The sequence below is a fragment of the Lonchura striata genome, chromosome 2 (genome assembly GCF_050655825.1).
Source record: "Lonchura striata isolate lonStrDom1 chromosome 2, ASM5065582v1, whole genome shotgun sequence".
Classification (NCBI taxonomy): domain Eukaryota; kingdom Metazoa; phylum Chordata; class Aves; order Passeriformes; family Estrildidae; genus Lonchura; species Lonchura striata.
The window spans coordinates 52346906-52635263 of NC_140704.1; the positions used below are offsets into that span (position 1 = coordinate 52346906).

At 39.7% G+C, this 288358-nt stretch overlaps 1 protein-coding gene across 10 annotated transcripts; it reads right to left on the reverse strand.

Annotated features, from left to right (window-relative positions):
* Window positions 1–2957: 2957 nt before the first annotated feature.
* Window positions 2958–239199, reverse strand: HECW1 (HECT, C2 and WW domain containing E3 ubiquitin protein ligase 1). Of its 10 annotated transcripts, none has more exons than XM_085570268.1 (29): window positions 238968–239174; window positions 171178–171235; window positions 151829–152153; window positions 137500–137607; window positions 118443–118537; window positions 94278–94353; window positions 85029–85198; window positions 74399–74541; window positions 72300–72400; window positions 69669–71054; window positions 66198–66299; window positions 60812–60962; window positions 56409–56539; window positions 53703–53824; window positions 50684–50869; window positions 49943–50077; window positions 44622–44727; window positions 44345–44441; window positions 42287–42370; window positions 41175–41284; window positions 38974–39094; window positions 37440–37553; window positions 34548–34700; window positions 18762–18860; window positions 17298–17427; window positions 13196–13342; window positions 12332–12446; window positions 10881–11079; window positions 2958–3436 (listed from the first exon to the last, which is right to left on the reverse strand). In XM_085570268.1, exons 2-29 carry the CDS (start codon window positions 171202–171204, stop codon window positions 3325–3327), a joined length of 4845 nt encoding a protein of 1614 aa, XP_085426394.1. In that variant the 5' UTR covers window positions 171205–171235; window positions 238968–239174; the 3' UTR covers window positions 2958–3324. The 10 variants fall into 10 exon arrangements, with proteins under 10 accessions (XP_085426394.1, XP_021387644.3, XP_085426428.1 ...); XM_021531969.4 differs by having other exon boundaries at window positions 94278–94356; XM_085570302.1 differs by lacking the exon at window positions 171178–171235 and having other exon boundaries at window positions 70968–71054; window positions 238968–239199.
* Window positions 239200–288358: the final 49159 nt, after the last annotated feature.

Below are 288358 nucleotides of genomic sequence, written 5' to 3' on the forward strand. Positions count from 1 at the left end.
CAGACCTGGGGAGTAACAGCACTTGAATCAACAGATGAACAAGGAAGGCTATGTCTTGCATATGCACAACAACAAAGTCAATTAATTGCATAATGGGCAGGTTAAATAACAGGCCAAGGAAGGTAGGTTCCTTCCTCTCTCCTGTTAGCACCATTCACTGCCTCACTCTGATACTCCAGATGCATGGCTTCCCCCTCACTCCAGGCTGAGACTGGATTCTGCCCATGGCATGACACAAGGAATGGAGAAACACTATGAAACGTTGATCCGGATATCAGAAAGATGATGTAGCAGTTTGAAAACCTATTGGAGTAGGGCATTTGGGAAGAGAGAGGGATAGGGCTGGAATGGCAGAATGCAAGAAAAGCCACACATAGCATTTTCTTTCTCTTTGCTTTATGAAAACAGTCAACCATCTCTATTCCTGGCCTTAGATCCAAAAAACTTGCAAGGAAATCTGCATGACTTTGTCAACTTAGAAAGCAGCTTTTAAAAAATATTAGTTTGTGTGCTTGAAAGATAACTTGGATCAAGGATTTTGATGGGAAGTAGCTGGCTATGCTCTGTGTTTCCCAGAGGAGCATCACACAAGGTGCTTGAGATGGCAGCTGTCAAACATGATCTAGTTTAGTGTGTGATAAGTGCCAGAAAATGTTGTGAAGAAGAATTTCAGGAGAAAGCCTTCTGTATTTCATTTAGCAGAGCTTGATGCTGTCTCTGAAATACAAACATCTTTTATTATGCTACAAAAAATAGTTTCACTTTTTTTGTAATAAAATATAGTTTTAAAATACTTAAAAAAATTTGAATATACAGCGTTGTAAAGAGTGGATTATTTTTTCCCCACTTTTTTACTATGTTAATGAGACAACTCTTGATTTTTCTTGGCCAAACATGGACCAACCAGTTGGATGCTTCTCTTTCTTCTAATGTTGGAAGACATCCAACATTTGACATACTACAGGTAACTTTATAACATTACCAGGAATAAATTAGAAACCATACAAGAATCACTGGAGATGGGGGCCCAGAGGTGAAGAGGCAGGAATTACAAACACTGGAAGATTTCATGTTCAGTGTCTCCTGGTGTGACTTATTCTGATGAAATTCATGTGCACATGACAGATGCTCTGAGAAAAACATTAAATTTTTTCTATCTCTCCTGTGCAGTGAGCTGGTCACATGGAAGTCAATGCCTGAGAGCTCATTTATGGAAACGCTAAACATCATTTTTGGTGTGTGGTACAATGCTGCAGCCTCTGTTTGCAACTGTAATATTAAAGAACATACTAAAACATAGATTCTCACTAAAAGCCATACAGTAAATTAGTATAAAAGTGGATGAAATGCCACAGAAATTGAATTAAGGGGGCAATTTAAGTATTTCAGATTTTTTACGTGCCATTAACAAAAAAAAAAATTAAAAAATTTTTTTGCTTAGAAATATATTTTTGGGTCCATCACCTTTCAAATACCTACTGACCTAAGAATAAAAGCAGGAGAAAGATGTAAAACTCTCAGAATAAAGTTTTTCAAGTGTGAAGAGGTTCTGGACAACCACCATAAAAATACGTGAGAATGCAGAGTCCAATTTTTTCCTCCGGAGAGAAAACTTATGACGAAATAGATGTGTTAGATCTTGAACTGGTCTCCTGATTTTACAGTGATCTAGAGCATAACTAACACCAAACTACCAGTAACAAGCCCCCGAGGGGGTTTTGTACTTCATGCAAACTGAAAAACACTATGATGTTACCTTCTCACATACCTTCACAAATCTGTCACTTTGCATTTCTTGCATCCTTGAACATATTTAGTGTCAGAAGATACTTTGTATTTCCATTTCCCAGTTAAGACAAACACTTTCAATCTGAGACTAGTCTTGGAAAACAAGGGCAGCAAAGATTAGTAACAAGAATGTAATCAGAGCAGTAGTTTGACTGTAACAGCCTCAGCAAAATCCATCCGAAGACAAGCCTACTGCTGTTTTCCTTTTTCCCCCTGGATTCAGAGTTGGAAAGTACACCAAACTGAAGAGGGTTATGTCTGCAGTAACAAGAGCAGGATCTTTAGTTTAGTGGTACCCAGTATGACTGGAGGGCCTTTGGGCTTCCTCCAAGACAATGTACACCAAAATCTTAACCCACAGAGAGTCACAGTTCCCTTCATACCTGACAAACACCCTTATTCACTGCAGCTTCTCATTTGACAGACTCCAGACGAAAGCATTCTGTCTACAACCACTCTTGAGGATATGGACTATTCCACTGGACAAGAAAAGAGAAACAACAGAACTGAAAACCACCCCCAGCAACCATGGATTAGTCCAACCTAACAGAAAATAAATGGCTGCTGACACAGGGGATGGGATTGTCTAGACTTGTCATTTGGAAAGGAACATTTTAAACATCAGAAAACAAATATCTGGTAAACAGAACCCAAGGGTATTCATAATAGTAGAACATTCTTCTTACTTCCCCTTTTCCTTGTCATATACAATATTAAGGTAAGGGAGCCTTGTCCTTTATGCTACATAATAAAACATCCTTCTTGAGTGTGCACAACCTTGTGCTTCTTGTGTGGTAAACATTACAATGGAGACGCCCCTCCTGATAGCTCTGAAGTGCAAGTTCTCTCCAGTACTGGCAAACAACAATCATAACAATCGCCGTTATGCTTTGCATTGCATTACAGGTTGGTTTTTCTTAACTTTTTGAAGGTCTTATCTGTACCATGTATCTGGGCCAGTTCCAGCTGATACAACTGATGTGGATCATGAGTTCATATATAAAAATTTCAGTTTTGCTCACAGGTGTCTTTCAGATGGACAATACATACAGGGAAAATAGGGATGGATGATGATATATTTGACCAGCTCCTAGTACTGGATTCAACGATTAAGAAGTACGATGGGCTATGAGTTGGTTTAGAAGATATGGGTATATAAAAGCTTGGAATGCTTGATGAAGTTTTTTTTATTTTTTAATCAACATAGGTGGAAGTAAACATTTATTAACATTTGGTCAAGTGTAGTGTAACTTGCATTTGTATTTTCATTGTTATTAATGGAGGTATGTAGAGATATACAGAAACCTTGAGACAGTTGTTTTTCTATTGCATACAGACTAGCAGTCCATTGGAAACAGAGGATGAAAGCATGAAGGTTAGATCATAGAGGGCGGCAGTTCTTCATGCACGGCTTTTGTTAATCTTGATTTTTGTTTTGTTTTCAAAAATAAAAACATGGGAAACCAAGATCAAATGATGGTGGACAGGAAAGGTGACATCATCAGCCATAAAAACACCAGAAGTGTCTGAACCCCCTCATTCAAGTCCGAAGGTGCTAGTTTCTTCAACAGCTGTCAGCAGCTTTTCATACAGCATAGAATATGAGGGGTAAGGTGGAAGATCCAAACGGTTGAAACATGTGTGTGCCCTGAAAAAAAAAAAATGCTACATGTTAAGCTTAATCTAAAAGAATTGAGAAAATAAGAACTGAGAAACCTAGTTTCTACTGAGAATCAAGACATTCAAGTTCACTCAAAGTAAAACTTTTGAATTCCACCAAAATATGAGGTACTCAAATCTGTCTGCACATACACATGAATACTTTATATAGAAGACACAAGCTAAGTATCAACATAACAGCTGATATCCCTCCTTTGGATGGTGCAGGGATCTTGATGGAGAAGAATGCTGGAGGTGATTGTGGAGCTGGGGTTTAGGGCCTGTGAGAAGTTCATTACTATAGTTTTGATTGCTTCAAGATTTTTTTTTTTAAAATGGCATTCATCTGTACATCCAACATGAGCTGCCAATAAGTTTTGCACCAGTGGACAAACACAATGTGATGAACATAGTGACAGAATGGGCTGAGCATGTGTTTGAAGTGAGGCAGGCCTGACTGCTAAAAGACCATTCAGAGATCTGCTGAGGAAGAAAGGCTGCTGAAAATATTCAGCAAGTCAGATGTTGGCCATCTGCTGCAAGTCTGGCCTTTAAATGTTATTTATTTGTAGTACCCAAGACAAAAGCAAAATATTCTGTGCATAGCAAGCTGCAAACTTGATGACCATCTCTTTCCCCAGTTTTACAGTTACATTTACCTGACTATTATATTTACATTGGCAGCACCTTCAAAAGAAGCTGTGGAATGGGTTCCATGCATGCCTTCACCTTGTTGCAGCTTTTCTGGCAGCAGCAATTAGACCCAGAGGCAGAGAGCACTTCACTGTGGGAGGTGCTATACAAACATGGAGTAAAGAAACAGTCCCTGCCTCAACAGTTCACCAATTTCAACTGACTGAGAAACTGCACAGCTCATTCAACAAATGGACGTGGGAGGGGCACATTTTCAGTAAAAAGTGTTTCAGTTTTTTTCAGTCAGCTTAGAGTTTTACATGATGATAGCAATATTTCTATTTCCTCTTGCTCACTGGGATAAATGTGAATTGACAAAACTTTCCAGAAGGAAATGCAGCCTCAATGGCTAACAATGTCTGAATTTCTGGCCCTTAGGATTTTTAGAAGCCATGGAGCTGTTTTACTTCTAGCTCTTCTATCTCAAACTTTAACTCAATGCTATTTCTCTTACACTGAAGCAGCAGAGATATCTTGGAGAACATTACATGAAGCCATGCTAGTCATCTCTTAGGCCACCCACAAAGTGGGAAAGACATAATGCTAGTAGATGGGCTGGCCTGAGACTTGTAGATTCAGAGGAAGAGTTTTATCAAGCACCAGTGGTGAATCATTAAACGCAATCAGGCAACTGAAATAGCCAGAGGCAAGTAATCTTCACTGCATTACAGAATTTCAATTAGGAGAGCTTTTATTATCCTTTTCCCCCTTCTGAATGAAGATTTGTTAGCTGGTTAGTCTCAGAAGAGAATACAATAAACACAGAATTTGTGGAAATGAGCTCTGAATGCCTGAGTTAGTGAAAAAGGAAAATTAATAAAGCCATTATTTAATTCATCCCTTGAAATTAAACATGGCAGCTCATGTGTATTACCCATGAGTAGCCCTGCACTATTTATTGTTTATCTCAACAATCTTTGGCAACATAAGTTGTTTCTACAATCCATTGGCAATACATATCAACCACTGTGAGTTAATTAACCGAAGGATTCTTGTAGTCCATTCAAACATGTTTATCACAGGCAAGACAGCCCCATGCAGAGATAGCTGGTCTTGAGGAGCTCAGCTGCTGGGCTCCAGAATTGGAAGTGGCACAGCCATGGTGGCTCAGGTATGAGTTCTTCTAAAGCAGTTTTGCAAAACCAGACCCCTGTATGGCACTCAACCATGGCACGTTTAACTGTTTATCTCGGACATTGCTGTTGTGCATCCTACTATGTGTTACACATGTATCCACAGCCACTGACTCTGGTGTTTACTTTCTTGCAGACATTTATCTTGACTAATCATTATCCATCTGATTTCACATTGGTTATGAAACACCTTTGCAATGCTGTTGACAGCATTTAGTCGTCCTTGACCTAGACAAACTCAGAAAAAAGATCAATTCCTTTTCTTACTATGAGGTTTACAGATGTGGGCTCTTCTACAGAGGGTCTCAAGGAATTTATTGTGGGGAGCAAAGAAAGGAGAAAATGTTAACATGTCTAGAAACACTTTGCTAAACAACACTCTTGTCTTCTCCAGCTCAACAACTTCACAGAAATAAATCCTTGCACTTCAAAGAAAAGTCATCAAATTTGAAATTAAAACAGCATTTCAGGAGCACTGAACAGGTAAGGTTTACACTTCTACCTACTTATGGTGCAGACCACAATATATTGCTAAGGGCAAAACTTGAGTTCATATTCTGGTTTGTGAAAGAAATGTGGATCTACTGCAACTCCAGTAATGCCTGTGAAGCCCACTCAATATTACATAAAGATAATTATGTGCAAAACTGTCTATCATCATATATTATGTGATATTGTGGTACATAGGGCAATTAAGAGTCAGTGATGCTTTCCACAATGCCCACTGTTGTCTACCTGTGCTCCATCCTCCAAAGGGGTAAATTCCCTCTTAATTATATTGGCCTCATACTACTGATCCCAGTGAGAGTGACTACAGTAAGCATAATCCAGGGAACACTTGCCACACATATTGGGGTAAAAACATTACATCAGTAGTGCGAGAAGTAGTCACAGCAAAGAGAAAATATTTCTTCCCTTGATTTAAGCCTCCTACCACATAAGCCTGCTGACATTTGAGAGGGTGTTCAGGGAATGTGAGGCCGGGAATAAGAATTACATTGGTAAGAGCTTTTATGGGATGGATTCTGGGTTCTTCAGAAGAAAATGCAAGATAAAGTAATGTAAACCAACTCTGACCCTCATATGCCCTCATCCTCCAGTAAGTTAAGCAGTAAATGGACCACTTAAAATTTCATTCTTCCTGGCAGTCTGTCTTTATTGCTTAACACAGTTTTGGTGGGCTTGAACTTTTAATCTTGCTCATTGTTCACAGTGATATGCTATTTCTTTTCTTCTAAGAATTCTTTTTAAAAAGTATGAGTATAAGCTTTTAAGATTTTTGCATTCACCTTTTCTTTGTCACTTATTTTATTCCCCATAAAGATGAGAATCCAAAGGCAGTAAAAGCGGGCACAGAATCCCCTACTATCTTAATTATAGCTTGAAACTATCTACTAAAGTAAGGCTTACATTCTAACATAATCATGCCTGTCAGGCAGAAACTGGGCAGTTCTCCTTTTCACCTTGCTTTTGTTAAATGAACCCTAAACCCCTCCTTTATAAATCTGAGAACCCAAAAGTAGTAGCTTTTGCTTCTTTTGCCTGTAAGAGGGAACACTCACATGCTGTCTGGGAATCAGTGTTAAATAGATGAATGTAGATTTGTAGTTGATACTGCTGTTGGATTGAAAAAAGAGGAAAGAGAAGATGGATGGGATATAAGGAAAGGTAAGAGACAGCAAAGTCCATGCACTCAGTCCATTGGTAAAGAAGGAAATTATCAGAATAAAGTTCTTGGTAGTCATATACAATCTTTTAAAAAAAATTATCAAAAGGGGTTCTGTGGTGATTAAATACTTGATCATCTAATAGAGAGGAACAGAATTCTCTTACAAAAGATCAGATATTTACTAGCTCTGGTGATTTGCATCATACATAACACATACTACACTGCTGAATGAAAATCTCTTCTGATGAAAGAGTAGTTGCAGCTCAGCACTGTTGGGAAAAGTGACCTAATTGCATCAAATGTGATTATTTGAATCCCTGGTCCTTGCTTACTTGATACTCCAACAGACATAGTCTTGGAGCTGGCAGGAGTTTTTGCCAGGTGAGGAGTGCAACCACAAGTGGAACAATGGCATCTGTAGGCACCAAACACTTTTGCCAGCTGAGAATTTAAAAAGACTGAACTGTTGCCTCCTATAGCTATAGTAGAAAGCACTGCTAGTTCTTAGTACAGTTCTGTTTTGGGCCAGTTGTTCTGCTCCCGTGGTACCAAATGAAGCTATGTTATTCCAGCTAGAAAACCAGTGGCTTTTCATTAATGTTTGGTGGGGAACAAGAATCCATTCTTGCAGAACTACAACTAAAACTGATTCCATTTACAAACCTACATGACCCAGAAAAGGTGAAGAGAGGAATTCTGCTTCAGAAGAGCCTGTAGCTGCAAAAATTCTCCAACCATCTCTACTCTGGCAACTAGTTAAATGTGTAACACCTTCATTCTGGGACAAAGCTTTCCATATTACATAGGAAGAGTAAAACTCAACCTTGATGAACAAGTGATTGAACCTGTTATTTTATATGACAAGTTATACCAATTTGGAAGAACCCATGATACAGATTTACACCGGCAGATCTGCAAAGCTGGCAGTCTCTTTGGAACCTGCTTTAGGGTTATTGGAGATCTGGGATTAGAGCAGCATCTCTGAGCTCTACGGTGCCTCAACTTTCTAACATATGTGATCTCAAAAGTAAATACAGATAGGAAAAAATGTGTTTTGCACATGTGCACACTCCAGAAATAAAATACTGGTGTAATCTTACTCTTCTTAGTCTTAGATGAACATATTACACCACAATTACCGTGTTCATGCAGGGAACTGGTACTAATGAACAAATCCACCAATTTAGAATGAAGTTACTGGATGCTAAACCTTTCTGAACAAGTCTTGCTCATCCTCGGTGCTCTCAAGAAGCACTCTAAGTGTCATGTATTATAGTTATTCTTTGGAAAGTGTTTCATTTTAGAAATTTACATCATGCCTCTTTTTCTGGACTTGCCATGTTGCTGTTGCAAGTGCAAACAGTACTAACCTACTAGTTTAGGTGTTAGCACATCTCTGCTCACTATAAGCAAATGGTAGTTGCATGCTCCATTGCCAAAGTGTAAGGACAGGATGTAAGGGAGATTTGCCTTAATACTTCAGCCAAGTGGAGCAGAACTAAGGGAACAGAGAAAGAGTCATGGATTCTCCTGATAGAGCTAAAAGTTCTCAACACTTTGTACAGCAGCTAAAGTGAAAAGGTAATTTGTGGTGACTCATGTGACAGGGCTAAAAGGCTGACAGGATATGATATATTACTTTTTTTTTAGCCTATAAGTCTTAAGTACGTAAATAAATCTAAATAATCATGGGTAAACCATAATCAGGTATTTAAAAAACAAGTTTTAAATAATACTCATGTAGTTGCTTACCTAAGGATTTAGGGAACCTCCAGGTTTAGCCTGTGTGTTTTATGCATTTCTTAGCACTGTGTATACTTGGCAGCACCCCATAATTTTATAAAAATGCAGGCAATAATTCATGGTGATCAAGCTGTATTTGTTTCCCATGAACAAGTTTTGTTTCTTTTTCCCCTGGCTAGAATGAATGCAGAGGTCTAAGACTTCTAACAAGTGCTACCAACTTTCACCTGGAAAGGAGGCCTCATTCAGGGAGAGCAGCTCATTCAGAGATCAGCAGACAAACATAAAATCTCGAGGCTAACTGAATCTGAGTCAGAAGTAGTTCACAAAGGAAGTTAAACAGAGCAGAAAGGAGCCAATTACATTTTCAGAACTTGATGGGTCAGGCCAGGGCATTTACTCTGCATGCATCAAGGTCCACCCACCTCTCTTGCCTCTTTGCACCCCAGAAAAAGTGCAAAAAGAGCTCTGCAGAAATATGGCAGAATCTGTGACTGCTGGTTGCTGTCTGCAGGCAAAAATGTCCTCAGTAGGCTCTGAAACCCTTATATAGAGCCTGACTATATATATATATAGTACAAAAGGAGGATCTGGACTACAAATAGCAAACTGTTGCTCTCAGGCTTTCTTACCACATTGCTGGCTGGAGCTCAAAGAGCATGAGTCATCTCACTGACCTTACATGTTTCCATCTTTTTTTAAATCTCAGTGCCCACATCTAGCTTCATGTAGGTTCTAGTCCTGCATATAATCTCCGTAGAGCCTTTATGGTAGATGGACACAAACCAGAATATACCAGCTGTGACTCAGCTAAGCGATTTCAAAAGTCTGTGTTCAGGTGAGATGAACTGTTCCTTGAAAACTCTTACTCCCATTTCTTGACTTTAGAGGAAGCCCACATAAGATGTCAGCTCTGAACACCTTCTGATATAGTGCCTTGGCTCCAGTTTCTGCATCTCCCACTGCATAAACATGGGCTTGAGCAAGCTTGGACTGAGAGGGTGACCAGATTTGGACTTTGCCTCTCCAGAGGTCTCCAGGCGTTTGCTCAAGTCTGTATCTTATGGTATGTTTCTGGGTAAACAACAGAGAGAGCAAGTAATGAGAAAGCTGGACCAGACCCTTTATTAATTGATTGTAGGACTATATTTGTGAGGTCTATGAGATGAAATTTTGCTCTGGGCCATAAAAGTGGCCTCCTTTGCAGTGTAGCTGAAAGCAAATGATAAGAGCAGGAAGAAAGCACCCTTTGGAGGGCAAGTGTGATATAAAAGGGCCACTGTAGCAAAAGTATCTCAGAGGCACTGAAATGCTCTGTAATTCCAGTGGGGCAGAGCCTCAGGCAACTCTCAGGACATTCAACTCACTTCAGTAAGGAAGGATGAGTGCTGGTCACTCATAAAGTGGTAAAGCAGAATTCAAAGCTGAAACCATGAGTAGCTGTGCCATCACTCTCTTGGGTGGCCTGAGGCAAGTCCCCCCCACTTTGTGCCCCTTTGTTCTGAAAAGGAAGATGACCCCTCCTTGGAATCACTGCCAAGTCTGTTGATTCTGTATGACATTATGGCTCATTTGCTCCTAGATGGCTGACTGAATTAAATGCAACAAATTGGACATTATCGCCACACAGTCTGAAGTTCCATCACTAAGCTTCTTCATTACAAAAAAGTGGAACCATCCGAAAAAATGAAGGGATTACACTCAGGTCTCTAGCCAAAACTCAGAGACAGATTTTGGCTTTCATGTCTCTGTAAATTCATGAGTATTTTTACTAGCACTTTGGAAGTAAAGGGAACAGAATCGGTTGACAGGCTCTTGTTGATCTGAATCTGTTCCAGAATCAAAATAAGAGAACTAGGTTAGAATTTATGGAAATCTTAATCTTAACCATTTCCAAAGATTCCAAACAATTTGAATTGAGCCTGCAAATCAAACAGACAGCTTTTGATTTTTTTCCAGAAATAAAATACTTGTGTAATCTTACTCTTCTTAGTCTCAGATGAACATATATTATACCACAATTTTCTCTGAACATAATTACAGAACAGCAAAGTGATTATTGTTGCTTTGGTTTTTTTTTTTTTTTTTTTTTAAGGTGTCCTTACTGTATTCATTAATTGACAGAGAGATGCAATGAAGTAGCAGGCCTATGTTTTTAACAGCAATTCTGGTACAGTGTCCTGGTTGGGACATACCTTGGGAGGGAAGTTATTTTCCCCCATTTCTCTATACAGAAGCGCCGCAGGCCGTTGCTCCCTCGCAGAGCGGCAAAACCCTCATATGGCACACTCGACGTTCCCGTGACGAACTGCAACAATCGCAGCCTCTGCTCATTGTTAAACCTCTCCACGGCTGCCCAGAACCACCGTATCACTATGTGTCCATCATGGTAGCCTACACCAAGCAAGAAAAATAAAAATCACTCCCTTCTAACTGAGAAGAGCAACACTGAAAAATGTTCCCATTAGCATGGGGCAGTAGATCTCCTACTGGAAAGATCCTGGCCTAACAATATATCTTTTTCTTCAGGAGCAGTAGGTCCCAGCTTCCATTTTGTCCAGGCTGTGAATACTATAATGTCACTAACTCATTTTGGACCCTGAAACTCAAATATCCACTTGAGATTTACTGGTCTCTCACAAATCTCTTGGCAAGAACTGGGGTTACATGCATGCGATATTAAAGACCACCAGCAATATGCCACACAGTGTGAGTCTTAACAAGCTAACAATTTCTGGTTCCCAAGTAAATTCTCTTTGGAATTGCAATAGTGTTCAATATACAGAGAGGAGTTTGCTGCCACAAGCTCTGCCCTGGCAAACTTCTCACCTGAGGGGCTCTGACCCTTGGTTTGTGCCAGTGAGAGCCAGCATATACCAGGCTGAATCTGTTTCAAAAGTTAAATAGAAAAATGTAGTAGGAGAATAACATTGGGGAACAGCTGTGCTTGTGGTAAGCTGCATATTTCAAGGTAACCCAAAGACTGGGCAGTGACCAGCAAAGACTGAAACCTTGTATTTCAGGGGAGGATATGTGAACCTCAGGAACTTTCCACTTGTGGTGCAGAACTGGTGGATTTCACATTTTTCCATCATCCAAGACAGCCTGGATAAATCATTGTTTAAAGCAAAACCAGACCAAGCAGTAGAGAAGGGAGGGAAAAAAATCCAACTTGACATAGTTTAGGCTGAGGGGACAGTTAAGCAAGATCTGTATGTTGTTGAAATGTAATTGGGAACTGTGAAATTCAGCTCCTGATTTCAGCTCTCTACTGAAGCCAAGAGGACTTATGGAACTACTCTCTTTGAGGCCAAGAGTTCAGCCACAATCATCTTAGATGACTCGTAACTTCTAGATCTAATTGTGTAAATCCTTTTCAGTCCTTAATGGTCAAAACTCCTCCTAACTGCAGGAATTGAATAGATAAAATCTGGACAGAAATAGCAGAAGCAATTTCAGTAGTATAAGACCACAAAAACTGAGATCTTACATTTGTTTTTCAGGAGTTATTCTTCAGAATAACTTCCTGAACAAAATAGGGCATTTCCCTCAGGAAAGACAGAAAAAAAAAAAAAAGATGGAGCAAGACTTCCATGTTTTAGACTACAACTGTAAAGACAGTAGTAAAAATGAGCAGGCAGTTTACCTCCACGATATTCTGTGTTGTTCCGCCAGTCATTGAGATCTATTTCTGCAGTGCCAGCTATAACTAGCTCCAGTTCTCTGGCATCAAAAACAGAGACAAGCCTGGAGTCTACAACCTGGAACAAAAACAACTTGTAAGCACAGTTCAGACTGTAAATGAGGCAAAGTCTTATAAACCTATGGTTCTGGTGGCCAATTCTTCATCCTGACAAAGTTGGAATGTTTGCATTCTTATGTTTGTGTATGATTAGGGAGAGGATAGAATAGGTGACTACATGGGTTGGTCAGCAAAACCACAGGTTTTCACCCAGTCCTTGTAACAGCTCTGCCAGAAAGATGTTCTCAGATCCAGGTCTTCAGCAAAGATAAACTGCAAAATACAGGGACAACAATGGAGCAGTATCCAGGAATACCACCAGCAGGCTTGGACTGCACCCACAGACTGACTTTACTGGAACAAATCCCTGAAGACACAGTGTGTTTCATCAGATTCTCATCAAAGTGTACAATTCTTCACAATTTTTCTTTGTCAGGGACGCCTAATCCTAACCCAAAATCACAACATGGTAGAATAAAATTTGCAAATGCCTACTTCTCTCACTGTGTGAATGGAAAGCAGTGTTGTTCTTAACTCTTGATCATAAGTAATGCTTTATCACACTCAGAAGACACATTTCTTTCCTTTCTCCTTTAATCCTAAACATGCTATATCAAAGGTCTCTGTCTGTAGAGATCCAAGAACTCCAATTCCTTGCTGTTTGCATCTGTTTAGTTGCTCTCTAGGGTACCAATGAAGCATTTAATCAGGGTGCTACTCATTCAGATGAAGGAGGGATGACTCTGGAAGCATCACTTTGCTGCTTACTTCGTAGAAGCCACGGACCAGGGCCTCTGTTTGCTGGACCACTCCTCGTTCCACCCGCCACTTTACCATTCTCTCGATGTACTCCTTTTTGTTCTTTTCTGTCACCGCTGTATTTGCCCCTCCAGATTTCAACTCCCTCTCTGTCACCTACAGAACAAAGATAAACAGTGGTGTAGCATTGTATGGATCATGCTGTGTTTCAAACATGAGATCATCCAAGCAACAGTACAGGAAACAACAGGATAGAGAAGCAATCACAGTGTTGGAATAGCAAACTGCTTTGCCAACTGGAAGGGATATCTACTTGTCTCTTAGGCAACAAGGATTACCCTTCCCCAAGTGCCAGTAAAATTATTTACTCAGAAATGCAAACAGCTAAAGAAAGCTGAATAAAATGAATACTCCCAATATACTACCTTAAAGAAGACCTGTACAGTAACCTTGCACAGATAAATAGACACTGTGGGATTCAGAGTTTTATATCAGCCATTCAAACCTGAGAAGAGTTTGTACTGTAAATAACTTTTTCTTACTTTAAGCAAGAGCTGCAGCATTTATTTGCATTTTAATAGTTAATTTAGTTGGCTTGGGCTACTGAGGCTTGAGATTGAGAAGCGATTTAAGGAATCAGTCTGGATCCTACCCAGCAAGCACATACTCCTCCTCCCATATGACAGAAAATTGTATTTGTCTTTCAATTATTTTCACATTCAATTTAGTTGATTTAAAAGGAAGAATATGTTGCTCTTCTCTTCAGTTTTCTGCTGCTGTAACAATGGTGTCCACCACAGACAGTAAATGAACTGTATGAATACATATTCATTACTGGTATTATTTATATTATTATCTATTTATTAGCCCAACAGACAGCACATAGCATAGGCAGTATTTAGGTCACCTTACTTGAGTAACCTATTGCAGGATTATGAATTAAAAACATTGACTGAGTCATCTAATCAGTAGCTTTGTTGAGAAACAGCAGGAACAAGTAAAGCTGGATGGAAGGAGGTAGGAATTCTTAGCTGGTTCAGGTTAAATTCCCAAACATAAATCATTGCATCACCATTATACAAGCAATGCTGCATTGTCCAAAAAGAAAGGCTCTGGCCCAGCTACCTTGCTGTATTCTTCAAGGCTGTGAGGCATTAAGGTGTGTCTGCCAAACCAAAGACTAAACGTCTACCTTTAAGCATGACCATAAGTCCAGATGTTCAAATTCTCCTGCAAGACTTTCCCAAAACACCTAGAAAACTATTGTACTTTTCAACTTATCATTATTTGTATACATTCAAATACCATTAATTATCTATGATTGGAGGCCACCAATCAATAGCAATGTGCCCCTATTTTGGGGATTTTGTTCTTAGGGGCATTACCTGCAGCTGTGAGCTACAACTCAGGTTTCAGAGTAGCAAGGAGACATTTCAACCAGTGTAGCTCATTCCTTTTACCTGATGGGAACCAGGGCTCAGAGACAGGCAGTATCCACAAAGAGAGCTCAGAGTTAAGGCCTGGAAGAACACTTTCTACTGGGTAAAAGCATGAGAAAGTACTTTGAGTCACAAGCAACTGATATGTCTCTGTCTTATAAGTGAATATAAGTCATTGAGCCCCCACCAGTAAAAATGCGTAATGCTTGATTTGACATTGTATCACTGCTGTTACAGAAGTGTTCTGGGTTCCAGTACACAAGAAGGCTGGAATTGACATGGAGTAAATTCCCCTTAAGAAAGTACCAAGAAAGAGGATTTGGCCTGAAAGCTTTAGAAGTTCAATACACATCAGAGATGAGACAAGAAAATATGAAATCAGCAGTGACTGGTCCATAATAAAGTCATTGTGGAAGCAGGGCAAAAGGGCTGTAACCATCTGCTATACAGCTTCTCAAGGAGACAGCATATTTCTTGTTTTCCTTACCCAGCCCTTGAAATCCATCTTCCAAAATATTAGCAGAGCTCCCACTGTGATCTGAGCATTGCTTTGCTTGGTACTTGCATGTGTACCAAGCAAAGCAATGCTCAGATGGCATATAAGTGGTTAGATACTAGGATCCATCTGTGAGCATAAAATGTGACTGCAAATTCTTTGTTATTTTGCTGTCAGCACTTAGTAAATTTCAAGAGGAAAATCTTACTTTCACTTAAGACACTTGAATTCTGATGGTTGTAGTTCACAGTGAGAATCAACCTTTCCCCCCATCGTTAGTTCTAGCAAGGTCAGTGTCCAGTACACAGGAAATAAAGTACTAGACAACAGCATCAAAACCTGGCTTTTAGTGCTGTTTTGCTTTTATACCACAGTATCTACAACAGATTATGATTTTTCTATTCTCTTTGGAGCCATCTCTTATCTTCCACAACAGACTCCTATGTGACTGTTTTATCTTTCCTTTGAGGAGACTATAACAAGTAAATAGTATGCCAAACGTTACCTTCAGATGTGTCAGGGCAACTCAGTTCCTATTCAACTTTGTAGTCTTCCCTTGTAAATACAAACTTGTCTCATCTGCCTTTGTGAATATGTCTGTGTGTTTCTGTCTGCCTTTGTGTATTAGTCTCAGGTAGCCATACCTTCCAGGTAAACCACTGTACTGTCAATTCAATGTCATGCAAGCTCTCAGTCCCAAGTCCATGAAAAACTCCTGCATTTGAGTCTGTGGAAAAACAGTGTTATTGTTTCAGCAGAGGCTTCCTACTTTAATTCTTCTGCCCCATCCTTTTCATCTGCTCTTAACTCTGCTTATCCTTTGCAACCTTCTGCTATATGCAGGCTAAATTCAGTTTTTAATATACCCCCTGAAGCCTTGCTTGTTTCCTATTACTTTAAAGCTCATAGATGAACAGGGCTGGAATTCCTCCCCTCAGAAACTTGTCAAATTCTTCCCTAGCTCACAGAACTATCCTAGCTGTGTGCAAACACTCCAGGAAACTTAACTGTGAAGTGGTGAGAGCCATTATCTGGATATTCCTGTGGGCACACAGTTTGTGGTGATTGGGAGTGGGGCTGCAGCTGAGCCTCATCCCTAATGGACTACAACAGTGTAGGACCTGTGAACAGTACTGAAGGCAAAGAAACATGGAATGCTGATGTGTATTGACCAACCACAAAAAGGTAGCGAGGACACATAGGTGTGATGCATGTAAGATGAGGGATATAAAAGGTCATATTCCACCTGTTTTCTCTGCTCCCTTTGACACTGTATATCTGTTTCTTACAAGGCATCTCCATCCCCTGAGCTGCTGCAGTACTTGGTAAACTTGGTTCTTCGGCCTCTCTAGTTTTCAGTATCTCCTTGGAGATCCTTAATTATAGTCTCAATATTGTTTTGATTCCCTTCAAACATTCCCAGAGACAGTTATAATATATGTATATATATTGTATATATATAATACATATATATATAACTAAATTGTAACTGTCTCTGGGACAGTTATATAATATATATAGTTTGCAACAGCAAAGAGCACCAGGGCTTCAGTGCAACACAAAGAATCCCAAAGGAGACATTTATTCTGATTGCCAGACTGCACTTAAGCCAGTGTTGCACTCTCCCTAAGGCTATAGTGATCAGCCAGGTTACAGAGAACTGTCTGATTAAGGTAGAGCTGAGCTGTAGAAAGCACAATAAATGGACGTACATACCAAGTTAAGTATGTGCAAGGTAAGTAAGAGACACAGAATATAGCAGGGACATATTAGACAAAATAATGGTGAGGATTGCCAGGTCCTACACCACCTGTCAAATTATTTTATCCCTCCTAACCCATCCTTTCAGTCACATCAGCTTTAAGTTACATTGCTTGCATTCACCAAATGCCACATCTGTGTGAACAACACCCTGGAGAGAAGAGCTGCACTACAGAGAATTCCTCATGCTCATCAGTGTGTGGCTCAAGAGGCTTGTAGGGGGACTGGTATTGTATATTACACACCCTAAGAATAAACATCTGCCTTGGAACAGGTGGCTTGAAAGAAACAGAAGGTAGGAGAAGAAAATGTTATTGAAAGGCTAAAGGATCTGTTCTGACAGAAAAATGTTCATCACACTCAACTTTGTCAGCTTCAAATTTGCTTTTCAGATGTTTTGCATAGTTATGCTCACCTGTCCAAACACCTCCTCATTCACTGTGAAGGTTAGATCCAGGATATCTGTGATATTGTTATCCTTCATCCACTGCAAGCTCTGATGGAACTCTTCATCCAGATACTCTAAGTCGCTTAAATCACATGGCCTGATTGTAAGACAATAAAAAATATATGATCCCATGACTACTGGCAGGATGAGTTCCTACTAAGTATGTCAACAAATTTAATGAAGATCCACCATAAAATTGAAGTTCATTTAGTTTTGTTAACCTCAAAGGCTGTTTCAGAGACCCTCTTGAAACAGTTCTGCAACAGTTTGCTTTGCATAACTGGGCTCAAGGCCAAATCTGTTGGCTGCCTGCATTATTTGCTGTCAGAAGACACCCCTGGGGCTTGATTTTATGTGGATCTTCAGGATGCCCTGCACTTCATAGCACACATGTCCCTTCAGCCCCACCATGATGTGCCTGGCTGCTTCCATTATCTATCATCTGCCAGGTGAGCACACAGACTGACACAGGGCAGACCAGGCAGCCCAAATTTCTGCTAATAAGGAGACAACCCTGTCTGCTGAAAGGATACATTTGTTATGAGCAGCCTGGTTTTGAATTCCCTAAAGGGGCAATAAGGATGCAGAGATAACCCTAGGTTTCAGCCTATTTTCAGACTAGATCAGGTAAAATATAGATATGAGTGTTTGTACCCCAGCAATAATAATAGTTAAAAAAACCAAAACAACAAAGTCTAACATGATAAAGAATTTAAGGGATTGTTAAGGCAGGTATGTTTGCTGATTTGGAATCATCTTAATTGATGAACTGTTTCAGCTAGACTTTATTCTGCTCTTTAGCATTTAATTGCAATCTTGGGTTAATATTTATGGTTTAATTGTTGCAAAATTTTTTATATATATTGTTTTACTTCAGTCTATTAATTAAAAAGGGACTGATTGTCAATCCAAATAAACCATATGAACTTAAATTTGAAATTAATGCATTCTTGGTAGCTTATGCTTACTAAAATAAAAGAAGAAGGCCAAAAAAAATATTCCCGGTTATATCTACATTAACATTCTTAATTAACCCTAGTTATGTTTTAGAATGAAAAGCTACTCCATCAGTGAGGCATGACAAATTATGTCTTTTTGCTTAATATAACCTCTGTCCTTTTGTTATTATTTTGTTTCATTCCATCAAAGATGTTTTTAAGTCTTCCACCTGGTTGAATCTTGTACTGGTAAAATCAGTACTTTCTGATGTGTGTTTCTAAATGTCAATTTATTTTTGTCAGCATAGTATTTATGAATGGCAAACTCTTGTAGAAAGCAAAGAAAAATTAAAATGTTTTCATTTTCTATCGCAGACCAACAAACCAACAGCAGAAAGAACTTGAAGGTCAGTGTGCTCTAAGCAACTCCCTGAGGGTCTGTAGGGCTCCCTGTGGGGTTGCTGTTTCTGCACGGTTGTGTGGTTATACTCACAGCCTTAGCAGTGCTTTGTAGAACGGCCTTGTGAAGAAAGCATCAAGAAGATACTGATGGATGAGAGCAAGGCCAAGAATACGACCGCTGAACCTGAACCTGTGAAATAAAAATGCAGAGTTAATGGAGCGTAACTCAAGACTTCCAATATAGAAACGTACACAGGTAGCAACTAGAGTTTTTTGGTTGGTTCATTTCTGAATTAGTTTTTCATATTTATTCCCTGTTTTTTTTTTTCTGAGCAGACAATGCCACTCCTCCCACATCTGATCAATAATGGATCTCCTTGATGCACCTCCTACTGTACGCATATCTGTAGCTGGCATGTTATGTGCTCTCCTGTGCCAAAGTAATGAATACTCACTTTCTGTGATCTCTCATTCAATGTTCTGATATAGACTGACTACAACCAACACAGTACTTGGCCAGGGAAATACTGTAATGCTCCACCTCAGCAGAAAAAATGCTATTTCAAAAGAGCTGCAAAGGACATTTGGAGACTCAGTATATCCAGTTTCTGACTAGCTACAACCCTGTCTGAGGTGGGGCTTTGAAGTACTTTAAAAAGCTAGTGAATTGACTTGATAGGGGAAAACTGTAGTTCAAATAAGCTAACTATTGTGACCAAGGACACATTAAAATCAACATCTGAAGCTCAGGCATGCTGCTCCAGACCACTTTCTTAATTTTGCTGCTCAGCAGTTTTCAGTGTTTATACACTCCTGTGTTTGTTTCTAAAAACAACCCCTACAAGTACACTCAAATAGTGCCCTGCCCATTATGATCTGTGACTTGCAATGATAAACTGTTCCATTTTTCTTAGTATGATTTATTCTATGACTTATTCTGTATTTTTTCATCAAACCTGTTTTTAAATCAGTCATCTCAGACAGAAAACCACAAAACTGGTGTGAGTCCAGGTGAGTTTGATTTTGTAAGAACAACCCACAAAAGCCATTCAAAACTTATTTATATGTAAGAAAGGAAAGGAAAAAATCCAGTGCTCTATATGTGAGCACTCCAAGTCTGAGCTGACTGATAGCACAGAAAAGTTTTACTGCACAAAAGATGAGAAACATATCAAAAAGCATAGAAACCATTCCTTCCACTTACAGGAATCCATGCAAAGGCCTCTCCTGCACATGAATGAAACATGAGTCTGATTGTAATAAACATGGCAAAAAATATCTGTTCAATCAACTTTATGCTCATGGGACAGAACAACAAGTGCTTAGTATGTCAAATGGGGCACAAAATAGCCTACTGTGGGCCCAATTAGCATTTACATCACCACAGGAGCTGCCTCCAGGTCCCCTGAATCTGCGAAAGGTGCTTATGATATGCAGCTGACTGGCCACAGAAGAATGATTATATTACCCCCTTACAGCTGTTTCCACAGCAGCAACAAAAGGCAGCTGTTGGGTCTAGTTAGGGCCTGCTTCACTTCACTTGTGCTCCAGTGCAGTGCTTCCAGCAAAAGGCAAGGAAATGAGGGGGAGCTGATACAATGAAAGCACAGTGGAAGCCAGACAGCTCAAATCCCAGAAATGCTGAACCTGTAATCCATCAGTTTTATAGCACCTTCAGGATCCATAATCAAGTCCGTTTGTCCTAAACAATGCGTGTCAGCTTTTTTGGTTTTGTTCTTCACCCCCATCCATCGCTGCACGTTTTTAAAATGAGCACTGAATGAAAATGCTGGGGCTGTTCCTCACCACAGTGCTCACCCCATAGCTACTCAACTGTGTGGGACTGGGCAGGCAGGAGCCACCTGGAATAAAGCTGAAAGTGAATTGCCAGGAAAGATTAGGGAATGTGGCTTCTCCTAAGAAACTGCTTGAATGTGTGAACAGCGTCCCTTTTCTCCTTGCTGCTTGCTTCACTTCTGCATGGCTTTGAGGGCATTCCAGCAAAGCTGACATGAATGGGTTGTGCACCTACACCAAGGTGTTTACAGCTATGGGCACATGTTATGGGGGCTGTTAATGGAGAGTCTAATTTGAATCAGTGCCTTGTGGCAGAATTCATCAAACCATCCCAAAGCCACGGGCAGCATTTCTGTGTTAAAGGTCCAAGCCTAGTGCACCAGCCTAAGAACACGTGGGATAAGTGAGATGAAATAATTAACAGAATGTTGCCACTGCTGGTGCCTATCAATACAACAGATAAAAAAGCTGTATTGCAGACTGTATTCTCTGGCAGCTCTGTATTACTCCACAAAAACACAGTGCTGTGTGGCCAAGGCATGTCAGCTGTCCAGCTCACAGACCCTTCTGCCCCTGCACAGAGCTTTGCTATCTCTGCAGAAACCTGCTGTACTTGACTGTCTTACGAGGAATGGTGTAGCAGAAGGTTCTCTGATGCCTTGTCCATACTGGACAGGGCCTGGGACCAGACATGACACTTTTATGGCTCAGCACTGAAAAACGTGGACCATGGTAAGCCAACAGATAGCTATCAACAGGAGGCATGTTCTGCCTTTCTCAGAAAACAAATATACAATTTACCTGTGTGTGGCTCCATTCAGTTCATCAAGCTGCCACTACACTCAGACAAGCATAGCAGTCCCACTTAAAATGTATCAAAACTTACAAAAAAGCAAGAAGAAACAAATAGCCCTCTTTACAAAAGCCAGTTAAAACAAAGCCAGACTCTTGTGTTTATTTCTTCCTGAAAGATTTAGAGCACGGGTGAGATTTAGAGGTGGCTAAGACAGTCCTTTCAGAACAAAACAAGTTTTCTTGACAGAATAAGCAGCACAAAGGTAAATCCTGGCTCGAGGGCACATACCCTCCTTAAGCCTGAATTACATTTATCTTTCCAAGGAAGTGTAAAATACTTGTTTGGCTTCTTTCTAGCAGAAAAGCTAGTTTGGGAGAGGTGGGGAATGCAGGGTCTTGCTCTGGCCTTTTCTTTCAACACCCTTCCCCTTTGGAGACAATGATTGAGTCTGAGTAATGTGCTCCAGAGAGAGTGGGTAAATGCAGGAGGGAGCTAATGAACAGGAAATGGTGGAACGAGAAACAGAATTAATGAGCAGTGGAGCTGCTCTGGTTTGACTGCCTATTGACACTGCTCGTCCACTCAAAAAGGACATTGTGTGCACCTGCTTTCTGGTTTTTAACAGCAGTACTCTTTGACCCATTTGCAGAAATTTCCACTGCACCCTGTTAATTCCTTTTCCTTCTGGAGGCTTCAGGTGCCCCTGAAGCAGCCACAAGAGCTCGTTGCAAAGTAACAGGCTCACTCCCCATGATAGGATTCTGTGAATACTTACTGCATAACTGTGTCAGGGAGAGACAAATCCATATGCTGTAGGAGCAACTAGGCAATACATTTTCCTCCGACTGCAGCTGAGTCACAGGAGATTTAATGTACTCTGGTCCTTATCATACAGCACCAGAGTAAGGCAGGACCCACAATGACCCTTTGGTACAGGGCTCTCTCTTAACTGGTTCAATGAATGGACCTCTACTTTATACAGCAGTTTTTCCTTGGATTTGGATGGATAATGATGTACCTTGAAAAGATTGTAATCTATGTGTACAAAGGAAGAACAGTCTTTATCATTCTACTGGGAATGCTTTGGGAACCATGCCTTGTGGGCTAAATTAGGTATGGTATAAGAACCTTCAAATCCTGAAAAGAGGATTAAAATAATTGAAAATCCTGAAAACCTTATATCACTCCAACACATCAGCTGCATTTAAGTGTGCCCTTCTTGATGCAGTAGCTTGTGAAAAAATATTCAAAGTAGGGCTTGAGAGACATAAATATAGCATGGTTCACATCAAATTTGAAAATGTCACTTTCATTTCACAAGACTTGCTTTCTGTAAGTAAAATGTACACATTCTGTTGCACCAGTTTTAAAACTCTTGACTGTTATTCATGCAGACGACCTTTTGGCCACCTGAAAGACAAGCTGAACAAATGAGGCTACCCTGTGGTCCACGGTTTCTGTCCTTGGCAGCTCTTCTGAGGACAAATTATATTTGTCAGGTGGATGCACCTGGAGGGCCTATTATTCCTTTCACAGTGGGAGAGACTGGATCTAATCTTGATCATCATTAGACAGCAGAGACTCTAACAAGAGGAAAATATTTAGAAAGGCACAATCATGGGAAACACTTCACCTTGAATATGTATCTTTATTAGAGCATTCAGTCATGAAACAAAAATTTGTAGGAAACTGAGCATCATGGATTCAAAAGGTTATGGTACAGCTTGTTTTAAAACACTGTTAAAATTGCCATTGTTATGAAGACACTCGTGAACAACCTGAAGGCCAGAAACTGCTGATTAAAGGAACCAAAAATCAATTCTTATAGCCTAAAATGTTGTGATTTGCAATCTTTTGATTTGAGGGGGGGACACAACATGCAGAGGAAAATGTACTGAGTCTATGATTTTTGAATTTTAGTATTATCACCAGCACTAGCACTTTATAAGCAAAGAACCAATGAATGAAAGTTTTAAGAATGTGTATTTTGCAAAAAGAATTGACCAGTGAGATGGTTACAAGGACTCTGCCTGGACTCATACATTATGAATTTAAGCAATATTGGCAGTGTGTCAGGCATACACTCCAGAGATCTGTGTCTACATGTTGGTAGTACACATCCTTTTATACTACAGAGAAGTGATCTAGCAGAAGATCAGGTCACCTCTACAAAACCTTGTCAGTGGATCAAATCCACACCTCTATCTATCAGCCTTCATTAACAAATGCCTTTCTTTAATTTGGTGTGCATATTTAACCCCTGCTCACTCAAATGAAAGAACATTTGAAGGGACTAATGGGATGACATTATCTTCTTGACATTCTTTTGTCAGGAAGGTTGAGCCATGCAGGCTGGGACAGCTCATGTGTTCTTTTTATCTGACTTGCATCTGCAAACTCTGCAGACTCCTCTTTGCCACCATCATTTGGCCTCATGACAAATGTACTCCTTGTGTCTGCAGGTTCAGAGGTGGACGCTGTGGCATTCCAGCATCATGCCTCTGCAGTTCAGGAATCTGATGACCTCATGTGTCAATAATATGAAAGGAATGGCTCTTACGAAGGCTGGAGACAGAAGTTCATGAAGTCTCAGCACATTAAAGAGAAAAGGTAAAATAACTCCTAAATTAGTCATAGAGGAGAATTCCAGTGTAAGGAGTAACAGGAGTACTGTTGGCTCATCTTCTTTTCTTATATCCATCTCTAATACAAAGGATCCTCAGAGAGACTGAGAGCTAAGGGAGACCAAGATACAGAGTTGGGTCACATTTGCACAGCATCTCCCAATGCTGCACTGACTCTGGTATCTAACCACACTGGCATCCCACATGAGAACTTAGTTTAGATCCCTACATGCTTCTTTTGAAGGAATGGTAATGACTCACCCCAACTAGGTTTTGGTTTTACCTCTTGTGCATTATGTTATAAATACTGAAATGGATCTTATCTCATATATGGTCAAAATTCATTCCAGGTTTCCAGACAGTTACTGAGTTTGTAAGGGGAAACTATACTTTCTCACTGTCAAACCACAGAAAATTCTGTCAGGTAAGCTTCATTTTTCAATCAATTTTTCAATTAAAATTTAAAGAAAACATTTAGGACTACTGACATGGAGCAACTGTGTGTGCAGATTTCCAGTCTAGAAACTGATGAACTTTAAGTAGTTAAGAATCTACAGGGATTGATTCCTGCTGCCCCAGCAAATGTGACTGGGATTTAAAAGAGGATACATTCTACTCAGAGCCAAGGCATTTCATTCAGACATCAAAAGATCAAGAAGCATATTCCATGACCCTCTCTTTGATAATTCTGTCTGCTTATTATGCCTATAAAACTTAGGAGTTTAATTGATATTTTCAAGGAAATTTGTTACACTCACTTAAAAAGACATTAGCCTCTTTTAAGTAGCCCCTACTCTAAAGTGGAACAGTCCAGCAGACCTGCTGCTCGTGCAGTGTCATAAAATACAAAGAGAATGCTCAGAGAGGGTGGGAAATATAGGTGCATCACCCAAGAACTGAAATTAAACAATAAAATAAAAAGGATGAAAAATGATTTTCAGAAAGAAAAGCAACTTGGTACAAATAAAATTCCTTTAAATTTCAAATCGTGAACAGATAATTTTCTTTAGATGCAAACAAGCCTTTCTTTAGATATTTTTACTTTTTGTGTCCACTGGAGTTTCATATGATGAGTAACTTTATGTGAGCCAGTCTCTCGTTTTATTGCTAATTTGTGCATATATTTTCTGCTGCAAAAGGTCAGTACAATACTGGCACTTCAGTAAGTCCTATGTCTATTTTCTGGATCTATCTGCAAATAGAACACGTTTCTTTTTCTCAGTAACAAGGAGTAACCACATGAAAAAGAGCTATTGCTTACATGTGATGGAAATGTGAGCTATCCATGTCCTAAATCTCTGGAGCTCATGCATCCTAAATTAGCAACTAAACCTCAAACTATTCCTGAAGCCTAAATTACCAGAAACTGAAAAACAAAGAGATAATCCAAACCTTATTGCTTCTTTATTTAACCTAATCAGATCCTTCAAGCCTTTTCCTTATCCCTAACCTAGCCATTTGTTCACTCAAAATGTCTTTTAATCTTTCTTATATCCTGGATATATCCACCACAGAAGAACTGGCAGAAAAGGTTAAAAGACTAATTGTATCATGGAGAAGAAAGCATGAATTTATGGCAAAAGCTCCAGGCTATTCTGTCATATCCAGAAAAATGAGATGCAAAGATAATGTAGATAAGGGAAATTAATAAAATCTCCTTGGGTTTCTCTTCAACACAATCTACCAAACAGTTCCTTTCCTCCACACAGTAGCTCCAGATAAATGCTCACATGGAACAAGGGTTGCAGCTGCATTTGCTCAGCACTGCAGCCAAGTCAGGAAGCCCCACACTGGAGTGGTTGGCACTGGCTTCTTGCACTTCAGCTGAACTTTGCCAGAAGTTCTTACTGCAGGCACAGAAATTCCTCTGCATGGAACCATTGCAGGCATGCCAGCCTTGGTACCATGGGCTGTCTGAACACCAGAGACACATGGGAAATGGAGAGCTGATTTCCAGGTCTGCTTTTAAACTAGTAAGGAGATTAAAAAAATCAACATGGTCTCTCTGGAAAAAGAAATCTGTGCTAGGTATTATTCTACCAGTAACAAGTTCCATGAATGCAGGGTTTTGGAGGAGGAAAGGAGGACTGTGGCAAGTGCTGAAGTGGCCATCTCTGCTTGCAGAGCCATCTTAGCCTTGTGACCATGATGTACAGTCATCCTCCTCTGGGAAAACCCCTGCCAGAACACAGCAGCATGAGCATACTAACCTCCATCAGCAACCAGGTTGCCTTTAGCTGCTCCTGCTGGTACAAGGGATAAGACAACACTGGCCTGGGAGACTCTTGGCAAACACTCCTCTGCCCAGCAGCTACAGAGAAGATACAGACTGAGGTATGAATTACTGGCTAGCAGACAACAAACCTCTACACTGTGTGATTCTCAGATCCTAGACTTCATTGCTGACTGGCAAATCTCAAAGCAGAGAGATCAGCTTCCAGAGGAGATCAGTGCCAATATTTCACGTGAAAACTGACAAAACTTAAATACAAAAGTAAAATAACTTATCTGAACTTATCCAGAAAACAAGTGATAGAGAAGCAGTGGAATCACAGTCCTCTGAGTCCCTGTTCCATTTTAGTTGTTTAGTTTATTTGGCATTTTATATGTATATAGTTTATCATCAATTTATCATCAGTTCCTTGTAGATCAGTTCAGTCTGATGCTTATGAGTTGTTTTATTTCAAACAAGCAAAAGAACATTTTCATCAGAGACTTTGATTTCTCAAAGACTTTGGAAGAGTTGTTGGTGGACACTTTGCAAAGTGTTGAAACAAACTAGTCAAGTTACAGGGGAATCTACAGATGTAGTCATCTGCCAGACAAGAGAGTAATAAAAACAACAAGCTGAATGACTGCATATTTTCCTTCAATGGCTAACTACAAACACTGCAGCCACAATAACTGACTTATTCTCAAAGGAGGCACATCCTTTCCAGCCTGTCTGGGGTATTTAAGCATGAGAGAGACTGTTCATCATAAAGTCCTGGTAAGCACCCAGGAATGTTTATCCCATGTGATGAGATATCCTTGAGGTAACTGCAAACAGCCCATGGGCAGTGCAGAGCCCTCTGGACTTACCACCTCTGTCCAGAAGCCACACACTTGGGTTTGCATTGTGCTGCAACTTGGCTAACAATCCCTGGCTCTCAGGATGAGGATCAATTCAATTGAGTAAACTCAGAAATCTGTGTGCTGATATTCAGATATGCTATTAATTGCTTGGCAGTTTAATATAGGTCTTGTTTTGCAAACCATTGAATACTTCCAACTTTTATTAATACCACTGCAAACTGACCACTCTGATCCTCTTCTGGGAATCCACAGAATAGCAGAACCTTTGCATTTGTGTTCTGAACCCTAAGAAATTTTTTTACTTTTCTTTACAATTCTTTCCAACACCATTAAATAATTCCATTTTCTAGTCTACCATTTTCTGGAATGGAAGTCATAAGTCACAGTGTAAAAAGCTTCCTTCAATGATCCACAACATACTGAATGTATACTTCTGTATTCTTGCTATCACATGAACTTTTCTCATAGAGAGTGAACAGGTTAGGATTTTTCTCATCCTCCATAACTTTATTGAGATTATCAAAAATGTTCCTATTCCAAGTTGGGGCACACTGACAAATAGTATTTTTCTCCCTTTAAAAACATGCATATCAGATAAAATTAAATCTTTACTATTCCCCTTTTCTGGAATTCAGTGTAACACTAAGGTAACATACAAAACCAAGAATAATTTTCAGCAAACAAATGAAACTTCTAACTTTCAAAAAAATCCCAGGGAGAGGCCTACAGAAACAGAAATGCCTTTGGTACTCAAAAATACCCAAAACAAAGTTGGGTGATTTACTGAAAACAATATTGCTCTACAAGCAGTCTTTCTTTTGATGTATGAATTGTGTTACTTACAAATTAAGGGTATCTTGGGAATTCCTGCACCTGTTCTAGCTGAATTTTCTTTACCTTACTGAAGTCTAAATAAAATGCAGTGAGAAGTGAGGAGGGGAATGATGACTGAGCAATACTTCATAGTGACAGCTCAGCCTTGCCATTCCAGTGTGGCTGGAACAGGAGATATGACAACATTCATCACTCCCTGGGGAATTTTTCAGCACTACCAATACACAGACAATCACTGCCCATCCTGCTGCTTCCCTGCAGGCCCACGTGCTTGGGGACAGCATGGATTTTACCCTTTTCTCCTCTGCCACATGCAAGGTGCAGACACTACAGAGATTTTCATGTGAAGCCTCCCAACTATGGGCAGATTTAATCTGCAGTGTTGCAAGAGACTAAGTGGCCCTAAGCAGGGGAAAAACACATAAGTATGACTTTTGTAAATACAGAACAAAACAGAACAGCCGTCTTTCCCTCAAACCAAACTCTAATTTGGAAGAAGTGCTAGAGAGACTATGGGAAGGGAAGGGAAGGGAAGGGAAGGGAAGGGAAGGGAAGGGAAGGGAAGGGAAGGGAAGGGAAGGGAAGGGAAGGGAAGGGAAGGGAAGGGAAGGGAAGGGAAGGGAAGGGAAGGGAAGGGAAGGGAAGGGAAGGGAAGGGAAGGGAAGGGAAGGGAAGGGAAGGGAAAAGGGGTAGAGACTGTGAGAGACATCTCCTCTTTCAACTCATATAGCAAAACCATTCTGATCCTCAAAAGAGCTTGGAAAAAAAATTCTCTCGTAAGAGACAGAAAGTCAAGAATAAGGTAAATATAAAGCAGAACCTTTTTTAAAGAAAAAATGGTTGCTGTACAAGCTCAGTTAGGAAGATTTTTTTTTCTCCTTCAGTTTTGGTTTGCCTTTAATCTTCCAATGCCTCCTGACCCTTAATAAATAATTAACCAGCTGTTGAGGCAGGCTCTATGTGATACAGTCATACATCAAACTTAATAGGAAAATCAAAGTTTACTTAAGTACAGGAGGCATTGAGAGAGATCACAGTACAGCAGCAAGAAGGCATTTCAGTAACATACCCTTTTCACACAGTGAAAAGTCTTATAAATTATTTCAGCTGCACATTTATTTTAATATCATTCTTGTCCAGAAGATTTACAATACTGCTTGAAAATTTCTCATGCAAACATAATTTATTTAAAATAAGATATTGCTAGTAATTAAAATTTATAGTCTAACATAACATTAAATGCTTTGGTTTTCTGTGGTGCCTTTCATCTGAGAATTTCAAAGCAGTTCTGAGCAGCACTGTACATCAAACGGAATTCAAGTTGATTACATACTAGGAAATCTCTTCAGATGGAAACTGAGGCAAACAGGCAATCATCTAATTTCAAAAACAACTGGATGTAGCTTGATGCCTCACTCTAGGGTGCTTTATCTGATTTTTAAGAGGATGATTTTTCAGTGTTTAGCATAAACAGGTCCTTTCAAGACGGCTGCAAAATTGGTCTCCTAAATTAATTCCTCCTCCAAATGCAGACCCACACAAGTGACCCTTTTAAGCCCAAAACCAAACTCAGTGTTTCTGACTCCCTGACTAAACAGGTATTGGGCCATATTGCCTGACACAACAGCTGAAAAGTCAGAGATTCATGAGTAATTCAGACCACATATTCCCAAGAGCTCCCTTCAGTCAGTGGAGAGGAGTAATGGCTGTTTCCAGACCTCCTGCTTAGATACTGTGACTACATTTCTCCACTATTCCTTTAAAGAGCCACAGAGTGTGCCTAAATCCATCCCACAAGCTGCTCCACATCAGAATACAACCCATTAGGTCATAAGGCAATTTGTTACTTTCTTTAAAAACACTTTAATTGAAATAAGTCAATCTCTGTGTAGAAGGATTAATGGAGGTTTGTTTCCTATAGATCTGCCTCTGATGGCCCTACATTAGCTCACTGCAGTAGCTCCCAGTTCCTCCTACACATTTCTGCTAGCACTTCCCAGACTTTGGAGTATCTCCAGTTTCTCCCTTCTGTCTCCCCAGAGCTTGCACAGCTCTGCCTCACATCCCCAAGCTACTGAGAAAGATGATGTGGCTGGTTTGCAGCCTGTGCCTGTGATGGACCTGTCAGCTCACTCATGCTGCCTGGCCAGCTGTGGGGACGGACAACACAGATCCCTGATGAGCTCTCCCCCCTCCTCTCTGAGCCACTCTTCCGTGGATCCGTCCTTTACACAGACACAAGTTTCACAAAGCTTTTAGGAAATTATTATCTTCAAGATATTTGCCTTCCTGTCAGACAGGTCTCAAACTGACTAGGAATCTGTCTGATGGATAGGCAGGGCAATTGCACAAGGCACAACTCTTAAGGAAATTGGGGTAAAAAAACCCAACCAAGCTCTCTAAGCAGAAAAGACAGCTAAAGTTGCAACATTCTCAGTTAAAAAAAAAAGGAAAAAACAACACCCTGCATTCTCTGGCACGCTAGAGATGGATAGTACTGGTTATGTGGTTTCTCATTCACACAAAATAAATAAAAAGGCTGCTCAGAGGTTGGCTGGGGCTATGCCCCCACAGCACCGGGTAGGCAAAGGGAGCTGCCTTTGCCCATGTGCCAGAGCACGTAAAACCAACACAGGCAGTGCCATGCCTGAAGCAATCAGCCCTGATGGGAGCCAGCATGTATTTGCTCAGCTCAACCAGTTGCAGTGACCATGTCAGCTGACTTGGAGCACAGGGAACGCAAGATCTTGTCTGCATGGAGAGTAGGTGCACCAGGCTTCCATCTGCCTGCAGAATGAGATGCAGAAATACATGCAAGTCATGTCTGACTCTGCTCAGTGGCACAGACTAGAATATGAGAAGGGGGACTGGAGAGAAGAAAGAAAATTAATTATGGGAAATGAATGAAGAAAGTCTTGCCCCAAGGCAGTTCTAAATGAGCATCAAGTTAGTAGAGTTCATTAGGACAACGTGGCCAGCAATCATCTATAACTTCTGGTGACCCAAGCATTGGGTCAGAGTGTATCATGTCTGTGGTCTTTAGTAGGATTCTGAACAAAAACATTTTACTCACAGGACTTCAACTTTTTAATAAGGTTCTGCTAAACAAATGCATCAATTTTCATATAAAGAAAAACAAGCAAAACACAACAGGGCTTCTCTGAGATGGATACAAAATGCTAAGTATGATTAGCAGGCTGTAAATACCTCTAAGATAACTGTAGCACTGGGGTGCTGCTCTCTGGCTGCATAAATGTCACAGCAAGGTCCACAAATGCTTACTATTACAAAAACCCATGCTGTCACTAATTCACAATGAAAATACAGAAAAAAGATGTTTCAAGTTAAGATCCCTCAGATCTCCAAATGAATGTCTGCGAATGATTTTTTTCTGTCTAGGCCATTTGCCCTTTTATGCAGAGATTGGGCTTGTTTTCACATTTTTTTCTTTGGTTCCACATTTTGCCCACTTTTGTGGAAAAGGACAAAGTACCTCCAAGTGGGGGTGTATTTCAGAAGATGTTTTCAAATATCTAGGCAAAAAGCTAGACACGTTTACCTAGATCGGACACAACAGCTTATTACTGGCATGGATTAAAAGCAGCTTTTCTGGCTATCAGCTTCAGGTACATTCTATAGCATAGATAAAAATATGTATCATCAAACTTCTTTGGTCTAGGGAGTTGTATCTGTCCTTTCAGATATAGGGGGATTTAAAATATTGCAACTTTAAAAATGTGTGATATCTTATATTTGGTGTGTTCAGTATGCACATATGTTAACTGAAGGAAAAAAGTCTTATTCAATGGAAGCTTGCAGGAAAGGTGTTAAATCTCAGTTTCTCCATAAATGAGAAATATTTTCCAGTTATTATGTCTCTTTCTTAACTTGGCATATATACAACTAGTCTGTGCTTTGATGTGCTCATTTTGGACTCAGAATGCTGTTTGTACAAAGAGCAAAGCATGAAATAAGCCACTAAAAGGGGCAGAACTGTAACTTTTAGGCTGGGGAAAAATAGCAGTGTATTTCTCCATTTTGCAAATATGAATAAAACTTCACATCTTTTAATTTTGTTATATTTATCTCAAATTTACCACTGTTCGCTTAAGAAAGAGAAAATGTAAAATAATTTTGAGCACAATTTTTGGTAGCTCTGTTTCTTAATATATCTGTGTCTGGAGAGGTCTTGCAGAAGTACTATGGAGAAAAACATGCCAAGGGTAGATTTCACATAAATAAAAAGCCCCACAGCACCAAAAAGCATACAGTTGAAGAAATCTGCAAATCCAAACCAACTGTAGTTGTGTGGTTTTCATGACTGACATCAGATTTCAAGCTTTAAAAAGACTATGAATATTAATTATTTTTGACCCTGGAACTCTCAAACTGATTCATCTGTGTTAGCTGGTTCTTCATAACAGATTTGAGATCAGGAAAGTGATATCTATTTCTGGCATGTTATAGGGAGGAGGCTCTTCTGAAATCTTATCAACATGTAAATCTGAGAAACAGAAGTTCTAGCTCTAACTTTGATGAGAGTGAACAAAGCCTGGGAACATCAGAAAACCTCATTCCTCAGGAACAAACAGTGACAAGGTGGTTAGTACAGTGACCTAGCAGAAGTTAGCTTGCAAAGCCTTAATAGGAGAACTGAACTCAGTTTCAAAAAGATTGGTCCAATTCCTATCTTTGCTGGCTGCACAGATTTCTGAACACAGGACTCTAAGGTTACACATGAATAGCTGAGATCAGTTACGCAGTATAAAAACATTTAGAATGTCTAGATATCTACAAGTCAATCATGAAACCTATCAGGCTAATTATAACTTCTGGTCTCAGGCAATTATTTCCATAACAGGTTCAAGAAGTATTTCCAAGCACTGACTGGATTTTTGCCTTGGGTTCTGCAATCTTGCCCTATTTACTATACTGCATGTGCAACCCTTTTCATTCATAGCATTTATTTCCTTCTGCAGGCCAAGAGGCCAAATTTATCTTTCTTAAAAATATGAAAACAAAAATGTCTGAAGGCCAAATAACATTCTGCATGCAAGAAGCTGGATTGATATGTGCAGTTGGAGAAACAGCCTACGTGTCTAACTGCTGCTGATTTTTGAGTTAAAGGCTAACTGCTATAGGAAAGTCATTATTAGGTGTCTTTCTGCTGTACTGTAGCCCAGGACACCTTTAAAAACCTGACTCTTTCATGCTGAAATCTCCCAAGGCACAGAAGGACAAAATGAAAGCATCAAACACAGCATGTATGTTTTACAGTAGAATTTATCACTTGAGAAAATTGCAACACTTTGCAAGAACAGTGTTTATGACACGTAAGAGCAAGGGCATGTTTCACCTGCTGCTGAGATAACATGGCAACACCATCTCTGGACATAGGAGTCTGGGTTCAGCTTTGTCACAATGTGGCAGAAAAACAATCATGGGTTTGCACCTGCCTAGTTGGTCCTCTGCCTGGAAGTCAGAATATATCTCCAGAAACAACAGCCTCCTAAATCAGAAGTTTATCCATGCTGACTGCTAAGATAGGACATAGGACTTTATTTCTTCTTGAAAACTACAAAGGCATCACATAATGTCTAATGAACAAGATTGCAGTAGGAGGTGAACAAGCTGTAAGAATTAAGCTGCTCTCTTCCTGCTAATGTCAGTAGAGAAACACTCTAGAGCAAGGATCATTGTTAGCTCCACTGCTAGAAATGATAGTACAAAAAAATTCCAACAATTTAGAAACCATGCCAGTCCCAAGCAACATCCCTTTTTCCCCTGGCAACTTTAACAGAGGTGACAGTACAACTGTCCTTCATCTCCTGACTGCCGGAAGCCAAGCAAAAGAGGATCTGCTCACAAGAATAGAAGAACATGTACAATTTGCAATTTAAAAGGGGTTGTAACTGCCTCCCATTAAAAAAAAAGTATCTCTCAGAGGAGCCAATAAGATTGACAAAGAAAACCATCATAGGAACAAACCCATGTGGCAGCATTTCTTTGACCCAATGAAATCCCACAAGGGACCAAGCGATGCCCAGGGCTCGCAGCCTATGCTTCACTTAACCACATCTGAAACTACCAAAGTGAAAACAACTCCCAAAGACAGACAGATCTGGAGGCAGAAAGAGAAAATGAGGACATCGCAATATGCTTTCAGAATTTTTGATAAAGAAACAAGACCAGAAATTTGTCTGTTTGCACACATACTTAGTAAGCTAAAATATCTGCTCACACTTCTGGCCTTGCCCCAGACAAGCAGGGACACTCTGTCAAGGAATAAAAGGGAAACTGCTTTCACTGGGCCTTTTTTAAGGCCTGTGGTAGGAACAGAGCAGCAATGTTGCTCCCAGAGAACACTATACAGGTTCCAAGTACAATGTTTTGTGATGTATAGAAAGGTCACGGCTCTTCTTAGAAAGGGACCAAGGAGATGAAGACTGCATTAAGCAAAGCTCTTCTCCCTACCCTTTTTATATTCACACAGAAGTTCACAAACATCAAGTCCCAAGTAATACCAGCAGGATATTTTAATAGTAGTACTTCATCACAACTGCTTTTTCAGAGCTTGCTCTTGTATTTATGTTTAGTTCATCTCTTCCTTTTCACAACCTACTTCCCCCACCTCTTCCCAGATTTAGCAATATTTTTATGCACTCCATTCTAAACTGGGAGCTTTTGTTTTGCTTTTCCATTTTTTGATTGCTCTGAAGCAATTGTTAAGTTCTGCATAAAATGCTCTTACCATTCCAGGTGATTTTCAACAAAGGCAGACATGGGGCTGATCTGTACAGTGTAAGTGTCATTGGCTGAATACTCAAACAGCCCATAATAGGGATTGAAGAGCTCCTGAGACAGAAGGAAAAAGAATTCTCGGGAGGGGCCACTGTAGTCCAACCTGGAAAGAAAAATGTAGAAAAGATAAAATTAGGCTGCTTACCATTTGAGTGGATTTTCTGGGTTTGCCTACATTGGCTGCTGTCTTAGTACAGAGGCCTGTGCAGTCCAGTGTTTCTAAGATGATTTATCTCTCCTCTCAAAACTTGATTCCAAGTCCTGAACAAGTTGAAATGCCAAAATTTCACCAATATCCAGGCTGATCTGGGAGGAATTGTAACTGGGACACATGCCTTAAGTAGTTTACTTTCCTTTGTCCCAAAAGCTTAGCAAACTGGAGGTACAAGGCTACAAGCAGATGGGTAGCTTTCTAGTGAGTGGGTTTGAATCTCCTGTAAACATTTGGGTTCACAGACCAGAAAGCCTGGCCTAAAGCAGAAATTGCTCTGACCTTCCTGCAATGAGATGTACTCAAATCTAACTGCAATGATACTTTTTTAGCTACAGAAACCATAAGGGTTCATGCTGAACAAGACCAAGTCCCAGCAGAATTGTATCTCTTATGGCAGAATGGTGATTCCTAGCTTGGTCCATCCAAGCCCTTCCACTTTTCTGTTATTTTCATGTGGTACACTTTAAATTGAGCTTTGCTGTTGTATGAATTTGCTCCACAGAGAGCTTCTTTTTTTCCCTTGAATTTTTTACACTCAACTTGGAAAACAAAAGGAGAACGAGACTAAAGTTTTTTCCTGAATGCATTAAATGAAAACTTTGGTGGATTTATTAAAAACAGATCATTCTCTAATAACGGTGAGTAGGTTTTCTCAATCTAAAATAAACCTACATGTAGCAATATGAAGAAATTATCTGTAGTCATATATCATGTGTGCCAAAAGATTTTCTGAGGTGGACACTATTCCTTCTACTTAACAATTGTAAAGCAAGTAGAAAGTTTTGCAACTGGATCAGAATGGTCTGTATTATGAAGTTATAGAAGCATAAGTGACAGGGGTTGAATCATTGATTTGTGCAACTAGAAAGAAGGCAAAGGGCAGATGGGCCCATCCTCCTGTGTTTTATATCTGGAGATTCAGTACTTCTCTCTTTGAGGAGCTTTAGCTCTAGCATCATGTAATGACACGAAAACAACCATAAGAGGGGATGGTAACAAGCCCCCATGACCCACTAGTGCCAACCATGGACCAAGTCTGGTTCTATCGACATCAAAGTACTGGGTTAAGCCTGATAATGGCTGGAGTAAAGAGCTACAAACAAGACATGTCTGTGTTCAAAACCTCCAACAGGAGACTAGTTATTGCATTTCTGGCCAACACACTAACTCATCATAAAGCCTTTACAGTTCATTTTCAATGGCCTTTTCCTTTGAACTGTGGGAAGCTGTGCCCATACAGCATCACGTGGCCATACAGCATCAACTCTTTGGTAAGGAATTGGCATCTTGGAGTCCTTCCAGAAGAATGTATATTAGCATTAAGCAGCAGAAACCCTAGAGGAATGTATCTTCAGATGTAAATAAATCAGTGAAGAATGAATGAATTTGCACATGAAGCTGGTTTGTAATTTCTCCTGAGGACACCGTGCCACACAGAAAACAATATCACTTTAGCATTCCGAAATGCTATTCCAAAAACTTAAACTGAAGTGTGCTACATGTTTATGCTTTACTTGCAGGCCAGAGGCTAGATCAGCTGTGAACGATGACCTCTGTTACACAATATTGAATCCATAGAGAATAAAAAGTAAGAGTGAAAAAAACCCTGATACTGAGGTCACTGAGTAACTCTCTTTGTTACTTCTGTTTCCCACTGGACATAACCTGTCCTGAGACAAGGGACAGAAGCCCTTCACTTGCCATGACGCCTCAGAGCTGAGAGTGTCAGCAGTTGCTGGACATGTTGAGAGTTGCCTCAGGTACTGTCTGATACCTTTGTAATTTAAATCCTACACACATGGTTTTTGAAAAGAAGAGACTTTACATGCAAAGCTACTGAAATACAATTTCATGCCTTTGTAATATGGCACACTGGAAATATGCACATAATGGTCTTTCCATTATAAAAGTGTGTGGATTAAGCCTCCATTACAACATAGCTCTTGATGTGAGCCAGGGTGGCTTTGAAAAGTTGTGCTTACATTTGAAAGCAAAAGGTCAGAGGTTGGATTTCATCATACAAGAATGGCTCATGGATTGTAAGAGTTGTAGGAAGCTTCCTGAGAAAGGCCTTCTCAAGAAACTTCTATTGCTTTCTGATTCCAACTGTATGAATTAAATTTTAAAGACTAAACAGCATTAATGTTTCTCAGTTAAGATGGAAACAAGAAATCCACACATGGATAACAAATGATCATTAGCTGGCATGTAAAGCAAAAATTTTTAAAGCAAAACCAGATCCATTGTGAAGAGTTAGAGTAACAAACTGGAAAAAGGTCTGGTCTCTAACTATAGGCCTGAGACTGATTCAGTGTATAAATATTGGCCTGTAGTTGAGTTTTCCCTTCCAGCCTGTCAAAATATCTATGGCAAACAAGATGACAATAGATTTAACCACTTAAACTGTCACTTTGAGACATCTAGATGGAAGGTGTTCCAGGAAAATGAAGCATTGTTGTTATTGTTATTTTTGACAAATGTTTTAAGTTGATTAAGATGAATCACTTACTCAGAGGTAAAACAAAACCAAATAAACATTACATAAGAAGAGAGGCTCAGCCTTAGTCAACTTGGTGTTTTGCAACATAACAGCTAATTCAGAACTGAGAGCATTCTGTGGTTCCCTACCCTTCCTCGCCGACAAACGTGACGTAGAGTTTGTTCCGCTGGAGCTCCTTGCGTGAATACGCCATTACCTGGTTGAAGGTGCCTTCCAGCAAGTGGTCACGCCGTATAATTAACCTGCAAAGGGCGGCGGAAATAAAGATCGGATGATTGAGTCTTGTGTGAGCTTGTGAGGCTGCAGGTAAACAACAGCTGTAAAGAGAGACATTCGCTCCAAGAGAACTTAATAAAATGGCATCTGCTGGTGCCTGTGCTACTTGTCCATTATGGGTTTCCACTGGCTTTTCTATGTGCCTTGAAGGTGAATTCCCTCACAATGGCATGATTAGGTCCAAAGTGCTGCTCTGCTGCTAAGACTTTCTGCAACATCCCATATGTACAATTTTATATGGTAGAGGGGGCTGTGAGTTTGCTGTGTATACGAAGTCACAGCTTTCAGAAATTGGCCCCAGACATTTCCTGGATTTAATCCAGTGAATGTCCACAGACATACTGCTTCTGTAGCAGGGGAAGTAAAGGGAGTTATCAGCCTCTGTTTATACAACACATCTTTCATTCCCTTACTAATCTCTACAACAACTTAATGAATAGTACTTTTACACACCATCTGTAAAAGAAACCCTTCTTGCTCACATGTTCATTAACATTTTAAAACAGACCTTCTAAAATATATTTTGTGAGTGCCTTGGACCCATTTAGTAGGACACCAAAAAGGGTAACCACCAGCTAGGACTCTCCTCAGCTCTGTAAGATCATTTTGCTGATGACATTTGCCTGGAATAAATTGCTTGGCTTCATACTTTCATTTTTTCCACAACAGATGTCCTTTGGTAGGAAGCCAGCCTGAAGCATAAATTCAACCAGATGCCCAGGGAATACCTTAGAAACAGCCCACAGCCTTTGGCAAAGTTGGATAACTAGATTGAGCACAAGTTGGTACAGACTCAAAACCCAGCTAACAAGATGTATGGAAAGAAACTCCACAATCAAATAAGAGAGAACACCAAATACATGAAGACTGGCAGAAATCTCTCCAGTTCAAATCCAGGAAGGCTATCAACACAAAGAACTATGGAAAGTTAAACCTGAATGTAGAGACTAAGTTCTATAGAATCATGTTCTGGTCCTGAGTTACACTGGTAATCCTGAGTTATACATATCTACTGTTATGTAGATCCAAATATTTTGGATTCATCCCACCATTACAATGATATACCTATTGTTAATATCTGGTGGGTGTTTGTCTGGAAGGATAATCCTCCTACAGGCAAATTATAGGTAGGAATATGAATATACCTGTTAAATAGTCAAGAAATGAGAGTATAAGAGAATACAAATCTTTAAGTAAAACTTCCACACAAAATCCTCTTGAAGGTCACCCTTTTTGCAGGGTATATGAAGATCTTATCTTTCCCTGATGGTTATGTAAAAAATGCAATCTTCAGGGTGTTTTACACTCCCTATCCCCATCTTCATGGATAATGAATGACAAAAGACAAAGCTATGTCCCGTTAGACTGAGTGATTTTAATACTTACTTAATTTTCCCTGGACCTTGCCCATACCCTTTGGCTTCAAGTTTTCGATAGAAATTGCGGAGCTTGGCTTCAAAGTCCCTCCTGTATGGAGAAGGTGCTCTTGCACTTGCTCGCTGCAGCCCTGGAGGGAAAATAAACAGCATCCCAAGGTGTAAGGGGCTTGACATTCTTCCAAATCATGCAGCTGATGTTTCCACACAGAACTGGTTAATAAATGTGTTAGGAACTTTTTGCAGGTATACAGTGCACTCAGTGTTTTTTTTGCTCTTTCTGGCATCAATAGAGTTGTAAATTCCTGTAATTCAGTGATTGCAAAGAACTTCCAGGGACTGTGTCCTCTTCAGTAAAAGTACTGTTAAGCTCACCTTGTGTGTACCTTTGTGTTGCCTCTGCCTTTAACTGTGATTGAATGGAAACTGAAGGATCAGAAAGGCATGAAAAAGACTGACATGCATATCTACCTCTAATGGTCAGTAGCATTTAGGTTTTCTTTCCCTTTTGCACTTTTAAGAGATCTCTCTCCTCTGCATTGTATAGGAGATCTCCTTACTTGGCAGGATTAAACCTCTGAAACTCAGAGCAATGCTTCTCACTGGAGCCTAGCAGCCCAGCCAAGCTGGGAGTCAGGTTCCCTGTGTTAATCTGACTGTATATTAAACACTTCCAGCTATCAACACAAAACCCTCTGTGGCATCAAAAAGGATTTCTGACAGCAAGAAATGCTACATTTCCCTATTGTGATTCACACATAATAGCAGATTTTTCAGCAATTTGGAATCTGCTTTGTTTTGAAGGGTGCATTCTCAAAGTAGGTGATTATTCTTTTTGTATAAACAACTGCCATGACATAAAAGGCCAAATAATGGATTAATTAAATCCCATTTACCTATCTCATTGCAAAAGACAATAAAAAACAGCCCTTTTATGAGAAATCTGGCAGCAAACGATCCACAGGAAAGAAAAAAAAGCCCATCACATTTAGTGGGAGCCAAAAGTACCATGGCTGCCATGAGGGAAGGACATTACTGTCTCTGCTGGTAAAACAGAAAGGTGTATTTACATGTAGTGCAAAGAGAATCCCTTGCAACTCTTGTTTCTTCTGTCAGCCTTTTGTTTTCCTCCAGGACATAAGAGAAGGGGTGCTCTCAATTATCCAGGACAGAAATTAGCAAGAAGAGAGTGTTGCTGGAAGTATTTGCCCTTGTGTTTTCACAAGAACAGTCTCCTATGTAACATTTGTGCCATATACTTGGATTCTTGTCCTGAAAAAGACTTGCTTATGACATATCCTGATGTAGACAAGGGGAATTTGTACTCACAGTGGTGTTAAAACTCATTAATGAAAATAGGACATTCTGACAAAACACTTCTCTTCTGTAGAGAAGGGTATAGCATTTAACTTCTTCACATCAAAAAACCTTTCCATTTTCCACAGCCACATCAAGACTTGAACTTCTCTTCTCCATTAATTTTGTTCACAATCAGATAATTCAAATGCATTCTCAAAAAGCTCAGCCAAAAATGGATTTCTTCAGATCACATTTCTGTTGATTCTTTCAAAATGGCCACTGGACACAGCCACACAGTAAGACTGCAGTGGGGGTTGTGTCTCTTGGCAAAAGGGAGACATTAGCTTCTCAAATTTCTATAGCATAAACAATAACTACAGAGACATAGCACAGCTGGAAATAACCTTCTCAGACAGCATGTCTTTCTGGAAAATATGTTTCCTGTCGAATGTAAGTTAATGGGTTCAGCACGGGAGGTCAGGTTAGATGATGAAGATGATCCCCTCAGGTCTTGAAATATACGTGTCTTGGGAAGAAGAGAAGTTTTTGGAACATTAAGTGGAGGAGACTGAACTTTACAAGGGTACTGGAAGTGCTGCAGCACACCTTCAATTTGGAAGTGCTCTTGGCTGCCGTCACATAAAATTAATGTGCTTCCATGTCAGTGACTTATGCTTGGAGTACACCATTCTCTTATCCTAATTCTTTCCAACGATATAAAAAGGTATGTATCAATATATACATAGCAGCACTGGAAACTGATCCAGTAAAAAAAGCAGCTGGGATCAGATTCAGAGTGGGCACTGGAATTAGCAGGCTGACATCTGATGCTAGCTCTGAGTCTGCTCTTTTTATTTATTAGAAGAAACACCACAAATGCAAGATTTTGTTCTAATTTCCCCATCTCCTTACCTGGAGAGTTTTGGGGTGATGAACAGGGTGAGCAGCGAGGAGAAAAACTGTAACCTGGATGGAAGGCTGCCTGCAGTGGTATGTAGGACATGATATCCTCTTCAAAAAGGCTGCATGCAAAAAGTCATAGAGAGAGATTTAGTTCACATTCATCACATAAAGGGATGTAAATACACAGTATGGTGTAAGTTCATTGTGTCAGATGTTTGGGTGCATCTCTGAATGCATGGATTAAAAAAATCCATAGGCTTCCCAAAGACAACCTGGTCATTAGCAATGAAGAACAAAATGAATTTTAATAGATGTTTCATGTTAACATGGTAGGTCAGCCACTGATGGAGGGCAAAGACGTGAAGCTACGTAGGAAACAGGGACACCTTCAACACATGAGCAGAGACGAGTAAAGATGCACACTCTGTCTCCCAGGCTGTTTTACTTGGGCCATTTTCAAGTAGTTCAGTGCTTTGACTGCTTGAATTGAAATGATGGGAATAAGTTGTAAACTTCTTGCATTAGGCAGCGCTATTACAGCACACCAACCCCATCTGGGTAATGCAACATTTCCCATCTCAGCCCAAGACAATACAATAAGTTCTTAGCTGCACTGAAGACAAGTAGGACCTAAAGACCAAGCTCTCTGGCTCCAGTACAAACTGAAGCCTTATAGTCTTTACCCAAACAATGCTCACCGCACTGGACATTCAGGTTTCATGCATGTGTGGCAGCATTGCTGCAGTAAGATTATCAATTTCACGAGCAGTTAAATTAGTGTAGTGAGAAAGACAAGGGATTTTTTTCCTCTCTTTTTTGTTTTTTCTTTCTTTAAAAAACAAGATTTTTTTTTCCATAAAAGGAAACATTTTGACCTGATTCTTTTTTATCTGCTACTTGATGGTAACAGCCATACTGACTGAGCTGGCTGCATTTACTGCACTGATGTAGGCTGCCTTCCAGGAAGTAAAAAATTGACAGATACACTCTGGCTGAATAATTTTGGATGGCTATCAGTATGACCTGATTTAACAAAATCTTTTCAATTATGTTGAGAAAGAGCCAGATAGTTTCTCTGATACTATAAGTAATGACATTATGCTATTGATCAAATTGATTACCTCAGCAGAATTACTAAATCTGCATCACACGACAACTTTTCAAGCCCATGTGTACCCTCTGTCCGAATGTAATGGATCTTCTCCCTGAAACATAAATGATATTATGGAGAGGAGAAGAAAAAAAAAATACAAAACCAGAAAAAAAACCCATGCCATTATCATGGCTTGAGCCATGCATAGAGTAGTTACTCTCTGGTATTTTGCCAGTTCCTGTTTATCTCCTTATAAAAATGGCAAACATCCTCTATGCCTGATTCATTTTCTCATCTTCCTAATAAACTTGCAAAAAAAATTCTGTCTCTATCACTCAGTTTACTGATCCAAAAGAAAGAGATTTTATTACCTATTTTAGAGAACAGAATGATTCTTAGTCCTTCAGTTTCATGTGTACATGTCAGGTCACCAACTGCAGATTTTTTGTGTAAGCCTACAACTACACATAGCACCTTTTGTTAAAAGAATTTGCAGTAATATCACTTCCTTTCCCTCTGTCAGTTCCATCTGGAAAATAACACTCTAATATATACTTGATATGAATTAATCACATAGAGGTTATACAGTGTTACATATTAATTAATCAGACAGAGGTTATACACATGTTACACGTGTTGCATGTGTAAAATCATACCTTTTGTTAATAAAAACTGGGAAATATAGGATAGGATCCTATCAGCAGATTATGATCATGGAAGGTAGACATCTACACCCCAGCCTATCAGTGTGTTTCTAAAGCACTGCATTGTCCAAATATTTTTATTCTAGTATTAAGTCAAAATATTACACCTCAAGTCAAGGATGTGCTCTAGAACCTTGTAATCAAGGTCCATAAAAGATGAACTTTGCATCCTAGGAGTTTGCTTAACACCAGCTGCATGAGCATTAGACAGTAGCTTGGATAACTCCTGGCTCAAGGGATAATCAGCAATGACCTGGAGGCAAAAGGCTAAATATCCTGTTACAAATCTCATTATGCACTGGCTAAGCTTTCTAGCCCCTATCACTGGTCAATTTTGTTCTCTGCTCAGAAAGAGATAAAAGCATTATCTGTTCTCTGGGAAATGAAAATTCAAGTTACAGCTGAGAAAAGAAAAAAGTCTGGAATAATTTGATGGTGAAGATAAAAATTTCTGTTACAGAAATGTACATCTTGAATACTGAGAGTATTTTTCATTCTATTTCTCATTTTATTTGCATGTATCAATTCCTCTAGAAGGAAATCTAATCCTTACACCCAAAAAATTCTTTGTCTGGCCCTCAGAGGTAAGTGAGGAGTCAGTAAGGCTACAAGCAGCAAGCACACTGCAGGAATTTGGAAGTCCTCTCCCCCTTCAGCACTCCTGCAGCCACACCTCTGACTGCACAGTACAACCTAAACTCTTGGTCAAACTCTCAGCTGGTGCACATGGGCATTGCTGACATTGATTAACAGCAGCTTAAGTTCTTGACCAAAATCAGTTAATTCGAACTTTGGAATTCAAATGAGTTTAAGTTATAATGGTGATTGGTTCTGTTTTTTTCTGTTTTTAAAAAATCTAATAGGAAAGGAATGGGCTTAAGAAAAAGAAAGACACAATATAACTACCTTGGAAATTACTACCTTTAAGTCAAGCGAGAAAGATTAAGACAAGAGTACAATCCACTTCATAATAATGCTCCTATTTCTTTATAAAATCTAGGGTGACTACATCCATGACAGGAGTGCAAATCCAACCATAAAGCAAAGTCCTGGTTCTGCTGGACTTATTAGGATTTTGCTGCTGACTTCCATCCAGAAACTCTTTTAACTCTATCTTCTGAAAAGCAAAGAGGTAATTGCAGGTGAAGGCAGAGATTCTGCTCACTATTTGCCCATATTTATTTTTTTCTTTCTTGGATGTCTGTGGAAAGTAACTATAGTAACCACATGGATCCTGGTGCTTCCCGTCTACTCTTTAATGGTGACAGTGCTATAGGAACTCCAAGTTCATTTTTTGTACTACAGTTACTAGAATTTGGTTTTTTCCACTACAAAAAGTGCTTCCTGGAAGTAGGGTACAGCAGCCTGGAGAAGAACGGTACCTGAGTGCATGGTTTCTGGCCAAGCTGGGTTGACGCTCCTGCAGCATCTCAAAAATGTTGGGTTGGCGTAGAAATGCAACAATCTTGTCATTGTAAGCTGAAAAAGATAAATCAAACCAGAGTCTTTATTTACCATGTCACCAGAACTCTGCAGGGGCACACTGCACTGCCAATGAGGCACAGGGCAACATGAGGCAGCACATACAGCTGATGAGAAGTCCTAAAACCTACCTTTGTGAGCACTGCTTTGAGAAGAAAAACAAAAAACTTGGCTTACCCAGAGGTAATGCCTCGTGATGGTGCTGGTTTCGAATAGCTGTTACAAGACTATTGCCTGGTCTGGCCAACAGAGTAACTCCTCTGTTTCGAGAGACTTCAGAGGCCTACAACATCAGAGAAAAGGAAAAGAATGATCAAAACTGACCACCAGTAGCTCATCAGTCAGTTGAAAGATTTGTCATCTTTACTTCTGTAACCTTCAGAATGGTCCATGATGCTGATTGAAGGACAGAAAGCATGCATGAAAAGTATGGCTTTATACTTGTGTCACCTTAAAAAAGGCAAGTAATTCTGTGCTTCCAAATGAAGGTACACCATTATCCATAGCTATCCCACCTCCTCAGTGCTGTAGGCACCAGAATATAGAAGTGAATGTACTTTAATGTAGGTATTGCAGTGATGGACTTCTCTGGTTCAATGGAAATAAAATCTCTGTAGTATCACACTACATACTCTGTAGTATCAAACATGTCTTGTTTTAGCATAACTGCATTACTTCAAGGATTTACAACAATGTTTTTGAAAAGAGAAAAAACCCACAATGCTGCAATGTTCATTCAGTGTTGCTGAGGAGAAATTTAATAGTGGAAATAACATGAGGAATGTCTATGTACATCATAACACAAAAAAGGCTGTATCGTCCCAGAAGGCTGCCTAACTTGCATAACCAGAAATTGGATTGCATACGCTGAAAAGAAGAACATAATCCAAAGATCTGATAAACGGAGTAGTAAGAAGGAAATTTTTCACTGCCCCTTAACTGAGGCCCTTAAAGAAAGCCACTGTTCTAAATACACTACCAAGTGAAGGGAATCATGTCAGAAAGTCAGAGTCCTTAAAAGGTGGGACAACACCCAATATGAGGATATTAAAAGGCAAACAATGACATCTGGCAATGTTTCTATTAAGGCATTACTTGCTGGTTAATTTTTTTGAGATTTGTGAAAGTTGAGGGGAACCCACCTATCTCATGTTTTCCTCCAGAATATGGTCACAGTGAGGCCAAGAGAGGAATCACAGAATGGTATGGGTTGGAAGGGACCTTAAAGATCATCTAGTTACAACACCCCTGCTATGGGCAGGGACACCTTCCACTAAACCAGGTTACTAGGGCCCCCTCCAATCTGGTCTTAAAACACTTCCAGGCATGGAGCAGCTTCACAGCTTCCACAGTGTCTCTGGACAATCTGTTCCAGTGCTTCACCACCCTCACAGTAAAGTTTTTTTCCTAATATCTGATCTCAACTTACCCTCTTTCAGTTTAAAGACGCTCCTCCTTGTCCTGTGACTACAGTGTGAGGCTGTATCAGGACAAGATGCATTAGGAATTCCAACTGCCACTCCACTGGGCTAATAGGTGCTCCTTTCTCACTGCACAAATTATAGCATTTGGCAACCACTTCAGGAAGAAATCGTCCCAACTTTAATATTTTAAATGCTTAGCTCTGCATCCAAGCAAACAGTGCCAACCCATTTTCAGTGGTACAGTCAAAAGCCAAATCTTCCAATTGGATATACACAAAAACTGGGAAGCTAAATGTGCCTGGCAAGCTGCCTTTTGGAACCCATAAAGCTTAAAATGTTTACATGTAACAAGATACCAGTCAATAATGTACTTGATACGTGTCGACACACAGGTTAAACAATAAAGTTCTTAACTATTCTAATCAAGCACACTGTAATTTAAAACACAAAACTGCTGTGCAAGTGCATGGTGAATGTTTCGCTTCATCAACCAGTTAGGATTTCTCTTGTACCCTTTCACTGCCTTTGTCTCCTCTTCACATGCCCACAGGCTAACTTACAAGGAAAGTTTAGATCACGCTTAGGCAGCTTCTCCCCTGTGACCCAGGCATCTACCCCAGCAAGCTCTTTGTGGCCTTTACAGCATCCACTCCATGCTATGACACAGGGGGGAACCTTAGGTGCAAGAGGTGCCCTGTGATTGCACCATTTCTTGGGCTGTTTGTCAGCATCACACACTGGCCCATGACCAGCTGTACTAGTTAGGATGTGTGGGAGGCTTTTTTTGTCTCAGCTTCTTCACTTCCAGGGAGCGCTGGAGCTCAAGTAAGGATACCTATTCCTCAGGTCCTTGCAGAATAGACTTGAAAAACAATGTGGATAGTGTCTGAGCCTGCTTTTAAGGGTGATCGTTGACTCATCCTTGATAAAAACAAATCCTATGCCCTTGCTGCTACACTTAATTTTACTGACCAGAAGAAAGAAAGGGGAAAGGGAGGAATAACAGAGGAGTTAAACACATATATTCCATGAAAATTAGGGCCACGTGTTCTTTGTTCATCACTTGGGAATTTCACGGTACTTCTTCCCAGCCTGGGCCTGGCTACTCCTCTTGCTCTTGTCACCATTCCTTTTGGTTAGCTTTCCAGTGCCTGGACATATTTCTCCTGAAGCAAGAATTTTGGAAGGAAATGTGTATTGTGCCTGTGAAAAGAAACTTTCGCTCCCTTCTTCCCATCTTCCCAGTTCTGGTTTAAGAGATAAAGTCATCTAGATTGTAAGAATCCAGTTCTGTACACACCTCAATAAACTGGTGATGTAAGTCTCTTCATCACCATCCCTAGGAATTGCTCATGCTGTGTTTGGTCTTTGCATGTTTACATCTCCAAACATTTTTTCTCTGGCAACACAGGAAAATTCCTGGCCCTCTAATTAACTTCAATTCTGCTAACAATTCTCTTTCCTCTCTTAGCTAATAGAGTACAATTGATTGCTCCAATTTAGTGTTCAGTCACAATTGTCTTGTCTACTTTAACTTTTTAATTGAATAATTTAATTTTCATTAGCACATTATTCTCTAATAAAAAATAAAGAGTGACCCCTCTAATGATTTAGTGACCTTGTTCATGTAGGGCAGAGTAATTGACAGATTTATGTCAGGTTTTAACAGCTTTGATATTGACACTGGGATGTGGCAAACTGAGTGGAGAGTCCAAATTACCAGAGGAGCCTTTCAAGATGTAATACCTTTTCCTAGGTTTTATATTGCTGCTGGATATCAGAGGCCCATTTGAATCCTGCTACTTGCTTGTTGTGGTTTGGGTTGGTAAGGAGATTTATATACTGCCATATTCTAGTGCCTTCTCTGTGCTTCTTGCTAACCAGCACCTCTTGCCTCTCCATTGTGGATGCCTGCTTCCTTCCTCTTGCTGTCTTTAAAATCTCTACCCTGTAATCATAGATGTTGATTTTCACTGCAGATGGGAAGCCCTTTAGAGGGAATGGAAAGTGCTTACAAACTGTTCTGTCTTTAGCAGTGGCAGAAGGACATGAATTAGTGACCTATACTTTAGTTACTGATGGCTACTTATAGCTATCTGACCTTTTCTTCCAAAAATTAGGTAACTAGGAGTAGCAACAACCCCCTTTCTCCTGTAAAAGATTGATAACCCTTAAATTAGTGCTTAATAAAGAACCTGTAGCATTTTTTTTTCAAATTAATATATAATACCATTTAATATCAGTAATCTACATAGAACAATGGAAGTTTTTCCAGAGGTCCCTTATTTCATTACCCTGGCTCTTTTCTGTGCCCACTCTGGCAACCACAACTTCGCTATTGATGTCCTTCAGGCTCCTTGGACACATGTACATAACATTGAAAACTGGTGAGTTGTCCTTCGTGGTTCTTCATACCGTCCTGGTGACAGCTTCCAGAAGCCACACCATCTGCTCAGCAAAGAAACCAGCAAGACTGCAGACAGATGACACATGGCCAGGACAAAGCCCCATGTGTGAGTGTACAGACATGATTTATAGGCCAAAGAACACCCAAATGCACTTGGAGAAAATGGCATTGAACGTGAGGCTCTTAATAAATAGGCTGAGCTGCAAAGGGTTGAGTATTTTCCTTGTAAATAAGGGACTTTTAGGCACCAATCCAAAGTCCTTGGAAATCAATGGGAGTCCTTCCAGTGGAGCAGCAGACATTTCCAAATGGGGAGCTACTTGACTACAGTAAAGAAGTTTGACTATGACAAGGGTGTAGAAGCACTGTGGGACCTGGGCCACCAAGACTGGGAGATGACTATTTCATTGACTATCACGCCAGAACAGTGGCCTCATATTTGATTTCCCTAGATAATCATTACTCAAAAGTATTCAATACTTTTGACTCCCTAGCCTTTACTGGTTTTTTTTGGATTTACTGAATATTGCTCTGTGCCAGCCTTGCCAGTGCTTGCAAAACCAAGTGTATTTTTTCGGCTAGGTGATCTGAGTTGCTCAGTGGTGTTTCTATCCCTGACATGGTGAATGTGCAAACAAGCCTCAGACAAGCATGGACTCAAGCATGAATCACAGTGCAGGTGGCTATCACAGTCATACCAGTAATTCAATCACAGCAGCAGCACTAAACTGAAGGCTGCCAGCAGAGGGAAGTTGCTAAACTGGTGGGAAGATATGACTGAAACAGATCCATTGATACACTTCTATCTTCAGAAAATACGGTGCTGCATTCACCCAATACAGAGAAGACATGTCCAAGCTACTCATGCCTTCTTTGCCTTTGGTCCTGAAGAACTGACCTCACATCCTGTTCAGCTCCTAATCCCAACCCACCTGTGAGTGAGAGGTATTCAGACTGGTCCAGCTGCAATAAATTTTGATGCTAATTTCACAAGCATTTCTGCAGATATTTTTGGGGAAGAGAAAGACCCTTTCACCATAGCTCATCTCTAGTTCTATTCAGCAACAATCATTACAAATGTTTAACTGTATGGATTTGCTATATGAAGAATCTGATTGCTGGTACTTTTTTCTACTTAAATCCACAATGCAAACACAGTATTTATGCTTCTTTCAATCCTGTCTATGGCCCTCAGTGATAAAAATCATCCTCATGATATATAGGAAAAATATTTAATGTGACTAAAAGCTGGGAAAGCAAATCTCAGCGTACATTACTGCACTGCTTCTAGGCAGTCTATCTTTTCAGAGCACAGTGTCACAGTGGGGAATGAAGAAACATATGAGGTATCAGGCTATAAAAAAAAAAACCCAAAAACTTAAGTAAAGCCAGGCCAGGATGCCAAATATGGATTCTTCTTTTAAAATCTATTCTGTCATCACTTCAGTTATGCTTTATTGCTTATTATTTTATTCTGAAAACCATCAAAATATAAACCAGCAAGCTCTGAAATAAACCCTTCAGAAAGACAAAAAACTCTCTTATTGTATTTGGAGGATAGATATTAGCAAGCCAGTCTGTTTCAATATTTTTAAAATATAAGAAGTTCCTATAATTCTAGAGAAGACTGCTGTCAAAAGCTCCTGAGTAGATATGAGCACAGTTACCTCTCCAGCGCTGTAGCTACGAAGTCGCTGCAGATGTTGCCGGTGAGTCAGATGATTTGGGAGACGCCCATTCTGCAGCGGGATCCTGGGATCGATGAAGGTGGTAGCTCGGCTATTGTGGTCAACGAAGAAAGACTGAAACACAAAGGAACAATGGTTTCTTTAATAAGAAGACTGCCAACCCTGTGATGGTATCGTGGGAATGCAGCAGGAAAACCACTGTCAACTGTACATGGGAAATACCTTGGATAAGTATAGCCCATGGAAGGCACCTCCAAACAACAGGACTGCCCTACTCAAAGCTAGAATAGCTCTTAGAAAATATCTGAAGCTGTGTAGACCAAAATCATGTGCAATGGCCATGATGTAAACAAGACAGTAGAGAATAATATTATTGGGAAATGCTGCTTTAACTTATTTGGTGGTTCCAGAGGTCAGTCAGCAAAGCTTCATTTGAGATAGACACACTGAGTCAAATTTTGCAGTCACAACAGATCTACTCTGGCTCAAACTTTGTTGTCAGTCCAATGCTGCCTTGCTTTGGTACAATACTGTATAGAAAGCTAGAAATGCTTTGAAACTTTGAAGCTTTTTTCCTGCTTCTAAAATAACTCCCCTTGCTGCTTGTGTTGTTTAAACCGAACCTTCACTGATTTTGAGTCAAGAAGGAAGGAACTTTTAATAATCATGTTGTCTGATGTTCTATGTTAAACAAGTGATTAGTTTTGTTGGCACTCTTACCTTGCCCTGCTGGTCAGTTTTTATCTCCCAGCCACGAGGAAGCTCCAGTCGGGTATCAGCAAACATGTTGATAAAATTTACTAGGTCTCTGTTGTGCTGATACCGCTCAAAATTACGAGCATCTCTACGAATCTTCAGAATCATGTGCTTCAAGCAGGTACTGTTGGTGAAGACTCGATAGGCACTCTGTGAGATGGATAACAGAAGGGAAGAAACTCAGTTCTGATGTCAAAACATATTTGGTTATTTCATGGGCCACATACCCAAAGAACAGAAACAAATCCTGTTAGAATCAAGAAACTCTTCCATCTTATTGTTTTGATTTGAATGACTACTTTACGTGCATATGCAGAATTAAGAAATACAATCTGAAAAGTGAACCATCCCACACATTATACACAGTTAGCTTGTGTAAGAACTGCCTTTTTAATGCACTTTGAAAATGGTCAGATGAAACATCATACACTCAAGGCACATGTAGTTGACCCTTTCACTGATTTTACTGGTCAACAGAAACACTGCTTGTGTGCCTTGGCAGTGCTAGAGATATGCAAAGACAGCTGTGAACATCTATTTTTCTGTAACTGAAATCAAGATGTGCGTGATAGGACTCACAAACTTAAGAGGACCCCAGTGCAGATGTCTCCATATGAGCTTGCTACCTTTTTTATAGTGACTGTACAGCCACAGGGCAGGAACAGACACTTTTTAACTGTCTATTTTTGGAAGAGGTGAATTGTTTCCTGGAATGGAGTATCTGTTTCCACAATGACTACAAAGCTTGTCAGATGGAGACACTTCCATGAGTCCAATGAATGCCACCCCTCAGGCAGCGAGTTGTAACTCACAATGGGCATTAAATACACCTCTAGGGGAATGTGGCCTGGGGCAGCTCAAGGGAATGAACTGATCTGACTGCAGAATAGGGGTCCAGTGAACTGTATATGTTGTTCAATGTGTGTTGTTCAGTGTGTTCAGTGATAGAGCATCACAAAATAATACTTGTGCAACACACAGGCCCATTCATAGGCTACTCTTTGAATCCTTCACTTCAGGGAAAAAGCTCCTCAAGACAGAGTAGGAAACATCACAAAAATCTCCTGAACCTTTTACTAGAGAGAAAATGAGTGTCTTGGTTTGCTGGTCAGCCCAAAGGATTGATTACTCATTAGAGTAATTAAGATCACTGGAGGACTCTAGTCCTAAGTGAAGTGAGCTCCAGTGTGCAGACCCAGAATACGTCCAGAGAATCTGACCCAGCAGCTTTGAATTCCCAATTTCTATGCACGTTTAGTGCATTTTAACCACTATAATTCAATAAAACATCTACAGGTATAATCTTTTTTATGTAAGGATTTATTGTGGTGACGCCACTGAGAATGCTCCCTGTAGCACAAGGCCCCTAATTATGGCAAGGGCTGGTAAATGTTATGAAATTACAGAGATATGATCTCTGTCCTGAAGATATGACCTGCTTATAACCCAGGAAATCTTCATGGTCACAGATTTTTAAGATCCTAGCCTACTACATAACAAAAGTTGTATTTTGATCTAATGGCTGCCTTGAATATCTCTAAGCTGCACTAGGGAAACAAAGAGTGTAATGTAGTTTTATCTCTTAATGGAAATAAAATATCTGAAAAATGAGAGCCTTTCCCTTATAACTCTAACTGCTGGATAATATTTTCCAATCCCAACTTCAGTGGCATAATTAATAGTTTGAAATTTTAATAGGGGCTTGTGGTTAAAATATTACACTCGTGTTAATGCAAAAGTTATGTGGGCCATTATTCCTGTACAAGTGGTATCTGTATGACCATTTGACAGATGTTTTAATAGATTATTCTGGTTCTCACATTAGAGACAAGTTTTTAAGACAAAACTGAAGGCCTCTTTCTGCTTTTTTTGACTTTCAGTGACTAATGAAATTGGGATTTAGTCTCTTGTGAGCTGTTCTTTACACAATTATGGAATCAGTTGCTCATTTTTCCAACAACCATGCTGGTCAAAAATTACATTGCTCCCAGCTATAAATCATCATATATCACCCTGCTAATGGAAGAAATTATCTGCACTCCATAACCTAGTTCAGGGAATGTCAGATGAGTAAATACATCCCTTCCTTGTCAGGATCTCATGGGTGATAATCTCTGGCAGATGCTTGGAGATGGATGGCTGGCTTCAAACCACAAAGTGCCACAGACAAAACCTGATGTCTGCAGTTAGCTAAAAGGCTGTGCTGAGGCAACTCTCAGTGTTTTACTTTCTCTTTCTTTTGAAAATGAAAATCATTGCTACCCAGAAACGGATGACTTCCCAAATAGTCAGAAGTCACATTTAGATGCCTTGTTGAACTAAGTTTCAGATATGGCAAACTAGGAGTGCATCTCCTTGTGGGACTGCCCTATCTGCTTCCTCCTGATACTAGATTTTCTCCACTTCCCTCCAGGTTTGCAAGAAAATGTGTGGATTTACTGCACTAATGGAAAAAAAATCGTTACTTGGATTTTGAAAATTTGTTTATATTTGTGGTTTTTTTCCAAAATAGCTACACTGACACAAGTCAGTATTTCTTTCACTCATGCTTGCCCCCTTTTTGGGAATGCAAATTGCAAGAGTTAATTTATTTCCCTCTGTTTCCCTTGGTGATATCTGAGTAAGAATTAGTGGTATCTGAGGAGGATTTCTCAGGATGTTGGATCAAAAGACAACAACTTCACTGCCTGCAGCAACAGAATCAACCAAGCTGAAACCAAGGGTTCCTGCTTGTTCTGTAAGGATAACATTAATGAGCTTCTCTGTACCACAGACACTCTTGTGTGAGGCAGAATCCCAGCAAGAGCCTCCTTGGAGCAGCCTGGCTGTAGTGTCCCCAACCTGGTCTGGTGCTCAGAAAGGACAACTGAGCCCCAAGTCACACAATTCAGATTCACTGTGCATTACCCCTGAAGGAGAATTGGTTTTTGAGCACTGGGACTCAAAAATCAATAGTATGAAAGAGCAAATCATATTTACTCACATAGTTTGCATGCAGCACAGTGAAGAACTCAGGATTGGTGATGAACTTCACAGCTGGAGACTGCAGCAACAAGGTGATTTTTTGAGAATTCACAGGAGAAAGGGAACCTTCCCTCCTAATCTCTGGACAAAAGAAAAAAAACCAAACAAAACAAGCCACAGAATCTTGTTAATGTAGTGGCAAACACAGTCTATTATTTAACCTTTAAGAAACAGCTGCAGAAGTGATGATATAAAAAATCCACTACCTGCCCAATGCACCTACCTTGGCATTCCCAAGACAAGCAAACTGATGGATGTCCTTATGTTTAGTGATGCAGTGTGTAGCACAGCAGTGCAGGAGCTGGATGGTTTCCTGAACTGTAGATTATGAAACTCTATGTCAAGTCTGCTGCTGTCCCCAAGTATAATGTGACCACAGCAGTTTTCACCAGCTGATGGCTTGGTTCAGTCACCCAGGTCCATTCTGGTTTCCCCTACAGCTGATTTTAGAGAAATCTGATCTCCCAATCCAGCATTACCCTTTACATTAATTGCACTGGTTTTGAAAAATCCAAGGATTTGGGGACGTGTATGGTAAAGAAAACAAAGCCAGACACAATTGCATTATTTTTAATCTGTATCAATTAATGAAGCACAGGAGCTGAACTGAGCACTGAGAATGTAACTCTGTAGAGGTAGAAACTCCTGATGCTTTTTAGCAACCAGAAAAATTCTTCCCTACCATTCAATTATGGCTTTGGTGCTCTGGCATTTTCAAATAAAACTATATTTTATTTGCAGTCCAAGAAAATTTGATGCAGATGTCATCAAGAGAATAAATAAAATTTCACTTTTTTTTCTTATCAGTTATAACTTATTTTTTCTTCTTGCCGCACACATCATACTATTTTATCCATTTAAAACTGCAGACTGGATCAGTTTCTGGAGTTAAATTGATTTATACTCGCTTAGAACCTGGATTAATATGCCTTAATTGTATTTCTTCTGATATTTTTCATTTAAATTAAATGACAAATAACAAATGTATAATATGGCAGCTTTTTCTTTCCCTAATGTGTTTACACCATCATTTACCTTCTAATTCTTGGAGTTTTATACAATATTGATGCCTTCTTCCAAAAGCAAAGCAATTATCTATAGCAAAAACCATTTCCTAATAACTTATGGTAACATTTATCACACTGATTAGCTCCTTGGGTTTAAAACCAAAGAGTGCATGTTAAATAATCAACTGAACTAAATACTTACTGGTGGCAACTCCTATTAAATTACTATTTTATTGTCTATGATACTAAATGATTATGCATATTACAAGTAATGGCTACATTATTCATAAATACTAATAATACAATGTGTACCTCATTTCCACTTCTCTGACATAGAGAACTGGGATCTCCTTATAAGATCCACTGTAGGTAGAAGTCTCTCTTTAATTGCAATACAAAAGATGGCAAGGAAACTTTGAGCATCAAATGTTAAATATTCTTGGCCAAAATTGATTTTCAAGCTAAAATGATCTAATGGATCAAAACAAAGAAAGTTGAATATTTTTCTAAACTTGTTAAGATTTTTTTTATTTCTCTATGTATTTTTTCCTCTTCAAAATGGAAAACTAGGAAAACTATGAAAATTTAAGCAGACACTGTGCTGGTTCATTCCCATTACCAATCCTCTTTACAGAGGGACAGCAAAAGGATAGCAAGAAGTTGGATTTACTCATGGCAGACAATACAGAGCACAAAGTTTTGTGGAGGTGAGAGTGATCCAAAAGAAGACAATTGGTCAATCATTTTGCTGGTGCTAACAAAGCAGAGAGTTATTTTTGCATGGTCTCAAGTTGCATAGTGAGCACTAGACTGATTGCTGATACTCCCTACTTGAAACAAACACTTACAACTATGGTTTCCTAAATGTTTTGAGAAAACATTTTTGGTAGGAGTGTGATTACCACCAAAAAGAGTAGAACAGATCCCTGCCGTGCCATCATGCCTTGGGTACACATTTTCCTCTTCTTCTTTGTAGTGACCCTCACTCTTGTCTCCTTATCTAACAAGCCAGATTAAAGATCCAGTCTAGCTGTAAATGACAAGGACAAGAAGCCAGGCTATTTTTCAGGCAGTTCAGTTCTCCACCCTGGTTTGAGGTTCTGTCACATAAATTAGTGGTGAGCAAAAAGACAGCTGTGCCTTCTTTGGTGACAGCCCACGCTTAGGTCAGCTTACAGCTATCACAAAACCACACCTTTAAAAACCACAAGTATTTCATACATGATGCCAGGTCCACTGCAGGTGCAATCACATGGGCAAATGTGGCAGTGCAGAAGCCAAGCCTAGAGAAAACAAACTGCAAATGCCCCAAGCTAAAATTCACACGGCTACAAAAATAAGACAGCACTATTTTTGCAACTACTAGGTGAATATATTCACCTAGTAGTTGCAAAACACCTCTTTCATTTTCATTTCAAATGGCTCTTTACTAAGGCAAAAATGTTTTGTCTTAGTAGTTATTAAAGAAGAATGAAAACTGTTGTATCCAGCATTGTGCTTGTAGCTTCACATCTAAAAACTGTATCTTCAGGTGTTTGTTTTATTTTAATTAGGTTTTTCAGCTTGGTATAATAAAATTTCAGTCTCCCTAGAAATGCAGATTTCTCCAGAACTGAATGGTACTGAACATGCCTCTCAGAAGCTTTGTTGCCCCATACCTGGGCTTGGCTGGGAAGGCTCTGCCTCAGAATCACTTCCTCCTCCAGTGGGAACTCTCTCCACCCTGCTGTTTACCACAGCATCATCTTCAGTCCTCTCTGTTGCGATGGTTCGCTGGATGTTTTGGTACCTAGATACATGCATAGAAAGGAACAACAAGATTTAGTTAACAGAGGTGCTTTCTGCTTTCTTGTTGCTTTCTGCTTTAACAATAAGTATGTTTCTAAATTATTCCAAAATTTCTATCTTCAGCATACAACACAGTAAGAGCATTGCTGATTCTTCTTTTGCAGCTGGTGCAGCTGCTCACATTTGGGCAAATCAGTACTCTGCAAACTTGGCATTTTTCAGTGACTAACAAAGAGCCACAGAGGGTGCCAAGTCAGGAGTACTCAAACTTTAAACACATACTTAGGCTACGTGGTGCTACTTCAAGCCTTCCCTTTAAAACATCTGGACACCTGGAACCCAGAACTAGAGGTGGATCATGGTTCCTCCTCTCATTTAGCCTTATGAAAGCATAACCAATGAGGTAAGGATCAATCCTGTGATGCTCTGGGTAACCTTCAGTCTTATTAAATTACTGGATGCACATCCTGAACCCTTAAAAAAATCATCTTTATCTGATGAAGAAGAACAAATAGCCTGGAGTATTTTGAATTCACAGAAATCAAATTCTCCTTAACTTGTTCACTCATAGGGTCAGATGAACTGGTGAACATGTTTTCTTTGGTTCAACTGGCAGATTATGAACATGTCTTATAAATGCATTTTTTACAGAAAGAGAAGGAAAGAAAAATAAAGTATAAGGAGAAAGAAACAACAAGAAAGAGAAAGAAATGCAAAGCTAGAAAACAAATGTTCTTAATTATTTTAATTAGCTTTTATTCCATCCTGATATTCTTAATCCTTCTTTCTTCATGGCATTTCTGTGTGTATTTGAAATAGGATGGCTTTACTGCCTACTTTTAATCTGATGCAGCATTGTTTGTCTTCAATTTTTCTGACTTACACTCTTTGCTTTCCCCAGCTCAAGCTCTGACTTACAGATTTTACTTACTTTCTGTCTCTTTATTTGTTAATGCACATTTTATTCCAAATTAGAAGTTAGCCATGAGTAAGTTCCTCAAAGTGACACAGGATCATTAAAGGCAAGAGTTACGGTTTGGCTTTTTGATATCTCAAAAAATATAATCTCCAGTAGCTCACTGCAAACCAATCCTAGGCAAAAGGGCTGGAGGTAATTAAGAAAAAATAATTAAACTTTTAATAGATTTATACTAAACTTTCACAATGCTTCATGTCCCCCTCCAGTAATCAAAGTCATTTAAAGCTACATTTAGTGTATATTTTGATAGTTTTAAGAAAACACCTATCTTTATAAGAAAATTCTGACAGCAGGTTTTGCAACAGCATGAATTTAAACCCTCTGTTTTAGACCTACATTTTGCAGCTTTATTCACTTGACTGCAGGCAACTGAATGAAATTTCCATTCCAGTACTGCAGCAGTTTTACAACACCCACATGCAATAGAAGGGAAAGGAAAAACCAACCACAAAACCCCCCAGGTTCATATAAACAAGGGATATAAGCACACATATAGAAAAACCCTGTACCTTCAATTTAATTAGATGGTAGAAAATCCCCACTGGCAAACCTCAAAGAGCAACAGCAGCTGTATGCCAACAAAAGGCTACGCATTTCTTTTGCATCTCAATACTATAAAATCACCTTATATAAATACCCAAAAATGCCAAAGTAATTGGAGAAAACATTGGAAGTGCAAAAGTTATGGGAATGCCTCTGGAAATTTCAGTCTCCTTTCAAAGTGATTTGTCAAAGAAATAGAGCTTCAGAAATACCATGCTGTGGCTGCCCTAACCATGATGGTTATAATTTTTTATGTTGATTATTATCTTTCAAACTAATTCAAAGACAAGTCTAGACATACATATGCTGCAAAGTATCTTTTCAAGGGCTTGAACAACAAGGGCTGTTATCTACTTGACCAACAAGTAAGCAAGTCAGGTAGTACTCCAGAAAATGAGCAAGAGCCTTCAAAATAAGAAGCATGGATGTTTCTTTGGTGTTTTCCCAACACCTGGATTCCAGTTTTGCATTCCCAGTATTCTCAAGTGGCTTGTACAGCTAAAGGGAAGCTTGGAGCACAGAAGGAAAGCAGGACTAGGTTTAATCACAGCTGTGGGTTTTTTTTTCAAGCTGAATTTCCAAAGCTTTGTGGTTTTGGCTGGGCTAGAAATACCAACCTTCCTTGTAGTATTTTGGTCATTCCATTCCCTTACACAAATTAAACCAGGAGGCCAAAAAAAAAAGCAAATTTGTTTAAAGGAAAAGTCACCAAGCTTTTTCAAACTGCTGAGTGATGTTGAGTCCAAATTTTGTTTGAGGTTAGAGCAAAAGTTCAGGCTGCTGTTAATTCTATCAGCAAGGTCTATGTTTGCTGTTGCCTCACCTTAAATGGCTCTCAGGTGTATTTGCTGAAAAACATTTCAAATCATTGTTTGAAACACAAGAAAACAGAATTCTGAAATGAGGGTTTAAAACAAAGTCCAATCCTCCACAGTGTTCATAATAACTGTGAAAAGTAGCTATCTTGACATTCCTGAAATGTGGAGACATGAAATATCTGAAATTGGATTTAGGACTAGAATAACTTCAAAAAATATAACAGCCAGGTTAAAACTACAAAAATTACTTGCCACTGGGCAAGTACTCAGGACATTCAGTATGAATCCCTTTTATTAGTATCTTAGGAAAAGTTCACAGGTAACAATAGGAGATCTTTCTATTCAACTTCTCAAATCAATAGAGCTCCTTGGCAGAGAGGAGAGAATCCTTAATTCCAAGAAGCCATGACATTTCATGTTTAATAACCTGCAAAGTCTCCAATGGAACTGGCATAAGTAGAGATTTGCCATTGCTGAAAACTCCATTCTTCTCCCTTTGTAACTGGATATATGAATAATAAAAATGGAGAGATTCAAAGAATATCAATCTTATTGACTCTCAATTCCCAACCCAAACCAGTGATAATCAAGTAATACCCAAGACAGCCTACATGAAAACACTGAATAATATGAGGGAAGGAGGTCACAAAGACAATGCCTACGCTTCAGTTTCTGCTGTGATAGCTGGTTTAATGATTAACCTGCATTAACTAGCAGAATGGTAAATCACTCTAATAAGCATTTATTCCTTTCATGGTTGTTCTGCACTTCCATGAGTTCAACCTCAAAAAAAAAAGAAAAAAAGAAAAAAAATTGTATGTATCTCCACAACAGCATTTTGGTTTCTGTGGCAGATAACTTGCTTAAGTGGTAGCTAAATAGCCTGAGCTTTGACATGGCTAAAATCCCTCTTGAAGACCAGTGCTAAATGGCAGAGAAGTCATGTAAATCCCTTGAAAGAATTTACATTAAACATTCACTTTCTTAAGCTTTTTTTTTTGTTCTTGTTTTTGTTTCTGTTTTTGTTTTTTTCTATTAACATGGCAGCTTGAGGCTTTATAAGCAAACCTATAATGAAAACAAATACTGAGCATGTTCTCTCATTTCTGCAAGACATAACACATGTTATGAAATACTACTCAAAATAATGCATTTTGGTAAAAAAGGATTATTCTTCAAGAGCGTTTTGATGGTGTCAGTTTAAGTTGGCCCAGTTCTCCCAGACTGCCTCATTAAGGGCACAGCAGCTCCCAAACTTTTCAAAGTACATTGAAAGGAGCACTTTTAAACTCTGCATCCTTCTCTCAGCTGAAGATCTTTCTCTTAGAATAGAAGAAAAGGCCAAAAAGCTTTTGTGGCATTTTACATGCTATAATTAAAATATAATTTCAGTCTTGCTTATCCTTTTCTAGAAATGGCATCATTATAGTAAGCAGGGAATTAAAAAAAACCCCAAACCCTCTTTTTAAGCAAAAATGGAAGATTTTTGACCAACTGATTATTTTGTTTTCCTTTCCTCTTAAATTTAGTATAAAAAGCAAGCATGAGAAGAAAATTATAAACAAATCTATGTGTGGACTAGTCAAAAAAAGCTAAAATATAAACGACGTTAAAAGGTATCTCAGCCAGCTCAGAATGAACTGACAGATTTACAGGGCCCAATGCAACACTAAGCAGACCTGTCTACCTCTAGAAATGTGCACGGTCCTATTAGAGCAGGGCTCTGCCCTGGAAAAGGAGACAGACCTTTCAACAGGCCTAATTAGCTTGGGTAGAAACGCCACACGGACATGGCAGCAATTCCAGTCAGGTCCCAAAAAGCTTTGCAGCACAGCGCTGGGTGCTGACCCATCAGTACCACTGCCACAGTTAAGTAGCAAAAGTGACTCCATTTTGGAAGAATACTCCCTTCCCTTCCAGTGCAAGCGCTCACCGGCGGTTCAGCTGCTCCATTTGCTGGATGGAGCCAGACCTGTGGATCCCGTCCGGCGTTGCTGCGGCTGTGGGCCGCTGCCACGTGGTGGTGCGGTTGACATGATCCACGTAGAACACTCTCCCATGGCTGTCTATCCGAGCTTCCCAATCTAGGGTTGGAAAACAAGGAAGGGGTGATGCTGTCAGTGGGATGCCTTCCAGAAATCCTGCGTGTGGGAGGTATATACAGACACACACAGACACACAGAGACAGGGTATATACACACAGGAGATACTATATATATAGCCTACATGCAATACATACCATGTGTATATATTCAAAGTACACATTCAAGTGTGCATATCTATTATTTGCTTGTCTATATATACATATATGCAGTATATGCATATACAGAAATATTTCGTCCATAGCACACAAGAAGGCCATGGAGCTCACTACCACAGCACGTGAAAAACTAGTGACACATAGGGGCTACATTTTTAAAAGGATGAGGTAATTTTTCAATTAGTGATACTGCTTGGCTGGATTCACTGCAGGTCGGAGCAGCCACAAAGAACCGACCCTTACAAGAAGATTACATCTGAACTAATATGGCAAATTCCATTTTTTCCTTTTTGTTGTGTTTCAGAACAAACATGTTTCATTTCTCTCCCTTTTGCAAAGTGGCTTCAAAGGACAGCATAGAGCAATTAAAGGCTTCACTGAAAACTGATCACAGTCTCTTTGGACATACCTTAGAAATCTCTCTAAACAGAGAATTGCTCTCATGAATGCAAACTAGATTGAGAGTCTGTAGAATAATATTGAGACTTCTATCACTATTGTTTTCTGCTACTGTTACTGTACTCCCATGATTGAAAACTAAAAATGATTTTGTATATGATGGCTTGTGGAAAATGGTAATGTTGATAAAAAAATAGTTTGTAACAGAAGAAATTCAGAAGTGAGTTAGCTAGCAAAGCCATTTATCAAACTGGTTAGAATGCATGGAGAAGTGGAATAAATTAGGCTTGCTAGTTTCATATTCCCACATGACCCGTCAGCTGATGATACATCTATGTAAATACATGCACATACTTTCTACACGTGTTTAGATGCAAACCTCATTTGCATTCACACACAAATCCACATATGGTGATTACCTTTGAGGGCAAACACTTCCTCATATTCTTACTATGATACCATCTTCCCTGATGAGTTCACTCCTCCTATGGTTTTCTGTGATCAAATTCAGGGTCATCTGAATTTCATACTTTATGTATTTCACTTCCTATTCCCTAAGAGCAGGATGGAAATTGCACCTTTTCCTACTATATTTGGAAATGTATGCTTCATGACAAGTTCCAATCCTTTGAATGCTGGCCCTGACTAAAACTACTTCCCATATTTGATCCCAGACAAGTGTAGGCTATCTGAAGTCCATGGCTAGTTGCCCCTGACAGCTGAATCCCACAGACCTTAAAAGATGGGTGCTGGAAGTCCTTGGAGAAATTTTCTGTAAGACTTCAAGACAAGAAAAGCCATAAACACATACATTGCTTCTTTCAAAGCTATCACAGTCCTTAAAAACACAAACCCTATAGTCACACCATGGGCACACATGCAGCATCTCTCACTGTGAAAATCACTACATTATTTAAGGAGAGGACTCTTCCTCCTCCAAAGTTTCCCAAGGATGTGGTAGCTGTTTAGAGAACAAGATCACAGCTTTGTAAAAGCCATGTATAGAACATAAGACAGTGAAAAAAGCACATCAAATACAATATATGCACATTGAGGTAAACCAGACTGACACATAAGGCAGGTCGAAGGCCAGAGCCTTGCTGAGCATGCTGGCACTGGTGGCAGGTGTACCACTGTGGGTGGGAAATGGCCCTTCTGGAGCTATGCATTATCTGCAGTGTCCTCAAGGAAATAACCTTGAACAGATCAAAGATGATCCTGCTCATCATCATGAAGATCTTAATCTTCCTTGCTGTTTTCTGGCAAAGAATGAATCCTAGCCCTCACTGCACACTACTGCTGTACCTGTTAGCAAGTTAAGAATTATATGGGTCTACAGAGAATTAGAGGCTTGTAAGCAGTGCTGTAGAACCACACTCTAGACAGCCTACAGAAGACACCAATTGGTTGTATTGGTCTAAGCCTGCTGATGGACACTTAGCAAGAATAAATATATCCAATTACAAAGCCAAACAAGGTTTTATAATAGATCCCTGTGCATCATGAGTTCTACAGCTCTCTATTTTGCAATAAGTAAAGACAACTTGGAGTTCCTAAGCTTCTAAGCATGATATTTGGAAACTTAAGAGTAAGGATACTTGTCCAGAACTTGGAGATCACAGTGAAAACATCAGGTCAGAGTGGAGTATGACTTCAGGAAGGCTGACTCTGCCAGATGTGTCAGACATACACCAACAGTATGCACAGACACTGTCACTACACCTGTCAGCGAGTGTTGCTTTATTCACTGCTTTACAGGTATGTCCACCTGAAACCATGGGCTGACACTGGCATGCTAAAACATTATAAACTGTGTTTCTCATGCCCCTTGCAATAGTTTTTCTAGTCAGCTGTGTAACTCTTCTTTTTGTTACCTGAGAAGGCTGTCAGAGGGTGGCAGGTACAACTTTAGTTGTATGCAGGTAGCAGGTGTACTTCCTACCTTCCCATAAGACAGCCTGCAAGTCACACAAGTCATTGAAGCTCTCTGAATATGATACCAGATTTATGGACAGATGGATGGATACCTGCACAGTGAGACAAACAGACTGCCAAGTGAACACAGGCAGAACTCTGCTTCCAAGCTGTGCTCAAGTCCCTTCATGCTACTTCAGGGGCAAAGGTGATCTGGGATGCAGCCAAATTTCCTCAGGGTCTTTTGTTAAATTTTCCTGGTAAAATATGATTGTGACTACTACAAAGACTAACCTCTATCTAACCTTCACAGTAACAGCATGCTAGAGCATGGGCTAGGGATGTGAGAGTACTGGTTCTGTTCTCCAGTGATCCTCCTCCACCAGCCAAGCCATATTTCACAGCAGCCTCTGAAACTGCTCTGATTTCTATCAAAAGATGCAACTATTTCTGGCAGGATCATGAGGGTAAAGAAAATACATTGTCTTTTCCACTCCAAGATCAGCCACACCTTCGGCAAAGTGCAGCTCTGAATTGGGCACATGTATTTTTCTTGGCTTCAGTTCTGTAGGGTTTCCAAACACAGGCATAATAAGGGGTGAATGGTAATGCCATCATAAGGCCGTGCAAACACCACAAATCTTCAGTTAATCTCGTATCAGATTTAGCCTTCAGACCGGTCATTATGAAACTCCTACATAAATAATGAATCTATTATCTTTATTTTCCCAAATAAAACTGTCTGAAATTAAATTTCCTCCCCAAGACCAGCTGTTGTGGGGTTATAGTGAAACCAAGCTATTCAGAAAACTATTCAAAAGAGAAAGAAGACTGTCCAGAGGATTCTCCATGACTGAAAGAAAATCAGTCAACACTGAACTTGAAGCACTGGCAGATTACCTTCACCTCTACTTACAGATGGAAGCCAACATTGCACATGAGAAGTAAACCAGCTTTGATCACATAACTTGGGTTTAAAATATAAAGTTTTTTCCTTTGACATGATTGAAGAACTATTTATCTAGGATTAGGAGCTATTAAAGGCACTGAGATAGCAATACTGAATTTAAGGAGAAGAAAAATTTCTAGATTAAGGCTATGGTTTTTATTTTGAAATGGCAGTAAAATTCCATGGAGAGTTTTTGGAAATCAGTTTCCTAAGTGATATTATTCAATTCAACATTTTCCCCACTCAGACTTAACTTATTACATCCATTCTTATTAAGACCAACATATTTAAGTCCACAGTGCCAGCCTTTATTGCAAAAATGGTGTTAGATGCTAATGCTGAAACATAATCCTACAAAGGGATATCACTTCTGTACTTTATCATCCATATTGCATTTCATGTCCTTACACCCTGTCATGAAAGCACTTGTGAAAACCAATGGTAGAAATACTTGCCTTTTGAGAATAACTATAAGAAAGAGGAAAGATTTATTAAACTGGTGCTGGAAGAACATGGAATAGATTTATAGTATATTCTGTTTACCTGAGCTGGTGTTAGTGTTCTATCATTAAGTCATCTAATAGGGAATGTGCCCGATCCACAAAGTGCTGCGGTAAGAGTGGGAGGAAGAGAAATATTTCCCTGTTACAGAGGTAACCGTTCCCATTTCATCATTCACTGGCAAGCCACAGTGGGACTCTAAAGAGACTTTATTGGGCTAAAGGCATTTGAATCATTCATGCTACTGTGAGGCTGACGCCAGCATTGGGGCTATTTTCAGCTCAGGGAATACTGACAGCATGGTTGGCAAGTGATGAATTATTTTTCAAGGGCACCATAGGCCAAATAAGTGTGTTCCCGTCTTGGGCTTTGAAGAAAATAGAGTGCTTTGTTTGTATGCCTAGCTGTTTTTGTGAGGCACTGCACATTCAGGCTGTGAAATCCTGTGCTCAGTCGAAAGGTGATCAGCCGCACGTTGCAGGGCACAGAGTGCACTCTGCTGGGCACCGAACGCCAGTGCAAGAAGCAGGATAATCCTCCGGGAATCCATAAAGGAAAGGCTACAGAGACAAGTAAAAACAACTCCAGCAATTGCTTTGGTGTTAAAAATCCTGTACTATCAGGCTGCTAATCTATTACAATATTTAAAACCCTCTCACTTTTATGCAATGCAAGTGTAGAGTCCACTACAGTGCATAATGGACATAAAGTTCACTGATTATCAAACCCAAGGACAGTATAACAAGACCACTGTATATGAATTGCCTTTTCCCAACTTCTGCTGGTTTGGTTCAGATTTGGACCTGTCTGTCCCAGGAGCATCCTCACTGTGAAAGGGCTGCTGCTGGACCTGCACGCAGACTTGACAGACCACAGGGACTACCATCCCAAACCATCTTTGAAGCTGGTTACAGAAAACCTGGAGACAAACGTTACAGAAAAATCAGAGTACTTTGTTGATACACCATCCAGAAAGCCTTATAGCCAGGCTTCCAGAACAACTGACAGATCCCAATCATTCAAGTCTGAACACACTGACTGGAAAAAGGGAATAATATTTTCATTTCAGGGAAGAAGATGGCCCAAGGCAGAGAGGGAGGTTATGGAGCTTGTCCAAAACAACATGATAACACTTGAAGTCAGGATCAAATAAGGGAAACAAAAGGGCATATTGCTTGCATTTTGGAGAATGTATATACAGAACAGACAGGGTTCTTCCGAAAAACATACTGACCTCTACACTGTTTAACAGGAAAAGCTGAAAAAATGCAATACAACAAAAAAACTAAAGCTTACTTGGTGGAAGAGGCTCATCGATAGTTGGGTAGTGATGATGGTCAGGCCTCAGAGAAGGAAGCTGGCTGACTGGCTGAGAATTATGGAGTAAAGGACAATCACCTATGGACAAGATATTCAAGACATTGACAGTCATTCACTGTTCTTACAATGTGATTCAAAAAATGTGTTACTGTAAAACAAGTGATTATTTTAAAAATAGGTTAACCTGATGTACTAGCATCTCTGGGTATTCCTATTTTCAAGACACTATTTTAATAGCAACTCATATGGCCAAGAAGTATTAAAATAATGCAGTCGAGTCTCTTGAGTCAATGCTGAACTATTATGGGCCAGATTCTGGACTCACAGACACACAAGTGTAAGCGACAGAAGAATCAGGCTTGATCTCTGAGAAATACTGTTCGTGTACAATTAAGCTCAAGCTCCTGCAGCAACTGGCAGGAACATGCAAAATCCTGGTTCCAACTTTAAACTCATTCCATCAGTGGAATAAAAGGCTAAAAGCTGCCTTGGATCTTTCTCTCCTTTTCAAAAAGATCAATGGCTGCATATGCAGACTATAATGGCAGGATTTTGCAGTCCCTGCACAGGAGAAGATCATCCCCTTCTGTCAAAGAGTCCATCTTGGGTTGAAGGAGAGAGAATGAGAGAAGGACCAGAAACAGGTAGGAGACAGGTGGTAGAAGAGGACAAAAGATAGTGAGATATAGTCAGGATCTGAGATAAGGAAGGAAGACCTGAGACAGAGAAGAGGAAAAGAAGAAGAAGCAGAAGAAGGAGAAGAAAAAGAGGCACACAGGATACAGTGCAGAGTAAGTTTTTAAATATCAGCATTGTATACATGTCCATATATAGAATCACAGAATGGCTTGAATTGAAACGGACCTTAAATATTGTTTCATTCCAATTGCTCTGCCATATTTAAATATGAAATAAATGAAACCTAAGTACATGTCCAAACTCATGGTCTGTTGAGAGGAACAAGTAACATAAGATCAAGTCAATGCTTATAGAATCCTTTACAAAACTAAGAAGTTCTAGTAGGGATGAAAAAGCATTCAATTTCTTAGACTTAACATGCTAAAACTTCACAGGTTCCAGAATAAAGATTCTTTCTTGCCTTGTCTCTAAAATCTTAGAAACCAGGACTATTTATCTTACTTATGGACATATTTGCATATTGTGTGGTAACAGTTTTTGGCTATAACTTCCAGCTTGGCTTGTTAATACATATATACTCCAAATTGCATAAACATAATATTTACTTGCATCAGAAAGATGCAGCTTATGGAAAAAGATATATTAAGCTGAATGGTTCTGGTGATTCTGGGAGTGCTAAGCCAAATTCACTGTGTACAAGCTGGTTTAACTCTCTTTAATGTTAGAATCTTAACAGCCTAAGAATTAATATTTTGTAAAGATCCCTAAACAAATGCCAATGAAATGTAAAAACAAATTTACAGAAAAAAAATAAATATGCTTTTTTTCTTAAAATACAACAGCTAGAATGCAGAAGCCAATTTTAAATAAAACTGTAAAAACCTCACACCACTCAGAAATGAGAAAAATCACTTAGACAAAAATACTCCCCCTTCTAGGTGCTCTGATGATACCGTATGGCCTCTTAAATGCCTTCATTAAACCACTTGTGTATAGGCGTATCTCACAGATGTATCTGCTGCATGTTTTGAACAGACAGCAGAGTTACATAAGTTTATGACTCAGTGCTAAAAGTCCATCTCTCACAGCCTTAAAAATTGTGCTGTTACTCCACATGTAGCATTGACTACCAGATCACCCATCTAGGTTTCTTTACTTACCTCACCACAATTGACTCTTCCCTAGTCAAGATAGTTACACCAAGCCAGCGGAAGCATGGTAGTGTCAGTCACCTGGAGTGGGTGATGGTGACCACATCTACTGTATTTGTAACAGCTGCCAAGTCATGAAGCAACCTACACATTGACTGAAGCACCCCAGGTGACACCAAAAGAGTGCTAACAGCTGGGCTGCCCTTCAGACACATGCTCAGTTAAACAAGGCAAAGCCACCACGGACGCTGCAGGGCTCTTTATGGAGGCTCAAGTCTTGGTGCTGTACTGAATCCATATGCAGACCATCTCCCACCACATCCCCTATCAAAAGCTCACAGCTCAAAACAACCACCAAACCTGTAAATATGATCTCACACATACACGAGCTCGTGCTCCCTTAGCTATACTTGCATGTAAATGCTGTTCACAAGCAAAGGCTCTCACCTGCAAGGAAGGAAGCTGGGTTTCTATGCCTGTGTACTTCTGAAAATTTAATTATTTGTACTAGATTCTGCTCTACAGACTCAATAATTCCCTAGTCCCAGCTGTCTACAAAGTATTTACATAGGCTGGTGTAAATTTTTTCAGCAGGGGTAGGGTCTGTGGCAAAGGAAGTTGTGAATAAATAAATTGGGAATGGAGAAAGAAAACACAGATGAATGCTTTAATTGGAGTTCCTCAGTGATACCCAAATAGGTTATCTTTTTGCTACCATTTTAATTTGGTGTCACTTATAGAGGGAGAGAGATGACTCAGAATTAGGGAGTGCAAAAACTACCTCTTGACCTTGCTGCATACTCCTGAGCTGCAGTTGAGTCCTTTACTCCTTCAGCAGGAGAAAAATGATACACTAGCTGAAGAAGAGAAGAGTGATCAACTCTTCTTCTTCATGTAACTGCAGAGAGCATGAAAGGAGTTACCAAAGGGGGGAACTTAATGTAACTGTAAAGGAATTGGAAAAAATAGCACCTAAACTACAAAGAAAACAAATTAAAGTACATTCTATCTCTAGGGAAGGACAGTGATACAAGAATTTTATTAAATATTGTTAAATTTCCAGTATCTAAGAAAAAATAGAAATCTCTGTTGAATTGCCCTATGATCTGTGATATCTGAGGTACATTTGTTTGACACTTGGAGAATTGGAACATATGGAGCTTGAAAACTGTATTTGTAAGACCTTATGATTACGTACGGCTAACAAACATTTACAGAAACTGGCCCAGACCTTTATGTGGTACAAATCAGCATATCTGCCCTTTGACAAGCACAAGCTGATCCTCTCACTGACTATCAGAGACATGGCAGCACATCAGACATGTGATATGGAAAAATCCCAGGAAAAAAGGAATGAGTTGGTGGATGTGATAATGCTGATCTGCCACATAACTAAAGTAGCTGATCCTGATTTTATAATGATGCATATATATCTACAGTAATTCATATATACAGATCCCTACCTCATTTAGTTGATTTTGCTGGGATTTTTAAGGACAGGCTCAATTATCCAACCCTCCCTTATATCTGGCCCAGCTCACATCCCCTGAGTTTGTAAGAAATGAACCATGAGCTATCTGAAACCTCAATTATCTGATGCCTTCTGGGACATCTAGATAATCAGGGTTGCCCAGCGCATCAGTTCTCAGGATCTAACCTTCTCTTCTGCTGCTTGGACCTGCTACTGGGGTGTCTAGACCCTCTGTGGCTCTCTGTGGATTCCCACCATGAGCTACTAGTTCATCTGGCCACTGGGAGGAGCCATCCACTTGCTCCCTGTCCAGCTCAGGGCTCTGCACTGAATCTGGCACTGACTCAAAAGCACTGTTCTCCTCCTCATCATCATCCTGTGAGGAAAAGACCGTGCTCTCAGAAATCTTTGCGCTGTCGACGGAGGAGAAGCGTGTATGGCTGGAGAAGCGATTGTTACTGTCATAGCAGGAGGTGCTGTAGCACGAAGTGCTGTAGCAGGAGGTGCTGTAGCAGGAGGTGCTGTAGCAGGAGGGGCTGTAGCAGGAGGGGCTGTAGCAGGAGGTGTCGCACGCCTCACACTCGTTGTCACCACTGGGCCTGGAGCTCGACTCGCTCTCACTTCCTGTCCTGCGGTGTTCCCCATCCAACAGCCCATCATTCAAGTCAGAGAGTTGCTCATCCAAGTTCCCAGGAGGCACCGTGCTCTGGCTGAAGTTCTCTTCAGCCTCATTTTCTATTGGAGGCTCTGCTGCCATGGTCTCACTCTCACTGACCACCTCCTTATCCATCACCTCCTTGACAGTAGACTCCTCATCGTTCTCCCTGCCATTACCACCATCTTGCTCTTCTTCCCCATCGCTGCTCATCTGTGCCGAGGGCAGGCTGTGGAGCAGGTTGTGTATCCGTATGTAGTGTGTCCGAGGGGTCTCTGGCTCACCACAAGCTGAAGCTATGACTGTCTCAAGTTCAGACACAGGCAGGGAGCATGGCCTGTTTTTCCTCTTTGCTGTGGTCCTCAGTTGTAGCTTGCTGTCTTCCTCCTCCTGGGCTGAAGCCCCTTCTTCTTCTTCTTCCTGACTCTTCTCTAGGTCTTTGACGGCATGCACATCTGCACTCACCTCATCAATATCTACTGTTTCTATGCTGGTCAAGACTCCACCATCTCCCTGAATACCAGAATTGACTTTGTTATTTTCCCTAACTTCGGGCTCGGGAGGAGACATGCAAGCTGTCAGATCCGACTGCTCCATGAGGTCCGTAGCACTCGAAAGCAGCACTTCTCCTGGGATGGATTCCAAGGGCTCAGGAACTGGCACCGCATCAACCTCCCCATCTCCTGCTAGCTCTTCATTTAAGCTGTTCTGGTTGACTTCCCCAGGTGGTTTGACAGCCCCTGGGCTATCGACACTGTTCACACTGTATCCATTTAGCTGTTCTGGAGCTGCACTTTCTGAGGTCACTGTGTTGATGCATGGAGGCTCACCGAGGCTTTCCTCTGTGGGGTTGTTCACAGGGCTTTCCGGGAGGTCAGCTGGCTCAGGATCTGCACTAATGGAGACCTCTTCATCATCTGTATGAGACAGGAAAAGGAATTACTTACTCTTTTAACAAGAAGTGTTGACGGAACCAGAGGGTTGGCTGTGGGGGCACAAGCATGCACAGCAATCTGAGAAAATTAAAAGCATAAATTACAGTGTGAAATGAGTGGGCAACTGAATAACTATCAGGAAGTGCTGAGGTTTTTTTGCTAGGCAATCTTTGTACAGTGGATTTAATCATGGCTTTACTCATGGTGGTAATCTGTATGCAGTACCCTGCCTGGTTGCAGTATTACCTGAAGGTAACTCCTTCTTGAAACTTCTCCTTGAGCCAAAATGGCATTTTAAATGGTATTTTGTCACACTGAAGCTGGCAAGACTCCACGACAGAGAATGCAAAAAACTGTGTTTACTACCCCTGAAATGCAAAAACTTCCCCCAAAATATCCCCTGACATGGTCCTCATCTGCACCACCTCCTCTCAGCTGTCAAACAACCTGTGCTCTTTCATGCCATCCAAATAGTCAAACAACAGAAATCAGGGTTTTCCAGCAAGTGAAAAGCAATGGTTTTCCAGCCACTAGTGCGGCTGCTGTTGGCTTGACAAACTGAAGCAGAGAGGGCAGAGAGCCTGAGAAGCAAAGACTTCCTGAGAAATACTGTTGAGACTGTGACATGAAAACCAAGGTTCATGGTGGTAATCATAGACCATCATGACAGTCACTTCTGAATTACTACAAGAGAACACGAACCAAAACCAAACCAAAAGGGAGGCAAGAAGTGGAATATAAAATTAGTTTTTGTTTTACATTTTACATTTTTCATTAAAAATAATTAAACTGAGAAATTTTCTAATCGTCTTTGCGATTACATTCTCCATTTTTACTTATGAGATGAAGTGCTCAAATGCAGATGACTACAAATAGCAGCCTATATAATATTTTCACTAGGGCAGGTGATAGAGAAGCAGATGAGACTTCAGTTTTCCACAATCTTCTCTCCCAGTGATGTGGTGGAGTATTTGGAACAGCCAATAACAGGGGAATATGAGACACCAGTAGCTCTGTCCTAAGGGGAAAGAGGGAAGAAGTTGTGACTCATGATTCATCCTGTGATGCGGGACTTTATGCACTTCCTTTTGCTTGTGCCTGTCCTTAAAGTCCCAGAGCAGCCAGGAATTCATGCCGATTTCTAAAGAGAAAGAATGCAAACTAAAAGAAAGGAAAAAAAAAAAATCTAGACATCTAGATGAATGATGGGTTACGACTAAGAATTACCTGGATGGATGGAAGAAGTTATCTCAAATCGGAACTGCAGCTGGCCACTGACATGATCTGTAGGAAGTCTGCGACCCAGAGTGTAGCTTACAACCCTGTCTCTGAAAGAAAACAAATATTGTCACAAGAGACTATAACCTACCCTTTATCTGCTGTGCATAGATAAATCTGCTGTGTCCTACAAAAATACATAATAAAATACATAAAGGCTATTCATCCCAGCCATGAGGGCATGTTGACTTGCATACAAGAGAACAAATGGCAGAGGAGAGGACAATGTCTTCAATTACAATGGAACAGCTGAGTAAGTGAGTAAGACAGGCTGCTGGGACACATAAGCACATATGTATAAATATAGAGAGAATGGTGGGAATGAAACTTCTGCAGTATGGGTATGAAAATAGTGACATGGGAAGCAAACAACTCCCAATTCAGCTATTGTAACAAGACTTTGCTTCCCTGCAGATCTGACCATCTACCTTTTTACAGAACCTCGCATTTCTGTATTTTCATCCCTTCATCATCATGTCCATAAAATTCAGCTTTCCTGTTCTTGTTTACAAAACCCTGTGCAGGCCAGTCCCCGCATACCATCTTCTTTCTCTAAACTGGCTGAGTGACTGCTCTTCATCTCTTTCCACCCCTCTTACCTCTATGAAGCTGAAATATCAGGAGAACACCTTCCTGACAAGGTTGATCAATGACTCCATTCTGTTCTTGTGCAGGTCCCTCCCTTTGCCATACTCCATCCACCCCTCAGAACAGAATGAAACTATAGAAGAGATTAACTTCCCAGCTGCCCACAATGAGGCTGAATCAATCTTTGCAAAGCATTTCTTGAGTGCAATGGGTTCACTAAATAGTAATACTTATGCATCTTTTGAAAGAAACATAGTTCACTTCCAGTTGGGCCAAATATACTTGCTAGCATAGTTTCACATGCATCAGAAACTCATATAAATGAGACAACCTCAAGACTTGCGTACGACCTCTTTGAACTTGTGTGCATACTTCTCACTGAGCTTGCCTGAAATTTAAATGCCACTATGGTATTAAAACTGAGTCTGATCTAGTGCATGTTGGAAGCACGGCTCTTGGCAAAGTATATCCTTAGATAGACAGTGTTTACAACAAGGAAGTAAAATAGGAAGTTATAATCACAAGATGATGAGAAATCTCATACAGAGGAAAGCCAGTGATACCAGTTACAGGGTTCTACCTTCCCCAAGCTGTTCTTATCCATCTGGTTTCTAAAAAGCTACTCTATCTTCTCTACTTGAGAAACAGGGAGGTAGCTCAGTCCCTTCTGGTAGATTCAGCTGTCAATATCACAGCCAGTTTCTGAACCAGCTGTTCAAAACCACTTCGAACAAGCTCATCTTCCTGCTGGTCTACTGAATTGAGATCCAATTATCAGAAATGCCTTCTTGGAAACTGCATTGCATATGCTTTCCTCAGAAGATGATTCTTTTTCTCCCTTGCTCTTCAAGGTCTGAACATTACAGGCTTGGAGCCAACTTTTTGGCTTTTTATGATTACTATCCATCTTCCTTAAATTGCTTTGTATTATTTTGGCAGCACACACTTTCCCAGGACTTTCATGCAATGGGGAAGCAGGGCAGCACTTGTGAGCTCAAGGTTGTCCCTTGGCAGCAGGGTAGGGTCAAAAAGCATTAGTTACAACATGCCACACATATATTTTTATAATATTTCCCCTTTCCAGAAATTAAAAAAGAAGGAACGCATCTGACATGTTTTTAACCCATAGATAATTCCCTGAAACATGTAAACAGCCTGCTGATAACATTAAAAGAAGATTCAAATTGAAAATATTGCACTCTCCAAATTCTCAGCCATGATACACAAAAACCATCTTCTTTCCTAAATGCCAGCTCTCACTTTTCAAAATGCCATGCATACAGTTATAGAGGGAATTCTGTCTGGCCTATAGTCCAATAAATTCTAATTAAAACCAATACCATTTATCAGACAACTGTCAGTTTAATAACTTCCCCTTAACATCATTATATCACAATAATATCACCAGGGACTTCAGAATAGCAACACACTTGTTAGACAATGTAAGCAGCAAAATTTACCCTATGGCATGTCTTTCCAAAAGGCGCTGAACCGGCATAGAGAGTTTTCCCAGAAAACGTTTGATGATCGGTCGGCTCTTGGCAAATTTGTCTTTAACTTCTATTTCCAGGACATCCGTGGGCAAGGAGACAAAGCTGAATTGCTGAAATAAAAGAAGGGCACAGAACAATAAGCTGGTGGCAGGGTCACAGCAACACAGAGTACTACAGCTGAGAGGCACACCTCAGCACAGAGATACGAGGATCTAGTGAGGTGAAGGATACATGATCACTCTATTCAGACACACTTTTCAGATAGATTATTTTGAAATACCCCCTTTTCTATTCTTCTGTGCCCCAGCTTAAAAAGGAAGAACTCTGAAAACTCTATTTATCTGGACCAGTCTCCTAACCTGGTTCATGCCACAGTCTCACAAAGAGCTCAACCAGAAGGCAAGCCACAGTACAGGTTACTGTCACAAACAATACTGGGAAAAACAGGAACAGCACCATCTAAAACTGCTCCTGTCACCAAGTGCATTGAAATATGTTGATTGCTGTCTCAGCTGGTCTGGTCACAAGAACATCTATTTGTCAGTAATGTTTCAGTAAGCTTTTAGAGACTGTGTGCATGCAAATCTTGTAGGAACAAGGAGAGGGATATTTTAGGTTGCAGGAACAAGCATTGGTGCATTAGGGTACCTGGAGATGTCCCAAAGCTCAATTTAAAAATAGTAGTGAGGAGGAAATATATTAGGTAACTTGGCTTTGCTTTCTCCTAGACTGGCTAAATTCAGTACAGTAATGAAGCTGGTGACACAAGTCACAATAATTTTTCCAAACATCCACTACTACATCAATAAAAAAAGCATATTTGTGCTGTGGTGCACAGTAGTAGGAAAACTGTCAAACCACTGTTCACCTGAGAGGTCAGTATTGATGTGGAAGACAGCTTCTGTGGTAAGTGAATATTGAGATAGATGAAAGGATTTTTCTAGCTTTCCCCTTGCCAAACCCAATCTTCACAACAGAATCATTCTCTGGGTTATCAAGGCCTGGAGTAAAAGCCCTAAAATCACTTGCTCTATTGAAACATGGCTTAATTCAGAGATGCGTAGTTTAAACAGCTTCAAGTGAAATCAACATGGGTGGAATATTCTGTTAATCACAGCCTGCAAAAATGCAAATAATCAGAGAAGCACAATTCAAACAAGAGCTAAAGTGTTATTTTCTTCTTGTTTTCTTTTACATCTTTGCAACAGCTACCAATTAAAATAAATGCACCAAACAGGAGAACCTGAATTCCCCATGTATAATGGAAAGTTGCCCTAAAAAATAAATTGTCTTACTATTACTGTTTCACCTGCTAAAAAACTTGAGTATCTACCAGTTCACAACACTTGAAAGCAGAAGAGGGGAATTAACTTGGCCTCTACTATCCTGTCTGTCTGGAAGAGAAAGGACTCTGTGTTTCATGGTCTTATCCAACATAACTAACGTAAAGTACTAATATATTACTGATGGAATAAATTAAATCCTCTCCTTGACTCATATTTATTAATTATCACACAGTGGACAATTTGTGAAAATGAAAGCATAAGCTTCACATCTAAGTTTAAAAAAAAAAACCCAAACCCAAAATCCCAAACAAAGGAAAACAAAACAACCCTATCATACCCCAAGCCCCCCAAACAAACAAACAAACAACAACCAAACAAAAAGACATTGATTATAAATTCTGCAGTACCCTTGGGCTAACACTCAGGGATGTTGTGATTAATTATTTATCCCAAGGAGGGGTAAAAAAGGAGGCTGCAAAATCACAACAGAGATAAAAATCAACTGTCTTCAGGAGGTGGGAAGTTTGATGAAGCTTCTAACACATGCCCAGAAACTTCACCATTGATAACCAAAAGACCTGCATTTGAAGAACAAGTCTACTTATATTTTTTTACATTACTATTAAAATTTTTAATGTAAGTCTTCTGTTATTTGGAACTTTTCTTACTCTTATAACTCATAGTGTTACAGAATTAAGTCAGAAGTTCAGCTTTCACATTAATAAAAATATAATTCTCATAGCTGCAGAGGAAAAGAGTACAAAAACCTTAGCATAATAAGCCCAAGCATACTATTTTTAAAACACTTCTGATTTTTTTGACAGTCATTACCTGAAGCCAGATTATTTTATCTTTTTCATCTGGCACTCACTACTGGGTATTTTCTTTCATAATCTAAACAAGCAATCTTTACCCCATATGCTTTCACTGGGCCACAGCTCACTTTGTGGGCTTGTTCATTGATTATTCTTTCCCACAAAAGCTTAAATCCTTTGAATCACAACCACTAGTGCAAACTCTGCAAGACTGGTCAAGAACTTCATGGAACCTGCTGGAATACAAAGTCACTAAAAACTAAATTTTACACTGAGACTAACTGTAGAAGAGTATACTGAAGTTTACATAAATGGGCTTCTTTTTTTCACACAGTCAAAAAACAAAGTGAAATTATAATCTCTGGCAGTTCTTTAATTCTGATGTCATGACTTGTTCCAAACCTTTAGTCTCTCCAGCTGTTCAGAGGTCTACCAAACTTGACAATGGCTTCAAGGAAGTGGTTTGTTACTCTGTCTGAGCCTTTCTTTTGCTCAAATTAAAAAAAAAATATTAAAGGAAGTAATGAATTTCAACACAGGTACTAATTTATCTACCAGAATAGCTACAGTTTCAAGTCCAAAGTCCAAGAAGAAAACTTTGTCTAGTGACTGCTTATGTGTTCATTTGGTTAATAGTAGATAACAGGACACATGTAAAAAACAATTCATAACAATTTATTTGATTCCTAGAACCTGAAGTTTTCACTTGATCTACAATGAAAATTCAAGTAAAATGCATTATATAAAATGTAGGGAACAGAACTCTTGCAAGTAATGGGCAGGCCCCAAATTAATATATAATCTACAGCAGTCAGTGAATGAACAGGTAACAAACAGGAAATTAAATCTCTATTTTCTGATCAGCCCAAGCAAGTAACTACAAATGCATTGCCCTGTTTATCACACCAACTTGCTGCAAAATAACTCTTAGAACTGGAGATGATACATGAGACAGCACACTACACAGAGGAGATACTGGACTGCCTCAGCAGAATGAAATGCCTTTAGGAGTAATCTGTTTCTCACAGAGGGCCTGGCCCTAGAAATAGTTTCTGACCCCATCTTGTCAATGTGGTATCTGATCCTTACCAGCTAGGAATGCAAGAGCTCTCCTTTATAGGAAAGGTAAGCAGGTCCTCCACTGAAAAGATGAGCTAGTGAATTAGCTGCCCTTGTGACTGGAGGAATCCCAGACTGAAAAACCCTGTGAGTTAGAGGCTTTGGAAAAGAGTATAGACCTCCAGAAGGGAAAACCTTTTTATTTTCCTCTAGAAATGTATTAGGCCTGTTAGAAGTAAAGGTTGTCTGTCAGGTATATCCGTAAAAAGAAGTTAAAATCAGAAAGTCTGAACACAAGGAATGATTGACATCCCCTGATATACTGGGGAAAAGTAGCACTTGTGAGCTGCAGAAAGGAGGCCTTGTGAAGGCTGGAGTTTCCTAACCTCTGGAATGCCTTGGCCATGTCTGCATTAGGAAGATTTATGGTACAATGTGAATGGATCCAGAGAGCAAAGCAGCTGGTGCTGTGCACCTGACTACCACATCCAGACATGTTGCAAGGGTTTTACCATGAAGCGACTCCAGGCTGGTGCCCTGGACTGAACTTCCATTTATTGTCTAAAAAGCACCTGGTGCACTCCTGGAGCACATCTGTTCACTTAACTTCTCCTGAGAGATTGAATTCATACACTTCTGGACCGAAAAGTGGTGTCTTTAGTGGGGAGAGCAGGAGATTTGCTTTAAAGTACATCTCTTGAATGAAACACAAATACTATTATAGATGGACTCAGAGAATTGTTAAGAACCATGATCAATAGAACAAGTTAGTATGTGTATTATTTTCCCAGTGTCTTCTTCAATTATTTCCTTTTTAGGGTGTGATTGCATTTCTCTAGAATGATGATGTCTATGAGGAAACAGACTTGCTCAGGATGCAAAGTCATTACATTCTCTCTATTTTGCCCATTTCTTCAGCCATTTGTCAATGCCTGTCCCACTTGTTACAGTGGCAAGAGATGCTTCGCTCCTACACATTTAATGCAAAGAGGGAGTAGGATAGGAGAAAAAGACCATTTTAATTCGTCACTTACAGAAGGGCTACAGCATTATAGCACATCTTCTTACACACTGGAGAATCTGTACCAGGCTCATCCTCAAAATGCCCCTACCAGTAGAAAAGCTTTAGCTGATACTTTCTCAGGCAACAAAAATCAATAAGGTATAATTAATTATTTCCATAGAAATACAGAAATGGAGGGAGAGTAAAGAGCAAAAGTGGCATGAGAAAGAAAATCACAGCAACATATTTCCATGTTAAGCCTTCTTGGGTTAAGCAGTGTATCATCAATTTTGACTCCAGTCAGTAATAAGTCATTAGGCTTCTCCTTTCATTTACATAGATTTTACACAGCTGCCTCTTGCAAATTCACTCTCTCAGAGATACAAATCAGAATCAAAGTTACCTAGAATCAGCTGAGATTTTCATACTCCCACACCTTCTCAATTATCTAAATGTATATCTGATTTTACATTCCTGCTGGCATTTTCAAGCACAATCTATAAACACTGTAGTAAACACCACTGAAAGAGTTTCAGACAGTAACCTACTTTTCAGTGCCTATTTGCTTCCAGGCTCAGCAATGGTTTTACAGACACAGATGATTAATTTAATTAATGTGAACAGATATTGAGGGGATCTTAATGCATGATGCATAAGGTAAGGAACAAAGGCCCATGCTAATGCTGACCTGGCAAAATGCATTTGTATCCATTTATAAGAGAACAGAACCATTTCCAGAGCTTGGAATAGTTTTCATAGAAAGCCAGCTACTGGTGATGATTCATTTCTATGTTTTATTTTTACCAAACTTGTTTGCATCCCTGAATACAGATGGATTCCAGTGAGTCAACAGCACTATCAAGAAGTTGTTGAAATGAACAGAGCATGTCCATTAGCACCAATCAGACAAGTTACAGACAAGTTAAATTCTTTTAAAACAGTAAGTATAATAATTGGTAGACAGTAAAATAAAGTCAGTACAATAAAGATAAGTAAATTAATGCACTGGTGGCAGGAAAAATTGGGCTCTTGATTTGGAGTTGAATAAGCAATAGAATTAAAAATAAAATTTATTTGTGATATCCTTAATGTACAGGGATGATACAAGCAGAAGTAAATCTTAAAAGGCTGTGAATTACATTTGATGGATGAAGATAAATTTATTCTTTCAGCTGAATATTTCATTAGTGGGTTTTGATTCAAATACTCCAGTAAAACAATTACAGTCTTAATGCACATGGCACTCTCTCTCTGTATTACTCTGTTCTTCATTCAAAAACCTCCTCTACATGTCATTATTTCCCCATACAACACTACTTGCAACAACAACTGGATAAGCTCATCAAGAATTCCAGTTTCTTAAGCTTTCTACAGTAATCCTTAGTGACAGGACAAAATACTGCAGAGTCAGTAGTGCCAAGGGCAGAGCTCCACTTCTGCCGTGGGTGGAGACATGCCTATTCCTACTAGGAGAGACTGCTGGAAAACAGCAGTGACTGCAGGGGGCCAAATCCAATGGAGTTCTTTATTATTCTTCTTTCAACAATTGCTGGGGGCTTCTTCTCTACCATAAAAGGGATTTACATAAATGCAGACATTGATGTTCTAAAGTCTGATTCACTCCCTTCTACTGAACTCCTTCCAAGTCAGATAGGGCCTTCAGAAAACGGTCTTTATGGATTTCTCCCTCAGATCCATCTCAGAATTGTCTACAAATTTATTAGCATAGCAAAGACTGAAAATATTTGAAGATTCTCATCAGCACAAGTATATAAAGCGAGCAAGACTGATTGTCTTCTAGATGCAGAAGTTGTAAGTAAAATGCAGAAGAATAACATCCTAAAAAAATCTAGATGATTTTTCACACCATAACGCATTCCTGAAGAAACTAAAGGTGTCTTGGACTTTCACACTTCAATCATCAACAGACACTAAAATCTGTAGCTGTAGAGCTACAGCTTGTCTGTGTAGCCAAACAATGTTTACACTTTACCTGGACATGTGTGCTAAAATGTTATACAGGGAAGCTGCCACGAAGGCTTCACTCAGTCCTGATGACACCTTTGGTGGAAGTCAAACTAAATTCAGATTCTGGATTTCACTTCACCTGTATATTGTTTTCATGCTTTGGTGTGAAAGGCCTCCAAGTTTCTACAGCATATTCTTTTGTGTTTGGCAGTAGAAAGGAGAAAAACTTATCCAGGTTAAACAATAAAGAGTTCAGTCAGTGTGATGTTTCTGTTGCTTTTATTTTGGTCTTCTGTTGAAATTACAGAATGATTCTGTGAGGCCATGGTAGGACTGTCAGCATTCAAGTGTTCTAAATATTAGATCAAAATCAGATCAAGCACACCCACTTAGTTTAAATTCGTAATGTTGAGTCAAATATATTAAAACATTTTCAATGGTTTTACTCTGTTCTGGAAAGACTCGGCTTTGGTCAAGTACCCACTGCTTGTATGACTCTAGGTTTGTGTGCTACATCAGGTAGCACCCATTTTATCAGCCAATATAAAACCTCTAGAGAGGCAGAGAGTTAACATAAACCCACTATTGCCTGATCTGGCTACTTTGCCAAAGTGTTTTTCAGTCCCAGAACTGATGAGTGGTCTATCACATACCCATTCAGCATTCAGGATCACAGAATCAGTGCCCAAGTTATAACTCTGCATTAAGAAAAGCAGTCACACGCCAGCACTCAGATAGTGAGCTGTATCTTGGTGTTCCTGCAGGCACCATCTAAACTCAATGCTTCTATCACTAATGATGGCTTGCACTACAGAAGCCACCTCCCACTGGTGTTCAAGCCCCTGAGTGTTTCCTTCTTCAGATTTTGCACTGGTAATCTCAAGAGGCAGCTTATGTGAGAAAGTATTCAAGTGCAACATTTTTGAAAGGTTGTGAATTATCTGAGGTGCAGAGAGCATGAGTTACTCAGCTGAAAATACTGTAAATCTGTGTATCAGATCTGACATACTAACTGCTATTTGTTAAGTGCTCTTGCTCTCTGCTTATTCACATAAATTAATTTACTAGTGAAATGTGGCTGTCTTCAGAGTGATAAGACAGCCATACCAAACACTCTTTTCTCTCAACTATATTTTAATAGTGTTTGTAAAAGCTGAGGCAAAGAAACAAGGAGTGAAACTGCAGGAAGTTGAGCTTGTTTTTAACCTAGTAGTGGGCTCCCATTTTAGGGCAATCTACTCCTCCAGAGTTAGATTATTGGAGTTGAAAATCAATGTGTTATTTAACAGGTGACACTTCCTACTACTTTAAATGTGCTGAGCAGTTGCATCAGCCAATTTTTATAGTTGTCTCATTGGTCATCTCATTCCTCAGAGCTCTCCTTCCACTCACCAGTAAATAAAACAAGAACTGAGGAAACAGTCCGCTCAAGCTGCCATAGCTAAGAAAGAAATACCATAAATATATCTAAGGTGAAGTCCAGAAACCTTAAGTACTTTATTTGCCAAACCACAGTATCTCCTATCCAGTTGGAGGTATGTGAACTCCTTTTTAAACCACTTTGCTTTGTTCCTGTGATCTATTACTTGTCTGAACTGTGTATCACTTCACTGATTTCTGAAAAATGAAATATTTTTAAATTTTCCAAACAATATGACAGTATACACATTGTTTAAATACGGAATGATATGGAAATAGTGTCAGTACTTTTCTACTATCTATATTAGAAGATAAGCATCCACCCTTCTCAATTCCACTATGTATACACAAGAGTTGGGAAATGGGCACTTCCTTCTGAGGTTTTCTTAGCATTTTATCTCCAATCAGCATGATAGGACTAGTCACCCTTTGTGCTTTTGCAACTGACTAGGCTGGCAAGGCAATACCTGCCTAATCTGTGGCTGTAGAGTCAAGCTGTCCAGTGCCATGTGGTTACCAGGCACTCATTTATTTAACATTACAGATGTTTCTGAGGAACATGTGAAAACATAAAGAAACATCTTCAAAATTACATCCCTCTATCAGGAGAAGTCACCACCTTGGGCTTTAACTTGTCTCAGGAAACAATTCTTAGTGTGAGGGCTTTTTCACCTCTATGGTGAGCTCTGCTGCAAGTGTCACTTGCTACTCCTTATCTGGAAGAAATTTCCATTTCCTTATGTCTTCTTGTCTAAAGTACTGCAAATCAGAGCAATGCAAGAATAGCTTTAAGTCAGGTAAACTTGTGCTGAGCAGCATCTGAACAGTCTATGAAATGAAGATGATCATCAATATTATATGAGACAGACAAAAATTTGCCTGAGGTACCAGGGTGCTCCAGCACATTTGTATAATGCAGGTGGTTACTATACAAACAGAACAGTCTGGTAAATATATGAGGAAGAATACTAGAACAAATTAATATAAGTAAATCAGTCATCTTTTAGTCTGTAGGACTTTTAGTGCTGAAGCCCTTGAAAACTGAATTGACTCTGAATTTGTTCAAGTGTAATCAAGAACATATACAAAGATCCTAGTCTGCAGATATTTCAAGAATTTTATTTCCCTAATCCAGATTTCTTCAAGTTTAGCATCCGATACAAATCAGATAGGTCATTCAATTGAAAAAAAAACAAAAGAACATTTGCATTCTATACACATGAAGTGGCAGAGAACTAAGAAAATAATGACCCTTCTGAAATAATACATCGCTAAAATTTGTTTTTGTGAAAACAACTCATGACTGATACTCTTAATGAAATGGCTATGAGTCCTCACATTTTGTCACTTCATATATTCACATCCATGAGTGAAAAGGGTGGACAGAAGAATGGCTGTCACCATGATTCAGCAGCAGTTTTCAGTCTTCCCTCTCCCCTTGTCCCATGAAGGGAAAAAGGTGCAGAAAATCAGGCCTATGGTCTTCTGTGCAGCAGAAACCAATGCAGCTTTTCAGTAACAAAAGAAGGAGTTCAGACAGGCTGGTTGCAGACTGCAGCACAAATGCACACAGTTAAGCATCCCAATATTGGCTAAGGAGAAGGCAGAAGGAGAACATGCTGAACCATGGCTTGGCTTTTTATACTCCCTTGTCACTCACAGGCTAACAACAGAAAGGGAGAAGCAGCATGCTTGCACGCAATCAAGAAAATCTGGGGGCTGAACAGCAAAGCTGGAAGCCAGCTGTGCTCTTTTGCTTTCCCTTGTCCATAATTAGGCCATTTCATTGTTTCTCCTTTTCTCGCTGCTAAACTCCACTTGGAAAAGAAATGTCAGCCCACAAACTCAGCCATTTGGCACAGCTTGAAGAGAAGACGCCTGTGACATTTTAACAGGGTCACATCCCTATGTACTGAGCATCACACACAGAGAGCAAGTTTCTCCTTCGTACCTGCTCCCCTCTAGTTCTGTGTCTTATGCACTTCACTGAAAGGTCTCTGCCAGCTGCCTGATCCTCCATGCCAGTTCTAGCTTGACCATGTCCACAGCTCAACCTGGGACCTCTCAACCAGGTACATCTGATGCTTGGCTCCACAGAGAAGTTATGACATAAAAATGTCCTCAATTAAGTCCTGCTAGAAGACATTTTTCTCTGACTAATTTCAAGGTTGTTTTCCCAGTCATACAACCTCCCCCACCCATCACATAACCTGATGTGGTATCTAGTTTTTCCATGTAGGAGATCAATCCTATTTCTGCTTTTTGCCCACTCACAGTTCCATGTCTATAGAGTTTGACCTAATTATCCCTCAGCTACTTTACAATTTGCATTATAATTTGAATAAATCTGTGCAGTGTATTTATTTACTTTGACTTTTTCCTGCAGTGGAGATATTGTTGTGACAGAGCACACCAGTAAATCACACCCAGGATGTCAGGCTCCTTTAATTCCAAAGAGATTCCTTGCTCTTTGCTGCCTGCTGCCATTTTGCATGTAATTTAAAAACAGCAGGCAGCAATTGAACTCTCAGAACTCATTAATACATACAAGTCCTTCCAACAAAAAGAAGCAGACTAGAGACTATTTCTTCAAGGTGATGGCCAAATGTACCAAAGTTGCCTTTGATTTGTTTTGCCACTGATGCTTTTCAATCATATTGCTTCTCTTTATTTGCATGCTGTACTTGTTATGCTTCATATAATGTCTCTGTGTAAGAACACTAACAATCTAGCAGCAGCCTTTCATGCTAAACAAATTTATTTTTCAAGTCTGTTTTATGCCTGCCTTCAACAATTAACAGCTTTATAAATTACACCAATGAAGTACAACCTACGCTGAAAGGATACTGGAAGTTTTAATGAACATCTTTGTAGCTAATTAAACCTTTTGTACTGAGACACGTAGTCACGAAATATATCAAGTACAGTTAGGTGAACAACTATTTAGCAAGTAACTCAACTAAAGGAAAAAAAAAAAAAAGAAGGATAGTACTATAATAATGTCCATGTTTTAAGAAAAGTCTCAGCTGAACTCTCCAACTTCTTACCTCTCCTTGCCAGACAGGGTTAACGGTGTTACATATGATCTTAGATCTTTTCTCCTGTCCATGGTGAGGAAGGGCTGGGAAGATGCTATGTTTTCCAGGCTGGATGGAAATCTTCAGGTAAGGATCTGGATTGAAGAACATCCCCTTCTTCAGACCAAAAGCCTGGAAATCTGAAAGGTAAAGAACCAGATTATTTTTCACATTCCAGGAATCTCTTTGGGATGCTAGGAGCAGTGTTACAAACTCAAATAATATGGCAGGAATGTGAAAAAACTCACTATGTTTATTGTGACAGTGTAATGCCAAATCATAATGATCTTGTGATTTAGAATTTACAAATTATGACATAATGAAACCGCAAATTTACAGCCTGATTGTGCAGATTGATTCAGCTTCTAAATCAATATTTATGCAACTTCAAGTGATATACTGATTTTTCTAATAAGCTGAGCACTTGCTCAGCCTGACTGTAGTGGAAGGACTACTCTGAAAAAGAGATCCTGTCATTTAATGTCGACATCATGGCATTTGATACCCAATGGATGCCATTTTTCCTAGGTATCAATTTTACCACTTTACAGATCTTACCTTTTACACCACTTTTTTTCTATATGAGAAATCATTTTACATTTTTTTCCCACTTTAAATAATTTTCTTTCCTGCATAGATTAACTTCACCTTAGGAAAACTCTTGTCTATAATATCCAAATTTTAAGCAGGGCTTTACTGTTTCAGAACTCCCAGGGAGCATAATATATGTTGCACACACAAAAAATGCCCAGGCACTTACTTGAAAATTTCCCCATAACATTCTGAAGAAAGACAAAATGCCTGTTATGATCTGTCCCTGTGAAGCTGATGAAATGCAAACTAATCTGCTGGTATATCATTAATTTTGGCTCAACAGACACAGACTGACCCCTTCGGTCTTCTCTTTTTTCAGATGCATTTCTAAGCTTTCTTTGGAACATATAAGCACTTACTCCTATTAGTGAGTTCTGTAGCTAATTTATTTTCCACAACTCTTTGCATGGAGATTCTTCTCTCTTTAAAGCTTTATTTCACATCGAGCTATAAGCACTGTATTGCATTCTGCCTATTTCCTCTTGCTGTATTGGAGAGATAAAATGTATTAGACATAATGGTTTCTAAAACTGCATAGAAGCATACCTAAACATTCAATTTAAACACATATTTTTTCTTCTGGCAGTTTTTGAAAACATTAATTTTCACAGTCTTCTAATTCTCTTCTGATTAAAAACCCAATTATTCTGGCAGGTTGTGGGAGACCATGAAAAACCCTCAAGGCAGATAATTTGGATGACTCTGAAAATCATATGCACTGCACACCATCATCAGTATTTTTTTCCAGAAAATAGCTATATCAAACCCAGTTGTGTGTTGCTCCCTTAACATATGGTAATAGCACAATACAATAACACAATAAAATGTGCAAGTTGAAAAGAATTGCTATTCTTTCTGTAGGTTTTAATCATCTATTCCACCACACAATTCATGTTGCAGATATTCAAAAACTGTTGGACAGATGGTCCTGAAACAGACTGTATTTTAAGAATCTCATTCTTGAGACATTCTCTAACAAAAAAAAAAAACACCAAAAAAACAAACAAACAAAAATAGAGGACATCACTACTAAGAGTTTATTTGAAAATACATTGCTGAAACTATGTATAGCCACAGTCCTAGCAATCCTATTATCACAGAAAGAAAATGATCTGTTTCAAAAAGATAATACTGATTTCCCCCCTACCTCCTTTTGTTTTCTGAATGCACAATCTCTGTGTAACTAGCATGTATCTCATCTAACAGCCCTACTGAAATTCTATATGGCAAACTCTTTTGCTTTGGAAGTTGTACTGTTAGAAATACATTCAAGATATAGAAATCAAGTTTGCAAAATGAGTATGAATGACCAAGACTAGCAATGCATTAGCTCAGGCTGCTAAGATATGAGAGGAGAGAAAGATCTCTGGGATCTTATTTTGTTTCTCTCTGATACTTCCTCAAAAAAGCCTGAAACTGAAATATTCATTGCTATATATGTTTCTGGGTTGTTCTTTTTTTTCCTTCAAAGAGAGAGACTATGCTATCTTTGGGTACCACTGAGTAACAAAATAATCTACTGATAGAAAATACCTAGCACTCAATTATGTATACTTATAGATCATGTATCATAAAGAAAATACATTGAGGATGACCTACCAGCCTCTTTCCAGTTATGGGAATTAGAGCACAGCCATGAATATGAAGATACTCTTAGCCTCAGTTAATAGTCTCATTTTTGTATTCGAATGACGAAAAAAAAAGTAATTTAGCAAAACACATGGCACAAAATTTTATTTGTCTAATTTTCTTACTGAAATTACACAGTACAACAGATTTTTTTTTAAATAAAGTCAATTAGAAACTTAAATGTTACTGTCCAAAGTAAGAATATGGCTAGCAGAATTAGCTTTTCTAATGACAAATATCCCAATTATATATCTCACCACAAATTCTCATCGCTGTGTAAAACAGAGCATCAAAACTGAAAAAGCTCTTAATAAATCTACATGGATATCTGCAGACAAGCAGTACTTCATTCCAATTGAAGCAAAATCTATCTGTAAGTCCTGTAACTATCTGCTGTAACTTGCTGCTGTAACGCTTACCGCTCCAGCATAACTCCCCAACAGAAGGATCACAGCCATTCTGCCTTGCCAAATGCAAATATTTTTCTCTATCATATTCAGAAAAAGGTTCAGAAGATACTAAACCTTTAAGTGAAGGTCTGAAGCTAACCAAATTTAAATATTTGGTTGAATGAATGAATTCCAGATGGCTAGGACATACCTTGCTGTATGTACACAGTAATTTTAGAGTACATTTCTTGGAGGCATATGAGGAAATGCTACAAAGATAACTCATCTACAGTTTGCAAAGGTGTATTTTCATCCAGTCTCCTAAAAAAATATACCATATCTTTAATAACATACCATATGTTAGTTTCTCATTTAGTCGTAAATCACACTTTAGTATGAAAGAGGTTATATACATCTAACAATTTAATGTCAGGCCATCTCTCATGACAGATGACAGAAGGAAGAAATCCAGGTAAAGACAAAGTAATTACAGCCTTTCAATGACACAGAGTTGCACTACTTTTAAGTACATGCATTCTGTTTCAGCTAGGCTCTCTTCACTGGAGAAAAATGGCTTGTACTAACTGCTGCCTGCTGCTGTCCCTAAGTGACTTATGAATTTGTTCCAACTCCAGAGTTTTCTTTCTATATATGCTAATCTCCAGGTGCCTGGATGACACCTAAGGAAGCTTTACACTAGGTCACTTGCATGCACATACTCTATGCCCCAGAGGTGTGCTGTAGACTTCCCTGTCTGCTTTATAAAGGAACATTTAGCAAATCTATTCACCATGAAGCATCACAAACTTTGTGGCACTGGTGACTGGGTTTGTGTTGGAGACTATTTTTGTGGTGAACCAGTGTATTTATTGGAGCCAGGTGGGGATGTAAATTCCAACCAAACAGCTAGAACACATCTGTGTTTCACAATGTTTGATTTTGCCTCAATACAAATCATTAAGCTTTCAAAAGACTCAGAAAAGTCACTTTTTGTCATGCTCAGCAAGGAGATTCTCTGACAGTAATGATGAAATACCATAAAGATATTTCAATTCCCTGCAGACACAGCAAGTATTCAACCAGACCCATGCTCCATATAGGAGCATGACAGAAAAGGATGGAGAATCAGATAGAGAACCAGACTCTGGAGCAATCTGTTATCTAAATTAATTACATTTAGTCTGGTCATCAATATGTCAGGAGTAAGTTAAGGGAGCTTGAAGCTGTTCTCCCCAAGGGATAAGAAGACTTTGCCAATGGAAGTTTCCTAGAAATAACACACAAGGCTATTCTGTGCAGTTTATAGATGTGTCTTAAGAAGACTCAGTCCCTCTAGTCTCCTGATGGTTCATATTCTACTGAATATTCTACTGAAGATTCCAGAGTCTACAACACAACAGATCAAAGAAAAGTAAGTAGCAGAGCTACTAGTTGTGAGAAACTGATACTGACTGATATTTTAAAATAGATGGCAAATTCCTTTCAACAACTGCCAAATATTGAATGTTCTTTGTGTTCCCAAGCACCATCTAAGTGATGATAATTGATGTCTTGCAATTATTTATACTGGCTCTTATGCAGAGGTTATTAACCCTAAGAAATTCTATGGTCAACCCACCAAATTCACATTTTTTATATTTAGCATACTAGCCTCATGATCTCAGAACCAGGAAATGAGACATATTCCTTATGAGCCATCTGACCCCCTGAGGGAGTGAAGACATCTTGAGTTACGTCAAACTTGCCCAGAATATACCTAAAGCCAGAACTAATGAAGTTCACAGGACACTGGAAAGACGCCGGTCTTACTGGAATGACCACGGTCAATTTAGGTTATGATCTAGCCTGAAGAATACCAAAATGGAATTTATTCTATGATCTGTTCATTAATGGCAGAAAGTAAAAATACTGTCATCTTACTGTAGTTCATGTACCAAAGCACAATAAACCATCTTCATAATCCATCACAACTAAAGAGTTGCAAATTAGAATGTCAATGGACATCTCCATCACTTCCCTTCAGATTTCAAGAGCTATCAGCTCTGGTTCTGACACCAAAAAAACATACTTGAACAGGACTGGTATCTGGACAGACTACCAATGAGGGAAGGTAATTTCCAGGGTGCTGATATGTCAGTGGTTTTTTTTGTAGACCTTGGACAGGATAAGAACCTGTCTAAGAGTGCAGCAGTTCAACTACTGAGCTGAGCTACATAAGATATAGGCATGGCTTCAAAAAAAGGAACAACAAAACTCTGCTTACTCAAGATTCAATGGGAGGCACATAGGCTGCCTCTCAGTCATGTGCTTTTAAAAGAATACTTTTAGTTACTGTCAGTGGAACAATATTTCAATAGTTAGAGCACAGCAATATTGCATTTACTAAAATGCCAATTTGACTCATAAAGCAGTGTATGACACCAAGCTTCATTTGGCAATCACCTCTTTGGAAGAAGGTGAGCATGGATTTGCAGAAGTATTGCATCTGGTATAATTTAGATTTCAAGAAGCAAATATTAAGGAATCTATTCTAGAAATCAAACAGTAATGTGCAATGATAGGAAGTATTAAAATCCAACACAGCAAACAAATGCAGGGGAATTGAGAAAGATACTACTTGAAGTACAAGAGATGATTGACTTGATCAGCTACTGAATGAGATTCTGCAACTGATGATATGCAAAAGGTTAAATAAAATGCTTCTTTTTGCTCTCAGCAATTACTTTGAAAGACTTCACTTTCATTTTAAAATAAAATGCAGGGGAAAAAAAAGAAAGGGCTAGCATAGTTGCACAGGAAGGTTTTTTAAGGTCTGAGATTAAAAAAAAAAAAAGACTAAGTGGATCAGATAAACCAAAACATTTCTGTCACAAGGCTCCCAGGCAAAACATTAAAGACAGTAAAAAAGAGAAGAAAATATTTTTTTCTAGCTGTAAATGCTTCAAAGAAAAACAAAAGGGTTTCTCATTTGTTTAAAGAAAGGGCAGTAGAGGTATTAGGAAGAAAATAGGTGCATTAATAAATGACAAACAGTAGTAGAATTAATTATCCCAAAATGTCTGAGAGACAGGCTACCTTTTTAATCATCTTTAATCATCAAGAAGGAAAACAGAAAAAATCTGAACCATTATTATGAACAGCTTATCAAGCAAGGGAGTGTTTTTATCACTGCAAGTGATTAACCACTGGAGCAAAGTACCATCTTGGTGTCTGTCCTCAGATCCTGAACACACACTTGTCTGTGAGATATGTCTGAGCCACTCACACAGAACTCACCACCATGGGATAAGGTGTCCTGTGTTAAATAGGAGAACGGAGAAGTCAAATTCAAAGCCTTCTGAGGCCTTTCAAACTGCTAGTCTAGGCATACTTCATAGGCACAATGTGTACTAGACGTGGTCAAAAGCCACCTCACTTTGACACAAGATCTGACAAGTAAGAAAAAGGTGTGGGATTAGTAGCTATTAAATCAGTCACTAGGATTTTAAAAAATCGTTGGAAAATAAAGTGCATTGAATATCTGCATTCTGATCAAGAATTTCATGCTAATAACTACTGTCAGAGTGACCCTTAGTAGATCTTATACTATTTTCAGTTGTGATTTATGCTCTAACTTCTATAAACTGACAACTGTTATTACTTTAATACCTGGCCTGAAAGACACAAAAACAACCGACAAGATTCTCTGCGATGTGTGATGGAGATAAATGCCTGAATGTTTGTGAAATATTCAGATCTTCTGGTAATTTGTTCCGCAAGGACACTTTTAAATAAAGTGTGCAAAAACATGAGATATGTGAAATATTAAAGCCTGAAAAAATTTATTTGATGCAGCTTAGAGCTAGGAGGCATATTATGCAAACCTTATGATAACACTTTCTAAATATACCAGCCAACAAGACTGGTTTTAGGAGCTTTCAGCAAATGCATTATGCTGCTGTTAAACCATGAACCTGCAAGTGAAGTCGCTGGTACATCTCAGAAAACTTAGCACATTTTTCCTTCTGTACTTCATGCAAGAGAGCTCTGATGCTTTTCAGCCACCTTATCAGAAGTGTGACATTCACTGGTAACAGTGGAAAAGGCATGTTTGAAAAGTAATAGCAAAGTGGACTGCAGAGTTTCCCTTAAAGGCTTTTTACAGTCTAGCTAAATTATGCTTAAAATATTTCTCTTGGTATTTTAAATAATGAAAGCTATAGTAATAGAGTCATCGTAAAAATTATTAAGAAGCTTAATCATGGGAAATTATCTTCTTTGAGACCAGTGTTGCCAGTGAACCTATTAATCTAAACCAGCCTTTCACAGGAACAACTTCTAATCTTCAAGGAAGCAAACATGAAATAAAAAACTCTCCTAGTGACATAGTGCAAACTCTGTTATTTCCATTCTCAAGAAGCTAGTCATATTCTTGTGCCTTGAAGGATCATTTTACACCTTTTTCATTGTTTGACATTTTTATTCAATCCAGAAATCTTTTCTCAAAAATACCCTCCAGTGAAACAGTTGAATTTTGTCCAACCAAATACTCAATAAACTACAAAAAGAATAAAGCACTTTGTCAACAGCTTTTTAGAAAAAAGACCTGTTTCCACACACAGTTCATTTTAACATAGGGTCTCACTGGACTCTCTCAGTGGTAGAGAAAGCCATACAAGTCAGCTGAAATGCACCCATGTTGCTCAGGATTTCTTATGATTTGGCCTACTTTGAGATTTTTCTCTCCCACTCTAATAACTTTTTCTTCTAAAAAAATTATATGGCAGAAGGCATAGCTCTTCTTGGATTCTTCAGATTACAGACTGCTTAGGGCATGATTCCTCTGTGTTGGTGCAATGGGCTCCAGTCACACTAATGACACTCCAGCAATCTTTTTTTAACTGCAACTAAATCAACCATAATCTGGAAATCTAACTTTTAAGTAATGACTGTATTAACTAATGACTGGAAATGACAGTATACCAAAATATAGATATTGAAAAGGAAAACTCTGTATGAGGGACATGGACTTGTGACAACAGAGAGATTACTGCTGAGATAGCAGTGCAAATGGAAAGGAATTCCAGTTCCTTCTGATGCTTCTGGGACGTCTGTCTTGATCTGCATTTTATTAACTGAATAATAGATATAGGAATAGCAATAATTTTGCTTTGAGAGAGACAAGATTTTGTTGCTGTGGTGTTGACTAAGAAGGTAATTAAAAAATCCTTGTGATGTGTTAATCTGTTCATTTCAGAAAGATTGAAATGGAACTATTTTGATAACTTAGATTTTTGATAAAATAATTGCCAAATTATTTTATCAAAGCTTTTCACATACCTGGCTGTGATGATGTTGTTAATATGGATGCTACATATATGCAGATAATTGCTTGTGAATCACAGGGATAAGATATCTCAAATGTATCATGAGGTATGGTCTTTATATACTTTAAATCAAGCTGTAAATTAAATACTCTAGTTTATAAAAGAGCCCAGTTACACCACATTTTACTCCTCTTGACACCTCCTGGCTTACTAGGCCAATGAATCTGAGAGAATGAAAAACTTTAACTAGTTCTGGGCCACATTTTCTGTTTAAGATTATTTATGGCCATTAAAAATATTAAGTCCACTTCTTTATTTCTGTTGAGCTAAACCTGTTGTTTTATCAACTGATGGGTGGATGTCCAGTGTGCAACTTGGAAAAAGTAAGTCATGTGTTAAAAAAGCCTTGCCCAATGTCAGTCTTATCTACCAAAACCTCTCAAGAACCACAATGGCTGACTAATTTGGAAAAGCACTGGCATGCATTGTTAATTGAAGGAAGCTTGAAATAAATCATATGGCTAACACTTAAACGCCTATGTTTGTAAACCTTTTGAACTAGGGTAACACTTTTTACTCTGTGCTACGTGCTCAGAGAATTTCCAAGTCAAGTCAAGCATTTTTCTTTTGATCTTCCAGGAGCTAAAAAAACATGGAAACTAACCAGTAAGCATAAGACTCCAAAATAAGAGTCATGCCCATAACCAGACTCTTTTGACAAACTGGTTTCTGTCTACAGACGTAATTTACATGTTCTTACCAAAGCTAGATCAAATGGTTACTAGCTGTAACATGGAAACATATTTAGCCTTTAAAACCTGCAGTGACATGCCAAGTAATGAGGCTAAGCCTCACCTATCTTCATGCAATGCAAATGAGTGAGAGCAGTCTTCTGGCTCAAGAAGTCTGAGAGTCACTTTTGAGCAATATAGAGAACCTTCTGCACCACAGCACATGGATCTGCCTCAGGTCCAGACCATGACTGTGGAACGTTCTTTCCAAGGAACAGAGTACTACCACAAATCCCATTTTGCTCTCTAAATAAAGCACATGCCTTTGATCTTGCTTTCCATGACTTACATGTTTAATTGTAAACAGAAAAACCTAATATGGCCCCAGAACTCTACTTGAACAAGCTACTTCAGCGCATAAATCTCATTGAAGGAAATGAGTGTGGCACTAATAATAGATATTAATTCTCTGTCTCAGCATCACTTCTAGAGCGACAGACAAAAAAAGGTCCTAGTAACTTCACTCCCAAACCCTTTGGGCTTAAAACTTACTTATCAGCAGTGACTTACCTGACAATGAAAAACTTATCAGTCTCCGACTTCCTTGTCCCTGGACTGAGTCTTCATTGGTGATGCTTTTAAAAATCTGCTGGGAGACAAAGAATTATGAGAAAGAGTAGTCTCCAACAACTCTTGAACAGAGAATTGCTTAGTAACTGTCTTTTTTACAGATTTTTAGTTTTACAACTAAGAATCAATTATATGACCAGAGTTCAAAACCATGTTTTTATCTAGGTAATTATTTAACCATTAATGGCCTAAGTCATCCCTGCCTAAAAGCTTTCTCTTAAAAAAACAGAATGATGTAAAAATACTACTGTAATTTGAAATAAAGCAGTTCTTCACTCAAAAATGAACTACTTATTAGTCAAGAGATAAAAGTAGTACATAAGGATGGGGATGTGGCTAGCACCTCTTGAAACAACTTCCATCTTTATAATACCTTATTACTCATGTGGAAAATCTTATTACAGAAGGTTTATTGCATACCATTAAGAAAGACTTCTGAGAGATTACTAGTACCCTGCACAAAAAAACCACTGTGAATTATGCTAACAATATGCATTGAGGGTGAATTGGAAAAAAAAAATTAAAATCCATAGATTACTCTTTGTACTCCACAGTTCAGTTTTTAATGTCAGTCTTTGGTTCAGCAAATTTATTGGTGATCTGCTGTTGTGCAAATTAGGCCCCAAGCTGCCTTCTGCCTGTGATCAGAACTGGGAAGCAAGAACACCCATGGGCCAGTGACTGGGGCATTAGGCCCCACCAGCAGCAGTTTTTGTGTGGAGTCCCTGAGCAGGGCAGAGGAGATGCCATCGGATGTCAGACTCCAAGCTCAGCAGGGAGGTGGTGCTATGAGTACTGCTTCCCACCGACTTTGGAGTCAAACCATGTGCAGCTCTGCCCCCGGGAAGCAGCAGCTCCATGTCACTCCTGCCACTCAGCTTTCAGCCGAAAAAGAAAAACAGTGTTTATGCAGTGAAGTTCCAGTTTCTGGTGGGAAACAGTAACTGAAGTCCCACTCAGCTGTGACTCATTGCTCGGTATATTAAATATTGTGTAGTCAAGCTTAACTTAGAAAACAAGCTGCTCTCTGCCCCCAGATAATGCAAAACCTGGGCAAGTGAGTACTTAGCCCAGCTAGCAGGGATTAAATAACCTCACATGGATGAGACCTAGATCAAAAACCCATGGACGAATTTAGACATCCTTATAAAGTAATGGGTTCTGCTGGACCTGACTTTTAGTAATAATCATTTTGTTTCTTCCAGATTATCTAAATGGGATAAAAGATACTGAGTAGGGCAGGACTATAAATAAATTCCAGTAGAAACATCCCTATTGGATCACAGCTAATTAGTTGCAGTTGCACTACTGGACTTCTCAGCAAAGTAGGTTTCAACATGTTTAAAGAAGCCACCACTGATTTCTGGATAGACACCCATCTAAATCAGAATATATGTGACTATGAGAATTTTATAACAAGACCTCAACAACCTTTGCCAGCCAAAGTTGTGATCCTATCAAGAAACAATGACATTTCATTGTCAACATATATTTTTCATACTATGTAACTGCCTGATAATTATTACGCATTATGCTTAATGCTTACTTTTATGGTCTTTTCATTATTTTGTCCAGCATATAATGAGGCCAACCAACCCAGATATGCACACATGTACAAAAGGTGCTTTTTTCTAGTCCTTTAACATTTGTCTGGGGTTTTATTCAGACCTGCTATGTATGTCATATACCATGCTAGTATGAATAGCCCAGCAGACACTCTGAACAAACCAGGTTGGATCTGATGGGGTCCTGCAAACCTGTTCAAACATTAAAAATATTTGCTATTAAATGACCCTTCAGGGGTTATATCTACATTAGTGAAACTATATTGAGACAGTCATAATAGACTGTTGTAACAAATCCTGATAGAAAGCAAGGCACCCTCAGCATGGTCAAACTTGCACTAGCAAAGCTTGCCATTTATTCAAGGGGAGTAATAACATATCCAGTCCTGTAAGTTAAACAACAACAAAATAAATTTATTTGCTCCTGAAGGGTCCACCTGTTCTGTGAAGTAGATGCACCCCACAGTGTCCTGTCAAATGCTCACCTTTCAGCCATACAACCAGGGGTACTAAAAGCCAGCCCTGCTGTGCAAACGAGTTCCACCCTCAGTAGCTGACCCCTGCATAACTCCCTCAGATGCAGCACTACATCAGCATGCCAGCCATTTTGAGAATACCTAGCAATTAACCTTAGCAAAATGAAACACTTAATGGAAGCTTTTCCAATTTTCTTCCTGGCCAGGTGGACAAGGAAGGGAATGTACAGCAGAAAGGCTGAAGGAGAGAAGCTTTTGTCCTTTGGTTTGAGACCTGTGATTCACATTAAAAACGTCATACAACTGAGCCTCCTGTGTAGCTGTATCATCACAAACCTGTGCTCCTCATCCTCCAGTGGTCTGAAGGCACCAGTCTGCACTCTCCTCACAAACACACAGCACCCTCTCACCCATGAGAAGCATGCCAGGGCACATGCCAGAGCAGGCTCAGGAACACACAAACATCCTCTCTCAAAGAATAGGAAAGGTAATAGGAAGGTAATGAAAGTCATTATACTTTAATATTCGCATTTCAAGAAGTCAGAAGGAACAGCAAGGAAATAAGGAAGACAAGTCTTCCAACATTAAGTCTGATTTTCTTAAAATAAGAAGAGCTATTTGCTGCAGTTTGGATTCACTGTTTTCTAATGCAATACCAGACAGTCCCCAGTAATGAGGACAAGGCTGCACTTGATGTAGAGTAGGGAAAAAGAGCATGAGTGGTCACCAGAGCTCATCAGCAGCCACATCAAATGGGTTTCATAGTATCTTCAGGCCTGGGATAGGGATGTGCACAGGTCATAGTGCTCCTGCTTGCCATTCATCATGGCAAGGAAATACAGACTGATTTTAGTGGCTGCAATATAATTACATTGGGAGTTTTATCACTGTAAGTAAACCTTGAATTTAGTCATCAGGAGGTAAAAACCCCTCTATCTTCTCAACTGCCACTTAAAACACAGTTAGTCGACAGACAGACAACATTCATCTCATCACTTGACATCCTATGGGCTTGAAGTCCTTCACATGAAAAGGAGCAAATGTCATTTTCCCTCAATAACTTCTCAGTTTTTCATGCCATTGAAGTGAGAGCTCAGTCGGAATTAGCTTAATCTTTTTAGTTTATAATGCCATTTTTTGCACATTGTGCAACCCAGCCTAATTTTACAGGTCCTGCTGATACAAAACAGAATGAATATGCTTTTACTACACACTTCTGCTGTATTTAGACATGAAGATGGGACATGAACTTTAAGCCTAGCTGAATCTCTCTCCAAAAACCAAATGTTTCTTGAACTGGATTCAAACCTCCTTTTGATTTCTTTTAATGTAATTGGAGCCAGTATCATTGCCACTGATGTCAGCACATACATTCAAACACTAAGAGAAGCATCAGTACTTCTTTTATAATATTCTCTAGTAAACACACACTGTAAAATCTTCTGATCTGTGATAGAGTTTCCCAACCTCTAAAGCAAAGCAAAAGATGACTACCAGCACTGGTGATTGCCAACTGTGAAACATGGGAAGGTACTTGAGGCCAGACTGAAGCCTGTTGGGACTTGCTGACCTCAGGAAACAGTCCAGCTTTGGTAGTGCTTTTCGTTTTTGCAGTACACAGAAAAAAGAAGACTGAAAGCTAAAAATAATAGCCTTGTCCTGGAATCACTTTTCCTTGTGAGTAGTTCCTGCAAATGCTAGAAGGAAGTTATGTGACCCTGAATAAGAAAGGAGGCAGGTTTCACACAAGGAAAGGGTGCCCTTGAGGCACCCTTTCTCTTTAGCCATGGTATGTGTTATGAAAAAAATAATCATTTTGAGAAAGCCCAGAGTTCTTGCTGAGGCAAAATTCCAAGCATATCACTAAAAATTTGTCTAAGCAAAAAGCCAGAAAGAACTAATTAAAAATATCTCCTAAAATACCTTTCCCTTCACTAATCTACCTAAATATGTGAAAGAGTTATAAGGACAATATTCTTCCTCCTGAAAATAAAGTGGCTTACAGGGCACCCTTAGGATGCCCCTATTTAACCTCCCTGTTGCTCTAGGTTATGATGAGGCAAATACCTCTTGACACAGCTGTAGTGTAAATATGGGTCTGAAAGTTAGGAAGAAACTAATTGTTGTAACTGTGTTTACCTGGTGCTGTACTAGCAAACCTGCTTTTGGACATCGCAGTGGCACCACAGTAATAGCGCAGCATTGCTGCCAAAACATCTTTTGCAGCATTAAATTCCTTTTATCATGTTGTCTATTGTGCAGCAAACCTTAACAATTCTTAAAGTCCTGCTGATACAAAACAGGATAAATATGATTGTATTATGTGCATCTACCACAGCTAGATATGTACAGCTGACAAATACAAACACTTACTCCTTTTCCCACACACAGCACAGGAAAATACTCCTATGTCTTAGTGCTCTGTAGCACTCCTCCTCTCCAGAAGGAAAAGGATTTCTGTCTTCCACCAGAAGAGGACATTTTTGGCCACTGCGCTTGCATGAAGAGATTCAACAAAGCTAAGTGAGTTTTCTTTTCCTACAAGTAGAAGAAACACCTAGATTAATTAATCTCAGTGTTCATTGACAGCCAAAGCACTTCTGAATCAGTAGCTTCTGCTGCAAAAGAATGGTGGCATTTAACTGATCCCTCCTCCCACAGGTCAGTACTTCTTTTATTTAAACAGTGGGAATCACAGTGATATTAAAATCAGTGCTGCACTACATGTTTGCTTTCATTGACTTTATATCATGGATGTGACCTCAATATAATATATACTGAGCCATGGACATGGCTCAATATAATCAAGTTCCCATTTTACAAGATGCTAATTAAAACCTAGAATATTTTACAATGATAGCACAGATTGTAACTGCAGTAATATATAACACAAACAGTCAGCTACTGTAAACTTGCAAGGCTCTAGCTGGGGCAATATTATGTATTTGTGAGAGCTTTTCTTTTAAAAAGTAGATCTAAGGACATATCAAAGTATTCAGAAAAGCTCACACTTCCAAGTAGTACTCTCCAGACCTATAATCAAGTCTACAATGAAAGAAGGCTGTAAACCACAAACGTAAAGCAGCAAAATACTTTCTGTTTGTACACACTGGCTCTGAGGATGAAAAGCAGTAGATTAGAGCATTGTGAAAAGGGAAGGCTACAATGCATGCTTGGTTCAAATCAAAAGTGAAAAATAGACTCAACTTAGCCCCAAACCGTGCATCAGCAAACAGAAAAGGTATTGCTAGATGTGACAGAGCTAAAAATGTGGTATTGCAGTGCAAAAGACAGGCCATCCAGTCACTGCCTGCAGTGTGCTTACTTCAAGCTCCAGTTCTCTGTTTTCTGCTTTTCAAGACCACTGAACTTGCCAGTAGATTTAAAGCAAAATAAGTAAGGTTAACAGCCTTGCTGATTTCAGTTTAAACCAACTTAGAGCCATTGTTTTAATAGACCAGAATGTACATGGCACAGGAGTCCAGAACAGTCCTCAAAATTTTTTCTCCCCTAACCTATTTCTGTTGGCTTTTACTGTTTCACTCTTGACTTCACTGAATGCTTAACATTAGGTTAACCCTTCAAAATAAGTGGAAAAAGGCTTACATTTTCTACAGCCCAGCCATCAAACATCTTATCACAGTAAGAGAATATCAGACATCATCCTGAGTTTAAACTTCATATACTAGCATCTTCTTTAGAGAGGGAATTCCTCAGTAGATCTGCAAATGGGTGAATATTCCTGTTTCCTCCCAGGTGCTGAATTTAAACTGTTTTGTACAAAATTTACTAAGCAAACACAGACTAAGTGCCTCCTTTCACACCATCACTTGGCTTCTTCAGTGAAGAAGCTGCTCTGGGATGTAAGGGGCAAATTCTGAAAGGAACAAAGGCGGATCTGAGCTCCCTGACTGTTACTGAGAGCATTATATCTGTCTATAATCCCAGGCACCACTTTGAAAATCTACCCCTAATTAGTGGCAGTGCTTCAGCTACAACCCCCACTCTGCTAACAGAATTATCCAGCTCTTGAATGCAATATATTCCACTTATCCTGTTAGCTTGTTAAGGCATTGTGCTGGCACAGTGGTATTTTTCTATCAGGTGCTTCCAAACAGCTGCCAGCTTCTCTGGCAGCAGCCTAACTCCTGCTGGGCGCTCTGCTGCCGGCTCTGCCTCCCTGAAGGACTGTGACCACACACACACAGAGGCTTCCCCATGTGCCATGGTCAGCAGCATTCCAGCCTTGTAATATACCACCTTCTCAATGCCTTTCCCTAATTAAGTTGAGAACCTGCCTTTTGTGGGCATATGACAATTGCCCGCTCTCTGCAGAACACATCTTTTGCCCCACCCTGCAGCAGTGTTTATTGATTGCTTTATTTTTCCCCAGGAGACAGAATTTTTTCATTCCAAAAACTCTTGTCCTAGAAACCTCTGAAATAGGTAGCAAGGAAGTGAGTAAACATTTTTACCCTAATGGAAAATGTTATGAGTTCTTTCACCAGATTCTAGATTACAAACTGCGTCAGTCAAACTAAAATACTGGGAAAAAACCCTGCTGCTTAATGAAGCACCTCAGTGACATCCTCTAGAAGGCAACTATCAACAGGCTTATGACAAGAGGACATCCAGCGAGAGTACATACCAAGTATATGGAGGTTTCCATGTTGGCATGAAGATATTCCATATTCCACAACAAATCCTATATGCATAGAATGCTCTTTCAGCATAACCAGAATCTCAAATAAGCATGTTGGGAGCAAACACTTCCACTTAAAACAAATCAAGGACTGAGGCAAGAAATCAGTACCTCCCATAGAGTCCAATATCTTTTTCTTTCAAAAATTTAATAAATTTAGCTTTTTAATGTCTTCAACAGCTTTGCCTAATAAACTTCAATTATCCTTTGGCAGCAGAGGAAAAACTTTGATTAGAGATACTGATTTTCCTTCACTATTTGAAACTTCATTTAAATAGTCTTAGATTTTCAGATACTGAAAGACAATCACACATGCATGTGGTAGACTTTGGGTTTCTGGCTTGAGGGCTGGGCTATATCTAAGCAGCAGATATTTCACTTTTACCTATCAAACTTTGGGGAAGATTGTTTTCTGCAGCATATCCCACCAACTGCCCCCACACTACCTCTGAGCCTGCAGGTTATTTGGTGCCAATGACCCCATGAACCTTAAGAAGTCTCTCAGCAAGGTTAAAGTGGTCCAAAACATGACAGTCTTTACAGACCATGTGTTCAAAACAAACCCCAGTTTAGTTAGCAGAAAAGATAGCTCCTTATGGTTGCTAAACAGCTTTGTGTTTCCCAGTGTTAACCACCACCCAGAAAAAAAACTCTAAGAAAATCTAGTGTTATGATCAGATTTACACCAGGCAGCTGCCTAATGCAGACCAGTATTGGCCCTGTAAATCTGACAGATTCATACATAGACTATTAATGTGCTTAAGCACTCTGACAGCAAGAACTGCTTGTAAATATTATCCTCTCTGTAACACCTAAGCAATATCCTGCAAGCCACTGAAATAACTGGGAAGTTTGCCACTGACAGATTAAGAAGCCTATTTGACACTGATTGGATCATGTAATTTTGCATAAAATTTGCCCCACAGACTTCAAATTCAAACTTTTCATGAAAACACTTTGTTTGTACAGAGAATCAAAAAACTGCTGCCAACACCTTTTCTCTCTGCCTATGAAATGACCAGAGTCACCAAAGCATAGGACATATATAGTGGAAGCACTGACACATGCATGATGTCTTTGAAAGGCAGGAAACTATCATCAGCTGCCTTCACTGCAGCTTCAGAAACTCCTCACTCTTCTAATGTGGTTTAGGTGGGACAAGTGCACAGATGAGTAATGCTTACACCTGAGGGAGAGAATGTATCTTTCAGCTAAGCTGTGCTTAAAGAGGGGCTCAGAGCATTAGTCATGCTGACAAAGCTCTGGACAAGGCAACTGAGTCAATGACCCTTTGCACCATAAAAGAAGCAGCTAGGCAGCGAACAATGCCCATTCTTCTAAATGAATGCCTCAAATACCAGTTCAGCTATGAATACCATTATTTCCAGAAGTGAGTTACAGACACTTTACTTTCAACCTTGGGTTCTACTTTGGGAAGAAATGAGGCAACTGTAGATTTATAGTCCGAATTTAAAAGTAGAGAAATATCTGTGCTACTTCAGATGTCCCTTGATCTTGCTGAATTCTTAATAAAACATTTCACTACACAGAGCATTTTTCAGGTCAGGATGCCACAGAAAGGATAAAGCTGAGAAGAAAAAAAATCTGCTTTTACAGTATCTACAGTCATTTAGTTAATGCAGCCTCATTCACACTCAGTGTTCTTTTAGCTGATCCATTAGACTCAGCAGAAACTGCTTATCTCACCTTAGCAAACTCATGGGCTTTATTTTTTGTTTGTTTGCTTGTTTTGCTATTTGTCTGATTTTGTAGTTGTTTTATTCTTTTCTATTTAAAAATAGCCTTTGTTTTCCAACTGGCTTCTGCTGTCTACAGCACTTGATGTTTTGGTTTTTTTAGGTTTCTGCTTTCTAGAACAGCAGGCTTTTAAAAGTCAACAGCCCTCTCCAGTGAAGTGGCCTTGTGGGAATACTGATTGTAATCAAACTGCCATACAATAAACAATGTTGGATGAGATCTCCTGAAGTCACCTGGCCCTTGAGTCAAAACAGGTCCAACTTAGAGCAGGCTACTTTGAGCCGTGTCCAGTCCAGCTTTGAGTATCTCTGAGGATGGAGATCCCACAAGCTCTCTGTGCAACCTGTTCTAATGTTTGACTACTCTCTTGACACAAAAGATATTTCTGAAGCCTAATCAGAATGTCTTTTGCTGCAACTTGTGTCCATGACCTGCTATCATTTTAACACATGCTGTGAACAGAGTATGCCTCCTTCCCTACAATATCCCATTTGGTAGTTAAAGGAATCAGTAACATTCCACATAAGAATTCCCTTTGGACCGAATAAATAAATCCAGCTCTTCCTCTGCCACTCCTCGTATGTAAAGTCCAATCTGAATGATGAAGAAAACAGAGGCCATACTCATTCTGAAAATGAGTGTGGCAGGGCACTGAGCAAACCTGAGGGATAGGAAGGACTTCTGGGGAGAAGCAGCTTTTACAAAATCTGATCTCCAGTAAGAGATTAATTAATTACAGCAATTTGGTCACCACCAAAAGCCTTGTGAAGGATTTGTCTTGGTGCATACTGGATGCAAGTCTTCTGCACATAAAGTCATGAAAATACATTAGGAGGGGAAAGTGGTGTCAACTAAATGCAGGAGTGCTGTCATTTCAGGGAAATCATTGACTTCAGCAGACCTGCAAGCTAAGCCTGACATGGCCACAGCTCACCTCCACAGCAAGAGAGGAGATGTCACTCATGCCTGAGCTCTCCTGCCAGCTCTGACCACCCCACTGTGGGGCTCACAGAGTTATCAGATACCTGTCTGAGAGGCAGCCAAGGGTTCCTAAAGGCTGGTTGTGGTCAGCACTCAGCATGTTTTTCAGGCAGTCTAGACCTCTCCTAATACAGAAGCTCTTCAAAACCTTGAAAGGAAGAAGCCAAAATAAAAGTGAAGGAAATTTACTAGAAAAGGAAAAACTGGATCCAGAAAAGAGGAAAAAGGGCAAGGGTCTATAGAACAAAAGTGGAAAACAAAGGAAAAAGCAGTGGAGGATGCTAAAAGGAAAGCAAGAAATTAATTTCTAAAATTCCAGATCCTTACATCCTAAAAAAATTCCCTCCCTTTCAGATACATCTCAAAACACCCAAGCCAAACACCAGAGAAATCCCAATACTCCAACAGTGATCACTACAGCTTTGTTAGAACTCAAACCTGACAGCAGCAGCTTTCAAACTTGCCTATGACAAAAGTAAGTGGGACCCTTTGCGGAAAAATAAGAGAAATAAACAACGTGCTTTAAAAAACAGAGTTTCCTGACAACAGTGTCACTTGCAGACTTTTCTGGTATTACATTTTAAAAATTTGGACATAAGTGACTCAGGTGTACAACAACAGCCCTCAAACGGTTGGGCTGCCCTCAAACATTTCACCTCTGGAATCACAGTCCTAGTACAGTTGCAATCTGCCAGAAAAAGTCACAAATGTGTTGGTAGCTGAGATATAGTCCATTATGCATTTTGTGAACTGAAGTTTAACAATTACACAGGGTTAGTTAGGTATTATGAGAGGTGCTGGTTGTCCTGTGCTAAGAATATCAACATGTGGTTTAATTAATGTGGTTTATACTTAGGTTCACCACCAAGTCCTACCACATAGGTGTAAGGGCAAAAGCTGCCTCAGTGTAAATAAAAATCAGACTTTTTGAGTTAAAGTGTGTAAGAACAATTTAGCTGCTTTCCATCAGACTTTACAGATGTAAGAATTTAAGCCTCCTTTTAAAGTGGAGATATTGATGTACAGATGCAAACAATCTTGCCTGAGAATTCAGCTAGCTAGCCAGGGAAAAAAGACCCAGACATTTAATGGAAAAGGAAAATGTTTCTCAGGACATTCAAGGATTAAAAATAAACAAAAGGTTCACAATTCTATTAAAGAAATATTCTTATGCAATCTGCTGATATATAACATTCTGACATATATCAATTTCTCCACTTGTAAGAAAGCCTGAGAAAAAAAGAGGTCCGAGTAATAGTAATAGGAAAAAAATATTTTTAAAAGTGTGCAATATTATATAACTTTATCAACAAAACTGTGTTAAGGGAACATGGTTATCCTGTCAAGCTCCAAGAAATCATGAAATTCAAACCTAAAAGTTAACTGTAAAGCACAAAGTCTGCCTCTTGATGCTTTTTTCTTTTTTTAGCTGTCTCCCATCATAACTTTTTCCCAATGCAACATTATAAATGTATTTTTGGATTACCCAGGTTCTGTGTGAAGTTAAGTACAGGCAACCCAAGATATACTCAATGTACAGATAAAACAAAGGATAGCATAATTGTAAATGGGGCTTGTATGCATGTGCACATGGACATCCATGCACACTAAACACACGGCAGATACCGCAGGGATGGGTGTTTCTTAGGATGCTGAAAAACCTTCTGGCTTTCAGTCACCACTCGCTCCTCTCTAGCGCCTACTTAGGGTATTTCTTGCTCCTCTCTTGCTCTTCACTTGTGCCTACTTAGGGTATTTCTACTGAAACATCCTGCGAGTTATTGCAGATTATCCACAAACATTCAAAATGACCTGAAAATCCACCACTTATAAATGTGTGCAATTTCACCTCATTGTCATTTCCTCAGTCATGTCAGTTGATTTTAGGTTATCTGAGGGTATGAGTCATTTCAGAAGAGATCTTAAGCACTGGCTATTTTTATAAAGGATTATGCATTGCAAAATTACAATAATGCTCTTCTCTCCCCAGATCTTTCTCCCTGCCCCTCTTCTTTCCAGGATTAAGGAAAGCAAAGAAAACAAAAGAAAAATATTTCAAGACAACAAAAGAAAGATATTTCAAGAAAATGAAATTATTTTTCTCTATTTTCTCTTGCTGCTGGAAAGTCCTTGGTTACTGAAAATCCAGTCAGAACTAAATTGTTGTCATCTATCATACACACAGGTTCAGTGCAGACTACAGATGTGGCTTTAACAAATTCTGTGACCTCCTTCTTTCCCTCTTCATGTCTGGCTGTTAGTCTGGCTGCTGCTCTGATGTAAAGAAATCCATGCAGTGCTTGAAAACAGGCATGTTGGTACATGAGAGCTGCTGAAATTTACTGAAAATTGCTGAGTGAGAGACTGGGCACACAACTGCCCACCTCAGCTTAAGTTCATACCTTGGCTTGTATTCAGATACTTGTGATACAGATGTGTGGATGCAAGAGGTCTTGTACCTATCTCCCAGCTTTCTGCCCACTGTGCCAGCTTTCCAGCTGGCCACAGGGAACACAACATCCTTTAGTTTAGGAACATGCGATTCTATTAAAATCTGTGATACATTTGTGGGTGGTTCAGAGACTTTAAAATCTGCACACCTACCCAAGAATTTATCAGCATTCTCAACTATGCATCAAAGCTTTGTAAAATGTGCTTTGCTTTTGCACAGCAAATTCACAACTTATATGTTCAACTTGTTTCTCATCTGTTTGTCCTAAACATTTCCTTCCCATCTGAAAACCTGCAGGCTACAGCTCTGACTGCAACTCCAGAGCACAACCAGCTTGGTCAGTGCATCAGGAGACCTCAGTCAGAAACCACAGCTAAGTCCCCATTCTCTTTTCTGAAAGAAAAGAAAGCAAGCAAGAAAACTACAACCAAAACAACAACCAAAACCAATTTAACTCAACTTTGCATTGGACTCCAAAGCAGCTTGTCCACGGTGACATGCCTTACAGAAGTAAGTAATTTAAAATAGCCACACAAAGAAACACAATGTAAATAACTTGAATCTAGCCTATATTTGTGCAGTAGCTCACCCAGACTTTGAGAGAAGGATCAGCTGAATAGGCAGAAAGATCTCTACTACTTCAGTGGATCTGGCTTTCAGTTGACAATAATCTACACCAATAGATTTAAAGCCCATAGCTACACCTTTTTTATAATCTTTCCCTGCAGATCAGCCTTCCTCTTCCCTTTTCACTTGGCAGTGTGTTTGAGACACAGTAATAAATACTGTTAAACAAAAGACCATCTTCAAGAAATGATGATGAGTCTCTAACATCCTAACATTGTTTTACAAACATCACAGATATTTTAAAAAATAAAACCATAATTACAATTACAGAATACAGTAATTCTGCGGTATTCACCATATTTTCCTGATGTCCTATTTTTATATTGTTACAGAAATTATCATAAGAATTTTACAAAACAAGTTCCTTCACTGTCCCAGCTCCATCTACTTATTTTGCCTCATCCATTGCAAGCTCTTAAAGAGCCATTTGGGATTTTATTCATTGCTTCAGATAAGCAATGAGTTAATGTTTTTCCCTGTACATATTTTAAAATTTATTCAACATCTTAAGAAGGCTTAGCTACACAAACAGCTGTCTCTCAGCTAATATTTGCATTCCTTCTTCCACATGAGTTATTTCTTCTTTGTTCTAAACTAATCAGCATGGCTTAGTATGCCAATTTCCCTGAATGGACATGTCAGTCAGAAACCTGACCACTGTGCTTTTCAGCAAAGCTAATACTTACTATTTAGTCTTCTGCTTTTTCTCCTCAGCTAATTAGAATTAATAGCAGATTAAAGTCTATGATAACAACTTTCATTTGAGAATTTGTAACCCTTTTGGAAAATACTATTTATTAGCACATATCCAAGAGGTGAAACATTGCCACCCACACCAGAGGTGAAACATACAGATGACAGACAACAGTTCTATATAACAAAGCTGAACAAGACATTAAAAAAGGCAAAATTATCTTGAAAATGCAGGTAGTAAAGATGGATCATCATTAAGAATTAGAATCTGAACAATTAGAATTCATACAGTAAGTCAGACAGTCTTGAAAAAGTGTCAGCATGATTTTAACAGTAACCAGAATTTGTCTTCTTGATTTGATGCAAGCACAATGTTCTCCCAGAAACATGACTAGAAATTACTTCCTGGGTGTCCTGGATTCAGCTAGGGTAGAGTTAACATTTCAGTAGCTGTTAGAGGTGCTGTGTTTTGGATTTGGAATGAGAATAGCGTTGGTAATACACTGAAGTTTTGGCTTTTGTTAACTTGTCTTTACCCCAACTCAAGGACTGTTTTTTCCCTTGTCTCATGCTTTTCCAGTGAGGAGGTTAACAAAAGAAACTGGGAGGGAGCACATCTGGGACAGGTGACCCAAACTGTCAAGAGGGATATTCCAAGAGATTACCATGGAATGTCACGCCCAGCATATAAACTGGGGGAGTTACCTAGTAGCAAAGTTGATCTGGGTTTGGGAAAAGAAGGCTGGCATCAGTCAGGAAGAGGTGAGCAATTTTATTGTGCATCACCTGTTTTTCCTATTATTATTATTATTACTACAATAATTATAACCATTTAATATTATTAATGTGTTTTAATTTATTTTCAATTATTAGACTGTTCTTATCTCAACAAGTTTAACTTTGATTCTCCTCGCCATTCCACCAGGGTGGGTGGGGAGGGTAGGGGGTAGGTTAAATGATTGACTGCATGGTGCTTTATTTCCAGCTGGATTTAAACCAGACACTGGGTCATGGAGGCCAGTAGATACAGCAATTGGTACATCTCATCCCAGCTGATTCAAATTTCTTAGCTAATTAACACCATTCCTGCTTCAAAGGTCTTCTACCCCAGAAGGCAGAAGTAAAGGCTTTGATAGCATTTGACACCATTCTCCTGGAAAGGCTGGTGGCCTACGGCTTGGACAGGTGCACTCTCTGCAGGTTACAAACTGGTTGGATGTCTGGGCCCAGAGAGTTGTGGTGAATGGAGCCATATCCAATTACTGCCTGGTCACTAATGGGGTTATTGGGCCATGTCCTGTTTAATATATTTATTGATGATCTGGACAAGGAGATTGACTGCCCCCTCAGTTTGCAAATGACATTAAGTTAGGCAGGAGTGTTGATCTGATGGAGGGTAGGAAGGCTCTGCAGATGGATCTGGACAGGCTGGATTGATGGGCTGAGGCCAGTTCTGAGAGGCTCAAGACAGCTAAGTGACAAGTGTTACACTTGGATCACAGCAACTCCCAGGCAGTGCTACAGGCTGGGGGAAGAGTGACTGCAAAGCTGCCTGGAAGTAAAGGACCTGGGGGTGCTGGTTGACAGCAGCAGAACATGATCTAGAGCATTCCTAGGTAGCCAAGCAGGCCAATGGCATCCTGGCCTGTATCAACAACAGTGTGGCCAGCAGGACCAGGGCTGTGATTGTCCCTCTCTATTGGGCTCTGGTGAGGCTTAATCTCAAGTCCTGTGGTCAGTTCTGGGTCCCTCACTTAAAGTTAGATATTGATATGCTGGAGTGAGTGCAGATAAGGGCAGCAATGGTGAATGGTCTGGAGGGTAAATCCTCTAGGAGCAGGTGAGGGAGCTGGGTTTGTTTAGCCTGGAGAAAAAGAGGCTCAGCAGTGGCCTTATTGCTCCCTACAACTAACTGCAAGGAGGTTGTGGCAAGTGGGGCATAGCCTCAAGATGCAGCAGGTTGGACATGAGGATGAACTTCTTCAAGAAAAGGGTTGTCAAGCATTGGAATGCTTGTAGGTAGGTGGTAGAGTCACCATCCCTGAAGGTGTTCTAGAAACAAGTGTACTGGCACTTAATGCTACAGTCTAATTGACAAGGTGATCAGTCAGAGGTTGGAGTTCAATCTTGGAGGTTTTTTCCAACCTAAACAATCCTATAATTCTATTCTAAGATTCTATAACTCAGCTGCAATTCTATACAAAACCATGAGGTTGTTATCCACACTTAATAATTCTTATTCCCGTATTTCAATACAAACACACAAAACTCATGAGTAGCAGAAATTATAAGAGATTCTGAAAATGTCTGCTTATGCCTTCAACAGGAATTTAATTTTGCATTAAAAATTGCCCAAGAGAAGATGCAGATCAGAATCACATGTCACCTGACACACATGCATCTAAGTACTTCAGTAAAAGGAAACATGGTAAAGCTATAAGCAATGCTAACTGATACAGAGATGGGAGATATCAACAGCTTCTTATCTCCATCTTTGCTAATCCTGAAAAATGGGAGAAGACAATAAAATTGAACAAATGTAAATGCAAAAACTGAAGAAAGCAAAGCTGATTTTTTTACTTGCAAGGCCTAAATAAAGGGGAAAATGTGACCCTGTGGGGGGACAGAAAGCTTACAACAGACAGGCTCAAAATTATTTTCCTGCTGCAATGACTTGCAGTCATCGAGCCTCTCACTTACAACAGGGACACGAGCTTTCCCAACAGCTGCCTCTCTTTGCAGGTCCAGTGCAGAGCAGGAAAGGACAGCTAGTGAAAACATTAGGGCAAGACATGATGTGGATAAGCAGTCCTGGAAAGAAAAGGTAACACAGAACACCTAACCCTGGTCTTTTCCTCTTTATGCCCTATCAAGCAATACTGTAGACATACCAAATTTGACCTACAGGATTTCATGCCCATGCACTGCAGGATTCATACAGCTTCCATGGTCTTGGGTGTTGGACTAGCTAGATACTGAATTCACCCTGCCAACATTCCCGTTCCTTTTTTTTATCTGAGTGAAAAGTGCACTTTCTTTTAAATTAAGATTGTGCCAAGTATAAATAGTGCTTTCACTCAATAATAGTCAAACACACACAAAAAATGGGTAGAACACAATGTTCTCTTTTTAAATTCATTACCAGGCCTCTAGTGCACTGAATGAGATTTAAATCAATGTGTACAAAACTGGCAATAACAAATCAAACCAGCAAATGCAGGGAAAAAGGGTAGAAAGAATGTATTTTGTAAAGCAACATCAAAGCAAATATTTTTGCAACTTCTGAACTAAAACATACTAGAAAGCTGTGTCATGTAGTCTAAACAACCCCTGGTAATTTATCTTGTGCTTACCCAGAATCAGATTCATGCCCTTATCACAGCAAGTAATTCCTAGAAGGGAGGAAGCAGGAGGTGTTTCATTCCTTCATTCAGCACTCTATCACATTCAGCTCTGAAGGACTCCCCAGGTCTAAATCCTTCTTTCCTTCCCCCTTCAAAAACTAAAGTATCTGCCCTCAGACCCACTATATAATGTCAGGAACTGCATTGTTTTTCATTAATAAGAGAGTATCTAAGAATGTAAAAGGCCAAAGCAAGGATAATTACACCAGTGCAGTGTGCTGAACAGTCGCTGATATCTCCATAATTTACTAAACCACAGAAGGGAGCAATATGATGTGCAGATATTACTATGGCTATTATGTGACTGTAACAGGAGACATTCCAAAAGCAAGTGGCTGGGAAATACCAGATTCTTATTGAACCCATTAACAAATAAATGGCTTGTGTAATGGTCTCCTTGTTGTTGCTGAAATAAAATCACTCCAGTTCCCATCTGTCATACTTTTTATTTCTTCATATTGACTCTGTGCTGTATTGCAAGTCTGCTAATTAAACCATTCTAAATCTACACTTAGAAGTTCATATAGTATCAGATGCCTAGTAAGGTTAAATTTGACCTAAAGGTTTTCTTTGAAACAACACATACAAAAAAATTAGGGCAACAGGGAGAAACCCAGAATTGGTGCAACTGACCTGCACAGTGAAGACTAGGCTGTGGTCAGTAATATTTAGAGATGGCTCAGCAACTCCACAATTAGTGCTGCTTAGGTAGAGTCCATGAGAGGGCAAGAAATGGACAACAATTTAACAGAACCTGCAAATGGTAGCATTAACCCTGGTTTTTGTTCTGTCCTACTCTGCTTTAAATCTGCAGAACTGCGCATTTACACTAACTCAATAGAAACAAGTCTGATGGATGAACATTTATGGAATTATTTTACTTAATAAAGAAAAGAGCAGCACTGACAACTGGCCACCCGCTGCCCCACATCCCACATGCGTTGTGCAAGAGGGTCTTCCACTTCTCTCCTAGATATGCGCTTCTTGAAGATCTGTGTGAAATATGCAGGTGGATTTGGGCAGAAAAAAACCACAGAGAAGTATTTTGGAAGCATTTGTCGCATAAAGGTTTTTCCAATCCATTCTGATTTTTGATGCCAAAGGCTAATTTTAGGTCTTTGTGTTTGCAGTTCCATTAAGATGATCAAATAACCTGTCTCTCATATGGATTAATCAGGAAACTATGAAGGCTGCTAAGTTAAATAACATTTAAATATGCAAACAGCTGTGTGCTGGAAAGCAGAGACATTCCTCCTGGGGTGGAACAATAAAAACACACATACCAGCATACTGAAGTTATGGGCTGCTGCTCAGGAAATCAGTGTTCACAAAGAAAATTGTTTGTACCTCCCCTACTCAGTTTTTGCTTGTTAGATAATAAATTATGAGCACTTACCTCTCAAAAAGGGTGTAAATCTATTAATGAATGATAATAGGAGTTTCAACCACACCAAGCTGAAAAGTCAGTAACAAGATAGAGAAAAAAGCCACCAGAAGCATGGACCTGGATTTCTTATTTAGCCACTGACACATCTGATATATGTCATAATGAAAATGCAAGTGACCCTATTGCCAATTGTATTCTGTTTTGAAAGAAAATCAGTAAACATTTCCAGTAAAGTCCATGGGGTTTCAGCACATGCTCCACACCTTTACTAAATCAGAGCTGTAAAAGCAAGTATTATTACACTGCACTCAGACGAGACCTTCATTACAAATGAGTTTTCTTAATATTGAAAGAAAATCTCAACCATTCCTACTTAAAATGAGAGTAGGGAAACTAAAAGGAAGAAAAAGATTATTATTTATAACACAGTGACTATGGTTATGCTGCAGTTGGAGGACCAATTACATCCTGGTTACACACTCCAACTCCACTAATTCATATAAATGAAGTGCTCGCTACATGACAGGGTAATTGCAGTGTAAATACAATAGACTTTATATAACTAGATACTGAAAAAGAGCCTGTGTTACTGAGGTGGCAATAAGAATTAATTTGGACGTGTCATTAACCTTCAAATTCTTTGAATCAGTGATAATTAGGATATAGAAAAGCATAACTAAAAATGTAATTACACTGAACTACGGGCTCAATTGTGCAAGTATTAAGAGGCTGCTCATGGGAGTAACTGTGCTTGAACATGAACTGAGTATGACCAAATCAGGCTGTAAAACACTACTGTGGGTTTATAAGGAAACAACACGGAAGTGAAAAAAAAAAATTAACGACATTTTTCAGATGTAAGAAGCATGATGATGGTTGTTCTGATATCAAAAATCATTCCTTTGTATTATGTAGCTAGTGGGGTCAAATTCTGCCAGGAAAGCCCCCCTTCCCTCTGAGTGCATGTTACCTGTAGCCACTGAAGTGGCTGGTCTATCCCTCCCCTAGAACATTTCAAATGAAGTATACAATGAGTACAGACACAACTCTGTAACATGAAAGTGCTAGTGTTCCCTATATACATCCAATCTTTGTTATTTCCCCTTCTCATTTTGGCTTTGATATTTTTTCATTCTTGAATGCCTTACCTTTGCTGGTAAAAGTGGGAGACACATATGGAACACTGGTGATACTAACAATACTGCTTCTTGCCTTGTATTGGAAGGCAGCTGCAGCTGGGGGAGCTCTGGCTATTTCTCAGCTCAAGATAAGGAAAGGAGATTCTCTTGCTCACTTTTAACAAATACTCAGTCACCTAAGCATACCTGTAGCTTCCAGAGAAGTGCTGCTTCCCTCCCTGGAAACGCTGAGCCTTTCAAGGTACACCGCTTACACTTGTTCTTGCATTCTTTGCTGTGATTAATTGCAGCAGCCTCATGTTATGTTTTCCATAAATTTTTTTTTAACCTCAATTGCTGAACAGTACAGAAGCCACTAGAAGTTTCTGTTCCCTCTTTATTTACTGTCTGTTGAAGTGCAATTATACCTACACCCTCCAAATCATTGCTATGGAACAAATGTATGTTCCATAGCAATGTCCTAGAAACATGGACAGTTTTAAAACTCACCACAGAATCAGACATGAAGTGAAAAAGAAGATGCGGGTGAGATTTTAAAAACCAGCCTTCTAATAGAATGAGAGATACAGCTGCTTGTTTGTGCATACTCATCAAATCCCATCTTGCAACACATGTATGGAAATGAAGCAGAATCCATTACCAAACACTCCTCGTCAGCCCACACTCTGACGTGACACACGTAATGCAAATATTTACAGCAGGAAGTCCTCAGGAATGATCAGTCACCACCAAATAGCAGCAGCTTATCAAGCAGTAATTCCTGCTGTGGGAAACCCAGCTGAGGCAGCACTTCCACACAAACACAACAAAGAGAAGGTCTCTTTCAATAATCAGCTCCAATTTACACAGCTTTTCCCACAATGCCAGGTGTATCTGATGAGTCCCACCACGATCTGTGAGACAGAAACAGCAGCATGAAAGCTCCAGAGGTTCAATCAGCTGAGGTTCTTTGCATCTAATACATAATGAGTGAATGCTCCCAATTTAGTGAAGACATTTGTCCTGAGGCTAAAGCATTGATTCTCCACTTACTGCCTTTTAATTGTGATGTATCCAATTTATCTTTTCAGGCTATAAACTCTTAGGCAAAAAGATTCTTCTTTCTTCTGCATGCTCTTCTCATGCTAGCTTTATTTTACTGCAAGAAAATCTTGTTCAGGTTGAATCATTTTTATATTAAGAATATAACACGTCCCTACTGCTAGAATTAATTGCTGTAACCTGTATTTCTTTCTACAACAATGTCTGATATAAAGTTGAATCAGTGATGACAATATTATGGATAAATGAAGAGAAACAAATATAGGAACATTCCAGATGTTGCGAAAATGCTCTTTTCTACTGAGAAAACTGTTTGCTCGTCCATACCAATGTTTATGCTTTAGTAGTATAAATGCCTATGCACAAGCAACACTGCTTTCCACTAGTTCAGAAAAAAAGGAGCAGGCCAGGATATTTCTTTTCTTTTTTTCCAGAATTGAAGGTGCTCTTTTTTACTGTCATTACCCCCAGGCCTATCTGCTGCCCCAAATTCACATTTAAGCTTCTGCCATGTATGAATTGGCCAAAGTGCACAGTCCTTCATTCTCAGATATTCAAGCCTGATGATTCACAGGCAATAAAATGTGACAGGACTTTTCACCAACAAACGAACTGCAGGGCATCCTAATCAGCAGGCAAGGCAGCTCTAATAACTGGGTTACGGCATAAGAGATAAACTCAAATGGAGCAGAACATTCATAAGACAAGAAATGTGAGATGCTACTCAGCCTAAAGCACCACTGGTGCTACACAAAGACATTCAACTTACACAGCAGCTTTTTTTTTTCCTTTGGAGGCAGGATTCCTTTCAACTGCCAGTTAAAGATGGTCTCAGCAGCGTGTGAACAAGAATGGCAACTGCTTACAGCCCCCAGCATGACTACTTCCAGCTTCTTTTCCCTTTCCAATTGCAGCAAACTGCAGTCAGACAGACAGTGGAGGGTTCTTTTTTCATTGCTGTTGTTCTAGATTGTGGTGTTAGGATACTGCTGGTTATCAGTGTTTTCAGACTCGATGACAGGACACACACCAAGCAGCCAATAGGCCAGCTGCTGCCCCTGATGCAGAAGCTGCAATGTGCTCGGAGGCTTGGACAGAACCCACCTGGGTGGCTCTGGCATCAGTAGCAGATGAGTTAGTGCTAGCAGTAAAAACACTGTCCCCAGAAGGTCACCTGTCCTCAAATGCTGCTTCTCAAAGGACACCTGCTCTGGATCTTTTTCCTAAGATGTGCCAAACAAAAACATTTGCTTATGTAAAAAACACAAAGCCTCCTTCCCTCTGTCCCTCTATGGACAGCTTAAGAGTCAGTGAATTTATGACACTATCACTACAATGGCAAACTTTCTTTGGTTTCAAAATACTTCAACCTCGACACCCACAGTAAGAACCCTAATGAGACTTCCCTGTAAAGCTATTTTTTCTAATACATTTAGGTCCATTAGCCACTGCTTAATTTCCTACTGGCTGCAATAGAGGGTCAATTTCTCAGCACAGACCACAGGATGGCTTCTTTCAGAAAGGATACACAGGAAGCTGTCCCAGGATCTGAAGGAAGCTTCCTCTGAGGAGCAGAGGCTGTCTCTGCACCGAGGCCACAGCAGTCAGAAGACCACAGCTTTTGTTGGTACTATAAGAATTACCATGCCCAACCCCTGGGTAAGTGCTCTGAACCACTGGAGCAGTGAAGACAACTGAGAAATTTGATACATCCACCTCCATCAAGAAGGGCCCCACGTGTAAAGTCTCACTAAGGTAAGAAGTGTCAGGAACCTCAGATAGCTACAGGCATGGTGCCAGAGTGTCATGGCCCTAAACTGATTGCACAAAATAGTAAAATCACAGTCAAAGGTGAGTGTTTTCAGTTCTAGAGATAATGTCTGCACTTTGCATGGTAATATCCAACTCCCAGCAGCAGCAGCTAGTGCACACAAAAACCAAGAAAAGAGTAGGGCTGGGCAGATCCTTTGTTATCCCCTTCGCCACCTTTGCAGTGGGAGCAACACCGTTTGCCCGTGTTACAGGATGCTATAAAACATTCAAATACTTCAGTAATAAAGGTCGGACATGTACAGCAGAGAGGCAGATGGAGAAAGCCATCTGATAGTGTCAGCTGGGAGTGGAATTTGGAGGATCACACTTAGCTGAAAGCCTTCACACAGGCAAGAGTCAGCCCAGTATTTTTTTCCAAACTCTGAAGGAGTTTTCAAATCTATAGCACTTTTTCTGCCTCTTTGCACTCACACAGAAGGCTATGTGCAAGTTCATACTGCATAACTTTTACTAATTTCATACATACTGCTGATACTTAATAACAAAGAGCAACCCTTCCATACTAGACCTAAAAAATTTGTGCAGTTGGCTCCAACTCAGATCTAAGATGGGGACAAGAATAACTCAAAAACAAATTCTAATCTCTCAGCATAATGGTATTTATTGCCTGGGTTGGCTGGCTTACCTTTCAGAGAAGTCAGTGACTAAATCAATGGCAGACATTATCCCACTAAATTACAACAACTGGGAAATCAGTAACAAGTCCTGGGGCAACAAGACGTGACTCAATACAGGCTACAAAGAACTTTTCAGCATCCCTCACAATGAAGATATCCAGGGCCACATCCTAATGTTCTTCTGAAGACAGCTAAAGGAAATACTCCAGGCTCTAAAACTGATGAATGGCTTCACCATGAGCACATCAGAAAGGTGCAATGAGACAAGAATGCCTTTCAGTCTTAAAGGATGTGCCAGCAGCCCCGACCCAGCATCTAGTTTGCAGCTGTATTGTGTATCAAAAGAAGGCAAAAAGAAACCATCAAAAGTCTTTTCATGGCTCAAGGGTGAAAAAATGAAACTTTTCTGGCTTTGGTGGAATCAGATACAGCCAACACACAGCATGGGAGACTTTTCAGCCTTTCTAGAAATATTAACTTTGGACTGGGGAAAAAACCAATCAAAAACCCACAGCAAAAAAGCAACAAGAGAAACAAAACCAAACAACACTAAAAAAAAGGCTAAAAAATTAAGTGATGTCCACTGAAACTGGCATACACCCATAGGCAAGACAGCTCTCTCCTGAACCCATCTTCCAGACTAAACAATATCTGAACTAGATCTTTTTCTAGGTCTTTTTTTATGCTGGTTGGAATACAACTTCTCAGCTCATGCAGGTCTCTGCCAAGCCTGGCATGCAGTAAAACACTGTCAGCAAGGCCAGACAAGCTTTGGAGGTCATTAAGTCTTTTTCTGGGCTTCTAAAAGATGTTTCACTCTCAGGGTGATAAAATTTTCCAATACCAGACAAGATATATAGCTTTTTAGAGCTATCTAAGCCACAGAGCTTTGCTAGGCTCTAGCAAATCAAAATTGCTCTCAGAAGCCTCAATCTGTCAAAAAATGATGTTCAGATCCCCACTTCTTACCACTGATGGGGGCATGTTATAGTTTCCTTGTTCCTGGAACTCAGAGGCACTGCTGTAAAAATACTCATTTTGAAAAAATCACTTTAAGAGAGGAAAATCTTTTCCCTTTCTGGACACTTACTGTATTTACTGTCCAAGGATACCAAATCCTCTACAAGTATTACCCAAATCTCACAGCACCCAGAAGAGAGAAGAGAACTTTACAGAACAGCATACAGCTAGGATGTGGGACTTTCCCCAAATCAGAGAGATTATCAGTGACAGATTCAGAGCTGAATCTACATTCTCTTGGCATACAAACCCACATCTTCATGGAAAGACTACCCATTTCTCTGTACCATAATATAATGAAAACCAAGAATGTTCAGTTTTGACATAAAGATATATAAAGCAAGCAGGGAAAGCAGGGCATAGTACAGTGACAACAGAACATACGTGGAAAAAAAATAAACATAACTTACAGGAGCTGCGTTGTTTTTCACTGTCACACTTGGAGTTGTGGCTCGTAGCGCCCCACTCACACCATGGTAGTACTTGAAGCAGATCTTTGTTTCAGCTAAAAAAAACACCCAAAAGGGACAATTAGGATTAAAAAAATTGCCAGGGGTAATCTGCATGATCAGCTACAGCTCACAGGCACAGGGCTGGCAAGTAGCTAAATTATAAATTGTTCATTCTAAATGGATGACACAACAGAATACCTCCTGCCTCTGATCCTCCCTTTTATCAGGGTGAAATTTGGAGTTTGGTTCATGGATTTAAAACAGTAAAAATCCAGAAGTTACCACAGACAGACCTTAGAGCATCCATTAGGAAGAAAAGTAGGGGCATATAAATCTTCCCTGTTCAGACATACCAAGCACTAATGTGCAGAGAAATTTAGGAGCTATCTTAGGACATGATTGCATAGCTGCTCATTGACAGGTTTTACTGTGCCAATTTGTTCTGGCCTTGGCTGGGGAAAGGATGTAGATCTCCATAGATTAACTGCTCTGACAGTTACTACATTAAAGCATTTTCAGGAATAGCAGAGTACCACCAGACCCTGCCTTAGTGTATTTCCACTGACTTCTAAAAATCTAAATTAGGTGAGGAACACAGGAAAAGTCATGATTTTTGACACTCATAGTGCTGCTTTTGGCCACATGCATAGGCATTCAAATAAATAATATTGAGGGAAACTCATCTCAATAACTGTATCAAGGCACAGAAGTGCAAACAGCCTCTTGTTAATCAGCCCCTCACAACCCACTTTCTTGTCTGCTACAATAAGGAAAGACAGCTCCAGCCGGAGCTGTGTTGGTCTGTGACCACAAAGAGATGCAAAGTTGCCTACATGCCCGGAATTGGTGACTTGCTGGAGTTCATCCTGGTCTACCTGCTGGCATGCAAGAATTTTCTTCCACAGTAAACTAGATGTGACCTAGCCTGGTATGTGCCTAGGTACAGTTGAGACCCAGCAATTATGCAGCGTTACATGTGTAACAGGTATGTTTATGGGATCTGAAAAATGCCTTCTTAGAAGAAAGCAGCTTTCACATCTAGTTTTAACTGGATAATGACATGGAAATGTTCATCTGTTCCAAAATTTTCCTTAAGACCTTGCTTTGCAGCTGGTGCTGTAGCTCAGGGAAAACACCAGCCTTTGCAGGCAGAGCCACAAAAATGCTCACTGTAACTACAGTGCCTATATGTGAAAGTAATAAATAAATGCCATTTACATGCTTTAACATACAAATTGCATTGCAGTTTTAATACCAGTAACAAAATTACTCAAATCACTGCAGCTGTGACAAAAAATATTAAGAGCTGAGACTGCAAACACAGATTATGGTGCTGTGATCTACTGTTTGTAGATCCAAGAAACAACGATGTAGCAGTCCAGGCAGAAGCAAAACCGGGGATATGAAAAATGGTGGAGACCCTCAAAACTGCAGGCCTGAATTGGTTACCCTGATACCTACACAGGAACATAGGTGTTAAGAGAAATTCTGATATTTTTTGAAAGAGAAAATAATTTTAGAAGTGTAAAACCTTCCCAACTTTCAGCTGTCATTTAGGAAATGAAAAGCAAAGAGGTGATGTTCCCAAGTAGTTTGAGCACTATTCAGTTTCAGGTGGCTTCCCAGTACTCTAACCTGAGGGGTGCTGCAGGAATGCGCAGTCCATCGATGAGAAGCACAGTGCCAGCACACTTAATCTCTGAAAACCATATTTTCCATCCCCACAGCCTTTTCTTCACCAGACAACCAGGTGCACATTTAGCTCATACAGTGAAATTACAGCCTCTCCCACTATATCCACAATGTGTACATGTGTCCCATTTACTTCACAGCATTCCACAAGAATTGGAACAAAATACAGAGTCCTTCAGCACTTCCAAGAGGGGCTGTGGGGCCCATCCTGGGGCTAAAATCATAACTATACCCCCAAATGAAATTCTGCAACTTTAAGAGATTTACTTGAGGTGTCAGTACAGCTGAGCAAGCGACCCTGCTGTTGCACCTGGGAGCAGCAGTTGTTTCTTTTTGGCAGCAAAAAAAGCTGGATGAGCCTGTGGGACAGAAAAACTGCAAGTCCAGATTGTATTTTCACGTTGTAATTTTCTCTACAGGACTTTTAACAGCTCAGCAGCTAACTCATTTACTCGATGAGAGGACAGCAAAAGCTGAGGATATCACAATAGCTAAAATATGCAGTTCTCACCAATTATTCAAATCTTAATTTTCTTCTCCCCTGGAGATTTTTAGCTGCAGTTTGCATGGAACATTGAGAACTAGAATAAAGAGGAGCCTTTTAAAAAAAATATTAACTTTTGTAGTTAATAAAATATAACTTCAGGTATTAGCTTGTATGACAATGTTCAGAATGTTCAGACCCCACAGCAGGAAATCTTGCCATAGGTTGAAAAGTAGGAAATCAGTTACCACGAGAATTGGGAAAATTTTAAAAGAATCCATTTAATTAAACTAAAAATATTAGAGAGAACAGAAAGAGAGAATATATCCATATGTAGTTAATCTGGATATTTGTACCATTTTCAAGGACAAAGGATAACTAAGATGACTGAATATGTATTTGGAAAGAACTATGCAGTTATTAGAGGATGCTCTTAGTTTCACATATTTGCAACCAAACTGCCCACATACAGGTGGAAACAACAAGAAAGCAACTCAAGAGAGATGCAAGTGTCACATCCTATCCAGAACAGTGGCACAGCTAGAGTCATTCATCAAGCAGTGGTAGAGGTGGTGAATAATGAACATCAAAGATTTCATTCAGAGAATAGATCTGAGGGAAAATGTCTTACGGAGGCCTTCATAGGTTGGGAAATTGCTCTAGAAGCATCAGGGGAAAAACATTTTTGTTTTTCTCGATTCCTCTCTCCCCTTTTTGCTCATATTGCTTTCAGATTGAAATATTATGGAAATGTCTATTTTCAATTGAGAGATTAAACTTTAGCAAGTATAAAGCTTGCAAAATTATATACAATTTCTTTATGTGTAAAAATGCCATTAGGATTCTATTTGGCCATTTCTTGGCCATGAACCATTCTCTACAAATAACATTGTTGGTGCCATGTTTTTCACTGCAACAGAGTCCTAACACTTGAATCCATATGAAGATTGCTCTTGCATTCCTGAATCACCTCTGAGACATTTTAAAAACAGATGCAGAAACCTGTGGTCTTGGTACCACTGCCTCTGCAGATGAACAGAAAGCACTGGAAGTATTGGTAAGGCAGTAATATAAATTAACCTGAATATTATCCCGCTGGCATTTGTAAATAATACATAATTACAAAGACTGTTCAGATTGTAGTCTTGTAGATTAGCTTGTTCTGAAATAAAGGAGACCATTTAACTCTGTCCTGCTGCCCTAGCTACATGGCAGAGTGTACAGGTCAGGAGCAGGTGTTGTCCAGTTAATCCCCAGTTATAAATAAATGCGCACCATTGTAATTTTCATCTCTAATTATTTAGAGATCACTGGACCTAGCAATGAAGTTCTGATTGTGAAGTCAGAAAGTAATGAGGTTAAATTCTTTCAATTAGCAAAAATGTCAGTGAAACTGGTAAATCTTCCAAGAGATGAGATGCCTAAAGATGCTTGGAAATAGTCATGCCTGTGACAACTACCAAACTACCCAGCAATTCACATGGATAAAGAACTAAACAGCACTGTACCCCCTTTACACCAGGCTTGGTATCTCCATTTGTGCCACTTTTGGCTGGAGTGATTTCCTTCACAGTGGCTGGTATGTGGCTATGTTTTGGATTTCTGCTGAACACGGGAATTGATAATACAAAAATGCTTTTGCTGTTGCTGAGCAGGGCTCATACAGAGCATTTTCTGCTTTTTGCACTGCCACACTGAGGATTAGACTGGGTGTGCACAGAAAAGAGGGAAGAGACAGGACAGGTGACCCAAACAGACCAAAGGGATATTCCAGACTACATGACATCACACAGTATATAAAGTGGGAGAAAGAAGGAGAAAGGGGGAATGTTTGGGATGATGGTGTTTGTCTTCCCAAGTAGCCATTATGTGTGATGGGGCCCAGCTCTCCTGGAGATAGCTGAACACCTGCTTGCCCACAGGAAGCGGTGATAGAATTCCTTGTTTTGCTTTGTTTGCGTGTATAGCTTTTGCTTTCCCAACTAAACTGTTTTATCTCAGCCCATGAGTTTTCTGGCTTTTACCCTTCCAATTCTCTTCTCAATCCCACTGGTGGGGGAGTGAACAAGTTGCTGTGTGGGATTTTGCTGCTGGCTGGCGTTGAACCATGACACTGTCATACAGTGACTGTGTTACAGCTCTCCACTGCATTGTTATAAATAAGAAAATCCCCAGTTGTATGCTCAGATTCACCACTGCAACTATTACGGATGCACAAAAAATACAGCTGCCTCAAAGGAAGGCCTTCAAGGCACAGCAAGGCAAGACAATCAGAACCAGGCAACAGGAGGGGTGATTTCTGTTTTCCTCCTTGGACCAAGCACCTGTATAACCCACACAGGTTATAAGGAAGGGAGGGGAACTGAGATGTACTTCATCCCTGGACACCACAAAGACCACTCCCTATTCAGAGGAAAGCACTAAGAAGTTTGACTTTTGCCAGAGAACCTCTGCCATGGGCCTTCATCCCCTCTCATAAGGAAAAAAAGTTAATTTCACAAAAATTATTTCACTATCAAAGCCCTGTGTTATCTCAGTTATCAAATCAGTTTTGCAAATTAACTGGAACATTAATTTACTAGCTGAACATTACTCAGGCAATAGTTTACACTGCCTCTGTAACCAACCTAGCTCCTGAAAACACTCAACTCCTTATGAAACTGAAGTGAGAGGAAATAAAATCTAGTAGGGTCTGCTGATGAATTGCAACTGGAGGTATTGAAGGTTGAAAGTCTCCAAGAGGTCTCCTAGTTCCCATCATCCAGCCACTTTTCTGTCAGTGTTATTTGTCCTGTTGGTTTTTTTGATATCCTATCCCTTTAAAATACTTCCATTCCTACTCCTTCAGAATTATCAAAATTGCCCTAAATGTGTTCTCAAAAGTTCACTTGATCTTATAATTAATTCTCTGTTCCTTGCTTACTAAAGTCAACCTGATCTCAGAGGCTTAGTTTTCACTCTAAAAGAAGTTTTATGCTTTCAAATATAAGAAAAAGCTCTGCCAAGATGGCACAATTTCTCTTGTTGAGCTAAAAAAAACCCGAGAACACGCTAATGAGTATTTCAAGGAAGACCATATTCTTTGGGGGAGGCAGGAAGCATCAGCTGATGTTTGCTAGGAGCGTGCGATGCACCTGGGGCACTTCAACAAGCTTGTTGCTATTTACTCCCATGACACTTTTTTGTTTCAGTTAAAGAGCTGAGGTGACTAAGCATTAGGTAGGCACTTCTTACTGCTGTAAAAATCTCTCAGGGAAATAATGCCAGTCTTAAAAACTGAGTCATTTTTGATCAATTCAATCTGTTACTAAAAGAGCTGTTGTTGCTCTTTTGGGCAAGCACTGTGCATAAAAAAATGAAAGGTGTCAGAACCAGTAATGAAAAGGTAGCTGTCTCTGGTAAGTGGTTGGGAACCAAGTGAACCAAATCAGACAGCAAAGCAATTAAGTTATGAGTCATAAAGTTTTCCCTAGAGAGGAGCCAGAACTGGAATAAACAAATATATGATGCTGTGCTACAATCAAATCGCTATGGTACCATCCTGAATTAAAGCAGCCATGGTAATCTCTAGAAGTGGAGACAGCTTGTGTCAAAGTGAAGACTAAACCAATGGAGGGGGTAGAACTGTTTAAATACAATAGGGAAACTGGGAGAGGCATATGAAAAAAACAGGACAAGGAATTACAATGGGAAACCAAAACAGAGAGAGATTAAAGACAGCTCATATGCAGAACTAAGTGACTAAGCAATTGTCTTTGAGGGGAGGAAAGGATTGAGATTATAACAAAATCACTGCACAGAATGGGACAGGGGAGAAAACAGAGAGACTACAACTGTGTAGTCTTGAGTAAACAAGACTAAAAGAGATTAAAAGAAAAAAAAAGCAAGGAAAAGGAAACAAAGCAAGGAAAGGCACACAGGGAAAGAGTAAGAAAGTCAAAGTTTAAGAAGAAAGAAAGAGTCACTGAGCCCTTCAGGCAGCATAAGCAGCACCTACCTGTGAAACCTGATGTGCACTTCATGTCCACCTCTCATGCCTGACCTCCCTTTTCTACCTGCTGCTGCCTCCAGTGCCCATCTCCTCTTTATGAATATCACTGGAAGCATAGAGAGTAGGTAAATTGTGCAACACAAAGAGGTGAAACCTACCATTCCTGCATCAGCATGAGCCTTTCCCTAAGCATCAATAGTTTTTGGATAATTTTTGGTATTTTCTCATGATATTGTACCTGTCAGCAAAGAATTAATACTGCTAACAAAGATAAAAGTAATTACTGGCAGATCTAATTCGTACTTACAATGTTGATACATGGTACTGTTTATTTCCATCATAAAGGCCTGCTGCTACTCCATTGGCTCTTATTTCTGCTGCTCTATCAGAGAACCTGCCTTTTCCAAGCATTGGCTGTCTCCCACAGGCAATGGCAACACTACAACCATCAAGCTGGTTTGCTACTCATCTGTCTATGGACCATGCATTTCCTTAAACTGTATACTGCATCTCTTCACAGTATTTGTTTAGGTCATAACTGCCTGTGGCTTTCAAAAAGTGCCTCAGTTTTTAGACAACTAACATTTTAGTAATCAAACAAGGTCTAACAGATGTGTTCCTTTAATCTCTGTTGCAGAATTTCTTCCAATTTTCTGATGGCTTTTTCCTTGCTCTGCTCTAAAATGTACACAAACACTTAACAGACTTCTTTGGAGAAACTGCAAGACTTGAGATTTTATAGTCACACCTTTTAGACAACTATAATGCTTCCCAGCAAGAAAGAAAGAAGTATCTGGAGCCAGAATTAAGGCTGACCAGTACATATCAGCAATTTGAGGCACAAATATTTGCAAGGAAACTCTAATAGCTCAAAAACAAGTAGTAGAACACTCAGAAAATTTCTAATCAAGTTTTTACTTAAGCAAAAAATCCACACTTGCCAAGATACAGAAATGCACAGTTAGAACATTCAAATAATCTTAATTCTCCACCAATAATATATTTCAGTATTTGTAGTTGTAACTGATATTTGAAAAAAAGATAAGATAATCTTAGTATTTTCTTTTTTGTTGCACAGACTGTTCCTTCCCAAGGGCTGCACACTGAGGACTCCTTTATAACAGGAGAGCTAATTATTATCATTTATTTTATCATTGATTCTTTGTTCCATTGAAATGCAGATACTCTCCCCTACTGACTTTTGATTTTATTTCCTTTGCTTGATAATTTGATTCAGCAGCTACCTGGCATGACAAGGGTAGTAAGGGAAATTACTACACTAATAACAAATGTGTAGTCACAAATCTTCATATTCAGTGGTCCAGTCTCCTCTGTCCTGACCTCACCTGCTTGAGCCCTCAGTGTTGCAAGCTCCACACTATACTGATTTTGAGTACAGCTTTGTACAGTCCACCTTGACTGTACATCACCATGCCATTCATGGAAAGTGACATGTATCTGCTTACCCATGACTGCACTGGGAGGATTTTCAGGTGTGGACTTCAGAGCCCAAGACAAAATCACACCATGTTTGCCTTATGAACAAAAAGGCATTTAGGAGTTTCTACTGCAGGACAGATACAACAAAGTGACTCTGTAAACTGCTGTTCAGGGAAAACATACAGATCTAATTTCCATAGGCTGCTGCTTATTTGCTGCCCTCCTAAAAGCTGACCTATTGGCAAGCCATTACTAAAGAAAGCTAGCAGCTGGAATGGATGTGTGCTTATACATTTCAGCATTTTTATGTATTTCGCCATACAGCAGTACAACAGCATTGCTGATTATGAAAGTTGTTTGACAGTTTTCATTATAAACCTTGTTTTCAGATGCTTCTACATTTTCAAATATACATTCATTTGGAATAAAATTTTGTGTGCTGGATGCCCTCCTTGTATCTACAGAAAAGCACAGCAAGAAAATTTCATCCAGAATTTTATAGCTGAGGATAAGGAAAAACCTTGTTTTTATCCCCCAAGTTAATATGTGCTTAATATAATGATTTCTGCTCCATATTGCCTCATCTTCCTGTAAAAGTACATTAAAATTAATCTAACTTATAAGCCTCTCTAAAAAATTCAGTTTGATATGCTCATTTGAGACATCTTTGATTTTACTATCTAAATGCCCAGGAAATCCTAGCTGTGTTGAGTATCTTCCAAACTGACAGTAACACAGTCTGTTTCTGCAATACAGATCTAAATTTCCCCTGGCTGTGCCCCATCTGGAAGCAGGAGGACTGCATCTCTGGGTATCTCCCCAGTATCCAAGTAGCATGAAAGAGGAGCATATGAATCCACTCTCAATTTGTCCCCCTTGAAGGAAGAGACAGAGTTGGCTGGGGGTATTACAAGCATAGGGTGGGAAACAGGAGCAAGGACAAAACTGGGTAAAATGGTGAAGAAAAAACTACTGTGATTTGTGATACTCATAGGCCTGAGTAGAGAAGGATCTGAGGGGAGCAGGTAGCAGAGTGCTGTTTCAGTCTTGCTAAAACAAAGGAGCACTGCCAGCTGCCTTACAGTGGGAGTACAATGCACATACAGGGGCTCTGGTATTCAAACTCCCAATTAAGCAACTATAGCGGGATGGCTACAATTCTCTCCAGGCAGGCAGAAGTTGGAATGCATTAAAAATCTGCAGCCATCCAGCATCCTTCATGGTAGTGCAGTTCATCATGGACAAGGGTCTGTACCATCAAGTGCCCAGTAAATCTGGCATTTAGATTGACAACTGGAGTCAAGGCAGGTCGAGTGAGGCAGAGGAGATCAAGTCAAAGCTTCCACAGATAGCCATCACAGAAAAGGCCAGTGGAAGGATGCCAGTGCCCACAGAGTAGTTAAAGATGCTAAATGTCTACAATAAAAAGTGTCTTAGCCCTTTTGTTGCTGGGAAGAGAACCTGCAGTTTGTGTCAGCACATGTTCTGCAACTATTACTCCAGTTCTTAAATTTTATTGTGTAATGAGAATACTAAATCTGAAATTCTTTTTTTCCTCAGACAGTTCACAATTTTGAAAATAATAATTTCCTCCTAAAATTATCTTCAGATGGGAAGTGGGGAAGGGGGCTGAGGGCAGAAAAAAAGACAAGGACACAACCTGATCATTGCTGGCACTGAGTCATTTCTCATCCCATTTAAACCAAAAGAACTATTTCTTTCATATTCATAAAGACAGCAGTATTCAGCCTACAACAGGCAAGAATTTAATCTATTTATTTGCAGTTTACCCAACAGTGATAGCTATGTGTTCTGCCTTTATAGACTGTAGAAAGGACTGATAGGCACCAGTTTGGGTAAATGAGAGTTGGGCATGGGAGGTTTGGAACAACTTACTGCATTCACACACCTGTAATACCTGTGTTAGATGATGGAAGTGTTAAGAAACTTTTCTGTTTGTAGATTGATATTTTTAAGCCAGAGACAGAAGAGAGACGTGTCCAAGAGATGCAGGCTGCACCAAAAGCTGCTTCCCCTCCCAGGACACTCAGAAGCCTACAGCCCTTACTTAGGAACTGCCTGGGAAAGCTCTCTGGCGCTCTTCTAAATCAAAAAGATTGCACATTTATTCATCTTTTTACACCCTTGTGTTTGCATTCCCTACTTTGCTGCTTTTGAATTTCTGCCATCCAGATGTCTGTGTCGGAGGGAACACTATTTGAAAATTCCAACAACTACATTCACAGCTCAAATTCTGATACACATGCATAGCTCATCTTATTTCTAACCCCAGCTACACTTCATGTTTGGAACATTGCAGCAATGTACTTAACAATCAAAATCAATGTTGTTTCTTATGGTGTAAATTATTTTCTCTTAAGAAATATTTTTTATGGTTTCTTTAATATTGCCTCTTTGGATCTTCCAATGAAAGAAAATCACTGTTGAACTTGTAAAGTATCCTAGACATGACAAAGAAATGAGTCAGGAATAAAAACTAAACTGAGAGGCGTAGAAAAAGATCATCTTTGAAAATTAAATACTACTTTCTACTTTTAGATTTGGAGCCCAAGACACATTTACATTTAGGGTCAGAATCTAGAGCAATCTGCTCTGACAAGACAACCCAAGATCATTGAACAGTGGTATGAATATCTTCATTAAAGTGCAAAGGGACCATTAAGAGGAAGTGAGATTATTAGTACATGCAGTTTCATAATTGAAAGCTGCCTTAAAATGGCCTCAGAGTAAGAAGCAATGAGATCTGTAGCTCTTACTCTCAGGAGTGAGTCTAGAGCTACAAGTGAGCTATGACAGTTCACCCCATGGGGGTAAACAAGTCACTTCCTACATCTCTGCTTCCTACTGCTTCAGAAGTGACCAAGTACCTGCCAGGCACACAAGCTCTGCTGCCAGAAAAAAAGGAAGGGTTTGGAATAAACTCTGCTGTCTACTCTTGAAAGTATCACTGTAGCAATGAGTGGTTTTGGTAAAAGAGACCTGGAAAAAATCCACAGGCTGGACAACATTTAATGAGAGAATGTATAATGAAATTAACATAAGTAATTTAATGAAAGGGAAAGACAGAAAGAAATATCCTTATGTTATATAATTAAGTAAACAATTACAGCAAAACTATCTATTTCGAGATTGGTAGTGGTTTTTTGTTTTGCTTTGTTTTTTAATTGTAAAAGCTATTAGCACTGAGATATGGGAGGAAATTATACCAGCTACTGATTGAGTAAAATGAACATCTAAAGTATTGAAAGAGTTGGAGAAGAGTTTGAAAATATAAACCACTATTTGTCTGAGGCCATCAAGATCTTATTACCAATATAAAAGATCTTGCAGAAAGATGTTTCTGCTGGGCAGAAGTGTTTAAACCCTGCAAGGAGACCGTTAATTCATCCCTGCTGAATAAATCCCTTCCATTCTCTGAGATAAGTCTACTCTAGGTATACATTATGTTCTTGACATCTGGCAGTCCCTATAGCAGGAAACCTTGGACCAGGAGTAAGGTAACAATCGTGTTATATTTACTGCCTAGTTAACAAGAAAAAACAATTATCAAAAGGTTTCCTGCATTGCAGGTGCACTATTTCAGAAGCAAGAGGAGCTACTATAGCACTACACCACAAATATAATTCTGCCTTCCTCATAAGAGGCAAAGTAAGCTTTGTCTGTCTAATAAAACTATCCAAACACTGTTGTATGATTTGAATAAATATTGCCATAACTACTAGAAGGCATAAGAAACAGAATGGCTGCCTGAAATCAGGCAATAAGATAGTAGGGTTACAAACAAGTTTCTGAATTAGGTGAAGGGATTTATCTCCCTTTATACTGAAATTTTCCCATGTTCTGCTGGACATTTAAGAAGAGACCTTGAGATGTTTACTGCTGCAGAGAGATATTTAAGAGTATTTCTAAAAGAAAGCATGAAGATGTAAAACAAACTCTCTGCCTGTATAGACTGAGAAAAAAATTATCTTTAATACTTAGGCTTCCAGTTATGTTTTGATCCATTACTTTCACAATGTGAATTAATAGGATTACCAAAAAAACCCACAACTGTAAAATTCTCCAAAATTAGAAATGGTAAATTATTAACACTGATCTCCTGAATGCAGTACTTTTACATTATGATTTATTTATTAAGAAAATGGAAACAAAGCTCAGTATCTTGGTGCTCTTTTGGAATAAATATGACCTTTTGATGCCTGTGCTGATACCCTTCCAATTACATCTCCTTGACAAGCCCATTGCATTTCTCTTCTGTTTTTCCACAGAAATAAAACCATGTGGGCCAAAGCCCGCACCAGGCAATCTGTATGTGGTGGTCCACAAAGGTTTCTGGAGCTGATGGCACATGGGCTGCATGCAAGCAATTCTTACAGAATTCATCTCACTTGGCTTGCAGCAACTTCAGAAACACACCGCATGAAATATCCAAGGGGAGAACATAGGGTGCAATGAAGCAAAGAGAGGAGATCTGTCTTCCAGTGCAATTCCACCAAATCCCTAGACAGCATTATCTGAAAAAACTTTCCAGAAGCATTTAACAGTGGCAAAGACTAACTGATTTGTGAGTTGGAGGTGACACCGTAATATTTTACTGTCAATAGTAGAAAGATTATCAATGACAAAATAACACTATCTAAGTTATAGTGATCCATTATAATAAATCACATTACTTTAGCACCCATTGTGCAGAATACTGCACATCCAAAGTTCAAAGCAGCAAAACAATAGCTATCAGTTCACGCATTTATCAAACACTAGGTTAGATGAGAAAAAGCCAGCTACTAGCTGCACTACTGCATTTCAGGAATCTCTCTTCATTTCCTCAAGTGAATGATAGGCTCAGTGGTATACTGGTTGATACCAAAGGTAAAGCAGAAAACACATGACATATGCAGAAGTTCTGAATTTAAAGCAAATACAATTTGGCTGACGATACTGCTGGAAGACCAAATGAACACATAAGTGAACCCATACTTTCAAAACTTGGCACATACAGTTAGATTCCTCCAGACTTGAACTAAAACTTCAGTTACATTTTACTGCATCTTCATGACCACTTCTTTGGGAATTAGTTGATGTACGGCCTCTAAAGCATTAATACAATGCCTTTGCTTGTTTAAGTGGCTGGGAAGAGTTCATCTAAACTGAGGTCTCTGTGACAGGGAACTAGGGCTTAGTGAAGAATGACTTGCTCTGACATACATGCCTAAAATGAAGCATTATTTCTCATTCAAAGCATTCTGAAACTCCCATAACTAACCTATCAAAACTCTCACTTCAGTCTTAGCTTTGCCCAAGCAAAGTCCTTATAATTTCTTTAAGCACTGCCATGAAAAGCATGGGGCTGGTAGTGTGGGGACCAGCCAGGTGCCCCAGCGTGGTGTCACCAAGCATAGATGCCACAACACAGACATCTCCTTCCCTGTTGCGAATGAAAACACAAACAGCTGTGATCTCCAAGTGTTGAAACAAGTTGTGGAAAGGGAGAGAAAGACTGAGAAAAACCCAATCTGCAAGTCTCTTGATTAAGCTACTATAGTGAAACCAGAAGCTGAGAAATGGTGGTCTAGTGCCTTGTGTGGATTGACGCATGTTTCCATTTATGATAAGCCGATGCCTACAATCCAGGCACAGACAGAATTTGTATGAGGAGAACTAACAAGAAATGCAATTAAGGCAAAGATTAAAGGATCCTAAAGGATCCCAAGCATAGGGTTCTTAAGGAATCTCAACATGTGGTTTCAGACTCTGCTCAACTTCCCAAAGCTAAGCTTGGCTTAAGTATGAGTATTAAACTACTATCAGAATAACAGGCTGAGGAAAAGTACAAGGAATTTAAAAACTGTGTTTAGGGTGGAAGACAACCAAACAGAATCATTAAGACTAATAGATGTGCAAAGAGCTAAAGAGAAAGAACCATAAAACAATGCTATGTCTTCCTTGGGGGACAGAAAAGCAATAGTTACACCTTTTCAGCCACATGTCTCTATTATTACTTCATATCTGTTTTTTCTTCCCTAACACCTTTAACCGTTTTGCTTCTAAATCATCTTCACACTGTACTGCTCTAGTTTTTACTGTCTCTGGACTCAAGAAGTTTAAAGTAAAGCAGAATGACTGCAGGTCATGACAAAAGTTACATCAGGCTGGACTTCAACAGCATTATCTATATTTTTGCTTCTCATCTACTCTTTCATGAAATGAAGAGCATATGATTTGAGAGACATTGTGTTATGAAAATGGAGACAGGAAATTATTTCAGTGGGCTGGACTTGTCAACAATCTGTCCATAAAAAGGAAAAATTTGTAAATACTCTGGCTTCATTAAAGATTTTATTGACATGGATGTGCCTCATTTATTTGGAAATATTCAAAGCTGGAACATCCTTCAATTATTTGTACTTTGAAGGCAGCCTTTATATCAGCTTTCTAAAGATATATTTTCTAGAGAGCCCCAGATGAAAAGGCTGCCAGTTTGGGGACATTTCTGAACATACTCCATAAATGCACATATATACAGCATATATAGACCATAACATTGAATATACATCTTCTATCTGAAGATGTACCAGGATGTCTCAGATATCTGACTTTATTTGCATTTTTTTTTACCATTATTTGCCCTGTAGCCAATAGGAATAAATGACTGTTATTTCTGTTTTATGCTAGGGCCTGTCATCCTTCTTTGTTTTTAAATATTCATCCATAACAACAGCAACAAATTTAACCAAACAACTGCTCCATAAGTTTTCAAATAAAAATGCAACACAGATGACTGGTTACCCTTGGAAGTGGTTCTTGGTTGTCAGGTAGTGAACAGTCTTTAGAGAGGCCTGTAGATTACGAGGGGTCCCAGCTATCTAGCTATCTTCAGTGCAATTCTGAACAGTGTCAAACATTACCCATCATTGTAAGGATATGCTAGTTTGTTACAATGTTTGTAGGATACTGCTGCAACACACCTCAGTGAAATGGCCACTTGGATACTCTCTGTATTGCTGTGTAAACCAAAAGCATGCCAGAAATTGCAGTGCAGCAGAGCGTATTTCCTTTCCTGGAAAATCCATTATAGGCTGGTTCTTTCACTGCAGTGCCCTCCAAGCCTTAACACAAGGTTCACATCCCTAGTGGCATAGAGCCTCTCTTCACTCCTCCTTCCTCTCCTCAAACTCTGACCAGTTCATGGCTATAGTGGGTGGTAACTGTTTACCACTGACTTGTCAGAAAAACCCAAATTGCCAGACTTCTGCAGAAATGCAAAGCTGGCCATAGTACAACATTGCCTCTTCTGCTGTTAAGGCTTTTTGTTTGCTGAGTATTAATAGGAGATGAGTTCTGTTCTGCTGGCATTTGGAAGCAATTCCCTCTCTGGCTCGTACCAATTACGTATCTATCTGGCAACATTATGTTGTAAATTTGTGACATGCAAAGTTGGAAGGCATAGCCTTTCTCTGGGAAAGGTGCTAGTCCTTTTCAAGGTGAAAAAGTATATTGCTAAAACAAATGGAAACTTTAAATGTCTGTGGCATCTGAAAATGCTGCACAGGTACACATTAAGAAATTATCTGTGTTTTGAAAACTGACAGGGTTTTGTAGATGGTCTAAATCAGAAGGCTATTAGAAAATTCAAAAGCAACATGTATTTTGCCCAAATATTCCCAAAGCACAGAAGCATGTTCCAAAAAGAGTCAAGAATTTTGCTTTGTCATTGAACTCACAGAAAGCATTTTCTTAACTGGTGAGATTTTAAAATACCTGAAAAAAGGACCCTTAAAGATTTTGACTGGGCAATCCACTGAGAATAGCATGAAAGTGTAGCTTCAACAACAGAGCAGCATCTGAAATTGCAGAATTTCAGTTTTATACAAGAAGTGCAATTAAGGAAGAAAATGGTTGACATTTCTTTCCACATCTTGCTTTGTGGATCTCTCCAGTCCTTGTACACTTTTACAAATCTCTCTCAATATATTACTGGTTTCTTCTGCCCATGTGCACTATCCCTCTCTAGTCTGATGCTGTACGTTGTGGATCTGGCCAGTAATTATCATTACAACTGTGTTTGATAGATTTCATTCTGATAATCTGTTGCCATGAAGAAAATAACTTTTAGAGGCTCTTCCCTTCACTCATTCCCATTCCAGATCCCTGCCTATTGCATGCGAGCCACTATTTACAGTGATATGATGTCAGCAATCTGTTAAGTACCTAAAGAGTGGGTTTATGTATAATGACTAGAGGTTACATAATTAGAGCATCATATTTCATTTGCATTTGAACAAAATGCTCCTAAACATATATGCCTCCACAGTCAAAATATAGAAATGAGTAATAACCCTCTATTTACTTGACCTAATTTCTAATGCTTCTTTTTTTCATATTAATAAGAGTTACACTGTTGAAAATCAGCTAGTCTTTTAAATCTCTGATTTTTCAAGTTGCCCCACAAAGCTCTTTAATAAAAAAAAAGGCTCAAAGATTTATTTTTAAGCTGTCAGATGGCTGGCTGGTCACAGCATAAGGGTAATTTCCTTAAATGTGGTACAAAAACAAGCTGTGGGGAGTCCTACAGTCTAACTGATAACAGAAAAGCTTTGGCTTCTGAGGTTGGCCTGGATGATTCCCATGGTCTCCCTTTAATAAGCCTCATATAATAGCACCACCAAAAATATTTAACCTTTAATATTTCAAGGCCCGGGTACAAATCAATCTGCATGGGGTACCTAAAATTCTTGAAATCTTTAAATTCTCTATGTAAGGCTGATTCTTTATTTGGTCATACACTGATCTGCCCTTTATCATAGCTCCAAGACAAGCACTGCAATTTATACCATAATATTTTTTGAAGCAATGTGTAGTAGTCAATATTGACTCCTGTGGTAAAATGATACTAAAGTATGATTAGCTACAGAAAAAGAAAAAGCAGAAATTGAAAGTTGCCTTTGTAAGTGAGATACTCTGTTTTTTTTTGAGAATTAATGTTATAATCAGGAAGACTAATCAATAGTAAGTTAAGAGGATTGAAACAATGTATGGGAAAACAATACAGATACCTTGAAAATAAATTATCACACCTTAGCTACATTTTTTAGCCGAGTTTTATTTTCAGTATCTCTCTGATCCCTGAAAATGTTATGCTATGCAACAGAAAAGGGAGATATGATCTCTGTCTAAAAAAATAAATGTCTGAAGGAAGATGGTTTACACCATTCTCTTTGGATAGAAAATACACAAGGCTTTCAGACACTGCAGTTTTTAACGTAACATTTAATCATCTGCAAAGCTGTGTGCCTTCATATGTGAGTCTCAGCAATGGGCAGGAATCCTCAAATATGCCTTCAGATATTCAACAGCATACATCAACATTCTTCACTGCTTTAACTTCCCACTTGAGTAGTCAAGTAGCTCTCAGAGTACCTGCACATGCTGTTATTTACTACTGACTACTTCATTTTATCCTTTTTTAATTCTGGACAGGGAAATTATTTGTCCTTGATGAGTACACTGGTACAAAATCTCAGGGCTGATGTTCACAACCTCTTGATAGCAATATAACAAATTACCAAGAGGCAGTAACTCATCAAGCATGGGTTGCCCAACTATGGTGTAGTACAACTTAGTTCTAAGCATCAATGAAGTAATTATGCTAATTTGCATTTTCTTACAGTAGGGCAAGTGAAGAATGTACATGCAATCAATTAAAACAGCTACTGTGTCTCAGCTAATGGGGGCAACCTATTAAGCTGACATAATTCATTGTGCATTTGAGTCTTTAATGAAAGGTGGCCCACCTAAAGAGGCTTTCTCCTACGCAATTCTCATTTGCCTCTTTGTTTTGTATTGTGGATTAGCCAAGGAAGCTACCAGCAGTCTCGTCAAACTTTTGCCCTTCCTTAATATTCCAAGCTACTGAAGTCTCTTCAAATACCCTGCCTGGGATTTTTTATCTCCTTCCCACAGTTCTGTAACAGCTAAAGGAAAGTATGATCAGTCTCATGAATTTGTAACCATGGCTCAAAGCCTCTGCAAAGTAGAACCTGCTTTAAATGTTACATCCTCTAATGAATTTCTGCCCCAAAACCAGGATAACTGAAAAAATCCCATGTTCTTATATGTTAAGCAGTTTCCCATCTATGTATTTTTCAAAACACTGAATATAAACATTCTTTATGTCCTGTAGACATTTGAGCAGATCCCTAAATTCTTTAGAAGAATATGCTCAGTTTAACATTAGGAATTACAGACCAGCAGCAATACTTCATACTGCAAAGAGAGAACCTGCTTCTAAAACTGAGCAGCTGTAAAATATTTGCATGCAACACCCTTGCTGATACCAGATATTTAAGATCAAAGTCATAGATTGGACAAGCACAACTCATGACCTTTACAAACTGTTTAAAATATAGGTTATATCAAAGATTCCTTTGACTGTTCTCAAATATAGACAGTCTTAGACAGATATACCTTGTCAAGCAATTTATAAATGCTTTTACCAAACTTCTGAATTATGTCCAGGAGGCTAAGGCAGATAATTGGAAATGTGAGTTCAATTGTAAAACTGAAATTACTTCATGCTACTCTTCTTCATGCTTAACTCCTCCTTAAGGAGGTATGTGGCTCTTTCACCACAGATGTTTTGCTACAGATTTCATTCCAGTATTTTGAGTACCCTATTTCTATCTAAAGATGATTATAAATTGCATTTACACTAACACATGGTAAATTTCATGGAAAAGAGGAAGGATTTGAATGGTCAGGGAGATGTGACAGTCAGGGCTGGAAACATTAACTTGCTGTATAAGGAATCTAGTACTTTGCAGAAGCAAATTCAGTGTACCCTGGATAAAATATTAATATAATGAGGAACAATTAATTTGAAATCAATGTACCTCGATGCAACTACATATGGTTACACTTTTATTATTATAGATGATAATCAGAACTTGACCATTTCAACTTCTGAATTCACCTGAGTCTGCTAGAAGCCAGATGCACCATGAAGTTTTCCAATTAAAAGCCAACGTGATTCTTCCTGGAATGATATTATACCCCTGACTTCCTGTTTTCCTTAAAACCATATTAAAGTTAATGCAGCTCATTACTAATGGTATAGTCCAAATAACAACAAATTGAGTAAAACACATATTCATAAAATATTAAATAAAAAAGTAATTAAGTCAGTGCCCACAAAATTTGCTTGCAGAAACTGTAGGTTACTATTCCACCAAGTTATTCAGTTTCTATCAACACATTCAGCAATTTTGATAACATTTTTGGCCTTTCCTAATGGACGTTTTGGACATAAGATCATAAAAACAAAAGTACTAGCTGAATTTTCACTCTGGAGTGATTGAATTAAATCATAGTAGAATTGGAAAAATACTTACGCTCCACAAAGTAAGAGCTGGCATCAATCTTCCAAATAATTTGACCACGGTGAGAGCCATTGACGCCACGGTTCTTGTAGTCCAAAAAGTTTTCTGACAAGACCTCATCTATAAACAGAGAAGATTTGTCTCAGTAAGTGCCTGCTATGACCACATGCACAGCATAGTCAGGCTAAAATCACACCTTTGGCTTGACAGAACATTTTAGAGCTACTAGAGAGCTTGGCGTGACATGTTGAGAAAACAGATTTATCATTCATTTATGTTATTTAAAAGTTTAATCAAAGTGACTGAAGCAGCAACCCAAGATTGGCTAGGCCATGGGCTCATTGCTCCAGCTTCAGTGGGATGAAATGGATTTCACATCTGTGCTCTGACAAAGGAAAAGCCATGACCTCTACCTGCAGAGACCAGTCAGCAACCTCCTGGGCTCTTCCTCTCAGTGATAACAACAGTTTTAATTTTAACAGAGATTTGTACAAATGTGGTTTAACCAACTCAGCCTTGCTTGCTACAGCAGAAGTCCTTGGTGGGTGCTGAGATTCACTTCTGAAGACAATTATGCTAATTATTAGCTGCATTAAAAGTGAGAAAAAATGTGAACCACTCAATCTGACATTAAAATACTTCAGTTGTAAGCACTGTGAAGAATTTGCTTTGTTTCAAGAGGAAAAGAAAGATAATGCCATACAAGGGACACTGTGCCTCAGGACACAGGGATGGGGTGACCAACTCCAGAACAGAAGAGGCAGCCCAACAGACAAAGTTGAGAAAGCCAAAGACTATCACAATATTTTAATAAAGGAGACTAGATTGAAGGAAATGACACTTTCACTTTCACTGAAAGAAGAAAGCAGCACAGATGTCAACATTGTCCCATTGGCATTACACAGTTATGCTCTCAAAGGAGGAAGGTGAGTAAGTACCAACACTGAACTCTTTGGTGTTACTCTCTTGGGGGATTGCAACAGAATTCCTTCTAATGAGATCATTAACGACTGCAATGAATAATTACAAATAGCAATGCTATCTACAATAAATTTTCCCTTTGCTGACTGGCTAATTGTCAGGAATTATTTCACCAGCTGTGTTTCATGCTCTGTTTTGAAGTGCATCTCTGCTGTAATCCTTCAATAGCAATATCCTCTGATATGATTCTTGCTTTGTAATTTATTAATTGTGTCTTCTTTTAAATTCTAAATTATGTATATCTAAAAAAAGCAGGTAAGTGCACAACTGTTACTCTCAGAGCACTGGTTTACTTAAGAATACCTGTATTCATAAGTGAAGGAGCATCCTGGATACAGATCATCATGGATCATGGACATCATTCTGAACATTATATACTTGTGAGAGGACTTAAGCCTGTCCCTTTTGCTTTGGCATATACTGAAATCTTGCACTGAGCTGGAGCCTGGGAACCCTGCCTGGCTCTCATCCTGATGGGGTAGAGAGAGCATCCCCCAGTCCCAGCATGCTGCTCACTGGCTTCATCGCTTGTGATGTTTATTTCTCATATTTAGTCTCTGTAAGCTGCTGGAGATGCTCCAACGCCGGCCATGTTGTGATGATGCATGGATAATTACTTTTCTTCAAAATATACCATTTATAAAACACCATGCTTGCTTAATGAGGCTTAGCTGAGCTGGACACAATGGTCTTGCTTAAGAAACTGCAGACATTTTAGGCCAGAGTTTAGTGGCACAGGAGAGTCCAGAATCAGCTTTAAAATACTGTGTTCATAGGCAATATCTGTGGGGACCAGCTGGCACTTCCACTGTTGCTGCTTCCCACAGCTGGCACAAAGGCAGCGGGAACTCTGCCACACAAAACCCCTCTAATTTGACAGAGATGCTGATATATGCCCATACCCCAATGAAATCACATCCCTATTGCAAGCTGAGCCAATGGGCATGACTCCAGAAAACCCCTTCCTCTATTTTGTTGAAAAAGTGTAGGAAGCCTGGAAAACCAGGCTGAAAAGAAGGGCCTCTATCCATCTGCATGTCCAAGGTAGAAGACCATAAGAAGGGAAGGACAAGCAAGCCAGTCTATGGTTACAGCTGACAGGTGAGACCATAGGAAATCTGGAACAAGCTGCTCCCACTGAGTAACACCTGCATGCTGCCTCCTGCCATGGAGGCAAGAGATGGGCATATGGAAATTATCCAGAGAAAAGCAGGTCCCCAGGGAAGGGATACATACATGGAGCTAGTAATTTGCACATAGTTTATGGACAGTGGCCACTGGTGGAATAGAGGCTCAGACAGCAGAAAGGATAATTTAATATGAGCTTATGGAGCTCTGCAATATGTAGAGCACCTGAATAGCAGCAGTGAAGCTTTTAAGTATAAAACAAATTTTTATATTTACAAATGTCATAATTTAGAAATCCAATATGTAGGTTGTTCTCACAGTCAGTTTTAACCCTGTCTGTCTCTTTTGAAAGAAATAAGTCCCTAATTCCAAAGAAATAAAAATTATTTTTTAGTCTAGTAGAAATTTATGTTCATTAGGATTTTTAAGCCAGAAAAATTTTATCTCTAGAAGGTCCAAAAGGGAAGTTTTGCTCTTCCAGTTTTTAAATGTATGTGTTTTTGGAAGGTGAAAGATAAGAAAGAAATATCCTCTGGCAAGTTAAAAATAGCAGTAATTGAAACTCATCAGGAGGCTAGAATGTATGAATATGCCTGGTCAACCTGTTTTAATTGGCAAGTAACACTATTCCAGGCATGCTATTCCCTGAACACACACATTACATATGTAGCACGTTGACAAAGACAATTTTGCCTGTGAAATACAATGCTGCTTAGGGCATATGTACATGTACATGTATTTATCAACATTCATGCCATAGGTAAGCATATAGATGGTATGTTATGCTAAGGTGAAAGAGTATGTGCAAAGGAAAACTAATTTTATTTCATGTTTCTATTGAGAATCCCCAAAACAAAGGAACTGACCTTTAAAACATGTTGTGTCTTAATTCCCAAAGGTAAATGGTGAAGTACTTTGTTTCACCTCCACACAAAATGAAGAGCAAAGTTAATGCTGTTCCCTTTCATATATTTCAGGCAGCATCTAATGCCTTTTGACATTTTTCCAATGAAGAATTGTAATGCATCTCCCTCCCTCTACTTTTGAAATACGATTAACCTTTAAACTAGCTATCTACTTCCTCTGCATAGCTTGGGTTTGGCCCTGCTTGTCCAAAAAGCAGACACTTTGCAATTGCTCTTAGGTCTGTGGCTTCATTTCCCTGGGCAGTAGACAGCTTACTAATTAAGGATGAAAATGGGGGAGTATTTGGGATGTGCTGCACTTTGAACATCATTAGTTGCTCCTGGAGCTAGAGCTGGGGATGGTGAGGGTGTCTAAGATGGGGAGCCAGCAGACATTGCTCTCTGGCCCCCTATCCCTTGGGCATGCAGAAGTGCCAGCTGCCTCTTGGTTGAGAGGGGAGGAGACTGCAGACCTACAAGACTTTGTTGGGACAGGAGCAGCAGGTCCCACAGACCCCCCATGGGCCCTAGAGGAAATGAGGAAGGTGATGCATGACCTGGAGCCTGGCTGCCCGAATCCCAGTAACAGCCAGAGGGACAAGGCACACTAGCAGCAAATGACAGCAAGTGCTTTGGGAACCAGCAGCAATCTGATGGACTGCTTCTCCTCACCAAACCAGACACTGTCAAACACAGCCTTTTACTGCTAAAAATACTCTGTGCTGTCACTTCCATGCTGAGCATCCCAATATACTTCACAAGCACTAGAGAGAGATAAGGAACCAGGGCCACTAAAGAAACTTATCCTTCAGATGAAAGACAGAATCCAATTGACAAAAAGCATGCAGTTCTTCAGAGGAATTAGGCAAAATGTTGATAAAGTCCACCCCTCAAAAAGATCTGTAAATAATATAATGAGGACTTCAAGTGCTGTCAGCAGCTACACTAAACAGACAGGACCTCGGTATTTGAAAGTTTGTCTAAAATTTCCACAGGGAAGCAATCAGATAGTCAATACATCTTCCTCAGAAAGATTGATGGAGCCTAAATTACAAATATCTGAGTGGTGCTTTTCATTTGCTTTGTTTTACTTAGGAGGCAGAAATTAAAAACAAACTCCCCTTTCTCATACTGAGAATTTTGTATTTTGCTGATATATATGACTAGCCTGTCTTTCCACATTGTCAAAGACTAACAACTATGAAATTTAGAATAACATATGCTACTTTCAAAGAAACAAATAATTAACATGAGACAGAAATACAATGTCAGATAGGTTCCTGAACTGGATACAGTATTCCAGTCTCTTATAAATCACTAATTTTATTTAACACTACTTATTACATCATTTGCTTCCTGTAAATGTAATGCAATTATGGCACAAAAATAAAAGCTACACTTCATGACTTGGTCCCTTTTGAGAAGGAAATACTGTACTTCTGAAATTACATAAGGATTTCTAGTCTTCAGCTGAATAAATCTGCATTAATTTGAAATTTAAAAATGGTTTCGGTCAATATGTATGTCTGTATTATGACATACAACAATAGTTATTTTTAAAATATAAAAATTATAAAAATATAAACAAAATTATTTTAAAAATAGTTTTCTGCACAAAGAGGCTGAGCTCTTGTTGATCTGTTTCGCAACTAGCATGGAAAGCTGCAGGAAAGAGATTTCATAAATCACAGAATCAATTACTGGTGGGAAAAGACCTCTGAGTTCATTGAGTCCAACCTATGCCCTAACACCACCTTGAAAACTATTCCATGGCACTGAGTGCCACGTCCAGTTTTTGCTTAAACACCTCCAGGGACAGTTCCCTGGAGCCCGTTCCAATATCTAATCACCCTTTCTATGAGGAAATTCCTCCTAATGTCCAACCTAAACCTCTCCTGGAGCAGCTTGAGACTGTGTTTTCTCATCCTATTGGTGGCTGCCTGAGAGAAGAGGCTGGGCCTCACCTGGCTACAACCTCCTTCCAGGTAGAGGGAGTGATAATATCTTTCCTAAGCCTCCTCCATGCTAAACATCCCCAGCTCCCTCAGATGTTCTTCAGAGGACATGTACTTCATAAAGTATCAATAAAATAAAATTGTCTTGCAAAATAATAATAATAGAAAGGGTATGCCACAAATAATCTTCATATTTCTGATGTTTATTCTCTTACCACCCAATCTATCACTTGAAGAAAAACTTAAAATTATGACAAAAGCCTCTGCAATTCACAAGTTGAGCTTGCTGTGATTTGTATCAGGTCATGAAGGTGTTTTCTCTTGCAATCCTTTAGCATTGTAAAACCCAGCCCTTTGGAAGCCGGTCTTCCAAAGATCAATACAAGTCATCATTCTGCATAAGAGAAACTATTAATGAGAAACATATACCAAAGATGCAGATCCCAATTTCTTATTTACAAAGATGCCACATTAAAAAAATCAGAAATAATAGTTAGGAACATTTCCATTGACTTCAGCTGCTATGTATTAAGCTCCAGTGTGGGTTGAAATTTCACTGTTAATTCATTTGCCAATTGTTACTGCAGGAAATTAATATATTGTAATTTACAATTAGCATCCCTCCTTCTAGAACTTTCTAGGAAGACGAGTTCTGGAAAACAAGGGCCTAATCCTTCACTGGTGCTACAAGTTCAATTCTTGATCTAAGAGTTTTGCACATGCTTTTTTCAAGCACATGAATGGCTCCATTTTAATCACACAAAAAATTAGCCCCTTGCCCAGCTAGAGAAAAAAAAAAATTGGGAGGGAGAAATGTGAACAAGTGGAGAAGAGGCACATGTCAAGAGAAGCATGAAAAGAAAGTAGAAAGGGAGATAAACTGTAATAAAATGGGGGGTGAGTTGGCAAAGTTAGAACAATTCTTGGTCACCGAGGACAGAAGATGGTGGCCACAGGTAAAACTGCTCCAGGTACATTAGAAATGCATGGTGGATTTCAAACCTGAAGCAGAAAGAATTACACATTAAACCCAAATGACCTGTCAGTCACTCTCAAAACCAAGGAGTCTCAACTTTCAGCAAAACACTTTTATCTTTGAGCATCTAGTTTATTTCAGAGCCGTTTATCACTCTTTACCACTCCAGCACTCTCCAAATTACTGCTGGGAGATAACATTCTCATTTTTCATGACACCAACAACAATCAAAAAAGCAAATGACTAGCCATTACAGAGACTCTATTAAATCTTGGCAATGATGCCTGTAGGTTTTCAGAATACTGTGGATGAACTGTGGATCCAGTTCTTCCTCACTTGCACTTGAGTTAACCACACTGAGAGTTTGAGCTCTGTCACTCAAGGGACTTCCCTCTCCTTCTCTGCAAAAGTGGAACCTCTGGCTAAAAGTAGAGCTGACGGAAAAAGACTCTATTCTTCCATGGTGTCCTTGAAGTGTTAGGGAGCTGTGCTCCAGAACAACCCACCACTCGTGTATTTCTCTCCTGTAACCACAAATCTGCTGAAAAGGCAGAAGGAAGGAGGAAACCAAGGAGCCTCAGAAATAAAAAATTGTGAGGCCTAAAACCCCCCAGGAGATGTTAGGTTGCAGTGGGATGGGCATCTGTCCAGTAATACTGGTGTCATTTGGTTCTGCATACCCTTAGAAGTGTGATAGCACCACACAGCTGTCAGTGCTACTTCAGCTGTGCCCGTGCCAGCTACAGGCTTCTCCTTTAAAGCTCCTGCACTGCCAGATTTATTCTTATCCCTGCAGCAGGTGGACCACATTTGGGTCTCAGTACAGCAACAGCTCTACTTCACCTATGCATTGCACGAACTTATTCACAAGAAATGACATCCAATTTGCACACAGAACTGAAGATGGGAGGGGGAATCCAAACAAGGATGATCCTGATTTCTCCAGTGCATACTGGTGTGTGGTAAGGTAAAAGATGGAAGAATTTTATTTGCTTATTTTTAATATAACAACAAAGTTCTCACAGTCAGTGGAAGCCTCCCCATTGACTACTGTACAATTTGGAAAATGAGGACTAGGTCACAGCAGTGCAGCCATGAAATCTGCTAGAAAATTTTAAAATAAGAGATGCTGCAGGCCCAAGGCAGTATGAAGACAAAATATAAAGCGACATTGGAAGATCTGAAATGTGAACAAGGATGACATTTTTCCAGGTTAACAATGTTCATTAAATAGTGGGGAAATAATTTGCAGTAAAATAGAAAAATGGAAAATGGATTTACAGAAATGTTAAAAGACAACAGCAAACAGTAAATTAGACAGGAGGTTGTGATCTGATAAAAGCAGTGGGAAAAAAAACTCCAAACACAACTCAGATGTGTACACTGAAGCACTACAGTACAAAGAAGCTCTTAAGAATCTGGATTGATTTTATCTGGAAAATGGTATTCAATTATAAACTTATTACAAAGTGAAAGATCTCCAGTGAAGAAAAAATGCCTTTAGGGCTGGATAGATCAATGGATGAGAAAGATTACAAAAGCTAAATGCATACACAGTCATTACAGTAGTTGTGGAAGGCAGCATGGGAATATCCCAGTGTTATGAACAGTGCAATGTAAATGTTATAAACAATAAGGAATGGGAAGGATTTAGTTCTAAACCAGAAAAGTAAGAGAAGAAAAACATATGCTGAACCTTAAAAATCCACATGGCTGGCAACCTCTCCAAAACAAATATTTCTGCTTTAAGCTTCATCCTGCCAAGAATTTTATGTCCTTTCTGCCCACTGTTTGTGCCATGATTAATTCTATCCAGTCACCGGTCTGAACGTGCTGCATGGAATATGCTTCTTTTGCAGGATTGAGGCCAAAATCTGGGATTTGGTGCATCAGTATCCCCAACCAATTTCTTCCAGAATATTTTAGTAGATGATCACTACTGACTTCACTCTAAGTCTGGGCTATATAGCAATATGGACTTGCACAGCACAGAGGCAGTTTTATCCACGTACATAAGGACCTTAGAAGTCACTGAGAAGGCATGAGGATGAAGTTACTCCCTGTCTGCATTATTTCTCTCTCCTGATATTCAGCATGAATAGTTGCAATGGAAAATTCTTTTTTACCCATTCACCTACAAAGATGTTAATAAGAGCTGTTATTTTATGGAGAAGGAATACATGAAAATGGGAATCCTTTGGCACACAGTAAACACCTCTACGACATATTAAAAATATTTAAGGAAAATAACTGTCAGTCTGCAGGCTTCTTTACTACAAGTTCCCTAAAAAACCATAAAGCACACCACTACTACCGCAAGCACTCTGCAGAAGCTTTTTGGTGCATTGCTACTACCACTGTTAACACAAATGACAGCTGAACCTTGGAAGCAGTGAAAGGGAAGACATAGGTGATGGGAATATTCAGAAACGCTTGCATTTAAGTGTTGACTATATCTACTTGTAAAGGGGTGAATCAGATGCAAAAGCTAACTGTGTTCCTGTCACATTTGGTGGGTCTGTAAACAGCATATCCAGGTTTTGTCTGGCTGAAGGGGTGCACCAGCTAGATACAGAACTGGGAAAGGCAAGAAGTGACTCAGCCTGATAAATCACTCTCGCTGGATTGAAGAGCAGCCAGGTGAAAGCAAGCCACGTTGGAACAAACAACTGATATTGCTCCACTAATATATCTGCCAAGGCCTGTGATACTTGGTCCTCTGACACTTTTTGTTCCTGAAATAAATTGTGCTGTGCCTAGTGAAAGCTGCCTGGACACTGTGGACCTCTGTTGATGTTTCACAGAGGGAGCAGAATTGCAGGTGTCCAACAAAGCTTAACATGCTGAGGTGATCACAGCCAGCCACGGTTGCCATCTCCAGCCTGGCAAGAGACCCAACTACGTGATGACCTGAGGAGGAGCCCTAAGACCACCGAGAAATTCTCTTCCAAGGGCCATAAAAAGATTGGAAAGATGGGTGACCCCAGACTGCAACAAATCCAGGCATCAACAAAATTCACTCTAAGCAGGCACATTTTGAAGTGTTTTGTTTTACAGATGGCTGCATCTGAAGCAGAGAGGTGGAACAACCATCCAAACATGAAGAGAGAGCCTAAATCTGGGATTAGATCTGTAACAAAGACACCCACAACTCCCAGACTTATATGCACATTGCTGTTTCTAACATTTTACTTCTCTGCTGGCAACACTGAAACTCTTTCTTCTCATATGTATTGGATGCTTGGTAAAATAGCTGCACAAACAAGTTCTGGTCCAAGTCTATGGCAGGAATAATGTACATTTTTCCACTTGTCTCAGTGAGCAGAACAGCAGGCCATCTAAGCTTAAAATCAACCCAGAGAGTGTTTAAACAAATGTCTAAATGTCTATTAACTAATAGTTATAAGACTTGTCAGGTTGTGGTGAATTGCCTTTCTGAGGAAGAAATAACACCACAGGATGAAACAGAGGAGGAAAAAAGTTTTAAAGCTAAACTTCAGCCACTTAAGCAGATGAAGACTGCTTATATAAATATGAGAGGAACTACTCTGGAAAAAGCCAGCTACAGACAGGAAATTGGACCCTCCAAGATTTGCATACAAAGACATTTTTAATAAATACTCTATATAACGTTTTGCTTTCATATAAGAAAATGGTGAAAGAAAGAAAGCTGTCTTAATACAAATAAGCAAAGTATAATGTTAGCCCTGATAAACCCCTAACATCAGTGTGCAGACACTGGAGTAAATGATTTTTTCAAAAGTCTGCTTTAAACATTTTTCATTAGCTCCTTTACATCAGATATAGAGGTGATGACAGAAGTGAAATCCAGTAGCAGCTAAAATGGCACTACAGTAATTATAAGATAGCTCTTTATCGACAGGCAGCTGCCAGCAGTCCATATTAATTTATCTAAAGGGGCTTCATGCTGTAGCAAATAGCAATAGCAAATGAGATAAGAGAGAAAGAGAGAGCCTTGAGATAAATAACTGCAAATATTCCAGCTGCCTCAGAGTAGCCATTAAATGAGAGTCCTTACTTAAAAAAATATACCCTTTCTTCATTATTCATGACTTTGTTTTAGTTTCATTTTTTCCCAATAGACTTTCTTTACAAACAGCTTTTATGCAAAGAAAACTTAAATTCCAGACTTTTAAATACCAACAGAGCTTTGTTATATTCAAATTTCTTAGAGAAGTCTTTTTGATTGTTTACACATATTTTAGATTGTGGGTCTGTTTCTGAAAAATTGCTGAATGTTCATAATACTGTAGTTCTCTTGAGGGAAGACAAATGCACATTTCAGATGAGTTGTTACAGAATGTAGAGGCTCCTCTGCATTGCTCAGAGCTGATTAATAGTATATAGAGTTCTGAGAAGTTAGAGCATCTCTAGAGCTCAAGCTTAACAGGAATGAAATGTAATTCCTGCTTCTGAATGCACAGTATGTCTTAAGAAATGCTTGTTTTCCCAATTTACATTTTTTTTTGTTATCTTTCCACAGCTAATCTTAAAATGTGCTGAAATAATAACATCTATATTTTAAGAGAGTCAACATTTACTATTTTCCCTTCAACTGAGGAGTTTTCTATGGCCCTTCATAAAACTCATATACATGTGCATGCATGGATGTTTTCAGGAAGCTTCAGGGTGGATACTATTTTTTGACATGAGACACATGACCACCATTTTTTACACAGCTTTTTGAGAGACTGACTGCTTAGTCCATTTGCTGAGACCATTAACAAATGTTATGCCTAATAACCAGTACTAAATCCGGCTCTTACCTGCTTCTGGAAAGACTGCTTTTTTTTCCCCAGCTAACCACCCTAAGGAATGTGTAAATGGATCGATAGGGGAGAAGAACAGATATCTTGTGGTAAAAGGAGCTGTGGCTCTTCAAAAGAGGAGCAAGCAGACAGAATTTTCCCGCAGGAAAGAGGACCTCATCTCCTCTTTTAGGCTACTTTAACTTTTGAATAGCACCCAAAATGTCCCACAGTATGAATACATATGAGATACATGATTTCTGCTCCTTTTTTCTTTTTTTTTTTTTAGAAGGTATTTATATCATCCCAATTTCCCCAGAATTGGAATACCATTATTCTGAAGTCTGGAGTTTATTGGGTATCATCAAATTTTTAGTGTTGGCAGTGGTGGTGAAAAGAGAGTAAGTTTTATGCATTTCAAAACCAACACTCATACAAAATTATTTGGAGCTCTTCCCTAGAAAACTACAATGGCAACAATTAAACTCCTACAACACAGAACTGCCTTCTTCTCTGCTTCTGCACAGTTCTTTCCTGGGATACTCCCACAAAACAAATAACAAACACCAACTGCAATGCTACCAACACCAAGGCTTAAAGAAAATCCACAACATACTGCCTGATATCCTAAGGATGCAAATAATTTCCCAGTACTCATGACTCTCCACCATACAACACAGTGCTACATTCAAACCTTCCAGCTCGAATTTCACCAACCCAAACGATCACAGAAAGGATTGGGTGGTATCCATAAGGTGGATTGAGACAAACACTAGAATGACCAGCAGCATCGCAATAGTTAACAGAACTGCCAGACAAGTGATAATAATAGGCTTCAACACTAATCCTGTCCTGAGCAGACTGGCAAAAGCTCATAGTTTCTTTGGCTCTCTTGTTCCAGTCTGGCTGCTAATTCAAAACATAATTATAGATCGGTTTACATTCTGAAGGTCGTACCTACAATGCCAGGGACATTTCTTCTCTTAACAGAGGTGCAGGTTCACAAAATCTGTGCAAATACAGACACAAATCTAAGCCATTAGGGATGCCTGGATCTCCCACCCCTATGGACTGGTCACAAACAGAATTTCAGGTCAGAAAGGTGCTTTGTATGGACCCTTCTAACTGTACCTACCCCACTATGAGACTGTGCTCTCATACAGCCACATGAACTCGATTCTGTCCTGATAAACCTAAACTGAAAGATGCACTACAGCAACTCAAGGGCATTCAGTCTGCCAGACTGAAACTGTTCTAAGTCAAGCCCCCAAAAGGCCTTCATCAGATGTTTGCTCCTATAGACCCGTTCCTACTGGTTCTCCCTCCTTTGTAAATGTGGATACAGCCATGGTGCCAGTTACCTTCATAGATGCTGAGTGTTTTCCGTGTCAAACAAACTCTAAAACCCAAGTGATATTCACAGGTCTTCCATGTTCTTTAAAGGGAACCAAAACCAAAGCTCATATTACATGAGGTTTTCAGGAGGGGCAGGAATGGCAAGAGGGGAAGGGAAGAGAAAAAGGGAATGAGGGATGCTGCTGTCTGCTATTTCCTCAGTTATTTAGAGTGGAAACCTGAGAGAGTGGAGACAAAACACCTTCAAAGACATCAAGGATCAGCTTTTGGTTTCTCGGGGACAGGACACACTATTAATTTTTTATCTGGCAGCAGAGTTCCTTGGAACAAGCCATTGACTATTGCCATAAACAACAGGCATTCATCCAGGGGCAAGGATACACTTCAAATTTTTCACCTTTAATTTACTGGAGTGTCTGGGGGGCAATATATCCTGTTTGATGTGGTAAATTAAGTAGAAGTACCTGGTATATTTTTATTTTGCCCAGTTAAATTTCTATGTATTCATGCTGCTTGTCAAAAAAAAAAAAAAAAAAAGAAAAAAAAAAATTGAGTGTGTCTTCACAGCCCTGGATGCAATGCCTGAGCTGTGAAACCTGGCTGAACAAGTTCAGTCAGCACGAAATAGCCCTATGCACTTTCTGTTGACTTCAGACCACAAAAAAGAATATGTCTTTATCTACTGAGGCATGAGTTCATGAGTTGCCTGCACTACTTCAGAACAGGCATACAGTATTTCATAGTGCCCAGTGCTGGGGGCTGCTGTTTCTTCTCATCTATTCCAGCAAAACATTTCACTTGAAACTTAAAGTAATTTAAGTAACCAAGTAATTTTCTGTTAAGGCAAACAAACTAGGCTGATTTCAAGGCACCTGTTTTAAATCCAGTCTCTACTTCTTTCCTAAAAGATTTAAATTTCAGAAACCTACTTTTCTTTTCAAAGAAGGACATTTTATGAGATTACTCATGAGAAGGAGGACCGCAGATTGGGTTATTGTAACCTCCACCCCTTTCCCTCCCTGTCCTAAACAGCCACTCTTGTCTAGCCCTTCTTATAGTCTCTTCAATACCCTGAACTTATCTTCCAATGCCTAACATCTAGCCACCATGGCTCTTCTACATGCTCAGACCTAGCACTTTCTCACATATCCCCTATGCCACCAACATCTATGTTCCCAATATCATCAGTATGTGAAGCCAAGCCATTTGGTTTTATCCACTAAAGCACTTCTGTAACACCATGGCTCCTATGATGTCCCCTATGCCTGTTCCAAAAGCTCATAGCACAACATCATATGCTTGTCTGGTTCTGGTTCTCTGTCTGGGCAAGATGAAACCATGCTATTAGAACTAGAATATCTGCTTGGTACTAGCCATACCTTCCAAATAGACAAGGAAAGCAATTTACTAATATTTCCCCTTGTGGAGGCACCAATTCTTTATAAAAAGTCACTGATTTTCAAGAAACATTCAAGAACTTTAACTTTTTAAGACCCCAAATACACAGAAAAATGCATCTGAAACTGATCCATCATTTTCAAAATTTAGCAGGGAGTAGAGTTAACATAAACTCCAGTCTCAGCAGAAGGATTATTTCTATAAGAACCAAACCAGGTTAAGAAAAGCTAATTTTATACTGAAGTGAAACAATCAGGTAGAAGTGGATTGAAACCATTTCCTATTACTTTTATGTGGGGCTGGCTTTACTAGATGGAGTTGCCAAAAATATGCCAATGTACATGGCTCAATATAGCTTCCAATACACAATAAAAGGAAAAAAAAGCAAAATTTTCTGGGACAATTTCAGACTGTCTCAGTCTATAATTATTGTTCATATCAAAATATCCTGTGGCTATGGAGAAAAAGCATTCTCACAAGGTTTTTAAATGATTCATATTCTTGTAAAACCTCTCATCTGTCATAGATAACTCAAGGAATCTCAAGAGGAAATGCTGAAAATATTATACTGCCTGGATACAGGAGGTATTTTCCCAACATCCAAATGGCTTCAAAATGAATTTATCTTGAAATGTTAAGAAACCATTAACAGAAAGTCTTTTTGTATCTTTGCTGAAGAAAAAGTGAGCGCAAGGACTACACCAGTAATACAGAAAGGAGCAGAAAATATTCTTGTAATATATAAACCCGCTTTAAGACTACACTTAAGGGAGCTGTATCAGCTCACTACTATCATTAATCCACATTATCCTAATGCCTACATCTACAAAAAGCAGCAAGGATCCCAAAGGGGAAGGGGTAACAGGGACTTACCTATGAGATACATCCCAATCCAGTCCCCTGCATCCACTTCCTCTTTTATATCCCAGTATATCACTAGGTCCTGTGAATGCCCGATGGAGTAGTAGGAGCTGCTGACCATCAGGGTAGACCGGCTGTCTGAAGTGACGAGGTCTGTGTCGCTGGTAGACCTAGGAATGGTGACCGTCTCATGGGAATTGTTCCTGATGTCCATGTTATGGAACTGGTCAGGGTTATAGCTGTATCTGAGAGGCTCTTTGCACCGGCGCCGATTTTGTGAGTTCCTAGATGGAGATGCCATGGCTGCCAGGCCCAGGAACCTGTTTTGGTACAGATTCTGTGAAGAAAGAAAGGATAGTATTTACAGTGTTACTAATTTTTCAGTGATATCAGAGCTCAGGAAAAGTAGTAGGTTGCAGCAAGAAAGTAAAATATCTTTTTCCATGTATCATTGCAAAAAAGAGATGAAAAGAGGCAGTAAGAACAGTTCTAACTCAGCTCCTACTCCATAACTCTTACTGTGAAAGCAAGTGTAAGAGCAAGCCTTGCACCACCAAGCTCAGCCACAACTGAGCTTGGCAATGTAAGGAAATTAATAGGAACCAACTTCCTCCATGTTAATGCACATATCCAGACACAAACACATATAATAAGAAACTGCCAGAGAGCCACCCTCTTTTGACGACACAAGCCAGTCTTCTCACTTTTGACGCCTGGAGTTAAATGTTAGCCCCAGTAATTCTTGATACATTTGCAGAAGAATCCTTCTTAAGGCGCAGTCCCTCTAGAGACCATATTTCATCTGGAGAGAGCAGTTAGCAGTAAGAGCTGTTTCTCCCTGCTGGGTATCTGAAGAGTGAGCACCATGAAAACAGAGTTAACCCTGCCCAGAAATATAAATACAAAGTAAGCATTGCAATGCCCCTCTGCACAGCTGATAGCTTCTGATGCTATAGCTCTGATCTGGTTTTTGCAGCAGATTGTGCATACTAAGCACTCTCAGGTAGGAATTTATGAATGCACCAGATAATTAATGATAATTGAGAATGTTACTGCAGAGTAGTCATCATCCTAGAAGTTGAAAAATATTTTAATTTCAACCTACCCTTCCTCAAGGCAAGCTGAGTGACTTGTACAAAACGTGTCTTGGTGAACGAATTAAGAGCTTTTGTGAGATGTCAGATGGAGAATGCTTAAGTTATGACTGGGTTAAATTTTGATGTGAAGACAGTCTCTGATACTGATCAAAATACTAGTTATTCCTGACTTCCATACTGCTTGTTTTTCCATCTTTCATCCCAGCTTTCCCTCTTGTCTCCCTGCAGCTCTGCTATTTCAATCACTCAGCTTTTCATTATTCATTAGCCTTCCATTATCCGTCTGTTGCCAGCCATGCTGTCAAGTCTGTTAGATACAAAACCAGACAGCTTTCCAGTATGCAATGAAATGTTTTTCACATGATCAGAAGTCAAATCATCCTTTTGAACTCAAACAAATTAAGTGGCAGAAAATCATAGCTCCTTTGTCCAGCCAAGCAGTTATTTAACACAGGCTTTATGAAGGTTATGGTAGCACAGAAGAACAGTAAGTCCTGAAAAAAAACCCCAAATATTTTCTTTAATAATACTGGTTTTGGGGGAATAATTAAGCAACCTATTATTGTATCTTAAGATTCTGTTGCACAAAAACTGTACAGAGAGCAAAAAATTCAGCTGGCATGTTTGCACCCCTAAAATATGCTGTCACTTTGCACACTCTGCCTGACAACGCTTAAAATCCACTGACCCAAATCCTCACTTAGTGCATTAAACAGGGTTTATAAGCAAAAATAGCTCTGGTAGGAATGCCACACATTATAGGAAGTGCTGCAAGACTGAAGCTAATAATGCAAAAGGTATTTTTTTCTATAATAGAGGTGGAGGAACAGGGGAGGGAAGTTCCGGGAAAGGAAGAGGGAAGAGGGAAGAGGGAAGAGGGAAGAGGGAAGAGGGAAGAGGGAAGAGGGAAGAGGGAAGAGGGAAGAGGGAAGAGGGAAGGGAATTATGTTGCATTTGCTGTGCATCTCATTCTCTCTTTTTTTCTCCTTCTTTTCTTGCATTCGTTCACTGTTTGGAAAGAGAGTTTGCAGTATAATGACCCAAATTCCATGTAAACAAAAAATGCATATTTTTTAATCTAAAAACATGCTGTGAACATTTTCTAATCTGGGATGCAGAAGCGGGCACACAAACTATCATGCTGTAGTCAGTAAATTAAAATTGTTGGTAGTTTCTGTCCCTTGGCAAAGAAGGCATTGGCTGTCACAAAAGTATCTGACATAAGTAGAACTGGTTTTATAATTGTGAGATATCAATGTAACAAACGTGAAGTTCACTCTTTGGATTAGTCTGTATCATTAATAGCATGGCTTCCTTTGCTCACTGCACTACCCAAAAGCTACTTCAGTTCAAAGGCAGACATTTTATTTCTGGTGACAAATTACTCCAGGGAGTAGTGGTTCTGCAGATACTTTCATTTTGAATGTTAATGGATGCAGAGTATTAATTAACTGCATACCTTAAAATTAAATTAGACTTAAACATTTTTTTTTCAGCTCCAGCATGACTTTAAGCAGTTTTAATAAAAATGGTATATTTATCACTCTGTTTGAATTCTGTAAGTTCCTGTTTTCCCGTATGCTGATGCCAATGGAACAAATGGCATAATTTTAAAGCAATCCAGAAGGCCAAATTCTCTGTAAATACAAGTCTCTTGTATTTCCAGAAAATCCCCAAACTGGAAAAAAACCCCAAATGAATGAAATAGTCACACATAATTATCTGGATTAAATAAAGGCATCAAAATACAAGCATGGCTGTATGAGTAAGTAGAAAAGAGGTTAGGTATAAAAGTTATTCCACATTTTATTACCAGCTTTTCATGTTTTCTATGTAACTATCTAAAGCCCCCAAGCCCTGGTGATAGAGTGCCAGCCATGGTGAGAGACCTTAAAAATCTGCAAAGACATCCTCTTGATGTCTTGTGAAAACAATCTGATGTGTCATGGATACATAATATATTTTTTAAATTATGTCACTTTTAGAGGTGTGAGATTAGTATTTACTCAATTAGTAAATACTCAATTTACTTGAGTAAATTAGTATTTACTCAAGTATTGCAGTGGTGTGTACACAACACACACTACACTAAACAGTAATTTCTAATATAAAGTGTAAATTATAAAGCAAGAATAAAGAAAGACCAAATGTTGGTTGGCAGGAAAGACCTCTTCATTCCTGCCTCAAAACAGTCATTCTACAACTGCTCTTACAGTCAGTCCTTGAAGGGGAGTTTCCACCCAGGGACACTGCACAAAATGACCCCCAGGCTTTACTTTCCCACTCACTCCCCTCACCACTGATTTTCAAAGAGCTCTGGAAAGCTTTGTCTCTAAAGATCTACCAGCTACATGAGAAGTCCTACCCAAAATCAGATATTTGGAGGATTATCTGTGAGCAGCAGTTTGACTCTTATTTATCTCACTTATTCCATCCAATGCAAACAAATACCAGAAAAATTAACTGAAGGGGTTTTTTTCCCTCCTATATAAATCCAACTGCAATACTAATGGGGAAAAGTAGGAAGGAGCAGCCTAAAGGAAATAACAGATAAGATCTGACTGTAAAGAAAACTGCCTTCAAAAATATAAGCATAGAGAACCTGTAATCAGTAAATACCAAGAAAAAAAAAATCACAGTTTCTTCCCACATTCTCTCCCTTTCTCACTCACACCTCTCTCCTTTCCCAGTTGCTGTCAGGCATTTGGAAAGCACAGAACTGTTGTCACTGGTGCCTTTTCCTTCACTACCTGAAAAAAATGCACCATCAATGGTACTTGTCTCCCTCTTTGAGACAACAAAAATCCTCTGGCTGAGAGGCTTCACACACCACTATTGCTAACTGAATTTTACCACAGGATTCAGAGCTGACGTGGAAGCATCCCCTGGAAGTGTTTAATGTCCCCTGGAAGGGTTTAATGTTAGGGATTTTTCTTTTTTTTTCTCTTTTTTTTTTTCTTTTTAATTTGGGAGTATTTGAAATCATGCTAGAAAAGTCCATGATGTTTTAGCAAAAAGAGATAGATCTCAGATAAACATCTGCAAGGATCCAGCTCTGTTCTTTGTTCAGACAATTAAGAGCTTTCTTCCAGAAAGTTGGACTGATACCATTTACCTCTGATTGCTGGAAGATGGATTTGTGCAGGTCAGGATTGTGGTACAATGTACTTTTACTGCTCATACCAGAGACAAAATATGATTGAAACACAACCCATCACTGGAGCCCTGGCAGATGAAGAAATTTAAGAGAACAAGGTGACAATATTAGCAACCATGACAGCGGGCTCGAAGTAGTCACTCAGATGTCTGCAAGCATCATTGCAACCCAAATGTCAAGGACAGCTGCTGAGAAAGACAATGAGATAGCTTTCTGTGATGGGAAGCTATGGACCCTGTGCATTAATCCATCTGAAAATTTAATATGCCAGTGGTCAAGTCTGGCATCATAGGCAAATCAGATGTGGAATCAGTCTCTTGGTTGCTCCACCAGAAATTAAGGCTCTCCTGATAAGTTTTTAGCTCTCATTTGCAAGACTTACGTGTTTTTTTAAAGACAAGAAGGAGCTAAGACTGATTTAAAAGTAAAAAATTAGGGCAGTCTGGTGAAAGATAAATTACCTCAGCAGAAGTCTTCGGACCAGCTTTCAAGAAGGTAAGACCACATGTGTCAACAAGGATATTGTACTAACAGAACAGTAAGTAAGGTGGTAACTGCCAACATGGAAGATTTGGTAAGCTGGATGAGAGAAAACCTATAAAGATTTAGAAAACCTAGTCATAGCCCAGGTATGAATACCCAGAGTGAAATCCCGAGGCTGGGCCAGAAAGACAAGTAGGAAAACAATAGTGCCTACAGTCATCAAAAGACGATGTGATGGGAATCTGCAAGCCAGAGCTTTGAGGAAGACCCTTAACTTGAAGGCATGGCTGCTGAAAGAGCTTATTATTATTAGAGCTTGAATTAGAATTGGGTAAGTTTTGAAGGACAGGAAACTCATCTCTGTTGCATGGAAGAGTAAAATAATTGGGTGAAAGAAGAAGTATATGATAATGATCTTGCTGCTACTCCTTAGAGGGCAGGACTTTCCCCTCCAGCCTTACTCTCAACTCAGCAATGTGAAGTCCTCTCTCAGAGCAAACTCTCTTACTTTCCATAGCTCTGAATACTTATTGCAGGATCTGCTTCTTGCTCTTCCCAGGAAACCCCTCATCTTCACGTCCACTGCAGGCCTGCTCTGGAGGTATCTCTTCCCCATCTGCTCTCCCGGCCCATAGCCCTGAGGGTCCCTTAGCACCGCCACTCAGCTGCTTTCAGGGAAACTATGCTATCCCTCTGTCAAACTCAGAGGCAGGAAAAGGCAAATGAAGTGGTCTGATTTCTTCCTTTCTGCCTAGGGAGAGTCCTCAACACAGCACATGGTACCTGCACAGCAAATTTAACCATCAGAACATTTGCATTTTCCATCACTGCAGGCATAGTACAATTGACTACACAAAATGCAAGGCAATGCAGAGGTAAGAAAGAACACAGTTCAAAAGCAAGCTGTAATCAAGGCTACAGCTTCAGCTATCATAACAACCTCCCATCAACCTACTGCCACCTATCTCAATTATTTATTTATCATCCTGTTAAAAAAAAATCCCTTTGAACATCTGAATTTTGGAAGAATTGTTAATACTATGCTTAAAAAAAAAATTTAAAGCATTGCTTATACTACAGCCAAATCCAGTAAACAAGGGTGTAGAGTGGAAAATGCTATGCAGTCTTCTCCATAAAATCTAGTACTTGACTTGCTGTAAACATAAAACCCAACACGAAAGTCATGAAGCTAGGGATTGGAGAATGCCATGAAGCCAAAGGATTTGGAGAGCACAGAGAAGTTTGTAGCATCGGTCCATTTATTTTAGAGGCACGGGAATTGCTTCTTAGCACTCCAAATTAATTGTTTAATAGACCAAGGGACTTGCAGGCTTAGACAGTCTACTGACACTCTTTTCCCTGTAAGATATTACAGAGCACATAGAAGAAAGTGCTGCTCTTGGGAAAGCTGAAAACATTTCAAAGGAGCACATGCCATAGAAAACTAGAGAATGTTAAGAGCATTTGTCTCAGTATTGCACATCTATGACACTATACACACACACATATATATATACATATTTATATATATGCCTATAATGACCACTAATCAAAAATCAAAGCCATTATACATCAGCAGCAGGGCAAATGGATGTTATTAGGCAGTTCATATTTCCATTTTCTGACCTTTGTGCCTTTCCAGTCCAGCTGTAGTGCTATGTTAATGTATCCTCTTATATTTAACTTTGCTTCAGTGATGTGCAAATCAGTGCACAAATTAGAATCAAAATGAAAGAGCTGGCCTGAAGGTCAGCCCAGCAAGGTTTGGTGCTGGTGAGTGGGATTGATTCCTGATTCAGGCCTATTAGTCATAAGGCAGAAAAAAGTGGCAGCACAGTAATGAGGGTACTCTTACCATCTACACAGCAAACAAACAAGAGCAGTCCATATTTTCTGTGAGCACTTAATCTCCTGGAGACAAGAAGATAGAAGCTGGAATATGGGGAAATGATGGGAAGGAAATTCTTGGAGTTCAGAAAAAGGAAGAAAATTAATAATGTGTTTTTTTCTTCTCTTTGCGAAAGCACTACAAAAGACTACTGTCTGATGAACCCAAGAGTGCGTGCTAAAAGACACACACATCACATTAAGATCTGTACTCCTGTAAGTATATAAACCAAACAATCTTCTGAAAAACAGCAACAACAAAAAAGACATTTTCTTAGTTTTACATGAGTTGACCCCAAATTTCTCCACTTTATGTCTAACTAAGAGCAATTAATAATCTTACATTCAAGACATTTGCACTGAGTCACTAATAATCCACTCACAGTTCACTACGTAAAGCACTAAGAAGTTTATGCAGTGAAATGCAACTAAATATAAAATTAATTTTTTATTTTCTGTTAAAACGGTAGCAGCAAAAACAGTCTTGTCTCAGCAGTTTAGCACAGCAGGGGATGAGAAACAGCCATCAGACTTACCCGTTACAGAAAAAAAGATCTGAAAACACTGCCAACATTTTTAAAGGACATATTCAAGTACACAAGAACAGGTAAATATATAATATGGCCTGAATATAAAATCTCAAAAAGATAATTATAAGGGAATTAGAAAAGTGTCAACATAATAATAACTTTAATCAAGATAACATTACACAGCTTCAGTCTGTTCTTTTCACACTAGAAAATGAAAGAAATAAGCTTCAGATCTTCTCATATGCTACAGTCAAATACTCCAAAGTCCACAATGCTCACCTTTGTTCATGTTTTATGATGCACATGATAGGAAATATATATCTTTTACTTGGTTGGTTTTAACCACCAGAAGCAGGCAGAAAAGTCTGCAGCAGTACCAGACAGAGGAAGGACACTGACTACCTCTCAACAGGTGCAAGATGAAGCATTTGTACATAGCACAACGCACCCCCTCTTACCAAGCATCCTCGTGTCCACAAAGGCCAGTGTGGACTATGCCAAATTCACAGATACACAAGTCCTTGTGACTGTGGTGCCAAAGACTAAAAACCTCCATTCTTCATCATTTCAAACCCAAGAACAATATTTAAGGACAACAATCATGGCAGGAAGAAATCCAAATATTCTGCAGCAAGCACTAGTATTGGTTTAATCCACCTTTTAAAGTAAATTAAGCATCACTCGAAGAAGAGGGTTGTCTCAAAAAGCCTGTGTGTCCCACACTGGTCTGTATAAGAATCACTGCCACATTTATGAGGTCCACTGGAAAGTGGGGCTCTGCTGGCCTCCCAGGAATGGTACTTAGTCCAAGGGAATTTCAGGAAGGAGGAGGTTAAGAACAGGGATGCTCTTCTCTATTACAGCCTAAAAACACTGCTGCTCTTCTCTGAGGTGATCCAGTGATACTCCTACTGAGAAGCCCTAACCATGCTGGATGTCCTGTTTCACATTCTGCACAGTACATAATAACAGACATCGCTTACCTGATGGATTTTTACAACCAGTTGCTTTGGTTCTTCAAGTACTTAGTCCATGAAAAAGATCAATGTCTACAGAGGTCCAGATTAATTCAGTTGAAATTCTGAGTACTTAAACCACCCAATTTAGGAATGCAAGACTCCCTGAGTACTCAAAGGGAAGGAACAAGCAGTTCATGAAAATGACGGAGACCCAAGTAAGGCTTTCCCAGACAGAATTCAGCTTCACCTCTCTTTATGCCTTTATAAGGAGTCAGTGACTGTTGGGATCCTAGGTCAGATATGTTAGGTTAGGTAGGAAGCAGTCAGACCTCTTGAGCTGTAAAATTTTATATTATATAAAAGTAAGTGGGCAAAGCAGTCCTGAGGGCAGCAGAAGATGTGTATTCTAAGTACATTAATGGATGCAAAATAGAATAAGGGAAAATAAAAAAAAACATAACTAAACTACTACCTGATTACCTAAGAATAGTCTGATTTTCTAGACAGCTGTAAAATTGCAGACTAGAGGGTACATCCAGAGAAAAAACACAGAAAATAAAATACTTATATGTACTCTATGTACAGCTCTTTTTAAAAATGTAGTACCAGTAAATGCAGCAGAGGTTTACAGGAAAAGCTGTGAAGACATTTTGCACAATTGAAGAGACTAACAATGAAATGATGTAAACATGAGTTGCAGAAAGATATCCAGTAATGTACACTGTTTCCCAGAACTGTCAGGTACAGTAATTTCTCAGTCATTGCTCAGAAGCAGTCTGAGATTTCCCATGTCTCTTCCCCAAAGTTCAGTGACTGGAGGAGTTTTTTTTTTTTTTGCGAGAAGCACTCTTTATTTCTTATGTTACATGACAGTTATAAAAATCCTACCATTCTCTGCCATGAAGAATGCAGTACACCTTCCACTAAGACAACTGTTTTGATAGAAAACAAGCCTTGTGTGAAATCTGTAGTGTATATTGCTACCAGACACAAGAAGAAAAGACATGGCTAATGTATTACACAGGTGTCAAGCATAGCTTATTATGCATAAAATATACACACAAAAAAAGAGGTGACTGAAAACAACTAAGCACAGATCTCAAAATAAGATTTTTATATTAACCTCCTTCAGACACAAGTATAAATCTTTGCAAATGAAAGGTTCATGTGTGTATGTATCAAAGGATTTATCGTGCAGATCTATACATGTAGCATTCCCACCACTCATGCTTCTCTTTTTGCCTAGACACTCCTGTGCAGTGCAAGTGCATCCATACACACCACATTTATCACCATGACCTGCAAAACTTCTCTTGACTCTGTGAGTGTTATCCTCTGAAAGGGCTGTGTGCACTTTCCCTCCTACCTCCCTCTATTCCAAGCTGTTGGCAATGACCCTGTTCCTCTGTGCCATGTCTCTCACATCACAGCCTATGCCAAAGCCATATTCCAGATGACCATGCACCTTCTTCTCCTTCACATCCCTTTTTTTTCTCAAAGCCGATCTCCTCTTCCTCACTTGGCAATACCACTGTCCCAACACTTGCAGATAGGAAGGGACAAGACACACAGCATCACTTGCTGTACCAGCTATAAGACAAGCACTGGATTAACTCGTGGGGACAATAAACATACAAAACCCAGCAGGGCTAGAAGAAGGATCTTTCCACTCATGGTTCTTTGGCTAACCCCCACTCCACAGCAAAGAGAACTTTAAAAATGTCCTGTTTCATTCAGTGCTGCTAGACTGTCATGCTTCTTACCTCTATCTGTATTTCTTTAAGAGTGTAAGTGTTTTGAAGTGTCAGTCTCTTAGCCTCCTCAGGCAGTGAGGCAGGTAGGTACTATTAGCAGTCTGTTGAGTATTAATGCCTGTATCAACCATTCCTTTGATCTACAAACAACAACAAACCATTGCAATAAACCAGTCTTTCAACCAGATACCAACTGCAGAGTGTGCCCCCAATTCCATCATCTCCCCTTCAATGAGGCCTGAAATATTCCCTGACATTTTAAAATTAATTGGCTACAGAGATCCTGTTATTACCATATTACCTCCAGAAAACTACAGAAATGTCATCCAGTTGAATGTGCTTGATCCTGCTTACAATAAAGTTAAAGGCAAAACTTCTCTTGATTTCAATGGGGAACAAAGTGACTTTGTAAAGCAAAGGAAAACCATATAGCTGTCAACAGCTGCAGCTAACAAGGACTAACCCAGACCTGTAAAATAAAGAGTTCATATTTTAACTAAAACTCTTTAAATGTTTTTATCCATGGACAACCAATTCTGTTGGAAAATACATCACAAAACATGTAGCGCAGCAAGTTGCATTTTGAAATACAGATCACAGCAACTACTCTTAGAATGAGATCTCAAAACCTAAAAACAAACATGTGATTTGATAGGAATAATTTAAGCTATAATTAGTTTTAGACCATGATATCAGACTGGTTTTTTTTCTATGCAATTATTAGAATAGACATTTTTCATTTTTTCTAAAGAAAACTGGAACATGAGACACTGAAGCCTAGTCATCATTACTGCACATTTCCTGTCACATTTTCTGTCAGTCGATGTCAGTGAAAATGACAGAATTAACAGTTCTTGCAAGTACTAAGAGTTTGAATTCCACATTTAAGTATGCTTATTCTTAATAGATTGCTTCCTCATGTATGCACACTTTTGTGGAGACTGTGAGAACAAAATAGCCAGTCTGTTGTTTTTAAAGAAACATCTATTATGACCAACACTTTGAGGATCAAGATTTCCTAATTTGCACTGAATAACAGTAAAGAAAAACCGACTTATGCTAAATAATGGCACAGATCCAATATTTTATTCTTGAAAATAATTCTGATATAATTAAAAACTTAATACTAGTGATTTTGAACCTACAAGACAGTTTAAAGTGTGAGATGTTTCTGTTTCTGGACAGGAAAAACTAAGACAAGTATTTTCAAACCAGACTGCTACTTAGTGCTTCATCATTATTAAAAGTTATGTTTTGATTGTATAAATCATAATAAGCTGCTAATATAAATGTATTCATAAGAAAGCAAAAAAAAAATGGGCAAAGTATGACTAGAGAAAAGTAGTGGTATTACAATCTCCAATTGAGGAACAAGATTCAGATTTTACAAAAAAGAACATGTGGTGGCTTTATCTAGGGCCCAAAAAACTCATACATGAGAGAAGCTGTATTCAGGGCCTCTGTTTTCATCTAGATCACCGTAAGACAACTCTAAGCCACGTGTCTGTGGCTTCCTGGGCAAATGCTAGGCAATGCTAGATGAAATGCAGTCTGGTAGTTTCCCCTGGAAAACAATTACAGGTATAAAGCAGATTTTCAAAGCAGAAACCACCCATAACAACTGGAGCAATCTAGTTCAAACAGATGAAGAAGAGCAAACTGGTCCAGGTTCCACCAACCACATAGAAACATAGAAAAGAAAGAAGCCCTGTGACTATAATCTCCAAAAAATCCTGGAGTTGCACATAGAAAGGGACAAGCCTTGTGGTGACTATGATTTCTGAACTCCACCCGTACTGAGTTGGCTGCCAGTACACCTCCAACACAATAATTAAATGTTACTATGGAGTATCACACAATCATATATAGAAAGCTCTACATCTGCTTACATTATTGCACAGGGTTTTAATTTATTTCTTTCCTCTTTTACCCCAGTTCAAAAGTGTTTCTAGTCCCATGTTCAAAAGGTCTTGAGAGACTTTTCAAAGAAGAACATCTGGAAAGGTGATGGGAAATATTCTATTTCACTCATTAACAGACAGAAGCATGAGAATGGTTCTGAATGAAGGTTCAAACAATAGTTCGACTTCATTTTAATGAGGACTATGAGTTAGATTTAACACTTTTTTGCTGCCATTGACTCCTCACAGAAGAAAAGTAATTACAGTTTTTAATACTGCACTTAAAATAAGGCCCAAAGGACAAATTTTTTAACCTGTTTTTCTGGTAACAAATCCCCTGTCAAGAAAGTGTCCTAAATTCATCAAGGATTAGGTTTTAGGGCATTGCAATGAAAGTCTCCAGTTTCATTAATTAGTATTTATAGAAGCCTGCACAAGTAAGCCAGTTGGAAAACTGTTCAGTTCTGTAGGCCTTAAACCTGAGTTTGGGAAGAAAGACTGAGATGCAAACATTGCCCTGCAACAAGGCTGTGGCCACACAAGCAGCCACAGCCTGCTCAGGTATCTCGGGAATCAGTTCTGTTCTCCTACAGACAACAAGAACTTCCTGCTGTCCAATTTGGTGCACAAATCAATGAAATACGTTTTGGTCTGTAGACACTACTTTAAACTGATGATATTACTTGCTAGATAAAATGCCATTCAATTTAACCCTAGGCAGTAAAACTGGAATGTCAGAGATGCTAAAACTTGACCAGTGAACAGGCATTTCCATTAGGGGTTCCACAGCAGTGTAGGAGTTCATTTGTGTGTGTACATTGGGTTTGTGTGACCAAGTGTTGGTAGCAGGGAACTACAGGGGCAACTTCTGTGAGCAGCTGCCAGAGGCTTCCCCAATGTCCCATGGAGACAGTGCCAGCTGGCTCGAAGAAGGGTCCACCTCTGTGTTGCAGCAAGGTAGAAAAATTATAAAGAAAGGACTCATAAGATCAGGTCTGCTCTCCTCATATCAGTGACTAGCCTGTCATTTCTTCTAAAGGAAGCTAGCACTTTGCAAGTTCCCATGTGAAAGCAATCCTGGTGCAAGCAGTTCATTGACATTAACAATCTATTCCTGGGTGAAAATCATTTCAGCACAAGATGAGACAACAAAAAGGGTGAAAAAAAGTATGTCAAACAATTATGCAAACCTCAAGATCACTGAAGGAGGGCAAGTAAGTGCTTCAAGCATAGAGCAGAGATTCCCCTGAAGCCTGGGATGAAGACTATGGTGAGGCAGCTGTGTCCTGGAAACACTTGGTGGCCCACAGTGAAGAAGACATCCACCTGCCGCCCAAGGAGGACCCCAGGCCAAAGCAGATGGATGCCTGAAGAAGGCTATGCCCAATGAAAGGGCCACACTGGAGCAGGCTCCTGGTAGGAACTAAAGATCCATGGAGAGAATAACCCACTACTGTAGCAGGTTTGCTGACAGGACCTGTGACATGGCAGGAAACCCACACTGGAGCAGTTTGTGAACTGCAGACTGTGGGAAGAATTCACATTGGAGAAGTCTGGAGAACTGTCTCCTGTGGGAGGGACCCCACAGGAGACTCCTTGAGGTAAGGAGTCCTCTCCCTGGAAGTAGAGAGTGGCAGAAAAAACATGGGAAGAACCGGCCACAACACCAGGGGGAAGAGATGTTTTTAAGATCTGGTTTTATTTCTCATTACCCTACTCTGATTTGATTGCTAATAATTTAATTTCTATGAGTTAAGTCTGATTTTCCCTTGACAGTAATGGATGAGGAAACTCTCCCTGTTCTTGTAACAACACACAAGCCTTTTGTTATATTTTCTCTCCCCTTGTCCAGCTGAGGAGGCGAATGATGAGAGCAACTCTGCTGGGCACCTGCTATCCAGTCAGGGTCAGCCCACCACAGTATATGACCTGCAAACAGACAAAGACACTAATTTAACAGATTTATCACTTGTAACACATTAGCTTAATAGCCACATAGTAATGTTTCTGGTACTTTTTCTCTCAGTATTAGTGATAAACTGATTGCTGTAACCTTTAACCAGAAGCTAAATGTTTGCATTGAAGACATTCAGGTTTGATTCCAAAAGTATTCCTGGAAATAAAAACAAACAGCTCTGTTAGAAGTGGAATTAATACAGCTGTTTTCCAGCAGAGCGCTATCCTTCATCACCAAACCTTTGCTGAAGTCCCAGCTTTTTCCTGTCCATTTCAATGCAGAAAACCCACCTAAGGCAAAGGTAATGATACTTTGCCATCTGCTTAAGCAGGTGACAAATGATTCTACCTGTCTTTCCTCCAATCCCAACCTTGCATCTCTCTCCTCTTCCCAGCCCCCAAGGCCTGTAGAAACCTAATTATCTCAAAGACTCCTTTCTGCTTCACTTGAAATTAGCCAATGGCTTCAGAAGCAATTAGGTAAGAGACTGACAGAAAGCAGGGCAACCAGAAGTCTGATCATCCCAGGAAGGTAAGCTATTAAAAAAAAATTATACATAGCCTCCATCAACTGAATTGATTACTCACACAAGGGAATTTCCTCCTGTGTAGAAGTCTGCAGAAATAGGTGTTATGGTATTTCAAAGACCATTAGAAACACACAGCATAAATCTAATCAAAGTCACTTTAATGGGAACAGAACCTGATCAAATATGCAACACAAGACTACTCCCTCTCCAGCTCCCTTCTTCCTAATTAGTATTTTGTCATACAGAGTTCAGTGTGTTCTCATCCTCATGGAAAATTTTAGTTACAAATTAAACAAAACATGCTTATATTTTCTGCATGGATTTTGTGACAGATTTCTCGTTTACTAGTAAAACTAGTGTGAATTTTTTCTCCTACATTGAATGAGGCATCAAGTGCATAATTTTTCTTCAAGAACCAAAGAAATTAACAGAAGTGAAAACTCAGTGTCATGAAAAATGGACTAATTTAAAATGCAAAGTACAAAAAAAAAACCTCATTTACATTTTTGCTTTTTTAAATTCCCAATTCAATTTAAAGTATATATTCACATAAAGAGTCAGAGATAATGTATTTGACAGAGCTTTCTTGGTGAATTGTAGAATATTTTTTTCACTAGGCAACTAGTTCTGTAAATGGTTTAATATTAATAAACATTCACTGACTTTATTTTGACTTTTAACATATAGAAGTTCAAAAATTTTTCAGCCATTTCTCTGCTTTAAGAGATGGAACCACATTTAGAGAACATATTTGAATTTCCCAGTAAAATCAAAATCTTTGTGCATGTCAAAACCAAAGAATGGCCACACATCATGCAAGAGCAAAGTTGCAAAACACTATGAAAATAATGTAGGTACCCAGTATGGAAAACCTGGAAATTATAAGCATGTTTACATTTTACCAAAATAAATTATAATGCTTTTTATTTCAGATTTTTTTTTAAGTTTATGAATTTTTAGCTGACAACAGCCAGTAAAGCAAACAGAAATTTTAAAGTGGCATCAAAACTCCGAAGGCATGCATTGTTTCCAATGTCATCAATTTTATCAAGTATGGCTAATGGCTTGTGCAGAAGGTATGGATCAGTGCAAAAGCGAATTCAGCCAAGGCCTCATCTTGCATGTCTTGGATTGATGGAAGATGAGGCCTAGGTTGTTTCAAGGTCTGTTAAATTCAACAGGCCTTGAAACAACTTCAGTCCCATATTCCTGTCCCCCTAAATACTTGAAGTTAGATGGAAAGCACCATCTTCACAACCTTTCACTTAGGTGATATAGTGGGCACAATTGCAATTGTAATCAAATTTCCTATTAAGTGCTCCCTTCCTAATAACCTGGATGATAATATTGGTTAGTTGTGCTGTTTTCTAAAGCATGTCTCAATTTCTGGTGGTGCCCTTAAGCACCCTTGTGTTTTTCCAAATGTATAGTTATTCCCTTACATGTCTGGCAGATACTAAGAAAGTACAGAGAATTGTTCTTTCAATTAAACTCGTGCTGGAAATAGAGACCAATGTAAACAGGAGGAGGGAATCGTGCCAAAAATTAATCTGTTTCTTAATTTCTCCATTAAGATGTAACTGCAATCCCAGCCAATATTTCTGTACTCTAATTAAAAAGACATGAGGAGAGCGAGGGTTCTGGTTCACAGCTCCACCTCTCCTCCAACCACTCTCCCATATCTTGCAGCCATTGCTGGGACCACTAGCACATATTTGAAAGTCTACAGGAAGAGCCAGGGTTTCCTTCATGCTTTCATGGCTAGCCACCATTCCTTTTGCACCCAATGATTTTGGTGGATCTGTTGGCTCTTCTGCCTATCAGACAAACATATAAGAAAAGTTGCAGAGTTCAAAGCACATTCTTTAGATATTTTGGTTATCACTAGCATTAAGAAAGGCAGTGCAAATATAAGGCACAGATGAAAGCAAAGGGATTGTAAAATGCTTTATTTTGGATATGGGGAAATGCTTTTGTCTGAGAAATAGCTTTCAGCATAGGTTCTACCAATATGTGCTGTTTTATAAAAAGTAATTTCTATAGCTTATTTGTTGTTGTTTTTTATTTTTGCTTGAGAATTATACTGCAAAAGGATATCTGAAAATTTTTGTCTGTTTAGTCCTAAATAAACCCCAGGTAACAACTGTACAATAACAACATTTGGCATAGGAAAATCAGAGGATCTTTTTCCCATAAACAACTATTTTTATTGAAAGTATGAATTCCATATGTGATAAACTCTAAGTAAAGAATAAAATATTGCTGTATGTCTTAATGTAAATACACAGCATTTCACAAAAAGCACATGAGCTACAGTGGTCCCTGATAGACCAAACATAAGGTAAAACTCATATTGGAGATTATTTTTTTAAGTGGTATATTCATAACAGCCCTCTTCCCTAATGAAGGACTAACTCCAAAGCAAAAGGTTAATATGCTGCTCTGTGTCTCATCTAGAGAAGACTTTTTCAAAAGCAGAAATTACTTGGAGAGGAGCCACCATGTACTACAGCACTAACATATTTTGTAAATAGAACCTTATTTTGATTGTGTTATAACATTTTTGGCTGTGTTTCTGTATTTTCCTTCCCATTTTGATAGCCTGCATTGAGATTTGAGCACTTGATTTAGGGTAACATTTTTATATTGGTTGTACATCTAAGGGAGAGAAAATGGTGCTCTGAAATACCAACAGGAGCATGACTTCACTCTGTTGACTATTTAGGGCATATGTAGGGAAATGAATTTAAAGAAATGCAATTAGATACTTAAACACTTCTAAATAGTGCTCAGGTCCCCTCAAGGATTTGGAAGGGTCTTACACTTCTTGTACCCATCAAGTCTTCAAACTGCTTAGAAATACTGACACTTATTTCCAATGCCTACATTGCAACTCAAAAGCCTATCTGGAAGGACCAGTTGCAGGTACCTACTGCTGATTACCATACACTAAATTGTGCATCTGGTTTGATTTCCCTGAAGTAAACCATGCTGAGATTAAAACTGAAACTATTTTTTTTTTCCTAATAATGGCAATAAAGGAGAAAAAAGTGTCCAGTTGGAAATTTTGTTATAAACTTAGTTCAACATGCTTTCAATGCACAATGAGGAGAGGGAAGGTGGGGCAAAGAACTGTGAAAAGACTTTCCAATTAGGAAAAGCTTTTTTCCCTCCACACATAGAGGAGAGTGGTAGAAACTGAACCAAAGCTGCAGTTAAGGAATTTTGTCAATAAAAGATAGGTGACATATCTAATAGACAGCACTTTGTCACAGGTGATCGACATCACTTTGGTACATCTGAATACAGCTGTCCATACAGACTGAGGACCAAGACTCCTTTATCTTAACCACAAGACCACCCTGAGGAAACAAAGCATCTCAGTCAGTTGAATATGCTTCAGCAAGTAAGTAATTCATTTTCTTCCTGCTGCTACATCAGCTACCTATTCCTGGCAGGATTCTTGGTGGAACATACTTAACACAACCTCCAGGATGCCCTGTGGTGTTGTATGTAAGGGTCCAGATTTATTAAAGACACTTAGCTAGCTGTGAGAGATCCATTCATTTAAAACTTGGGAAAATCATCACCACAGATGAATTTGAAAATTCTGCAAATACACTCCTTCTGGTTTTGCTTACAAGTTAAACAGGTATTATGCACTCTGCTTTACTAAAACAAACCCTATTCTCAATCTTTTTCGTACCCCTTCTGCTATTAAACATGCCCTTCCTTTTAAGCCTTTTCACTTGAGCAAAAGTGCAATCCTACCATAATCTGCATCATCTTTGTGGGGGTGGGGGCAAGGGAGATTTCATTTAGTTGTTGGTTTTTTTTTTTTTTTTCAGAGTAATAAAAGAAGCTGCCAAATATATCTGATGATGTACTTACCTGATGCAATAGCTGCAAAATTCAAATGATTGTCATATGAAATGTCAGCCTGTGTACAGTTTTCATAAACTAGGACATTCAAGGATTATTCTTCACCAGAGTCTTTCTGTGATTCCTCATCACATTTTGTGTCTATATGTATGTAGCATACCACTAATCTTGCAGCTAGACAGAGGTGAAAGGAGTGCTGTTGGACACATCCACAAAGATTTTCAGTTGTCACCACCAAGACTTCATATATTTCCTCAGCAATTACAGCACTGCTTAATTTGCACAGAGGCTGAAATGCCTACCCAGCAGAACTGCTTGCGCCTGAGGCTCTCACTGGCTACTGTGAAGTGCAGAACTTTAAACATAAAGGATAGGTTCTCATGAAACTGGAAGAACATCGTGCCCTATGACATACATTGCTGTTCACTGAACTCTTCCTCTTCACAGAATTCAAGTTATTTGGATGATTAATATGAAAGAAAAACATAGAAGCAAACACTCAAAAGCCCCAACTATATCAACATTTCAGTGACAAAAATAACACTAGATAAACTTCAACGCACATTCTGGCTCTCTTTGATAATAATTGAGAAGACCAAGCTGTGCAGAAAGATGCAAACAGCAGCAGTGTGTTACACATGCACATTATCTCACAGGTTCCTCTAGTCAGTGATTAGTGCCACAGACATACACCCCTGCATCTCACACATTAGTGTCTACCGTGATGGCTGATTTGTGTGTCGTCATGACTCAGAATTAATTCACAGTTAGAAGCTGCAGGTGTCAGAAAATGCCTTGTGAAGGTGAGTGGTTGATGCATTCTGTGCTTTGCCTAGGCATGGATACGTGCAACTGCAGTGTTACAATTGCCTGCTGCTCCCAGGACCTCCTTGCTAGGATTGTATAATCACCACATCTTCATTCCGTAAGAATTCTTGGGCTGGCCACACCAAACAAACCCAACACTGACATCAGATGGATGCTTAGCAGGTTACAAAAGAAGAAAAAAACCCCTTAAACAATGAAAGATAACTTCAAATGAAGCTTGATTTGGCATATTCTTGAAAAGGTGCTCAAATTACCTGAACCACTTTGTTTGATCTTAAACATGGACCGGGGGCAGCTGCAACGAGCTCCGAGCTTTGGCACATTCCATTATATGAATGGTAGTGAATTTATAATGGAATGGTATGGATGGTTTTTATAATCAGAAAAACACACTGACCTTAACACTACACAGGTGGAGCAGCATAATGACCCGCCAATTGTAAGCGCATCAATTCCTGGGGAAAAGTTCAATGAGGTTAACTCAGCATGTATCCCACAACCAACATAAGCGACATTCAAAAATATTGTTTTTTCCACCAAAGCCTTTGACAACATTTTATTAATTGATTTGTCCCACTGTTCATTATCAAGTGTACCTTACCCATGTTAACAGCGCACTACATTATGTTCCAGTAGAGCTGGACGTTGTCATGCACTTCAATGCTGAAATACACGTTTTAAAAACTAAGAACCATTTAAAAATAAACTTAAAATAAACTTTTCAGACTGTGTAAGATTAAGCATAATAGCCATTTAAGTTAGGAAGAAACGGAAAGAAAATAAAAGACTTGTACAGTGGAGTTTCATTGCAAAATCCTCACATTGAATGAGCTTAGATGGGCACCAGCTAACCAGTATTTCCTCTTCCTATCAATTTATTGACAAACATGGATTTGCAGGGACCAGCCACAAAGGAAGTAAATCTCAGTGTACCATACTGGAACTGACCAGATATTCAGTTTGAGTAGTCCAATATATAGTTTGAATAGTCCAAGACAAGACTGCAAAACACTGTGAGCAAGATTCTGCTTCTTTATTCAGGCCTCAAATGGTTTTGAAACATCCACATGTTACAAAAACTATGCAGAGAGAAGGAAACAAAGAGAGAAACTTAAGTCTGAATCAGGAAGAGCCAATCAGCAAGGACAGAAGGCTCTTCAAACATGAAGTAATAAAACTTTAAAATACAATTAAAAAAAACCAAAAGAAATCTACAATTCAGCAACATTTACAATGCCTATACTTCAGCTCATTCCCCCTCCTTCTCTTCTGTGATCTGGGCATGCTGATGCTTTATAGGTTCCCTACAGCACTAGCAGGGAAAGCCCCTCAGCCACCAGAGAGTTTGATATCCCTATCTCCTCACATCACACACCTCTGGAGACTGTTGGCCCACACTACTATTCATCCCCACCATCAGTTTCTGCTGTGCATTCATCAACAGCTGAGAAACCTTAAAACAACAAGTGATCAACACCACTGTTAAAATTGTCAATTCACCAAGAGCACAAAAAATGAAGAAGAAAAAGCTTTGTATTTAGGAAGATTCTCAACTGTTCAGAAATGTTAATCTGAATAAAAAAATTATAAAACAAAACAATGCCATTTGATTATACTCCCTTGTTATTAAAAGATTTTCAAAACATGTAATAGCCATAAAATTAGACAAAATAAAAGTAAACATTGCTTTGTCATCTCCCTCTGTCTTTCACAAACCACTAAATCTCACAGACATAATCCATTTTAGTCCCAAATTTACCAACTGCCTGTAGTCTGGTGGCTCTTTGCTTTTATTAAAGAAGCGTATTTACACTGGAGATAAAACAGGGTGATCCCAAAGTTGGGCAAGGAGCCACATCATCTTTAAAGGCAATCTCAGAGAAGTTAATCCACACTTTTTTCAGCCGTCTGTTAGAAGCATACACAGCAAAACTCTTCCAAATAGCTAAACTGTAAATCCTCTTCTCACAACCAGTCACCATGAGTTTTCTACAGCCACACAGAAGCTGGTTTCAGACTTGGTAGCTTCACACATAACAAAAAGTAATAAACTACATTATGTCACATACAGCAGAAACATTCTATTCTCTACTTTCTGTGACTTGGGATAAAAGCACAGACACAAGTCTCTTCCTAAGCCAGTTCTAACTCAGCTTTCATAGAAAGTTTTATTCTCAAAGGCAATGTGAAACCCCACAGCTTCACTCGTGCCTCCAGAGCCATCCACAATACACTAGCAGGTTATACAGAGCAGGGATGCTGTAAGACCACTCCAGAAGGAGGAAGAGCTTCCAGACTTGCACCCCATCTGCCTCCTGCTGTGCCAGACAACAGAATTCCAAGGTATTGCAATACATTTTCTCACTCCTCCATCCTCAAAGCATCTCAGCATGACAAACCTCAATTCAAGTCACTCAGTTTGTGAATGACAAGCAAAAATAAACCAGTGTGCGTACCTACCTAAACTGCCTGGCTCACATATCACACAAAATCTATACTGAGTCACAGAAAGCATTTTTTGCACAGCAGCTGAATGTGTTGTGATCCTTTCACACATTTAATCCAGAAAGAATGCCATTGCTCAGGGCTTATGCCAAACCTGACAGAAAGCCCTGCTGACAGCACCCCAGCCAGCCAGGAACACCCCATGGGCAGCAAAGCTCGTGCCATGCGGTGGTCAGGGCTCTGTCTCCTGTGCTCTATTCATCCCCTGTTCCAGGACAAGTGGCAGGAATGCCTCTATGCATTAAGACTTTAACAGTAATAGATAGGAGAAGTGCTATCTTACATATGGATAGATTTACTCAGGGGTACGTTTATATTAAATGACATGCTTCAGAATCGTGATTATAATTGAAGTGCACTTCAGGTAAATTGGAGAGCCTATGATCAGAAAGACTGTCATTGCTCAGATGAACAGTGTTTTCTGAATTTGTTTGCTGGCTGTCTCTGGTCACCTATGAACTCCTGTCTTTACATTCAGATTGCATGTTTCCTGGCACTTTAGTTTGGGTTTCACATGACTCTCATACAGTATTTGTACAACTCAGTCCGTGACTGGGTCTGCCAGTTGCTATTGCAATCAAAGTCTAAACAGCACTTATTTCATTAAATGCATACGCAAACATATCATCTCAAGGGCCAGGAAAATCAGCAGTATTATGTTTAGAGCCTGTGTGATAAAGAGGTAAGAGAAACAGACTAAGGAATACAGGAGAATAGAGGAGTTGTGCTGCTTGTTTTGAGAATACTACAGCCTGTGTATACATTCATTTTCTGTCTGGGAACAAGAGTTTGTCATCAAAAGCAGCCTCAGCTTAGAGGCTGAATAGTTTCTTCTTAGATCTCCATATGAAGTTATCGTGATTCAGAAGAAAAATAGAGAGAAGTGTCCACTCAGCAGTGGAGTCTTCTTAAGCTATTTCTCCTTTTGGAAACAAAGCGAATTGAAGTTGATCCAATTGATGTTTACCACCTCCCTGATTTAGGTTTTTATCTCTCTCACCTTATCTTACACCTTTTCTTTCCTCACTTGTCATTTAACATTAAGGTTTCTTGTTTGCTATTCAGCCCTGATATATGCAGCTATCAAGCCTCCTTCCCTTCCGTTTTCTTATCCATCTCCTTAGCTTCTGCTATTATTCCATCTTTTCCTTCTCCCCCTCCACTTTTCATTTCCTTCAGGTTTGTCCCCCTCCCTACAGAAGCCACTGTTGGTCTCTGCAGCTGGTGCTTGATCCTTCTATCCTGCCCTTTAAATAATCTCTGTGTACCTTTGTTTTTTTTTTTCTCTTTATCACACAAGTATATGAATATAATCTTTATGCATGCCATGTCCTGCCTGAAGCAATCTTAAGACTCATATCCTGCTGGTAGCTGCCATCTTGCTTCAAATCCCTTTCTCAAAAATACTTCTTGCAAAGAAAACTCCAGTCACAGTAAAGCTGGAATGCAAACAACTAAAATCAGCATCTCTTTTCAATCTCTACATATGCATGCATCTGCTTGTACATGTCTACACTTCTCGTGTGTCCTGGCCTCTGGCTGCAGCCCATGCTGCTGCTCTACTGCTTCCTCTTAAGGGGATAGTTTGGGATAGTTTGTATAGCAATTAGTCCAATAGGTCTCCAGACATGATGAACAGTACAGGCTAGTAAAAGCAAGAAAATCTATTCAATCTTGAAAAATTATTTAATTCAGTGCTCAACAGTTTGTTTCCAGAGACAGCAAATATTTGTTCTCAGCGTATGCCACCACTTGCAACAGGGGCTGATCTGGCATCTGAGAACAGACAACTGCCCAAACTCCTGAGCCACTTCGGACAAGATAGAGCTCCACACACAGCCATGCTAAAAGAACACCAAACATGATTTTCTGTCAATAAGCAGTCCTGTTAGCAATGACAGAAGAGTAGGTATATTTGTATAGCGGATATGCTTTTCTGTCCCTATGTTGTTTCCCTTGTTCCTTTGATCTCCCCTGACACCATCGGCCTCAATTAAGAGCTACCTGCTGCACAGCTTGAGCACTGTCTTTGCATTGAAGTGATTGGAACACCATTGAAGAGATCAAAATTATTTTTTTTCTTAAACTTCCACATATTGATATTTGAAAGGTTTTTTAGTTTTTATAAAGATCAGAGAAAGATAGGTAGCTCCAGTATTTATGTTAGAAGTGTTTGTTCCTTCTATCTCAACAAGTACAAATATGTACAACAATCTCCTGCATTTTTAAGGTTTGGTAATTACACCTGCCAGCTGAAGCTACTAGAGCAGGAAATATATAAAACCCTTAAAATAAATGCATGGTTTTGTGACTGTAAGGTAAACACTAGCAAATTCTCATGTGTAAATTAGCTAAATAACTCACAAACCACCATACAAATTAAACATTTTCTTTCCCCTTCAGAAGGCAGAAAGAATACAATATCATTAGAAAAATAATTAATATGTTAATTGAAGATTTTAATTGCCCAGAGACAAACTTCAGTTGCACTGAAATCTGGCTCAAAATCAGAGTTACATCTGTTGTGGAAAGCACTCTAGCTTTTTCAAGTAAAGACACAAAATCTTTTACATATTAATATAAAATGAAAACTCTGATTGTTTTACACCAAAGGCAAATTAAAAAGTAACACCTTCATGCCATTTTCAGGTGGGATCTTCCATTTGCTAATTTGCAAATCTACCAGATTGTTCTCAATTTCCAGCCCAGTTTTGGAAGTTATCAGATAGTCATGGTCTTGTCTCCAGGCCTCAGCTGGAAGGGAGGGTGAGGACTGTAGAACTATACCATGACATAGAGTCTTCTGCCTCATGGGTGCCATGAAATCCAAAATCTGAGGTGGACAAGGAAACCTAAATTCTTGAACAATGTTTGTTTGCAGTCTAAATTCAAAAGACCTGACCACGAACATCCCTGTTTCCTACACTGGGTGACAGCAAAGCATAAAGGGTGGAGCCTGAGAGAGGTGTCAGGGGGGTTCCACCCACGAGTAACCTGCTGGAGTCCAGCTCCACGCAGTCACAACCAGGTCCAGCCTCTGCCAGCCAGCTGAGCCATGGATGAGGTGTGTGCGTGGGCTCTGAGCACAGGGCTGGTGGTGTCATTCAGCTCCTTTCAGAGCTGGTATCTGCCTCTTAAAAGAGAAAAGATCCATGGCTTTAACTGAGCATTAACTGAGCTTCCATTGGGAAGCTTCCACCTTCCATGGGAGAAGGTGCCCAAGCAGTCCAAGCACTGAGAAAGCTACAAGAGACCAAACCTTGGTGGGTCAGGGTGATAGAGTTCATGTCCCTGCTGTCTGTGGGGATACTCTTTACTCTCCAGGAGAGTGCATAAAGCTTGCTGATGAACATTTAAATGAATTCTGCAGCCATGTAGGGAAGAGGAAGGTTGTTACTGGTAATGCTGACACAGATAAGGATGGCATCGGACACTAAAAGGCAACGCCGCTCTTTAGAGGGCCTACGTGCATGGAGGAGAGATACCAAGAAGGACTGAAGAGTTTCCTTCTTATTGCCCACCTGGAACCACCTGAGACTGCCAGTGTGACTCATGACATCATTCAAATACAAAATAATGTTTTTTTTAATTAATAAATGAAATTGTGTAAAACAACCTTCTAGCACACAGTTGGTATGTAGTTTGCAAAACTGGTGCAATGACTATAGAGTCTATATATAGACTATATCCACTCAATTACAGAATCTCAGCAAGACAGGCCCTTGCACGTATCTGAATGTGACTGGAGAGACCAGCATGCAGAGCAAGGCTAGAGACAAATCTGCTATCACTGCTCCTGTCCAGAGAACTTTAAAAAAGTCCAGAGAACTTTGAGAGAAAGAAATCTGTACATCCTATATAACATGGAATTTTCTGAGCTAAAATTTTAGGTTTGCATTATTCTTGAAAACTAGCTGGTAGTGAATTTCAAGACCAAGTGAGCTCTTCTCTAATAAATAACTTTCAGAATGGATAAAGTGATAAACAAGCTATAAAAATTTTACCCCAGGCTGAAATGTGTTTTGTATTCCATATAAACACAGCCAGTGAGTGTATTTAATAAAAGATTTGAGCAGCATGGTTTCAGTGGAACAAGGGGATACGACAGTAAAAACAGCAATAAGCTATTTTCCTGGTTTGGAAGAATTTTTTATTTGCCTGGCTGTGCTTTGGGCTCAGATCCAAATCTTCTATGTCCAAAAATGACCAACCTTTCCACCACACCAGTGTCACCTGCACTTACTGGTTTCACAAAGTCTGCATTATTTCCATGGTGATATGCTGGCTTTGTCTATCTCAGCCTATGGCTCTGGTTTCACTTTGGCTTTCCTCCAAGCTGCAGCTGCTGAAATCAGCCCCCTTATGCCCCAGGAAAAGAGTTTGTAACCAGACAGATCAAGTCCCTGGTCCTCCTCCCAGCAGGATGTCATATACATTAGCTCTGGCAGAGAAGGAGATGGCTGAGAGGGGTGGTCTCTGCAGGGTTGGGTTCTGTCACAGCCTAAGAGAGGAGTTACAGCACAAGGTTGGTCCCCCAAAGATGTGTGGGGGATGTCCAGCAGCTGTGCCCAGTGCATGGTCACCAAGGGCAAGGACAGCACCCTGGACCTCTAGGGTACAGGAATCACCTTGGGGCCAGCACCCAAAAACCTTCCTATGAAGGATGCTGGGTGGGAGATGATGCTGCATATGGAGCGTCCCATCACCCCCAAGCCAGGTTGCCACCACCCAGTAGTGCAGCACTCACAGTGCCCAGGGGCAGGAGAAGGAGAATATCCTCCTGTGTCCTGCTGCCAGAACTGGCCCAGGGCCAGCCCAAAGACATCCAGGAGGAAATCTCTGAGGAGCTGTTGAAATTACTTGGAGGAAGTTGACAAAAGGAGACCAGGTGATGGGCAAGGTTGGTAGAGGTTCTCTGCTGCAAGGCCAGCCTCAGAATTCATTGGAAGGATGAAAATCTCTTTCAGCTACATAGCTGTGACCAGACCAAGTAAACACCTTGTTGAGCAGTACTGCCGAGGTCCCTATCTGCATTTCCTGTGGAGCCAGGGAGAGCAGCCATAAGAAGTGCAGAGATGTTTCCAGGGCTCTCACGATTTTGAATCACCCACTGGTGCAGGAAGCAGGTGCAGGATTCTTGCCCTCAAAGTAGGTCAGTCCAGGAGCCTGTGATCAGTCTCCGAAGCTCCTGAAATGACTCTAGGTAGCGCAGATTAAGGCTTGGGCATCTCCTGGGAGGTGTGATCAGCCTATGAGAGGAGGAGCCATGTCTTGCACATGTGCTTAGCTGATGGCCTCCACCCAGGTCAGAAAGGAGTTTTCCCCTGGGGTAGATTGGCACAGGTCCCTGGGGATGTTTGCCTTCCCCTGTAGCATTGAGCTTACCCGCTGGTGGGTCTAAGAAGTACAGGAACAAAGTGAGCTTTGGAAGGCAAAAAGCATGTTTGGCATCAATATGTGCCACATTTCAGAAATTCACTAGTTTAACACACCTCCTCTTTCTTTTGTGTGTGGTTGGTTCTGATGATTCTTCACATTCTCTTCAGGAAACAGGAGCTCCTTGGCACTCATTCCTGCTGCTATTTTCTATAGCTTTGCCACTTGCCTTTGCCAGACTGCAAAGGATGTATTTTCAAGCTAAACTGAAGAACACATCAGCCTGCTTCTGGCTACACATGCTTATTGTGGTAATGGTTGTGAGCATTGGCTCTGAAACAAATTCAGAAAACAAGAAAATTCTATTTTCAGTTGTAAACTTTGTGCTATGTGTCCTCTTCAGTTTTTATAACTGAGAAGTCCCTGTCGTGGCAAGCAAATAACAGCCTCTGTGTTACTTAATTTATGGTGAGCAGAGGAAATAGAACAGAGCAGTTATGCCACATTAAACCCAGAGCTCTGCATGGCAAGGTCTGACCCAGGTCTGAGGGCTCCACCCCAGGGCAGCTCTGCAGTGCAGGTCCCAGGCCCACCCAGGAGACAGGGGCAGAGATGGGCACACCCACAGCAGGGCTCAGGCAGGGACAGAGGTCCCAGGCTGGGCTGGGCCATGTCCCCCGGGCCCTTGGCAGGAGGTGGTGGGACTGGAGTTCGCAGGGGAGGCCAGTCCCAGCCACTGAAGCCTGTGAGCACCACCAGGACCCCATCAGGACTGAACTTCAGTGCTCCTGTGCTCTTCTGCAGACACTGGTGTTGGACACTTTGGAGACAGAATATTGGGCCAGATGGACTTTCCCTGTGAGGGTGTGCTGCTGTTCACACAGGGAACAGTAAAACACAAGTGTTTTATTATGTTTTTAAAAGGAAAACAGGTTAAGGCATTTCTGAATAGGATTACAAGAAGTAAAAATAAAAACTACAGGAAAATTGACATCTCCAAAATATTTGAAATCATTGCAAATCCTGCAACAGACTGAGGGCTTGATCTCCAGGCCTCGCTAGGTCAGAGGTTTTGCCATCCTCTGAAAGCCTATCTCAGCTGGATGGAAAGACTTTCAAAAACCACACATCACACTTTTTGCACATTTGTGCAAATTGTCCCATTATCTCGAGGTGATCTACAGGGTGACAGAGCCAATGGCTAGGCTGGGGCACTGTTATAGATATCCAATCCCTTTTGCTAGCTTTCTTTTTACAGGGCTGGGAAGAAATGTCATTAGAGGTTACCTCAGCATGTACTAGCAGGGAAAGTAAGCAATAGGAAGAAGCACAGAAGAAGGGGAGGAATAGTTTATCTGGAAGGGATCTACAATAGTCACAAAAATGAACTGTCTGGCTGTTTCAGGTATTATCAAAAAATTAAGCATTGTATTAAAGGTATTATCCCAAAGCATCAAAAGAGTCACAGGTTGGAAGCATTGACTACCTGTAATCTTCCTGCAAAACCGGACCTTGTTTCCAAAGAACACATGATTTCTATTTCCTCTTGACTTTCAAGCTGAGTTCCCTGTTCAGCCAAATAGTATTAAAAACAAACAGCTGACATTATTATAATAATTATGAACATTATTTGGGAGTTGGACCAGATGATCTTTAAACATCCCTTCCAACCCAAGCAATTTTGTGAATAAATAATGACACATTAAGATGAAGTTTAGAACATAGGTTCTGAACCAACATCCTTCATGAATCAAGGAGACATAAGCATAGAGCAAATTCCATTATTTCTGCCCCTAACAAGGTGACATGTCACACATGCCCCCTAACACCTTGAGAGACTGAAGAAAAAATGAGACAATATTCATTACTGTAGTAAGTTGTGGTCTCAGGACAGAGTCTTGCTGTTTATCAAATTTCCTTCAGTACAGAAAATAGGAGTTTTAAAGAGGGAACAAGATGCCAGGGTATTTTCTTTGCCTAACAAGTGGGAAGGACAGAAAGAAAGAGCCTGTGAAGATTAACTGAAAAGGGGAACTAATGTTCCAGGAATGTTGGCAATGAGGACTGACCAACAGTGTCCTGAATTCTTGGTCTGGAAGGAAAGATGGTAGGAAGGGTATCCACAGGTCATGAATTCCTCTGAAGATGAACAGCTGTTTGATATACTGTGCAGAAGCAGAAACCAACAAAGCAAAAGAGGAGTATAGAGAGAGAAAAATACAGTTGGAGGAACATTCTCTGTAAGCAGAGGATGCTTCCAGCAGTACCATATTTAGAAAGAAAGGGAGACTTGTCCACTCCTACACAGGATATTACAATAACTGAAGCCCTGGTGAAAGAACCACTGGACAACGACAAGCTGGACAGCTCCCAAAAGCTTCTCATCCAGAGCCCCACTCAACTAATTATCTCCAGCATCACTTCCTACCCTCAATGGAGGGATCAAGTTCTGAAAGAGTCAAATGTCTTCTTGCTTTGGCAGGCCTTTTGGGAATTAGTCTTTTCTACAACCTCTTCTTTCATCTCTGGATTTTGTCAGGCTATTTGCCATCATCTTTGGCTGTATATGTAACACTACGTCTACTGACAGCACACAGTGAAAGCTAAAGCAAGTTGCTATTATTGCACCAATAATAATAGGAAAGATCTCAGGGTTCATAGTTTTGTATCACCAACATTGATTATCCGCTTTTTATATGTGGTGAAATTATGTGTATGTCCATTTTTACCTAATAGTTTGGTTAGCGATGACAGTTTCCAGGAGAACTGCTCTATAGATATTTTTGATTATTTGTTTCACTTTTTTTCCTTATTGATAAATTTCATGCATCAGCACAGACATCAGCAGTTTTACCACTGGGCTCAAAAGACTTCTGCAAGTTCTGGGACACCTGCAGGAACAGCAGCTGCCAAACTCCTTCTAGAGTCGTGCCACTGGGACTCAGCACTGGCCTGAGTAGAAAACATTTTGCATTTTGATGAGGTGGAACTGTGTGTACCACCACATCTCCAGATGGAGTAATTTCTCATCGCTCCACTGACTCCAATATACTATAATCAACAACTGGCTGAAGGGACTGGCTTCAAATCTTCAGTTTCTCCCTGACAATCGTGATTTTCCTAGTGATGTGGATACTTGGCAGTACATTGACTTAAGTAAAAAAACAGTTTAACACAGTCCATCAGCCATTTATGAAATGAACTTGGATCTGAACTGCAGTTCTGGAAGATCAGTGGAACACTAACATCTGCAAATGAATTAATGCTTACCAAATGAAGTTTACTACTGAATGGGCTGTAAATGTCAAGCACAAGGAAACCAGAACATCTAAAGAAACAGGCATGAGTGAATAGTCAGCATATGTATCCCTTATCCTGTTTTTATAACCCTATAGTTGCACATGCATTTTCAGGGTCTATTTAGAACCATTATTTGGCTAGGGCAGAAAGAGATGGGGGAACAAACAGCACATATGATAGTTATGCCATAAACTATGATGGCATTTTGAATCCATGCTATTAGACCTACAGAGGGAAAAGGTACAAGACAGAAAACTTTGTTTAGCACTGCCTAAATGCTATTACTCCCCTCTGACTGCATCAAACCACTAAAGCCTTTTTCTGCAAAGCAGCATGCCTTAAGTGTAACAAATTGCTGCTGGACCTCTCCAGAGTTGGCAATCTCTTCAACTTATCTGATGAATTGTGACACAGAGACACCCAACTATCTATTAGCAACACCAGCAAGACCTTCCCCCAATTGCTCAGTGCAGTGATCACAATCTACAAACCACAGCTTACATTTAATTTGCACAAAAGTAGGGAGGGTGGAAGGGAAGCAAGCAGAACACCCAGCAATAACAAGCTTCTATTGTAAATGATAAACACCAGACCCTTTTACTCCTGTTTCTAAACCACCACCAAAAATCTCAGGGCTACACTGCCACAACACTAGCCCTCCTAACAGCTGTTTAGGCAGCAGACAAGATTCAGCATCCTTATTACTTTGATAAAATTATCTTACATTTAATTTTCATCCTTTTTTCACTACACATGCTATAAAACAACAAACTGGCACTATCTATGCCACCTTATTAAACTATTACTTTATTAAATGCTGGACTTCAATAATTTGCTAAATAATGAAGTTATGGGAAAGGAATTTTTGAGAGGTGGGTCTACTATATAAATGGGTTTTGCATCTCTGTGCCAGGCTGTGATACACTAGACTTTTATTACTTTTCCATAAACACCCAGGCAAAGGTTAACACAATAGGATCTAGTAGTCATATTTAGGATTGCAGCACTCATTTGTTTCAAAGCAATATTGAAAGACCAAGTTATTAATGGAAGATAGAAAGAGGAAGAGATTATCTTTTCTCCTTGAAAAAAACAATACCAAATCAGAAACATTACTTTCTGCTAACTTGATGGTGCCAGCTCCCTTGGCATAAAACTTTTTGGGATACACCAGCAGCAAGTATCAAAAGGCTTATTCTTGGGAACCCTAAAAGTAGATAACCAGTGCCTTCTATGAAGTTACAAGCAAGCTAAGTATCTAGACAAGCTGAAATTTTCTACACAGATGAAATGTAAAGCCATGATGATTACTGGGTACTACTAATCACTGATTATCCAGCAGTCCATTTTCACAGTATTTCAAGCTGGCTATAAGGAATATATCTTTATACTTGGTAAAAGTGTTAAATAGGATAATGAATCAGCAAGATAAGAGATGACACTTGGCTTTATAAAAGGCCACTGAAGAAGAGTTATATCTAAAAAAACCAGACTTGAGGACATGTTAGCTCACCTCCACAGAAATCTGCCCACCAGTGAGTCCTTCCTAGACCACCAACTTCCCACCACTTGCTATGTACCATTTTCTAAATTGGAAGAGCAAGATGAAACAGATTTTTAAATATGGGCCACCTAAATGATTTCTATCTCAATAGGGTCAGACCAGCAATGTTCCATCTTTTCTTTGAGTATCTCAGACAGTCTTCAATAGATGACCTGGATGAAAGTTTTCTTGCAATTGATTATGTTCTTCTATTTTTAATAAGACCTAGGAAATAATAGGGTGAAATTCCTGTACTGCTGAGGAGGATTATAACTTGCTATTTAAGTTCCAGATGGTGAAATATTAGCCCTATTATTAATACCTTGTTTCCCTATTAAATCTACCCTATAAAAAGGAGCAATAGATTAAATTATAACAAAAATAAATCAAAGCAACGTCTTACTTGCACAAGTATGACAGCAGTTAATTTAGTTACTAAAATTTTCTCATAAATATAGGTATCAAAGGTAAGAGTAAAAGAATGTTTTTATCTCTGCTTTCATGACTGTTATTTTCCATAAGGGATGAAGTCAAAATAACTTCTGAGTATAATCTCTTCCATAATAGTTATTTACTTGACTACATTTCATAATTTCTGTAACCCTGAGAATTTAAAGGATATTCTTACCTAAAAAAGTTTATCAAATACACAGAGGAACTGACTTATTTCCTCTTCGGTGCAAGATCACTTCTCTGTATAAAAAACCTGCAATGCCACAAAGAAGTCAGTAAGATTTTCTTATAAACGTATTGTTCATATGACCCCTGTGGAGTATAGGTTCTCCGAGAGTTCACCATGGTCCCTGAATTGACTGCAGATTTCAGCTACAGATTTCAGGAGTATACATTTCTGTTTTAGAATAATCTAAATAACCTTGTGCAAAGCAGAGGGGAAAAAAGCATTTTTTCAGACAAGAGAATTTTGAAACCAATAAGAGAGAGAAGGAATTCTTACCAGCTCCTAAATAAGAACATTGTCAGGTGAAACTAATACTCCAAGTGAAAAAGTTGTCCTTAAAAATGGAAAGTTAAGTTTTGAATTCAAACAAAATCTTGTGTACATGTTTTCATTGTCCAGAGATCACTGTACTAAAGAACCTCCCATGTGTAATTAAATTAGCATTTCCTGTCGTTACTTCTCTGTGTATTTTTTTTGTAACTGGCATGTCCACTCACATGCACAACCTCATGTCCCTGTTCTCCACAATTGGTGCTTAGATACTTAGAAGACTTACTTTCCTGTGCAGTACCTTCTCTCAGCTTGCCTCAGGCTATGCCTCAAATCATTCCAGTTGCATGGACGTGATCTCAAAAACACAGGTTTATAGGCCCTTTTAGACATTCTGCTTGTTTATAGTATTGTTCTATTACATTGAAAATGAGATTCCTTCACAACATAGCAAAGAAAAAAATCAATGAAATAATCAATGGTAGGCAGCAAACAAGTCATCATCTGGTGTTTGTCTCATCACACAGATTTGACTGTGTCTACAGTCAAAACTACACACTACTATTAAGATAACTTTATTGGATGCCATAGGCCTACAAAACTTTATGTTTGTTTAAGTGAGATAGTTGTTCATACATTGTCTTCAATTATGAATAAGCCAATCTCCAGTACACTAATTTTTCTATTAGATTTGTAGTTAAGATAAAAGTATCAGTATTTCATCTGATGCCAAGATTTCACACCAGAGAGTTATCTGACCCTAAAGAACATTAAAATGTAAAAATCAATTAAAAAATAAAAATCAGAGTAACAATTCTGATTCCCTTGATTCAAGACAACAAGTTAACTCCCTCTTTCTTAATAGCACTTATTATGCACAATAATTTCCTTGTTATGGTTTATTTTTCTATTCTTTTGGTACCCCTTAGCTGTCCTAAATAAGATGATATGGTACAGTAAGTGTGTTTGTTCCACTTCTGACATTAAAATCTCTGAAAATGTATATGTTGGAACTATCTTCCAGTAATAGAAAAGGAAATTACATCACTTTCTTGTTTAGGCTAGTCTGAACCTAATCAGCAGGTTTGTTAAAACTAAGACTAACTCCCTCTCTAGAGACCACATCACTGTCTGACTGCAAACAATGCGGGCAGACATAGGGTTCTGCTGATACTTCCTGTGGCCTGTGACAGGAGACCACACTTGGTCTGTATGAGTCTGAGTCTGTTCTTACCACTTAGGAGAACACAGTAGATGATCCTCTAAGATCAGTGTGGACCTGTTAAGGGATTGCAGACAGCACTATGCTGGGCTCTTTTAGGAGCCTAATTCTGCTGCAGTCACTGAAGAGAGAGGGACAGGGCAGCAGATGAAAACCTGTCTAATCCCTTGTCCACCAGACAGTCTGGGGTGCCCAGCTGCAGAAGATGCTAAGTATGAGAATGATGCAATATCCAATACTCCTCAGGAAGTATTTAAGGGAACTGCTAGGGCATGTAGGAAAAAAATTAGGGAGGCCAAAGCTCAGTTTGAACTTAACTTGGCAACTTCTGTTAAAAATAATAAAAAAAAGTTTTTTTAAATATATTAATGGTAAAAGGAAGGGTATTACCAACCTTGGTTCCTTATTGGATGAGGTAGGCAACCTAGTAACTAAAGATGAGGAAAAAGTGGAAATGCTTAATGCCTTCTTTGCCTCAGTCTTTAGTGGTAAGGCAGCTTGTCCTCAAGACAGCTGTCCTCAGGGGTTGGTAGGTGGTGCCAGGGAGCAGAATGGTCCTCTTGTTATCCAAGAGGAGGCTGTCAGAGAACTACTGGGACACTTGGATATTTATAAATCAATGGGACCAGATGGGATCCACCCTAGGGTGATGAGGGAGCTGGCAGATGAGCTTGAGAAGCTGCTCTCCATCATTCATCAGGAGTCGTGGCTCACTGGTGAGGTGCCGGATGATTGGAAACTGGCCAATGTGACACCCATTTACTAAAAGGTAGGAAGGAGGATCCTGGTAATTACAGGCCAGTTAGCCTGACCTCAGTACCAGGTAAGATAATGGAACAGTTCATACTTAGTGCTATCACACAGCACTTACAGGATGGTCAGGGTATCAGACCCAGTCAGCATGTGTTTACAAAGGGTAGGTCGTGTCTGACCAACCTGGTCTCCTTCTATGACCAGGTGACTCGTCTGGTAGATGCAGGAAAGGCTGTGGATGTTGTTTATCTAGACTTCAGCAAGGCCTTTGATACTGTTTCCATAGCATACTCCTGGAAAAGTTGGCAGCCCATGGCTTGAATGAGAGCACCCTTTGCTGGGTTAGGAACTGGCTGGATGGCCAGGCCTAGAAAGTGGTGGTGAACGCTGCTGCATCCAGCTGGGGCCAGTCACCAGTGGTGTCCCGCAGGTGTCTGTGCTTGGACCAGTTCTATTTAATATTTTTATAGATGACATGGATGAGGGCATTGAATCCTTCATTAGTAAATTTGCAGATGATACTAAGCTGGGAGCTTGTGTTGATCTGTTGGAAGAAAGGAGAGCTCTGCAGAGAGATTTGGATCGATTGGACGGATGGGCAGAATCCAACAGCATGAAGTTTAATAAGTCTAAGTGCCGAGTTCTACATTTTGGATACAAAAATCCCCTACAGCGTTACAGGTTGGGGACAGTATGGCTGGACAGTGTCCAGGCAGAAAGGGACCTGGGGGTGCTGGTCAACAGCCGGTTGGATATGAGCCAGCAGTGTGCCCTGGTGGCCAAGAAGGCCAAGGGCATCCTGGCCTGCATTAGGAATTGTGTGACCAGCGGGAGTAGGGAGGTTATTCTTCCCCTATACTCGGCGCTGGTGAGACCACATCTTGAGTGCTGTGTCCAGTTCTGGGCCCTCAGTTTGTGAAGGACATAGAGATGCTTGACCGTGTCCAGAGGAGGCAACGCGGCTGGTGAGGGGCCTGGAACACAAACCCTATGAGGAACATTTGAGGGAGTTGGGGTTGTTTAGCCTGGAGAAGAGGAGGCTTAGAGGTGACCTTATTGCTCTCTACAGCTTCCAGAAGGGAGGTTGTAGACAGGTGGGGGTCAATCTCTTCCACCGGGCAGCAACTGGCAGAACAAGAGGACACAGTGTCAAGCTACGTCAGGGAAGGTTTAGGTTGGATATTAGGAAAAAAAATTTCACTGAAAGAATAATAAAATACTGGAATTGTCTTCCTAGGGAGGTGGTGGAATCACCATCTCTGGATATGTTTAAAAAAAGACTGGACTTGGCACTTGGTGCTATAGGCTAGTTGTGGTGTTAGGGCATAGGTTGGACTTGATGATCTTAGAGGTCTCTTCCAACCTCATTATTCTGTGATTCTGTGATTCAATTTAAATCAAGAGACAAGTCTTTTGCCCCTACCGCCTCCAGCACTGCACTTCAAGCCTGGGCATTCAACTTGACACAGAACATCAGGCAGGCTTCTTGAATGTCATGCAGCATGTCAAGATCCCATCCCCTGGGGCCCTCAATGGCTGGCAGCTATTATTACTCTTAAAAGGCGTGTTATCATCTGGAGGTTTGAACTGAAGTGGATGTCTCCTGGAAATAGCCCATCTCCTCATTTACACAGCTGCTGGTCAAGCAGTGTGGAATGGAAAAGCTGGAAAAAGAAGAGATGCTTGGGGCAGTCTTATCTACAGCCTCTTACACAGCCTAGCCTGTTTCTTAACATTACACATGCACCAGATTTGTGTCGATGACAGTTCTACCCGATGTACTCTTATTTCCACTGTGCACGTTTACCTGATCGTGCCTGATTGTTGCAGCTACACTGGTTTGTAGCCAGAAAAGTGTCTGCAGAATGGAGTCTGCAGAGGTGAATATTTTTAATGTATACTGCATCATTAAAAACAGACTTGAAAACTAAATGCTGGAACTAGCCCATGGTATTAATCCTAATTTAGTTTGGGCCCAGTTCCAAATGGGTGACTACATATGCAAACATTCGCCTGAGTGTACAATTGGCTGTTATGAACACAAAATTAATTCTTTTGCTCATGCATGCATAATTTACACACACTGATTTAGATCCCGAAGTTATTCCCTAGCAGAATTCCAGTGATCAGATTTAACTTGAAGACTGATATTAAAAAACAACACCACGGTAATATATTCTTAAGCCACACAAAAAGGAAGAAACTGAGAAAATAACTGCTGTTTCTGTAACTAAAAAAACCCCAAAACTTTCAGTATAAAATGATTATTTTACAGGTGACTGCTGGGTTTTTTCCTTTTTCAGATCCCCCAGTTAATTTTCCCCCTACTATTTAATTTCCATTAATATGTATCTTATATTGTGGCACATAAGCATAATGCCATCCATTAAAAAGAATCAGCAGGATGAGAATGCTGTTAAGTAGAATGTTTTCCATCAGGTATATCTGAGTTTCATGTTTGAATGCATAAAACCCAAAATGCCTCTCAGGAGCCAATACTTGGCTTCTCAGATTCGGAGTGAAATGCCAAACAAGCAAGCCCAGTGAACCAAAAGTGAACTGTGAATCATAATCTAAGACCTAACTGGCATTAAGAAAATCAAGAAACTGAGGCTAGGCAAATGGTGGTGATGATAAAACAGAGTGGAATTATTTCTCTCCAGGTAATTTTAATGATAAATTTGTGTCCTTTCCAAAATAAAGTAGTAAACATTAATTAAACATATGCCAGATCCATGTGTCTGGAGTATTGCATTCTGTAACAAGACGATACAGAAATCATGCAAAATCATCAAGCATGCAATTAGCACAGAAGTACCCTGGAACCAGTATCTCTGCAAACTAAGAAAGCCTGATTTTTCCATACAATTGCCACGCTGACTTACCCTTTGTGTTGCCCTTATTTAAAAGGAAAGAGGGGTATTGTTTAAGCTACAAGAGTTTCTTAATGGAATCCTGTATTTTGGAAGGTGTGAGATTTGTTTTTTTAAAAACCTCACTTTACAGAAGCAAATGCTCAGGCTGATAAAAAACCCTTGGAAAGTTAATAATTTTTTAAAGTAACATACGCAGGATATTAAATTGTAAAGCAGAATTCAAAGACTGGTCTTCACTCAAGTCAGTTTGTTCATTACTTTAACTCAGCTAAAAACAGGTCTTGTATGTCACAAGAGACATGTATGGGGAATGGTGTTGAAATAACCTCACATGGAAAAGGCTTCCCAGACCTACTGATGCTGCATGCAAGCTGCAAAATCTGGAATTTCCCCTGCCTGTTTCACTATCCTTCATTCCTGATCACTGTGATCAGAACACATTTTGAAATGTGCTAACATACTTTATATTGAGCTAACAGAGGTGAACATTATCTTACCAAAACCAAAGATGTAGAGATTTCAATTCCTCCAATTATGGCACATTCTTAACTACAGGAAGAAAATTATCATAGCTATTGAAAGAAATGATATATGTGTTTGTAATCAAGCTGGTATTTAAAAACACAATAAATATACTGGTTAAAGTTTGTTACTTGTTAGGATTTAGAAAAATCTCTGCCAGAAGAGTCATTCTGCATTTTGGCCTTTTTAACATAACAGAGTCCAGCAATAAGTCATTGTGAAATTAAAAGTTTTATATCACCATGTTTCATGACTCTTGATTTATTTTTTATAAATAAAAACATGTGTAGCATATGTGTGTGTATGTATGTGTGTATTTATTCTTATATGTCAGCATAATTTATATATGACATATTTCCAAAAGATTGATTTTTTTTTTTTTTAATAAAATGCACTGCATACCATGAGACAATCTTTAAGTGAGATTGTATTTACGGTAACTTAAAGGATCAGGCACTGCTCCTTAAATGAATATAAATGATGCATTTTTCCTTTGCCAGACACGTCTGAACATTTCACCTTGCCTTGACTGATAGGCTGCATCTGGCAGTTTCTCCAGACAACATGGTGTTTTTCAGTCTAGTGGAAATATGCTCTTTAGGTCTTATTTAGAAGCAACAAAGGAAAATATCTGAGTTGTAACCAAGAGTATTGTAAGTATTTGACAAATATTTTCAGAATGTTCAAGAAGGCTTGGGATGTGGGGATAAATGAAGTTAGTAACTAAGATTTAATTGCAGCTTTTACAATATTTGGCATTCTTAAAACTCCTAGCCCTGGAGCTGTATGAACAAGTAAAAATCTTTTCTTTCTACATTGTGAGTTTCTAGCTTTCATTTTTCAGAGTATATAAAGAAGGTTAGCCCTAAAGGCCTAAACGCCACAAGACAAATTTAGAAAAGCTTTTTCCTGCCCACAAATCTTTTTTTTTCACAGATCAATTTCTTGTCTTCTGATTCTGGATTAGTTTCTAAACATTTGGGATCAGCAATAAAGAAGTAGAGATAAAAGATACCAAGATGCAAGTGAGGAACCTGCAGAGAAAGAAATGCTTGAGTGCTGTGTGGATGCAGAACCACACCCCAGCTCACATGGAGCTGCCTTGGCTGCCCCCTTTCCAGCTCACAGTGAAGGAATAATGTGAGTACATCCAGGGGAGACTGAATGGGGAATGCAGAAAACCTTAAGACATTTGTAATTCGCAGAAACGCCCTTTCCACAACCAATTCCAAAGGTTTCCCAAAAATTTCTACAATGGAAAATTTTAATAAAATAATTACAGAGATCACATATCCAGTTCCTAGAATTCTTTCTTCTTCAGTAAACACATTACAAAAGCATTTTCTTTAACTGAAGAACACTACTGGCTATTTTATCAACTTTGTCCCACCTGTTTTTTACATCCACCTGTAGATGTGAAATCAAAGCAACTGCATCCAGTTAGCAGTGATGCAATGAAGATCCCTAATGTTCCACTCTAACAGAAAGTGAAGTGAGGATTCCATTTTAGAAAGGCTACAAGTCCGTGGTTTTTCCTAATAACAGTTTTAATTATTCATTTATTTATTATGAATAGCTGAAAGCAGTGAAATTCTAGGAGATTCATTTGGCATACTGAGATCAAAAAGAGCCCTTTTGGCAAAAAGTATCCACACTTGCTCATTATGCATCTTTTTGCATTTTCCCCACCAGTAGCTGTATTTTAAGCAATACATGTCCCTATATGAACCAGGTTTAAGAATGGAAAGTGTCTGAAGAAAGATGGAAAAGCTTTACATCTGATTTGTCTTGGGCTTCTGATACTCCCGTGTTCCTTAATTTCAAAACCAGAATACTGTAGCAGTAGCAGAAACAATGGATAGGATCAGGACCCCATGGTAGCAGCAGTTAAAAAAATCACAGGGAAGGAGAAAAATAACTTTTGAAAACTGCTTAATTTAAAAGGAAAAGGCAGAAAATGGAAATATTAATTATCCTTACTTGGTGAATGGTGAAGTACAGCATCCCATTGCACACCATGCAACATTCTCCAAGCATTCTGAAATGGACCCCCTGCCACTTAAGCATTGATTGCCTGCCTTTGCTTTAAGGTCATCTTTCATATATTTTGAAATACTTCTACCCTCTGAATTAGGACAGCTCTGACTGCTGAAGATAGTAACAGAAAGCTTGTCAAAATTCAACATATATTAAAAAAAAACTATGTGATAAATTGTGACATAAATCTACAATTCTCCTTGCAAAATAAATCACTCGGTCACATAAGTCATGAAAATTTTTGTGATCTTCTAAGTATTTTTGTATTTGGAATCAAGGAAACCTCAGTGTTTTCAGGACATTGACTCATATTCATCTGAAAAGGTCTTTTATTCAGAAGTGCCATAAGCCAATAATGATGAAAAATGTTTTTTTTCCCCATGCTTACACCAGAATTTCTTGTGATCACTTAGTAGTCAACCACCATTGATGAACAGCTTTAATTATGCCATCATATAGTTATAACTTCACATCTCACCCCTATTTTGCTCTTGCTTTGCCAATAAACAAAGTGGATTACAGCTGACAGTATTCCCTGTGAGAATCTGCACTATTTCACAACTGGCTAACTGAAGCCACATAAGATCTCTATATCTTATGCACTATTATGAACTACAGCTAAGCAAGATACTTTGAAAACTTACTACTGGTAGATTCCAACTCAGATACAGACACTTCCTAATTATGTCTTGTCACAATCCACTGAGTAAATAGATTCTCCATGAAACATCACCTACAAGTGCCTTGGCAGCCACCAATCATCTACCGGAGACTGGGGAAATAACTTATTTTTTAAAATAAAATCTTAATGGTTCCTTCTTCTTGATAGTAAATTGATCTTACAAAACATATTACATGTCACAGTCCTCAGCCTACTGTCCAAATTACTACACATCAGGTAGACATTGATAACACCATAGTGAGCCAGAGACAACATGCCCTGCAATGAACTATCTCCATTCTGCCTACTGAAGAGTCATAGTGCTACAGAAAAGCCCCATAAATAATGCATCCCATCTACCAGCTTTTCTAGGAACTGAGCACAAAGCATGTGGAAGACATGCACAGCTTTCCTAGAGATTCTTCAGGACAGAAGGCAGCCTTCTGATCAGCAGCAGCTGGCACACCATCATCTCTCCTGTTATGCAACAACACAAAGGCACTTCTACAGGACGCTTCCTCTCTTAGCATTGGGTATTAATCTGGGGCTGGTTTTATTTAATTTCATGTTGAATTTCACTAATGTTTGGGTTTTTCAGTTTTGTATGCCAGACCTTTTCTCACTTATCACGCAGATGTGGAGAGTGCACTAGGGCTGGAGGCTCTTGTCAAAGTTCTCAACTAAAATGCTCACCTCTTAAATAGCCTTTGATTACACCAGTCTCTACCGATGGTGGCCTAAGAACCACCATCTGTGAAGAGAAAGCAGCCAGTTGTCCTATGTGAAATGAAACCAGGATTTTCACAAATCTATTTCCTGAGATAGAGGCTACCAAGTTCCTAAAAACTTCCTGTGTGTACAGAATAACACAAACTAAATATATTTCTCCTTTACAAACAACAAAACAGACAAGTTAAAAATTAAAATAAATTAGAAAAGAAGGCAAGTGTGTCTCTTTGTAACTGCTGTGAGTTTAACAAAATAGTAGAAATTAATTTGGCCCAAGTACACCAAGCGTTCAAAGCTGATTAGATAAATTAGGTTACCACAAATTTAAATCCCAGTTGTTACAAATACTGAGTTTTCCTTGTTCTTAAAACTAAAATTTGCAGACACCACACAATTACTTTCTCATATACATAAAACAGGTAGCTTCATAGCTAGCCTTTTTTTCTTTAGAACATAAGGCAGCAATTTGCATGTCTTCATGGAAAGGAGTAGCCAAAAGTGAAAATACAAGCTGGTGCTTTTACAAATTTCTCAGATTCAAAGTTTTGTAAGGCAATTCCAAATTAATTGGACCCACAATTTAGAATTATATGAGGAGTCATAAAACCTTCTGACTTGCTTTTCATAGAGTCATGGACTCATCAGGCTTGGAAGATACCTTTAAGATCATCAAGGTCAATTGTCAACCCAGCTCTACCATAACCTTTAAACCACATCACCTGATCCAGATATCTCCAGAAATGGTGACTCCACCCCCTCCCTGGGCAACCAATTCCAATGCCTGGCTGCCCTAACAGTGAAATTTCTTTTCCTAGTATTTAAATCTCCCTTGTCTCCTCTTAAGCCCTGTCATGGTTTGACACTGGCACAATGCCAGCACCCCCATGAAAATACAACCTATCAATTGAATGCTGTGAAATGCAATCGAGAACAGAGCAAAGCAGGCCTAAGCTTAATAACAAAGGAAAAAAAAAAAAAACTTTATTAAGCTACCAGTAATACTATAAAATAAAAAAAGAAAGGGAAAAAAACAAACACAAAATTCAAAATTAAAACCTTTCAAAAATTCCTCCTCCCACCACCCAATTCCAACAAACCACAGCAAGACACATTTGGACCCTTAATCAAGTCTTCACCCTTCCACATAATCAATACTGAGTCCATCAGGGGAGAGAGGAGTCTCCCTTGCACCATAGACCCTCAGGAAACTCAGCTGCCACCTCTTGTGTTTCCGTGTCACACATGGCACCTCCCAGACACGCCGGCCAGTGTGACACTCTCCTCTCCATGTCACAGTGCTCTCACCACCATGCATGGACAGAGACTGCTTATAGGGCTCCTTTAAGGATGCTTTGCCAAGGACCAACAGGAACAACAGTCCAGTGTCTCATTTTGAGACTACAGTCCCCCCCATTTTCCTCTGGGGCCAAGGGTCCAAGAACAGAGATCGTCTTCTCTTCATCTCTGAAGATGGAGGGCATCATCACACCCTCCTCAGCCTTCCTCTGTTCATTCCTGGACTGGAAGTTGCTGAAGGAGTCTCTTGGGTCACCATTGCATCCCCCTAAAATGTAGTCTCTCTTGGAGGAAGGATTGGTTCAGTCTATGGCTAACAAGAAGAGTCCAGCCAAAAGCCACTCCATCATCTCCCCCCAACCTTCTTTCCCTAACATCTGAGGTCCCAGGCTGTCTCTCTTTCCTTCAAATTGAGGAGGAGTAATATTTCACAAAGCCTTCATTTCCCAGGAAAGGGTTAAAAGTCCCAGACTCCCCGGACAGCTGAAATCTTGGCCCAGGACTCCGTCTCCCGTCTCCCACGCTGGGCATCTTCTCCTTCTCCTCTGCCGGCAAACTTCCAGGTGTCTGCAGGCTCTCTATCTCTTTTTCCTCTAAGTTGGTGGGGGGAAACAAAGACATCTCAGACATTCTCCACCCTTCCGTCCGCAGGAGCTGGCCCAGCTCGGTTCCAGTCCCTTCACCCCCTGGCCTACCTTCCCAGGCCACATGGCTTCCCCTCCCCCACCCAGCTTGTGGCTGGGCAGGGGAGGTCTGCACCCTCCAATGACTGGAACCAAAGAGAGCGAGTTCTCCTGGGAATTCTGCTTTTAACCCCTCTGTGTTTTCAGAGGTGTGTCCAACTTCAATTGGTCACCCCAAGTGTCAGTATCCAAACCTGACCCCTGACTGGATTGACCTCTTCCTTCCAAGAAAATTGTTTTCCCGTGTCAAACTACGACAAGCCCATGTCCTCTGGTCCACTCACTGCAGGCACAGGAGAAGAGACCAGTCTCCACCTCGTTACAACCTTCTTTCAGGTAGCTGTAGTGAGGTCCCTCCTGAGCCTCTTCTTCTTGATACAACCCCAGCTCTCTCAGCCATTCCTCATAAGACATGTTTTCCAGACCTTTCACAAACCTTGTTGCCCTTCTTTGGCCATGCTCCAGCACCTCAATATTCTTTTTAAAGTGAAAGGCCCAGAACTGAACAAAGTACTAGAGGTGTGGCCTCACCAGTGCCCTGGTCCTGCTGGCCACCCTGTTCTTCACACAGGCCAGGATGCCATTGATCTTGGCCACCTGGGCACACTGCTGGCTCATACTGAGCACCCCCAGGCCCCTTGCTGCTGAACAGCTCTTGAGCCACTCCTCCCCAAGCTTGTAGGGTTGCATGGTCTTGCTGGGACCTGGGTACAGGACCCAGCATTTCCCTTTTGTCCTCATCATGTTGTCCTCAGCCCACTGATTGTGCTTGTCCAGATTTCCCTACAGAGCCTTCCTACTCTTGAGCAGATCAACACTCCCACCCAGCTTAGTGTTTTCTGCAAATTTACTGAGGATGCCCTGAATCCCCAGGTCCAGATCATCAAAAATGAAGTTATACAGGGACCAGCCCCAAAACTGAGCCCTGGGGAGCACCAGTAGTGACCCATCACCAGGTGGATTTAGTTCCATTCAGCACAACTCTCTGGGCCTGGCCGTCCAGCCCAGTTTCTATCTACTGAAGTGTTCACCCATCCAAGCCACAAGTAGCCAAGTTTTCTAGGAGGATGCTGTGGGAGACTCCATCAAATGCTTTACTGAAGTCTAGATAGAGTACATCCACTGCCTTTTCCTCATCTACTAAGTGGGTCACTTGGTCATAGAAGAAGATCAGGTTGGTCAAGCAGAACCTGCCTTTCATAAGTCCATGTTGGCTGGACTTGATCCCCTGGTTGTCCTGCCATGTAATGGCACTCATGATGATGTCCTGGCACTCAGGACCCCTCCTGTTTGTTGCTAACAAAACGGCATTGGACTAAGACAGAAATAGGAGCTTTAGAAGCTGACCCTAACCCAGTAATGAGGGCTGGTTAAAAAGCAGCCCCAGGAAACGACTGAAGAAACAGCTCTCAGTGTCTCACAGTAAATATGGGGGATCTGAGTGCTGATTAAGACACCACTCCTGCTAAAGTTATTAACGTGTGATCCTTACAGAATCACTGAAGCCCGGAGCTGCAGTATGTAGCATCAAGCACCTTTAGCTTTACTCCTGCCCCAGGCATGCAGCCAAGACTCAGCTTTATGGGTCATCCAAAATCAAAGGACTATATGTCTTCAGGGTTGATTTAAAGCCTTCAAAAATAAAACAATCAAACAAACAACTTGTGGCCTACAGAAAGTGTGTGCCTTATGACACTCCTCAGTTTCAATTAGCTTCATGTTAAAATGCAGCAGAGTGGCTTTGAGTTCAGCTTTTTTCATTTTTACTCACAGCACCCATCAATCCAAACAGTGATTTTTTTCCCACACTATTTTATCATACTGAATAAATACCTAGTGCAGATTGCTCTCCTCATCAGATAGTGGAAATAATGGAATTATTTAACTGGTAATTGAACCCTAAAGGATTGAGCTAAAAGAAGACCACCTAAGACTAAGCTAAATATAATTCAGTCTCTGGAACTAGAGAGAACTTCCCTGATCATAATCCTCCAGACACTGAGCTCACCTTCCACAACAATAACATATTTTTGTGCAAACCTCCTCAAAGAATTAACTCTGAATGACATAGACAAGTCAGTATGTTGAGGAATTGTCATAACAGGGGGCAAAAAAGTAATTTGAGTATGCTAATAAGAGCCTTTTTTAAGTGCCTCCTACAAAGCATGGAGGCAGAAGAAATAGCAGTAGAAAAATACAAACCTAGGTTTTATTTTGAATTTGGATTTGAAGGCCATTCATGTTGGGATCCAGGCAATTATTTGGTAAGTGATATGAAAGAAAGGAGTTCTTTGTCCTGTTAGCCATCCCTGCTGCTTTTCTTTCCCCCCATGCACACAGTTTGGCACCACCCAAGCTACATCTGTACTTTGAGAACCATAACTCCAGCGTGACCTTTGACAAACATGCCTAAGAAATGCAGCAGCTATGGGTATACATGGAGTAGAGAACCCTGTGCTATTTACCACCATTCCAGAGAGGATCATGTTCTCTGCACCCCATGGCCACAGCTGGCTGGTGAAATAAGATGACTAGAACCTAAGTTTCACACCATACCAGCATTTGTCCAGCCCTCTTCTCAAGTCTAAGGAGCCTGCAGAATAGGTGAAATATGTTCTGCACCTTTCTGTAATCATATCCCTTCCTGCTTTCTTCATTGGAAAAGTTCTTTTCAGAGTGACTGTAAAAGGATCCAAGGGACAGGCACTGTAACAGCAGGCCGTAACACCTTCCCTCTCCTACCTCCACCAACTTATCCTTTGGACATCCACTCAGAAAGCCATAGCTAGGACATGACAGAAAACTGCTGTACTGTAGTTCATTATCTAAGCAGGACAGCGTGGCAATATTTACTGCCTCTGCTTCTTCTTGCCTCTAAAATTCACACCCTATACTGAGAAGAAAGTACATGTGTCTATGCCAATCCTTTAATCCCCATCCCAACACTAAAAGACCAGGTTTAAGATCCTCAAAGGCAAAGAAGGACTATTTGAACTGTGATGAACTGTGATGATAAGTTTCTAAAGCTGTGCACACCAATTCCTCTTACTTCAGAGGAACATGTTGTAGGAGTAGAGATTTGGAGGTGTTCAACTTTGTACTGACTATGCAAGTCATTGCAATTACCTCCTGTAAGGATTGTTAGAATATCTCACAAGGATCCAATAAAACAGATGCAAACAGCAGCACTCTAGCAGCTCTCTAAGAATACACATTTTTTTCTGTGAAGAGCAGTAAAGACTGCAAGGAAGTGACACATCAGGAGTAAAATTACAAACCCCATTACTGAGCACAACATCACCATTAAAGGGTGAAGGATAAAGGCATTGAAGGGTGAAGATACTGCATGTATCTTGTTACACTGGAACAGTAAAAGATGTTTTAACTGGAACTCTGCCTAAACTAAACAAATGAGTTTGAGATCTAGATCTCAAGAACTCAAACCAGTCCTTCTGGGTTCAGTTTCTTCCCCAGGAAAACACAGTAACAAACACCTAGATTCTTCCCTCTCATCTTAAATAACAATTAGGCTTGTTTCTGCCACTTATTTCCTCTAGTGGCATGAATTCAGGGTGCCCAATAGCTCCAGTTCATTAACAGGGATTTCTTTTGTTCAGGTAAGTTTTCTTACCCAAACCTATTTCTAGTCTCAGGGATAGAAATTTCCCTGACTAAACAGGTGACTCGATTTAAAAACACAAATAGTAGAAAAGGGCTTGGCCTCCCCATAATTAGGCCCCTTCAATGGCCCTTGGAAGACAGATGCAAAGTTTCTTGATATTTAAAAATATAGAGGTGCTTTGAGGCTCTGCATGAGGCAGTTCTGAACTATGACATAAACAGAAATCAGGATAATGTAAAAGTCATGCTACAGTATTGACTGGAGAAGCCTCCAAGCCTCCATGCTTAAGGCAGCAAAGAATCACAGTTTATTATCTGACTTTGGACATCATGGGTAACTTATTTCCACATGGTCTGCATCAACTCTTCCGGTTCAACCTGTTTAGTTTGCAAGTTCAACAAGTTTAACTAAACTTTGGTAAAATTCACTCCAGGGCTCTGGTTCTGCACAGTACCTGAGTTTTACCTTCATGCCTGCTACAGGCCAATTTAATTCAACTGCTTATGCACCAGTTATTGCTGGAATGGCTGCAGCTCAAGCTGATCTTATGAGCCACCCACCACGGGCTTTGCACGATTGAGAACCTAAACTCCAACATCCAAAAAAGCCAAGAGGCAGCTCTGAGACCAACTCAGCTCTGGAGGAAGCTGCAGATGAGAGCAAGCAGTAAATGTGCAAAAGTGTCTTCATGGATGAGGCTGGGTACAATCAGCAGCCTGAGCCAGCCCAGCCTCCTGCTGCATGCATCTCAGAGCACCAGTTGGCCAACCTTGCACAGTCTACCATAAAATCAGGACATGTGTCCCAACACAGTGTGCAAACACAGAACAGAAGACTAGTTCCAGTCTCAACAAACCTGTGAGAAACACAAAGGGACAGTGAAGCACTATCTGACAGTGGGATAAACCATGGCAACCACAGATTAATTACTGATTATTTCTGGGTATGCCACATGGTAAGGAGAAACATGAAAGAGGATGGGAGATAGTTTTGTAGTGCTTTTGTTTCAGCTGGGAATATTCTTCACAGCATGAAGGCAGAATATGAAAAAGTATAAAGGGTCTTGCTAACATCTGAGGTCATGTGGCAACTTTTGGATGCTCAAAGGAAGCAATGACATAAAGCTTCTCCCATTTGGACTTCATTCCCCATTTCTTCCTTTCACTCAAGGGAGAGAAAGGGCAGGGTATTGACACATGCACAGTCAAAGGAACAGTTAGGATGCTAAGAACTATACAACTTGAAAGAGAAACGCCAAGATTACTGGCAATAAAATAAACAAGTTTAAGAGAATATTGCAATTTTTTAAAAAGACATTACTTAATCAATAGTGGGATTCTGCAGAGACACACTGGAACTCTACCTGAAAACTTTGAGAAGCAGAACTTAAGATCAGATTAAAAATACATGTAAAGCAAGATCACAGTCACTGAAAATTGAATGATCAATTCTGACATGAGACAAGTCTCATCCCATTGGGGTAAGCCCTTGGAAAAGTTGAATTCAGTACCTCTAGAAAATATCTCTGCCAAGGCCAAAACACATTGGAGCTCTGAACAGTGAAATAACAAAGACTTTCTTGGGAGTAAACCCCAGAAGCCAGAACTTCACAAACAAGACTGCAGGATCCCTCAATAAGAGATCAAAATTACTTTCCCACTCAATATCTTTTCGGAGAAATACTGGTGATTACTAGAGGTAAGTCTGTCCTCCAAGTAAAGAATGACAGCAGCCAGCCAGCTAGTCTAAACTGCTTCAGTAGATACTGATTTCCAAGTGACCTTGGTTGGCTGTGCTGGCGATCACAGCTCATTTCCCCATTCTGCCTTCATTGATGTGAAAAACCCCCACAGTAATCCTAAAAGTCTATCTTCAAGCAATGGCACAAAGAAAATCTGTAAGGTGAGTAGAAAATAGCCATCTGCTTTCTGGTCTTGCACTTCACACAACAGATGTTTTGACCATCACCTTACACTACGTAGTGATGCAATATAAGAAAAATATTCCAATGATCAACTGTGTCCTCCACATAACTTTGCTTGCTAGGATATTTTTGAAAAGGACAAATTGACTTCATTAATTTAAGCTGTGCATCCTGCATTTTACAGGAAAGATGGTCCAAGAAGCATGAACTCGCTTTGCAAGGTTACAAAGTTCCCACACAAAATAAATGTTCTAAGGAGAAGACACAGGGAGTCAACAGGAAAAAGCCAAACCAAGCAAATAAACCAAAAACAACAACCAAACAACAACCAAACAAACAAGAACTCAGTGAAGTTGATTAGAAAAGAGCAAGCCATTTGGGTTGGTTTTGAAGCAGTCACTGCTATGTGAACGACTGTCCTGAGGTTTGCCAAAAGGAGGAGTATTTAACATCTTTATTATGAATCCAGCTGAGGGGCTGCAAATGCATTTGAGTCTGCAGCTGTATGGAACCAAAAGGCACCCTGCCCCTCAGGGTGCTGACACTGTGAAGTGCACAAACCCAGCCTTAATAGTAGGCTCCCTCACATCAGTGTCAAGCTTCTCAGAAATCCTAAATCCTTGCACCCTTGTGACGGTCAGAGCTTTATATCAGAGGAGCTACGCAGTTGCTAGGGGTGCACTACACTTGCATGTAATTAGGTTTCCAACTCTAGAGTCTTAAGGAGCCTGACCTAAAGTCCTTTGAAAGCAACAGCAGTAGAAGATTTGATGCGTGGTTTTTGGACCCACCTCCCATAAAATTCACATAGAAAAGTTAGTACTTTGGATGGAAAGTAAATGGTACACAGAATATTCAACAACTCAGCTCTTTCAAGCTGGATAAAGCAGTACAAAACGTCCTTTAATAAGAAGGTAATAGCTGAGAAACTTCTTGGCCTGGCTTTGAGATAGGTGAGATAATTTGTTGGGTCATTTTCATGACAGATTTTTTGATGCTCTGCTTAAAGTGAGCCTAGAAGCCTGAGCAAATACAAATATCTAACTCCATTTTGAGCCTGAATAGCTGAGGTCATTAGAACATTCAAACATGACTTTCAGCCACCAGATTCGTGAGCCTCCTAATCATACATGAGCACCATACTGGGGTGACACACCACCATGGACATACAACAATGGGAAGGGGCTTTTTTACTGAGCAAATGGTAATAGAAGTAGAAATACAACATAACTAAGAACAGTGATGTTGTGGTAACTGTTTATGGAGTTTATCCTTTGCTGCTTTGTTTTGTTTCACACAGGACTGATTTGCCAAAATGTTTCAATGATTATTGTCTGCTGGTAAGGCATGAACCAGCTTATTTAATAAAAAAACCAAACAAAACTACAGCCTTCTGCATGGAGACAACTGCTTGTACCAATAACCTCCTGCTTACTAACAGGACTGTACAATGCACCAGATCTAACTTAGAAAGGATCCACTAGCTTAAAAATGTTGTTCATCTGGTTGCTCTCTTGCTGCAGTGAAGAAGGCAACATTTTTCTCCCTTCACAAGAGCATAAAGGGCTGTCCTCTCCAAAGGCATGGTAGTCTCCTAATTCTCATAATGAGGATATTGCACAGTTACTTCATTACCCTCATATTTCAGAAGAAAGACGCCAGCCCTCAGCCAAGCAATCAAATTTAGAGTACAAGTCCCTTTGGTTACTAAAGCACAGCCAGCAAGGACATTTGTGGCTCAGAGTTTAACCAGCCTGAACAGCAACCAACACATTTAGAAAATGAACCAACACAGTTGACAACACACAACTAAGCCTAGGGCAGACCAGAGTACATAGAAGATTAAACTGGATGTTCACATAGCATCCCTACTGGTCTTAAAACTTCATATTGCATTTTGGGAAGAGTTCTGCATTAATTCCTTTTTAATTTCCAAAACAAAGTTTCACTGTAACTTGTATGTCCTCCTAGCAACTCTCGGGGACTGCTGGCTCAACCTGCGTGGTTATTAAAAAACAATTAATACCCTTTTTGCCACTAAAAGCACTAATACATTACTAACAACATATTTGCTCAGAAAAGCAATGAACACAAAGTGATTCTCCTCAACTCTAGCAGCAGCTGCTCTGAAGAGTGCATCTAAAATGTACATTTCCTAGCATGATGTGAATCTGACCCACATCATTTCAGCAGCATTCTGTGGAAATTCAAGAGGAGACCCTAACTCACAGAACTGTTGCTGGTAGGTGTCTTCAGTCTGTCCAATAGCTCTCCAGGTCTGGCATTTGGTTTTCAGGTTTGAGTTCAGTTCCCTCCTCTGCTCAAGTGGAGGGAGATTCAACCATCAATATCTACACTTCATACTGCAGGACAGCTACGAGTGACACTCTCTCAGCAACTCTGGGTGAAGCTGTTCCACTATAGATAAAATACCTAAATATCAATAGAAAGAAAAACACAGCATGAGTCTAGCTCTCAGCATCACCTCTAAGGATGCTCACCTGCCAAGCAAAATCCTTCATTCTCTATTCCTGTTCCCATCCTGTTTCAGTTATTTATATAAAAATTTAAAGAGAGGGGCTTATGAAGACTCCCCAGCTCCCAGATTAGTTTTCATCTTTGTGGTTAAAGTGACTAATGTGACGCACAAAAATAAAGAAGCCCTCAGGAAATAAGGGGAAGCAAATGCAAGTTTCCACCTTCTAGATGACAACACAAAACAACAAAATCTCAAGAAGAAAGGGGCCATGACCATTGGTGATTTTGTGAACACGAGAATTTCCTTCTTTTGTTTTCCAAGCAGCTGCTGAAAACAGTGTTTTATGTTTTAGTTTAAACTGAGTGAAAAGTGTTTTTTAGAGAAGAGGGAAAAACTTTTTATTTAGCATAACCTCAGCTGGGTTTTTTTGTTTTGTTGTTTTGGTATTTTATTTTATTATTAAACTCATTTGACATATATTTTTAAAAAAAAAAACAATTATCTGGACAGTTATGAACATTTGGCATGTTAATACATCTATCCTGAGCCTTGCATTAAACATATACTAAGGTCAACAGATTTCATGCATGCAGATCAAAGGCAAATATTCATTTTGAGTGTAACCCCGAAGCAGCTCTGTCTTTGCAACAAGGCCAGAATTCACTCCATTCTTGTAAATCCATCTGTCATCAGAACACCTCAGAGCTGCCGTGAGTATGAACACCACAAATGAAAACATAGATGAGGCTTGAACAGATGATAGTCAAAAAGCTGATCCTCAGCTAGGGGTAATGCTAAACACAAGAGAATAACTCACATAAAAAAATCTCTGGTTTGCACCAGGAACTATGCCTGCTTCCACTAACATGACTGTGTTAACACTTTGTTTCTCACACAGAAAAGAGTTTAATAGGAAAAACTTAAGCACAACAGGAGACACCAGTTTCTGTCAAGTCTCTGCAATGACTCTATTGACCTACTAGACTTGGTAAATTCAAGTTCATGATCCCAAATCTGACAAGGTTTGCAATATTCCACATATGTCTCAGTATGGCCTAAGTGGCACTGAATGATGTACAGAGTGACCCCAAACACAGACAAATTAGGTTTTTTGAAGCTTATCAACACTGTGATTTTGTGTAACAAGTGCATTTACATACCTGAGTTGGGAAAATAGGGTTTTACATCTGGTACTCATGTTTTCTCACTTAGTTGCACAATCACTGGCTCTCCTGTTTTCAAGATGTGTGTTCTATTTGTATCTATTGTATGACTTTTTATTTTAATTTTCTCAGTAATGACAAAGATATTTGCTAACATTCAATATTCAGTAACAGAACCCAAATACAGTGCCTTTTTGCCACATGGCATGCATGTGAGTAACCAGGAAAACAATTTTAAGACTTTGATGGTACAACCTTAAAATGATTTGATGATCAATACCTGAATCTTGGAAAAATAAATCTACCCCTTGTCTTGTTGTAATGACTCAGATTTCCTCCTAATGTGGCAAGTACTGCACTGGAAACACTAGATCAGTTTGGGTTTTTGTTTAATTTCTTTTAACCCTAATTTTCCAGGTGTCTGACTTCCACGATTTTGGAAAACTACATCCAGATCAGGAAAGACAACATCTGCAAATTTCACATCTCCTAGCACAGTGAAAAACTGGAAAGATCTTCAACTTACATCTTGAGTCACTTCCAGGACTGACTTACCTTGTCTGTTGTTTCTTTAAATCTATTCTAAACACAAAGGAATGTCTTTATTTGGTATTTAAAAATAAAATGTTTGTTCATAATATCAAAACAGAATCTTTAAAATACACAGAATAACCATGCAAATGAGAAGCTTGGCTGCCAAATATTGTGTGGGTAATAATTATGGGGAAACCAAAAGCCTAGGCAATGCAGTGAACACAGATCTGAAACACAGTGCTTTTAAACACTGGCAGTCTATTATCACAGCCAATGTTATTTCTAGGACTTGGTGAAGAAAAAAATCTTTATATTACAGGCTGCTTTTGTCTCACTGCAGTGGACTAACTCAATTTTGATGCTGTGCAAATAACACTGATCTTTGTGAACAAGGGGCCTCAGGTGGAACTCCTTTATCAAGAAAAACTTGGTGAAGCCCCACAGTGATTCACAGCTTCCCTTTTACTGTTGATGTGCAGGAAATCCATAAGTCCTTTTAACTTCCAGTATGAGAAATCCTTCACTCCCCACTGCAAGGGGAAAGGTCATTCTTCTTTAGAGAAAGCTTTGCTCTGATCTTTAAAATACAACTGCAAAACCAGCCAGAGCCCTCAAGACGATGACAAAGTTGCTATATAAACTCACACACCTGACATTTCCAGCCGTTCAGCTCCTTAAGGGGGTGTATCCCAGGTCACAATACAGTACAACAGCCTGAATTCCCAAATATTACCATTTGACAGCCGGGCTTAAGAAACACCAGACCTGCAGTGTGGGTCCCAATGCAGCCTGCACAGCCATTAGACAAGGCTTCCCTGTGAACAATAGCAGTCACTGCTATGGGGAGGTGAATCCTTTGATCTGCCATTCAAGAGGCTGTCAGTCATTCAGCAGGGAGGGCAAAGGGCAGAAATTCAGATTTAAAAGGAAGAGAAATTTGTGGGACAGAGACAAGAGCAGGACTGAGTATTATGATATTAATGTCTGGTGCACAAAAACCATGTGCTTAGTCCAAGTACTATCACAAGCAGTATTTTAATGTATTTATTCTGCTCTGAAGAACAAAACTTCTCTATGTTCTAGGCTTAAGAAATAATTTGACACCCAGATGATTAACAAATATCACTGATGGAACACTCTTTCCTAAATCCAAAAGTCAGTGGATGAAATTTCGATTCCAAGATACTTTCTAGAGATAACCTGGAGAGGCATATGAGTGTCAAACAGCTATATTTGTTACACCTCATAAACTGAATGTGGCTTTATTCTTTGCCTCCAGGTAACAGTCATACATTTACACAGCTATCTCATCTTCCACGAATCTTTGCCAGACTCTTGCCAAGATAAATTTTTCCCACCTTCATATCAGCTCAAAATATTTTCTCAGGAAGGAGAAGACAAGGAAAAGTTGTCTGGGCACCCCAAGCATTATGCCATTCAAAACAATAAGGCATAAGCACAAATTTGTGTGTAAAGAGCTCTGTGTCAGATGTTGCCAAACTGAAAGAACCAATTCTACAGAGGTACTGCCTACAGTGTTACAAGACTCTCTGTGTGACATTTACACTCAGTGAGACTCTGAGACTTATGCTCAGGGCAAGATGTTTCAGGTTGATTACCTACTCAATTAGAGTGTACTATAACCAGATTAAGGAGATCGCTCTATCCTTGATTACTTAGAGTGGTTTTGTTCATACCATTTATAGAGATTTGGATAACTCGGGTGACTATATTAAGTTTTCTGTTACTGTTTTCATTTTTCCAAATAAATATTCCAAACTGATTGAGACCATATTTTTTTTCATAACCAGCACACCATCTTAAAATTGGAGCATGCAGTATTACAGCATCACGTCTCTCTAGCAGTCAGAAATTGCAGTTTCAGAGAGACATGCCGCAGGATGGAAACTTAACTTTTGTTAGAAATTTGGTAGGAAGAAGAGGAATAGAGTTAATAGGGATAAAGGGAGAAATGCAACTATATTTTAATAGATTCATAAAAATTCCTAAGAAGGATTAGACAATACACAGTTGAGCCAGAAAGTACTGCAAGTTGGAAGACTACTGGCAGAGGACCATTAGAAAGCCTGGGACCCTCTTACATTTCATTAAGTAAAACATATGTTACTGGCTCATGAGGCAGGAACTGCACAAGGGGGACCTTTCCATCTGATCCAATACAGCTGTTCTCATGCTTCCACAAGGAGCTTCACTACTACGCACCATATCTGTTATTAAACTTACTCAAACTTCTTATCATACAGAGGGTTTTCAATTGCCCTAATCATGAACTAAAGTTGGACTCATGAAAGAAAACTAAACTTGCTAGGTCTTTCCAGCTTTAATGTCATGAAGTGTTTTTTGGCAAATCAAGAAATAAATTGAGAATGTATTCATTTTGATTACATAGCCAGACATCCCTGCCTGGAAATAGTATCCCAAAATTCTTAGTTTTCAGCAGCTCTAGTCTACAGCTATTATGCATTTATACATTATATTAATACATACAGAAATATGTATTTGTTGTCCCATTGAAACACATTTTTCAAAAAGCACTCTGCATTATACCAGAATTGCCTCCCAGAGAAGTAAATGTATAAAATTTCATTGATATAAGCGAGAGTGCTCTTAAGCCAGTCATCCAAAAGACCCTACTCTGAAAAGCATAGTTTGTACTGAATACTCCAAAACTCAGCAGAACAGAGCATATTGCAATTGGACTTTTACAAAGTCCAATTGCAATATGGACTATGGATGCTGTAATAGTATTTACAAAAGCTACCCCTTTATTATATGTACTCTGCCTTAACACATGGCACATCCTTGCCGCTAAATGGCAAATCCTGCAAATCAAGAGAAATATTGCAGCTACCAACAGCAGAATTCATACACTGTTAATGCATCCTTCTGTCTATTATTTATTACTTTGCTGTGATACTGTCCATTTGCACAATACATTGCCATGCTTGTCCATGACGACAACTTACCTGTCTTCTTTCACATCTCACAAGCCTTAAATGGCTTAAATGATTACAACTTTTACCTTCTGGTGTGGGCGGGGGATAGAGTTGTTGTCAGAGCTCAGTTCAGCCTGGCACTCAGGACTAGGGGAAATGAACATCTTTGCTGCACAGCTGCAGTGGAGCATGAGGGCAAAGGTATCCCCTAACCAGAAGCACACAGAAATCTTCATCTCTACGAGAAACCTACCACATAAAGTGCTGCCACTCAGAATCAGGCCTCATGTCACCGTGGCAAAGCCATTTAAGTGCCACTGGTTATCAACACATTATTAGCTCCATCTTTTGTGGACACAAAGAAGTGTTTTCACCCCTTGCGGCTCCCTTCATCAGCCAGTGTCACAGTGAAAAGTTACTGTGTGGGCACAGCCTTTTAATTAAAAGCCTTGTTAAGCTCTGCACAACGCTTATTTTTAAAGCATTGCGTGAAATGAAAAAGGAGTCTCTCCCAGCACAATGTATTCCTAGGAGCCTCTGATAATTAGGGCAGTAACTTAATTTTCACATTTTGGTTTCTATTGGGGTATGTGCCAGTTAGGAAGCTTCTGTGACGTTCCTGCCTCCCAAAATTTTTCCCCTTCTTAAAAATTCATGCACAGCTTATGTACAGCTGCCTGCAAGCTCCCTTTATGCTATAGCAAACATTAAATATTAAAGCGTCCATGAAGAAGTATTATGTAAGCTATCACAAATTCCCTGGCAACAACCAGTGCCTTTTTAATCCACTGTTCCCGGTGCAGTACACCTCCCATTTGGAGCCCAGCCCACGTATGATGCCAGTTTAGGACAACAACCCAGTGGGAGTTCAACCATGCAGCCCTGGCTGCAGAGACAAGGACATCTTCAGTTGCATCCCTGGCACCATCCCTGGCCACTGCCCAGGACATTGCACTCAACAGCCTCTGGACAGCACAGGCAGAACAACTCCTTATTCCCTTCCAGGAACAGCCAGCACTCACTCCATCTCACAGCATGGAAGGACTCTCAGCCTGCTGACGTACCCACTCTTCTGTACACTTTTGCCTTTGCTGTCATCTCACACTCATTGGGACTTTACTGTCTCACTGGTGCTGTGCTCTCTTCTCAGTCTGTCACTTCCTCACCTGTCCTCTCAGCTTTCTCTCATGTAGGATCACACAATAAATTAGGTTTAAAAAGACCTCTAAGATGATCAAGTCAAAACATTAACTTAGCTCGGTCATGTTCACCACTAAATCATGTCCCTAAGCGCCACATCTACCCACCTTTTAAATACCTCCAGGGATGGCAGTTCCACCATTTCCCTGGCAGCCTGCTCCAATGCTTGACCACACTTCAGTGAAATTTTTTTTTCCTGTTACCACAGCAAAACCCCTCTAGGCACATCTTGAGGCCATTTTTTCTCACCCTGTCACTTATTACTTGGGAATAGATACTGACACCACCCCCACCCTTCTATCTTTGCAGGTAGTTGTAGAGAATGGTTGCCTTTTCTCCAAGCTAAACAACCCCAGCTCCCTCAGCTGCTACTCATCAGACTTGCATGTGCATAAACAGGGTGGCAGCTCGTTTTCTGAAATCAAGTCCAATTCAGTACTGTGATTAAGTATATGCTTGAATTTTAAGTAGTACAACTGAAGTATAAAATTTAAACACACATAGAAGCTCAACTAGAATCATAAAAGAGTGATTCTAGCCATTAAGGTGAACTTTTCTGTAAAAATTAATAACAGACAGGACTACCCCTCCTCAGAATATCTCAGTTTTGTCATTTGTTTTCATCTCTAATTAGGGCAAAACCTCAAAATATCAGCATTTTTAACAGAATAAAGCATTTAGAAAGTACTGTTTTAGACAGTAAGTATTCCACTATTTCCCAGCTGAATGCCTTAGCATTATGGACTAAATAGCAAAGTCTTAATTTGAACTGGTTTGACATCAAATTGAACTGGGTCTAGACTGGCCCCAAGGCCACATTCGATGCCGCAAAGCCTCCCAATAGCATCTCCTGACCTTATTCTCCCCCAAAGGGTTGATGTTCCCAGCCACTTTACATCTCACTGCACTCAGCATACAGGGAGAACCAGTGATCTATCGGGAAGTTGTTCAGGCAAAAGAGAAAGCAGGGAGTTTTTTGAAATTAATTTCTTTACTCCTCAAAAATGAGTGTACACTTTTGAAGAACATACAGAAGGATGAAAATTTTAGATGTGCCAAAAGTCGTGCAAAATTTGAGAAATCATTTAAATTAAGGAATCATTTAAATTTAAATAATTTCAATTTAAATTACACTTGCTTACAGGATAAATGAAAATACCTGTTACAATCTGTCTTTAGTGTGTTATACCTTTGCTTCAGATTTTGAATTTCTGTTTCCTCTGTATATATTGAGACAATTATCAAGTTATCACTCCAGTTCTCTTTGATAAATAAGTGTATCAACATGTTAAATAGGTCTAGCATCTTCACGTCATCTGTCCCCTCTGTGAACTCTTCTTTCTTCTCTAAATTCTTCCTAAAACCTTCCTGCCCTATGGGCACAAGAAGAAGATGCAACGCAGAAAGAAGTGGAAGCTTTCTTTATGTCAACAGTGTTTTTCCTATTTACCATTACATTTGGAGACCTCAGTTATATGTTTGTATGCAATTAATGTGTCACATTGATTCTGTATCAACCCAGTGTCTCAATCAAAACATTGTACAGCAGCAAGAGAAATGCCTTACAGTAAGTAGTCTGAGTGTATTAAATCAATTGCATAATTTTTCTTAACATCAAACAAATAAAAGCCCAATTTGACATGATTTTTTTTTTGTATGGGTCAAATCCCAGTTGGGTTACCCAGATGGCTACCCTTCCTTAAGATGTATAAATCGCATCCCATAATTTCTGCTTGGCATAAATAACAGGTAATAGACAAACAAGTGGCTGGGTTGTACCATTCCTCCTTCAATATCTACAAAAAAGATCCCTTCTGTAGTTTTCCTGAACCTCTCCAGAGCTCTGATATATAATACAACTTGCATTAGAGGCCTGCACAACAAATCAGGAAGCTCTTTTGCAACTAACTGATCAAAGTTTCTGCATTTGTTGATTTCCTTAAATGCAAAAGGTTTCTATTTTCTATTCCCTGTAGGGTACCATATAAGCAATATGCCCAAATGACATACACAAGAAAACAGACTCTGCTTAAGGCTGAGGTCAAAATGTTTTGACCTGGATGAAGCAAATTAAAGCAGGTCAGAAATGGCAGTATTCCCCCTTCCCTCCAGAAATCTCCTTGAGGAATATATGTTAAGAGCTACACAAATTTCTGAAAAATAAACTCAAATGAAACTTCCATATCTTTACTCCTATATTGATAATTGCATGCAGATGATCTATACAACCTTGCTTATCTCCCTTATTCTTCCTCCCTGTCTTTTATTATCTCTCATCTCTCTTTAATTTTTAAATGGTCTCTTACACCTTTTTTGAGTGAATAAAATGAGAACTTGTACAAGGGGATGGAAAGAGTCATGTCTGGTGCCCTGCAGAAAGGACTGTCCTCTTGCTCTGGCCAAATTGCAGTGTGTATCAGTGAAAACTCTTACATTTCAGTCATAAAGAAAAGCTCTCATTTTGCATTCCTGTGGCTAAAAAAGAAATCACTGTCAAACACTAAAAGTGTTTAGTTTAGAAATCACTGTCAAACACTAAAATCTGATTTCAGATTTTCATTAAATGTGGGTAGGCTGAACAAAACAAAACAAGCTATATGCTCTGGGCTGGTCCAAGGGAAAGAAGAAGATAAATAGGAGATGCTCCAAAAATGCTTCACTCTACCATAATGTCATGGGCAAGTCAAGGAAAACAGAATATGGTTTCTAAGCTGTACAAACAATAATAAATCCAGTTTAATTGGTAAAACATGTTTTCCAGGAAGAATGGGGGAAGAGTCCAAAGTTCATTTGAGGAAGACAGGAGCAGTGGCCCCAGGTTTCCTGCACAGGATAAGAAGTCAGAAAACTACTCATATCCTCCCAATTTCCTGTGGCAAATTTCAACTCCTGATCAGAAACTCTGCCTCAGAACCAGCCCAAAGCCCTACCCAGGGAAACAGAAAAGGCAAGAACATGAGTGGAAAACAACATTAGTATAAGAGCACAAGAAGCAGTGCACAAAACTACAGCAAGGAACAGCAACTGAAACAGTCTCTACCATGCAGATGATTTTTGCTCATTTTCTGAAGACAGCAGAAAACCCACATTAAGAAGGGCTATCCAGTCCTCTCCCACCTCTTTCCAAGCCTATTCATCCTATCTCAAACAATTTGCTATGTAAAATTCAACCTTCACAGAATTCTATTATCTGTTAAGCACAGTGAAAACATGGTGAAAGTTTTTTGGACCAGAAGAGGACCAGATTCGCATCTCCACCCATCAAGACCTCATTTATATATTTTTTCCACAGTAAAATGGAAGCAGACCCATAAAAAATAAATGTATCTAATTCCTTGAGTTCTTCAGATGAAACCAGTATGGAATATTGACAGTGACTACTCTGCAATTCTTATACTGCTGTAAATGGAGTTTGAACTACTCAAACCCCTGCAACACCCAAGCAAGCTCCTGCACCATTAACTTCTTTTATGCTGATACACCACTGTTCAGGATTGGTTGCAGGGATTTAGTTATTTGAGGTTTTTCTTTACCTTTTTAGTTAAGTGCATAGAGCCCACACAAAACCCCACAGCATTAGGACATAAATGAAATATACCACCACCTCCAGATACAAACTGAAGGGCACGCTTTTCATTGCTCCATACCACCAGACCTGTAACTGCTGTGGTAGACATGATTTTGAAGAGGTTCACCACCTGAGTATGTGCAATTTCCTCAGACAGTATGCCACTATGATCACACTGCCAACAGCACCTTGAAGAGTCACATGGAACCTAACTCTTCTGTCTTCACAAACCAGTCCCTGCTGTGACAATACAGTGTACTCAACTTTCATCACCAATTGAATTCTCTTGCTGTTACTTAAACCATCTGCTTCTCTCATCTCTCAACATTGTATTTTTACATACTGATAAAACTTTCTCTATACAATAACACTGTTTAGAGATACCATAAAAAACAACAATGCCTTTAAGGGTATATTGGCAAATAAATTGTGAAGCGACAATCACAGTCTCTATTTCAGAAACCTTCAGAAAGCAGATGAAGTAAATCCAACGTGTTTTGGGACCCACGAATGTTTGTGAATAAAAAAAAGGAAGTAAGCTTTGAAATTCAAGCGATCTTTTTGGTCTATATCACAAAAAATCTAAATGTAAAATCACACAATTCAATTAAATACACACACGTACAAATAAGGCCTGTGCCAACTTTTCCTATGCCATAACACACAATTCAATTTGGTTTCAGTAGAGATAAATTAAGTTGGAAAGTTTATTATTGCCAACATCTGTATTTAGGTTTTACCAAGACTGAGGTTTATTTTCCATATTTTTTTTCAATATATTGCAGACATTCTGGAAGATGAAGGAGATTAAAATATGCTGGCTCCATGAGAATATGAGGCTTCATGAGAAATTCAAGCTAAATAGGTTACCTATTCCCTTTGGTGTAACTACTCATATTAGTTCAAAAAGGCAGAAAGGAGAAGCAGAAAAATAAGTGTTAAAAAGGGATCTGTAAGGTCCAATGATAGTAAAAGAAGGTAAGTTAACATAAATTTTTTTCTCATTAACCAGTTTATTCTAATTGCTGTTGGAGAACCAATGAAAAAGAGTGCATTGTCTCATCACCAATGATCACATCTCTCTTGAATCATAAAACACGTGTTTCCAGAGGTCTGGAACTGCCTTGGCAGCTGCTACTTATTCCTTAGGGATAATTTATCTTAATCAGAAATTCAGCTTTGTTGCCCACCTAATGTATAAATTAAGGACTCCAGCTCTGAGAATTTTTCTTAGCACCTGACCATTATCATATATTCTGACACATAACCAGTTATCCTGCCTACAAAATACTCAGAACAATTTGGTCTCAGGCTCATACTTGGGAAAGTGTGCAGAACTGGCACCAGATGAATCTCAGGACAAGATTTGTCAAGTTGCAGACCTTTGAAGGAGGAGTAATGCAGCTGTCTTTTCCACATCAGACATTTCTGTTCTCCTTGTTGAAACTCTAAGCCTTAGGCAGGAACCAAATCCATTGGAATAGAAAAGCCAACCCAGAGGCCTTTTATTTTGTAGCTCATTCAAGATTAGGATGAAACTTTGCTAGTGGTCCCCAAACTGCATTTCGACAGTGACTGGCAGCAGAAGGATGAGACTGGCTTAATTCACTCATAGTCTAATGAAGTTTTCTCTTAACAATTTGAGAAGAATCAAAAATGGTCTATGACAAATTCAAGTTTGACAGTCATCTATTTCCAAGAAGTTTCAGAATCATTGCTACTGGTGATGAACAATACTATGTATGACTACAGCCTCTTGATACTTGCTCACAGGTTCAGGACATACTCCTTCAGTAGACTACTGGAAAGAAATCATTCTCTCCAAGTAAAATAAAGCCACAAGTTGCTCCTGAATGGGAATCTTAACAGCTGCAGTACTAGCTCCTCTAACAATCAAAGGTGTGACTTTGATGATCATTTTGCCTCATAAATCTCATTCTCAAAGTGCTTCTTTTGGTATTACAAAGTGACTCTAATTTAATGTTGGCATGTATAGTCCACGCTGTTGCCATATATGTTCTGACCCTGACATTCTTTTGACATTACTTATCTACAGCGGCCAGCAGAGACAACTCTCAAATAACATATTTGTTCACTTGGGGGTAAAGTCATACACACACATTTATGTTCTTATGCAATGGGAAGCAAGTTCTGCAGCTTTACAGATATAGTACATGCAGTATCCTGGAACTCAGGACAAAAATACCCAAACAACCCATTGCAAAGAGAGGCACATGGCTAAAGAGAAAGTCCTAGTCAAAACGACAAAGTCTAAAGTCAAAACACCTTCATAAATCACCTTGTTGGATTCTTCTGGAGTAAGAGGCAAAACATGCTTAGAAAACAGTAACTGCTTTTCCTATTAAACTTATACTCCAGAGGTGTATAGACCAGAGTAATTTATTCTGTTTTGTTAATAAGGAAGCATCTTGGTAAAACTGTAAATTATTTTTGTTTAATAACAGCAAATGGAGCATCACAAAAATACATGTCCTCTATGTGTCTATTGCAAGCCAGACAAGGAAGCCTGGCAGTTGCTCGTTATTATTCGTCATGCTGCTTCTAATGAACAGATCTACACTCTCACTTTTCATTGGTTTAATCAAGGATTCTCTATGATATGCAATTAATCTTTAATATGAAAGTGATTAGGGAGAAGGCAAAAAATGCAGCTGAACATCCTGACCACTGAAAACCAGATTAAGGAATTATTCAAAATCCATTCCCTTTATATTGCATTTTTACATTTGCAAATTTCTTGATACATGAAACCTCAATGAAACAAGTTTATTTTTATAACCCATGGAAAAAGACCCACAGTTTTCATTCAGATGGATATGTTGGTAGCTTTTTACAGCAGTGAGCCCACATTGCAATTCTAGCACTCAAAGAAAACAGGAGGAAATTACATTACCACAGTTTATAGAAAGGTATTGGGAGTCTTGAAATCATAATACTGGCAAAGCTTCCACATCCATCCCCTCCTGGTCAAACATACCAAAAAACACTAGATGTGAGCTTAGGTTGTCCAGCCTTGCTGAACCTTGTCTGCATCAGAAGTCTTTGAATAGGGGCTTAAAAAATTAAGACTCTTTACACAGATGGATGGCCTTGACCACCACTACACATCTAATTAAAGCTTGAGATCCACTGACTGCATATGGCAAATCTTAAGGACAGGAAAGAGGCTGAAAACTAGGAAGAAATCAACCAAAGACTGACTCTCTGTGTTCACTGTGGAAAGGACAAAGCGCCCTGGAATGGCTAAGCAGAGAACAATAAAAACATCACAAAAGGGTGTTAAATAAGATTGTCTGAATTTTCCAATCAACACACACAAATGTTTTGAGATGACGCATGAGCTACTGAAAAAAAAATCAAAATTGATATTTTAGAAGGTCAGTAGATTATGACAAGCATTACTTTTAATCAAAACCAGAAGTATAGTATAGGCTGGTTATACAGCTAACAGTGCTGTAAGCAAGCCTTTTAATATGGGTAGTCTTTGCATGTATTTTTGTTTCACCAGAAGCTTCAAAGGAGCTTTCGAAAAAATCTTTTGAAACACAAAGGCCCCTAAGAACTAGCTTCTGAGGAGATTTATGGAAACCAAGATCCTTTAAAAATTCTCTTTTTAAAATAATAGTAATCAGCTAAAATAGAAAAGTAGGCAAGAACACGTTACTATGTACATCTTTGACAATTTCATTCAACTCTGCTCAACTGACCATTTCCACCAGGATAATTTCCAAGAGTCAGGAGAAAAAAGACAATTCTGTGAGACAACTGTTTTCCTTTCCTTCTGAAAGAAAAACACTTGACTACTCTGTTGGGTAAGCAGAGGTCTGAAATGGGTGAGTCAACTTTGAACAGTAATGTATTAAAAGATCCAGCCATATAGGACTCACAGAGCTGGATCCTATTCCCCAAGCAGGGCAATGTCCCCATATCTCCAGAACCTGCCTCTACCCTGGCAGCTCCACAGACTAACACTGCCTTCCACCTGCCACACCATCCCTTGCAGCAATATATAATAATACATATAAACCAGTGTGGATTTCTTTTAATGATAGGATGTCTTTGATACTTATGAATTCCGTCTGGTATTTGGCCCTGTATAGCCACCTCTATAATTGATTTTTGAATTAAAAACTAGAAAATAAAAACCCATCTTCCCATAAAAGCTCACAGGCATGATAGCACACCATACTAAGTTTGAACCCCTGAAGTGACAAGAATAATGTGGTAGCCTTGCATTTCTAAACCAGGATCAATATAAATTGATTATTTTAAGCTGCTTTTGTATTCTTTTCTTTTCTTGAAAAATCATCACTAACACAGCTCAGAAATAGATTTTACTAAAACACCACCACCTTTCCAATGACATAAATGCAATCACTCCCCTGCACATGGAACTACATGTCTCAGAAAGGGGAGATGTGCACAGCCCAAACAATGGAGCAGACCCCTGAGTATACCAGTCTTTCCTTGCCCACACTTCCAGACCCTCTTAGTACAAATCCTCTGACATTCAACTCAAGCTTCTATTTTCACATTTCATGCCTATTGCCTGCATTGTGCAAACCTGAATAATTAATTATATTCAGTCTGAAATAAAGTAAAACTGAAATCTGCTTCACACCTTGCAGTCCTTCCATATTTTCCCTCATGCTTTCCCAGTACTGCTACCTTGAAAGAGAAGTGACCTTAACTGTTCATAAGAGAATCAGGCTCTCATAGTATCCTGTCTCCGAGCTTTAGAAAAGCATCTCATGAAGAAAAGAGACACTTAACATGTGCTTAAACATGTTCCTAACTTCATATAATCAAATGAATCTTTATACATTGTTTATTATATCCATCTAGCTTAAATGCCTGTAATTCTCCCACTCCCAGTGCACAGAGCCTCCTTCCATGGAGCAGCTTTTCACAACACCTAGAGGAACTTAATTACCTCCTCAACTTTGACCCCTCTGTCAGATTCAAATAAGCTGATCAATGGGGTCAAAAGGTATAAGGTACAAGTAGAAGAGAGACAAAGAGACAACTGGATCAGAGGATTGTTAATCTGTAAGCCTCATTTCCTCCTGAAACCAGGCTAAAGAAGTATCTTGGGACAAAAGACTTGTGACAGCCCATGCCTTACCTACTCATGTGCAGGAATGCAGCTGGATAGCAGGTAATTATAGACTGGAGGATTTAGGGGATTGTTTTAAATGACGTGCCTACCCTGGAGCAAAAGCTTTAAAAGGACAAATTGGAAGAAGTCATTATCTCATCCAACCTCTTCCAGTGTTTCCTCCCTTCCCCCTCTTTTTAATTTTAACCTTGATCACAGCCTGCTCCAACAGTCAGGCTTCTCCTTTTGTTTGACACTGTAGTAAAGTTGTAGAGCTGTTTGTGAAATGTGTTGCCATGGAAACTAATGTGTGCTGCCATGGAGATCATGTCAAATCCAGCTTCACATCTTCACTGCAGACTCAAGAAAAGAGGAAGAGAAGGCAAGGAGGAGAAATCCTTCCTTGAAAAACCACATGTTTTGAAATATTAGCAAACCTAACAGGAGAAGTGACAAAAATCGAGGTTACTTTTAAACCATCAACATCAACTAATAATTCCCACTATGCTTTCTGAGATGCTATTTCTTTTAATGATGTTCTCAGAACCCGCATAGCTCAGGGCTTCAAAGTCTTGAACAACATATATGCAAAATCCTGGATTCATATTTGAGCTATCTAGACACCAAAAAAACTTTGCTCAAGAATTTTTCCAAGTCAAGTAATTTCAAGAAGCACAGAAGGAAAGAAAAAACAAGTAACTGCAAAAGGTGCATAAAATACATGTGTTTTAATAAGATAAATTCAGCAATGATTCATGACATACATACATGGTCAGATTAAGACCTAGAAGAGATTAAGGAACTGAAGTTCATTCAAAAGAAAACAACTAAAAAAAAAAAATCTAGACATCTTTTTAAAGTGAATGGTAGATACAAAATCTTGTATTCATTTCCCTACACTTTAAAACTCCAATTCTTATTTTTCCTGTATTCTTTAAATAAAAAGAAGAAATTATAACTAAAAGTCACCAGTAAATTACATTAAGGTTATGAGGTATCTTAAATCCTCCCAGTAGGCAAATCCTAACCATTCAGGCTCCCTGAGCAAAACCCAATTGACACAAACTCTGCTTTAGCCCATTCAAACAAATTTCAAGCAGAGTTTCTCTAATGAGTGTGCACAGTCATCCTGCTTTAAAAATAAAACTATGTCTAAATCTTTGCCAGATCAGAGATAAAGTTTGCCTGACTTGTGAAACTATTTGAATTACTGATAATAAAATGTCAGAATAAGGAAACATATAAATTAATGTTCAAAGACCCATCATGAAGAGCGATGCCTTCATCAGTTAATACTAGATCTCATCAAATAAAATATCTATTATGTTTTATGCAAGATATAGTGCATCTCCAGATTATAACAGTTCTCCACATTTGATGGCTCTGCATCAAGCAGTGAGGATTTCCATATTTTGTAACACATGAGAAAAATTATTTTGATATTCTAAAAATGCATTTTGAATACAAACTAAGACTACAAATTTAAAATTCAACCAGAAGGAGAAATAAGCACTAAAACCATAAACAAACATGTCTTCTTCCCCAAGCTGATGGACTCCAGGAAAAAAAAAAAAAAAAAAAGCCAAACCCTTGCTAAAAGTTTTACAGCAAGGAAAACTTTGCAGATATACCAATCCAAAGGATTTGTCTGAGAAAAACATTACAGATATAAAAATGCCTGGAACTCATGCTGCTATATGTCCACATGGGAAACCCTCCTCTAAAATCTTAAGAGCATCACATGTTTTCTTATACACAAAAGGTATTTCAATGTGCGTTTCACAAAACTAGATATTTAATCAATACTCCTATACTTCATGTTAGCCTGCAGGCAGAAAACCTGCCCCATATCTGGCACCTGGCTAGTCTGTTAACTTTCTAGATGTTGCAATAGTCTCCAGGAAGAGGGAAAAAAAAAAAAAAAACCACAACTGATTTTTATATTCCCTTGACATTGAATTTAAGCAGCCTGCCTCAGAGGCTGCAAAGTCTAGACAAAGAAGAGTAAGTCAGGACTACAATCCCTCTTGCAGGCATTTACTCTGATGAGAGTACAAATTCAAAAACAGCATCAAGATACTGCTTACAGGAAGTAACAGGAAGTAACAAGAAGCAGATTCATCAAGAAAAAGCACCTCAAACTAATTTAATTTTCTTCTGCAGCAAAGTAACAGTTTTGGGGCTCAGAAAAATGCACACTTTATATCTTGACCATATTTAAGGTTTATATCTTGACCATATTTAAAGTTTTTTATATACTTTCACATTTAAAAACAATTTTTTTAAAACATTTTTTCAATAAAGTTTGGAAAACATGATCTAGATAACATTAATTCAGCAGTTATCACTGGTTCTACATGACTGATTGGTAGAGACCTGGATGAATTCCATGTGCTAGTCCTGCTACATCTCTAAGTGAATGACAAGAAAGAGTTAACTTGTTAAATCTGTAGACCAAACAGAACAAAGAAAGACCAGAAGTGTGAGGGATAGGATTCAAATTGAGTATTTTTGGGGTAAAGTGGAAAAATTGGAAAAACCAGGAAAGAAACACAGCTGTACACACTGCATAAATACAGTAAGGAGAACCTGGAGCCAGGTCTTATGATTTAGCCCCACTGTGCAAGCCCTGGGCAGCCACTCAGTCACTCTCCCCTCAGTGGGATCAGGGAGAGAATCAGAAGAGCAAAAGCTAGAAAACTCATGGGTTGAAATAAAGACAAGTTTAACAAAGAAAGCAGAAGCTGCACTCACAAGCAGAGCAAAGAAATTAATTCACTGTTTCCCATGGGCTTGCTAGTGTTCAGCCATCTCCAGGAGAGCAGGGCCTGCCCCATCAGGTGGAACAGTTACTTGGGAAGACGAACACCATGACACTCAAAGTCAACCCCTTCTTTCTTCCTTCCCCAGCTTTACATGATGCCATATAGTATGGGATATTCCTGTGCTCAGCTGGGGTCAGCTGTCCTGGCTGTGTCCCTTTCCAATTCCTTGTGCACATCCAGCATCCTCATAGCAGGGGTGGTACAAGATGCCGAAAAGGCCTTGAAGCTGTGCAGGACCTGCCCAGCAGTAACAGAAACATCTCTGTATTATCAACTCTCTTTTCACCACAAATCCAAAATACAGCCCTACACCAGCTACTGTGAAAAAAATTAACTCCACCCCATCCAAAATCAGCACACCAGGTAAGATCACTCAGAAAGAATCCATTGGTAAGAGGGGATGACAATCTGAACAGGACAAGCTACTGAGCGCAAGGCAAACAAGCAGGCTGGAGCACACAAACATGACTGTGCCCCACAGAACACATGCACTTGTCCTTCCACTCTGCTGAGCATCTCAGACCTTCAGCTGCAGTACTACATCCTCACCTGGGTGCTGCATTTGAAGAAACAAAGGAGCCAATTGGAGCCACAGGAAAGAGCAAAGAAAAACACAACATGTAAAGATATCTATAACTGAGACTAGCTAGCAAAAATATGGAAAAAAGATGGAAGACAGAGTGGGAAGAACAGTGCAAATGACACCATTAGAGATGCTTCTGTGAAGAAGAAGGAATATTTTTTCTTGTGGCCACAGTGGGTGGGACTGATAACACCACAGCGAGAGTCAGCTTAGACATTATGAAAAACTTCCTAACAATTAAGAGTGCAGAACAGGTGTGATATGGTAAATACAAGGAAAATGAAGCAGCTCTTTAAAATTGCTGTCACTTTGGAGTAAAAGACAGTGGGAGAGGTACTGTATCTGTAAGCAAAATTTTTCTTCCTCTTCCCTAAGGAATGGCTTGGAAATGGTCACTACTCCATTTTATCAAGAAGCTACCCCTTGAAACATCACTTCTAACTGATAAATAAAAAAAGCCAGGTAAAATGACTGCTTGTGATGAGAATCTGCTTTCTTGTAAAACTGAAGATTTACATATAGCAATGGAACAATTGAATATGGCAATGTACTTCTTTTTTCAGTTGGCATTTTCTATTATTTGCATACTTCTAGTAAGACACAACAAGATATGACAGTTGCTCCAATTTCTTGTCAAATTCTTTTTGTATTTTCATCTGCAATAAATGGCAAATGGGGTAAAAGCAATGACAGGTACTCTCCTCACCATATGAGGAGGGGGAGAAAAATTACATACACAAGTGATCCATTAGTTTAATGCAAAAGAGATTATGGAAGCAGTAGTCACTCAAGAGCAAAGGGATAAGTGATGTTCTCACAAGCCATTACGCTAATGGTGAGAGCAAGGGAATGCCTCTGTAATTGCCAGAGAGCAGGCTGAGAGAGACCTCTGGGGATTCAAACAGTGCACAGGGCAAAGGAGAAACCACTCAGCCCTGGCAGAGGGATGACTGCTGGCTTACAAAATCACATGTGTTATTACAGACATCAGACCCATCCTTGCAGCCTTTACTTGTTAAATGTCAGTCCCTGGTTTGTTCAAGACCCCTTGAGTCAAATGTATTTCAAAAGCATTGCCTAGGGGAGTAAAGGATCAAGTGTTAAGTTCCCTGTATTCCCTCCTCCTCAGTTAATTTGCTATTTCCAGTTTCCCAATTCAATCCTCATCTGTAGAGGCAAGAGCAGAACATGGATGCAGTCTTCCCAATGCACAGCTCTGAGCTCTACAAAACCTGGTCACACCAAGGGAAGAAGTGAGCCACTTCCTTTTCATGCCTCTATTAGACCTGGCCCAAGCTGCTTCCTTAAAATTTGCCATACCATGTATATCTCCATCCCTCGTCTGACCTTCCCTCAATGAGTTCACTGCCCTTCCATCTCCAGGGTTCAGCCAGTGCCAGACTGCTTGTGGAAAACACACATGAAAAATTAACCACACTGATATAAAGCAACGCAAATCTGCTGAAGCCTCGTGAGCTAACCCACTATGCTCCAGCTACAACTCCACAGGAGGCTGGCACGGCTGCTGGCATGCTCCCTTTTAGCCAGTGAAGGTTAGAAATGGTATCTCTGAACTGTAGGGTGACTCTTTAGTACACAGTCAAAGTGAGATGTAGCAGACACATGTGGTCACATGCCTCAACCAGCCCTGATTACCAGAACCAGGGAGTCACTTCCCAGATTTGATGTGCCCCCTGCAGTGCTGACCTCCATCAATCAGATAGTTTAACACTGCTTTCAGACACTTTATTGTGCTTCATATCACACAGGTTTGGTAATCTGCACAAGCTCTTACCAATGGGCACACATGCTGACAAATGTCTCCCTACTCTGTTGGCTTTTTGGCAGTCCACAATAGGTCACTCTTAATGCAATTTCATTTCCTTAATTAAATCTTCCCTGAGGTATCATCACTGAGTATTATTTCCCTTTGATTATTTAATATTTCAGAATAGAGACAGTCTCACCCAGCTTTCATGGGGTATAAAGTTCCTCCCTTGATTAACCCCCAGAGAAGATGAAAGGATTTTTCTTTTTGAGTGAGTAGCATTCATGTTTGCAAAATAAACAACATCTAAAAGGCCATATAACAAGGCTGAAGAGAATATAAGGGAAAAAGTGAAGCATAGCCAAGTCAAAACCACCCCAAATCAATACAAGAAACCCTGTCATTTCTTGCTACATGAAACTTGCAGAGTTTTTTTGCAACTGGGCAGAAAGACTCCTAAATACAACCAGTTTCTGGTGAGAGCAGCACTTTTGGGAATTTACTAAAAACCAAGGCCTTTCCTAATGTTTGCTGTATCTATAGTCACAGGGTCAAAGAAAAAAATTTCAGCTTTCCAGCAGTACAATTCCAACCTACACACACTGAAGGCCTTGAACCCTGTAAGAACCCTGATTTCATAGGAGAAAGTCTCCACATCAAAAATCTTGAAAATTCCTCCATTGGCAGGGAGTCCAACTCTTGAGTTTTCAACACATATAGACAGAATTATTGCCTATATGCAATATAGACAATATATGAAATTACTATTGCTGTACATAGTTATGTGCAGAGGATTATGAATCAACCATTATTGCTTGTGACACCTTCCACTGAACATAATGACATTCAGCCCCCTCAGTTAAAGCAAAACTAAACTCTCCAGGGAGACAGACACAAATTATATGAGCAACATACACTTCAAGGAAATGCTAATATGAACTACCACAATAATACTGACCAGAAATTCCAGTCTTGTATTGACACAAACAACCCTACAGTAGATGTGAGGTGAGATTTACATCATCCAGCTCTAGCTGTTTTGCTTAAATTTGCATTGAGGCTTCCTTGCGAGAGAGACACAGGAAATTACAACTTATCTTAAAACAGAGAATGGTTCATCCCAAGCCCTTCTCCCAACTACAAAGAACCCAGTTATTCCATTGGCACAAAAGGGCTCAATTCTAGACAGTTAAAGTAAGGTGAGATATATTTAATACAGCAATAGGAGAAAGATCCCCAGAACACCCACCAAAATGAACAGGAATCCCCAGAACCCTCTAAGAGCCATAATGACCCCAATAAGCAACTTAGGCATGAAAATCCGAAGCAGAACTCATTGAGGTCTTCTGCATTTTGGAAGATTTAAATATTTCACCTACTAATAAGGCAAAGTCAAAAATGTCAGAAACGTCAGAAGCAGCTGTCTCACACATGACAACTGTCAGACACAATTTTGTGAAATACAAGGTGTAGCAGTGAATCATCCAGTGTCTGGCTGTACACCCAAACCCCTCTAACATCATACAGATAAAATGAACACAGCAGTGGTTCGCAGATATTATTGAATTGGACATTTTGTAGCAGCAAAGGGAAGGATCTGAAAGAAGAAAGTAACAAAACTATTCAGGCAGTCTCCTACCAGTGGCTCAATAAGTAGCAAAAGCATCATGAAGTGAGTTGCCAGACTTTGTTGCAAAAGCAAAGTACTTCAGTCATGTTAAGTATCCAGCAAAAGAAGAGGCAGAGGGCACAAGAACTTGTATAAGAATAAGCACTATTAGCCTATCCACAAAGATAAAAACAAGATTAATAGATGAAAAAAATTGACCTGGGATTCAAATAAAATGAAACAGAGGAGAAAAAAACCCTCACAGCAGAGTTTTAACTTGCAGAAAGCCGATGAAGTTAAGATTACCATACAAAAGGAGAAAAATTACCAAATCATGGACAAAAATTTTTGTCAAAAGACAAACAGAAAATTAAATTCCACAGTAATGCAGGAATAGAGGTAAATTTGAACTAATTTTAAAAAAATCAAATACTACGGCTAAAAATACTACCCTGACCAAGATATTGTGGTGGGAGGAGACAAAGGAGAGAAAGGAGTCACATATGAGAAACTGGATTGCATCCAGTTAGTATGAGATAGTAGTGGAATAGGACCACACAAGATATCCAGAGCTATAACAAAAGATGCAAAGCTGTGCATTAGGGGTTGGAGTTAGAAGACAATTAGTATGCAATTTAGTGAGAAAGGAGTATCCCAAAAATAGTAGTCCACAGTATAATGGTGACAAATCAGGAGCAGTACCAAAGATAAAGGCAGAGGAGAATATTATGAGATGATTCAGTGAAGGATAAAAGACAGCTGAGGGAAGAAAGATATGAGGTTCACATGGGATGGCATGGGGTGGGATGGGGAGGAAAGGAATCAGGTTCATAACATCCTAAAGGAAGTGATTCTTAATGCAGAGCTACTTGAGCTGTGAAATTAATTTTCAAATATAATGGAGGTACAGATAGGTGCAAAGGAAAGCAGAGGTGATTTCATGGAGCAGATCTCTGTTGAATGGTACTAAATCTACAGAAAACTCAAGCAGTTAAAGTTTCTGAGCAGCAAATAGTTTGGGTAAGGTTAAAGAAATAATACAGAAAAATGTTTTTTCTCAGAGCAGACAAAAATCCCTGACAAACACCATTTCCATTGCCTTAGTAAGTCTGGACCAAAGGCCCTTAGGCCTTCACATTTGTTCAGACTCCACCCAGGTCACAAACACAAAGCCAGTAAAAACTGATGCTTCCACAAGGAGAAACAACTTGCCATCCTCCCACTTCTTATTCCCAGTCTTTACTGGATGTTTGCTTGCATTGCCATAAGCCTTCACAGAACAGCCAAGCAGATCTCACTCTGGGTTAAAAGCACACAGCATAAAATAACTGGTTACTTCTAACCCGGGTCACTTCCCTGACACAGCTCTCCATGCAGGCACACAAATGCATGTCCTCACCCAAGGGAATGACTAACATGCAGAAAAGAGTGGCTAGAGAAGCAGACGGATGCACTGGGATTATTTAGCCTGGAGAAGAAAAGGCTCAAAGGGGATCTAATCAATGTGCATAAATGGCTGGTGGGATGGAGCGAGGCAGACTGAGCAAGGCTCTTCTCGGTGGTGACCAGTGATAGGACCAGAGGCAATGGGCCAGACTGAAATACAGGAAATTCCCTTTAAGAAAAAAACATTAACTAAGAAATAAAAAAGCCCCAAACAACCGTGAGGCCTGACAAATACAGGTTACATAGATAATTGGATGGCAGATCTGACACAACATTCTATGGGAGATCACATTCCTGCTGGAAGAACTTCAGTGCCTGAAAATTTTGGGTCAATACACTGAAAACAGCTAAGTATTTGTGCAGAGCATGACAAGGATCTCTGAAAGATTCCCATTTTTGTCCATGGACAGCAGAACACCTCTAAGGAAAGGGAAAGAACTTTTCAAAATATTTTTTCCTACACATATACTTCGAATCCATACTCAGCCTAGAAAAAGACTAAGCACAGTGATAAAGTTTCTGCTAATTCACTTTTGCTTCATCTGTCAACAGACTAAAAGTTTAACACCTCCAAGTGCTGTCCAGCTAATAGAGCAGTTCAGGATTAGTTCTGCCTCCTGCTATGTGAGTACCTTGACCAGGGAACCAGAGGCACAGCAGAATACCCTCCAATCCACCATCCAGCAGAAGAGGTGCCAGGCCTGGGGGAGACTGAAAGGTAATTGTACACAAAAGATGCAAGGCAAGGGCTAGAAAACAAGCACAAGGAATTTGTTAACTAAACAGAATTAGAGATAATCTCATGGTATTAAAAAGATCCATTGATTGCCTCTTTCTTCATCTCAGGAGATGACAAAGCTGCTGTTGAGAAGCTTCTTCTGAACAAGGAACTGCTCAACTGTCAAACAAATTGCTGTCACGCTAAAGAAATGTATTTTCCACATTCGTGTTTTGCCAGACTAAACAGCTGGAGGATGGTCTTCAACATACCAGAGCAACCCACAAGGCAAAGAGTGAGGGTTTTTGAAGGAATAAGACAAATCACCACCAAAGTGTAAGACTTTAATTGAAGCTATCATTTTTCTGCCCATTGCACTAGGGACTAGTTTGACTCCCCCAAGAGAAGTGAAACCAAAATGGGACATTTGTCTCCACGATAAGGACCAGTTTTGAACAATCTGGTGAGAGTTTGCCTTTGCTCTACCCTAAGATAGCCCCATTGTGCCAAAATAGAGGCCATTTTACAAACAAAAATAAGAAGACCCAATACGACTGAAACCAGGAGGGTCCAAACAGTAGCACTATACTTAGTCTGCACCAGATAATTGAAAGCCCAAACAGAGATTCAAACAGCTATTAAAAAAGGTGTTTGTGAGGTGGAAGGAAGTCGAGATAACGAGAAGGAAAGAAACTGCTCCCAGCAGTATCAGGAAGGAAAAAAGAGAAACTCACTAGCATAACATTTGACTCTAAACAGGGAAAACTGAATTCAAAAAGGGAGCAGGAATCCTGTTCAAGGTGATCTTGTCAAGCCAAAAAGCAACTGTGTATGTCTGGGGGACAGGCTTCCCTCACTGATGTGTTTTTGTTTTCCAGTGTACAAGCATTAGAAAACTGCAAACTGAGAAATCTGTGTGGTCTCTGTCCCACAGTTATTTTAAGACCTCATGGGCCAAATGTATCCCTAGTGCAAGGTCAGTGACTTAAATGAACTTGGCATAAGCAGAGAGATGGGCCCCAGGCTTCCGTGAAGTAAATACAATAGTACAGCACTTTATTGATGTGCTCTGGAGATGGGAGATAATTTTTAAGAAAGGGCTGTATAAAGAAATGGCAGAGTAGGTCAAATCTCATTCTCTGCACTGTGGGAAATTGAAGCATTCTGAAGTTTTCTTTACAGCTGAAACATAACAACCACCACCTTGCCACACCTCAGTGTCTGATCTCTCCCAACTGTATCTGATCATTAAACAAGGCTGCAGGGCTCCAGATCCTCTGAACAGTTGCCAGCTACAATACAAACACATTCTCATGAGGATCCATTTGATTCTGTTTAAAACAGCATTTTTTTTTTTACAGAAAACTGTTCCACTGGCAAATTTTCATGCAGCTTCACTACTTAATATGCCTCCCCTCCTCCTACACATGCATGTTCCAGAACTACTTCAAGAAGATGATTATACTGAAAATTCACAATGTATTGGATTTGCTCCTTCCAGGTCACCTGTCTTCACTGGGAGTGAGAGACTCCAAAGAAAGGAGTCATCAAAACAAGGATGATGCAATGTCTGCACATAAATGACACATATTCCCCAAAAATACTTGCAAATAAAAATACATGGAGTTCTTGGGGGATGGGAGGGGTGTTGTTTAAGAGGCTTGGTAGCCTCAATGTAGCTCACAAATTCAGCTCTTTAGTCAAGCAACTATCTATCAGAAAATAAGCATCATAATTATATCACCAATCTTGATCAACAACTCATTACTTGCTTGTGATTTGTGGGGGTCTCTAGTTTCCAGCAAATAAGCCAACAATGCTGCATAGATCTGAGTACTATTTGTATCTCCATCTCTTCCCTGTGACTCAGCATTCAGCAGGGCTGCCAAGGGCTGGTCCAAGCTCCTGAACCACACCTGAAGCTGGGCAAGCCCAGCAGGACAGCGCTGCAGGGGCGTGAACTACAGCAAGAGGAGGAACATCAGAATTGGTTAGCAGTCTCTAAAACAGTCTTCTCAATGCCAGCCCTCTCTGCTCTAAAACAGGACTATTTTTTTTCCTCCACAGCAATTACATAAAAATGGTTCATTATGCAGAAGACTTGCTACCTCCAGCAGATGCAGAATTTGCCTGCTGACTTAGGCTGAAAAAGTTTTTTACCTCCTGCTTCCTTGCCTCCTTTAAAAAACATGTATGTGGGTAAACAAGAAAACAAAAAAAAAAAAAAACAACAAAAAAAAAAACACCAAACTTAAAAGCTCCTAGAGGTAGCAAACTCTATTTATTCATTCATTATGAAGTGCAGTTTTAACTATGTTCCTCTAATGAGAATTGGCATGAAGTCCAACTGAGACCTCTGCAGCTACAAAATCTCCTTCCCACTCTACCATCTATCAGAATCCATGAACAGAGGATCCATGAACAGAGAAAGTGGTTATGGAAAGACAATGATTTGGCTGAATGGTGGACCTGTAAAGCATTTCTCACTAATCTCTCACCTTCATCTTCTCACTCAAACTTAAATGTGAGCCCAACAACTTTCTAGGCTCTGACCCAAGGTCCTCTGAGATTATCACATATGATATGCAGTTTATCAAAGCTCTGACTGAATTACATCAGTATCCTGTTACATGGGAATTCGTAGCTGAAAGCTTTCATATTCACCATTAGCTACCAGGATTCCACAGAAGAAACTATTGCATAAAACAAGCCAATTGAACATGCAAATTCCCACTGGATTCATCACTGATGCATGAATAAAAACAGTTCAGAAGACCAAGACTGAACACATATTCTGGGCCAGATCAAAAGAATGGGGATTACACAAAATTTAGGCATTGAAGTTGAAAATGATACTCACTGCTACTCAGTCCTGCTCTCAGTATAAGAGGATTCAGGAACCTCATGTTCTGCTCCTGTGCATCGCAGAAACACGTCTTGACAACCCACGTGCTACTCTGCATATAAAACACTGGAAGCAGTTCTTGGCAAAGGCACAGATAAACTTCCCCTCTACCCATTAAAGCAGAATTATGCTCCCTCTTGCTCTCTGGCTCAACAAATCTTCAAATGTTCCATGCAGAACATAACAACTTTGGCCAGATGTATGTAAAGCATGTCACACACACTTAAGAGAATCTCCCTGCCTGTCAGAACACATTCCTGGAAAGTCACAGATCTAAATCAGGTAGAAGAGAAAGGTAACACCCTTCCTGGGGTGGGCAGGTCCTCCCTGAACACCACACCTTACCCAACACACCAGTTCTGGAGTTCCTGCTTTTGAGGACCTGCCTCCCTTCAGGCACTGTTAGCCAGTTTTGCACTTAATCCAGGGCACAATGACACTGAGGGGACAGAGATGCAGCAAGCTACTTTTGCCTTCTTTACACAGGCAATAAAAAAGCCCTAGGGACAGCAGAGCCCTGCACATAAACCAGTCACATGCAGCCAACTCAAGATAATCTGTCATGCCTCTCTTCTTGGTGCAGCATTGCATGAAACATGGCTATAGTGTCCTGGATATAAGCTAGTAAGCTCACAATATACCATATACACTTAGCAGCTTAGATCTGCATTTGCTTAAGGCCCTGTTACCACTTTTCATTTCAGCATGTGGATGTCCCCTCTTGTGGTCCCACAAGGATTATTTGGATTAGCAAAGCTGCATTTATATCCTTTTTGGTCCAGGTAGCTAAAGCAGATGAACTGGGTTTTCCATGAGTTATTAGAAGGCCACCAAGAAGCCTGATCTCCTGTTCATCTCTCAGACCTACTGTGAGAAGGCCACAAGTCAGCCATCCACAACCCTTCCTGAGCTGCCAGATAATTCAGTGTTAAATCAGACTCCTCCTCAAGCACCCTATTTCACATCTTCCCCTTGCTGAGCCAGCTTGACAGCCCATCTCATGCAAAGCCTGAGCTACTACCACTGCCACCACTTATACACCAGCTTTCCTAAGGTGACTTGTCTTTCTAAGGTCAGCGGGACTCCCTCAGCAGGAAACATCACGCGTGCACACACAGCGCTGGCAGAACTAGGTTGGGAAAAAAATAGGTCAAACCAGGCATATATTTAACTTGGAGATCAAACCTCAGAATTGTATTTCCCCAAAAAATAATTCATACACATATGCACAAAATCCACATTTTAGAACCATTAGAAAATCATTCTTAGAAGAATTAGGCAACCAAAATATTTTACAGAAGCAGAGGCTCTTCCAGAAACATTTCTATTCCCACTCCAAACAGAGGTTTAAACATACATCTCCCACAAAGCCCTACATCATGCTTTTGCTGTAAGCAAGCAACTTCTTTCTCTACTATCTTTTGGGAATTTGTTACTCATTTCCATCCAGAGCCTTAGACATTTCTTAGGGTTTTTTTGAAAGACAGTGTTGGTGCAGGGTTGAAACACTCCTGGCAGGGAGCCTGGCCTGAGCCACTACCTCTATTCCAAACTTCAAATAGTCATCTTTGCAGACAGGGGGGGTCGGGAAAGGGAAAGGAGGCGTGAGGGCAGCCTGCCCATTTCTAGAAGTTCTGCAGCAACTTCCCTGGGCTTCTGATGATCTTTTAGAATGGAAAAGACAATACAGCTGACATGTCAAAAAAATTACCATGTGGCTCCAACAAGCAAGTCAAGCAGCTGCTCCTTAGATTCCTTTTCTAGGAGATGCTGTCTTCTTCCACTCGCTGTAGGCTCCACCTCTAGACAAACCTCAATAACTCAATTGGTAAGTTGAACACACAGAGGCACCCAGAACATTTTACCACACATTCGCTACAGTTTTGCTGCATTTCCTGCTTGTGATTTTGTTTCCACATCCCAAACTTTTTCATTCCCTGCCCAGACACAGTAAAACCTAATATGTAAATTGCCCTAAGCTCTTCATGATAAGCAAGTATCCTCTCTGCACGACACAAAAGATAGCAATATTTAAGGACTCAGAGACTTAAGATTCGGTGATACGTGTTTTTAATTAAATGCCCTAACATAATTGCTCAAATACACATAGTAAGTTTTAGCCTACATCATGTTATTGGGTATGGAGAATTAGTCTGAGTTATTAAACATGTTTTAATTGTCTGAAACATAAAATTGCATGACAAGTGCTACGTGTGCAGCAAACTGCATTGCAAGGAACAGTACATTGCAATCACTTGGTTCTTGAGCAGAGGGAAGGTAGAAAGGGGAGAACAGAATATCAAAGAGAATGAAAACATATGCGTAGAGGGGGAGTCTTTGAATATCTGCAAAGAGGATTCTTTGAGAGCGACAGTTCTGAGGAGCATCAAAGAATAAGGCAAAGTCAAATTTCAAGAGTGAGTAATGTTCTACACTGGGATGCACTTTCCTGACCAACATAAGAACTGCTGCCTTCAGTCAGGTGAGAAATCTTATTCTTTAATGGGAGCTTTGTTCACATAAAAACTGGGTAATTTCACACACAAAGCAAAATCTTTAAGGAACATTAAGAAGTGGAAACAAAAAGGAAGGTAAATCAGGCAGCCTGACCCTTATAAACCACCAAAGTGTTCACTCTTGGAAAGGGCTCTACCAAAGGACTGTGTGTTTCTCTACTGAAATCATCTTCTAGCCTAAGAAGTGGAGGAGAAAATACAGTTCAGCTCATTAGTCCTTAATATCTGCTCTGGGTAGTAACTTCTGTGGCTGTTTCTGCTTTAGCCTGCTGCTACAGTAATGAGAAAGAAATGTCAGTGCTCCATACTGGTACAAGACACAGCTAGCTTCCCTATGACACTCAGTTCTGTAAATAAATAAATAAAATCACCAGAGGCCTTGCAGCACTGCCTTTCATCAAGAAAAGTTCCAAATAACTTTAGAAGGAACATTGTTCATTCTTAAACCAAACTCAATAACACTTTATCTCAGCATTATGGCTTGCCTGTGACTCAGGGCACGAATGTAATGTTTCTGAATCATGGCCTCACATTGGTTACCACTGGAGAGCATGGTGCAGTCAAATTAGGCAACTTAAGAGCTCATGGAAAGATCTTACTCCTTATCTCTACACAACTTTCATGGGCCTCTAACAAAGAATAGGAGACAACCTAATGGCTACTGGGCATTTCATAAGTCTTGAACAGCATTGTCTTGGAAACCTACGTTCTGACCCAAGATTAAATATTTCCTCCATTTACCCCACTTTTCATGGTTAAGCATGTGGCAATTAAACTTTGCTATTTAAATCAAGATGTGGCCTCAGAGAGTAAAGCCAGTATTATCTTTGTCTTCTTAAGGCAACCATGCAGTCATACACAAAACATGCCTCATTGAAGAAAAGTGTATATATTTTTAAAATTAAAAATCCTAGGGCCTCTCACATAGCCTTTTTAAAGACATCTGACATTAAAGACAATTGACAAATACCCCAATACTTGACAGATGTTCTGCATTAAAATGTAAACTCTAAATTTAAATTTTCCTGAGACTGGATTAAGACCTTGGAATAAGACAGTATCTCCTACTTTAATGACACTATCAATCTTGAAAGGGCCCAGATTTCAAAACAAAGGCAGCAAGTTGCCCAGGATGGGGATATCAGATAATCACATTCATCCCAGTAGTTTGTCAAGCACTCGTAATAGTGCCCAGATGCCCACACAGGAAGTCCCACACACCTAAGTTATTGCATCCAGCTAGAAAGACTGCAGTTCAAACCATTTATGAAGTGCTTTATAATAGGCATACAGCTCACATGCAAAGCTAGATTATGCCCAACTTCATGGTTCTTACCTATCTTAGCAAAGTCTGTACAACATGTAATGTACATGCTGCCAAAGAGACAGACTTTGGCAGGATTGTTTTGGGGAGGAAGAAAAGACAGCAACTCCTAAGATCCAGAGAGAAGCTCCTTGACCCATCCTTGCTCCATACAACCAGCACTCTGCCATTCCACCACAGCAAATAATGACTTGTTTTACCATCTTAACAAGAATTTCCTCCCCTCTCTTGCTCTCCTCCTACCCTTGAGAAAAGCAGAATATTTCCTGCTTCACCTCTTCTGCTTACACATGTTTCAGAGAGTTATTCCCAACCAATCCTCCTCTCTGTATACAGTGAGTAGCACAACATCAGATCTTCCCCAGCTTGCAGGATGCCATCCTAAATTTTACATGGAGATGTGTGAAAGCATTTGGTTGGCACCAGAAGTACAGCAGGCTCCTGCTTCCTAAAAAAAAAAAAAAAAAAAACAGATAGGCCTACTGAACCACGCATTTCAGGACCTGAGGAACCTGATTTGGCAATTGCAGGTGCACATGGCACACATTTTCCTATGAAATGGAAAAATTAATTTTACCACATGACACGGTCCTGGTGTTCAAGAGGTCATTAACAAAACTACTTTAAAAGGTGCTAATAGAAACAAATGCCCTTAACATCACAGACTTCCCAGATGACTCCTGCTATGGAGATGGATGACAAATCACTCCGTCACTCATCTCTAAATTCCATATTGACTACACTGAAGCAATTAACCATTTATTTTTAGAGCATGTTCCATTTTAAACACAAGTGATTCAGTCCAAGATATATTCTATACTCCGTTGCTATTTAATGGGTTAACAACTCTCAAATTGAAATGGATTTTAATTCTGGGAGAAATATTTGCCTTTTTGATTTTGCCTACAGACATTGGTTGGGAATTTTAATTCAGGCTTGAAACCAAACAAATGTTGGTGTTCTACAAGCATTTGCAAAGAAATATAAAAATATCTGGAGAGTGTGAAAGAGCAAGCCTGTTTTGCTAAATGCATAAAATGAAACCTCAGCGTAGGTCTCAATAATAGGCTTCCTGACTGCTGTGCACACGCTCTCTCCCACAGACCTTCTGCTCTGCAGCAAGGGAACGCTGCCTGCACTGCTGCGTCCTCAGAGAACTTTGCAATACAATGGAGCATAGCGATTCCCTGGGGAACACGGTGCTGATCACTGACTTCGATATTTCAAACACAAGCACTAGGGTTTCCCCCTGTTTCAGGATCTCAAAGAAACGGCTTGTCATATCACTCTACCCCAGCTCCCAAGCCATCTCACAGTTTATCTGCATTATAGGCAATGTTCTGGACAAAAGGATGAAGAGCTGCGATCACTAAGGCTGTTTGAACTCATGGAAAAAGAAGGGTGAGATTTTAAGTGGAAAGTTGGAGGAAGGAGAGTCCTGAAGAGCTGACAGTGGTTTCTGCTGCTGCTGCCACTGGAGGGAGAGGACAAATGGGAGCTGCAACAGGTACTGCAGCAAGGGAACCCCACTCAGCTGCTGCCCTGCTTGAACCCAGCTCCTCCCTGTTGCAAAGTCAAATGCAGTCCACAGCCAGCCACTTGCTCCCAGCAGTCTGCTGCCTGGGACAACAGCCCATTTCACCTGTATTTTGGACAAGTATTTCTGGTCCATTTCCCATAAACATCTGAGATTAAGAACACCATCTTGTCAAGGGACAGTCCCAGCACCCCCTAAGGAGCCCTGCCTGAAGAACCTAAGCTTCCTACTTCAGAACTAACAACAGGATACCCTAGCCAAACACAGCTGACCAAAAAGGCCAAGACTGACTCACAAGCCTATTATACAGCTTGCCTAGCCACCATTCATTAACTGTAAGGAAAATGACCCTGGGCTCCCTGCATCAAAGAACCTTGCCATTTCTTCTTAATTAATTCTAAGCATCTTGCTGGCCTCAAATCTCAGCTGGAAAAAAATCAACTAAAGTAGGTGGCATCTTATCTTGCTCTTTGCTACTGGCTGCACTTTTATTTTTTCCGAGTTGCACAACCCCCACCCTTGTGAGATTACCAGTGGAAAAAAAAAGTATTGCTATGTTTTTGGGCAAATACCTAAGTACATAAGATGAAGTCTGTTTTAATAAGTACATAAGATCTAGTCTGTTTTAAGCTTTATAAGTATTAATGGTCATGATATCTAAGGCCAGTAGAAATACACTTCTAAGGAATTAAACCAAATGCCTGCAGTATTTGCCATTCAGCTACTGCAGAATCACAAAAGCACATGAAATGTAACAGGAGAAATGGGTAAAAAAAGCCTTAAACAGAAGCAAAACTGACTCATCTCCTTATTGCCAAAACCGAGAAAGCCACTGAGTGTAAATAAACAACAGACATTCTGAAGAAAAGGGGGCGTCACAATTCCTTTCCCTGCTAATAGGCAGATGCACAAACCCGTATGGGCAGGATCATCCTCCAGCTACTGCAAACCAATCTGAGGGACACGGCCAATGCTACAGCAACATTCCCAGCAGCACAGGTGCTACTGGAGGCAAGGGAGCATCTGAGGTGATGGTGACTCCCAGTGCAATGATGCAATGATGGTTCACAGCTGGATCTGCTGGAAAGCTGTGGCAGCTGCAGGCATGATCCGCCCATGTAAGCTACACGTATATGTGGATACCCAGCTGAACTGTTTGGGACACTATTGACAAATGCATAATTTTGGCTTAGGCTGGCAAGCACCCCATCTGCAGAAGAGGAGGGAGAATGATCCAGAGCACTTGTTTAAAGCTTGAATCTGTCTCTAGAGGCCCTCAAAGACTATGAGCTATACATGCTGAAGCCAGTCTTTATGGGTACCCATAACTTTGGAAGAAACTACAAAGGGAAAGACATAGGATCATAGAGATATTTAGACAGATCAAAGGTCATAATGAAGACAAGCTATGTTCTCTGGCAAAATCTATCATCATAAATAAAGCTATTTTGGAATAATTGCTTTTTTTTTTAATTACTAAAAGCCCTTCTGTTTGAACTTTGCAACTGGTGTGGAAATGAGGAGGCTGTTTTGCTGGGTATTTTTTAGAAGCATCTTTCAGAGGTGAAACCACAGGGACAACCTTAATGTCTGTAATCCACAAGGCAGATCCAACAGCTTTAAAACACAGGTAACCTATCCTCTTTATTAGAACAGCTCCTGGCCCAACACCAACTGTCCAACATCATCACTCTCAAAACTTGAATCCTCCCCACAATACCACAACCACATCTTTTGCAGTATTTCAAAAGGCAGCTAATAAGCTAAATTTCACTCTCACTATTCTTCCAAGTCACTATTCAAAAGGAGACAAGGAGAAGGATTTAGCACTACCTTGAATGAATGCCACTTAGCATCTGACGTAGCACATGCAAAACTCCACGAAGCTTCACAGGGATTATCTCACAATGGCAAAGGATGCAAGATCACATGCCATGTACATGAAACACAAAACCACTGAAAAATGGACCTTAGTAACAAGTCTTAGCCAGTTATTTATTGGAAAACAGTAAGGACCATATTGTTTATTAGAATGCACTTTAAATACTGAGCATATAGATTTGGGATTAATTCTTTGGGATATTGTGAGCACGCGTACACAGTTTGCTTTCAAATTAATCAGCATCACATTCAGATATTGACAGTTCCTGATAAAGTCACTTAGTGGATCAGTTCATGCTCTGGCCTGCTCTGGTTTCAAATGAGTAAGCTGATTAATACTAAAAGTTTAGGAGTCCAAAGCTCAGGTCACATTAAGTCAGAAACACATGCGTGATAGCATCACACAAGTGACAAAACATGCTCTCCACCCTTAACTCACATGCCGCTTCCTGCTCACAAATGCTGGCCATCTGAGCAACCACTCTTTGTTCTGAGCTAACTCCCTGCTCACCCTCCTGAAACAAACAAGTAAACAGATCCCACATTTCCTCTGTAAGAACACATACTCTTATCCCCTGTACTAGACTGAGACTGCATTGACAGGATGAGTGGTGTGGGTTGACTAAGCATGTGCTGTCTTTTACATCTTCTTCTGGCTCCAGCATGAAAATCAACATTGCACCTGTGTTGTCCAAACTGGGTGTGCACTTCAGAGACAGACAGAAGGGAAGCAGAGAGAGCAGCCAGGATACATACCGTACTCCACTTCTTCACAAAACACACATACTACACAGAGAAATGATAATCCCTTCTTAGTGGAAAATCCAAATTTTCAAAATGAATCCCCAAGCCAAAATGAATTACTGTAATAACTGCAATCCTCACATGAGCACTAATCAGACAGGCACAGATGACCACCTGCTATGTGCCACCACTGGCACAGCAGCACCCTGCCCCTAATTGCTGCCCTGTTCAGACAGGGCTAGGTGCCCCACAGAACGTGACAGTGGAACTGGTAAACACAGGGACAGGAACACAGCCTGACTGACTGTTGTACAGTCTTACTACGCACTTCTGCTGAGTGCAGCATATATAGTAAAAAAAAAAAAAAAAAAAAAAAAAAAAAAAAAAAAAAAAAGAACGAAAAAGCACTACTGCAGCTCAAAACAGCAGGATGCAAAAATCTAAACCCAGGCCCAAATAATTTCTTCTGCAACTACAGAGAAACACATGGGAAACGATGCAAGAAAGAACAAAATGAATTGTACTGCCCATGTCAATACAAACCCATTATCTATGCAGGCTGCAAAATGAGAAACGCAGCATTTGACAATGCTACTGGCTAGAGCAATGTTCTTAACATACTTATAAGTTATTTTATTTAATTGCTAACAAAAAAATGCAGTTACATAATAACACAAGGTAATAACCAAAATATGAAGTCACAAGATTGGCTTACAGCAACAGAGCACCGGGGGGGGGTGGGTGGGGGGAGCAGTTCGTGCTTTAAATTTTGCTGCATTGTCAGAGAGCCAAAAACCAAAACTGGGGGCTTCTGCTTTTACAAGGAAAGGACATAACCACCAAAAATTCGGCACGGGACTCTTCATCATCTCTTGCGTGCATCCACATCCCCAAATGATGTCAATCCCCGTCGGCACGTCGCTCATCATAATTCTACACTGTTCGGTCGCTAGTGGAATTCAGCCGACAGGCCGACGGCTCAGCCCGTAACCCAGCGGGGCCCGAGGAGCTCCCCCTGCACACCGCCCCCCGCCCAGGGCAGCGCTCCCGGGCACGGCGGGGCTCCCATCCCGCACGGACAGCCCAGGCACAAAGGCGGCACCGCGCAGCCGGGCACGGTGACAGCGCACACCCGCGACCCGCCACCGCATCCCGCCGGCCGGGCGGGGGCTGCCTGCCCCGGGGAGGGCCTCTCCCGGAGCCGGGGCCGCTGTCAGCTCCATCCCGCCTCGCACTTCTCCGCCGGGAGCCGACGCCACCCGCCCCCGCCCCGCCACCCTCACCCGGGGCCGGGCGGCAGCAGCCCCTCGTACCTGGACAATGCCGGCCTGGGCACAGCTCATGCTCCCCCGGCGAGGGCAGGTCTCACATCCCACACGTGCCCGTCAGCCGGCAGGGAGGAAGGGCGGGCGGGCTCCCGGCGTGTCAGCCCCCGCCGAACCGCACCATAGTCCAGCACCGGCTGATACGCCCCGCAGCACCGCCGCGCTCCCTCCTCCTCTTCCTCCGCCCCGCCAGCCTCCTCCCACCTCGCCGCCTGTCGCTGGGTACCGGCCGCCTGGAGCCACCCACACGCCGCGGCGGGGCCCGGCCCGGCCCGGCCCGCCCCTCAGCGCTGCTCCCGCCCGCCGGCTCTGCCCGCGGAGCCCACCCGCTCCCCTCACACCATCCTCCCCCGCACAGCATCCCGGCTCTCCTCACTGATCCCGCGGGGACATCGCCGCAAGCAGCCCGGCTCACCACGCATCGGGCATGGAGGCGGGAAAAAATCAACGTGTTCTCCTCTTTGCCCCTTGAAGTCGGAGCTGCCGCCTTCACATCAACTTCTCACCAGTGCCAGAGCCTCCGGGGTGGTCATTAAAGCCTTTTCCCCGCTCACCCGAGCAAGAGATAGGGCGGCACTGCTGCTCTAGCAGCTGTCTCCTCTCCTAGGGAACACGCACCTTTCGCCATCGGCTTCTCCAGCCTCTCCCCTCCTGGACAGGGCTTTAGAACCCCTGGGCAAAGTAAGCCACACTACCAAGCTGTGAAAAGAGCAAGTTTGAAAATACAGTTCAGGATGGGGACTGAGGTGCTTTACACGCATTTCTCCCACAGGTCTTGCAAACCAATTCACCAAAAGCAGACCACAAGCTGATGGAACTGCAGGGAACAACAGCTTCCAGCAGCAGCTTGCTGTGTCTGCATCCACCGGCCAAAAGTGCTAAAGAACTGCTCTTCTTGTCAGCTGGCAGAGGGAAAAAACAGAACAATCCTGCAGAGGCCCACTTACCCCCTGACCTCATTTTTTTAAATAGTACTTTTTAAAAACCATCCTGTTGGAGTGGTTTCACACCCGCCCACTACTAAATATATCATTTTTTAAAAAACTCTTCTGGATCTTAATTTGTATCCCAAAGCAAAAACACGTTGATAAAAGCCACAAACATGCCCATTAATTTCACAAATGAAGCTAAGTTCGTTTCTAAAACCTTCTTCACAATCTCCCCTCTTGCAAGTTTCTGTGGATCTAACACTTACTGTGCTTGCTATCAGTGAAAAACTTACTTATTTTAATTTGCTAATCACTTCACTCCAAAATACTTTCAGACACATTGTGGACTCTCATTTCCACTTGATCATCCCATTTGCTTTCTTAAAGAGGTGAAACAGGAGAAATTAGAATAGTATAAGCAGAACCTCAGAAGGAAAATCAAATTGGATTTGGAGAAAAGAATGGCGTGGTATTTTATAATATTAGTGAAAGATGAAATATACCAACAGTCAGAACTACCCCCACACAGCACCAGTAAGTGCATTGAGAGTGGGAAGAAAGGGGTGCCTATCATCAAAAAGCAGCTCCAGCTTTTCCCCAGGAGCAAGGCAGATCAAAAGTCATACCAGGTCATGAAGGCCACATGAACAAATGTGCATCTCAGAACACTCTTCTGCAGGTGCTTGGGAAATTCAGGTGAAGTTTGGGCAAGCATACTGGCTCTCCTCATCCAGCAAAGCCATCCATTGATCATAGATTGCAGTGGGCTATGGTGACAAAACCCTACAGGAGTCCTCCAAACAGATATTTCCCTCCTTGTTTTAAATCTTTATATTAACATTGACACTGGAACTGCCTACAGTAGGCATGTGCTTTTGCCTTTGCACTCTGAAAGTCTAAATAGGAAAAAAAAAAACAGAGATGATGGAGAGAGTCAGAGGATTGAAATGGTGAAGTTTGCCCAAAGTTCACACTGTAATTTTTTGGAGAGCAGAAAACTGGTCCAAGCCTCCTCACTCTTGATTCAGAGCTTTTACCCAGCTCCTTCTGCTCTTCTGGGTTACTGGTGTATCATGTATTAAAATGAGACACGCTTCTCATCTCCAAGGGTGGACACATACGTTGATTCTATCAAAAACATTAAGTTAGCGAAACCAGGAAAACCTGATAAATGCACATGTTTAAAAACAGTCTAATTCCATCAGCTCAAACTTCAAGCTTGGTTATGAACTTTAGAGGCAGCTTAACATTATGGGTGTGCATGAGGAGTAGGAATCACCATGAACACATTCAGGGCCATGAGACATGAAGCAGGAGACCTTGTCATGTGCTGTGGACCTGGGGAGAGGAACCCCTTCAGGGGGCAGAGCATATACTTTCCTCTTTAGAAGCTACCACCTCAGCTTTCTTTTAAGACTGAAAAGAACATCCTGAATCTTTTACAAGAGAAGGACGTTTAAAATTGTCCCCTGCTGGAATTTATGTAAAATCAGAGATCAAAATTAAGATCAAGAGCCAAAATGCATACCCACTTCTAGTAGACATACACTCAGTATTACTGAGCAGAAGATGAATGTGGCAACTGGTTCAGAAAATGAACCAGGCTTTGAAGAGGGCATTTTGCCCTGCTGTTCCTCAAAAGAATGAAATTATACATATTGGAAATAAAGTGGTTTGCATTGTAACTTTGCATTTGACTGAAAATGAAGAGAGTTGCATAATGTATAAGGAGCTTTAAAATTAGACTAAACTTTGGCAGTTCAGATTCTTATCTATATAATAAACAAACCTCTGAATTTCATATGCCTACCTTTTATACACTCCCCAGCCTCCCACAGACTAAGCAAAACAGCATATTTTGCTGTCCCACAGGCTTGCTGACAAGTCCTGGTGTCTTTTCAGACATTGGCTAAGCCCTATTCATGCCTCAGGACAGGTCTGCAGGCAGTACAAGATGAAGATGATTTGGGCAGCAAGTGACCAAGATGCATGTCTGTTTTGCAGGAAATTTTGCACAGTTTTGACAGCCAGAGAGTAGTCCTACAAAAGCAGGAAATGGAAGCAAGAAAAATTTGTCTTGGTTATGGTGTGGAAAAAGCAAGATGAAGCAATCTTCTCTTTCCCTACCAAATACTTCTGAGATACACAGACGGATACTCTCGAGTTGGCACAGGACAGGACAGGTTCCATTGCATTTCCAATCTGTTATTCTGGTGGCTCATGCCTGATATATGTCAGAGGAGTGTCTACTTGGTATAGTATACTTTGTAGTTATTTGTAAGTGCTTTGATCAAAGAAGTGGGAAAAACCAGGAAATTTTGTTATTCTTAAAAAATGTCAGGCACACCTTGATCTGGAGAAACAGACAGCTGTGTTGGTTGTGTTACAGCCAATAAAAAAACCCAGAAAACCCCACTGATGTCCTTTTCTTCAAGACTCATGATGGTCTGGGTGATGATGGTAGGATTAAGTAAGGCTCTCACAGACTGTACTCATACCTTGCATTTGTAGGGGCTAGGTACAAACAGACCCAACCTTTCCCAAAGAGAGTTTTCTGAAAGAAAGAATGGTCAGGCTATGAATCACTGACTAAGGGTGCTCTTGCCTTAAAGCTCTATGAAGTCCAAGAGTAGTTTCAAGCTGCTTAAGCTTTATATTGTCTCTTGAATCAGTCAAACATAGGAGCACAGCCATTATCCTGCCACTGGCTCTGGGTGGCCTTTGAATAAATAAAGATTGGATGATTGATAAGTGGAATCCATCGCCTTGGCAGAACAGAGTAATTTAGCAGTTCACATGTACATTTGGACATATCCTAAGTTTTTATGCTGGATTTGTCTCCAGCTGAGCTAGATGCCATGTGGGTACATCTCTTTTCTGCAACTTAGTATTCACTAAATTTTACCAATAAACACAATTTTCACCCAATAAAGAGACTTCCACTCAGATGATCTAGGGCAGCATTTCTCAATGCTAGGCTCATTTTGTTCTAGTGATATTCTCAGACATGTCTTCTGTGCCTTTCTGACTTTGGATTATACACTCTGTTGGGACTCAGAACTCTGTTACTGACGCACAAAGACTGTCTTTAAAGAGGGACCTGGCGAATGATGTCTAATGTTTTTTACTGTATTTTGGCTTACACAGGTGGGATTGCTCATATTTCAGCTGGATGCCATGCTTATGCATAGCAGTAGGTACTTTTCTGATGTAGGTGCTCAGATTTCAGGCCCTAACATAGTGCTTTCTTTTAGCAGCTCTAGGGCAGGAGCTGTCTACTTCTTAGTTACTGTAACCTTCCTTCCCTTCTGGCAGCCCAGATCTGAACATCTGGGGAGGCCATGATGGACATTCTCCTAGAACAGATGACCAAAGTTGGAGAATGATATGGGGCAGGTGTTAAAGTGATTTCTGTCCTAGCAGGACTGCACCATCTATTAACATTTGTCCTCAGAGGAGCACACAGCATGCTATGCAACAGCCCTGACTCCATCCCTGTTTTATCCTGGATGTGCAGAGTTTCTTTGCAGAGGGCCTGAATTACTGGAGTATTTAACCAACTTGATCAAAAGAATCCTAGCTCCTCAGCTGCAATCATTTGCATGGCCTGATTTTTTCAGTTTCACCTAATTGTTTTACATGTAGATATACACAGTTTGATATTTTCCCCTGTTAATTTCATTTTCTTCTTCCTTGATTCTCTTTCTGGAGCAAATTATAACCAGCTTCAAAACAGAAGAAGGTTAAATATTAGCATCCCTGACAGAAGAGAATCAGTGATTATGAAACATTATTCTACGTGGGCAAACACACTGCATATTTTTCCTGCATAAAGCTTATGATAATGCTACTAAGAGACCAATTATTTTTACAACTAAGGCTCTACTTAACAAAAAAAAATCATAAAGCATGTTCGATGACACACAGATTGAACCTACAAGTTGTTCTGCCACCAGTGAAATTATTTTGATGAGTGTTCTTGTATCTTCTTTGATATGTCCTCAGTGAATAGTGATTTCACATTACAGCTTTTTCTCCTATACCAGAGAAGTGGGGGTGGGAATCAGAGTCTCTTCTCCTCTACCTGGCTGTCATAAAACTTGATAGTATTCAGTATATTTGAGACTCCCTCATCTAATATGTATCAGAGGTCTCAACCAGTTTAAAGATTGCATGGATTGTATAAAGTTGGACACTCAGAGTATATATGCAATATATATATATATATATATATACACACTCTGAGTGTATATACATGTAGTAGTGTATGTATATATATATATATATATATATATATATATATATATATATAATCTTCTTAGGAATCCCTGCTAGTAGAGGAGGATAGTTGTCTCATTGTTTATGGGAAAAGTTGGCCCTACATCATAACACTTAAGCCAGAAGTGTGCTCTTTCCACCTCAAGACAGAAGAGACCCCTGGGGAGTCAACAGCATAGTGATTTGGCTTAATTAACATATATTTAGTTTTAATCTCAAATGGAGACCTCCTCTGAAGGAGCAAACAGTAAAACTCTAGTTACAGGAGTGAGTTTTGAAGGTACTCCCCGAGGAGGATTAGTTTTGATTAATTTCATCAAGTTTACCTTTCACATGGGTAACACTGCTAACTTACTGACCAGCAACTACAAATACCTATAAATGTGTTTACATACATGCCCTAATATTGTGCTAGAGCACAGCCAGAGAAGATTTTCTTTTGATAAGAGTAGGTGTTCAAAAGGGATGAATGAATCCTTATGGAAAGGGGATGCTTCTGGTTTTGCTCTGCACCCAATTTCTGATCTGGTAGTCCCATACCTTTTCATTGAGGCTTTCCCTTGATCCTTCAGTACCCACTGTTTACTGGGTTAATTTTCCACTAGCTGAGTGGGAGTCAGACCAACAGCTCCCACTGGTACACTACTGAGAGATGAAAGCACCTGCACAAGCAGTGCTTTCCAAGGAGGGGAAAAAAGTAGAAATTTCACATTTCATGAGTAGTTAAGCCTGTTGGATCAGTTCTGACATCTCATAAGATCTCTCCCAGAATGAATTGGAAAAGGATCAAGCCCAAGAAAAGCAGGGGTATTCCTCTTACCTTGTGAAAGCACACTAAGCCAAAAATCACTGTTGTACTCTGTAGGGTGGTGAAGATGAGATTATTCCTGCCTGCATCCAGGCCTTGAATTTTTTTTTAATATGCCAAATGCTCAGTTGTTTTGGCCTCCCTCTCAAAGATTTCCAGACAAATCATTAATTATTTACATTTTTCTCAACACTGACCCACCACTGAGTAGCAGGCCTGTTTTAAATAGGTTGGAATGAATAGAAGAGCTCATCGTCCACATTAATTTGGCTGATAAACAATTCAGTAGTAACAGAGGGCTGAATTAACAGATGAAGGCAGATGGGTTTATGGAATAAAGGAGGGACTGAGAGAAAGGTTATATTGAGAGAGCAGAAGGATTGGAAAAAGATCAACCAAAAATGGGACAGCATGGTAAGCCATATGTCTCTTCTAAATGGTTTTTCTGCTCTTGTTGTTTGATTGTCACAGTGCTTCAAAACTATCAGTTGTTTTGTTCTGAGATTTTCAGAGTTTTGGGGTTTTTGGGGGTGGTTTGCAGGAAATGCTTCTCAAGAGTCCGAAAAATCAACACCATGGACACTTCATGTCATATGGGGAGAAGATCTATGTTATTTTTTACAAATCTATACAATCAAAATTATATTAATACAGCTATAGTAAGCACAGATTCACAGCCACCCTCAGTCATTCTGTAATGTCAGATCCACCTCCCCATGCAAATGCTGTAGAGATAAGTCTGGCATGGGTTCAGTTGCCACTGTCTTCCCTCATCTGTCAATGTATCCTACTAATAGAAGGGAAAAGAAGTGGATATTCACTCAAATAGCATATCCCTTCCAATTGCAGCCAAAATAACCTACTATGACATGTCATAATCATTCAGGACAGATGTCCTGTGTTTATACACTCTTCTGCATCATTTCTGACAGCCTTTGGTGGATATCAGCCATGCCAGGTTTAAACAAAATAAAATATCAGTTTGAATCCCCACCCCACTACATCAATTTTCTTAATAAATTACTTTAATAATGGGAGTGAAAGGAGAGCAATAAGACAAAAACAAAGTTGCTATTATAGCTCACAACTTTCTTCTCTAGCACCTTGATGTAGGCTGTTGTCTCCTCTTCTGTACTAACAATCCCTTTTCAGTTTTCAGTCAACAGGTCCCAGGGATTTGTCACCTGCAGAGAAGCATAACAAGCTTTATCCAAGCTGTTGCTGGCCCTACAGCATTAGCTGTTGCTCCTGGCCACAAGTGCTATCTGCTCTCCTGGTGAAACTTTGCTCCCCTGTTTGAGCCCTGCCGGTTCCTCGAGCTCTGCTCTTGCACGTCTTGCTCTTGCCCTTGCTATGCCAGTTCTAGATCATTATGAAAGCTTTGCTTATAGATGCTTCTCTTTTCTATCAGGTAATTTCAACTCCAAGGTCTCCTTAGCAAGGTCTCTGCAGACATTGCAAATCCTTTTAGTCCTCAATTCCACCTAAAATCGTGTTCACAGACTTGAAATTATGCCGCCACATTGCTTTACCTGCTGGATACTCCATCTACTTAATTCTCCTTACTTCTGCATTTGAAGTACAAGTGATTTGACTATGTTGGCACTCAGCTAGGTAGTCTGAGGGCAGGTTTACAAAACTTAGATGTACCAGCTTGCAGGAGCTTTTTGAAATCTACTAGGTTTACAGAGCACCTTTCTCTGCCTTTAAGTTCTCACACAGTTTCTGGTCTCTACTTAAAACCAACTCATACATATTCAAGGAATTCTTGCTGCAGAGAAGTCCTTGAAGTTTTCATGCACAACTTATTTTTCTTGTAAGTTGTATTAATTACACCAGGAATGTTCATCAGCCCCAGTAATCATTTCAGCAGTTTTAAACTGAAAGGTCAGCCTGAAAAACCCCACAAGCAATGCTTTTATGCTCAGTGAGAAGTACAGCTAAATCCTTTGCTTTCAACAGTTTGTCTTAAAAAGACATTACCATTAGCTGTCTCAGCTAATGACAGCTGAGAAAATATAAATATAGCAAAGTTATATTACTACATAAAATAAACATTTATGCTATGTACAACTGAAAAATACATCAATGTGAGAGATGCATCAGGTCTACTCTGTGTACACAGATGCACAATAAATCCTGTCTTCTCATGAGTACATGTGAAGCAGCAGCAAAATTTAGGCCTCAGCAGTTCTGTGTAACTTGAGTCACACCTGGGATTTCCTCTGTATTTATGATAAGCCTCTTTAATCCTATCTGTTCTCTGAAGCAGGGCTTTGAGAAAGTCCATGTTCATGGCTCCAGTTCACATCAAAGGTAAACTCTGAGAACTGCTCTTCATCCAGCAGCCCTACATTCAATGCAGCATTCGGGGATAAGCAAGGCTGATATTTGGTTCACACAATACTAGCAGAGACTATTCTCTTTGGGGAACTCAGCAAATGTGCTGCTAATAACGCACCAGACTTGCAATTCAGCTGTATTGCTTCTGCTAAGCTTAACAGGAGTAAAAAGAAATAAAAACTGTTTTGACACTGTTAGCAAACGCGAATGACTACACACTGTTCTATTGAGAATGTTGGAGTTGCATGTTTCATCCTAGAGCTTATCCATGCACATTTGAAACAGAAGAAGCAGTGACAGAATTATACACGGGTCATGCAGAGCAGCAGCTGAAGTCCCCTCTGAGCCATGTGTACTGGGGGTGATCAACCCTGTGCACTTCAGTTTGATTTCTGAGCCCTGTAAATCAGTACAAGTGGTGTTCCAATGCCTCTACAAACTACCAAGCCACCTGTGAGGGGTCATCAGATATTCTAAAATAGTGGTTTTTCGTGCTGTGCACTTTTAAAGGCACTCTTGCCAGGTTCTTCTGTCCCGGGATACCCTCTTCATTTTGTTCCATCAAGGGAAGGAATGGTCTATATTGCATCCCATCTTGCCCACCACAGTTCATTTTTGTGCAAGGAAGAGTGCTTGCATTTTCCTGCCAACCTAAAAGTCTTCACAGAATGGACAAGAGCAAGTGCCAGGAGGAGAGTCAGAATCCATAGTGAAAATGACATCTGGTGGAAAAAGAAGGCTTGATCCAGAAGTGATAGAGGACAATTGACACATGAGCAAGAAAAATGTTGTGAGAGGCACTGAACACCATCAGTATGTGCACATTCATTGAAGTGTTCTTTTGTCTTTGATATCTTCCAATTTTTAAAGCATTTTAACCTGCAATTGAAAAAGAAAGCATTATTCCTGTAGGGCTAAAATAAGATCTATCACATTGCTTTATATCCAGAATAATTCATTACTGAGACCAGGATATGTCTCTAATTATTATGAAAGAAATATCAGTATCAAAGTTCAACACTACATTGTTTGAGATACACACATATGAATAGATTCTTAATTCCTACATAAGCACCTATTCTAATGTTCTTGTGCTTCCCGGTCAAGTAATAAACTTGCTGGTTTCAGTTTTAATGTTTGAGGTAACATAACAGTAACATTTCCTAAATGTTGTTTGATGATTTTTTAAAAGTCTACAAAAAATTGAATTTCCCCATGATTAATATTTCTGAGGCTTCGTACTTCAGAGGAGGTCTAAGGAAGGAGCTGAAAGGAAGATGGCTGGCTTCACTCTAACCCAATGATTTTCCATAGATCTTGTACACATCTGGCCACAGATTGATACTATTGTATATAGTAACAAAGTATTTAAAGAAGAGATCAGATATACTCTCCACCACTGTTAGTCAGAGCTGTCTGGATAACTCTGTAGACCAGAATTCCTTGTGGACTTCAAGGACTCACTAACCTTTGTCCCATATCAAAACTCTCCTGAGTATCAGGTGGCACATGTGTTCTCAGCTGTGGTTTAATATGGCAAGAATTTATCCTACAACAATTATTCAGCTGCATCCTGCTGGCCTAGAGCACTATTTCCCAACAGAAGTTTTCCTCAGTTTATAAGCTTGCATATTCTGGGCTGCTAGTGCAAATTTCCACTCCTGGGAAGCCTGGGGGAGCTAATGGAACACAACTTGTCCTGATAAACTGTATGCCATTGGCAATTTTTTTTCTTTCTTTTTATATTTTTGCCGAGCTGGTTGCATATTAAGTCTGACTGACCTACAGAAAGCTGAAAGATTTCTGTCTGAAAATGACTCCTACCAAAAATAGCCCACTACCAAAAATAAAATTAATAATGCAACATCCCTTTTACTCCTAAACCTAGCTCAGACACCCTGTCTGATGTTCAGGCATTTCTGGATAATAGTGCAAGAGCCTCAGGACACGAATGATTTTTTTTTCATACAGCTACTTTAAATAGTGTGGTGATATTTTTAGTTTTACTGTACCCATACTGTTTAAAATTATATTATTTTAAAATAGCTTCTGCAGTACAAGCTTCCCTGCTGTGGAAAGAAAATTGAGTCAAACTTTCACATTCAATATTTCTATAAATCTGATGCTCTATACAAAATAAACTGTGCATCCAATTATCCCTTTCTCAGATTTATCATTTGATAAAGGTGTTTCCTCATAATTTTCAGCTTTTATCCAAAATGTGACTTATAATACAGAGTACAAGTCAAAGCAAGCAAGCTAAATACTAACAGGAGTACAGACAGGTAAAGAAGGATTCTTGCAAAATCCCATAATGATTTTTGTCAGTACCCAGAATCAGTAATAGAATTTGCTTTTTACAACACTATACTTTTGGTCCCATGAGAAAAGTGATCAGTCACCATTGTTGGAATACACTAGAAGATAATGCAAGCAGATGACGACTGATGTCTAGTGACAAGGCAGCAACTCCTGGTACTTGGAGTCAGGTCCTGGGTCTGTCAAACTTCCCATACCACCATGGGTAAATCAGTTTACCTGCTCTGTCTGTTCCTTAGGTGTAAAAGGAAGACATTGATTTATCCAGGGAAATGTCACTGAGCAATAAAACAAAAAGGATTGTGAGAATGTCAGGTCAGATTCATGTTATGAGTAGCAGGGTACATGGAAGTGTTTGGACAGAGAGGACAGACTGAGGTGCATAAGAGCACAGGATATTACCTTTTTTCCAAGGGTACAAAAATAACCAGTGTAATTAGTTTTGTGTGGCAGACTTTGCCTTTCAAGGTTTGAAAATAACAAATTATTTGCAGACTGAAGCCAAACTGAAGTCTAAGTCTTTATTATTAAATCAGTGTTGACATAATACAGAAGCAGATTATCATATACTGAGGATTTATAGTTTCCAGTCTTGTTAAGGTAAAAATTCATTAAATACTACAGCAAGATTTCTTCATGACCTCTAATATTTCCAAGTATCTTGAAGAAGAAAACAAGTGACAGGCACAAGCTGCAGAATTGCAACTGAAAAATAAACATTACTGAATGTCTCAGTTTTTTAGTGGCAGACCCCTTGAGTTAACTCAGTAATTCTGATTTCTCTATCTTAAACCCCCTTGATTTGAGTTACCCCAGATATGCCCAGCTGTATTAAACAACAAGAAAGGAGAGTACATAAAGCTTCTTCAGAGAGAGGTGAAAAACAGACTGAGCTATGCAATCCCTGTTTTTCATTGTAATATTTAAGCTCCTCAAAAGATAGATCCACAAATCTAAAAAACCTCAAATTTTCATACAAGCAGAAGAGTCACTGATGTAGAGGTCTTCATTCTGAGTTTCTTGAGTTTTATATTGGACAGAGGGAACAACTAGTGCAACTTCACTGAGGTAGGCAAGTTAAATAATGGGAAAATTGTGCTGTCTTCTCTCGGATGTGTAATTACCAGAGAGGAGTCAGAAGCATGGCTGCCTATAAAAAAAGCAACATTTCTGCATTCATTCCCTTTGAACTTTGGGGGTTTTCAGGTTTCTGTTTTTTAAGTAATGATACTTCTGCTCAGTAGTTATTTGTTATTTATCATCCATATGAAAATATGGGCAGAGAGGAATACACCAAAGGTCAGCTAGTCAAGTGTGTGCTTTCTGACTATTGTCAGGAGCAGATAACCTAAAAGAACCAAGCAAACAGGATAAATGCCACATGCAGTGCAGATCATTGCACTTCATGACCCAGTGATGCAATTTCATAGATCATTTATGCTTGTATAAAGATGCTGGTCTGTACCACAGGTGTGCTCATTCCACCTCAAGCCAGTCTCTGCAAGGATGTGCATCCCTCCTGTGTGTACATGGGGCTTGCCATAATTCTCTTCTTCTTTTAGACATTCTTATAAGGTTTCATGGAGAATATACAAAAGAAATCCAAGGACCTACCCAGAGATGCTTTCCTCATATTCCTCTAGAAGCCTACAGAAGAAAATAATTCAAAATAGAATAGCTAAAAAAAAAGAAATAAAAATCAAATTCATGTCTTTCCTTTCACTGCTGTATCCCTGTCTCAGAAAAAATCCTAAAAAATTTCTAAAAGGATAAGCCTTACAGCAAAGATACGATACACTCAGACTTCCAGAGATCATTTGGAATACATCCACAGATACCTAAAATACTTGGAAGTGCTGTTCACTACACAATAATTTATGTATTATTTTTGTACACATTATTTTATGTACATGTTCTTCCTAAACAGAGCCATTCTGTGTAAACCATTGTTGTCATTACTACATGATCTGTTATGTCTCATAATACTTTCCTAATCAGGAACTGTCCTATTTTATGATTAATCCACAAGAGATATTTGGAAGTGTTTTCTCTGAAGTACATTTTTTATAATCCTTTCTTAAAAGTGTTTTTAAAAGTACGTCATAAAATAAAGATATGGAGGTGACCAAATGCTAGATTCAAGACTAGTTTTAAGAAGGTTAACTTTTTCATGGCTCAACACTAGTTTTCCTTAGGGTTAGGGTGTACATTTTGGATTATGCCATCTGATTATTTTTACACTTGTTTCACAACTCAGTCCATTCTGATGTGGTATTAAAGTAGGGAAGTTGGAAGTCCTTAAACAATTTGAAAACATTCTTTGACCCTAAAGAAAATATCTAAGTTTGGGCTAAGGTTATTGTTCAATGACTCAATTATTATTTTACAAAAGGGTTTTCTTTTTTAGTTTATGCAAATAACCAGGCCAGAAGTGCTATGTCTAAATGTGTGCTGTTATAGTGAAATAGAAAATATTGACATTTATTAATTATTAATATTTTCCTGATTATTGATCTTCTTTGTATTTTTTCCCTAATTATTTCACTTCAGGGCTACAACTCCTATTTCAGTCTCTTTCAGTATGCTGTTTTGATATTGCACTTAATGACAAATTCCAGATCACAGTAGAGGATGTCACTGCCATTTCCTACTTTCATACCAATACAAGTCTTGCATTTGAGCTGTTCTAGAAAACTGAAATTGAACCAAACTATCAGCTTCTCTCTTTGTAAAAAGAGATATGACTTGAGATATAGTTATTATGCAAAGTCAGTAACAGTAGAATAACTCTGGAAATAGATGATGTCTTATAACAAGAATTGGATGTTATTCTTCAAAGTTCAGAGCAAACCTTTGCAGAAAAAAATTTTGTTCTTTTTTGGCAATCTTTTTTATCATTGACTCAGGAGCCAATCCATTTTTGGGAGCAAGGAAAGGTTATTTAGAAAAGAATATGGTGTTCATAGTCTTTCCCTAGACTTTGAAAGTCATCACTATGGAGCAGCAGCAGCCACAGCTCAGGATTCTTTGAAAAAGGTGCTCAAGAGACCCTATTCACTGCCTGGAAATCCAGCATACTTTTATACCAACCTTAGGTAGGGTCAAGAAGCAATCTGTCAACAGATAAAAGCACACTGAAATACATAGTGTGTGTTACTGTCATTGAGTCCTCTGACTCAGCAGTGCACACTGCTGTGTGCACTAGAGATTCCTCTGGTATCTTAGTGCTTAAATGCATTTATTGTGGAATACTGAATGAGTGTCACTGGGATTCAATTTGAGCAAAATAACAACTTTGCTGCAGTCCTGCATCTACTCTATTTCCCTCCTGAGCAGTCTCTTCACAGACCCATTGCTGTAAATAGCATACACGTTCAGATTGCCCCAAGTGAATATGTCATAGCTGTAGCATAGGAATAATGGCAAAACAAAAATGTGGAATTGGAAGAGCTCTGGAATACCATCTGAGTTTCCCAACTCAGATGGAAAATGGGGATGGCCCATTAGTGCTGAAAGCTATCATCCTTTCAAATACAAATAAAATTTAAATGGAAAGCCAAAACCAGAAGCTCAGATCTTTGTTAGTCCACACTCTCATGTAATAAGATTTTAAATGGCCTTGAGTACTGTGAGAAGCAACTTTCAAATAAATTGTACTAAGCTGCACATATGTGATAGAGAGTAGAGGTCTTGTAACAGCAGGTTGGAGCATATCCCAGGTGCTGTACACCCTACCTATGTTTCTGACCATGTGTTACTTAGAGTCATGTCCAGATATACAAGAGTCAGCTATCTGATCAATCTGATGTCTGTTAGGACAGAAACAATATAACCCACAAATAGCTAGTTATGATTTTAAATCCACTGGAATATTTGAAGAATGCTGGTATAGTGAAAGCATATGGCAAAACAGTGGGGCTCTGACACCATTATCAGCAAACTCCCTGATAAAGCCATGGAAGCTAGGTACTTGTCCCAATTTCTTTTATACTTACATTTGTGTCACAGATTAGTATAAATATGCCAGAATCAAAACCTTTAATCACAGAACTTCCAAAGTCTCAGGGTTCTTACAAGCAACCAGCATTTCAGTGGACTTTCCTGAAAATACTCAAAATTACTGATTTTCTTAAAGCGCAAACTTAACAAGCATCTCCTGTTTTTACAGTATCTCCAGGTGAGCACCCTCACATGGGAAAGCCCTGCCATCCCTTTCTCATTACTCTTGCATTTGCACTACCTTTGGTGTGCCTCTGAAACAGTATTTTTTTCCCTTGGCCACTTCAAAACATCTTCTCTACAGTGATAAGTTCCACATCTCAACACTCATAGAGAATGAGTAAAAAAAGATCTTTAAACTTCCCCTCCTTGAAATGTTAGACCTCTTCAACTATTTATATCCACAGGTGTCACAGATTCAGGGAAAAAAGGATGAGCAAAAGGACTCCTAAAAGGAAAACAAAGGGGGAAATAATGTCCTTTCAAGAGATATGTCTCAGAGGGATATGGGCAAAAATCTATCAGATATTGTCACCTTCCTGGAAACATGGATATGTAAGTCTCATTAGGAACAAACAAATGGAGAAATAACCTACTGATATCATTGTAGAATGTAATAGTTATCTCTTGGTCATTAGATTGACATTTCAGGATTAGGGTTGAGAGCAAGGGAAAATAAAGATGCTTTGGAACACCTGCTGTTATCATCCTATCAGCTGGTCAGGTGGGGATGGTGTTAGACTTTAAGAAGACAGCCAGTCATATCAGAAACCTGTGTTTTTCTGACAGAATGGCATTAGAGCAATATGCAGGCAGGTGACTTGAGTCCTGCACACCACACAAGTCTGACTACAGGAAGCACTGTCTCCCGAGCATCATGTTCTGCCATTCTTCAAACCAAGTAAAACTTTGTCACAGTGCTGTCTAACTTGTGATGATGCAGGAGTAAGATCTAATCACTTAGACCTTCCTGACACTCTCTCATGAGTCTTTAGCTCTTGTCTTATCATAAAATTCACAGACTGGGTATCCTCTAGGTCCAAAACTTTCCCATTGTTACTTTGGCACATGTTAACTTAAACTGAATGCCCTTAAAATGTAATAGCAGTATTTAAATATTTGAGTATCTATTTAGGGTAAGGTAGGTGAACATGTTTTTTTTTTATTATTATTATTGTTTTTTTAAATTTACAAGTTTGTTCCAACTGTATAAAGCAGGACCAAAAATTGAGAACAATGTGCTAGCCAGCCCACAGAGCCTCAAGATGATGGATAGCTGTGAAATGAGAGCAAACAATGATGGTGTGAAATTTGGTTTGCATCTCAGACTGTTTAACTATCCTTCCTGTAAGTGGCTCTGATGGGGCACACACAATAGCCCAGGTCATGCCAAAAACTGGCAAAGAAGTTGGAATAAGAGGCTATTAATTCTAATTCTCTAATTGCTCTGAGAGAGATTTAATTTTCCTCAGATAGCATTTTAAATCAGACAACCGAAAATTGGTGAAAACGTTGCCCCTTCTTTTTTGAGGTACAAAAAAGGCAGACATAAGAATGCTTCCTTCTCCCCTTCCTTCAGCATTTGGTGTGCTTCCTTCAGAAATAAATGTTCTTTCTGCATTTATAAATTTGGAGATTTATTGTTTAATTCTAGCTTGCAACGTAGTATTGCAAGTTGCCATAAAATTTTGAAAGCTAAGTAAACTTTTTATCAGTTTAGTGGTGCAAGTCTTCCTGGACATCAGTGGCACTTCTGGTATAATTAGAGTGGGATTTAGCCCAATATATATTCACTGATCTACAGTAGGTGGAACTGGAAAATACAACAGGAATGGATAGCATATTGGTAAAAACTGGTTCAGGTTTGCATTTCTTTTTCAAATTTTAATTAATAGGGAAGGCCCTTTAGAAGTTTTTAAGTTGTCCTAATAACTGCCCATGTGAATAAATTTAAAATTAGAATTCTTTAACTCTCCTAATGAAGGGTGTGTATCAGACTCTCATCAGTATTTGTTAGCTGTCTCACTAGATTATACAAGGCATAACAAGACATTTTTGCCCTTCTGTTGCTTTATTTTATGGAAATGCAATTTCCTTGTGCCAGTCACAGTATTGATATGTAACAGTAGTGGCTCATAAGACTACTTTGTAATACATTTGTCATAACCTATATTATAGGCCACTCAGCTCATTTACACAGACAGTTTAAAACCCTTCAGTAGCTTCTGTTATTATCGGTTAGGAAAAAAATCTCAATACTTATTTTTAAAATATTTTCCAATACTGTCCGTTCATGTCATTCCCAAAGACTTAATATAATGTCTGAAAAGGATGGGATTAAGTTTTCAGGAAAAAAAAAAAAAAAAAAAAAGAAAGGATATAAAACCAAAAAAAACCCAAACCAACAGAATTTTCTTTTATCTCATCCTTCCCCCTCCAAAAGAAAACTAGCATACTTGAGAGTTCAGTCTGGCACATACTTGGCCTTACAGAGTTTGGGAACACTGAGACAGCACCCATGGCCAGTACTTCATATGCAAGCTAAACAACCAAGGATGTCAGCAGCTACTTTGAAAAACCACAGCAGATAGAGTATCTCTGTGGAACATGGAACACAGATTTGGATTCACCATTCCCCTGCTCAGTTTTGCCCTTCTTAAAGTGTGGCAGGGTGCTCATCAGAGCAGCAGGGCTGCCCAGACCTGTCCTTGCTCCACCCCAGCTCCAAGCCAGAGCAACACAAGCTCTACCACGGCCATGCAAGGAGCCTTTGGGATCACAGAGACCTTGCATCAGTTTGGTGTGCCCAGGTGGTTTAGAGCACTGGTAAAGCAGATATCAGTCTGTCTGTAGAGGACTAAGCAGCTGGATTATCCTCTAGTATAATCAAGTTTAGGCATAGATTTCAGTCAGACATAACGTGTCCAGCATTTGGGGCACAATATTATTAAGGATGTTCAGTCCCAGCAGTGTCCAATATGAATGCACCAGGTAACTTTTGCCCCTGCCTCAGGCTGAGGCATTCCAGATTTGGGCAATGGTTTTTAGTTTGCTTATGTTGCCTTCTTCAAACATTTTCTTAGTCAACAAAACACCTGTATCAATATGCAATAAAAGATTCTTGAGTATCTCCCCATCCTTCTGGGTGTACTGAAATATTTTCCAAAGGGTAAAAACATTTTCAATTAAAAATAATTAATGCTAGCATAAAGATGCATGAGAATGCAAAGCATTATTCCAGGATACAGCACAACTGTAGACATCAGATAGCTGGGTTATATGTAGCAGCTACTATAGCCACAGAGTTGAAAGAATAGTGCTCTTTGTGAGCCAAACCCTCTCTTCTCAAAGTCTTACAGAAAGAAATAATGAGAAACCAAATATTTCTACAGTCACAGCCTTTCATTTCTGATCTATTTATTCCATCATCAGAAGTATCTTGATAATGTGATTCCCTTTGCCCATACAATCTCAAAATGAACTGGTACAAACAAAAGCCTGGGGTGTAAAGGGACATGCATCTCAATCAGTGAGATCTAGAAGAACAGAGAGCTTCTGCCACCACACTCAGAGTACAGAAAGCCTGAAAGCCTCAAGTATTCATCAGTCTTAGAACCTTTTAATGAAATGCTACAGTTCATGCCCAGCAGTGACACATGAGACACCAGGCTTCTGCACGAGCCCTGCCCTGGACTGACGGGTGTGGAAATTACCTCACTATCCTTTACATGGTGTAAAGTCTCTCTCTGAATAGTCATAAAAAAAAAAAACACATAAAAAAAAAAAAAAAAAAAAAAACCACCAACATGCAGCCCTCTTGAAGTTGGTGATGGGATTAGGGGCTTCATACCACTGCATTAAGTGAAGAATTCATAGAGACTTGAACAGCCAACAGCTTTCGAGGCTCTGCTCTAGTTTATGCCTCAATAAATCTCGATGCAGCCTTAACACTACAAGTTCTATTGTTCCCTACAGCAGTTCAAGTGAATTTTGCCCACTCACTGCCTACAGAAGGTGTGCCAACACAAAAGAGCCACAAGTAATCTGCTTTGACAAGAGCTGCTGTAACGAGTCACAAGTTCTTATCACACCTTTGAGCCACACCATTAGGTCCAGAATACATTGTTTTCAGAGCAGTAAGACACAGCCTTCCCTTCTGTAGTCCTATCTATCTTTCAGAAATAGAGAGTGTTTACCATCCCTTGTAGGAAAGATGATTATTTTAGAAACTCTGTTTATACCTCCAAATGGTCAACTACATGAGTAAGATGTGCAATCGCTAAAATTGATTTAGCTGTACCTCACCTGAATTGACTGCACCTCCCTTGGATATGTCTAGACTTACACTAGATAGGTACTCTGTTCAGCTGGCAATAAAAAGCAATGTGTAGAGCTCTAACCCGTTGGCCTGTTCCTGTAGAAACCCTGCTCCAGCTTCTGGGTAGATGTGGCATATCTTGGCTCTGATGGAATTGACATTCCATGTTTTTGAATGGCATTAGCTAGCTGAAGAGCAATATCTTGTCATTGTAACATAAGTTACAAAAGGTACAAAAGGTTACAGTGTTTGTGAGTTTTTGTTGTTTTGTTTGTTTTTTTTTTAATATCCTGCCCGGTCATTGTACGTTAAGCCAATACTCTGATTTTTAACTAGAATTTTTGAACATCCTCTGTGAGGAATTCAGAGGATCCCTTACACTGAATGCAAAATACAAAAGCCATCTGAGAGAAACACCCACCGTCTTAATCACTTGCTGATGATGCATCATAAGATTTCCTTCTTTGGACAACTTTTATTCCTATCATTCAGCTGTTCTGCTATGTATTACTGATAGCTTTGCAATGTTACTCCATTGCCCCTAATAAGTTTTGCAGACATCTCTTTAAGCATGCTGCTGGAGCTAAAAAAAAAATCATTCTACTTACTTAGCTGCATGGGAAGGTGGGATTAGGCAGTTGCTTTGTTTGCATCACATACATAACTTGGGTGGAAAAGTCTGGTTTAGATAGTTAGATTAGATTCTTACATCTATTAGTATACCCTACATTACCTTTGGCAGATTTGTAGCTGCTAAGGAAGAGCCCAGTGAATTTTAACAAAACATTTAATTAACCTGGGACAGATTCATACACCTAGATTTCACCACTGATTAAAAATGTGTAGCAGCAGTTAAGCATTGTGTTTAATGAGCATACAAATGTAAGGTTAAATAAACACATTAGTTTGACTACCATTTTGTCATTCATTACATCAATCTTGTTTTCTTTTAGAGCACAAGGTTTTGTTTCTGGTCATGTCTAAATATATGCAGCCCCAAAAGCATTGTTTCCTGCAGGAGCAGTACAAGTATGCAAGCCACTGACCTTTTTTGTGGCTTTCACAGCAATGACAGTAGCTGAGAGCTTCCCTGGTTTGTTTTATATATTTTTTTTTTTTCAGTAGCTCAAGAGCTCTAATTCAGCTTTTAGGTACAAGAGGTTGATTAATAAAAAGAGAGGGTTTTCATGGACACTTATGCAATTGGTTTCTGGAACTTTTATGCCAGAAGTTGTTTCATGTGAAAGGAAAAGAGATTTAGTCTGACATTTGCTGTCATGAGGGGAAACTAAGTAATGGGATAGGCTGCTCCAGATATCATTTTTGCAGAAAATCTTGTCCTTTCCTAGTATGTAGAGGGACTTAATCACCAGGCCAAGCAGAATAGAAAAAGTCCCTTTTTTGGGCAGGAACAGACAGCATTTTTTCTCTGCAGGATAAATACAGTATAACCAGAATTTAAACTGCTCCTTACACAAACCAAAAATCCTTCACATTTATTTCTCCGCCTTTGCAGGTGCATTTTCATTTGCTAGGAATAATTTCCTTTGTTCTAAACATCACAATAATAATGCAAATTTACAGGAGAGCAGCTATTTAGAATAGCAAAGATGGGAAATTACTAGACTGACCCAGTCATGTGAGGAAAAGAGAGGGAGCTGCCAATACTATCAGAGAACAAAGAATTTCAAAACCAGGAGAAATTTGCTAAGGTGAGAAACCTTAGTGAGAAATCCAGACAAATGACATAGAAAACTACCATGATTCTCTCTGCATTTGGACCAGTTCTGCAACTGGTTCATTATTGGAATTAATTAGGATTATTAGCCAAGGATCTATCAATTTTAGGGTTTTTTATTTACATTGAAGGATATCAAGGAAGGGAATTTCAGTTTGGATGGAGGCTGTGGATGCATGATTTACATACATAACATTAGAGAACGTGCAAATCAACTAAATTTTCAAGACCATTTTCATTTGTAAGTGACATTCGAAAAGAAAAAACCCAAAACTTGTTCAAGAAGTGGTTTGTATTAGCAGAAATATTTGAAACATAGGTATCCCATTTAAACATGAGGTTTTCTGTATCTCACTCTTTTGCTGAAATAATTCCTACTGCATCTCTAGAAGAGTGGTACACTGCAGCTTCTTCCACTGGTAGAAGCTATTCTACATGTCTGACATCGCCCAGGCAAGCTGGGAGCACATTTGTGCTGCTATGATCCTGAGGACAGTCAGACTGGGGCAAACCTCCGCCTGTATCCTGTTCTTCCAGCAGTGGCAGATGCTCACCAGGGACACAGATAATGCCTTACTGTCAGGACTAAAGGAAATATCTTCCACTGCTTTTCCTGTGCCCTGATAATCATGTTACCTCCTCTACCTACAGCTGCCCTCACCTCATTGTGCCACCTTCCCCCTTTTAATTCTCCCAACAGATTTCTATTCACTAGGAGTTAGCAAGAGTAGTATTGAGAGTTCTTACTCTCCATAATTGCCTTTTAAGACTCTTGCTTAGGGGAAAATTTAAAAGAAACATAGCAAATACAGACTAATCCTTTCTCCAGTGTAAATCTTTTCCCTTTTCCCAGGCAGTAAAGAATCGAAGTACTTCTGGAGCTAAAAGACCTGTCTGTGTTGACACCATTATGTTCAACATCTGCAGCTCACGTTTTACTCCTTTTCCTTAGCCCTTCTGTACTTCTGGCCTCTGCAACATCCTCTGCTAATGACTTCTGTCTCTTCTCTATGCCCTCCCTGAAAAATTTTTCATTTTGCAGCCACACTCCAACAGAAGAGCCTGATGAACAGACATTCACTGCAGACTCTCCAATCATCCATGACTAAGACTGTACCACATCCTTTCTTCAGTTTAGGGGAAAACTGAAGATTCTAAAAGTGTATCTCCTTTGAGTGAAAACAATCCTGTAGTGGGATATTCTGAGGAGACTTGCCCCCACCTTTTCCAACAGTCTCCTCAGATGAGTAGTGATACCTGCAGACCTGCCCACAGCCTGTGGTCACACCACAGTTTATCTAATGGCATGACAAGATTTGCTGGATTTGTTCACAACTCCTGTCCTATGGATTTCTAACACTTTATTTGGTTTTTTAACCACTCCTGACACTCCCAGAGATGTCTCCAGAGTAATACCTGAGCAGTAATTATTGGGAGCTCATTCTTCTTACATTACATACTCCATAGGGATTTCTTGCTCTTATCCCATTTTCTTTCCTATCCCAGTAAGTCCTGACATCTATCAGTATTTTTGTGCCTGATCATAATCTCCAGCCTGTTTACCTTCAAACCACTGTACTCTACTGGGATGTCATTTTGGTGTGCCCTCATGGCATAGGAGGAACCATGAAAAGGGATTAGTAGGAGGTGCATCTTCCACTGCAAGCTGGGTTCCTGCCACTGTGCAGCATGGGTGAGCCAGACAGACAAAAAGATGAATACCCTTTCAGACTGCTTTCAGCTGCTCTGAATATACCAGTTTCTGGTCCATCTTCCATCAGTAGTCCTGAAGGCAGCTTAAAGTAATTCAATTTACAAAAACAAGTGAAGACTATTCACATTGTCAGTCAACGTAGATTGCAGCATCTCATCCTCTGCATAACAAGCCATAGGACCTCACTGAATTATTTCGTATTCATAGATTAGCTTTAAGTTCATCAAGTAGAAGTACCAATCCAGTGCCACCATTAAAACACACCTGGTACCACATCCACATGGTTTTTTGAGCAATTTCAGGGATAGTGACTCCACAGTTCCCATGAGCAGTCTATTCCAATGCTTTACAACCCTTTCCATGTAAAAATGTTCCTAATATCCAGTCTAAGCCTCTCTGCTGCAACTTGAAGACATTTCCTCTTATCCTGTCACTTGTTACCTGGGAGAAGAGACTGACCCCTAACTTGCTACAAACTGCTTTCAGGAACTTACAGAAAGTGGTAAGGTTTCTCCTGAGCCTCCTTTTCTCCAGGCTAAACAATCCCAGCTCCCTCAGCCACTCTTCATCAGACTCCAGACCCTTCACAGCTTTGCTGCCCATCTATTCAAGTTAGAGTTACTCTTTCAGACAAGCATTCATCACTGCCTTAAAGATTTTATGAAAGGTTAGTATCAGTATTCAGAATCAGAATTCATGCAGCTTTACTGCTGATGTTCCCTGCCTTGCACAGCCCCCTGAATATCAGGTTAGCCCAGAGGTCCAAGGCTGTGAGGGGAGGAGTATCAGGAGATGGCAAAGATTTCCAAAAGAGGCTTTTACCCCAGATATGCTGGTCCAGCTCTCTTTATTCTGTGATGTCCTAGGGGAGAGCAGGGCAAAAGAGAATGAACAGGGAATGTCAGGGGTTTATATAGACTTTGGACAGGGTGGGCTTCCCTGGCTCTCCGCCAACCCAGTTGGGGCATGAGGGGTCCAGGGTTATCTTGATCAGAGTCACAGGGTCCCGGGGACAGGGAAAATAGAGTGCCCATGAGCTCACTGTAACATACTGCTGATATTTTTGTGGTCTTTTTTGCTAGACATGAGTCCTCTAACCCTACTTTTGTTCCCTGATAACATTGCTAAGCTCAAGAGGCAAAACTCCAAGACTCTTAACCACAAATCTTACTTTCCAGCCCTTCTGCCACTCTCATTGCTCTTTTCCAATCTCCCAGTTTCTCAGCATCCTTTGGAAGGACATCCTCTCTTTTGACATGCTTGAATGGCAGAAGCACCCTTGCCAGCATAACAGCTGCTCTGGCCTCACTGAGAAGTCCTTGAAAAACAAGGGTCAAAGAAAGAAGCAGAAGCTCTTGTGATAACAGCAGCCTGAGCTTGCATTCAGCTTATGGAACTTTACTCATACTCTACACACCACCAGCTCTTAGGTCTCTTATTTTCATCAGTCTGTTCAGAGAGGTCCCCTGGTCAGTGCCTGCTCTCTCAGGTCAGATCAGGGTCATCTAATCCAGTAAGCACACTCTGATTACTGATAAATGATTCCTGTCAAGAAGACTGAGACCCTGGCAGGCACACAGCCATACTTTCTTAGGATAATCCCTTCACTTCCACCAACTTTCCTTTTAGGGGCTGTCAGAGCCAGCACTTGCTCCTGCCTTCTTTGCTGAACTAGATGGCCAATAGACCAAGTTTTACCTTTTTCACTGGAATAAGCAGGATTTTTATTTTCTGCATTTTAAGACTAATTTACACACATTTAAATGACATTTTAAGCAATAAGAAGAAATTAATACATATACTCTGGAGTGGTATAGCAAAAGAAATAATTTGCACTTTAAGGCTGCTCTGTAGCCTTCAAAAAGCAGTTAGATTAACCAAAGAAAAATCTTCATAAGAGTGCTACTGAAAATTATTAAATTGCCAATTTGTTTTAACAAAAGGCTTACAGTTTAGAAAGACTCCTTCAAAATATAGCAAAACTTGAAATAGATTTACTATGTAAATTATACTGAAGCACCTGAATAAGCTTTGGATGTTTCTGCATAATACTCCCTTCAGCCTTGGGCATATATGAAGTCCTAAAGTTATTCAATGATAGGGAAAAAAATCAGTGTGCCAACTTGCAGTATCTCTAAGCCCGCTGTGTGACCTAAACCTGAATATAGAATTATTGTAAGGGTTACATTTACATTATTGGCAATCAGTACTCTCAGAAATACCATTTGTTTTATTTAAGAGAATAGATGTCTGAAAGAGCCCTCTATAGAGATTTACCAAGTGTAGCTCTTAGCATATATTATTTAAGACCTGTGATTGTCTCCAGTTAAAAAGTGCATGCTGGTTTTCATCAGAAAGCCTTATCTACTTTTCTAGTTTTGAAACAGCAATTAGAAAATTAAACCAAACCAAAACAACTGAAAAATAATAGGAATTGGCCAATTTTAAGGATGTTATATTGTCATAGGTTTCACGAGAACAGGCAGCACTAGGGAAGAAGGATATGTTCTAATGACTTCCTAGATTTTAAAGGCTGCAGCCAGAGAGATCTCCTGCCTCCAAGGCAGCAGTAGGAAGCCCCAGCAGGAGAGAAGAGGCTTTGCTTCCAAGGCCTAGTGACTTTAGCATGAGTTTCAGGGTGAGGCTCTTCATTACTGCTTCTGCTAGTTATTATCCTTTCCTAGCTGCCTGTATTTCCCACATGACTCCAGAGTTTTGGCTCTTCCATGAGTTTGTTTCCTGGAGTCATGCAGTAGTAGGAAACACCTTATTCACTTAAAGGTGCTGTGAGCTCTTGCTGTTGGAAAGAAACTTATAGATGCAAAACCAAGATAGATACAAACCAAGTAAAACTCATTGTGTAAATAATTTTGAGGACCTGAGAAACTGGCAATTTATTTGTTGTCTTTCAAAATATAAAGAAATGTGCTAAGCCATATTTTTCTTTAAAAAATGGAAGTAAATTAACATTTGCAGATTTTAAGTTATTTTAGCTTATTTATTGCTGGCCTCATCTCTTTATCCAGACTGGAGTAACCTAGGAAGTCATCTAATTACTTGCTTATCATAAAATATTTTTCTTTCAAATCACAAATATAACCCAGAAGCTCCAGGGATTTGTCCATTAGGAGATAAATATAAGCACTTCTCCACTAGTACATTTATAACATTTGGTTTTAATTTAATCTTACCCAAGTAACATAAGATTTTGAGCAGCCACACTGAGCAATTTGTGGCATGCAACCTCTTTAACCCTGGCAAGAAATATTAATAGTAACCACTCTAGAGGATTCATTACCAAGTATTACCAACCAGTTTGGCAAGTGGTACTAGCTTCTCTGTAGGTCTGTTACTTGCCAGACATTGTTAATGTCTTCCCAAAAGCACTTTAGTGTGGTACATTTCAAGTGTTATTTCTCTTCTACCTGTGGGTTTTTTTCTAATTAAATATTTAAATGGGGTCAGAATTTTAGATTTGGGTATTTTCTTCATAATGTATACATAAATAATTTAAATTATTCAAGTCAGAACAGCTGGAGCCTACAGGTCAAAAAGAGGTCTTGGAAACTCAAGCTGCAAACCAAAACACAGCTCAGCAGGAAGGTGGAAGGATGGCCCAGCACTGCTACACTTTCTTTATCATTAAATTTCTTCAGATGCCTTCAGACTAAGGATTAACTCAGGTTTGCACCTTCCTTTACTACTGTCTTATGTTGCAGTTAAAGCTGATCATAGAAGTAAAAAAAAAAAAAAAATTATTTTTAAATGCACACCCATGATAGATATCTCCTTTAAAGTCAGATCTCAGTGCAATTTGCATGGCTGTGATTCACAATAGTCCATTCTCTTCAGTGCAGTTGTATTTATACACCTTGGCTGTGAGGCTGCTTTACGTGTTGTAACAGGACTCAGCAAGGAACTGTGAGGTTTCCTGGCAATGAAAAACATTTAGGACCCAATCAAACACAGCACAAAGATGCTCAGCAACCAAAACTGGCCAGTCGTGCAGAGGAGAGCACAGTTCCATGGCCAGCAGGGAGCCAGCAGCAGTGCAATGAAACCTATGCTGTAGTCAATTAATATTTGGTACTAAATAAGTAGCTCTGGGAGCAGGGGTGGCAATCCAAACTTCCTTCTTGGTGGGTGTCATATGCAAAAACTTAGTCATGACTTCTCATTTATATTTCCCTACTACAAGTACCTCTCCCTACCCTTCACAAGAGGAGGATGGGGGAAGAGCAGCCTTTAAAGAGAGTTGTGGCTGTGATTATCCAGGGAATGCCAACCAGCCAAGATGAGAAAGCTCCCAAGTTGCAGGACTCAGGGCTCAGCTCTGCACTTAACCCTTCCCACTGGTTACCTACAGACTGGTGCATTTTGATTTTCAGTAGTCTCAGCTACTGACCATGGTGGCAGTCATTAAATCCTTCTTCAGCACAACCTTTCTTGTGCTCACACATGCCAAGTCCCATTTCAGGGCTTTAAAATGCACTCCAGCATTTTGTGACTCCCCTCCTACAATGCATGCCACTTGCCCACAGTGGACAAAAGGAATAAGATGTTCTTGGAAGCTGAAGGGAATTGTTCCTTCTTACTCCTTCTGCTTGTTATGAAACTTTCTCAAGCCTTTGAGTTGTGCACTTACATATGCTGCCAACACATGCAATATTTACTTGTTTTTGCCATCAATTCCAATGAGAAACTTCATGAAAAACTGCTTCTTTGCTGGTCTAACACATGTTGCTTCCCAGCCAGGAGCATTGCTGAGATTAGTCCTTAATCCCTGGCCAAAGGAAAACAATATGGTGCCTAATTATCAGGTTGGAAGTAAAAAATGGATAATCTCCTACTGTTAATCTTTGTGGCCAACACACAAACAGGAGGTGGCAATCTGCCTGCCTCACACAGGCAGTAAACCTCAGTCTGTCACTGTACCTCACCATCCAGCCTACCAGGCCAGGAAAGGCTTTTGTGTCCAAGAGGAGGAATGATGTTTCTTTTCCCTTTTAAAAGGATGTGAATTAAAGATCAAGGTTAATATCCTCTGGCTTTTATTTCTTCTGTATAAAAAACATGTTAGGATTCATCAATCTGACTGAAAAAGATCTTATAAAATAATGACCAAAGCCTTCCAATTGTCATAAGAGTGGATGTGGAAAAAATGTGCAGGCTGCATCCCTGTTTACTTAGTGGCATGAGACCAGGTTGCTCACAGGAAAAAGTGGGAGAATAAAAACAAATACATTTCTGTTGCTTTCTGCATTTTAGGGAATAAAAGTGTACATTTTTTTCAAAAGGAGTCCAGAAAGTTTAGTCAGGTATCAAAGGGCTCACAGAGAAAGTGTGGATTATTGCCTATTTAAATAAAATAGAAGATCAAAGTACTTCCAAATGAAATGTTCACAATACTGTCAAGATTTAAGAACTATGAGTCTAATTCTGAAAACTGAGATAATTATAAATTATCCATGCACATGAATTTATTTTAGGGTAGTTTTAAACTGCAAATATAACAGGCACTAATGATGGGCAGAAGCCTTTAAGAATAAAAGCCAGGCCCATGGAACACAGTATAAACTTAGGAATTATCTAAATGAACAACTAAATGAAAAGAAGTATTTAGGAACTTGAAGCACCAGAGACATTTCAATCATCAATTCTTAAAACTTAACTTTCCATCCAGACAACAGTGTCTCCCATCGCCCAGCAGAGGCAGATGTGTCAAGAGTGCCACCAACCTCAAAGCCTCTCCTCTGCTCCACAACTGTATGTGACTAGATGGCAGACAGCTCATAAGACATTAATAAAAAAGCTTATTATAAAAATAGCTTCTAAACCTCCTTCCAGCTTGCATTTAAGTAGATTTTAGATCTATTTAAAAAGCCTACCAAGTGTGACTCCTACATATGTATAACAAAGGCAGCAAAAAAAAAAAAAAAAAAATACACTGCCTTCTTTTAGCTCAGATATGAGACTTCTACATTTCTGTGGAACTTCACAGAAGTCTAGGAAAAACTAATCCTGCCCTGAACCACCCAGTCCATATCAATGCTGACTAATCTGCACAGCTTTCTCATCCTAGACTTGAATCAGTAGATATGAATTTAGATGGGCATTGGGATCTGTGTTCCCAGCTCCCACATTTTTCAGTCTTTCATGTTTGCAGTTTTTCTTAAAGTTTCAGATCTTGCTGTGAAAATATCTGCTGGTGGGTTTTGTTTTTTTTTTTTTTATTTAAGGGAAAATTTTTGCAAGGAAGAGAAGGCAGGACAAGCCAAATGAGCATCACTTGGTCTTCAACCAAAAATCAAACTAAAAAAGGGGGAAGTTATGTGTATTTTTAAACTCACTCGGTTTGTGGCTGACTCAATTTTCACAACTACTTCATTTAGAAGTGTAATTGAAACATGATTATCAAAGTACTATCTGAAAGGAAGATGGAAAAACTACTGCTGATGAGACTTTTGGTGTTAATTAGATTTCTTGTAAATGTTCCCCTTCCTTCGCAACTCTAGATATTATACTAGTATTTCATCAGGAAATAAAAAAAAAAGCACAGAGCCAGTTAGCCCATGACTCCTGCCCAAATTATCATAATAAAGTTCACATAAAGTATCAAAGGCTTTTTTTAGAAATTATATACCTAAAACTTGTTGGACCTGAATGACAATAGAGGGAGAAAAGCATATATTGTACCAATAAACAGTGGCATATCAAGTGCCAAGTTACTAAGGGTGTTTGTGCCTGGTTTAGTTAAACAGGAGCTCAGTTTCAGGTGATGGAGGCCCATCCTGTGAAGCCCTTTACCTAATATAATCACACTGAGCTACCTGGAGTTCCATCTCACTTGAAAGCAGAATACCTTCCTGAAGAGAAGCAACAATCACTTTAAAAGGAAAAGCAGTGGAAAAATAAAAAGCTGCACAGAGATCTAGAGAAGTCCTGCAGCAGCCTCCCCAGCTGTACCACCATGGTCCTGACACTAGCAAATCCAAGATCCTGACCTTGATTTAAATATAAATCAGTTCCTTATCGAAGTCATTCCTCCTGTACAACCTAGATGCCACTACCTCTTGTTTTCAGATCCATGGTGTCCTTGACATGCTAAAAGAAGAAGAGCAAAGTCTTCACGGTCACAATTTCACTTGGCACACCTGAATGACAGGATGCCATCCAGAGGGATCTGGACAGGCTCCTAAGTGTGCCCATGAGACTCTTGTGAAGTTTAACAAGACCAAGTGCAGAGTGCTGCATCAGGGCAACCCCTGGTATCAGTACAGGCTGGGGGATGAGCAGATGGAGAGCAGCCCTGGGGAGAAGGGCCTGGGGGTGCTGCTGGATGAGAGGCTGGACATGACCCAGCCATGTGCACTCACAGCCCAGAGAGACAAACGTGTCCTGGGCTGCCTCCAAAGCAGCGAGGCCAGAAGGGTGAGGGAGAGGATTCTGCCCCTCTGCTCCTCTCTGCTGAGACCCCACCTGCAGGGCTGCATCCAGCTCTGGGGTCCCAGCACAGGACAGATATTGAAGTGCTGGGAAAGGTCCAGAGGAGGCCAACAAAATGATCAGAGGGATGAAGCATCTCTCCTAGGAGAAAAGGCCAAGAGAATTGGATTTGTTCACCCTGAAGAAAAGGCTTTGGGGTGACCTAATTTCTGCATTCCAGTATCTGAAGGAAACCTGCAAGAAAGATGGAGAGGGATTTTTTACAAGAGCATGTAGTGACAGGACCAGGGAAATGGATTCAAACTAGAAGAAAGTAGGTTTAGATTAGATAATAGGAAAAAAAATCTTCCCTGTGAGGGTGGTGAGAAACTGGAACAGTTTTTTTAGAGAAGCTGTGGATACCCTATCCCTAGCAGTGGTCAAGGCCAGGTTGGATAGGGCTATGAGCAACCTTGTCTAGTGGAAGATGTCTCTGCCCATGGCAGGGGTGCTGGAACTAGATGATCTTTAAGGTTCCTTTCATCCAAGACCAGTCTATGATATTTATAGAATACAAATCTCCTCATTTATAGACAGTATTTGAATGCTGGGATTGTGGCCTTCTCATGTCATAAGCATTTGCAGGATTATACTACAAGTGTTATGTTACAGAGGAAATGCACCCCACAGACCACTTTTACTATGTTTAGGAAAATAGGGGTAGGGAAAAATTCCTGGGCTTCCTTCTGTTTCTCAGTGTTCTGTTTCTTGTTTTTGTGGAAAAAAGAACAATCTATTCATTCTGAAGTCAGAACAGTTCTTGGCCATCAGACTTTCCGCATGACTTCGGGCAACACATTTATTGTCTTTCCATGCCCAAGTCCACTCATGAATAAAGAGAGATTTTATTTAAAATATTTCTAACAAGGATAGAACCATGCACTCTTTGAAAGTACTGAGCAACAGTTAACAGTTCTGAAAAGAAATAAAAAACGCTTACTTAAACTCTGTGAGCAGAGCTGCCTTCCCTTTGTATGCCAAGTTAAAAGCATCTTAATACCTGTAACTGTTTGACAAAATTCAGCTTATACAATGCACCTATGGAACAAGGAACAAATTTGTTTCTCCTTGCAAGAAAGGGATAAATGTTAAATCACACATGAAGGGTTAGAAAATAAGGATATACAAGATGAGAAAACAATTCTTGTAGGCCAGTCCTGCCTGTAGTGAGGTCTCTAGTAGAGTTCCCACATATCTCTAAGGCATCAGAAAAGATCCTTAAAAGGTTTCAGATTCCATTTCGGTATTCAAATTATGGAGTTTACTACAGCCTGAGCAGTGCTTGGTCTTTGAGAAGATGATCTAGAGACACTTAGTGCTTTGCAGTCTCTTCAGAAACTGACATCATTGCAGGACGCACTGTTATCTTCTTCTGACATATGAAGTGGAAATTATTTTGATGTGGTCAAGTGATTTTTTTAGAAGTACTCAGGCCTGATTATTTTAGAATTTTTTGTTTATATCTCCTTTCACTGTATTACATTGAGAAAACCTTGCATTGAATCATCTTTTACAGTGTTATTTCCCAAGTTTGTTCTTAAAGATACCAGGTTTCTTGACTGAATTCCAAAGACAACAGGCTAGCCCAGAGTCTCACTTTAATTGTAGTTCTTTTAAATTAGTACTTGTAGCAGAAGAAACAACTATGAAATTAATAAATTCAGAAATTCATGAAATAACTATAGGCTTTCTGAAAAACAGCGTGAATTATTCATCACTTTAGTTAAACTACTTATCATTAGCTCAAGTGGCAAAAAAAAAAAATAGTAGACAGCTGGTGCTTTAAAATCTTAAGAAAAATGCATAAGATACAGCAGCATTTTTTCTCTTGGGAAATGAACTTGACTGTAGTGCTCCCTCCCTCAAGAATTCAACTTCTAAAACCCCAAGAACAAGAAAACATATGCTCTTTTGGGAATGTCTAACTCTGCATCCTTTTAATAAGGCAAACTTTTTATTTCATTTGGGTTAAATTGGGGAGTTAAAAAACCACACATCACATGTTCACTCTCCTACTTTAAAATGCAGTCTGTAGGTTCAAAGAAGGCAAAGCAATCGCTCAAAAATCTTCTAAGACTTTTCAGAATAAAATATATTAGAAAGCTACTAAATATATGCCCGATATCCAAAGCAGCTTAGAGCTGAAAAATGGAGGTTATACAACTCAACTGAGATGCCTATGTAGATTATCACAGTTCTGAAAACAAAGCCATTTTTCTCCTAATGATCCTAAGGCAAGCAGTCATTATTGTTGCTGTTCTTTCTACTTGGTACTGGTCAATAGCTTGGGGGATTTGTTCATCCTAGTGCACAACACCCATCCTGGTGTACTAGTTCTTCCCATGATTGGGCATCACATTTTGTAAAAATCTTCAAGAAAGATTTTATTTCTTAAGAGACACTTCTGAATTAAAAAAAAAAAAAAAGGAAGCATTTATACCATTTTATTACATTAAAAAAGAATTATTATGTTGGTAAACTCCTTCTTCACTGCCTTTATACCCAAGGAAGACAAAAAAAATACTATTTCTGCAGGAAGTTGCAGTTAAAATACAAAGAAATAGAATTTGACTGTGGCATCTCAAAAATATGGCATCAAGAAATTAAAATGTATAAAACCAGCTAATGGCTATTCACTGTCAGCTAAGAACTTCACATTAAGCATTAGAACTTATTACTTTATTGTTTTTACAACACTTTCATGTATATTTATTCTAGTCTAGCAAGAAACAAGACATTTATCTTAACAAGCAGTTCCAGTGAAGTTATACAAACGAGCATTTCCACATGCTTAGAAGTAGACCAAGGAAGGACTAGAAGCAAACAGTTCATTTGGGCAGTTCTACTCCACATACTACTCACTCCAAACCCATTTCATCTGGCCTGCCACTTGGCTAGGTTTGGTAACTCACAAAGACCTTGTAAGAGTTTGCCTCTGAAATTATTTGTCTGCTGAGTTTGGTTACATTGGTCAGATATTTCTCAAGTATTAGGGAAAGAGCTAAATGGAGAAGAGATTAACACCTGGAAAAACTATGTACTTCAAGAAGCCCAAAGTCAGAAGCAAAGTAAGATTTCAGAATATTTGTTCTTACATAAGTAAGTCACTTTCTCAAAGAAGCTGATGGATGCACTGCACCAAAACACAGAAGTTAAAACATACACTGTTTACTTACTTAAATACAGACTTGAGGCAAAGCTTAGAAAACTTCAAAACGCAAGAGTTCTTGACCAAACGGTTGCTGAGATATCCACACCAAGCATTAAACTCTGCCAACATCCTGATTAACAGCTCACAGCTGCACACAGCCATGGATAAACCCAAGAACCAGATAAGTATGCAATCACATACCTCCAGACTAGTAATTCAACTCCCCTGGTCCAGTGAGCAGTAAGAACCAGGCTGATTCCTGCAGGAAGATGAGCCTGGAGCTGAGAACAAACATAGCAAGCTAAGACAGCCTGGTAATAACCAGCAACAGAAAGAACAAGATAAAAATGATTAACTAGTCCACCATCCAGAAAGCAGAAAACAGGGCTTCTGTGTAGGTCTGTGCAGAACAGAGGACCAAAGGCAGGACTGCAGACAAGCTACCAGGAGCAGAGAGACAGCCTCCACCCAGAACCGTCACCCTCACATCCAGAGGAACTAATACCTCCCTAAACAGAGCTCCTGGGCCAATGGACAGAGGATTTGTGGGAAGCTCACGTGGGGCTGTCCAGGCCCATTTACACTAATCAGTGCCTTTCAGGCCTCACCTACAATGAGACCTAAATTGCTTTGTCTGTGTGTTGCTTCGTCTTTTTAGAGTATAGATCTTCATTGTAGTTTCTTCTTGTTACTAAAGACTCCTAGTCTACCTAATTGTTTTTCCTCTAGAAACTATGCAATTGTCTTTCTCACTGATCTCTTCAATTCTATATTCTCCTGAGATCGAGGAAGGAGAGGAGAACTTCACATAATATTCTGGAGACAGATATTACAAATTTCTACAGAACATAATTATTACCTGGTATTTGGTTCTCCAAGCTTTATTGGAAATTCAAAAACATTTGGATTTTGCTGGTTTAGTCACTACTGAACACTCAGCTTTCATTTCCATAAGCTGTCTATTCAAATCACACCAATATCCTGAATAATAAAGATCTCGGACCCTTGGGGGTTTTGGGGTTTTTTTGGGGGGTTTGTTTTTGTTTGTTTGTTTGGTTGGTTGGTTGGTCATTTTTAAATGCACAAAATTACTAGTGTTTTGCTTTCCTTTGTATTTAATTTCTTCTGCCTTTCATTGCTGAGTAGTTTGAGATCTTTCAGCCTGTCTTCCTAGCTAGTCCTCCACTTCCTTGGCTGACTGAAGATCTTTGACGAAATGGATTCCTGGCTTTCCACTTCCATTTCCTGACCATGAGACAGATCTGCCTTTCAGACCATTCAGATTTGGAGGGACCTCATGGTAAACTTGTCTGTCAGGATGTCTGAAGAAAATCTCCACCAGCAGCAGACCTTGCTCCTGGCCCCACATGGGGCTCTATGGTACCTCAAAACACTCAGGCCAGGCAGCAAGGGATGCAGAGGGGACAGAAGTGATGTGGCAGAGGGCAGATCAGACTGGAGCACACGTAAAGGCTGTAGTATCTTTTCCCCTTTCTGAGCTAATCCATCCTCTATTGTCACCATTTTGGTGGAAGTGTCTGGCTGGCAGGCAGGAGTGTAGGAAGGAGACATTTTTGAGCTCTGCTACATCTAGCACAATCTGAGGAACTGTTGCCATTAATCTCTATGCCAGCAGCAATTTTTCTGCAGCAAAGGAAGAGAGACATTTGGTGGGCCATACAATTCCCAGGATGCAATACATAGATGCATGTATCATATCTCCTTACTTCAGAACTTCAAGTTTAGCTTTAGGTTTTGCTCTGGATAAAGCCCGTGCCACATTTCTCATTCTCACCCACAAACCCTTCTCTCCTTTTGCCTGTTTCTTTCAATCTTTCTTTTCATGGATCAGTCTCTTTGTTGTGTTACTACCAGGCATTTACCAGTTTTGGCTAATGTAGGCAGCTCACCCTCTCCTCCAGGTACCAGCGTGAACACACGAGTTTTCTCCTCTCAGTTTTCACATCTCCTCTTGCAGCTCAGGATTTAATTCAGGGATAGCTCCCTTCAAAAGCAGTGAAACACCTACAACCTCAGCTCCCAGCCATTTCTCTTGTCCCTGCAGCACTCCAGGCTTCTCAGTGCTATTTTGGGAGTGATTATCATCCCTCCATGGGTTTCCCATGTCTTTGAAGGTTGGCACAAGAAAAAGAACAAATTCTTCCATTTCTGGACAGCTCTCATTTGCTTTTGGACTTCTTGGGTTTTCATCCTTTTGCCTGGGTCAGCCCATTTTCCACCTCAGTCCCAGCAAACAGTCTGCTGAATGCTTCCTTATTCACCACAGGTTGCACAATGCTTGCCCTGCTGAGGACATGCAGTCTCAAACTGGAGTGCAGACTGGAGCCCAAATGCTGTAATAAACAATTTGCAGTCAAACACACCACCAAGCAACACACAAAATATCACGTTACACCCCTTGGTTGCCCCAGACACTCATCCCTGTGCAAAACAGAATAATCCTCCCTTACAAGAAGTCCCACCCAAGCTTCTGACTTTGTTGTCTTTCCTGGTTCCTAGGGTCTTCTCTAGGAAAGCCACTACATAAAATTATTAATAGCACTGCAGAACTGTGAAGCTGTTCACACTGATGAGGCCATCAGCAGCTAAACACAGGCACACAAAGACCTGCCAGGCATGTAAAGTAGTTTTTTCACTCATGCCTAGTGCATTAGAAGTTCAAAGGCCAAAATAATGACACTTCCATATCTGTTAAGAACAGGCAAAAAAAAAAAAAAAAAGGACCATAAGCAGATCTTACATATGCTTTTTTTTTTTCATAGTATGTATGTTCAGACACCAGGGTTTCTTTACTCTCTTAGAAAACTGCTTCAGGATTAAGCAATTTTACATAATCTCAATTTCCATTATCTTTTATTAATGTATTTTCATTTTTCAAAGTTTTAGAACACATACCACTTAAATGAAGTGTCTCGCATCTGAAAATATTTGTATTATCCCTTTATGTCCCTTGAAAGAGCACTATGCTATATGAAATAGTTGCTTTCAACAGAAAATATTTTTAAATAATTTATTCTCTGAAATGTCTTATGTATTTAAAATTATGTTTTTCTCTTTTTGTAAACTCTCTGAATTTTAACCAACATTTCTCAGGTGAAGGAAGTAGCTACTATTACTGCTTCAGGTTTAGGTGAGTTGCAGGATAGGTGGGTGCAGAGGAGAAGAAGTTTAGGAGAGTCTTCATTTTTAACTGCAAGCTGCAAGATGATACCATCACTGTGGAGCTTAATGTCCTCCATGAGAGGTGCCTGGGCAGCAGACATTAACCCACAACACTTACCTCTGAGCAACCCACCAGATGGTTACTGCACTGACAGCTCACACTCATCTGCTGTGTGTTTATGAGTAAGCTGCCAGAAACACAACCCTCTGATGCTCTGAGCCATGCCAAGTCAAAACAGTCTTCTCCTTAAAATTAAAGGAGGAGGAAGAATTTCCTTTGTCATCTCATTTTTGGTAAGTGTTTTTGTTAAATTTATATTTCATAAAAATTAGTGATGGGCAGAGAATTTGTGCACTTGGAACCTAAACACCTGCAGAAGCCATCAAATCATAGGGCCATCAAATCACGTACTAAATTAGAGCTACAGCCAGTTGAAAAACTCTCTAATAGATGTAGAGGTACAGATAAGGATGGTTCTGTGGGCCAGTATTGGGAAGGAAAACTGATGGAGCACAGGCTTTCCAAGATGCTGAGAGACTTAGTTACTTCTTCAAACCAAGGCTGCTGTTTCTTTCTTATGAGCACAATCCTGCAAGACAAATGTTCCAAGATATGTTGAGCATATTCATTATCACTGATGTCCTCTCTCAGTTTCTCCCAGGTAGTTATTTTGGGGGGTGAAGGAGATGGCACTTCATTAAAAATAGCACATTAATACATGTGGGATGGAAAATGTCATGAAAGCTGTTCATCAGGGGTGTCAAAATAAAGCTATGGATAACCCTGGATCCAAAACTAAAGTTTGCTGCATATAACACATAGCAAAATAAAATAAAAGTAGTAATACATTTTTAATGTTTTCCAATTAAACATGTACAGATCTAGAGCTGACTTGTTGCAGAAATCCAAAAATAACCTACATAATATTGTTCTAAAAGTATCTAACTTCTCAAGCTGGTGAAAGATATCCAATAACGAGTAAATATTTGTCCAATGCTTAGAAAAAAACTCATGTAATTTCTCTGAACTTCTAAAGACTGAAGTGACACTGCCCCCAAAAGTGTTAAAACCTAAACAAGCTTCATGATTTAAATGTCAAATGCACAGATGCAATATTTCTGGATACTTTGTGGTCCAGTAAGTTCTTTTGGCCCAACCAATTAATCTTGAATTCAGCCATATAAATTACAGCACAAACACTTGCATGTTTTGCCTTTGCTTTTCAAGATCAAAGCAATATGTAGCACAAGACTTCATGAATCAGTCACAGAAATGAATTTATGCTTATCAGATGAACCCGTTTCTCTACAGCCTTCAAGGGCAACAGTGAAAACTGATTTTCCATTTTCTATAGGGCTGTCTCTTTCAACTAAAGACAGAAACATCTTAGCTTGGGGATAAATTAGTAGTATATTTAATTCAGGAAAAAAAGATGGACTTGGAATGTTCAGTCTCTATGGCAGATATTTGTCTTTAATTTTCACCTCGAAAATAAAGCTTGGTATGGAATTCCAAGCAAATGGAATTCCAAGAAAACCACCTAGGCCCTGCCTTCATGTCCTACCCTACTAATTCATAACTACACCTGTATCTCCCTATTTAAAGGTGTCACTGCAATCCTCACAGCAGAGTGGTTTTCTGTGCTTATTGGACTCTACCTAAAATGCTTTCTAAAAAAACACAAAGATTTTTAAGTTCTCTGACAAAAGGCAGGGAAATGGTAAATTATTGTTTTCAAATGAAGTCCAATGTATCAACGTTTTATTTGTAAATGTGAGCATGTGCATCCCTGGACCTATTAACCTATGTTATTCATCTAGGCATGCAATGCCATGGCAACTGGCTGTGAGAACAACTGTGTTCACAGTAAAACAAGAATGTGTGTGCATGTACATGAATATATGCCTTTAATACTGGAGACTGTGTCACCACTAATGGTATATGGAAGTAAGATAATTAAGTTATTATTATTTATTTAAAATAATACAGGGTTATACAATACATGTGAAATCAGTAAATTCCAAAGTGCATGGTATTAGTAATTTCCTCCAATAAAAGACCCTGTAAAAGTCTCACATTCCCTCTTTGGCAGCACAACAGTTTTCTGGGTGGGAGTAAAATGCCTCATGCAGTGTTTTACTTGGTGACTGATACTCTCCAAAGGGGACTTCCATCAGTTCACATGGAGTTGCTATGTATTTCTAATTGCCTTTACGCTGAGGCAGAGGTTGTCAGGAAAACAGCCAGAGAGAAAGGTGTGATGGAAGAATCTGTGCTGTTCTCCAGAGTCTGGAAGTTGGTTTTTCTGTATAAATATAATCAGTGGGAACTTAGCCATTTTTTTGTGAAAAGCAGAAAGGGATTTCTCCTGCCTTCTCTGCCATAAAGCTGGAGTGAGCTTGTTTTTCTGCCATCAGCAGCACATGGAGGTACGCATACCTGCAAAGTGTCTGCGTGCTCTACAGCTGCCACCTACAATTTCATGGCCTGTGCTCCCAGCCTTCACTCTGCTGAGAAAGTTGTGGCCCCCACAGAGCCTGAGTGATAAGGGTAAAGACAAGATCATTCAGCAATGTCTTCTGAATGCCAAGGATTTTCGTATTGCATATAATTTTTTTATCAAAATTCCAGGTTCATTTCCACCTTTCTCTCCTGGGAATGATCAGAATACCCATAAAAAGCACATTTTGGAGCATTTTACCACTGTAAACAAGAAGTCTTCAATTCCTCTTGGACTGATGAGACACCAATTTTTTTTTAACTTATTACAGCCTGAGCTCCATTCAAAATGTCAGCCTTGAAGACCAAAGTTTATATTCTGTTATCATGTTTAAAGCTTATTAAGTCAAAATTTCAATTTTGTAGATTCAGGAACTCTTATTAAAGGATTTCTCCTTAAGATGTATTTCTCCTTCTGCCTCTCCTTTCATTGTTTATACCACACAAAGGCATGAAAAATGAATGGGTGAGGGGAAGAGGCTGAGATGAGGAATGGGGAAGATTCTGCACATCCATTTTTTGCATAGGGATGAAAAGTGAAGAATTTATTTAATTTGAGATTACTATTAAATACATACAACTGCTTTGACTATTTAATTTCTGTGCGTGAAACAACTGGAACTGGGAGGGGAAAAAAAGTGTAACAAAAGCTGATGAAGAAGGGTTTATGTCTGAGAGAAATGCTCCAAGATAAAACCATTTTTCTGTCTGTTCCTACCAAGGCTGTTAAGACCATGAGCTGCAGGTACCAGGCTGCATCCTTACAACCTGAACAAACAAACTGCGTGTCCTGGCAGAGGTCACTGGAGCTGTGGAGGGAGATTGGGATAGCTGGGGCAGCTCCAGATGCCAGTCTGAGGTGCTGAGGACTCCAGTGTCTGCTACTAAACCCTGTTGTTGTTACCAGACAGTGACTCACAGCCTAAAGGAGAGCAGCAGTCTGGCTTTATGCTCCAGGATTGCACACCCTGGCCAGGTGGTTTCCATAACTGCACTTGCACGGGCCTGACACTCAGCAGACACGTTGTACCATAGAAGCTTTTGAGTTACATCCAGCTCGTTTTTGAGAATGCACTCAGACACATCTCAACATCCATGTATTTAACCACTGGCACTACTTTGGTGCATAAACATGAGTTCTCATTAGCAGGGAAGCCGCCCATGAAGAATTTATGAAGAGAAAAGTGATGTGCAGACTGATGGAGAAGAGCACATTTTTCATGAAAAGCATTGCAGGGACAGAACTTGTGAGAAAGCGACTGAGAGGTCATACACACTTCTCCAAACTGGCTGCTGTCACATGCTCTGTATTTATAGCAGGTTATTTTGGTGACACAGGCTTTCATTTTGCATGATGCATATGGCTTGAAGGGTTGGACTGTGCATGAATACATATCCACATAGAGGGATGCAATGAATATACCAAGCAAGGTATCTTTGTCCTGAGTGCATTTGCAAAACTGTGCTTCATTTCACCACTTTTATAGTATAACAAATGAGAGCTGACAGCAGTTCTCAGCAGCCCACCTTCCAACCAGAAATGGGTCAATAATGTATTTCAGGTACTTTAAAAGGAAAATATGGTCTCTTACTAGTGACTGTACACTCAAAGATGACTGTCACTTTGAGTCACAAGAAAAAAGGAATTATGAGACATATTGCAGGTGGTGGTTTTTTTCCTGAAATGTGACTTGCCAAAGTATTAAGCAGTACACCTGGTAGCAGCTGATTACTGGATTAGGTCCTAAAAAAAGATGCTCATTTTAGAGTGTCTTTGTCATGGTTTAAACTAAGAATTGCTGTGAAACCAGATGTCCAGAAATACCAGCTGGGAGAGAAGAAGGAGGAAGAAATTGTGAATCAGGTCCATTTTAAGCCAATAGTGTCAGACTTTAAAACAAGTGTGCAACTTAGAGTGAAGGCAGACTCAACCTTGTAAAATATCTGGTGCTGTATTTATCTAAATGGAATTCATTGCAGATTCAGAGAAATGTAGAAAGTTCAACTTTGTAAATATGCTACTGGCCTAGGACTTGGGCTAAGACAGTTCTTGGCCTGTAGATTTTCTGTGTGTACTTGGACAAGCCAGTTGTGATCTCTCTCTCTCTCTCTCTCTCTCTCTCTCTCTCTCTCAAAACTACAGCTGTACAGCAAGGATGCCACTTCCCTGTTTCACTTTTTAGGGAAGGGGACAGGGATTTTTGCAACCAAAAACACCATCTGTGATTTCAACTGCTAGTGCTGAACCAGAATGAACTTCTTTTGGGGAGGAGTAAATGTAGATGAGTCTCTGGGACTATGATAGCAATGATGGGCCAAGATGCTTTTAGATTATGTTCTCCACATCAATTGTGTTTTAGTGCTGTGTCACAGGGAAGGCAGAAATAGTAACATGTACTTATAGTGCCTATCGTGGCAAAACTGATGGTCCAAAGATATAAAACAGGTGGGGTTTGAAGGAGAAAGTCACACAGGGGCAAGGGGCATAGCTGTGGGAGGAAAAAAGCCATACAAACTTCTGAACACTGAAATCCGTGGCATATGCCACCCCATCAGAGTCCTCAGGGCTGTGAATATTATACAGATTTATGGCCACACACAGACTGCAGCTCTACAGCCACAACAGCAAAATCTAGGACAGCTGGTCAGAACTGTTGATTTGCATGACCAAGGATCTGGTCATGTCTTTAAAAGGACGTGGCCCAAATTGATGGAAATTGTTAGCTTTGGGTACAAAGGCATTGGCTTCTGTAACAGGGAATGTTCCACTGGGGGATGAGGATGGGGGAGGAGAGGATCTATTGAAGCAAATAATGATCTTGCCATTAATTTAGTAGCTGTGCACAAAACTGATCTAGTAAAATGCATCATCTTTATTTAAATTATTAGACTCTTGTGTGTGTACTCAATGAAAGCCTCCAGCATTGTAATTACATAGGGTGGAGTGGATGATCCAGGTGATGAGTATTTCAGGCAGGAGAAAGTTGAATTCCCCCAGCTGGGGCTGGGAAAGGGGGTTTAAACACAGCTGTGTTTTGAAAAAAATTTCTAATACATTGAAAAGTATGATGTGCCAATTACCTGCTCCTCTTGCAAGGCTTCTTATAAAATGAAGGGAGGAAAGAATTAAATTGCAAAAGACACTACACACCATCAAGGACTGCTGCAAACATTGGAAGTGTTATTAACCTGCTCACCATATATGTGGGTTTTCATACAAATGGCTAAGTAAAGGGTACAAAGTTATCTAATTAAAGTCTGAAACTGGACAACTTATTATTTTCTTGGAAGTAATGAGCATTCACAGCACCTCAGTCTCAGTTTAAGTATCTAAATTGCCTCAGGAAATAAAAAGCTTTTAAAAAGTCCCAGGATAGCTTTGAAATTTCATGCTGCCTCTATAAACTAAGAACAAAGCAGACATAAAGCATAACCATTTTTCATCTTTTAATTTATTTTTTTAGTTCATATGGCATAATGTTCATCAGTCCTTTGTACAATCCTCTAAAATCTTAAACTGTATTCCATGGAAATTTGTTTCTTCAAGCCTGTTCTTTTAGAAAAATCTTCTAGCATTGCCCAGTAAGGTTCACTGACATTTCACATTACAGGACATAGTTGTTTCTGGCTTCGCCAAATGCTATCCAATGGACAAATATTGCCTCTGCTGAATGTTTGCCTGAGGCTGATTATCTTTAATTAAAAAAGAAAAAAAAATCAGTGAATATGGTTCAACTCTTTCAAAATAAAATACTGGAAAAAGTACTGGTTTGGACACTAGAGAAATCTTTATATTTTTATTTGAAATGCTAAGGTTACTTGCTATTTTGAAAGGGAAAATTGAAGTTTGGCAGACATAGCTTCCCAGTCAGGCAAAGAAGAGAACCTGGCCAGGTTTCAGCAAAGAGAAAATAACATTTCAGAAATGCAGATTGCTAAAAATTTCACCCCTGACTAAGCATTCAGTGCCCCAGCACACAGCCAAGCTGCCTGATTATCATCCTAGAGTATTTACTAGGGCAAGACTGGTCTTTCTCAAAAGCCCACATCAATGAGGTGGCCAGAGGAGGACAGAGCCAGGCATGCTGCCTCCCTCGGGAGCTCAGAGGAGGGAGCCATCTGCTCCAAATGCAGGTAACAAACCAACTCAGGTGGGAAGGGGAGGAGTGCACTAAACCAAGGAGTTAAGTGAAGGCTGGGAAAGAGAAACCCCTGTTGGAAGCAGCAGGGAAAACTGGACTGTGGCTGGACTAGGCAGGCTTAGTTCAGAAAGCACAGCAGAGCTCTGTGGCTGCAGGGGTTTGGTGGAGGGAGGGGAAGGAGGCTGGAGCAGAAAATGCACTGAAAGCTGGGGGTGGTGGGAACAGGAATGAGAGGTTAGGACTCAAAAAGTCATTGTGTTTCCACTGCTCATAATTTAACTGAATTTGGATGGATTTTCAGGGACAGTGAAGGATGTGCCACCTCCTGACAAATCTCACTTCCCTGCTCCAGAAGTCAGGATTGCTGCAGCTGGATGAAGTGCCTGCAGCATCCTCACGGAGTGTAGTTTGGGTCTGGTTTTGCTACAGCATCAGCAGTTTATTGTGACCCTAAAAGATAATGCTTTAATAGCGCATTAAGACTGTGGCTATGTTCATATGGTAAATCATTACAAAAAAGGGCTAACTTACATTACATATTGAGAGCTAAATATGAAAAATCCCACATCTTGATTTTTAGGTGCTACAGTAATAAAAACTATTAAGAATATATCTATTTTTCTTACCACACTGCTAATTTTATGGTAAAGGAATGGCAACAGAGCCATAATGCCAGTCCCTGCTGAACACTGATCACCATAAAGATTTATTGTCTCTGGAGTTATAGCTCACTTTTTTCCATCTTTCAGCACCACTTTCAGGCATGATCTGCCCAGTATGTTCACTTAGAGATTCCATATGCCACTTGTATTTCAGTCGGCTGTGCCTTTTTAAGAAGTTTTTTCCCCCTGCACTTTCCCCCACAGCACAATGAACTACAAAACTTGCATTGGAGAAGCCAGTGGCCCACTTTCCTCACCCCATATAAACTGTTCTTTAACTACACTCCTCACTCCATAAGACCTTTTCATATGTCACTTCTTAGACAAGTGGTTCATTCATATTTGTTGGCGTCTACTGAATGCTCTTGATCTGATGGTGGAGAAACATGATTATCATTGAAACTATTTCTGCAACCTCCATTATTTCAGCCACAGCACAATGTTTTGCTGAAATCTGGTGAAATGACTTGTTGTGATGACAAGTCCAGCCCTTTAAAACTATTGTCCCTCCATCTGGGAGAATTAGGAGATTTTCATGTTACATTTATATATAAGTTTAACTCCAGCAAATCCACCTACATAGCAAGCCCATCATTTTTCCAGTGCAAGAGAATTCCCCTTCAAGTAACAATGATCCCTGAAAAAAAAAGAGCCAAACAACTCATACTTAAAAACCAGAATGTATTGTCATGCACACAATCTGCAGTCATATGGCTGACATATGATGACTTCTGCTAGGAGTGCAGTGTATTTTCCTGCAGCTTGGTTTCACCTGTGTTTGATTACTTCATTACTAAAAACTCTGGAACTTTCATGAAGAAAAAAGACAAAAATATTATGCCATCTTTGGGCCCCACACCATCACTCTAGGAACTCTGAGATCCCCTAACTTGTAGCCTATTTTGTCCCAAGTCCATTCGTGCTATGACTTTTTTCCCCTATTTTGTACTCACTTTGAGGAACTTTACATAATATGACTTTGCTGTCACTGTTTGTTCCCTTCACAGCATTTGAGGTTTTAATAAAGACATGCTCCAACAAAATGCATTAGATAGAAGCTTGAGGGTACAAATGCTATAAGGACAGACCAGATTTAAACAAAGCCCTCACACTCCATGACTAGCATAGAAGAAAAATGAATGATATTTCAAATTTTCAGATAACAGAGCTGGCTAGCACAATTCCCCGATATCTTTGGGCAATTTCTCAGTTTGGAGAAGATGCTGCTCCCCAGCCAAACATTTCCAGGACGCTTAAATAAAAGATGCCTCTGATTTATTTTTCTACAAGGGCTCATGTAAAATAAATCCTATTACGCTCTAATCTGCACAAAGAAGCAGGTGGGCTGAGAGTTTCATCCCTGTAGTTCTCAGCACCATGTGTTACAATGCTCTGCCAGATTTAACACCTTCCACATCCCTGTCAGTCAAAGATTATCTTCTAGGTGGCAGGCGACAGCCAGCAGGCATTCAGGTTGTGCTGACAGTATCCATTCCTCATTATCAGCCTCTGAACTGTTGGCCCAGAGGAACATGCATTTTCAAGGCATTTAAATCTTTAAAAAATAAAAAGTATATGAATAAGTATCAGCATCAGGTCAAAGCTGAAAAAACAAATTTAGTGACATGCTAGGGAGAAAGTGCAAAGTGCGTTCGTCCTTCCTTCCCAGGGAAGTGAGTGCAGGACACAGGAGGGGCAACACACAACACAGAGGCTGCAGGTGTCCCACAGCTCCTGATGGGACACAGGGAATAAATAAGGTGGCATTAATGGAATGAGAGGAGAGGAAGGAGAACTTGAAGGCAGCAAATTCCATGGCTAAGAGAAATTGCTCTTTTTTTCTATACAAGCCAATGAAATTTATCTCCTTGTCTTCCCAAGCAAGTGTGATGTCTACCTGGCCTCCAATGAGGTATTCTTGGAAGGATGCACAGCATACATAGATATGTGGCTTGCAGAGTGAGTTAGAAATATCTCTGAGGATCAGAAAATGCTTGCTCTTTTTTTGGTGCTTGCCTCTCATTTGTAACATTGTGCTAAAAGAACCAGTAGTTTGCCCAATTCCTTCATAAATATCTTAAACTAATCTGAAGAAAGAAAATTCAATCCTGTCCAATCCTCTTGACACCAGTCATAATCAAGAATTCAAGTCCTGAGGAGGAATGCTGTACAAAATAATCAAAGTCATTTAATCAGATTATCCTGATGCCTCCTTTATGAGTGCTTGTGTTTCGATAGCATTGTTAATTTTATCCTGACTTGTCTCCCTTGTAGACAAGATATTTTTTCAGCAATAAAAGCAGGGGATTAGTTATTGACTGGTATCCAAATTTATTTTTGCCTTTCACAGTACTTCAGCATGCTAATGCAAACTAAAAAAAAACAGTAACTCCCTTCCTTATTAAAGATGACCACAACTTTGAATCTTCTCAGGTAATTTCTGAAGTGAGATAATGATAAACTCCAGTCAGTAGCTTGGAGAGATGACACAGGCTCCCCAGCCAGGGCAAAAGGCTTTGCTTCAGGTGGGTTTACTCCCTAACAAAAGGTCTTCTGGACGGTCACTCTCAAACCCAAGAAAAATTCTTTACTGCACTTTACTTCTGCCTGGCAAGTGCCTGGGCAATTCACACCATCACAATATATATAGTCCCTGGTGAAATATGCACTTCTCATTACAAAGATTTTGTTAGAGTTTTCTTAAAATATTTAGAGGGTTTCGTTACAAATATTTACAAGCAGATCAAAGTGATGAGTGAGAGGTCTTCTATTCCTGTGTTACAATCTTCTAGAATAAGGTTTTCCAGAGGCACATTATTAACAACTGCTACATAAAACACAAATTTTGTGGTACTCCACTCTTACACAATAGTGACACATACTGTATTTTCATTACACATAGCTAATTGAGCTATTTGGAATAACCTTTTGTCTCACAAAGTTCCTTGTTGCAGGATAACATGCTAGCAAGGATAACAACACAGCAGATGTTTGGTTTTGCCTCTCCTACCCTCAGTGCTCTCTGCCTTTTATCACAGTCAAAAGATTCTGATTTTTTTTATCTGTAAGGGATTAACCAGAGCATAAGTTGTTCCTGCAAAAGTATGGGGGTTTAATCCCACTGATCACCTTCCTCCTCAGTGCACATTGTTCCATTCCATCCATGAGAAAAATACTTATGACTCCCAAAACAAATGCTCAGTTCATGCAATTGCACATTCTGCTCAAAATAAAGATATAAATATCCAGTTGTATTTGTTGCACCCTCCTTATCCTTTGCTCCACAGGGGACCAAAGGCAGAAGATAATCATTAGGAGGGAAGTTTTCTTTACTTTTAAAAAAATAAAAGGATGCTACTTCCTTTTCATAATTTTTAGATCCTTCCTTGAAATCTCCATAACTCTGCCATTGGCATTAGCCCAGTAAGGCCATCAATTAACTATCTTAAATAACCAATGATTTTTAAAATTTTTGTCTATTTTGGCTGACCTTGATTTTTGTGGAGCCTTACTCAAATATGTGTGCTACTATACAGTGATTTAGGAAAAGAAGTACCTCTTCTGCAAAGACCATCCAGTTCCTGAAATATTTCACATAAAGCTTATTTCATCTTGCATAGTAATTAGTCCATGAGTTGTGCACAGCACTGAAGGGAGTAAATCAGTTTTCCATGCCTGTAATTTTTCTTTAGAAGGTCTTACCCAGGTACAACTTTCTGGTACAAATCTCTGACCCAACCCCTGTCTACTCACAGTGCAGACCTACAAGTTTAGTAACTCTGGGACCCATCAGTATAAAACAATGCCCAGATTTTGTACCATCATAAAAGCTATTAAGGGCACTGGAAAGACTTTTGAATTTTTTTCCAGTAGGACACATGGTCCTCTGCAGTGAACTTCAACAGCCTGAGACAATAGGCTTAAAAATCAGGGAATTACCTTCAGCCAAATCTTTTACGGGTATTCAATGGGGCACAGATTCCTCAGTATTGATTTATACCTACTCCAGCTATGATAAGTAACATGATAATACAGATTACTAATGAGAATGGGGCTTCAGCTGCTGAGGGGAATTTATAGAGATGAGCACTGCAAACAAACATTGGGAATTACACTTCTGGATTAGAATAAGATTTTGAAACTTTAGTTTGATTATTTGTGGAGATAACTTTCAAATTTGACTATTTGTGGAGATTCTGTGTTTAAATGGGAGAATATTTAAGTATTGCATTTAAACTGGAAATGTATAAGTCACACTGTACTGTGATGAAGTCAGCTGCAGAAGGTGATGTAAAAGGAAGCAGCAGTGCTGGAAATATAAGCCTAGATCTCTTTGCTTAAAAAAATCAGTGGGACCAAGGTTTCCTCCTGCTAGGAGCAGAAGTCCTTCTTGCAGCTGGGAAGCTTCAGGCACACTTTCTCTGAACAGACCATGAATCCTATGGTGGAGACAGATTTACTCACTTGGTGAGCTCTCTAAACAATGCCATCTTTTTCATGGCTTTAATGTCTGTAAATAACAGGAATGTTGCCAGGAGTATCGGCAGCCCTGCAGCCACACTTCACCCAACAGAAGTAAAATATCCCTGCTGGGAGTCACATGCGTGCAAACTTTATGCTGGCTTGTCTAGGTGACCCACTTCTGGTGTCCAAGGAAATGTCCAAGTCCCATTCCAACCCAAAGGGGTTTGTGGGGAAAAGCATTACTGCTGTATCAGAAAGGAAATGGCAGAAAGGAGGGGGAACAGCTTCAGATGTGCTGGGCACAGGCCAGGACCGTGGAACTTGGCTAGTATTAGTGTCATCCTGAAAGTGAACACAACATTAGGACAGCTTATTTTGGCTCCTGCTGTTCAGGTCATACCATCAGAGAGGGCTGTTTCCCAGCAGAGGAAGGGATGTGTTGGACAGCAGAGAAGCAGGAGACTTCCTCCTCACCCCAAACTAACGCACATCCCTCCTCCAGAGCTGAGTGGAAATCTACAGGGCCAAAAGTGTTTCTTCCCCAAATGCTCTAACATCTGTAATTACAGCAGTTCCAGTGGGAAGTGCAAGGCTCAAATACTATTACTTTGATGCCACAAACCCATAAAAGAATAGCAGCCCAGGGTTATAAAAGACTGACAAGATTAAGTAAACTCTCTAAAACACTATTCTAACAGCTGCATAGAATAGCCTAATACTTGGACAGTTTACACTTCTCCTTTCTCTGGCACAGCCATGCTATACAAGCAAACTACATCCCAGTTTCATATTAAAGTATGGAGAGGCTAAGTTAAAAACATTTTTTCAGAAGCACTGGTTTACTAGAGTCTACACTCTTGCCATGCTCATGTCTCATGTAGCAAGATTTGTTTTGCTTTTTCTTTAATTATCATTTTGATACCAGGGTTCCTGAATGAAAAATTCACAAACAGCAGATTCACGTTAATGTACTTGATAGAAAAAATGAAAAGTTCTTTACTGACAATATTTTATCCTGCAGCTTCTAACAAGTGTAACTACTTAAAGCATCTAATTAAGTATGTAATATAAAATATAAAGAATACAAAGTATGTAATAAACTGTAAAGAACATGAGGCATATAATACTATGGACCTGAAATATTTTAACCTTCTTTCTCTCTTCGCACACAAAAAAGGTCACAACAAGGCAATACAAGTTAGCTGGCTTTCTTTTCCAGCCTGTACCAGTAAGAGTCGGGAAAGCAAAGCCTGTTTTTTATTGTTCCCTCAGCACCTGGCCACTGAGTGGATGGAAACCTCTGCTGCTGTGAGGTTCTTCAAAAGCACGGAGTTCATGTGCACCTC

Bases quoted from the DNA above. Each gene is read 5' to 3' on its own strand.
- HECW1 (XM_021531967.4), bottom strand. From the start codon at position 238,997: ATGAGCTGTGCCCAGGCCGGCATTGTCCAG. The intron at 85,199-94,277 runs GTAAGTCACTGC...TTTACCTTTCAG, and splicing joins GATAAGTTTTTCATTGTCAG to ATTTCCAGGCTTTTGGTCTG. The intron at 18,861-34,547 runs GTAAGAGCATTT...TTTATTTCACAG, and splicing joins GTTGAAAATCACCTGGAATG to GTTCAGGTTCAGCGGTCGTA.